The sequence below is a fragment of the Carassius carassius genome, chromosome 4, assembly GCF_963082965.1.
Source record: "Carassius carassius chromosome 4, fCarCar2.1, whole genome shotgun sequence".
Taxonomy (NCBI): domain Eukaryota; kingdom Metazoa; phylum Chordata; class Actinopteri; order Cypriniformes; family Cyprinidae; genus Carassius; species Carassius carassius.
Window position 1 is genome coordinate 34,249,778 of NC_081758.1, and position 278,644 is coordinate 34,528,421.

Consider the following 278,644-nt stretch of genomic DNA (forward strand, 5'->3'; position numbering starts at 1 on the left):
TATATATATATATATATATATATATATATATATATATATATATATATATATATATATATATATATATATATATATATATATATATATATATATATATATATATATATATGTGTGTGTGTGTGTGTATATATGTATATATATGTGTGTGTATATATGTATATATATGTGTATATATATATATATATATATATATATATATATATATATATATATATATATCATTACAGTTGTAATTAATCAATAAATTACATTATATTTTACATAAGTTTTGATGCATGTTTTTATTTTGATATATGCATTTATTTTTTTTATTTTTTTTTGTAAAGCAATTTGAGATACAACTTTTAAAGGCGTTCTAAAACATTCATTTTTAAGTTATTATTATTATATATGTAACTCAATATCTCTGCTAAAATAATGACTGTCAAACTGCTTCTTAGACCATTAATAAATAACATTAAATAGTGACAGAACGTCTTGCCCAATCACATAGTTCTACGATCTGAAAAATGTGTTGCTGCACGAGGGTGTGCAGCAAAAATCTAACCAATCAGTGAGCCCATAACCAGGAAAATCAACCAATCAAAATCATCCTCGCGGCCACGTCAGTTTCACGGAAGTTGACGTTGCTAACGCCAGTGGAAACATTTCTAATCATATCCATCATTTATAGTGATGATAACACATCATTAACCGGTAAGGAATGTCTGAAACTTTGCGTCTTGTTTTATAAAGTACGTAGTTTTCCGCCGGTTTTATGGTTTGTTGACCGTTTTTCTGTAAAAACGCATTAATAATAATCTCATGACTCGTCATGAACTGCTGTAGTCAGGGACCGTCTAGCATAATGTGATATTTCTGCTGTCAGCTGGACAAATATATTGTTCTGCAATATTACAAGTATTTACTTAGTGCGTTAAATATTACAGTTATAATAATATTTCAATGCCAGTGTGTTTAGCTATGGCATATGGGACAGCTGTACGTTATATGTCAAATACAGGTTGAGGTGTTTCCAAAGATTAAACGACTATGTTTAACCATGAGTACATTTTGCTCTTATCTTCAGATAATGGAACAACATGAGAGATGGTTAAAAATTTGGGTGACAAATCACTTGATTTAAGACTGTTTCATAAACTGTCAAACTCCCAAGAGCCACCTGGCTCACATTAGACTGGAGAAAGATGACAATAAACCTCAATGAACATTTTAATGTTTACCCTTCTTATTTTGGGTTTTCACACAGGTTTTCAGAGAGTGTTTTGCAAGAATGTTGGACACGTGGCCTGTGAAATCTGGAGCCCTTGATTGATGGCAGCTCTAGCGGTGTTCCGTCATGCCTGCAGCGGTCCTCTGCTCTGGGGCTGGGGACCCGTTCTGTTTGGTCTGCTGGGGTCTGTATTTGTTCTGCTGCTGCCTTTAGCAGGAATAGAGGATCAATGCTGTGCCACGCTGAAGGGTCTTGCTCTTCTGCGCTGCCAGCTGTGGGGGGGTGTCCAGCAGCCTGTCGTGCACACCACCAGCCTGACGGTCCCTTTCACTGCACTAGACCTCCTGCCACAGAAAGTCAAGCCCAGTAAAGGTACAGTTGAAGCTGCAGTTGACTTTGTGTTGCTGAATGTCTTCTTTTTAAATTGGTTATTGCCTTTATAAAGTACATTCATTTATGCATGTTATTCTAAATTAAAACTTTTATACTTTATCATCTAATATCTTCATCTTGTCCTCCTGGGACCCAGACAGAGTTTTGTCCTCTGTGGAGGACATTGTTTTAGCAAATTTCTCTGAGACCATACGTCCCACAGTTTTAAGTCTGAATGTCCTGTTTCAAGCACATTCAGGGATTTTCAGAGATGATTGGAAGTTTAACCATGACAACTCCTCCTCCTTGGTCTTTAAATATGACAGACATTGACTATATGACAAAATTCAGCACTCTTATGGAAATATGATAATATTGTGAAATTGGAATTTAAATCTGACTAAATTTGTTATGAATTCAAAGCAGAATATGGCTTTCTGTTGTGAAACATGCATCAATTTTATACATGTCTGTCCTTTATAACAGACACTAGGACATTCTTCATGCTTATCAGGTATTTTAGGGAGACATATTTAAGTGAATAAGGAAAAAATACATATAAGTATTTCTGTGAAATATGAGATGTTATGTGAAAATGTTTGTTATTTTGTTATTATACTTCTTTTTTTCATTACATGTTGCCCAAAAAATACATGAATATGCAAATTAGAGACAATTAGTAGATGCGCTGATTATAATAGGAAAACCCAGCCTTATGTCTCTCGTACAGTAGTTAGAATCTTTGCAGAGTTTGTTTTAGGTTAAGGTTCTTGGAGTTGATTTCCATCAAACACCTTTTAAGTGCAGACACTAGTATTCATACAAAATATAAATATTCTCTAAATATCCATTTTATAGAGGACAAGTTATAAGAAAAAAATAGCCTGGAACCTACAAATGTACTGGTATATTGAACATACAAATGTAATAAAAAATAATTTAGTTTTCATAATAGGGTCTTGTTTTCATTTTCTCTACATAGAACATATCATACAATATATATATATATTAAAAAAGAATTCTTCATTTGTTATTCATCGTACAAATAATATTTAATTTTTTTTTATTTGATTTTTATTTCAGCTTTATTTCAGTAAAAGGCAGTAACCCTTATGAAAATGCCAATTTATTTTACGATTCATTCAATCAAGTCTTACCCTCTTTTTTTTTTTTTTTTTATGAATTTCCTGTTCTAATTTTGTCATACATGTTCAATTATGGATTTAAAAAACTTTTATTTTTGAATAAATTGAATTTTTAAAATTCAATATTTTTGCCTTATTCTCCTCTGTGGCCAAAGTTGAAATCATACTCATTAGATTATACTCATCAAAGCTCATTGCAATCAGGTTTACATGCAATTTACTGTATCATTAATTTAGATTAAACAGATATAACGATGTCAAATAATTAAAAATGAAACTTACTTTCAAGCATTAATATATACTGAGTATGCATCTCTCAGCTGGAATGTCATACTGTGAACCGCTGACCATCTGTTTGTTTACAGAGACTCAGTTGGAGGCAAAGGCGGCTCTCCAGCAGGCTTTGGAAATGAAGAAAAATGGCAAGAGGGAGAAGGCTCATAAGCTGCTCATCCACGCGCTCAACATGAACCCAGAGTTTGTGGAGGCGCTCACTGAACTGGGCACCATACTGGAGGAGGAAAAAGACGTTGTCCAAGCAGACCACCTGTACACAAAGGCCCTCGCCATCTCGCCCTGTAATGAGAAGGCTCTGGTGAGCAGGGATCGCACGCTGCCATTAGTAGAGGAAATAGATCAACGACACTTTGGGATCATTGATGGAAAGGTACGACGTCTCATGTCTATACCCAAAGGCAACTCTGCTTTGCGTCGAGTCATGGAGGAAACCTACTACCATCATATTTACCACACTGTAGCTATCGAAGGCAACACGCTCACTCTGTCTGAGATTCGCCATATTATTGAGACCAGATATGCTGTACCAGGAAAGAGTCTACAAGAACAGAACGAGGCCATTGGTGTCGATGTAGCCATGAAGTACATCAACACCACCCTGCTGTCCCGCGCTGGAGCAATCACTGTAAATGACATCTTAGAGATACACAGACGGGTACTAGGCTACACCGATCCCGTTGAAGCCGGGCGCTTCCGTGCCAGCCAGGTGTTCGTGGGACATCACATCCCACCGCACCCGCAGGACTTGGACAGGCACATGCAGGAGCTAGTGCAGTGGTTGAACTCGGAGGAAGCGCTGAATCTGCACCCGGTGGAGTTCGCAGCTCTCGCGCACTATAAACTGGTTTACGTGCATCCGTTCGTGGACGGGAACGGACGGACATCCCGACTGCTCATGAATTTAATCCTAATGCAAGCTAGTTATCCACCGATCACCATTCGGAAAGAGCAGAGGGCGGAGTATTACGCCGCCCTGGATACTGCCAATGAGGGCGACGTAAGGCCCTTTATTCGCTTTATCGCAAAATGCACAGAAATTACACTCGATACGCTCCTGATAGCCACAACCGAGCATGCAGTTGGGCTGCCTGATGCTAGTAATCATGCCTGTCCTGATTGTAAACACACCATACCTGTGCATAGCTGATGGATGCATGTTCGTAGATGCAAAAAGTTTGCATGTGGTGTATATCGAAGTGCCATATCAGCCTTTGTAACTTATTTTGAAATGTAGACCATTCAAAATGTCCTTATTTGAGCCTCTACTTTGTTGTCAGTTTTAACTTTTCTTTTCCGCTGAATGAACAGTATTAGGGCAGATCTTCAGATCCCTTAGCAACTAAATGCTTCCGCTTGTGAGTTAATGATAATGTGGCTGTCTGTTGGGAACAGTATTCATACTCGTATTTTTGTGGTGTTAATCTCTATTCTTGGACTTTTTTTCTAGTCTCAAAAAGCAAGATCGAGTTAATCTATTATGAAGTTTGCTTGTAAAAAGAAAGAGTGCAGTTCTTTAGTGATGATTTACTAGCAGAAGTATATTTTGTGAGCTACAGCTTGTTGGACACATTTCTCACTTTCAAGCTGGCAGGTTACAGCCAGGAAATGTCATATTCAAAAATTAGTGTCTGCCAAACCCAGTTTGAGTAATAATTAACCTTTAGTAGTCCACCATTTTGTTTTGAGTTTTTAGGTTTTTTTAAGTTTTGTTTAAAAAAAACTTTATTTTGAGATGTTACTAATATTTGAAATGTTAAAAATAATAATAATAATATTCCATATGAAATGATTCTGATACATGATGCAAGGAATATTATAAATTCCTACAGCTGTTCAAAAGTTTATTTAGGAAGATGTATAATTGATTACAGGAGTGTTGAAAGGTTTTATTAAGAATAATGTTAGGGACTTTCATTTCATTTTTTTGATTGACATTTTGATTGAAGTTGCCACTATTGTCAAGCACTTTAAACTATTTTACTACTTGTAAAAGGTATTTTATTATTGTAATAAATTATTGTGCAACTTCTCATTTCCTTCTAGTATTTGGTGGATCTTTTCATATGAAGGATAATAAACAGTACTCACTGTTGTGAAATACAGAATACGTCTGCTATACTCTTGACAAAAGATCAAAACATTCCATTTAGGATTATATGAGACCCTGGAGCACAAAACCAGTCTTAAGTCGCTGGGGTATATTTGTAGCAATAGCCAAAAAACATTGTATGGGTCAAAATTATAGATTTTTCTTTTAAGCCAAAAATCATTAGGATATGCAGTAAAGATCATGTTCCCTTGAAGATACTCTGTAAATTTCCTACTGTAAATAAATAAAAAAATTATTTTTGATTAGTAATATGCATTGCTAAGAACTTCATTTGGACAACTTTAAAGCCGATTAGCTTTTTTTGCGCCCTCAGATTCCAGATTTTCAAGTTATATAGTTATGTCAATTAAATAGTTATGTCTCGGACAAATATTGTCCTATCCTAACAAACCATACATCAATAGAAAGATTATTTATGCACCTTTCAGATGATGTATAAATCTAAATTTAGAAAGATTTATGCTTATGACTGGTTTTGGGGAAGTCGTGGCCTAATGGTTAGAGAGTCGGACTCCCAATCGAAAGGTTGTGAGTTCGAGTCCCGGGCCGGCAGGAATTGTGGGTGGGGGGAGTGCATGTACAGTTCTCTCTCCACCTTCAATACCACGACTTAGGTGCCCTTGAGCAAGGCATTGAACCCCCAACTGCTCCCCGGGCGCCGCAGCATAAATGGCTGCCCACTGCTCCGGGTGTGTGTTCACAGTGTGTGTGTGTGTGTGTGTTCACTGCTCTGTGTGTGTGCACTTCGGATGGGTTAAATGCAGAGCACAAATTCTGAGTATGGGTCACCATACTTGGCTGAATGTCACTTCACTTTTCACTTTCACTTTTTTCACTTTCACTTTCACTTTTTGTGGTCCAGGGTCACATATAGCTAAATATGGCTAAAACAAAATGAGATGTGAACACAAATATCATAAGTCATATGTTTGACAACCACATACATTTAATTGCTTCATTAAACAATTCAGGCCTTAAAACAGAAAGGAAAACCATATGACAACATATTTTTTGAGCAACACAGGAAATACAACAGGAACATTATTAGAAATAATTATGAGTGCCTAAAGATGACACTGATCGTGGTAAATAAAAACGGCCAATCTATAATCAAACAACTGATACAGTAAACCAAGAGGAAAGTTTGTTTTCGTTATTTGTAATGTTTGAACAAGACATTGCAACAGCACGTTTTTTTTTCTTTCCTTTTTTTTTCTCAATCACTACTTTAGGCCACTGTGGTGATCAAACGCAAATATATAGAGCTAATTTTATTTTTTAGTTCAAAATATACAAACGTTTTACAAAACCATGGCCAACCATTGAGGGGCTGAGAACGAGTCAAACACAACCAAAAGAACAATGCAGGAGGGAACTGTCTAGCGTATGACACTGCAGTTAAAACAAACAAACAAAAAAAACGGTTCAGCTTAACATTTAATCGTGGACGAACTACACAAGTCCATCATAGCCATCAAAACCAGTAAATAATATGAATATCCAGGACATTTTTAATGAAATATGTTGTGTGTATATATACACACAATACAGTATAGGATGGGTTCACAGATAGGTGAACTCATAGTGGAAGGTTCTAGCGATATACAGCTGCATAGATTATTCAACTTCAGGGAAGGTCCCAATTGGTTCCCCATGCTCCTTAGCCAGTCCTTCAGTTTGAATATGACCGCACAAACAATTGTGATCTAAGGTTCTAGATTAGCTAAAACTCTAGATCTAGACTGAATGTTGAATTGTATCTGGTTGTGGAGCACAAGCTTTAACCTTCAGACCATTATTGAGCACACAAGGTAAGGCAGGTTTACAAGCCGTGTCAGCAACTAACCAAGATTTAAAAGGGCAGTACTTGGAGAAAATACAAAATGCATGAAGAAAAAACAAAAAAACTACTAGTAAAGAATCTACTAATTTCCAGGACAGGACAGAGCACAGCTTTTAATTAAAGCGATATGCAGTCCAAGAAACACAAAAGTTAAACCTCTTACTTACTTGTGTTGATGGCAAGGTGCTGGATTTTATTCGCTGACGATCATCTATTACTCCATTTAGTCTTCATTTAGAGCTTTTTTGAAGACATTTATAACATAATTAGTTGTAAATCTAAACATGCGAGACTGTTTCAAATGGTCGTTGTACTGCAAATAAATTATTTATACAAGCAGTTCAGAGAATGTGTAAAATAAAGGTTTTGATCTTTATTTTTTTGTTGCCTTAGACAAGGCAGAGGTGCAGGACGCATCTACCGGTACATATTAATAACCCCAAAAGGGACCTACTGAGAAAAGAAGCTGTGTTGAAACCTATTTTTAATACATCATGTATCTTCATATTAAATGTTCTTGCATATACCTTTTAAAACAATGATTCACATCGGTTTTTTTTAACATCCTGTTAAGAAAAAATACTCGCTGACAAAATCTGAAATCTGTCCCCCCCCAAATCCCTTTCGTTATTATTAAGAAATAAAGAAAACAATATAGCGCACATCTCCATGGTTGAGGTGTTAAAACTGTTTTACTATATATTGGGAGTGGTCATGTATATACAGAAAGTAGGCTAAATTAAAACGCTGTGTCTCTGCCAGAATTTGTAAGGACACAGCATGGCTTTCTGTCAGAAGGCAGGTATTCTTCTTGTGTTATTTGCATACAGTTTCATTTCTTGAGGAGCATCCTGGCAAAGTCCTCATTGGACAGAGACTTGGATTGAGTGTCAAGGCTTGCGGTTCCAGGTCCTCCGTGCACTCCATCTGTCACTGTGGTATGTGGTGCAGAAACGGTGCCGTTCTCTACTTTGGCATCTGGAGTACTCTGCCGGTACAGAGAGCGTGGCAGCAGAGAGATCTGGGTGCGTCCTTTCCCTCTTCTGAAAAGATATAAAAATGTGTAAAGAGAAAGAATTGATGTGTTTCAGTTAACTACGACTATGAAGAAAACAAAAAGAAAAACTAAGGATATTCTGACTTTGTCAGAAATTGATATATGATAGTAGGGCTGCACGATTTGGGTGGGAAAATGTAACTTGCAATTTTTCTGACAAATCAATTGATTTAAAAATGTAACCACATTTAACCTTTTTTAATGTGAATATTTAAGAAACACAATAGTAACACAATAGGAACATTCAGGATTCATATGTAAACCGTCTTCTTGCATTTTAATATTCACAGACACTAGTTCATACCGCGATTTGAATTAAGTGGCAGACCTACTTTGATTTATTCGTCCAAAATTGACGAATTCCATCGCATAGAGTAAATTATGTTTTTATGAATGGACTCTGCGATCCTGTCTGCATTTTCGCAGAAGCCATATGGGCCTAAAAATGTAACCACACTTCAGAAAGTTTCAGCTCGCCCTGTGTGTTGTTTGAAGGAGCTGCAGGGGTGACATCACGTCACAGGGTCTCTCTAGCTCTCTGTGTAGCGTATGTGGCTAGATGTGTTCTCAGGTACCGAAATTTAGCACCAATTGATTTAACGTGAATCGGTACTCCGTATATATATATTTTGTAATCAAAGTGGAAATCACTTTACAAATAATGCTAACTAGCGTTCTAATTTTTTTGTATTCTATCCGTTTTATTTTCATTTGTTAGACCTAACACTAACTTGCTCTTTTCTTTTTCTATTCTATCTGTTCTTTTTATTTAATTTTTTTAAAGCCCTTGCTATGTGTACTGTGTTAAGCTAACTGAGACTTGTTATGGCACTTGTATATCATTGTAGCTTTGGATAAAATGACTAAATGACGAAAATGTAACTTAACTGACTGCTTCACTTCAACCAGATGTGTACTAGTATATTGGATCCATGCAGTTGGTCTTAAAGGGACAGCAGCCTTATTTACCTGCTACTGTCCGTCATTATTAATGTTAATCACTCACTGCACATGATTGAATCGCTTGGATCTTTAATAAGAATCATGTTCATGTTTGATTGATACAGTTAATACTATGATACAGTGTTTTATTTATACACTTTATAAAATTTCTGTAATATTTCTTAAATTTTTTTTATATGTATTTGTTCTATTGTGTTTGTAATTTGCTTCATTGCTTTACTTTTTAATTACAAAATACAATAAAATAAAAGTAGCTATATCGAGATATATATCGTTATCATGAACTAAAATTGATCATACCGTGAAATATGATTTTGAGTCTATTGCCCACCCCTAAATGACAACAGCCAACACTTTCACTTGAGTAAGTAGGCAGTAGGCAGTCTTCAGGCAGCAGCATTTAAGCGTTGTCTTAATGGCAAGTTACTAACTAATTTGTGTGGTGATGGCTTGAGTCTGTTAAATAGTGATTTAGCACTACGTTGTCACCTAGTTGGTGAGACGCAATGCTATTAAGCAGTGTTTCTTAATCCTGTTCCTCATGACCCCCCACTCTGCACATTTTGTACGTTTCTAATAAGCCCCTTTCACACTGCACGTCGAACCCGGCATATTGCCGGGTCGCCTTCTGTGTGAAAGCAAACACGTCCCGGGATTGATTCCGGCATTGAACCCGGGTCGGGGACCTAGTAACATTGCCAGGTTCAACCCGGGACGAGCGCTGTGTGAACAAAAGCCAGATCTAATGCCGTGTCAAAGTGATGACGCGCGTTATCGCGCGACTCTTTTACCGGCTGTTTTGAAGGAAGATCAACGTTCGCGACAAAATATGACGCCGAGATCGTTCGCTTGCTTCAGTGAAAGTATAACGTGCCTAACGTTTTCGACTCATACATTACACGTCACGCCCTGATGTCACGTGTCGTTACGGGATCTTTACAGGTTGTGTGTGAAAGCACGCACATATCCCGGGTAATCACTGGCAGTGTGAAAGTGCAAAATCTAGCGACCCGGGAACAATTGCTGGAACACTTTACCCGTGTATTTGCCGGAATGGCAGTGTGAAAGGGGCTTTATCAATTCAGAGGTTTGTTCTATTCGACTGCAAGTGCCCTGCGAAGTGGACTTCACAGGATATTCTGCTCTGATTCCGGTTCGAAAGGAATGTACATGTTAATTCAAGGGGCATTAAAGTCTGCAAGATGTGAATTTAAATAGTATTTATTTACAGAGGTATATTGTGTCACACTTCTCTAGTAAGTTTTGTCTGTGTGTGAAGACAGTGGCGTGGCACAAATCCATGAATAAATGTTCTGAAGTGAAATAAACTTCAAAGAGTAGAATGAATGGAACAGAATTTAATAAATAAATTGAATAAACTTCAACTACTGTTCAGTGCACTGATATCAGACTAATTCTGGATAATAAAGTATATATTCTGTTAATGTATATATTGCATTCTATATATAGTACCAGTCAAAAGTTTGGACACATGAATGGAAGTGTGTCCAAACTATTGATTGGTACTGTACTATAATGTACACACAAAGAATATCGCCGATATGTCGATATTGGCCTTTTTTTTTTTTACTCCCAAATATCTGTAAAAAAAAAAAAAAAAACCTTAGCGTTCGGGCTTTAATCATGAGCCACTTCATTCACACAGCATGCATTTTTATCTGATTAAATTGCAGCTTTGATAACCACACTAAGCCATAATGCAATTCTGATTTTATTTCGATTAATCATTCAGCCCTACATAATAGAGTTACAATTTAAATAGTAAGGGTCAGCTGAAACCCCTTACATTCCCAAATCAAATTTTACAGCAAATTTCAACCAAAACTGTCTTTCCTCTGGAGACACAGGTCTTCGTGTCCAAGACCATCTAGTACTTACGCGCCCGGAGGTTGCCTTGGCATCGCTGCCCCCAGGAATCGATTTGGCACTCCTTTATCTTCCATCTTCCTACTCGGGGGGTTGCTAATGGCAACTGAGAGTGTGAAGTTCTCCAACATGGTGCCGTCCATCTTCAGCACAGCTTGTGAGGCCTGTGCTTCGTTCTCATATTCTACATACGCCAAACCCTACAGAGCACACAATCACATTAATTAGAGCTGCACGGTAATGATTATACTGATGATCACGATTATTTTGATTTATTATCATATTAATAACAATTATTCTATCCTGCTGAAAAAAAACCCTGCTAAAACCAGCCTAAACATAGCTGGTTTAAGCTGATCTCCCATCCTGACCAGCCAAGGAAGTTATCTAATATATAAGAAAATATCTAAAATATTCTTGAATCAAAATGCATTTACTTAAGAAATTAAATTACACAATTTGACAAGAAATGTTAAAATTAAGTGAGTTCATGATTAAAACAAGAACAAATATCTGCCATTGGGCTCAGAAATCAAATGGAAAAATAGTTTGTATACCCCTACTTTTATAATCCTGTTAATCTTTTTTGGATTTTGATAACATTAACCTGTTTTAATGTCGGTGACAATATCAGCGCTGCATCTGCTTTAATATCCTCTTAGAGTTTGAATGTTCCGTTTAATTAATTCAATTAAAATATCCACTTAATCTTTCATTTTTGGCCACTTTTTTGCTTTAGAAATACTAGCACAATAATTTCTTCAACAAAAACGTGGACAGCACAACCCTTACAAAAACTAATCCTTGTTTTTATTGAACTAACATTTTCCTGTGTCATTTCTGAATGCTTGAGACTATACAATTAATCAGACAAGTGTATTAGTAAAATCATAGCCATAGGCAACTGTCTAGCTACAACTGAAATTTGTAAATAAGTTTTATTTTTACTTGTTCATTCAATTTTTTGAATGCAACTGCTAAATACTATAGTACCTGCAAAACGCTGTTAATTTTTATTTGTGTATTATGTGTATTTGTAATGTGTATCATTGTTCTATTTTTTTTTTATAAAATAGATAAAATAATGACAAAGATTTTTGTTTTTAAGTGGCTAATTGAGCAAAGTGCTTCCATTTATTTTATTATTAGTAGTATTATTCAAGAATAAAATAAAAATATCGGATTGATATCGGAATCAGCTAATAGCCAAAGCTGCGGCATCGGTAGTGAAAAAGTGGTATCAGGACATCCCTAATATATATATATATGTATATTAGGGCTGTCGATATGTGCTATGTTTTGCAGGATACTGGATAACTGTATATTTATGTTAATGACAGAGGACTACACACCTTGGGTTTGCCAGAACGGTTGGTGACCAGCCGGATGGCTTTCACTGTGCCATACTGTTTACAGAGATCCTCCAGTGTCTCTTTAGTGCATGTGTACGGCAGGCCCGAGATAAAGATCTTGTGCTTCTCCATAGCTGTTTGGTACTTGAAAACCTTAGATAAATTATACAAATGATTAACATTAAAAAATTATAACCAAATGTACAAGAAATCTGCTAGAAATTGTGAACATCAGGGAACACTAAATACCAGGGGCCTGTTTCAGAAAGTAGGTTGCTGTATGTAAGCTTGACACTGAGTGGTTGAACTAGGTATTGCAGTCCAAATGCAAAATATTTGAGAGGGTTTTTTCCCACCGGGCCTCTTCTACTCAGACTTGCTACACACAGAGGTTGCCAGATTGACAACACAAACAGGAACGCGTCCACTTGACGATGAATGAAATGAAATATGCGGTGTTTTCCGCCAACTGGCAACCCGGGGTGGCAAAATACAATTGGGCAAACTGGCAGTGGGTGGGTTTCACGAACCAAAACAAAGACCTGTGCCGGGGCGGTTACAAAAAATGTGAGGCACAAGGATGCCCATGCCTCCACGCACACTTGCAGATTATTACGTCAATCATACCATAGCGGACCTTAGCAGACTTTCGCACGTGTAAAGTTTAACACAGACTTTCTTTGTTTTTTCTTACCCTATTGGCAGATCATTTGTAAAATAAGAAAAATGCACTTAAATTATTATTATTAGGCCTATTATTTTAGGGGGTTTTTGCCCGTGGAATACCATGAAAATGAATAGCCTATTAGTTCAATAACCTACCTTCCAGTTATCACTTGTGAAATTTTAACCGTGATAAGAATTAAACTTGTATTCACTGAAGTATGCAGACGTCTTTTTGTAGGGTGCTGTTGCCATGGTGAATTGTAATAGCCATTGATCATGGCTTTTCATAGTCGTGGTGCATGCGCTAAACTCAGAGTCAGCCTACTCAAGTCGACTGAACTAACTCAGTTCAGCTGTTCTGAAACAGAGAAACTCAAGAGTTTACCATCTCAGAATAAGTCAACTCAGGGTTTAAGTTTGAACTCCGAGTTGGTTGAACCTCTTTATTGCAACGGGCCCCTGATCACAAATTGAGTCCTATACATTCTAGATACCTTGAAGTCAGGATTCTTATTCTTGTCCACACAAGGAGACACATACATGGGCCGCCCATCCACATCCTGCCTGTCCAGTTTTAGTGCCTCGGGTACAGCCAGTCGGTCCTCAAACTGCACATAGCAATAGCCTCTAAACACACCTTTCATTGAAAACACGGGCCGCACCTGCTGTACAGTCCCACAACTCTGAAACAATGTTCGCAGCTTGCCCTCTGGGTCATCCAGATTAAAAGCCAAGTTACTGACGAATACACTATTTTCCTCTTTACGCTGCTCCTTTGATACATCCTGGGATTGTTGCGGTGCTTCAGATGATCGCTGCTGGTTCTTACGGAAACCAGGTGGCTCAGTTTTACGTGATGGAGCTCGTCGGCCGAAAAGTCCACTTTCTGTCTCCATTAGCTCCTCTGTGGCTGTGCTACCAAAGTTGTCCTCCCCTCTGAGCCTCTTGGACGGCAGCTCTGCACACATTTGATATCTCAGTACAGCTTAAATCTAAACCACACTGTTAGCTTTTACAAATCGACATTTTGTTTGAAAATGACTAGATTTTTTTACACATTAGAATAACATAAAAAGCTCTTCATCCATACCTGCATCCTCTCCCCATTCCTCATCGTACTTGTCTTCAGCTTTCCGTTTATCCCCCGTTCTGTTTGCTTTCTGGCTCTTTTTTTGGCCTTTTTTATCTGCCTTGGCTTTCCTCCGGTGCTCGGCTTTCTCGTCCCCTTGTCTGGCTTGGAGAGCCTCTTTTTCAGCCACCTGCAAAAACAGCATTCACACTGCTCAAAAACCACAGAAAAAGGACGTGTCTGCATGGCAAACTTGCTGACAAATAAATTAAATATGATACATATAGCATAACTGCTCGTTTGTTGACACATTATTTCTGTTATTTTCATAAGGAAAGAGGATAAATCTAATTAAACATATGCCAAGTATTTACAAAAAAGGCTAGTTAGGACATACTCTTGCTCTCTGATCATTGACTCTGTTGATTTTAGTCTCTGTCTTTTGGACTGCAGCATCCCAGTCTTCCAGAGAGCCTGTGAGAGACACCACCCACGTAAACCTTAAAAAGCTGGCAACCCATATAAACAGCAATCGATATATGCATCATTTTTACTCACCCTCCACTCTTTCAAAGTTGAGCAGGACATCACAGACATGCTCAGGATAGTCTGATGTACACTGTACAGCTCTGTGGAGAGCCTTCCTGCAGTGAGAAGCATCTCCATATGACCTGATCCACAAACATATAAAAAGAGTTACAACATGCAGCCTTTACATGGCGAGTTTGAAAGGTAAAATGAAATCCAAATAATAATAATCCACCCTAATTTATTATTAACATGCATCACTCACTCAAAAAATGCTTGTTTTCATAATATTTTATCAAAATGTAATAAGTTGCTTGACTCCTAAAACTGAATTGGTTTTGTCCTGCTGATATAACCAAGGTTGAACAACCAGGGAAAATTATATTAAGCAACAGCATTATTGCATAAAAACCCCCTTCTGATCCAGTCAAATCCTGATGGGTAAACATTATCCCCACATTACTTGCTGAAAAATTTGCTTCACTCAAAAATATGTTACACTACTGAAGTCAAATGTGTTGTGAATGCTGTTTCATGTCATCTTTAAAACAGTCATATAACACAATATTCAAAGGCTTCCCAATATAGATCAAGATATTTTGGTATTTCTGATCTGATCCTGGTTGTGAACCACTAATTAAATATTGTTGGCACCCACCCTTGATTCAAAAAGCATCAATGGAATTGAAAACATCTCCCTGGTTTGCACGAACTGATGAAAACAACTGACCTTTCCAGGTTGTAATATTCCAGCCACATGTTGGCATGTTTTGCATTTCCTTTTGTCATGATGCTGTCCCACAGTTCACGGGCCTTCTGCATGTTCTTACAGTGTAAGGCCTGTTTAATGCAAATCAAGCACAAGCAGTTCTGAAACAACTACAGACAGACTGTAATCAGCAGAACAACATTATTTAATGGAGGATGGACAGATGCAACTGTTTAGGGTTTCCTCACCTCTATCCTTGCCCAAATCTGCATTATTGTGCAGGACAGATCTCCACTTTCACTGAACCCTGAGAAGTGAGATAGTAGTTACATGTGCCCCTTTTACTACAAGTGTGCGCTCTCATACCTCATAAAAACAGACACGATACTCACTCTCTTCTACATCCTGTTTCAGGTAGTCAAGGGAGCGTGCAAAAGCTGCCCGCAGCTCATCCAATTCCCTGCTCCATTCTGCAATAATCAACAAATCCATCAATAATAAATCATCAAATTTACTCATATGATATCAGCTGCCAAAACTTTGAGAATGTTAGAGCAGATCAGTAATAAGACAGGAAAAAAAAGGTATATGATCTTACCTTTGCTAAAATCAACACGTCTCCTCAGGTAGTCAAGAAAAGATTGCCAGATTTCTACGTAATCAGTCGCCTGGATGAATCCTGCGTTCAGGGCCTTTTCAAAAACATCTGAGAAAAAAGAAATTATAATGCTTGTTTAATTTCAATTCTTGTGTGTTAAAATCATTTGTTCCATTCCTGAAAAAAAAAATTCTTGCATTCATAAACTGAATCAATATTGCGAACAGTGTTTTCATATTTTTTGACCATTAACCATGACTACTATTCATACCACGTACTCACCGACCATTTTATTAGGCACATTGGTTCAACCACTTGTTTATGCAAATATCTAATCAGCCAATCAGCCAACCAACTCCACGTCCATCCCCTTATGACCACACTGTACCCATCTTATGATGGCTACTTCCAGGATAATACACCATGTCACAAAGAATATGAGATTTGCATTATGGATGTGCAGCTGACAAATCTGTAGCAAATGCGTGATGCTATCAGGTCAACATGGACCAAAATCTCTGAGGAATGTTTCCAGCAACTGGTACATCTGCCACAAGAAATGAAGGCAGCTGAACCAGGTACTAGCAAGATATTGCAAATAAAGAGGCCGGTGAGTGTAGGATTTTCAAAGACTTCACAAAAATGTCCAACCATCATTGTGATTAGCATAACTAGAATAAAATGTTTTAATTCCTTGATATTTCCTTTTTTTTCCCTCTTTTACCGGTCACTGTCTGATGGTCAGCCCCATGCCTCTCTAGAGCCAAAAGATAGCTCTTCCACAGGCCCATGGTCCAGGGACAGTTCCTGACGGCTCGCTCGTGAGCAGATAACACTAGGTCTTTAATCTTCAACTGACGATCCTGAGGTAGAAAATAAAAAAACTATTATAAGTCACAGAATCATTTGTGAATATTTTTCAAACATTAAATTCAATCAACTAAACATTCTGAATAGTTGAATACTACTGTACAAAAGCTGGCTTGAACAGGTCAGAACATCAGAAATATGGAACATGTTTCAGACAGATGCAGAGGAAATGAGAATAACTACACTATGTTGTTCTAGAAACATGTCTGCACCCTCAGGTTTCCAATTAATTAGGGAAGGAAATCATTATCTTGATTAAATCAAACAGCTGATTGGAAAGAGCCACAGCTCTTCTTGCTTGTTTACCTACTAAAGGACTTTTCATATAAAATGCAAAAATAGCAGATGGCCTGCTTACAGCAAAATGTAAACAAATATACATCCAGATGAATCACAAACAAATTCACACCTGGCACAACCAAACAGAGTAAAACATTTTATATAATTTTATAATAAATAGCAGCATTAATATCTTTTCACAGACCTTTTCACACCAGCAATACTGATGTTGAATATACACATGCACATATACAAATATATAAAAGAGCAACTTTTTGATGAAAGATCTAATAAAATAGAATACTCTTTCCCAGTTTGAATAAATCCATAGGAATCCATTTCTGTCTTGAATAAACAGGCCTCGAGAAAGACAGAAGCTTAAGGTCATAGGCTATTTTAGTCTTTTTGTCTTCTGCACCAAAGCCACTGAACATGCTTAAGAAAGCTCAAGTGTGAGTGTGTGATGAGTAGTCCATAATTATTATAATCCACCTCCAAATCTAGTGCTGCAGTTCTGCTGACAACGTAATTTACAAGCACATCTGTTGCTCAAACATTACATGTAACATCGAGCTAAAGGAGACACTGAGCAGGGAATCGCTCTGCCATTGTAAGAAAAATTTAATTACAGCCAGCATAAATCTGTCTGTGGGAAACTGCCTTACATCAATAATCATTCAGGAAAATGCAATATTGCATCTACAAATGGGATAGATGCATAAAATCTCTGCTTTGCACAACTTACGCCAACTCAACATCTGCTCACTGCCCTTCAAAATGACTATCAAAGACTGAATGATGATATTTGCTGAAGTATGGATCATGGTTGCATTGTTCTTTAAAGCATACCAAGTTTGTTAGTAGGGATGAGCAATTGGAGTGCTAAAGTATGACAGATAAAACTAGCCAAATACTCTAGCTGAATAGGTGATGAACAGATGTTAGTTAACAGAATAAAATGTTCATTCTTTTCTATGGAAACTGATCCAACACTCGATCCTAAAGTGGTGCAGGTCATCAGTTAAATAGGAGGCTTTAGATACAATACAGCACTTTGCAAAACCAAGTAATAACTCCCTATATCCATTAGGCAAAGCAGCTCCGTGACTCACAGTGTTTGGTTCATATAATTTAGTTAAGCATCTCAATTTAATCACCTAAGAGACTACAAGAATGAAGGCTCGATTTAATTACTTCACACATCCATATCTGCCAGGAATTCAACTGCCTGAATGGGCTCCACCAACACACTCTAGCACATAGACCTTAATGCAGAGGTTCATTAAGTTCAGTCATTAAATCAGAAAGCACAAATGGATTGCAGCTTTGGCTGCTAATATGGGGAGGTTTCATTCTCTCCACTTCTCGCTCTCATTTTTCTCTCCCTACACATCTCTCTTTCTGCCTCGTTAACTCGCCGTTTTCCTCCCTCTCCCTCGCTCCATCTGGTGAGGTGCTGGCTCTTCTAATATGTTCCCAGCTGCAACTACACTGCTGCGCATTTGTGGCTTGTGCATCTCATTACCATCCTATTAAAGCAATTAATGTGTTTCTGAATAAACGGAGGGAGGTGTGGGATTGGCACATTGTGAATCATTCAGTTTGTGAGCTGTGCACAGTGCTGTTTGGTAAAAGCAGACAAGTGCTTACGCGAGTCGCTCACCAGATATGCGGTGTATTTGATCCACAGGTCCGGCACAAGGCAATTTTCTGCCAGCGCCCGCTCAAATATGATCTGGACACGAGCCGGATCTCCTTCCTTCATTTCAAAATCTATGTAGGCTTGATACTCTGCCAGCTTTGGAGGTTCAGAGACCAGCTAGAAATGAAAAAAAGAACAGCGTTAGAAAGCTCAAATGAGAAACAACATCTTTTGAACGTAAAGTCATACAGAAAAATTACATCTGTTGTAATGAAAAGGGTGCAAGAGCACTTATTATTGTGGAGTTTAATTAGTGGCTGGGTAATTTAAGTGCCACATGGGCAACACAGCAACCACAGTTGTTTTATTTAATCAGATTCTCTAAATGACACTTGTGTAGACTATTTTGGCTTCAAGCAGGCTACTGCTGTAAAATATTTTAAAATCACATTCACAATCACCATCTTTACCACCACAGCTGCTGCCAGAGACATCATTTCACTTTAAATCATAACAGAAACCTCAAATCAGAAAACCAAATGATCTCTACAGCAGTGAGACAAGTGTGCAGTTACCAAAGCCTCCTCGAAAGGTTTGCATTTCTCCAACTGTTGTAGGGCACGTCTGTAGTGGTGTGTCACCATCTCAGGGACACCATCTTCAGCCCAATCAGAGTATTCTGCATATGTTCCCTCCATATCTACAGAAGACAATATCAACAAAAAAAGATCAGAAATCTTACAAAACATTTTCTGTTGCAAGGACACACACTGTGTCCGATGCTTTGAAAAATCAGTCTTCCTGTTACTACTGCATTTCTCACCTATGTCATCACTACAAGGTAACTTTCTGAAAAAAGGCTATATAAACATGAGCCATGCTGTACGAAAACCTAATCTGTGATCTGGCTCTCATAGATGAGAGGAATGTGATCAGAGCATTCTCCTCTGCATCTCTGGTGCCAAAACCAGCCGGCAATAGAGAAGCTGAAAAAAACCAGACCATCTGGCTATCTGCAGGCTGCTCCTGTCTCTCCTGTCTCCAGCCTGTGTTACATTGTCTGGCAGTGCTGGTGTCCACCTGACAGGACATATATTACCTGTCTTTCAGAATTTCACATGACAGTAAACCACATGCAAGAATCAATATTTTTTGTAACTTAAGTCTTAATCAACCCTATCTGACCAGATTTCAGTTCGGTCTAGACATTGTTCTGAGTTTATTTTATTTCTGCCAAATTGCGCAATCTCATAGTCATAGTCTAAATTCTTTTGGCATCAGTTCTCCTGACCCTTTTTGTCCGTGGACACAAGTTTTTCCGAATATTTATTCCAACACTGGAAAAAGAAAAAAAAGAATGGAAAAGTGGAGGACTGAAGGAGCAAAACAAGAGAAACAGAATGGATCTCACCCATCAGAGGTACAGCTAGCTGCCGCCTGAAGAGAGTGTGTATGCGTTCGAGCTGAGAGTTCAACAACTCTTGCTGCTCCTGTGATGGAGCGCTGCCAGGAGGAGGCTTAAAGATAGAGAGAAGGGGTTAAAACACCTATACAAGACAAAACTAAACAATGCAATCATTTAAGAGATTTATTTAACATCCAAAGTCGTACTTCTTATTACTATTCATGTGAAATTTCATTTAAAGTATTTCAGCTTGGCTATTTTTATAACAATTTAATGCCATACTGATATCCTGTATTAAATCGGAGTTAGAACCCAGAGTAAATACCTGTACTGTGGACAGAATAACAATCTCAAACTCCCTGTAGGCCTCCCAGATTGAAGCTCCTTTAGTCATGTGTAAACCCACAGCAGTCAGCGCCCTCTCAAAGATGGAGCGCACCCGCTCAATGCCTCCCTGGGCTCCCATTCCCCCGATGGAGTACTGTACATATTCCAGCCAGATCTCTGGACCTGTGGAGGAGTTTACCAGTATCTTTTTTTAATATCCCAGCACAGGATTACCTCAAAACAATCCATTTTACAATTAAACAGCAAATACATGTTATTTCTCAAATTATTGATGGTAACAGATGTAGAATTTAAGTAACAGTGTTTTACAGTTAGCTCAAACATTAAATCTATTATTACACTTAGAAAACAATTACAAATTTGACCAAATCTAAGTTTCAAAAGAACTGAAAAATAGGAATACATTTAAGCCACACTTACAGACATAATCCTTGACAGCCCTCTCGAACAGCTCGTACACTTTCTCACGGTCTGATTCGTCTTCTGTTATGCGAATTTCATCCTTCAGCCAATCCAGCCAAATCTCTGTTCCACCAAACAAATCAGTCAAACAATTAGTCACACAATACCCATATCACCACATCATAAAATCTCAGCACTCCTTTTGATTATCCTCTCATTATCATGTCCAGTAAATTCATTAGAATCGTTATAACCATTCAAATTTTACTTTAGGGCTGCTGCAAAAAATCCTGTTCCTGGAGATCAACTTTCCTGAAGAGTGATGGGTACTTAAACCTCAAGAACTAATCAAAAAATAGCCTGGACTCTAAAAGCATTTAATATTCTTTTACATTATATCATAATATGCACCAAAATCCAGCTAATGCACAACGAGAGCAAAGAACAGAAGAGCGAAACAAAATAAGGATGTCCCACCTTCAGTGAGAGGAAAGAGTTCGCTCATCTTCTGCCTGGCCTTGCGCAGTCTGTGAAGCTTCCCTTCTTGCCGCAGGAGTTTGATTAGGTCAACATGACAGTTGTAGTCAAACACGTTGATTGACAGCTGTAGAAATGCAGATGGGTTGCTGACATTAGCTTTATCATATTCACTTTGTATTCGCAAAATATTACAACTGAATTGATTCACCAAGTATCTCGTAGAAGTGCGCCTACTATAGTTTAACATCAGGAAACATGCTAAACTCATTCAGCATCAATAAGTCAATGTGAGATTATACTGTTTAATGCAAAAGCAAAATCATGAACCATACAAGCAAAATATCACATGATTGCAATGCTTCTGGAAGTATGCAAGGTATGAACTAAATCCTTCTAAACGACATTACTCCAATTCAAATTACTCCTAAACATTTAACAACCTATACATTTGGATGGGAGGATGGCTTCATCTGGACAAGGCGGGCATTCACTGTAGTCTAGCACGCAAGAGTTGGAGACACTGGAACAGCGTCACTACCCACAGAGAGAGAGACTTCGTGGGACCTAAAAACATTGGAATAAATCAGATAATGCCTATCAATGTGACTTCTTGTAATTGATCTACTGAATTCTGCAGGTAACAATTGTAACTTTAATCTCTGCTTTCTTATGTATTGCAGTTGAACACAAACTAGCTGATGGTTTAGAGATCGGACACACTTATTTGAGATTACAGCTGCTGCATGACTGGTTGTACAGAAAACATCTGTGACTTTAGTTGTCAGGAATGCTTTGAACTGAACAATACAATGCATGCAAATCCACAGAGACTGAACCAAACCTGTGCATTAATCATGGAGAATCACAGATAAAGCTGTCACTCTTGCTGGAATAAAACATCTTAAACCAGTCTAAGCAGTTTTTTTGATCACCTAGCTAAATGTCCAAGTATTAAATGCTGGCTGTGAAACTTAGCTGAAGACTGGCTTATCCAACTTTTATATCTACCTTAATGCATTTGCAAGATGCTTTCATCCAAAGTGACTTACACTGCATTCAGGGCAATACATTTTATCAGTTCATGCTTTCCCAGAAAATCGAACCCATAACCTTGGTTTTTTCGAGCTAGACCATCTTAAAGGGATAGTTCACCCAAAAATGAAAATTGTGTAATCATTTACTGATCCTGACATTGTTCCAAACCTATGTGAGTTTCTTTCTTCTTTTGAACAAAGAAGATTTTTTTTGAATGCTGGTAACAGTTGAAGGTAGCCACTGAATGGCTAATAACAGTAGCCATTGACTTCAATAGTAATTTACAATACTATGGATGTCAATGGCTACCGATAGCTGGTTAACCGAAGAAAGAAACTCATTCAGGTTTGAAAACTATTTGAGGGTGAGTAAATGATGACAAATTTTCATTTTGGGTGAACTATCCCTTTAAACCAGCTATGACTTGGTTAAACTTATTTATTTTTTTTAATTGAGAGTGAGGAGTCACGTGTCGATTTGGGCGGGGTCTGAGCCGGTCGGCCATGACGGTAGGAGAAGCTATCGGTTACCAGGGGCAGCACCTTCAGAACTTCACAGAGGCGCGACTAAACATTCCAGAGCTCTTTCATTTTTGCACAATTATTATTTCAGCGGGACAGAGACGGATCTACAAATAAGAGAAAGAAAAGGAAGAACGTAATGCAATGCAAAAATATAAGGCGAAAGAAAAGGGACTTTACAGGAACAAGCTCACACCAAGCGCAAAACAGCGGTGTTTGGAGAAGCTCTCAGGCATCCAAAATATCGACCCACACGAGCTCCCTGCAGCGAAATGGCACAGAGACCTGGACCATTTACCTCCATGCACATATATGGACATTGTGAATTATCTTGTTTTTGGTGTACGTTACTACACAATGCAGTAGTTTAAAAGCCACAAGTCTTTGGAAAGTTACGAGGCTTTCTGCTCTGGCTGGGTGCAGGACTTGGTCAACTACGAGCCTCCAGGTGGTGAAAACAGCATTTTACTGGGCAAGGTAAGTTTCTTCTCATGTGTTTTAGTGTGCTGTAATTACATTGCATTTAGCAGACACTTCTTGACCAAAATGACAAAGTAATTAACTGCGACTGTTTCGTAGACACTAGATTGCAACGAGATGTTCAATGTACACAAACTTTTCCAACATGTTTTAATGTAACGTTAGGCTAAAGCGGTGTATGTTTAGGTATTTAGTTGTAATTTGATTTTAGCCCAATGACACAATACTGTACCAGGTTTTTGTGTTGGGGGCTGCAAAGTGGACAAACCAGTTCTGGGTTGGCTAGGGTAGTTAAATGTGTGATTGCTAGATGTAAATGTCCTGGTTAGATTAAAACCATTAAAAGTGTGAATGCAAGGTGTATGAGATTCAGACGAGGCTGCAGACTGATGCTGTGTCAATTTCGGTAACCTTAAAAACTGTATTCCATTGTTCCTATGTTTTTCATATGTATCGTGTGAGTAACTGGAGCGGTTTTTAACACAACAGTGACTTCCAGGCATGGTAAAACAGTACGGAATTGCGATAACCTCCTCTACTACAGAGTTAACAACACACGTAAACAATCATGTTTTGCCGCCGGAGAGGATGATATCGAGAGGAGGGGCTCTGTATCCTGAAAAGTCTCACCCCTGAAAGTCTTTTGCAACTGCATGTGGTCTGTATCCTAAAACTAATGTGTTATAAACCTGATTCAAATCTAAAGACATAACAGGAACTAACAGGTGCGTCTGTTGCTTAAAGGAACACTTCGACTTTTTGGGACTTTAGCTTATTCACAGTATCCCCCAGAGTTAGATAAGTCCATACATACCTTTTTTATTTCTGTGCGTTCTGTAAGTGTTATTTGACGCACCCACCGCTAGCCTAGCTTAGCACAAAGACTGCATGTAAATGGATACTGGTAGCATAGTAATCCCAATAAGTGACAAAATAATGCAAACATTTTCCTATTTACATGTTGTAATCTGTATAGTCACAGCGGGTACAAATAACAAGGCTATATGAGACAGAGACCATTTTTAATCGTATAAATACTGGGAACTATATTCTCACTAGGCGTAGGAGCACAGCTAACGTTACTTGGGTGGAGTGGCTACTTGGGCGGAGTGATTAGCGCAGCACCCAAAACGCGCCGTGGTGAGTAGTGATGGGATTTATGGCTCTTTGAGGGGATCCGGATCTTCGCGATCCGTTCCTTTCAAAGAGGAACTTTCTCTTTTGGCTCTTTTAAATATTTAGTCAGTTTTAAGAAGCCAGCTTGGAGCCATCTCAGTTTATCCTGGAAATAATCACTGGGAAGAATGATGAGGTGAGATTTGTAGTCAAATAATTAAAACTCAGATATCACACACCGATATCTGAGTTTGAATTATTCTGAAATATTGATTATTACCTCATTTGTCATGTGTGGACTATATTCCATAGGGTTGCACAAATCCCTCTGCTTAGACAGTGACATCACTATTTTGGATTTACCTTTAGTACAAAGTGTGTGTGTGTAAAGCTACGTTGACTTATGTTATTCATACAATACCTACTCACGAATAAACATCAATAAGAAAGCCGGCTGCAATGAATTTATGTGCAAAACAGCTTTTACTACAAACACTTCCACACAAGAACATTGTTATCAAACAAGAACATTTTGATAGAAAACAAAAAATATTTAAAGTTAGAATAAATAAAATGGAAATGTCTACATACAATTACTACTGTAAACTTTGCAAACATCAGCCCCTTCAAGTCAATGAACAATAACAAAGTGGGCTGCAATAAATGTCTATGCAAAACAGCTTTTTTCTTCAACGCTCCTACCCAATGACACTGTCATTATGACAGAGGCACGCAGGATGTGAAGGACGTGAAGGATGCGTGCACAACTAATAACTAATATCATCACGCTATAAAGAGTTGGCCTGCGCTGGGTGCGCCCCTCCCCCTACAACTGTTCTGTCTCGCGGAGGAGCTCATTTGTGTGCATCTGTGTGAAACACGCATAGGATAAAAGAACGACAGAAAGAACGGCTCCCCTCCAGCCGCGACTCGGCTCCCATCGTTCATGTTTATGAGCCGTTCAAAAGAATCGGTTCGTTCGCGAACGTCACAACTCTAGTGGTGAGGAGAAGAGAGTTCGCTCAGAGTTGGAGTAATAGTCAGCAATTACTAGATAGTAGATTTATAGTGTACAATCATGGGTGTTCGCTGTATTGTAAAGAACTGCGACAATAAAGAGGGGAGACCAGGTATTACTATGATGTTTCATAGAATTCCAACCACAAACGCTTACTTGTTCACAAAAGTTACTTGCTCTGGAAATAGATCCAAACACACCTGTAAACACCATCACGAAGTATTTCGTTTGCTCTGAACATTTTACTGTAGACGACTATTTTGAAATAATGCAAGTTGCCACACGGACCATGAAACGTGTGCTAAAGGATACAGCCATCCCATCGATAATAAAGACAGGACAAATTGGATCACCTGTTGCTGCGGTAAGTGTTCCGTTATGTTTTGAGATGACTAACATTAGCCATACTGTAACAGTGCCATGCTAATGTAACATTTGTTACATTAGCACATTTGCTAATGTAATGCACATTTACACCACCAGTCCGCGTTCTTTCTGATTCTCCCTTCGTCTTACAGCTTCCAAAGTTTGTAACTCCTCGTCTGTGTATTCTGGCTCAAAACTATATGGTTCTGGATCTTGGTTTGATACACAGTAAAATTCCTCTGAGTCTGCCAATTCCTCAAGGTAAGCCATGATCACGAGTCACGTCTAGCTAGTTAGTCACGTTTGTTTTGTTTACGGTCTCGTGTGCTGCGCTAATCACTCCGCCCAAGTAGCCACTCCGCCCAAGTAACGTTATCTGTGCTCCTACGCCTAGTGAGAATATAGTTCCCAGTATTTATACGATTAAAAATGGTATCTGTCTCGTATAGCCTTGTTATTTGTACCCGCTGTGACTATACAGATCACAACATGTAAATAGGAAAATGTTTGCATTATTTTGTCACTTATTGGGATTACTATGCTACCAGTATCCATTTACATCCAGTCTTTGTGCTAAGCTAGGCTAGCGGTGGGTGCGTCAAATAACACTTAAAGAACGCACAGAAATAAAAAAGGTATGTATGGACTTATCTAACTCTGGGGGATACTGTGAATAAGCTAAAGTCCCAAAAAGTCGGAGTGTTCCTTTAAAGCTGCTCCACATGAAGCTCCGTGGCGTCACCACGCGTCATCAAAACACTCCAAACTTTATTATTGTATAATTCACATATATTCTTTAGACATGCAAGGTCACAAAGCAACATAAACACAGCTGGGACTGCATTTATGTGAAAAACATAAGTAAAAAGGCGAAATGAAAGGGCAGTTATTTTGAGGGTTAAGACGCAAGTCTTCGCTAACTCGATTAAGCCTTTGCTAGCCACATTCCCCAGGAACACAGTATGCATTTCTAAATTGTATAACCCCTGGCCATGTGTTTGGTTGGTTAAGCATGTAGGACCGCTCTAATAAACGGGCTCTACCAAATATATGAAGAGAAATTTCCCTGCAGAGTCGTTCGTGCTGTGTTTCGAGAGCTGCGTATGTTTCGAGAGTTGTTAGCCTCATTCATTCCTCACCTGTTCCTCCAGCCTCTGGATCTCCGCTTCATTCTCCCGCTCGTCCTCGGACGTATCCTCTTCATCTTCCTCGTCGGAATGCTCGACTCCCATACCTTCTTCTTCTTCCTCCTCTGACTCCATCTCTCGTTCCATGCCCTCAGCCTCCTCTTCGATATCTGGCAACAACGTCTGTTCTTCGTTACCCGTCGCCGCCATGTTGACTACTATGTATCTGCCTGGAAACAGGGGCAGGGCTCGCGCACACACAACACACGAGCACGCGCGAAAAACAGGAGGACTCATGCAAGTCAGAAGGCGGGTCTCGCCAAAAAAAAAAAAAAAAAACCGGGGGCGCGTCCCAACTACAAGCATTGGCTGCTGTCTCTTTTGGCACTTTTACCTGTGGTCTCTTTCAGAGATAATTTCTGTAGTGGTTTGGAAATCTCTCATTCTTAATGTCTGCATTAAAATGTTCACGCTTTTGTCCAAAGCAGCAGTAATAACATATAAACAATGACATTCCGAAATATAGCCTACACATTTAAAATACACAATAGAAGTAAAATATTCAATATTACTCAGTGTTGGGGAGTAACTAGTTACATGTAACGGAATTACGTTATTTAATGACAAAATAAATTAAATTTAATACTAGCTATTAAACTATTTCTTATGATTTAAAATCTGTATTTAACCCCAGAACCATTTCAAAAAAGTAAAATAGGTGCTAAAGTCTGATTTTACGATGGCGTGCTTTAAAATTAAATTATACTCCTCAAGTAATGAATGGAGTTGAGTACTGTAAGGTTAACCCTGCCTGCTTTAAATGTTTTAAAATTATTAACTGTTGAAAAAATTTTTTTTAGAAATGTATTCTAATCTAAGTATTCAAAAAGTAAATGTAATCAGTTACATTACTTTTAATAAAGTAATCGAAATATTTACACTACTTATTACAATTTAAACAGGGTAACTTGTAATCTGTACATTTCCAGAGTAACTTTTCCAACACTGACATTACTATTGTAAATAATATGCTAAATATTATATAAATTCTACAGCAAAGTGTACGGTGAATTCGCTCCCCCTGCTGGTTTAGTTATGTCAGTTGCATGTAAACAGCAATAACTTCAAAAATGGAACATACGCATATTGTGAAGTGACATTCAGGCAAGTATGGTGACCCATACTCAGATCAGAATTTGTGCTCTGCATTTAACCCATCCGAAATATGCGCGCGCGCGCGCACACACACACACACACACACACACAGTTCGATGCCTTGCTCAAGGGCACCTAAGTCGTGGTATTGAAGGTGGAGAGAGAACTGTACATGCACTCCCCCCACCCACAATTCCTGCCGGCCCGGGACTCGAACTCACAACCTTTCGATTGGGAGTCCGACTCTCTAACCATTAGGCCACGACTTCCCTGTATACAAAGATGGACTTACTACATGATTTATAATAAACTATGACTTAGAAAATGCAGGGGAAAGCGCTCAATGTGTTAAGATACAATGTTTAGAGTGTAGTACAAGGGCTTAATGTTTGTTTGGGCAAAACTGGTGAAATTAATTAAAAACCACAAATGTATATTATCTTTGTATAATGATGTGTGCATTGAAAGTGTTAAGTAGCCCCCACTCTCGGATTGCATGTTGTGCTAAATATTAATTATAAGGCAGAAAATATCTATACAACGTAATATGAATATCATATGTATAATGTTTCCAGTTTTGAATGTAAAATATGTTTGTGTAATGATGTGTGCGGTGAAGCGCTCCCCCTGCCGGTTAAGCCCTGTTTATGCAGCAGTATTCAGTCAACATGGCGTTAGCGGCTGCAGCCAGGCGCTGTGCATCCTCTGCAATTTTCAGTAGATCTTTGTCATTACCAGAGTTCAGATCAGCCTGCTCCTATCATAAAAAGGTACGTGTAACTTTTTTCTTATTGTCTATCATGCCACGAGAATAGATCCATTGATTCATTAAGTTGTAGTTCCTAATATTTGAGATCAACTTTTATCGTAGTTGCTAGCTAAGCTAACATTAGATAATTGCGCATGTAAACAAAACAGGCAGAACATTGTACATGTCCTACAGTATTTTCCGCAATCTGTTTGACTATAAAACACATGTCATCGGCTGATCTATGAGTTAACATTACATTCATTCATATGTACAGTTAGTTTCGTAACCCACTTGTGTAACTGTCCTATAAACTCATCAGTGTTGTCATTCAGTATCTTAACTATGCCACAGGTGAATACATTTATATTTTTGTATGCTGACAGTTTTGTAAGCTCACAACAAATTAAATAAGTGATTTACTTACAAAGATTAATGATCTGTAACGTTATGAAGGGCACTGTCATTATCTATCAAGGGCACGTTTCCTTTTGGTGTAAACCTTTATCTCAAATCAAAAAAAAAAATTGCAAGGTTGGCAGGTCTGCAAATCCTTTGATGTTAAATTTGATCAGGAAGTTGTTATTTGTTTAGATGTCTTACATGTCCGTTTTTTTTCTTTTCCCCTCTCAAGGTGGTGGACCACTATGAAAACCCCAGAAATGTTGGTTCCCTGGACAAAAATGATAAAAACGTAGGCACTGGTTTGGTAGGCGCACCTGCGTGTGGGGATGTTATGAAACTTCAGGCAAGACGTGCTTTTAAATTCCAGTGTAGATGTATTTATTTACTATTTGCATCAGTAACTTTGTTTTGTTGTCAACCTGTCTGACAGATTCAGGTGGATGAAAATGGCAAGATAGTAGATGCCAGATTCAAAACTTTTGGCTGTGGCTCAGCCATTGCTTCCAGCTCACTGGCCACAGAGTGGGTGAAGGGAAAATCGGTGAGTTAATGTGACTCAGACCATTTCATGAATTCACACTGTTATCAGATTGTCTAAATGTGCTCCATATTTGTTCTCTCAAGCGTTCCTAACAACATTTCAATGTTCTCTTCTCCATGTGCAGATTGACGATGCCCTGAAAATCAAAAATACTGAGATTGCCAAAGAACTTTGTCTACCACCAGTCAAACTTCATTGCTCTAGTAAGTGTATCAAAATGGCTGTTTGAGATTGCAAACATATTGACAGCATCAAAAAAAAAAAAAGCACAAATGTTCTGATTTCATAATCTTATTTGTGTGAATTTTTTTTTTTTTTGTTCTGGCAGTGCTTGCAGAGGATGCTATCAAGGCTGCATTGGCAGACTACAGACTCAAACAGAAGGACGACAAGGAAACATTGACAAAAGCTCGAAATTAATGTACTTATTCACAGACGAGTCACCTTCATCCATTCTCATTGCGACTCAGAGAAAAATTGTATAGTGTATATGCTTTCTGAGGATATAATAAATGTATTAGCCAGCATCTATCTTTACTACTCTATTCACACTGCCTTTACATTGCTGGTTTGAAGTGGCTTGCATTGACCGACTTTGAGGATCTTTTGGATTCAAGTTTTTTCCTGTATCTCTGAATCACGCACATTAAAATAAACTCTGAATTCCTTAAGATCTCTCACTCTGACATGTAATGTCTATATGAAATGCCTAATACTGCAATGTTTGTAAATGTACACTACTACAGTTTATAAAAAGGAAAGTATGGGAATTGAAAAATGTCTATTTGTTTAGATTTTCAGAGGGATCATTATAGTTTTGGCAGTGGTTGTAAAAAGAAGAATAAAAAAAGTCACAAAGAATGTACTTTGGTGCTGTATTATTTGTTGTGAAAACTTAAAGTTGTAAATATTCATGTGCTATACATCGTTTTGTATTGTTCTCTACATATTTTCTATGCAAAACAACTGCTTAAGTACAGGTTATGATATTAATGTGTGCTAATGTCTCCTTGAAACTGTGGAAGTGGTGCAACACTCAGGTTTCGTATTAGGGTGTTCTTTAGTACCAAAAGCACTGTAGGCATCAGGAGGCCTGTAAAAGGAGTTAGATGCCACAGTGGATGATGCTCCAGGTGGCTTCCACACAACCAGGTTCCTCATCTGTGGTTGGACTGTAGGGTACTTGGGTGGAATGGGGTATAAAAGATGTAAAATTTAGAGAGGCAGTCTTCATAGCTCAGTCTCTCTAAGGTGGGCTGGTCTGACCCAAAAAATTATCTTGATATTGTACTCCCAGTTGATTTAAAAAAAAAAACATTTCCCCGCCATCTGCATTAACTCGTGTTTCAAGTAGCATCAGATCTAACCATTATAGCTGCACTTGTAGTCTGTTCTATATAACTTTCAACAAGTTTTCCAGATTCTGTGATTGTATTCACCGATGATATTTTCTCAACAGGCTTAAAAAGTCTGGGAAGATGGCCATGACCAATATAGTTAATAACTTCTGTGCAAGATGCAAAGGAGCTGTACATACATTAATAGATCCGTTGCCATCCATAACCTGTCTATTTTAAGTCACCTATAAAGATACAAGATTTCACACTCACAAACCCACAGGTTATTGGCTAGCTCCACTGATCAGATGGGACAATCCATCAAAAGCCTGCTAATTTGCATTCAGATGGCTATTAATCAATGATAGGCTGAGAACACCAAATCTGCATATTAAAATGATTTCTGAAAGAATCACATAGCACTGAAGACTGGAGTAATGGCTGCTGAAATTGTGAAAAAGTTTTGTGTTTTACTGTATTTTTATCAAAAATAAGTGTAGCCTTGGTGGACATTTACAAAACATACAGACCTCATACTTTTGAATTTATTTGGAACCGAGCAGAGTTCATTTTCGGAGAGTTAATTTTTTTTATTTTGACTAAAAATCAGTTAAACATACATGACAAAATGTTAGCTAATTAAATCCGATACTGAGGAAAGTCATGAAGTTTAGATAAAATAACAGTCACGCCGGATAATAGCTTTAGGAAAAATACAGCATAAATTATGGGTTGCCATGCATATAGTCATTTCATTTGTAAAATATAATAAAGGAAAGTGGTCAGAAAAAAGTTCCAAAAGACATTTTCTCAAGTCTCTCAAAAGTAGAAATTGATTCACAAAATAACTTCAAGTGTTATTTTCCATATTAATACGTTTTCCATATAATAAAACTTTTTTTCTTATGTACCAAACAGTAAATTAGTTGAACAACCCCCCCCCCCTCCCTCTGATAATACATACAGTACAGTTGGGATATACACAGGGTGTGATATCTATTAAAAAGATTTATATAGAAACATTTTGGAATCCAGCTCATTCTTGCAGGTTCAGAAAAAGCTCTCACGCTGTGTTGTGATTGGCCTTTCTGAGGTGACACGTACAGACCAGCGGCTGACTGGAGGTGACATTTGAGGTGGTTGGCTGATGCTCCTCTTTCTTCTTGGGCTCATCTTTCTGCATCTCCACCACTTCAACATCCTCCACCTTTTGGACCTCTTTTGGCTTTGGCCGGGGGTCTTTTCCATCCTTCTCACCCACCAATGCTTTGGTGGGTTCTCGTAGGGTCTTTGCAGTTGTTGTCTTACCATCCTGAATCTGGTTATGTGGTTTCTCCACATCTTTACTAGGTTGACTCATGTATTTCCTGGGTGTGTAGGTCTTCGGAGGATAGTAGGCCTCAAGCTTGCGTTTGTGGCTCATCGCTGAAGCACAGCAGACGATGAAGATGATGACTACCAACAGAGAGGTCACGACAATGATGAGAAGCAAGTTCTCCTTCAGGAAGTCCACCACCTGGTTGAAAAGGAAGTCTTTGATGCGGATGAAAGTGGCTGTTATGTTGGGAGGTGGCGGGGGGGATGGAGGACCATGGGTGGTACGAGCAATGGGAAAGATGAGTTCGGGTTCATCCCCACTACCCTCCATGGACACGTTGAATGGGGCGGGCTTGGCGAAGCAACTGCTGCCCCAAAGAGCAGTCAGGAGCAGAAAAACAAAGTGCAGAGAGAGTGACATACTTCCTCTAAAGACCTGTAAAATGGATACAGATGTGGCCATTACTAGTCACACCCAACAGAAACAGGAATTGAGCATTATGTTTCATGAAGGTGGTTACAGTATTTTTATTATTATTTTACATATTTGGAAGTTCCTAACATTTTGCAACGGTCCCGTTAACATTAGTTAATGCATCAACTAACAATGGACAATACATTTGTGACCCTGGAGCACAAACCCAGTTTTAAGTCGCTGGGGTATATTTGTAGCAATAGCCAAAATAAACATTGTATGGGTCATAATTATTATTTTTTCGCACCCTCAGATTCCATATTTTCAAAGTTATATCTCAGCCAAATGTTGTCCTATCCCAACAAACCATGCATCAATGGAAAGCTTATTTATTCAGAAAATCTTCTCTTGTGACTGGTTTTGTGGTCCAAGGTCACATTTGTTCAACTGTTCATTGCTAGTTCATCTTAGCTCAGGTCCATTCAATAATATTAAGAGATACAATCTTTGATAATAATGCAGAAGTAAATGCTGAAATTAACATTAACTAAGATTACTAAATGCTTTAGAATAATCTTTTGTTACTTTATGTTTACTAATATAGTTAACTAATGTTAAAAAATAGAATCTTGCTGTAAAGTGTTACCAAGTTATTTTTTAGTAAAAATATTTTAGTTAAACACCACCACTTAAATGATAATAATAAAATCAAAACTTGTCACAAACAGAATGGCACTGAAATGAAATACAAATAAAATTGGCATCCAAAAAGTACTATGTCATTTTTTAAAATATTATTTTGCTTATATGTACCATGGTATTTTTTTTGAAGTAACGTGGAGTACTAATATTAATACCATGGCATTATTATTTGTTTACATCAGAGTGGCATGGTGGCATATTGTTTTTTTCTACCTTATTTGAAGATTAAAGAATTTCTTAAGTATTGCAAGGGTCATCAAAGTCTCTGAACTATTTTATGTAGCATGCAACATACTGAAAATGTTTCCTTTTTCAGCGATAGTAAATAGTTATCTAGATGGTCATGTACTCACACAGAGCTATTATCTGTATAATCGGTACTATCGGTTTTCTTTGAATCACAGGAAGGAAGCTGCTTGTATCACACACACATCACTGTAGACTCTCACAAACTGTTTCCTCACAGAAGAACAGCTATTCTGGTTACATCCAGTCATTACTTATTTGGGGTGGAGGCAGAGGGAGTCCAGGCCTGGTTTGTAATTTCCTTGCCTAGCTGATGCTACCCGCTCACCACAGAAAAGCAAAAGCAAGGCCAGATATATATTTGTGAGGGTGCAGCAAGGCATGGGAGAGCCACAGCTCACAGGCCTGTATTTACAGCTCGGCTGCAATGAGACAGGCCACAGACCAGTGAGACTATTTCTGCACTGCTCAAGAACACACACATAATATTCATATGGTTTATACATTGTCAAGGCTCTGCATTAAGGGTAGACTATTTAAAAAAAATCTTTTTAACCATTTTAAAATAATAACTGGAGGTTTATTAAAAAAATATAGGATGGATAAGCTTACTTTAACCATTAGACTGTAAACTGGCTCTTGGCTGCAGGTTAGGTTTGGAGGGAAATTCCAAAACAAACACCATCAGAATTTGTAGTATAAACCACAAATTGAGTATTATCTAACAGAGTAATCTCTTCAAATGCCTTTACTTCTTTAAAATGTATGTTTATAAAAACTTTTCCCACTCAGAGCTGACCACATTATCTGCTCTGCTAATCGGAAGGCATTACATTTTTGCTTGTACAGTTTTGAATTAGTAAATTACAAGAGGAGATAATCTCAGCAATGTGCTGCAGGAACGTTGCTTAAAAGAGCAAACTCAGGCAGCATGTGCCAGATGAATCTAAACAGAATATGTATCCCCTGTGCAGACCACAAAATGTAATAAAATAAGGAAACATATTTTAACGTTGAAATAAGAAATGAAAGAAAAAAAATGCAGATCACATAAAAAGAAAAGTATAAATTACAAAATAAGAAACTTAAAGGATAATGGAAAATAAACACAGAAGTGAACACTCACTTCACATTTGAAATGCATATCACAAAATATGAATATAAACCCAAGATTTGTTTAAAAAAAATGCTATTGCAAAATAGCATAGAAAAGCAAAGCTGGTTCTAATAAATGATTTAGCAACATTTGTTTTCAGACACCAGTATTTTAAGTTTTGTATTTATGACATTGACTCATTCTTCAAATTTTGAGACCACCATATCAGGAAAACATTAAACTCATAAACAAGCATTTTTTTTAGTGAAACTGATAAAAATTAATTTGAAAAGAGAACTGACATCTATTCTATGTATGGTGTGCTAATAAATTATTTATAAAATGTGAAGGTGAAACATGACATACTCTCTCAATGAAGGAAATGCTCAAATACTCACTGCTGGATTTACTTCCTTTCTCTGATGCACTTTGACCCCAACACTTCAAGCTACAGGTACTGTAGGCAAAATAAATAAAGACCAATACAGTTGTGGAAGAAAAATAGCTGCCTCTGTGTTGTCCGGAAAGGCTTATGGAAGCTTCTGAATGTGTGGGTTTTCCTTAAAAAACTCTAGATATTTGCACAAACACATTTCCCTCCCCTCTTGCTCCATCTCCTCCCTTTTTCGGTCCTTTTCTTTCTCTCTTCTAGAACACGAATGGATGCATGGGACAAGGACAATCCAGCTACATTCACCAAACTAAGAAGAAGTCAGATGTTCCAAAATAACATATTAGGATGTAAACATAGCTTCACATCCTGTTATTTTTCTTTACTAACATCAGAGATTGAACCGTCATGAATTGGTCAAAAAATATAAAATAAATTGACCCATCTACTTTAATGCAATATAACCATTAATCATTGCATGTTTCAGATACTCAAGTTATTTTCACAATTTTTTATATTCTTCAGAAACTACTTACATTTTTCCACTGATGTCACATAGCAATGGGAAAATGTTAACTAAGAGTTAATTAGCTACTTTCATTACTTTGGCATTATTTCATTCTTGTGTGGTCTGGCTCAATTATGGTATGTAAAGGAACACCAACTTTTTTTCTGATCCAATTTATTCCCAATGGAATGGAACATATTAAGTATAATAATTTCAAGTAATTTCAGCTGATTTTCAAATATCTTGCTTAGTAGGACCTCATATAACTTAATAAACAAATAAAAATGGGTTGCATACCACATTTCACATTGACTTTAAAATGTAAGACATCCAAGTGACTTCTATTAAATGATTTAACATTTATAAAATGTGTTTGTGTAAGAATAACCAGGTTAAAACGGCACAATGACTTTCGTGTTATTTTGCACAACATTCATCCAAGTAGTACTTTAACACATTCAAACTGAAGTCACCTACCGTATATACAACTTACATAGAGAAGGCCTATTATATAGCAGAACACCCCCCCCCCCCCCAAAAAACAAAAAAAAAAAAAAAACTCCTTTTTTTAATTCACACAATGGAAAGTATGCATTTCTGTGTGAAAGCTAAATTCTTTCTGGGCAAATGTGGCGAGCATCTAATTTATGTACATTCGCAATGATAATGTTATATTCAGACTGTGATAATATCCAACATCACTCTTTAAATTATATAGCGCTAACTGAACCACAGACAGGAATAGACCATTTTCAGCAATGTATTCTGCCAAGCCTTGCTAATGTCTGTGCTCCTTAGTATATTTCAACACTGATTAAATATAACGTTAAGACATCTTCACACATGCAAAAAACAATTACAATATAAATGTTCTACTGATTAAATAAAAGATGTGGAATGTTCATTATTAAACAAAAAAGCATAAAATGGCACTTCAAACTAGCCAGGCATCAGATAACTGAACTTATTTCAGATGACTGAAACTCCCTAGAAAACTGACAAACCTGCACCACTGATATACTGTAGATTGTACCTCTTGATGATTATTTTGACAGTGCAAACCATTCAAGAGCTGGGTTTGTGTCAAAGCTGAACACTGACAATGTTTGAGAGTACAAAATTCTGTGATCCATCAATAAAGCGCCGGTTCCTAGTGCTTACAGAAAAATTTCAACTTCTAAAGAGGGCCTTCGTTATCAGGAAGAAAACTGTTTAGAGTGAGATTATCTCCATCAGGATCTCCATCCTCAGTATTTGGGATCAATGCTCCATTACTTTTGGGATGTCGTCTTGGCTTTGGAACTGGGTGATCGGTATCATTCAGCAGGGCAGATATGCAGACCATCTCAGTCTCTTGGAGAAGCTGCGCCTTGTGCCTGTATCTGTATCCCGAGAGTTTCGTAGCCAAGCAGATGGTGCTAATGATAAAGATGGTGGTTAATGCTGCCATCGAGGCGATTGCGATGAGGCAACGGTTCACAAATCCGTCCTCCTGAGAAGAGGCAGTGGAACATGAATGAGTCATTGCTGTGGTTGATTTTTTGGTGGCTGTTGAGGAAACGTCAGTAGTAGGTCCTTTTGCATCTGTGGACATTCTTCTTGTTGCTGCTGTCATGTACTTCTCTGTTGCCTTACTGGGCTTCAACGATGCAGGAAATGATGGGGCAGAACTTCCTGCATGTGAAATGTGTCCAGTACTAGTATTTATTGTGGGAAGTTGGGTGAGAAAAGTACTCTCATTATCTGCTGGCTGGTGAACTGTCAGGTAGTTTTGTTGGGTGTGGTTCAGATCTGGAGTATAAAGGTATTCTGTAGTTGCTGAGACCTTTGAATCAGATTTCACCTCAACTGTCTGTAACGTTTCCACAGTGGTGCTTCTTGCATTCTCAACTTCTGCTATGGTTGCTGTACTCGGTGTGTCACTGGTGTTTATCGATGTCACTTTGCGACTAGTTTCCCTTTTCATCCTAAGAGGAGTTGGCGTGACTGAACTGCTCAAAGTCAGCAGGAAAACAAGAACTGGTAAACACCCAAGCCTGTTAGTTACCATTGCCATCTGCACAAAAAGGACAGAGAATGTTGCAATGATGCTTAAGATGCACATGATATTTTCACCAGGAAAACAGCCATTCATGAGCACATATATATACTGTATGGTTATTCCCCTCTAGTATGTTCAGTGGAGAGGAGCTTTAAGACAATGAGAACAAACTGAGGTCTAGCAACAGTGGAAGAACAAAACGCCTCATTGTTACATACAAACAGATTGCTCGTACTTTAACAAGCTCATGTGGCAGTTTATGAATATAGCATGTGGTTACACCATTTAGGTAGAATACTTCCTTTTAGCTGACAAATTGTCTTTTTACAGTTATCAACACTTTACCACTTTACTACTACTTAAAATATATTACGGTTAATGTCATGGTAACACTTCATGAAATCTTTAACAATTTACATGCAGATTCAAGTCATGTAAACTCTACAGTTGATGAATTTTAAAAATCACCACACCACATAAACCTAAATTCTGATTTAAGACGCAAAATTTGTCAAGGCAAACTTTGATTAAAAAACTAAACTACATACCATCCGTTTCTACTGTTGATCGGGTGTTGATCTGGAGACCAACTGAACTTTAGGCCGCCTCACACGCTCACAATGCTATGTCTCAAAACCTACTCACTGCAGGAAATACAGGAAGTCAAACCTCATGAAGCGTCAGACCAAAGCTGAGCTTCTCAAACTCTGACGCAAACACAAGTGAGCGAGACGAGACTTAAATATCACATCTTAGTTCCCTAAAACACCAAGTTAGAACTTGTAACCAACTACACTTCCATAAAGAGAGGTTTAATAATTAGAGAGAGAGAAAAAAAGAGAGTGAGACAAAAGACCAAAAATTCAGTTTATTTTTTCTTCTGGTAATCAGTAAGACTCTTTATACTTGAAGCAGATAATGAACAAAAATGGAACAGTTATGCACAAAATTTAATTTCTAGTTCTCCTTCCTTTCAATTCTAATTTTATTGTATCATTGGAAACATTAAAGGCTCACAGTGTGCATAGATGGAAAATGGGGAATTTCTTTAAAATCATCTGAAAATCCAAATGATGGACAAACACCTTCCTACAACCAAAAAAATGTGAAGGAAAACTAAACTAAACTAAACAAAAAACAATTTACAAAGCATCTAAATAAATCACTTACATCCTGCCTTCTTCCTGCATTATCATTTCAACCTCCATAAGTCCCTCATTTCAATCATTCACTCCTTTGAAACCACACACTCGAGGCTGCATCACAGATGCCTCCTGAGGCCACTTAAACACTCAATATGGAGCCATCACATCTCCTGAAGTTGATCCAGCTCGGCACATCTGCTCCCATAAAAACGGCCCCTACGTTTACAAACCCTTCACTATAAAACTTCACCAAAAAGAGAGAAAGCGAAAGCGTGAGAATGACATCAGAGGTATTGAGTTGTTGCTGTCGACGCACAGATCTGAAGCCTCGTTTCAAATGAAATTCTCGTAGGTCAGGTGATGGTTCTGAGGTGAGAAGTTGGTGGCTATTTTAGGCTAAAAGGCATGCAGAGGAGGGAAGGTGCTTTTCAGAACCTATGAAAGAGGCACTAGGCAGTGATGCAAACCGAAATGAGATATGAAGAAGCATCAAAATGAAAACCACAAGAGAACGCTCTGACGAAGGATATAGCCAAAGCAATCTAAAAACCAGAAATCACAGTTTCCTCTCTTCCTGGCATGAACAATCCATAAACAAAAAAAAAGCCACTTGTCATCAACTCAAACTTACGGCACACATAAATACGTTCGTGAAATTATCATCTAGACGTGAGCTGCCCCTTGAGAGAATTGGTTCTGCTTGGTTAGGACTTAAGAAAAGGAAGTTAATCATGACTCAATATTTTGCTGGTAGTCACACTCTACAATGCACAGCAAAAGTTCTTGAAACTCATACAAGCTTGGTTTCTGAGACGCTGTGGACGGCACAACTAAAGATGAGGTTTGTAGGAATTAATGAGAAAGCTAAGCAGATCTAACAGTGTTCCTTAGACCTAAATGACATCTGAATAGAACAAAGTCAGGGTTAAGGCTATCAAGCCCGTAAAGCAATGAATGGCCATTAAGCATCTATGGACATTATCTTGTTCTGAGTTTATATCATCATGGCTTGGGATGTGAAACTAGAAGGGGAGACTGGCTAGAGTTTACAAAATGAGACCCATGTGGTTTCTGGCTTCATTCAGGCTTCAAACAGATAAGTGGAAACAAGAAAGGGGAAAAACTGACTCAATTTGCTTGTATTACCATTACGATGAGTAACTTTTGCCAGCAAGTGTTTGGAGTTGTGAGTACAGTACACATTGGCTGTGTTCATGGCAACCACCAGAACCACAATTATTTTTATTATTTTGCTAATTAATATCTTAACACTTTTACATTGCACCTGTATTGTTTTCCAGTAATGGTTTGTAAACTTTTTCCACTCCACATTTGCCAAGTTTTTTTATTTGATTTCTCTAGAAAGACACATATAACAGTGATAAATGGTTCCAATGATTTCCCCTCATTGCATTACTAGCATATTGCTTTGTCCTTTATAAGAAATGGAAATCTAGTCAAATACTGTCAGGGAGGTGCATAACTCCTCTATAAATTTGGCAACTCAGAAGGGTGAGAGGGGAACTGCAATACTGACTACTTCAAAGTTTGAGCTCATCAAGTTCATGTAACTGCTTCAGGATGCAATCGTTTGGGTCACAATTTTAATAAGAAAAGCAAAACAAAAATCTTAAGACCTTTGAAGAACACCAGATAAAACACAGCTGTTGCAGAAAGATTGAGAGTGAAATGGAGTAAAAATCTAAACAGGTCAAATTTTGAGAAACTGATGGGAGTTTCTTGCTTTCCAAATGGCCATGTGGTATAAACAGGCTTTAGGGATTGAAAAAAAAAACATTTTGGAATGTTGGTTGGAGTCTTTTCAAGGCAGGCTTCAGACGGAACGCTGTCATGGTGATTGGCAGTGACGGGTCCCGCCCACCTGGCCAATGGGATATCCTGAATAGAAGGGGAAGGAATTTCAGGGTCCTTTTAGATGTCCATTTTAGACAACTGCTGCTCAAGGTTGGCAATTCTTTTTTCCTGACTGCTGACCAGCTCTCTGAGAGATTTCATTTCTTTCAAAACTTCATCCAGCTTAGCTTCACTTTTCTGTTCAGAAAGAAAAAGTAGAAGACAAATGTTTAGGACAACTTGTGCCAATAAAAAGGAGTTATTAATTATTAGTCATAACTGATATTACAGACCAGAAAAGGAAAACGGGGGGGTAGGGGGGTGTTACACACACACACACACACACACACACACTAAAAAATATATAATAAAATCACTTACGAATCAACAGGCCATATGCCAGAGTTATATTAGCATTATTTATTTAATATTATAGTATATATATATATATATATATATATATATATATATATATATATATATATATATATATATATATATATATATTTTTTTTTTTTTTTTTTATATTTAACAAGCTTTGTTTATATATATTTTCAAGTTGTCATTTTAGTTTTTCTAATACTGCTTGTTTTTTAATATTTATATTTAGCTTTCATTTAGTTTTATTTTTTCATTTAGTACTTTAGCTTATTTTGTATAATTAGTTACCAAGGCGACATGTCCATTTTTCCCCTCTTTTTCCTTTACCCATTTCAACCATTTCAAAATTGAATAGTAAATAATTAAGATACAAACTATAGCATAATCTTTGGGTGTGATAAATAGCAGCTAACACGGGCGTGTCTGAAGGGCAGTGTGATTGCAGCCCTGAGCAGGGAGAGCTGGGTAAAGAGGGCGGGACACACGTGCTGTTGCTGTCATGTGGTTAAGCAGGCATGCGGCTGGGGTTTGGGAACATCCAAAAAGAGAAGCTGGCCTTGAACAATACAATCATTTAGCTGCATGTAGGTCCCACTGAACCACAGTGCAATTTACAAGTAATTGAAATTATGTTTAAATATTTTTCAGAGAATTTAGAAAATTGAGATCTGGGAGGAAAATGTGCATAGGAAAGCTAAATGAAATTCAATAGGATGATAATCCAGACTGGAGGAATAGATAAGAAAACGAGTCCCACTCACAATAGATGGTGTGGAGGTGGCAGTCTTGATGGCAGGAGTGGTATTCTCTGTATTCTTGCTTAGCTTGTTGTCTAGGATGTTCTTCTTGACCACTTTGAGATCACGGTTCTTGCCTGGGATGTATCCATGTTTCAGGGATATCAGGACAGGGTCTCCATTCTTCCCTTCAAACCATTCCTCAGCCTCCAGGGGGGCCTCCGGACCAGCAGTGTCAGGGTAAAGATCATCCTGGAACAAGTCCGACTGATGGAAGGAAGAGTGTTAGAAGTTGTTAAGATATGTAGTAGATGAATCATGCAATTCATTCAATCAATCATGGAAAAGATGCAGAGTTCAGTTACTTGGTGTCAAAGCTGTTTTCTCAATTTATGTCTGTTGACCATTCTTTTGTGACCAGTGAAAATGTCGTCTATTTTCGTATTTTCATAGATTTCATAAATGGAAACAATATTTATATTTTGCAACAAATACACTATCATTCAAAAAAAGCTTGTTGTCAGTAAGGTTTAAGAACATTTTTGATGTGGCTAGTGAACATTTTGGCAGTACTGGCCCTTATCTAATTCTGGTCCTGTGTCAGAGGGTTATTCTTATTATTGAACCCTTATTAAAAACAGAGGGACACAAACATAAAGAAGGTGAAGTGAACAACGCTTTTTATTTTGGACACTGACTCCTCCAGCAGTGTTGCCTAGGTGCCGTGGTAAACCGTTAACTCACATGTTTGGTTTGAACATACTGCGGTTTAAAGCCAAATAATAAAATGTGATGAAAGACCTGTAGATGAGTAGTAGTATCAAATTAATTAAACCCAGTGTGAAAACCACCTGGATGAATTTCAAAACCGGGTCTGGTAAACTAATAGAACAGCTCTTTGACAATGCCAGAAAACAGAAGCCAAAGCAGGAAGTTGTGGCTCAGAATATACAGTCCAGGCTGCAGGGCTACTCTTAAAAACAAAAGAGCAAAACAACTCAAAAGGCTCACTTTTCTTGGCACGGTCATGATGATAGGTTCACACTTTCTCTCATGCAGTTTGTAAAACCTGAGAACACACACACAAGCAAACAAGTCTATAAAACCTGAGAACACACACACAAGCAAACAAGTCTATTAGAACATTTCATGAAGGCAGAAGACTTTAGTGCAGGACTCATTTGGGAAGTCAAGCAATTACGCACGAGTCTTCGAAGCCCATAAAATGGAACCTCTATTCATGCATCACTCCTGGTTAGGAATATAAATCTTATTCTGAAGAATCCTTTGAAGAATCCTAGTCTAGTGCTGCCCTCTTTTGGGTGGACTGGGACTCTATCTTCGTTTCATGCCCTGGTGTTGAAAAATAGAACTACAAACTATATCTTAAAAATCTCAGCAGTTTATGAAAAACTAGCAAAACCTAGACTAAATTAACTACCTTAAATATAAACAATCAAAAACTTGCAAAGAAACATCTAGGTCATGTTTCACCTTAAAATAAAAGGATGTGTGTGTGTGTGTGTGTGTGTGTGGTAGCACGTGCTAGAATCTCATGAAACATGTCATGCATGCACACACACACACACACACACACACACACACACAGACAGACAGACATGCATGCATTACATGTTTCTTGAGATTCTAGCACGTGCTGCCATCAGATAAATAATTATTGTTGCTATACCTTGCGATCTCACACTTGTTGACGTCCAGTCCTCTCTTGGGCATGTATCCCATGCCCCTCTGAGGCTCCTTAGTGATGAAGGTGTTGAGGTAGTGGACAAAAGGAGCTTCATCCGTGATCTCAAAGTAACGGATGCTGCTGTCACCCTATTAGAGATCAAACATCAGTCAGCCACTAAAACCCTAATGTTACTACCATCGTACCATTTCCAATAAACAAACCGAATGCAACATAATAAATACTAAAAATACAGGTGTACACACACTGTAAAATACTGTTACAATTAAATGTTTTTCTATTTTAATATATTTTAAAATCCAATTTATTCCTCTGATGGAAAAGCTGAATTTTCAGCATCACTGCTCCAGTCTTTAGTGTCACACGATCTTTCAGAAATCATTCTAATATGCTGATTTGGTGCTTAAGAAACATTCCTTATTAATATCAATGTTGATTTTTGTGTGTTATAGTTTTTTCCAATAGAAATTCCAAAATAGTTGTTTTAATTTGAAAAATTAATTTTATATTATTATTAATGTCTCTACGGTCACTTTTGACAGCTACTCCAGACTTTGAAACAGTAATGCATGCGCTTCATTTACCTTCCCACACAGGTAGACCACATTAGTATCGGGATCATAGAAGGGCAGGAGGACTCCATTACTGGTGTCCATCTCATGGACAGAAATTGGCTCCTCCATATTGTCCTGACAGACAGACAGACAGAGCAAATATATGGTTTAAATATATTAAAAAGGACAATTATATGTCACTTCCATCAGAAACTGCAACTAAAAGTTATTTTCTTAATCTGGAAAATATAAGAAAGACAAAATTATGCAAGCCTGTATTTGTTTGAATTTATTTATGAGCAGGTGTTAGGGTGAAATTTGTCTACGCTTTCCATAGCAACTTACCGGATCCCAGAGGGCGAGTTGTCTCTCGCTCATGCGGCTAAAACCAGTGGTGAACACTTTGCCGTCAGACAGGAAAATGGCTCTTATAGGCCTGGCACCCTCATGGGCCTTGTCCTTCTCCTGTCAGCGAGGCACACCATAATACATCACAATACTGTTCACACTCACTCAAAACTGAGCAGCCGAATGCTTTTCAAGTCAAGTAAACACATCAACATCCAGCACCTCAACTGACAGAGAAAAGCCAGAGAAACTGATTGTCAAACCATGTAATTCAGAAACTATTATATTGAGAGTTACCAAATAAAATCTATAAACACTACTATTTGTTCAGAAAAGCAAGCACTCACCGCAACGATGTCCTCCTTGCGTGGGTCGATCACACGGACCTTCTTGTCCTTGCATGCGGTGCAGATGAGACTGCCGTTGCGGTTCCAGCAGACGCTGAAGATGATGTCAGGGTGCATATCCTCAAGGGTGATTATGGCTTCCCCCGTCCCCACATTCCAGATGATAATCACATTATCACAGCCTGCAGAAAACCCCAAAAGAAAATGGGGAAATAATCACGTTTGAATGTTAAAGAAGGTATTTATTAGACAGCACAGCAGCTTGAGCTGCTTTTTCCACTGAAGCTATTTTGACAGATACTGACAAAGGCAACTGGATGAGTGTCAAAACATTCAACACATCTGTTACGGTTTCTATCCAATTTCCTTCTCCCTGATGGATCAGGTGAGGGTTCTCACCTGCGCTGAGCAGGACGTTGCGAGCGGTCGGATGCCAGGTAACGATTCCCACTCTCTTAGAATGACCCTCCAGCACCACCACTGGCTCTGGCATCGAGGTCACCAAGCCATTCTCTGGAATCTGCCACACCTGAAAACAACAACAACAAAAATTCATATTCAAATATTTGATTCATTTAAAATATTACTGAAGTGCAAGTATAAATGGAAATGAAGTATATCGTTAACCAAGCCTAAAACCATTACAAAATACTTTTGGAAAATGAAATCACGCTGAAATAAAAATAAAAATATTAAATGAAAAAAAATTAGACGTAAACTGTAAATTAGGAAAGTTGCCTAGGAAACTAACTGAAATAAAGTTGAAGTACTATATTGCCAAAAACTAAAACAAATGAAAATAAAGCTACACAGAAATATAAAAAAAAATAATGAAGTACATAACTAACTCAAGAAAATGAAAACTGAAATATTAAAATAAATGCTAATTTAAAAAAATGTATAAATACCAAATAGCATATAAATAACACTGAATCAAATAGTAGCTAAAAGTTGCTAAATAGTTTGCCAGGAGGTTGCAAATATCAGATTAAAATATATATATATATATGGATATGGAAATAGAAAGAGAAAAAAAAAAAACTTACAAAAATGACAAAAGCACATAACTAAATTTCTAAAATTTTAAATATATAAATGCTAATTAAAAAAAATACAAATTGTATATAAATAACCGTAATTTAAACAACTGTTTAATTCAGCATTAGTTTAATTACATTATGATGAAATCTCATTAAACTTTTTTTTTTTTTCACTTTACATGAATTTGTTAATTTTAAGTTACCAGTACATTAATTTTCACTTGTTTCATTCATTTTCCTGAAGGTGGCAGCAGAGGGCAGAGTTTTGATTTTAAACAACCATTAAAAGTACAGATGTTCTTTCAGAATTTTATGGCAGAAATAGTAATAGTAGTATGCAGTTTTTAAGTCAGCCTCTCTCCTTAACTTCCTTTCTTCTCCGCTACATATCCATTATTCTCAGCATTTATTACATGTTTTACATACTTTTACAACAGCTCTCAGAAACACTAGATTCTGACTGAATTATCACAACATTTTAAGACTAAATATTTCTATATAATAGACTGTGTTGGAATGAGTGGAATCCAGGCTGGATGAGTGTACATTATTCCTTCACATAGCCATTGCTAAACCGGTTTAATGTCATTATCATCATCATCCCCAAAACAAATCAAAGGTAACTAATGAAATTGCCCTCCAGAATGACTATACCACAATATAATTCAGTTTTCATGAACCTGGGAATGTAGGGTAAAAAAATAAAAAATACAAAAAACTTGTAGGAGTCATCACTTTTCCAGGACTCTGTATTCCCCAAGAGGGGACAAGAGACAGTGTCCTGTTAAACTCAACACTTATTACACGTACACAAGCACTATTTTTTCTGCACACTGGCCAAACAAAGGCTAGTAGCATGACAAATAGACCCAGAGCCAGCCAGACTGACCTCAGAACTATAAAATAGTAACTGCTGATTCAATGACTTCAGGCTGGGCTTCAACTAATCTAAAACAGTCCAGAAGAGCAAGCCTTCAGTTACGCTGTGATCCGATCTACTGCCGTTCACATGACTCATGGGGCAGACTTTGCCAGCCACACATGGACTCAATGGGTGGGTGGAGATGTGATGACGGCTATTCAGGGAAACTTTATCTACAAATGGTCATATCCACCCAATTGACAAACAAGCTTTAGAATGACTGCAGTGCAGGGGTTTAGCTAGGGTTGTACACATATAAAATAAATAACTAAACAGTACAATGCAATCTTTTCTGTACAGAATTAAAACTTGCTGCTATTCAACTGTCAAGTCAGTGTCAAATTAAGTGTAGAAGAAATGCTTATAGTTAGAGGTTCAAAAATGCATGTGTATAATCCTGACAATTAAATTAAAAATTAAAATTAAATAAAATTAAATTTATGCATTTAGCACACGCTTTTATCCAAAGCGACTTACAGAGCATTCAGGCTATCAATTTTTACCTATCATGTGTTCCCAGGGAATCGAACCCCAACCTTGCGCTTGATGTCGCAGTGCTCTACCAATTGAGCTACAGGAACACTAAAATTAATTACAATAATTATTTTTTTGTTAATTAAAATTAACACCACATTGCATTGATTACTGAATTTAATAGTTCGTTATAATATATATCATTTATACATGTACTATGGGTTTTTTTTTTTTTAAAGAAATTAACACTTTTTAGAATTAAACTGATTAAAAGTAATAGTGAAGAAAGTTACAATGTTACAAAAGATTTCCATTTCAAATAAGTGCCATTTCTAGTCAAATAAACTGTTTTCAACATAATTAATTATAAATATTTCTTGAGCACCAAATCAGCATGAATCTGAAGTATCACCTACTTGACATACAGTCTCAACATTAATCTCATTCACATGACAGCAAATGTAAGGAAGGGTGACGTACCATCACGGTGCAGTCTTCAGATCCACTAGCGATGACCTGGTCGTTGTGAGGACACCAATCGATGTCCAGAACAGGGCCGGTGTGCCCACATACTGTAGGGTAGGCCTTATCGATACGGCCCGTCTGCAGAGAGAAAACAAAAAGACAAATATTAGAGTATGAAAGCATTCAGCTCTTTGGGTAAAAGAAATGAGCTCTGACAATACCAGCTCTACTTTACACCAAAACAAACACTAACGGCCTGGCCTCCGCTCATGAAATGAAGCCATTCTTCTCCAAACTTTCAAACAATGGCTCATCCGTTCATTCAAACCAACAGCAGAAACATTTACACACAGCAACTGATCCATAATACACAGAAATATGCATGCAACGGGCCCTTGACCCTTTATCTCTCAGAGTGAAAGGTCACAAGGAGGTTTGGGCATGAAGAAAGTGTGCCACAATTTTGCCAACTATACTGTATAGGAACTATAAATGTATTGCACATATTATTTTGTTAAATATTTGATTCCTTGCATAAGTTCTTTTAAATGGACAGTTTAAATCAATCAGTTCAGAGATTTTTTATTTATATTTTTAAAAAGTAGGTAAATAACATTGGTGCATATAAATAAACTCAAGCTTCATTTATTAATTTTTTAAAATATTTTTGATTTCCAAATACTACTACGATTTTCTATTTAAAGAAATCCACAATCCACAATCTCTGCACAGGGCTGTGTGATCAGGTGTCATCAGATCATGGGTCGAGAGACGACCACACCCACACTTTTGTCCACGCTGCTGCTCTGCCTATGAAAGTCCAGCCCAGTAAAGCACAACAGCCTGAGATATTCTCAGGACCCAGCCTGTACAAAAAGACACTACCCACCTGTGAGGAAAACCACTCCGTGTACACATTCCTTCTCAAGTCTGGGCATGGTAATAACACAGCCTCATGAAAGAGAAACTACACCGTTCACAGTTATTTGCTAACTAACCACCCCGTTTCTTTTGGAGTGTGTGTGGTAGTTTCAAATGAGAAGGAATTAGGCACCAAAACAGCATTTTGCAAGAAAAAAGATGAGGTAACTGGAGAGAAAGGGAGAGAAAGGAATACGTAAGATGAAGTTCTTGAAACACAGAGGCCTATTATCAGGAACACTGATTGGCAATCACTTCACAAACAACTAAACAAGCATACAGACGGACTGGCTCTCACACACGGACACAGCGCTGCCGCTTGCCAATAAAAAACAGAATTCACTTAAAGTTCCTAATGTAAAATCCAGTTGTGGGCAGCAGTCTGTCAACCATCACACGCACCAAAGAAAACCAACAAAACAAAATACGTGTTTGTATGAGACTAGTGTGAGAGAATCACTGATGTTGCCTGTGTTAGGAAGTTAAGGCGATGCGATGCTGGTAAACACGATATGTGCAGAAAGGAATGTGACGCAACTACCTGTAAAGCACTGTTGGAAAGAGTCATGGAAACAGCAGGTCATACATCTAGAAAAGTATTGACATTTCTGCTTTTTGCATTTCTTACTCTTAATATAATCTAAAAATAAAAATAAAAAAGATTAAATGTACAAATAAACACTGATAGAATCGAGTTTAGGGATGCATGATAAATATTGCATGATATTTAATGCGCATCTTGTCAGTAAAGCGGGTTCTGTATTCAGTGGCAAATCTCTACACGTGCATGATTTCACGTGGAGCAGCATTTTCTACACAGAGCCGTTGATCACTGACTAGCTGCGCAAAACCCCGATCATATCTTGCGCGTGTTTTGCGCAGCTTAGTAAATACTGCTCCCAGTGGTGGACGAAGTACACAAATCAAGTACTTGAGTAAAAGTACAGATACTGTACGTGTAATAAAATATTATTTCAGTAAAAGTACTCCTATTTTAATTGTACTGGAAAGTACAAAAGCACTCGATTTTTTTATGTACTTACTGTAAGTAAAAAAAGTACTGATAGATTTATTTTGAAATTTTATATAGGCTACTTTAATTTTATATTAGCACATATTTTTTATAATCTTTCTGTTTGAAATACCTGGGAATTTCCCAAAATAACCACTATATGGAGTCGACATTTTTGTTGTTGATATGGACTATGCTGACGAAAGTAATGTTCACTGTGAAGCTTACACTGCGATATAATTTTCATCAGAAAAAAAAAAAAAGTGTTTTAAAATTTGTTGTTTTGCAGAACATCACAGTTATATATGACATGAGAATAAGGCCTGAAGTTAGGAAGAACATTTTAAGGAAAATATATGTTCATAATGATTTTTTTCTGTGGTGTATAAACACCCCTGGCCAAATGCCCCCACAGGGCATCACTTCCCTCTTTGATAATTACTGTAGTTACCATGTTCTGAACATCACATCATTAATTTTTCCATCAGATGTAATCTATCTAGGTGGTTGAATAAAAATATTTGAACTTCGCACCAGCAAGCTTTTTAGCTAGACAGTTAGCATAATTTAACAATATTTATTATTTTCATTATGTTATGAATAAACAATAATATCAGTCTACTCGGCTAGTTAATCCAAACTATATAAAAATGTATACTGTTGATACAGAATATAGAAACTGATGTCACATAAGGCTAAATACGTAGCATTTTTAATAAAATGGTTAACGTTATGACAGCGGGGAATTTAAACATGCATGATTATTTTATTTAATCTGTGTATTAATGTTTCATTTTTTTTACCTAAAACAGAGACACTGATGGTGATGTGTCTGCATTCAAGCATTTCAGAGGCTTAAAGGTCCCATGACATGGATTATTTCCTTTTCTTTAAATGATTTTTAATGTTTCCTTAGGTGTACTTATATTGTTAGTATGATTTTTACATTTAAAATTTAGAAATAAAAAGCATTTTTTATATCCTGACATTAGCCCTCTGGCTTGAATGCTCTGTTTGAAGGGGCGTGTCTGCTGTGAGACTCCGAGTAAACCACAACTGTTGTGATTGGCTGACATCTTTGCATTTGAAATGCGTATTACATGTGGACCCCTCTAATATATATATATATATATATATATATATATATATATATATATATATATATATATACTACAGCTGTCGAGATTAACGAATCCTGGATTTGTTGATTATATAATTATTTTTTCGATCTTTTCCCATCACATGAAAGGCTGCAGTGATGAGTATTGAATAGACAGAGTCTGTTTATCGCGTGAATGCAGTGATCTCGTCATTATTGCAACACGTTTTCTCTCACAAAATGCTTTCACCACAACTAACAGCAAACACATGAATACAGTAAGAGCTTTGTTGTGCAGCATAACAGCGTCATTCAATGTAACGGCAGTTTGGGCAAGTGTGCAGATAATATATACTCGCGATGTGTGAGAGCTCCGAAAAAAAGGGAGTGTTCTTTGATCGCTCTCTGTAGTTAAATCACAATTTAAATAACAGATTTGTTTCATGCTACTAAGAGAAACAACGTGAAGTTGATCGTTTAGTCGCTGGCTTGATTCACTGATGCATAAACAGTATTAAACGATTTAGAAAGAAAGTCTGTGTGAACTTGAATGATTAACTACACATCAGAAATCACTGATCACAGATCAGGCATTAATGAACAGGGTTACTCACTGTTTGTGCCAGTGCTGTCGAATCCATATCATAAAAGTCTGTTTGTAACGCCTGTGCTGACATTGCGACTGAATTATATGTAAATATTTGGGCGGACAAAGCAGAGAAAGGGGAGGTAACATTTCTCTTTACAACGTCACAAAGAGGATATTCCAGATCAGACCGTTTGAGCTTCCATTTTCTCAAAGGCAGAGAAAGATAGTAAAATCTCGATTTACACCGATTAAAATTTTTAGAAACTTGGGGACCACATACATGCTGGGGGAAGTCATATTAATGTTAAAAAACCTCAGAAAGTGAAATTTTCATGTCATGGGACCTTTAAATAGATCACCCTTTACAGCGGATTTAGTTCACAAACAACTGACAGTTTTGACCTAAATATGATTTTCAGTTACAATAATTAATCCTAAAATTCGGCATTAGTAACTTACTTTTAGCAGCATCAGTCGCGCACGCGCTCACAAGATCTCCCGGTTCTTACTTGTGAATTCAGTTCACTGGAGACTCGCACTAAACGGTTCATTTGAATCAGTGAGTTGTCGACTCGAGAACAGCTGCAATCGGATCATTCTAATTTCTGAATGAATCGTTTGGTGCGATTTGTGCACTGATTTAAAAGGTTCAATGAAAAAGAATCAGATCATTCTTGAATCAGACACAGCTTCTGCGTGTCGGAGCATGTGATATTATTATAAGGAGTAACAATATGTTTTATGAAATGTAGTGAAGTAAAAAGTACATCTTATGCTTTGGAATGTAGTGAAGTAAGAGCTACTCAAAATAAAACTACTCCAGGAAACTACAGATACTTGAAAAATGTACTTAAGTACAGTAACGAAGTAAAGCTACTCCATTACTGTCCACCACTGGCTGCTCCACGTAAAATCATGCGCGTGTAGAGATTTACAGCTGATTACAGAACCTTTGATATAAGGGCACTAGCTCTCTCAAGAGAACCCTCCTGTAACTCAAAGCCTCTAAAAGAGGAAGATCAGGATGATGCACACATTAGCAGCTATATTGATTTAGTAAAATTACTGGCATTTGGATTTATGGATCACTAACATTAGAGCAGAAGGTCATCAGTGATCATCGGCTTATGGATTCTAGATCGGCTTGCTTTATTATTTATTAACATATTCAGAGAGAGTATATAAAACGTGTCTATGTGCTTATATATGCAGGATTGTGATCACAAGGATGAATAACTTGTAAAAAGAAAGAAACACAGCTATAGAGTGATTACATGATTCTAGATCTTTTGAAAGCCAAGTAAAGAAAGCCTTTTCACAGACATTTATAGAGTGCCTACTCATAAGAAATACAAACAAGTTACAGCAGATACAGGAAGATGTTTTTTTATTTTTGTAATGTTTTAATTGGCTGATCTTATGGTGAAAAAAAGTCTGAGATTAATCCAGCATGCATTATGCTAAACTTATATCATGAATATTTATGTGAATTAATTATAGCTTACTAAAACCAGAGCCATCCAAAACAACCGCTGCAGTGCAGTTAGTCTAACCTGTTGCATAGCAACAGTAGCAGCATTACTGCAGATCCCTCACCTCAAGAAACACAGATCTGCCTTCACCTATACAATCAATAAAACACATTTAAAACAAGATTCCTCACCACAACAAAACCAAGTCAGAGAGCGAGAGAGAGAGAGAGATGGAAAGAAGGAAATGAAAGAGACAGAAAGATGGTACACACTGTTGATGGTACACCAACAGAAAGTATTAGATGCAGAGCCGCTTTCTGCAGTAGCTGAAGCATGTCTGTCTTATCTAGTCAGCATGGAAATCTCCATTTCCTCTGCAAGCCCAAGAGGACCCAGAGGCTGTAGACTACAGCTGACCTGACTGAAGCACCCCAGCAGCTGTCCAACCAGACGACATGTCATTTTACATCAGCCACACATACAGCCAATCAGGACTGAGAGGGCGGAGCCACCTGTGTGGCAGAATGAGAGCTGCTCAGGGCTAGCAGGTGTATGCAGTAGGCTAATACAGATGACCTAAATGGAGGAGGATAGAATAAAGAAATTAGGTAGAAAGATCACCAGATAAGAGAGATCCTGCGATTTAACACTCAAACAGTTTTTTAAAAAACAGTTTACATATAGTTTATATATAATTATTATTATGATATCTAGTTTATTGTATTATATTTTTATTGTATTATATTTATATATATATATATATATATATATATATATATATATATATATATATATATATATATATATATATATATATATATATATAAATAAAAGAATTAAATCACAAAGTGACTGACTTTTGCCATCTTGATTTATAGAAAAAGTCTAAAATAAAACAAGCGTTTCATATGTCAAATTCTGTAAAGGACAGAAGAAATGCATTATTAAAAAATATATAGATATTCTGGATGAACAACCTAAAAAAAAATAGAGGGAAGTTAAATAAATAATAATAACAATAATAAACATGTATTTAATTATATGATATTTGTAATGTCATAAATATTTATATTTTTATAAATAATAACAAAATAAATCTCCTAATGACCACAATGGACCATAATGGAAACATCAACCAAAAAATTCCCTTCACACCGCCCCGATTTTCTTCTATGCTCCTATCAAAGAATCTATTGGGTGTGAGCACTGTGCTTCAGCCTATGGAAAGAAAAGAGGAAATGGGTCTGGAAGGCTGACAGGCAGGGAGCTGAGGATGACCATATATGGTAAAATCTGCAGCCAGCAGCCGCAAGGGCTCAGTCAGTGCAGCAGGAACAGTAGGGGGCTCCTGGGATACAGACTGGGAATCAGAATGATACGTCCATGACCACACACACACACACACACGTTAAGTTACATCTGCCCATGTGGCAGCACAGGATATATGGAGGTAGACTTTGAGATAGAGAGCCTGAACTTTCACTTCCTTCCTGTGTGCCCCTTTTTCATGTTTCTCTCTTCTCATCTGTGGTGTTCTGGTTCTCCTGTTTTCCCGCTTTTCCATGAAGTGACAGCAGGAATCAAATGGCCAGTTCAGTGGCTGAGATCTCAACAAATGTTCAACATACGGTTGGATCAATACTAAATATTTTAGCTTCAATATGATACTAAAACAATACATAAAGCAGCAAATGAACAGCCTCAGGTGACTGATGATATGAAACTAGGGCTGTAATATAGATTTAATTTCATTAATATCAATTCTTTGTAACCAGTTTACTTTAAACTTTTCAGAAACATTTTTTTTCCTTAATTTTCCTGCATGTGCAACAAAGATTTTTTCCCCGTTTCCTCATTGTTTATCCAAACATATTTCATACGTGATAACGGTTTGTTCTGATTTAAATCTGTGTAAATGTCATGCAAAAAGTGCTTATCTTTTTTTTTTTAATTTTTCAAAATTGATGAACTTCACATTGATACTTCGAGAGCTGCACAATAATGGTTACATGGTTAAATCACAATTAATGTGCTCAAAAATGAAATAATCTTTCGGTCATTAATAAAAAAATATTCAATCATAATTCTTGCACTTTCATGTAAGCACAAATCAACTTGCATGGTTGAAAAATGCAAATGAAAGATAACCAATAAGTTGTATTACACTATTATTTGTGCAGAGTATCTCAATAGAGATTGCTTAAACTTCAACTTGCATGGTTGCCTATATGTTTTTTCCATAATGCAGAGAGAGAGTGCTCATTTTTGCATGTTTGGGAAGATTAAGTAAACCACTGGGCAGAAAATGTATGGATTTAATAGAAAAGCACATTTCAGAATAAGCGCGCAAATATCACAGACAATTATGCTTAATAAATTGTGAGAAGTAGAAATCATGATCACTATTAAAATATGATTTATCGGGCAGCCCTATCTGAACTGAACCAACATTAAACTGACTAGAGGTGAATAAAGACTGTCTTTATTAAGTCTTTTAGAGCTGCTTTGACACAATCGGTATTGAATAAAGCACTATAGTAATAAAGGTGAGTTGACTTTGTGAAACATTACATTAATTGCATATCACAATGGATTCATATACTACATTGTTCAATATATATATATATATGATTTCTTCAGAAATCATTGTAATATGCTGATTTGCTACTCAAGTAACATTTCATTTTCTGGAAACGGTGGTACTTGGTTTCAGGGTTCTTTGATGAATAGAAAGATCAAAGTAACAGCACTGTAAATGTCTTTACTGTCATTTTTGATTTAGCCTAGTGTTTTGAGATAAATTACAGATTTTTCTATTTCAAAAATGTAAAATTCCATAAACTTAAAAACAATCACTTAATTGAATTCAGTAAACGCATTCATGTCCCATTGCCAAAACCTCTTAACAAAAGGCCTACATATCCTTAAATCACTGTAGTATACATTCAATACAGGTTAAACTCCATCATCAGCATTTATCTCGCATATCATGCCAAAATTACAGGGATTACCAGCTTTACATGGTCATGACAGGAAAGACAAGCCATTTTATCTTTTATGTCATCTCATCTCATGTACATATGTATAATGCTTTAGTCTTATCACACGTTTGCTTCCAATGCAAGGCTTCACAACGTCATTGTTTTAAACTGGAAATGATTATATGTTATATTCAATATTACCCAACAGATGTTGAACTGAAAACATCAACTGCAGAATACTGACTCAAATGATCATGTAGTAAGATTAAAAGTCAAAACTTTTTCACTAAATAATACATTCTCTAGAAGTCTGGTTCCCCGCTACTTCAGGATTTGAGCTCTAAAGGGAAATAGTCGCCAATATTATAACAAACTGGTAGCATAAGCGTAAACGGGCAGTTCCTGTGGAATGGTTAATATTTTGTGCTATAAACTAAATATTAGAGGTGGTCAGGCAGAAGGGATGAAAATTAGTCACCGTGGTCAGTGCGAATGGAAAGCATGAAAATGCAAGCTCTGCGGAAGGCTAAAGCTATCCATTTCCCACTGCTTCCTTCATATGTTAATAAAGCTATGTGAAGGGGGATGGTGTGGAGAGAAAGACAGACAACATGTGATTAGTTAGACACCTGATGGTTTCTTGAGAGGGAGAGACAATGAGAGTGTGATTCATTCTGCTCTGCCTCCCACACAAAGAATCCAACCACAGCCCAACTGAAACTCCCCCCAGCCTCACGGGACGTCACTGCTCCTCGAGTCAGTTAATACACATACAAATGTCTTCACTGAAGAGTGGGGCATCTCACCATGACATGCCATGTTCAGATTAAGATGGAAGGCAGCTCAGTCGAACAAGTATTAAATACATTTAAAAAAGGTGTCTAAAACAAGCACAGTGAAAGCACGCAATATCTATCTCTGTCTATTTATGTATAACAAATCTGAGTGACAACAAATGGTATTTCCACAAAATTAAGAGTTAAATGATCACTTAATTGATAACTATTTAACTGAAATTATTTGCAAACAACTGCAAAAAAAAAAAAAAAATCCACATCCAATCTAAAATTTTACAAATACAATGAAGTTTTGGCAAACAACAAAAACAAAATGAAGTTTAAAAATTCTATGTTATTTAGAATAAATCTTTTTTTAAATACATTTATACAATATGTGCATAACATTTAGAAGGTTAAATTAACATTTTTAAATAAATACAAAAAAGCACAGTTCACAGCACAGTTCAAAGCAATAAAAGTAATTAATCAATTAATTAATTTTCTGGCTAAAAACAACAAAATGGCGAGCATTAAAATTCTATATCATTTAGAATAAATAAGATTTCACGAATAAATTGAAAATGAAACACTACAAACTAAAATTAATAGTTTTAATTACTATTATTGAATAAAAAAAAAACACGACATATGACATGACATGAGCACGTACAACGAAATTACTTATTTCGACCGATGCGGATGTCAAAATAAATAAATACAATTGAGGAGAACTACAGGAATGCTGTCCCAGTGTTGTGACAAATACAGGCCAACTAAATGCCAACCCACCCTTATTATGTCCCAGGGCCTGCTGATACAAGTCTATCACTACCCTCATCAGGATAGTTCACCAAAAAAAAAGAAAATTCTGTCCTTATTTCCTCACCCTCATGTTATTCCAAACCTGTATGACTTTAGAGCATTAAGACAAAATATCTTCTGTTCCACAGAATAAAGTCAATCAAACAGGTTCAGAATGACATGAGGTTGAGCAAATTATGAATTAAGAAAAGCATAGTAAAACCCCATCAGCTTTTATACAACACTGGCAACCTACACTTCAAGATCTTCGAACACTACCATACAGCTACCATTGCTGCCTGTTGGGAAACAATAGACAGACGCATGGGTGTGAGGATTTGGGGGAATCAAGTGAGGATGAGGAGTTTCCATACTGATTTGAGAAGGGAAACAAAGAGCTGTGCAGAACCTGGCATACGCACCGGGACAATAGCTCCCCCAGAGCCAGCTGTCTGATTGCAGGGGGTTCTGGGAATGGGGTGGCCTGGGAAAACGGTCCATAGACGGATGCACTGCTATACTGAATCAGAGCAGATACTAAGGGAGAGGTGCAAAGCATTAGATGAAACAGAAGGAAAGCAGACAGGACATAACAGACACAAAGAACCAAAAAAAGACATGGTGCGCATAAACTGAAGTGAAAAGTGTGATGCTAGGTTTCATTTGAAGGCTAAATGTAAAGAAACCTTATAAAAGCTTATGACAAATTGTTCCAACTCACAAAACCTACCGATTTCACATACTGCAAGTGTGAAGCTCTGAACTTGTCTAAAAATGCAATATTTAAACAAAACTATGTAAATCTGTAGAACATAAAAGCAGTGACATACAGATTCTTTCACAAAACCTAGAAAGTCACAGCAAAAATGTTTAATCCCAGCTCATTTTTGTTCTACGTCAAAGGAACGGACAGATGGATCTAGCAATCTGCTCAGAGAAAAAACAACAGTGAGAATATGAGGAAAAAAATTGATTTATATTCACAGATTAAAAAATTCCTCTCGCAACTGCCTCACGCTTCTGAACATTAGGTTTGGAATGACAAAGGATTTATACTTGAATAATCCATCACTTTTTAAAATGACCAGAAACCTCAGCTTTATGAAGAACTGACAATAAAACCAATAATATAAACAGCTTAAGAGTCATTTGTAACTACTCAGTAGGCTGAGCTCGTCTGGCCAGCCAGCTGAGCGTTTGACTGTGTCATCATTTACGAGCGGGTGCACGTGTTTGTGTGTGACGCTGATGACAGGCTTCGGGATCCAGGGGAGAGCATGGAGAGGTCTGGATGTCACAGTCGTGTCTGAGCGCTCTCTAATTACAGAAATGTTCCCGCTTGTCAACACCACTGCTTTGAGTTGTCGAGCTAAATTGCACCAGTTTTACCACAGTAATCTATGATGTACCAAATGACATCATCAGATTGTAGTAATGCTCTACATATGGCCACCTACAAAATGCAAAACTCATAACTAAGTATTAAAAGGAATAGTTCACCCAACCATGTGATCATTTACTCATCTATTTTATGGTCAACATAGAAGATATTTAGAGAAATTTCTTTTGTCCATAAAATGGAAGTCATTGGTAACCAAATCCAGAGCCGGCATCCTGATGTAAACCCTGCATGCTCTGGGCCTTGTTTGCAAGCAGAGGAATGCACACACACGCATCGTGGTACTCTCGTTAACACGTGTCAAAGACTGAATAAAGTAGCTTTGAAAAATTAAAGGTTGAACCACTGATGTCACATGGACTATTTTAATGATGGCCTTACTACCTTTCTGGGTCTTGAATGTGGTATTTCCGTTGCTGTCTTTGCAACTTCTTCAAATGAGCTGGAAAAATCTGAGAATGAACCACAGACTTCAACATGCACAAACATGCAGACTCACTAAACCCATGAATGCTAAACCACTAAACCATGTACATAGCAGACAAGCTGACACACACACTCCATTCAGATGAAGCAAATCTCTACCTTTGTAACACAAGCAGACGGCAGTCCCATGACAGAAGGTTAAAGAGAGGAGTGAATTAAGCTCAGAGGTAACAAAATCCTTACAGGCCCGAGATCTTCGTCACACGTATCAAATGACAGTGCGCTGCAGATTAAACTCACAAATTTGACTTTTATCATCACACCTGTACTCAGAAAACCATTAGGAAAAAAGATCTCCTTACATCATTGGGTAACAAATAACGGAGTTAAACAGCTTAGTCAGAGGTGGAAATGCCAATACTGTGTCACAGCAGTGTTGATTATTGTCATTCTGGTAGCGATGCACCAAAATTTTTACAGAAACAATTTCAAATTTTTTGAAAATCAACACTGTAAATAACTTAAATTTAACAATCAATTGATCAATCAATTTTAATAACACTCAAATGAAAAAAAAAAGAAAAAAAAAATATTTTGACTGTTTCTGCTTAATATTTTCAGTTGCCGAAATTTCACTGCAACTCTATATATATATATATATATATTCAGCCTGGATGATGTGTGATTTTAAACATCTAACATGTTTTCTTAGTGGAGTAGAGCAAGCATGTTTCGCACGACGTGGCCATAGCATGCTACCCAAAATTTCAAAGACTTCTGGCAGAATATTCTCCTCTCTTAACAGCTCTGACACAAACGGATCAAGGCAGACATCTGATGAATCATACCTGCCATCATCACCTCCATTTGTAGAGACGCAAGGTTGTCATTGTGTATACATTCAAACATGGAAAAAGACCAAAAGCATGACAAAGCTGCAGTTAAAGCCCACTTAAGTGGAGGGTGCAGTGAAGATGCAGAAACAGCCTGCAAATTCATTTCATGGCTTGGCTTCTTGTCCACAGTAAAATAATCTTTCCTCAGCTTCTTGTAGGTGTAAGACTTCTTTGTGTGAAAAAGAGTCTGAAAAAGTTGTTATTTGCTGATAAGCTCCCTCAAATGAATTAGTAAGAACCAAATCACCAAAACTGAATGAATCAGTTGAATGAATGAATCAGATGAATCAACCCTCTACATTGCAAGTAAATCACTCGCATATGCAACTAAATCTTCACTCTGGGCTACTAAATGTCTAACATTAGCCATTGCTAATAAATTCTTAGATCTTACTCAACAGTTTGTATGCCAATTACAAGTTTAGCACAGATACATTTTCACTTGCTGAACTCGGAGCGCTTGAGAGTTTTGCTCTCCATCAAGTGATCTGTACTTTTTCAGTTCAGCTCAATAAATGTGCAGTGTACCTGTATTTGACATACCGTATAGGGATGTTAAATTTAACCGGTTAACCGTTAACCGACCATTAAGAATTTTGTACGATTAATACAATCAGTTAAAATGTTTAAAAACTCATCGATTTATTTTCAGTAATTTATCAAAAAATTATCAAAAAGGTTTGCTGCACTGTTAAAATAGGCTATGCTGCACGTTTAAAGAAAAAAAACATGTTTTTTTTTTCTCTCTAAAAAAAACTTTTTTTCTTCTTTAAACGTGCAGCATAGCTTATTTTAACAGTAGCCTATTAATAAGTTCAGAAATAGGCCTAATGCAGACACGAAATGTTTACGAACATGAACATTGTAAACATAGCTATGCTATTTTAGTTCCCCTCACTCCACAACAAACTAGTGTTGCACGGTGCACCGATACTTCAAAAGTATCGCGATTCTCGGAAATTAAAAACGTCATTATTCCTAAATTTATTAGTATTGATGCTTCAAAGAATGACTGCGTTCCAGATTTGTAGGAGACGTATTTCATGTTGGTGTGTGCAACTCACGCTTCCAGTGCCTCCCTATGGACGGCTGTGTGTTTTCTCCTCATGCAGGCAGCAAAAAAGCACTACAGCGAGATGGCTGCATTAGTGGATTTACTAAACTGATTTGGCTTTACTAAAATGTGTGCATAATCGCATTAAACAGTTTAAATAAGTTGTTCAGATGAACAAAGCATGAGGTTTTCTTGCATAATTAACATTTCAATTGTTTAGTCAGCAGTACATATATAATATTCACATTAATCAGGGATTAAACGTGGAGTTATGTTCTGTATGCTAAATATGAAAACGAGCGTATCTGCACAGCACCTATAACTGCGCTTTGTATCTGCTGATTGCTGATCGAGATTTACATGCTTGGCTCACTGACCCTGTATTACTCATTCATTTCGTTCATAAACGAGATGTATCAGTTCATTCAACTCATTCACGAATGAGAAGACCTCTCGATCTCGTTCAGTGAAGGGCGGATTCGTTCACTACATTAAAAAAAAAATCACATGCTCAGTCACATCTTGAGTAACTCTTTGACAGGATGAAACAGTTCACAGAGCTGTTCACGAGCTGCGCATGCGCTGCTAATAGTGCCGAGCTCGCGCACTGCTGTGGAGGGAGGAACTTCAGTAAACAAGAAATATAAGTCAGTGGGTTACCTGAACGAGAACGATTCATTCACCTAAAAGATTCGTTCACGGACGAACGATCACTAGTGCAATTTCACATAGCCTATATTAAATATTTGGAATATATATTTTCATATTTTATTAGGTTCTTTGATAAGGTTACAATACAAAGGTCGAAGTAGCAACGTATCTTCCGTGATGTTCCCGATGCACGGGACGCGGTGGGTAAAGAAATTTACTTTATTTGCGGGCTGGGGCGGGCCAGATAATTTCATAAAAGCGGGACCCGCGGGTTGGAAAAAAACCCGACCCGCGCATCACAAAGCTGCATATGCGAGCACGAGTGATACTGTGGCTGCCGGTCCACAACTGTAGAAAAAGATGACGCTCACTAAATATGACCCTCATTAAAGCTCACTGGCTGAGTTTTCTCCTCTGAAAGAAAAGGTTGCACAACTGACAGAATAAGTTACAATATCTGAGATATTGCTGCTAAATTATATTGATATTATTTATCTTTTGACATTTAATTTTCAGAAACATTGTTTAATATAAATCGCTGTTCATATTTTTATTCAAAGTTCAGAATCAAGATAAATTTATTACTCTTATGTTTCTTATGATAACTGAGATAATGCAGCTAAATTTATTCTTGAATGTCATTGCTCTAATTTATTTTTTATATTTTGATATTTCATATTTTGTTCAAATGTTTAACATATATGCTGTTCATATGTTCATTAATTAGTGTGTTATATGATTAGAATGTTGTCCCGGTTTTAAAATAAAGAACAGCAATGATATTTGAGAGTGTATTTTCCCCTTTCAGGAAAAGTATGGAAAAAGTATCGAAATCGCAATCCTTGACTAGGTATCGGTATCAAAACGATAATTTTGGTATCTTGACAACACTACAACAAACCCTTTAATTAACAGTAGCCCATTTAAAAAAGAACAAGAATAAAAAAATAGACTACAAGAAGTTATAGCAACAAACAAAAAGCCAAAACGAATTCATTTAGGCTAAAATGAAACAAACCAACATTGGGCCTCTCATTCGACGTAAAATCTAAAATTTTCATATTCACAATGTATTTGAATGTATTTGAAAAGATAGAGGGGGAGTCTTGCATACCAAGCTGTATCGACCGCAACATGTAAAATATATTCTCTGTTGCACTTTCCTATCAAAATAAAGGAGTTCATTTAGAATTCTTCAGCTTTTAAGAACAAGCAGATGATATGGCGGTTTCTCCGGTAGTGGGTGGAACTAATGCGCAGACATCATTCTCATTGGCTGGTGCTCATCTATTACTGTCCCTGTTTTGATTTCATCACATCAGTTAGAGCAAACGCTGACAATGTGATTCATATTTATGAACCCAGCAGCTCATTAATACTTAGCACATTGTATAATGTTAGTATAGTAGTAGAATTAACTATTATATATATATATATATATAGCCAAGGTGTGTAGAGGGTCGTCTCCACTAGTTTGGTCAACATAATTTTTTAATCCTTCCAAACCAGAATTTGACTAACTATTTAAAACAAACAAATATAAGAAGCAATGGATATATAGCAAGAATTCCACATAAACACAGTGTAATTTTACAGATCTCTCACCTTTTGCAGAGGCAAAACCATGAACGCACCTCCTCCGCTGGCTTCCACAATTATGGCAACAAATTTGGGGTTGACCGCACAGAAAGAGCTATCCCACGTGACCCGGGACACCCTGATGTCGTCATAGCACTGGTCGTTCTTCACCGCCTGGCCAAACACATGCCGGAACTTACTCTGTCGTACAACCCGTTTGAACATATCTGTAGAGAAGAACAGGACGAGAACGATGAATGAAGCAATCACATGGCCTGAACGCTGTGCTTTCACTGAACAGATATGAGCCATGTCCAGGAAACACCATCAGAAAGGGTTGAAATCCCATGCATTCATATTAGCATTGTTAAGTAGATCTGCAAAAAGATTAACATTTAAGTAGATCTACACTGCTATCTGTCATCCGTTGATATTACAACACACATCTCAGTGTAAATAGCAGTTTTACAGTGTTTAAAGAGTGTCTTAATCCACAAGCTAGTTTGAATACAATCGTAAAACATGAGAAGTGCTGAAACGGTTGCACTAAAAGTCAATAAATTACCTGAGCAGAACAGTGGCATTTCAATATGACATGATTAACTGCTAAAACTACATGGTTTCAAAGTGTTTGGCACAAAGAACAATGATGAAATCCATCTCAAAGACTTTGAGTTCAAAGTGGGACAAGCTCGATTTGACAGAACCAGATGGGTTCACTATCGCAAATGTGGAAAAGAACCAGAATTTACATTTACATTTATTCATTTAGCTGACGCTTTTATCCAAAGCGACTTACAATGGCTACATATGTCAGAGGTCACACGCCTCTGGAGCAACTTGGGGTTGGGTGTCTTGCTCAGGGACACATTGGTGTCTCACAGTGGATTCGAACCCGGATCTCTCACACCAAAGGCGTGTGTCTTATCCACTGCGCCAACACCACCCCAGAATAAATCCCCACTCAGAGCACATTACTCTATTTCACACAGCAAACTCCATATCATCGTCAACACATCACACTGGTTTCTATGCTATCTGTTTCGGCTTGTCTTGCGTCGGGTTCTAAAACAAACCTGAATTGCAAGAACATTCTGTCTTCATGTCATTTTCCTAATGAAAACAACTAAGGCCCAACTAAAACAGTAGAAACACAAGGCTTGGATCGAGTCAATAGACAAGAAATTGCTCGGGTCGAGAAACAATGTACTTAAGTCTGTAATGTTGTTCACACCCAGATAAGCACATTGAGACCTGCATATCAATTATATAGCTTCACAAAAATCTGGGCTGGTGCAAAACGCTTTGGCAAGGGTTCTTGCAAGGGAGACTCTGCACTTGATTGTAATAGTAAATACAGTAGTATAGACTGATACATACTGTCAATGTTTGGCCATAAGATTATTAGCATGAACAGATAGACTAATTGACAAACAGTAGTGGTATTTCGACTCATGTCAGTTCCAAAACAGTCAAACAACCTTTTCGACTAACAAGGGGTATGACCTGAAAGAGCCAGTTGCAGGATCTGAAAATCAAGGTTATTAATTTTAAGGAAAACCATAAAAAAATTATTACATTAGGGGAGTTACTCATTTAATTTTGTTAAATTAAATTAAATGACTAAAGTAACAAACTGAAATTAAAAATAAAAACTATAAAATAATGTTTTATATATAATAGTATCTCTAAAATGCATGGATATACTGATCACAGCATTATTTCATTTATATAGCCCCATTCTGACGGGACTGAGTCAGATTTGAGTTTCGATTCTTACCACCTGACGTCTGCGATTTTCATTTACCAATTCGGGTACATGAAACATCTCCGTGTTTATTACATAGGTGGGAGGGTCGGTTTTGTACATCTGGGCGTCACAGAGATCACGCGCTCTGTATGCGTTAGGGATGCACCGAAATGAAAATTCTTGGCCGAAACCGAAAACCGAAAAAGAGAAAACCAAGGCCGAAAACCGAAACCGAAACACCGAAAGAAATTATCCCAATTATTAGTACCATTGCATTTATTGCTATGACCGTGTACTAACTTTACTAAAATTAAAACATTGCAATTGCATAAATTAATATTAAAGTTTCAAAGATAATTACAATTACATAAATTATAAAAAAACATAAAAATGCATAATTACAAATTATGCAAATATTTATTAAGCACATTGCAACAATGCACAGTATAAAATAAAATTCAAACTAAAATTTAATCCCACTCATCTGTATATTAAATAATAATGTACAGGCCTACTGGCCTGCAGAAAGGTTTTAAAATTAACTGTTCTCTCATAAAAAGTGCATTTAGGTGAAGAGCATTTGAAATTTTTCTCTGTAGTACTAGAAAGTGCATTACTTCTCCAGTAGGCAAGACTGTTATCACTTCTGGGGATGGGGACTTCAGACAGATAACCATCTAGCTGTTGAGCAGTTGAGCTTGTCATCTGCCTGACATTTGAGAAATATTTGAGAGAGTGTATTTAAATAGGGCCAGGGCATAAATAAACATTTTTATCAAATTAAAGCAGAAATCTAGCAAAAAATCTAGCAGAAATATGGCTACAATCTGATATTATGCATGTATATGTGTGTGTATTATATATGCAGAGACGAGTCTTTTTTTTTTTTGCGCTCTGATCTCAGTCTCCTGCGCTTGGCGCTTCTCCGTCTCCACGCGGGTTCTCCGCATCCAGCGCGGCCTGGAGCATTTCTCGTGTGCTCTGCCATATTTCCGCGTCCAAGTAATGGTCTTTATAACGCGGATCAAGCACATTCGCGATGAAGTGCGGAGGATCCGAAAAGATCTCAGTGAGACGTGTGCTAACAGACTCTATAAGACTGTACTTTTCTTTGTTTTCACTTCGTGGTCCGTCTCAATCTCTTTGTTAGGAGACGCTTTAGTGCTGCGAATAAAGGAATAAGAATAGAGAGAATGTTCTCTATTAAGACCCACTGGTGTGAAGTGATTGACGCGGGGAGCTCGTGGTCTGCGCTATGCAGGTGCACGTGCAGGTCGCGGTTTCTGTTTGCGTCATCATAACATTTCGGCCGTGTTGTTTCGGTAATAAAAGTGTTTCGGCCGAAAACCGAAAATGCACTTTTTGGCCATTTTCGGCCGAAAATTTTCGGTGGCCGAATATTCGGTGCATCCCTAGTATGCGTGCATAGCATAGTCATTCGGATTAATTGATTACCATTAGTATTATTACACAATAAATACTAAATACTAAAATGTCTAGTATAGCAAAACCAAGTTATTGAGTGGTTCTTTAATTTAACAATTTTTTTTTTTTTTTGTAGTAGGTTAAACCCATCTTTACCTGATGCTCATATTACAATAGCCAGTATTAACAGTTTACGTGATTTGGCTCTTGGTTCTATTATTTTAAATTTTTATTATTATTATTATTATTATTCTTTCTTTGCCGGAAAGCAAATATATTAAACATGCGCGCGGTAAGAGCATCTACGTAATTCACGTTGGCCAAAACACATGAGGAAACGCGTTGTGAAATAAAATATCGCCAGCAATCACAGACATTCGCATTCGGACAGGATTAGTTTTCTCAGAGGATCACTGAGTTTACTGAAAAACAGTAGGAAATTTGCTATGGAATTATCACAGAGGTTGTGTGAGAAAAACACAGACGTGGCAGATTCGGACGGGATTAAAATCATCAAGTACGTCTTGTGAAACACAGATTTCTCTAACGACCCCCTGTAAAACTAGTCCCGTCCGGATAGGGCTTAAGTTTAATGTATTTATAGGTTTAAATTGTTACAAATATTTCTAACTCATAACGTTTAATCAAAATGTCATAACTGGACCTCCTGGTGAAAACAACAGACTTCTGTTTTTTATATATTTTTTATATTAGCAGTCAATAGTAAACTGTAGAGGACAGGGTCCCCTGAGGCCTGTGGAACATCATGAGGGAATGAGGTCAGGAAGCATTTCCTTTTGGTGGGTGTGGCTGATTGACTAAGGGAGAAATGTGACCTTTGTTTCCTGACAACACCGTGTAAAGCACTGGTTTTACACCAATCACATGCTAGAAATTCTTGTCTAACTCCACTCACCAAACACCAGGATCTTTTCGATAGCCCACGGTAAAGGAGACATTTCTAGACATTTTAACTCATACACCATTTCTAATACACATCTGTCAATATGTATTCTACATGTCAATCCTTCATCTGATAGGACCAGTATTACTAAAACGGACAATAATCTGCTGTGCTGCATGTCAAAAATTTTAATGCAGCATTAACACCGGCCAAGAATGACAAGAGGGAAAAAGACGCATTGTGACTTTCATTTTCTTTATAAACCAGTCATTAAACAATTTTGCTAGACAATGCAAGAACAAGTTCTGTCTAAAGAACATGCAGATGTATTATGATGTATAAAGGAACACAAACAGTTGGACACTTATTTCTGTAATATTTTATTAACAGACATACTGAGGACTGTGGCTACCTTATACAGAAGATATGGTCATGAAACTACATCTCACACTTCCTCCAGAACGTCAGAAGGCCTTGCACAGGGGCACTACTGTAGAAGGCTCTAAATACCACACACAGTCCAAACGAACTCAACTGCTGCGATTTCCTCATTCTCACCCCTTTCATTGCCTCATTCCCCATAAGCTGCTGAGGTTGACCGCCTGAAGGTAACATGAGTTCAGAAAGGACGGCAATGTGTCAGGGAGCACAAATGGAACCGAAAAGGTTTGTTTGGGCAGCAGAGATTTCTCTTCACAGCAAACTTCTCAAAAAGCAGCTTTAGGTTCAACAATCTTTGTGCAAGTACGGATGTAGAGAAAATCAGACAGACAGAACACCAGGATTACACAGCTTCTCTTCTTGGTTACTGTTTTTAGTAATCCAAACTGAGATGGACAAAAAATTACAAGAGTAAAAATTAATAAATATAAAAAAACAATAAAAAACAATAAAAATAGGAAAAAAAAGTAAAGATTAATAACTAAAAGTGGACTGGAGTATTAAATAAATAAAAAATAAATAAAAAGGGAAAGAAAAAAAAAGGCATCATGCATAACCACACCTGGCACAGAACATTTTTCCTTTGCAAGTCTCTGCAAAGCTTCTGTCAAACATTCAGTCTCGCCTGTAGCAACAATATGCTCGCATACGCATTCAGAGGCACTGCTCGCATTCTTTTGTCTGTTTTAATCAATCACTACAGTACATCATCACTCTGATATAAAACAAGCGCAATATACATTCCAAACAGAAAGGTTTAATTCAGAGCACATGTAAGTCAATAACTCATGATTGTGAAATGTATCGTATGCCACACCTCAAAATCAAGATAAAATCAAAGCTTCCATCAAAGTGAATCACAGTTTTCCTCTCAATCCACTACAGAAGCAAGCGGCAAAACTATATAGCTACTATTATAAATCACCACAAGCATCCAACATCGCTTGCTATGCTTGCAGTGTAGATTATGTGTAAAGAGAGAAGAGCTTATACTAGATTCATAGTCATTTCCTCTGGGAATAATGCCATATAAAGTGATAATCAGATGGTCTTACTGTGCCAGAAGGACAACCTCACACAAACTGCTCCGGAAAAAGATCCTGCCTAGAATGGTGTTTTTTTTAAATGCATTTAAATTCCAACGACGCCCAAGGGCTATATAGAGTGAACCTAACCAATCATGTTCAACACTAACTATTAAAGAGATAAGATTATCTGACTTGGTCAGAACAGCAAGAAGTTAAACCTAAATCCAGTCTAACTGAACAGTGTCGCAACCTGTGTTTATGTCCATAATGTTGCTTTCTTCAGCAAAAAAAGTTGACTTCTGAAAGGAAAATATGCACCAAGATCAAGCACCATTTACAAGCGAAAACTTTCCAAAACGGCTTTAAACAAATATGTTGGTGGATTTTAATGTGAGAGGACAACAGAAAAAGAATATTTTACTGGAGGAAGCATTATTATGGCTAACAAAAGTGGCAGATTAATGCTAAAAAAAATTAATAAAGAATTTGTTTATTACAAACACACATCATTTCATTTCACCAGACGTTAAACGATGGACTAGTGTCCTGTGAACTGCTTGTGAATTATTGTGATAGTGCCTTTGGAAACACATTCTGACGGCACCCATTTACTGCAGAGGACTCACTGGTGAGAAAGTGGTGTAATGCATGAATATGTTCTCATAAAGATACAAACTCAGTTACATCTTAGATGGCCTGGGGGTGAGTACATTTTCAGCAAATTATATATATAAAAAAAAAAAATTATATATATATATATATATATATATATATATATATATATATATATATATATATACACACACACACACACACACACACACAACTTGCTAACTTATTGTACTGAAATACTGGAAAAGGTTCCGAAAAAGTCATGTTATACAATATTAATACAAAGAAGTAACCCCATCTCAGTAACGCCATATTTACTGGACTGTTTCAGTAATTGCATAGATGAATTATGGCTTGTTTAGGAACACAAGTACCAAATCTTACAAATGGAATGATTCCTCTTTCCTTTTTGTCAGCCTTGCATGCCACTTCCATGGTTTTCATATGTGCACATGGAGATAGGATTTGCTTTATAAAACAGCAGAGCTGCACTTGATTTGACATCTGCATTGCTCTGAAGACCCGACATGGCATGTGAATCCAGATGAAACGTGTTGACCTTGTGTTCAATCTGCTCACCGCTATCCAGCTGCTGGTATTTACGCCACACTGCCACACTGGAACGTCACACGACAACTCTTCCGTGTGAAGGCAATACAGAGATACTCCTCACTAGCATCTGGTGTGTCAGAGGTTAGCACGGGGTCACAACCGTAGTGCTCTTGGCAGTCATATTGCAGGCCAGGTGGAGAAAAAGCGAGTGAAAGCAAAAGGGATGGAGAGAGAGGCGTGGTATTTTGTGTAGATTTGAATCAGCAGGTTCATGTAATAGAACATGAACGGTTGGCTGTTTGAAGGTGGAGTCTGGCTGTAGTCAAAGTAGAGCAGAGAACTTACTGCCAAGTAACACATGGTGAAATCCAGCCTGTATTTACCAACACTCCTGAATCGCCTAGCAACACCAGCGAAATACCACAGTAGGAAAGAATGAAAAAAAGTTAGCACCAAGTAGAAGTAAATTTGGCCTTTTAAGTACAAAATGTACCCAGTTGATGCTGAGACTCAAAGCTGAGCCCTCCGATATGTTACTGTATCCCACCGATAATTTTTAGCCAAAAAAGGCTACAGTAGAAGGTCTGTTTTAGCAGACAGGCCTATCACAATCACTACAAACCACAGAAGTCAGATAACCTGTCAAATGATTCCTTAAAATCATTTTAGAGGGTTTTAGTTTACTTTAACCAAGTGCACACACTATAAAACTGAAGCATTAAAGGGATAGTTCAACTTCAAGTCGTTACATGTCCTGTATGACTTTGTGAAAATACGTAATTCTGAGAAATGTATTAATGTATTAGTGTTGTTTTTGATTGTTACATTTAGATGTCAGATGTGAAAATGTTTATACATGTACTTGAAATGTGCTCTAGATCAGTTTTGGTTCCAAGAAGCTTGGACCTTCCGTATTATATTTGAATAACCAAAATTTGCTGTGGGCCAAAGTCAGCCACTGTGATTAAACCAACAAAAACAACAACAGTTCTGAAATACCAATACAATGAGGGTATTCACTCAAAAAATAAAAATGTCAAAGCGACCATTTTTCCAATTTTTTGACCACTTAAGATGGACTGACCTTGTGTTGTCTGTTGAAATGAAGAAAAAACACACCACTTATAATGGTCTTGACTAAACGGTGCACGTCAACATCACAGAAAACAAGAGAGTATTTTACTGCACACCGGGCTTCAGTCTTGAAGTGTACGCTTGGCATTAGATGTATGTTAATTCCGAATCACCTACATGTGATCGGTTTCACAAAGGCTAACAATGACTTCATCATTCAGCAGCCCACATTTTGACAAGCACAAAATGTGACATGCTGTATCACTACAGCACACAACAGCTGTCTTGACACTCCCATGAGTCATAAGAAAGCCGCCTTGACCATCCAACAGCCATTATGACAGTTACATTATTCCATAAAACATCCATTTATACAAATAGAGTCCTCTGTATAAATTTACTAGGGCTGCAACTAACGATTATTTTGATAATCGATTAATCTGTCGATTATTTTTACGATTAATCGATTAATCGGTTTATGTACTTATATTTATATAGTTTTTTCCATTTTTCCCCCAAGTAAATTATTAATAAATGGTCTTTATCATTCAGCATAGATTTAAGAGATTTTAACCATTTTGCACTGTCATATCCTCATCAAAAATATACCTGGAGTTGTTTTATTGTGTTAGTAATCCTTTGTCGAACTCTTCTGCAATCAGAACACTGACCCATACTCTAGCAAATTTCACAAGGAGATTTCAAATAATGTTTTCACCATGGCAGTCCTTAGAGCTCCTAAAGTAGTTTAACATCCTGAACAAAGCTTATTAAGGAATCTTTCAGAACATATTTTCACGAAGAATAAGGATAAAACAGAATAAAATTGCAGTGCATTGTATTTTATTATTTACTGGGAAACAGCTTTATAGCTTTTGCTGTGAAATTGTAAACAATCCTTCAAAAAAAGTGCCAATGGCATGAAACCTGAATGGAACTCACAATTTAAAGTAAAATCCATCAGAAGGTTGTCCAGAAAAAAAAAATAGGACACACACAAAAAACCTGCTGTGTGAAAAAGAGCAGTGAATACTTAGAAAAAAAGTGCATTTCAAATATCTACATTTACCTCTCTCATTCAGTCATAATTAGGCTGCACGACTGAATTTTGAACTGGTAAACGACAAACTGATCACAGAACATGTTTGTAAAGCTTTAAATGTTAACTGTTAAAAAGCAATGTTATCAGCTTTTACGACTAAACATTTGCAAACAATATTGTACTGGAGAATCTGCACAAATGAAAGTCTTAGGGGCCGTTCACAAATCGCGCCTAAAAACGCGTGGAAAACGCTAGGCGCACCGCTTTCTCCTTCTTTCCAAAGCGCTCGCACAGAAGCGCCCCTGAGGCGTCTGCCTTTGCTAAGCAACCATGACGTGCTCTCTCCTTGAAGACGCGGAAATTTCAGCAAAGGATAAATGGATTTGCAGCTCAAATAAATCGCTTGCAGTAGCTCTGCTACTAAGTTTATTTCAAAATGGAAATCCATATACAACTATGATCAGCTGTTCCTTTCATCTTGACTGAGCTTTTAACGTTGTTACGGGAAAGGATGAAGCTGATTGGTTAGTTCTTGTCACATGACCCGCGGTGCGGTTGCGGCATTCTGAAAAGTTTAAATGTTTTTAACTCGATGCGGTGCGGTGTTGGAAATAACGAACTTGAGCGCGCAAAAGACGCGATATGTGAACGTCCCCTTAAACAGTGCAGTAGTGCAGAGTTTACAGGTTACTCTTCTTTTTTAAAGGCTCAATGTAAAGTACTCCCACATCACGCTGAATGCTGCAGACATAGACATCATATGATGTCTATGGCTGCAGAGACGCTGCTCGGGAAGCACGTGACATAAAACAAGGCCAGCTATTGGCTATTCGCTACTTCTCCTGTTGTACTGGCTGAGTAAAACCTCCGGTGGCTCATTACTGCCACACTTTGGTCACCGCAGATTTGAAATATGCACGAAATGAGCCGCTTACGGCAAATAAAAGTTATTTAGCAACGAATCGATGACTAAATTAGTTGACAACTATTTTAATAATCGATTTTAATCGATTAAATCGATTCGTTGTTTCAGCTCTAAAATTTACCATATAATCTGGCCATAATCACCAGCTGAAAGGCATGACATTGTTGTCAGCGCATATGTCGAAGAATCTTATTCAGCAAGACACTGACTAGAATGAACATGTCCCCTGAAAAGGCAACAATGGGAGTCTCCGAGCACTACAGAATGGGAAAAGATAATTGTGAGAATACACTGCCAAGCAACACAATATATATTCACAGCAGGATGATGGAGCAGAATTCTGAATTGAGTCGCAAAAATAATGCATGAGAAATGTTCCACATCACAAAGATAGGGATAAAAGAATTAGTACGAAAAAAGATCCATTATTATCTTAACTTTATTCAGCTGAACATGGATTTGTTGGGAAAACAAATTGAAAATACTGTTTCAAACATTAAAAAATGTTTGAGTAAAAAATTCAACCACATTAGGGTTGCACAATTTGGCCAAAGATATTGTGATTTCAAGAAATATCACAATTTGAACATTTTAAAGCATAATGTCACTGCTTTAACACTTTCTCAAAATAAAATCACATTGCATGGCTCAACAAAACTGAAGGAAACTGTAAAGATCAGTAAAATGTGATTGTGCAAAAATGAGGGTCATTTACAGGGCTGTGACGGTTGCCGTGACAACCGCGGTTGTCTACTGCCACCGGCAGTAGTGCACGTGACGTCACAAACTCTATAGCAAGCATAAAACAAAGTTTTGTATAAAAGTGTAATAACTGTAATAGTTGCAAATTATAAATCTATGGTAATTAACAAATTACCTCAAACACAGTGTTTCCTTTAGATTGGCAGATCTGAGCGCAGGAAAATAAAGTTTATGCATTCATCAAATTAGTTTAGTGTTGGGCGATGGATCTTGTTGGGAAAGCAAATACCACATCACCGATCTGGAGTCATCTGCATTCATGTCACCCATCAGCGTTTGCACAAGTTCTCGTGATCAGAAACGCTGGCTGGTCAAGTTTGGTGAGGCTTTCTCCAAACTGGCCAAATAAAAACGAGACAGCGATAAATAAAAGATGGTAACAAGAAATATGGCAATGATTCCTATTTCAAAGAGAGCGCGTGCAGATGAAGAGTTAGTTACTGAGCTTGCTTGGTGGCGGAAAAGTAAACCGGACGCAACACAACCACGTTGCGACAGGTTTAGTCTGTCTAGTGTCTATACAGGACATATGAACTCTGTGTCAGTAGCCTACATCACAGACCGGACGGGGATTTATCATGTCGTGTTGTTCTGCATCCGTGTAGCATCACTGATTATAATGAGTATTTTGTCACGCTGCGTCGCTCACGTCCGTTAGATAGGGGGTATTTAACTTTCTTATTTAGGCTACTTTCTTGTTTAACTGCATTATTTCTTTGATATTTATTTTAGTGTTTTGCAGACGGCGTTCACTGACAGAAGTGCTCAAATAAACACGAACTGATGAGTTAAATAGGATGTGTTAGATAAGTGAGACAGTGCTGGTCTGATTTCATAGACATGTGCATACATATATATATATATATATATAAATATATCTCCTGTATATAATATATATAAAATATTATATGCATGCACAGTTTAAGTCAGCTTTAATCACCTTTTTTGGTAATTCCATGAATTAACTGACCACAACACTGCTTGCACATAGTTTATTTCGCAGTTTGATATACGCACAAAGGAAGCCCGCACCGGCACCTTTGAGCACAGGACCTTTTCTGCGCTCGCTTAACTTGCACCTGATAATAGTGAAGTGGAGCGCGTGTCTGAAACGTCTCCTGTTCAGTCATTCTGCGACTCAATAAATTCACTTCTTTTCAAGTGACAGAAGCAGCAGTTGTGAGTGGGTGGCCATCCCCGCCCCTACGTTAAATATTTTGATACGTTAAACTGAAAAAAAATAATAATAATTTTTTTATCAACACCGCGCCACCGGCGGTTGTTAGTCCATGACTACCGCGGTGGTAAAAATCAGCCACCATCACAGCCCTAGTCATTTATCCATTAAATCTGGTTCCATCTCTGAGGGATCAGCTAAGGGAACTGACATTAATGCTGCACGTGAAAACACACTTACACACAGCAACTCTATTCCAACAAATAAACACACCAAGGATTCCTTTGAATGGCACCAGAAAAAGTCAATGTTTAACTCTGTTAGTGCTTTTGTCAGCAAAAAAAGAGAAAAGCAGACATTTACTAAAGGAGTTACAGAGGGTTTCACCAAAACCTTGTTCTTAAACAGTTCACAAATCAGGCTTGAGCCAAAACAACACTGACAGATTAGGCTACTCCTAATGTTTACAATAGCTTACTGTACTGCCTATTGAAGACATGAAGAGTACCGTATTTTTCGGACTATAAGTCGCACCTGAGTATAAGTCGCATCAGTCCAAAAATACATCATGAGGGAAAAAAACAAGTCGCACTGGACTATAAGTCGCATTTATTTAGAACCAAAAGAAAACATTACCGTCTACAGCCGCGAGAGGGCGCTCTATGTCTTCAGTGTAGACTACAGGAGCACTGAGCAGCAGTGTAACGGTAATGTTTTCTATTGGTTCATATGTCTTGGTTCATGTCAAATTATTTTTGATAAATAAGTCGCACCTGACTATAAGTCGCAGGACCAGCCAAACTATGAAAAAAAGTGCGACTTATAGTCCGGAAAATACAGTATTTTCTATTGTTATGCAATATTACAACATGAAAAAGTCAAATGTAAAAAAATCTACATTAAAGCAATTGGTTAACTCCATTTATGGTGAACAGTGTAAATGGTTTAACATTGCATTACATTTAATTTTACTGTTCATTTAAGATTTTGAGAATGGAATCTGAAATGGATTTTAACGTCTAACCAAAGTATTTAAAAAAAAAAAAAAAAAAATCAATGCATAACTCATTCTGCATTGTTTCTGATATGGGTATAGGAAATATTTGAGGTATGATTGTGAAGTGGTGTGCAATTACCTTAAGCGACTCAAGTCAACTTGCTCTCATTAGTTTCTGGCAGGGTAATGAGCATTGCAAGCCAACTTACTGCCAATCAATCCTAATAAAACTGATCTGGTGTCCGTTTAGATTCCTAGCAAGTGTAGAGTAATGCCATGCATCCAGCAATGATTTTTTTTCAATAATGTGTAACTGTGTCCTTGTGTGTCACCATTAGTACAGGAATGCAAAACAAACCACACAGTTTAGTTAAGCAATCCTGGCAAAAACTTATTTGCATTTTTTTGTGTTCACATTACAATAAAACATCTTATAAACAATGATACAGAGTAGGGCTGCACGATGTGTCGTTTAAGCATCGATATCGCGATGTACGAATCCACGATAGTCACATCTCAGGATGTGTGATGTAGGCTGTCGTAGTTGATCCGTTATTCATTAACTGTACGGGCCAGCTGCTCCCCGGCCCTTGACGAATGTGATTCGCGGAGAGCGCGCGAGAGAGCGAGAAAGCGCGAAAGAATGCGTGCGCGCGAGAGAGAGAGACAGAGGGAGAGAAAGACAGAGGGAGAGAGAGAGAGAGCGCTTCAAACAACACGAGCGCTGTCTTGCTCTCTCTCCCTTGCGCATATTAATCAATTGACACGATGGTGTCGATGTTTAAATAATTTAAAATGAGAATGTAAATCTGCTCATCCCATTTTTGTTTGTAAGAAAATTTTTTATTAGATTTCATATCGCAGAAAAATAAAATATCGCAATGTAATTTTTTCCCAATATCGTGCAGCCCTAATACAGAGTAAAAGTTTCTGATTGCAACTACTTTGCTTTGCCATGCTTGTGTTCTGGGTTAGACCGTTAAACCTACCCTGGGCACTAATGCATACAATTCCAGAAAATGTCCAGAAAGCTGCTGGACAGTTTTCCAAGGAATGTTGTAATGAGAACAATGAGGTAAGGAGGCTTGCGTTCACATTCCTCACCCATTAAAAACTGCACAAATATTACCACAAAGAACCGAGGATGGAATTGACACTGTCACACCAGCCATGTTAGTAGACTGCCTACATGGACAAAAGTAGTTACAGATGGCCAGAAGTGTTGTCACCCAAAACAGCTGTGGTAAAAACTTTGTTGGTCTAGGATTCTCAGCCACACAATATTAGAAAAACAAGAGGCAGACGGAGATGTTTCATCATAACCTGTGTCAAAATGTGTACAGGTTTGTAATGTCAAAACCACTGTTTCCACAATTTCTCGGAAATTAAAAACGTCATGATTCCTACATTTATTAGTATCGATACTTCAAGGAATGACTGCGTTCCAGATTTGTAAGAGACGTATTTCATGTTGGTGTGTGCCACGCACGCTTCCAGTGCCTCCCTATGGATGTCTGTGTTTTTTCTCCTCACACAAGCAGCAAAAAAGCACTACAGCGAGATGGCTGCATTAGTGACTTTACTAAACTGATTTGGCTTTACTAAAATGTGTGCATAATCGCATTAAACAGTTTAAATAAGTTGTTCAGATGAACAAAGCACGAGGTTTTCTTGCATGATTAACATTTTAATTGTTTGGTCAGACAGTTCATATATAATATTCACATTAATCAGGGATTAAACATGGAGTTATGTTCTGAATGCTAAATAGGAAAACGAGCGTATCTGCACAGCACCTATAACTGCGCTGTATCTGCTGATTGCTGATCGAGATTTACATGCTTGGCTCACTGAGCCTGTATTACTCATTCATTTCATTCACGAACGAGATGTATTAGTTCATTCAACTCATTCACGAATGAGAAGACCTCTCGATCTCGTTCAGTGAAGGGCGGGTTCGTTCACTATATTCAACAAATCACATGCTCCGTCACATATTGAGTAACTCTTTGACAGGATGAAACAGTTCACAGAGCTGTTCACGAGCTGTGCATGCGCTGCTAATAGCGCCGAACTCGCGCACTGCTGTGGAGGCAGGAACTTCAGTGAACAAGAAATATGTAGTAGCAATAGTCTAGTAGCAACGTATCTTCCGTGATGTCCCCGATGCGCGGGTCGGGGTAGGTAAATAAATTGTACTTTATTTGCGGGATGGGGCGGGCCAAATAATTTCATTAAAAGCGGGACCCGCGGGTTGGAAAAAACCCGACCCGCGCATCACTAGGCTGCATGAGCGAGCACAAATGATACTGTGGCTGCCGGTCCACGACTGTAGCAAAAGATGGCGCTCAATAAAGAGTTTTCTCCGCTTAAAGAAAAGGTTGCACCGCTGACAGAATAAGTTACAATATCCGAGATATTGCTGCTAAATTTTATTTACTTTTTTTTTACTTGAATGCCATTGCTTAAATTGATATTTATCTTTTGACATTTAATCTTCTGAGTTCAGAAACAATGTTTAATTTAATCGCTGTTCATATTTTTATTCAAAGTTCAGAATCAAGATAAATTTATTACTCTTATGTTTCTTATGATAACTGAGATAATGCTGCTAAATTTATTCTTTCTTTACCTTGAATGTCATTGCTCTATTTAATTTTTTATATTTTGATATTTCATATTTTGTTCAAATGTTTAATATATCTGCTGTTCATATGTTCATTTATTAGTGTGTTATATGATTAGAATGTTGTCCCGGTTTTAAAATAAATCAATGATATTTGAGAGTGTATTTTCCCTTTTCAGGAAAAGTATTGAAAAAGTATCGAAATCGCAATTCTTGACTAGGTATCGGTATCGAAACAATAATTTTGGTATCGTGACAACACTAGACACAACGCGTTTACGTCACCCACAAAGCGGAAGGAGACAAGCGCTGAGTCCGAAATCGCATACTGCAAGGAGTCAGCAGTGTTTTGATTTGAGGGCGCGGGCAAACGTAAAGAGAACGTCGTGGCGTGTGTCCATTGCAAGATAGAGCTGGCATACCACAACTTGGGCCCTATGATTTCCGCGATGCAGAAAACGCGGAGGGAATTGCGGAATCCAGTCATATAAACAGAATTTACAGTTTAACGCGGAATGGCACTGAATTTTCCAAATTTTGAATGAATTAATCAAAAATAGGTCATTGCACTTACATCAAATCACGATATGGACTAATATCTGTAAATATTAAGCCGGAACAGTCTATTTAAATATGAATCCTGCATATTCTGTGTGTCTCTGTTAATGAATGGAGCAGAAGAGCGTCTTCCTTTTTATCACACACACACTGAAGCGCATGCGACGCTCGTGGTAATGTCTCACTAAATAAGGAAGTGAACACATGAACAACATCTCCAGAACTGCTCTGATAGTCACTTCATGAGCATTTGACCATTTGATTTGAGTAAAACTAGCGTCACATCACATACACAGAACTGTAAAGGTACGTCAACCCGTCAAAATAAAAGCCCTGTATTACTATTGTTCAGCAGAATGTACATAGCCTACTACTAAAAAAATTAAAACATTTTTTTTTAAGGTTTAATCACACAACATTTCTTCCATGTTTTATTTTTAATAGTAAATCCCCTTTGTTTACCGAAAAGTTCAGTTTGCTTAGTTTTCAATAATTAAAAGATAAATTAAATTAATGTTTTGTGTGTTTAATGTGCATCTCAGAAAATGCTTTATTTAAAACCCCAACTGAATGGCACTTAAATGCACTTAATTCATCTGTCAACTTTATTGTCATTGTTCACAGTACAAGTACAGACAGAGAAACAATGGGTAATAATAAAATGTTTATTTTTGATGTATGCATTGCATTCTATGCATTTAAAAAGTAAAAAAAAAAAAAAAAAAAAGTGTTACAAAAAAGGAAACTTAGTTGTTCGTTTTAAGAGACCCAGGAGTCTTATTTTCTCTTGCATAAATTAATATTGAACTTTAAGCAAAAACACATTTTATCCGATTACTCGATTAATCAATGGAATTTTTGGTAGAATACTCGATTACTAAAATATTCGATAGCTACAGCCCTCTCTCTTATGGTCACAAATACTATTTATTTAATTAAAAAAGTACAATAAAAACAGCAATATTGGGAAATATCCCATATATTTTCAATATTTATGAAGTAACTTATGCCTGTGTGATGGCAACACTAGAATCTCACCATCAATACTCCAGTCTTCAGGTGTCACATGATCCTTCAGAAATCATTATAATATGCTGATTTTTTTAAATTATTATTAGACATGTTGAAAAGAGTTGCTGCTTTATATATTTTTTTTTAATTTTTGATGAATAGAACTTTTTTTGAAAGCTGTGTTTGAAATAAAAATGTTTTGTAATATAAAAAAAATATTCCCTATTATTTTAATTGCGCATATATATTATTATTATTTATATAACATTTTTATTCCTTGCAGAATTAAAGTATACATTTCTTAAAACAAAATTTGTTGTTTTTTTCACTTCAATTTCAGCAATTCATGCTTATTTAAGAAACACCTCCAATATTAATACATTGGAAGTTGGGATCCCTGCTTATGAGGAGAGAGATCAAACAGGTACTTCATCAAAAACTTCAACTGGACACCAACTAATAAGTGCCGCCCTTAAGCAAGTCACTAAATGATTCATAGATTCCTGCCCGCAAGCTCAATCCAGCTAATTTCTCCCTGTGAACCGATGTCAGAAAAAAGCTGTTAACCCTGCACAACGGAAGTATTAGAAACAAAAGAAGAACAAGAGATTATTTGAAAGACCTAAAGATGATCTTGATCAAACCTTCATTTAACCAACAAGAGGAAGCGCCTTTTTTCTGAGGCCGACTTTCATTTCACATTGAGTTCTGGGCAATGTTTCAGAGTGATACCGCCTCCACAACCATCTGAGGCGATTCCTTCACTTCCTGAACTCGGCTGTGCACAAAGGAAGCCTTGTAATGCAGCACTGTGGCATCACTGGTCCACCGGATTGATGGTGAAACACAGAGAGTGAAGGCTGGGTAGGCCTTGTCCAAAAGCTGATCGGAGAACACAGGCTTTTCATTTTTCAAAGAAAAGTATGATTTTGATCGGTCTAGAAGGGAAACATCATTTTGACAAGAATGTAAAGTGCCCAGGGTTTACACACTAGTTTGTACACTAATAGTCAAAAGTTTGAGGTCAGTAAGTTATTTAAAATAAAGTATTACTTTTATTCAGCAAGGGTGCGATATATTAAACAAAAGTTACCATAAAAACATTGATAATGTAACAAGAGATTTCGATTACAAATAAATGCTGCACTTTTGAACATTCTATACATCAAAAGAATCATGGGGGGGTGATCATGATTTCCAAATTAAAAAAAAAAAAAAAAATCATCAACACTCTTTAACCCTGATAATAAAAAGGAATGTTTCTTGAGTATCAAATCAGCATATCAGAATGATTTCTGACAGATCATGTGACGATGAAAACTGGAGTAATGGCTGCTGAAAATTCAGCTTTGCCATCATAGATTTAAAAAGAAAAGTGGAAAACTGACACAGATAATTTAATAATAATCCAAATTGAACCTATATATTCAATTACACATATACAAATCTATGTAAAATCACTAATAATTCACTAGTTGACAATTGTGACCCATCCCTGCTGCAGTGGTCAGGCATGTATCATGTGTTTTTACTGCTATAAAATCCAGCCACATTGCTGGGCTCTGACATAACGCCGACAGAGGAAAGGCACAAGGCAGATCGAGTGACGGCTCCAAATGCAGAACTGTAAGAAAGTGAATACAAGATAGGGAGATTGTTTTCACATGTAGTCAGAGCCATTTTACACTTGACTCCGTTCAAACACCATACATGGCTCTGTTTAAAAATTAAATCCATTCAAATATTCTAAACACAAGCACTCCCTTCAATCCTGCCAGCCACAGCTTTGTATAACTAGATCTCATTTGACACTACTGGGCTCATTGTGGCACCCTGGCCCATGATAAACTCGACTTCAAGGATATGTGAATGTTGTTAAGGATGTTCACTGCTGCCATTTCCTGTTTGCCTCCAACATGAAGGCCAACCCCAGAGGGAAGGTTAACAGTATTAAAATTCAACTTGAGTGTTGGGCTACACAACACAAATCAGTACCCATTACATCACACCAGAGGTTGATATGACATTTCTAATCCAAATTCTCTCAAATTTTTCCTTAACAAAATAAATATCTTAATAGAAAAATGTATTTCTTAGTTTCTGCATGTTCTAATGAGTCATACTGTTTCAAATCATGAAACAGGTTTGTGTTGCCTGACTTTGATGATATTTCTTCAGCACAGTTTGCAGTGCATGCTGCAGTATTCATAATATTACATATTTTGTCTCTTAGAAGTGCATATATGACCTGTTGACATAGTTGACAGAAGTAGCAGCATGAGATAGGATGCAGGTGTAAATTTATTTTCATTATCAAAAACTGTAACATCTGTAAAAAAATAAAAATAAAAACAATTTTATATGGTGTTTGTTAGGGGTGTAACGGTACGTGTATTCGTACTGGACCGTTTCGGTATGGTGCGGTCCAACGCAATAACGAAATCTGAGCAGGTCTAAAAACTGAAACTGTTGATGCTGCACTTCACACTTTGGAAAAGTTATATATATTTTTTAAATATGAGCAGGCCTGCAAGCTGGGATTGGTAATGCTGCACTGTAATCATAGTTATTTATTTATATTTTTCATTATATTTTATTATATGATTGGTTTGAGACTGAGAGTATTTTATTTAGTGGAGAACTTTGCAGAAGTATTTTATTTCTTATTCTTTTTTTAATTTTATATATATTTTATTAAAAAGTATATATAAAAAGTGTAAACAAATCGTTAAAAAAGGTTTATAGTAATGAACAACCTGCAGTTTAATGTTTCCATTTCTTTCCCTTACTGTACCGAAAATTAACCGAACCGTGACTTTAAAACCGAGGTACGTACCGAACCGTGATTTTTGCGTACCGGTACACCCCTAGTGATTGTTATTAAATCTTAGTTTTTGAGTTTTATTAAAATTAACCACTGGTCTTCCATAGAAGCATACATTAAAATCACAATAACATGCAGCACATCAATACCATTGTAAAAATGTAACTATATAGTTTCTAGGTATTTGTATGCAAAGCAATAGTTTAAATACATTAAGCATAAATGCACAAGTTAGCTTAATTCACAAAAAAAAGTTATTATTTTCCATTACTCCTTTAATACATTTCTATAATAATAATAATAATAATAAAATTTGGTGAGAACATACTACATTTCTGCCACAATACCAGTGTGCACCTAGTGTTACAACAGTAAATCCATAGTAAACTATGGCAACTTATAGATTGAAAAGCCTCCTGACAGTATCGTTGCGCGTAGGGATGGGACGGTATGAAAATTTAATATCACGATTATAGTGACTAAAATTATCACGATTATCAATATTATCACGGTTTTGTTGAAACGAGATGAAAGTGTTCAAAAATAGTTGATGCTCACACTGAAAACATTTCAGCAAGTTTTATATTTAATAATCAACAAACAACTAATAAAACAAGCAACTCTATGCACTTAATTTAAAGAAAGATTAAATTCTGTGGCATTTCCTTCCTTACAATGAAAAGTGTAGAAGCATAGAAAAGCATAGAAAAGTCACTGACTTTCGCCATTCCTTCTCGAAAAAAAACAAAAAAAAACATTGTGCGCTGCGCTTGCGTCAGACTGTTGCTGGCTGGACATGATTTAATAGTGAGTTATTAAAACCGCGATAATCAAACACTGTTTTAATGATAATTCATTTTTAAACGATATTACTAACCTTCAGCACATTTTATCACGGTTATCAATAAAACCGGTTATCGTCCCATCCCTAGTTGCGCGCAGTGTTTCTTCTGGTTGTCAGCGCGGTTTCATCTGGCTTTAAACTAGTTTAAACTAGTACAGAGTCATGTGTGTTCTTCACTGAATTCAAGCGTTTCACACTAGATCTCACAGCCCCATTTAGTGTTCTTGTGACAGACTTTTCAGCAACTAGGGATGCACGATAAATATCACCCAATTAAAAGTATAGAAAAAAGTAATATTGTGAAATATTAAAAACAGCTACAGTGCTCAAAGTTTAAACAGCAGCACAGCGCAAGCTCACAGGAGCAGATGCGTTTAGTTGCTGGGGCCATCCTTAAAAATATTTTTGTTTGCCGTAACCCGACCGACACTGTCAATTTAGGACCGACTCAAATTTTTTTTTTTTTTGCTTTTAGTCCGACCGACTTGCCGGTTGTACATTTATGTTAAGACCGGCCAATTTTTTTTCAAACAACTAATACAAAACAATAAAATAATATTAATTCTATTTTAGTAAGTATTGTAAATATATAAAATGCCTAGGCCTACATACAAACGAAGGCTACATTCTTTCTTTAAAAAAAACCCTGTGACATCATCTATGTTTACACGGATGTCACATTATGGCCTGTGCGTTCGCTTTGTTTCATTCATTGTCAGAGTCAACGGTTTGCGCTTGGTAATGATGGCTGCAGCTGCAGTAAACAAAATGTTTGCGGTCACTGTTCAAAGACATATGGGTTCAGGCACAATAATACATCAAAAAAATTTATTAAAACAGCTCTACCTACCAACCCTTTTTTACATTTTTTATTTACCGTTACTGCAAACCAAAATATTTTTAAGGATGGCCTGATAGGGATGCACGATAAATATCGCCCAATATTTAATGCGCATCTTGTCAGTAATGCCAGTTCTGTAATCAGAGGTAAATCTCTACACGTGCATGATTTCCAAGCGGCAAACTTCCGCTCCCTCTCTTGAAACCAACATGGAAGAAAACTGTAATTCATCGACTGGCCGCTAGAGGCTGGCTCCAAAAGGGAGTCATTCCCATAGACTCCCCATGTTAAAATGCCCAACTTTACAGCAGAAAAAAATTAGACAATATCGCATTCATAATCGCAGATTATTCGCATTAGATTTCAAATATGGCTGTCACGATAACATATTTTGCTGGACGATAAATTGTCCAAGAAATTATCGCGATAAACAATATTGTCGTTCTAAGACCAGTTTCAACTAATATAATGATAATGGCATAACGCAAGTACACCTTTTCAAAGATCAATAAACTTTTATTTTATGGCAGATTCAGAGCAAGAAATACCAACATGTTGACTTTGTGTGGCTTAAAATTTATTAATTTTGTATGTTATTTTATGTTTATATGCCAGTTAGGGATGCTCAAATTGACCGTTTAACCAACCGAAAGTAAACATTTTGACCGATAAAGGGGCTGTTCACATATTTTTTGTGCTCAAGTTCGTTATTTCAAATGCGGTATGCACGCTCATAATTGAAGTGATGCGCTCGCAACGCGATGTTTTTTTCAAACATCCACAAGCAAATGAAAGGCGCTTCCCAAAGCTGGCCACTCTAGAGAGACGCTATCTCTTTATACCAGGGACATCTGTGCCATTAATTGATTTATCGACTATTGCGACAGGCCTAATTTCAAACGTGATATTGTCTAGCTTGTCAGTGAACTAGGGCTCTCCATCTGAAAGCAGGTGATGGCAAATTTACTACTTATCACTGGACCAGCTTTGACTGACGAGATGCGCATGACAATCGTATGTGATTAATTGCACAGCCCTACCTTGGAATTACAGATACTACGTCTTGGAAGTATGTGCAAAATAAGAAGTTTGACCTGAAAATGTCATCTGAACAATGAAGTAACATGCCTGCCATTTTGTTCTGACCAACTAAAAAAAAAAAAAATAAAAAAAAAAAAAAACCATCAACAACATCGTGTGACTGTGTATTTAGTGTATACATTTTAGTTTCTGTATGGTCTAATCTCTAATTGTCCATTCAAATGTCATTGAAAGAAACCATTGTTTTAACCTCTAAACAATTTAATGTTCCTTAGAACTCTTTCTAAAAGGACAAGTTTAATTATACCAGCTGCTGTAAAAGATGGCTACAAATGATCCACACATGACAGCCTACTAACTGGGACCTCTTTATGTAGGGCCCTATGAAATTGGTTTAATTTTTTTCCTAAAATAACTTCTTATTTTTTTTTTTTCAAATTCAGTTTTTTTCCCCCTGGATTCCATTTAAATTTTTCTTCACTCCTTTTTATTAGTTAAATTCAATTGTATTAATCAAAAAGCATGTCTAATTAATTAAAATCATGGAACTTATACATTTTCACATCAATTTATTAAAAGTTTACCAAAAATTACATTTAGGGCCCTATGAAATGTTTAAATTCTCACCATATTTTTTGTTTTTACCAAATTTTGTGTTTTAGCATGTCTAAATATTTTAATTCATAAAACAACTTTATTTATTTTTTTTTTAATTCTCAAAGTAGTCCTATGAATTTTTTTTTCCCTCAGAAATTCTGTGTTGTGTATTTACATTTTTCTGGTTATCAAATGAAAGCATAAAACATTAATGTTTTAACTGCTGAACATTAGGCTAACTTTATTTTTTGGCAAACAAAGGGGATTTACTACTAAAATTAAAACCTGGAAGAATTGTTGATTGTGATCATTGCTTAAAAAAAATAAATGTTCGTTTTTTTTTTTGTATTAGTAGTAGTAGTAGTAGTAGTAGTAGTACCAGTGTGTGAGCTGGAGGCGGAGTTAATATGCAAACGGCAATCTCATTGGCTAACACTCACTTATTATTGTCCCTATATTTATTTCAGCAAATCAGTTCGAGCGAACACAAAACCTGACTAATATTCAGGAATCCAGCAGCTCATTAATCCTTAGTAATCCTTAGTGCGTTTTTTTGTTACTTAGATGCAGGCAGTGTGCTGCATGAGAGAAAAAAGTAATATAACCAAAACCACCGCATAGCCACTCAACATGCATCTTCTGTACATAATATTCACTCATGACAGTAAAACAGGGCATTCTAAGTTACTGCACTAGCCTATTTCCTCTCTCATTCAGTAGAAAATGTGGTTTACATCTGGTCATGCATGGAAAAAAAATGAATAAATAACACATCCCTTCACCAGAGGTGGAAAGAGTACAAAAATATTCTACTCAAGTAAAAGTACTATTACAATAATGAAATTTTACTTATGTACAAGTAAAAGTACCAGTCTAAAAATCTACTCAAGTAAAAGTAAAAAGTAGCTCATTTAAAATTTACTCAGAGTAAAAATTACTTAGTTACATTTTAACAGTGGGAGGGAGTCAAAAATGGGACAGGCCAAGGGTGTCAAACTCAGTTCCTGGAGGGCCACAGTCCTGCACAGTTTAGATATAACCCTAATTAAAAACACCTGATCCAGCTAATCTAATCATTTAGGTTTATTTGAAAACTACATGATATGTGTGCTGGAGCAGGGTTAGAACTAAACTCTGCAGGGCTACGGCCCTCCAGGAACTGAGTTTGACACCCCTGTGATAGGTCTATTAATCTCAAACTAGTTGTTTTTAATTAAAGGAATCAGTTATTTAGAATAATAAAACATTTGGGCTGTTACCAGGCAAATCAGTATCAACAAACTCATCTTTTAATGCAGAGGAAATGCAGAATATTCATTGGAAGTGGCATTTAGATGTATTACACTGTTTATTGCAGGACAAGAATGCATTTAACCTGCAGTTACAAATGCATGAATAATGTTTTGATATACAAGACATAAAATGTTGAATACTCATTTGAAATGATAAGAAATTAATTATTTAAAACAATCAAAATATACTTTAAATGTGAAATTAAAATGGCCAGTATGTGTCAGCAAGTCACTGTTAATAAGTGAGTCATTGCGATTGAACCGAATCATTTAAACGGTTGATTCATTCAGGAACGAAACACTGTCACGTTGCTCAGAGACGCAAAACTGTGCTTTGGTGGCTGTGTTTGGAATTATTTTCTGTTGTAGAAATAGAGCTAAAAAAGGCAATATGGTGTCTAAAACGCAAGTCTCTTAATTAACTTGTTTACTGAACTGTTATATATATGTATGTATATATTCATGATGATTTTTGGAGGAAAAGACGGCATTCTTTGTGTGATTTTGATTTAATGTATGAAATTATATAAATATGTGAATTTTCTGCCCCTATATCTTCAATTTTGTGATCATTCTAAATGCATTTTAGGAGACTGAATCACGCAGTGAAAGAACGCACTATAAATGCGCGCGCACATCATTAAAACAAAAATAGCACACTCCTCACCACTGTCTTTTTGGCTAATTTGTGCAAAACCTTTTGCTAAAATGTCAAAGCTTCATTTTAACCACCAATGCAACGATGCAATTATTTAGCTTACCTACATTCTTGCGAAGGGTTGATGTCTTGTCGAGATTTTATAAGCTGCTAGTTTGGTCTTCCTAGGCAAGTACAGCTTACACTGCATAATAGAGCATACATATGGCCCGGGGTTCACTTCATTTCCTTCGAGTTCAACTTCAGAATATGACGGGGTTTCGTTTTCAGCGGTGTCTGCACCACTAACGCCTGTTTTGTCCGTCTGCATCTTTCTTGTGATTTTAGCGCCAGTTTGCCCTCCTGCCCATTACTGCCGTAGTTTCCAGGGAGCGATTTATTTTTTTTATTTTTATTTTTTTTTTACTCAGTAATTAATGCGTTTTAAAATGTAGCGAAGTACAATAATTCAAACAAAATATACTTAAGTAAAAGTAAAATTACAGATTTAAAAAATTACTTTAAAAAGTATTAGTACACAAAAAAGCTACTCAATTACAGTAACGCGAGTAAATGTAATTCGTTACTTTCCAGCTCTGCCCTTCACAGTGATGCTTCTGACCTGTTAATTGCTGCAAAATGGTTTTTAAACAATATCACATAGGGCAAATCTCTCTCAAATGAGCAACAATATAGTTTCAGCAAAGAAAATGCTCTATAGTAAGAGCTGCAAGTCTTGAAAAGGGTTGTATTTAAACCTGCATACCTGCTGGTGATGAGACATCCATCGCAACGCTCAATACTCTGATGAATGCAGCCTAAAGGACACAAGAAAGTTATTATCTGGTAAATGTGCAATGCAACCTGATCCTGTCAGGTCTTTAGACGAAACAAAACTTCCTTAAAACTCTCAACAGTTTCTCCCTGCCTATATATATCCAGTTGTTTCTCTCTATCTCTCTCAAACACACACTTTCCCGAAGCTGCATCCTCTCCAGCCTTGCGGCAACATCCTGCATCTCCTGACTAATTTTACCCAGCATCCTGACCCATTTCCCAAGGAGCACAAGGAAACCGGCATAGAGAAGCCGATGCAATGACATCCATACTCATAAACAGGCTGATGCATTCTGACAGCCAGTCCAGACATTACCATGTCAAGATTTCAGCTTGGCCTCAAGCTGGATCATGTACCAGCAATGAATAACCAAGAACAAAGACTGGTCTCTTGAAAAAAGAAATAAAAGGGGTATATTTGAACCATAATGCACTTTTATCCATGCACAATGTGTTCTTTCATCCTTCTTATTCTATAAAATATATCTGATAAAATTAATTAAAAAGTAAAATGTAAATGCCTAGTCAAAAAAAACAGTCAATAAATACTGCAAACAGACAGCAGTCAATACAAAATATATCTGGCATTTCTTAGATTTCTAAACAGATTTTTTTTTTTTTTTTTTTTTATTCTTTCCTACTGCCTGGCAAGTTAGTGAGTCAAACTAAAACAAGCCAGACAATATTACAGTGTGGTCGACACATGGGTAACCACAGAAAACTCTGAACGCTAAATAATATTCAGTAAAACTCTAACCGGGTGTAACAGCCCAAACACTTGTTCTCCTTCAGATGACTGAAGGTTAATGCAAGAACCAAAAAGAAAAGTAAACTAACAGTTTTAGGGTTGATCTGAAGCAGTCAATCTCAATAACTCAAAACAAAGAGGAGCAATTTAATCTAAAATGCCTTCTAGTCCATTATGCTTATTACACGGATAAACCTGAAGTTAAGAGCTATGCTGAATGGAATAATTATAACCAAATATTGTTCTTCCAGCTGAAATTACAGAAACATTTAAGCATTTTTTTTTTTTGCATCATAAAAAAAACTGAAGTGTTTCCAAGGAAAAGGGAAGGCTTTAAACAAAAAACCTCACTGCACTGAAGGTGCACTCAGCAAGTTTCTGTTCACGTTTATCTGGTTTTTATTCATTGTTAGAATTAATAAATATAATAAATATGTTTTTCCATGAAATGTATTATTAGTATTAAGTCAACTGTATGACAATTCAATCCATGTAGAATAAAACCGCTTTTAATCGCAAGTCTTTATTTCAGACTTTATCTCAAGTCTTCAACAACATTTCTCAAAAATGGTGATCATGTCTTAATGTTTAAAACTTTAACATGCACACATACATCACAATGTATTATGTTTCAAAGATGATTTATGGATCAACCCTCCTGGACCTGACAAGATAATCCACACCTACAGGAAGTTCAGCCAACTTGTTTTAACATGTCTTGGCCACTGATATAAAGGATCCCTCAACATTTTTCTCTGCAGGTGTATTGACTGATTAAGCGAATTTGATGATTCTGCATATCTTCTAGAGATCATTTGTTCCAAGGCTTGACACTTCTATCTGATATTGATTTAAACTTTCATTTTTGCTCTGAGCAGTGAACACCTTACCTTAGCAAAGCAAGCTAAAAGTTGGCAAAAAATAATCAAGATGAATCACATTCGCTCTGGATGCAAATTAAAGTGGTTAACCTTTAGCTTAATTTGTTTAACGATCACTCAACACTCTTGTGATCAGCAAACAAACATTCGAGATTCGAACATTTCACATTAGCAATTCCAAATGAAAGGCTCTAACATTCTATACTAAGAATTTAAAAACGGATGTTTAAAACATTCCATATGTTTAATATCAGTATAATTTTTAATTATTAAAATATTCTAAAATTCAAAGACCCATACGCAGCAACTTTCTCTTCCCACACTTATCTAAGTCAAAAGCATTAACGTTACTCAGTCTATCCTTACAACTCACAGCATTATATATCCCAATAAAAGCATGTCAGTTCAGATATGAGATATCATAATTTAAGTGTTTTGAGCACTGCAGCTCAGCCCATCTGGCCTGATCCACGCTGCCATGATCCCTTCGCATGGACCGATTCTTAAACTTAACGTTACCCACAGCAATACAATATTCACCTCATGTTACAAACATTACATGACAGATCGCTTCTGCGCCTGTTCTTACCTTCTGAGCTGTCGTAGGAAAAATATATCCAAGGCCGACTTTAATTTTGTACTATAGACAGCTGTAGATTCCCAGCGGCGGTCCCTGATCGCGCGAATGCTCCTTATGCCACTACCTCACTCAACTTGTCCGAGACTCGCCGGAAGCCACGCCTTGTTTTGTTTTCCCCGCCCCACGAAGAACGTGATTAGACAAAAGAGAAATGAGTGGCCTTGAAGTTCACCAATCACAAAACACATTCGGTTAGCCCCGCCCATTCTGAGCGTGAACAGGTATGAACGAAGTGACTGCGTTCTTGTAGAACCAGCTTGGGGACGTCATACACGCATTGAAGTCAGTTAACGTCAAGTCACTTCGATTAGTACGTTACGTTGATAGTAAGTCTATTATAGTGAGAATACAACAAAGTATAAACACAATTGATCGTTGGATAGTTTTTTTTTTCTATTTTCTATTTATGAGCTGTGATATATTGAGGTTGATTTTCCTAAACGGAAATTGCCACAAGATGGCACCATTATGCTCGCATACACAATATCATTATTTGCTGCATATAAATATGAAATAAATATACAGATAGATTTGGTTAATAATAAATAATATTGTATATTTAAAAAAAAATAACAATATTAAATTTTTAAAAAGGTGGTTTTAAGTCAAATGTATGTCATCAAGCTTAAATTGTATTGTTCCTCCAACATTTACATGAATATAATAATGATTATTTTAATGGCTTTGTAATGCAAATGTTATAAAAAAAAATATTTAAAATTAAAATCATATGGTGCTGTAAGCATGCAATATTGGTCTGGTTTAATAGCAACACAATGCAACATGGGGTTTCTGCTCCATCTTTCTATCCACCAAGGGCTCAGTGCATTAAATGAATAGCATCCATCTCAGAAAGGTTCCTACCTTTTCTTACTGAAGGTTTTCTCTCTAGTGCTTTGTCAGGTGATTTCCTTGGTGGATCAAATGCTGCTTTCATCTGTGACACTTTCACAGACTGTGTTGGATCTAAGGTCAGATCAACTCGGGCCTCAGTTGGCTTGGTCCACTCCTTCATCTTTTTCTGCAACTCAATAGTTTCCTTTATCATATCAGAAACATGCCTTTTCTGTGCACCCTGTGGTGTTTCCATGATGGTGGTTGGGTTGCTTTCTGTTGCGTTCTTTTGGTCAAGCTGGCTTGAACGTTTCTCCTCGAACACATGACAATTTGCTTGTGTCGACAGCTTGTTCTGCTCTTTATCTTGTTTCTCGTTAGCTTGCATACTTATTAGGTTGCACATGGAGGAGGAATGTTGCACATCTTGTGCAGCAGATGTGTTTGCTGTGTTGTCTGTTAATGCAGCTCCAGCAGCGCAACCGGCCCAGACCTGATCAGATACGTCTGTCTGGCTTATAGTGGAATGGGTTGACGTATTTGTTAAAATCTTCAAAAAACATTTTTCTTGAAGTTGAGAAGAACCAGACAGAGTGACTTCTGTTTTCTTGTCCACACTTGGCCTATCATCTATGCGACCTGAAGCTGTATCTGGACCAGCAATGAGCTCAGAGATGGAACCAGTTGCAGATGTTTCCTTGTGCAAGCTGATGGTATTCTGATTAGACTTGCCGACGCGGTCTCTCTCTGAGTTAACATTAGCGTTTCCATCTAACCTCTGTTGTTTTGTAGCATCTTTTACATCAATCACTGCCCTTATTGAAGAAGAATGTTCTGGATCCATCTCGTGTGTTGTATCCTTCGCCGTCTCTGGAAGGGTTTGTATCACTGCCTGTGGACTCATTTCATCCAGAAACCATCCTAGATTTTTCTCTGTGTGTACTTTGGCCTTTGCTAAAAGAGGGAGATCCTCTTTTTCATTTTTTTGCATAACTTGAACATCAGATTTACAATGGGGGTTCGAATCTGTAACGTCTTCAGAGAATGTAATACATTTCTCATCTTCATAGCTTTGTAGCCAGGGTTTGTTTTCACCCAGCGTACCTACACTGGCAATATTAGATGTCACAAAACAACCGTCTTCCGTTTCTGTTCCACACAGAGAAAGATCTTTTATCTCAGGTTTATTTTCATGGGAATGATACAGACCCTTTGAAGCAGATTTCAGATTTTCTCTTTCTTCAGTCACTCTTATGCCATCTTTATTTTTGTGACCTCCAGTGGGTGATCTTCCAAGTGAAGGGTCCTTTGTCCAAGGGCTCTCCAAGTATGACACATTAAATTGTCTTTCTTTTTGAAGCTCGTCCTGTGTGAATTCACCTGCATATATTTGTCGATGGCTCTCAGAGTGAAACCAAGGTGACTTGGATGCCACTTCTAAGGTGCTGAGGTCCTCTGGGCTCTGCACTCTTTCCAGACTCACAGCTTTGCATTGTAAATCCGCACCTGCCAGAGATAAACTAGTAAATCTGGTCTTTATGACATCATCTGCTGGCTGACACCCCGTAACATTTTCTCTGTCTCTGCAGACATATTTTATTGCCAGCCCCTGGGTTTCAACGTTCTTCAGAGAGGATTGTTCAGCATGTGGGGTTTCTGGTTCTCTGGCTGAGTGGACATCCTTCATTGACCACCCTTGGGTTTCGACAGTTTTTGAGAAGGAATGTTCAGCGTTTGGGGTTTCTGTTACAACCTTATGTGGATTCTCTGGCAGCTTCTTCTGCATTTCTTCTTTGCTGTGCTGAATTCCCTTAGTAGTGTCCTTTGATGTTTCCGCTTGTGAGTTCATCACAAGGTTTGATGTTGTGCGCTTGTTAATCAGCCCCTTGTTTTGTGATTCATTCATGCTGGTCTTCAACAAGACATTTTCGGTAATGACTAAAGCTTGGTCTTGAACTGTGAAGTGAACGTTGGTGTTGGCATCCCCACCACATGGTTTTGAAATTTCCTTCCTTTCCAGAATCTCCAAGGTAGGCCATGTACTTTTTAGACTAATATCACAGGCAGCTTCAAAATCGAGTTTTCTGACCTCTTCCTGACATTTTAGCTTGTCGTCATCTCCACAGACAGACTCCGTTTCATTCTTTACATATGAAGCACACGTCTTTTCTCCTTTGCGAAGCCTTTCAATTTTGTCTTTACCAAGAAGGTCACTCCTTAGGTTGTCCTGATGGTCTTCTAGTGTACTCTCCAAGTCTTTTCCGTTGTGGTTTGGTTCATCAGCCTCCCATGTGCTGTCAGACTGTGCGATTCCATTCAGCTGCTGTGGAGCCAGCGGTTTAGCCCTGCCTTCCTCACTATTCTTTCTTCCTCCCTCTTTCTCGCCATCCCCTCCCTCCAAAACTCCCTCATCCGTGGAAGCGCACATCTTACCAGGAGAATCCAAACCATTCACTGGTGTAGGTGATGGTGACTCCCTGCCTGGGCCTCCATCCAATCTTCTTCTGGCTGTGTTCTCCTCATCTGTCCTGACCTCATGAGTTTCAATGGTTAGATTTCCTTCCTCTTTGGCCCCCCCAGAGTCTGGGCTTGGTCCCTGTTCCTCTGGTCCTGCAGAGCTGTTGTCCTGCCCTAGCTCCCCCTCCTTGCCCTGGTTTTGTCCCATTCTGTAAAAAAAAAGCGAGAGAGATGTCATTGACAGTGTATTGTTGTGGAGTACAAGATGTTGATTATGGCATGACTCTGGCATGCAGGTTGTGCCTGTGTTCATCTAAAATGATTCCACACTATACTCCCCTGTACACAATTAGATGCTCACTAATCGTCTCCTTAACTGATGCTCACTAACTGTCTTTTTCACTTTTCTGTCTCTACTTGTCATTTAGGAAGAGCTAAATCTTATAATCATAGTCAAAACTGACTTGTTCTGTTTACTTCAGCTGATCATTTGCTCTTGTCATCTTACTTTATGGCAAGTCTCTTTTTAGCTGGTATTAACTAAAAGCTAAAAGTGGAGGTTGACAGGGTTATTATAGTAAAAAAAAAAACAAAAAAAAAACAAGAAAACTCAAGACATTTTTACTTGAAAAAAAAAAAAACTTTTAAAAAATGTTAAATGTTTTTACATTTTCAGTTAAAATAAACGTTAACGGAAACAAAATGTAAAAAAAAAACGTTAGTTATTTTATTTTAGCTACAACATTTTTCATTTTCATTTAATTTAACTTGATGTACTAAAATTTTAAATTAAAACTAAAATTAAAATTAATATACTAATAAAATAAATTAATAAAATGACAAAGAAACACAACAAAATCACAAACACTTAATTAAAAGCTTTAATTAATTTAAAACTTTAATTAAGATTAAAATGAAAATGGAAACACTAAATTAAAAACAATTTCAAATTAAGGGATACTAACATAATACTGGTGGATGAAGTCCATTTATCCTGTACTTAATTAAAAATACAGATGCCCTGCTGAAATATTACCAATAAAAGAAAAAGCACTTCTATGTAATTCTCACTTGAGTAAAAGTATAAACATTTTACTTTTGAATGTACTTATGTATTAAAAGTATTGATCTATAAGTTGATTATTTTCTTACTATTTGTTATATTCCATAATACTGAAACCTATTTCCAAAAAAAACATATATTTTGTTAATCATAATTACAAATTACAAATTCATAATTATGACTTAAAAAGTCAACATTATGAGATACTCTATGAGACAAAAAGTAAAAAGGATGACGAAGTCATAATAATTATGACACTGAAAGTAGTAATTATTTTGTAAAAAGAATTCAACCATTCTTTTCATAATTATGATTTACCAAAGTTCTGTGTTTAAGGTTTAGAGCTCAGTATGACATTATGGATTATGAGGATGCAGCAGACTTAAGCTTTGAAGATCTTTTTATTGCTTTGAAAGAAAGAAAGATGGTATTTCTCTTGTTAAAGAGCCTTGCTCCAACTGGATCAATGAATCAGTTAGATGTTACAGCTATTGGATGTCAAATAAAAAAACTAAAAAAATCATTCAGTGCAGTTTATGTATCACATTGAAAATCAGTGCAAGAGATTTATTTATCCACAAATTGGATCAATTTTTTTTTGTATTGAAATACTTGAGTACAACAACAAAACACCAGCTACTGTTGACTGCTGTACAAAACTAACCAAATGAATGTGTTTTACTTGAACCTCGACTTTGGTGGGAACAGTGCTTCTTTCCTCAGTCTTGTGGAGTCTTGTGACTATAGCATATCTGAGCAGCCATTGACTGTTCATGCTCATCTCGTTATATGAACTGTACCATCAATGCAAGAACACCAGGAATTAGAGTCACAAGATTTTGCAGGAGATCTCTGAAGCACTGTCAATCATAGTCTTCACAGAATCTACAGGTTCACACCTCAGACACACATTGGATCATTTTCTTGTGTTCTATCACACATTATTTGAAGGGCATTTGGGCTCATGAAAGCCACTGATGAAATCTCTCAATTTCCTGTCTGCACGTCTCCCAAAAAAAAATCCTCTTCTTATCTGTCAGTGCCTTCAATCTCTAACTCAAAAGCAGTATGAACAATGATTATTGCATTACTTATTGCTAGCTCATGTCATTAACTAATAATTCTGCCTTTGTTTGGGCCAAATACTATTAGTAATATTTTGTCGCAGAATTTGTTGTAAGTTTGTGATTTCACAGCCATTTGATATATATTTGAAAGACACTGATACTTTTTTTAGTAAGGACACAATAAAATGAAAGTGACAACAAAGACATTTATATTGTTTCAAACCATTTTTGTTTCAAATAAACGTCATTCTTTTGAACTTTCTTTTCATCAATGAATCCTGAAAAAAATGGTTTCTCCAAAATTATTATGGAGCACAACTGTTTAAAAAATTACCAGTTTTAAAATGTTTTAAATAAATAAAAAAGTTATTTTAAACTCTAATAATATTTTACAATATTACTATTTTTATGTATTTTTGATCATATAAATGCAGACTTGATGAGCATAAGAAACTTAAAAGTTGTGTAAGTAAAATGTTTTAAGGTTGGAAAGACAAAGAAAGAAAGAAAATGGTACAGTAACAGGCTTATTTTCTCTGTAAAAATTTTTTTTTAATATTACAAATTTGCAATTGTGAGAAGTAGGGCTAATAGTTAAACAACAGCAAAACATTTAAAAATAACAGTACTCTTCTATTTTAAGAATGTATCTTGCATTTCATAAAACTATTGAATCTATTAAATATTGTGAATTACTTAATCGTCCTGTTCTTTTATGATTCATGAGATCACACATGGCATGCATGTGTCACTTTCTGAGAAATATCTGCTTAAATTTTACGTGCAGCTAGAACTTTGAATCAGTATCAATGTAATATGTAATATATACACATTCAGTAGTAATGCAGAAAGCCACATACAAAATATAGGCTAAGTCTCCAAAGTGACAATGTGTTTCCTGTTCATCTGCTTCAACAGCCCGCACAAACACATTTACAGGAACTCACACACAGAACTGGAGGCTTCCATGTCATATGATAGTTCAGCAAAGTTGAAACGTGGCTACACAGTGACATTTTCAGTCCTGTCCTGGGACAGACTAGTACAGACAATTCATTTTCTCATATTACATTGTCTCGTAGCTCAATATTAAATCCTTTTTTTAATCTTTAATCTGAGATCTCTGGTTTACAAATCATACAGTTATTGTTAAATGGAATAGTAGCATTAATCATTTATCAGACTTTTAACATTTCCTCACAAAGTGACAATTCTCTGCAAAATGTGTGGACACCGTCAGGATTCCCCATGCAAGACCATCCCATCCTAAACCTCCACAACAGAGCCATTGTGCTGCATCCGTCACCCTGACACTTAAGGCAAGTCACTTGATTTCCTTGTGGCTCACTGCCTCTCCCACGTCTGTAGAATCCAAATAACATGAACAACAACTATATGAAATGTCTCTCCACTGTCTCAGAAAGTTTACATTCTTGATCAACAAGTGTTTAAATCCAAATTTGAGCAACTGTAATCTACTCAGTGGAGAGCACACTATGGAATCAACTTCTAAGGTAACAATTTGTCTCAAGAAGTGAATACTCACTGATACTCCTGTGACTGCACCGTAACTCCAGGAAAAAGACCACCCTTTGTTGAATGAATGGATGTACTGGCTGGGTTCTGCTGGCAAATGGGCTTTTATTATTCTCTTGTGATGTCACAGTCACATTTCCCTAATGCAGTAAGTTAGTCCTCTCCCTGCATAGAAGCACAACAACTTTCAGATTCAGCGATTAGATATTTAAAGGATAGTTCACCCAAAATACATTTTTGCCTTCATTTGTTCATCTTGTATGATCTCTGTTTTACTGAAGAACACAATAGGAGAAGTTTAGCAGAATATTTACACTGGTATTTCCCATACCATAAAAGTGGATGGAAACCAGGGAGTCCATAAATGAGAAAATTGCAATCATAATCAAAATAATAAAATTACTTCATGAGAGTCATTGTTCATGCCATACTCTTTCTCTGCATTTATGGTTCCACGAAGAACCTTCAACTGCTTTATTGGGTGGTTGCTCTGCATACTTAATAAAGAAACTCCAGCTGGTACAAAATGTAGCTGCTAGATGTCTTATTAGAACTGAGAAGTATGACAATATTAGCCCAGTTCTATCCACACTGCACTGGCTCCCTACAGTATTAAACATTGTATACATTTTAAAAATCTACATAGCATTGTTCAGGAGGCAGACCATGTGAACAAGACGAACCCTAGAGACAAATCCCCTGTGAAGACCTCATTTCCCATGAGCACAAGACCACGAGAGCCAGACTACTCCTCTGATCAATCTGACGTGCGTTGCATTCTGTAATTAAACCACACCATGCTAGCTTCATCTGACCAGAGAAGTTTTTTTCTCCATTTCTGTCATCGATGGAGTGGAGTTTTGGTTCCTTGCCACTGTCATCTTTGGCTTGCTTACAGTCTATATTGTATAAAGTGCTAAAGAAATAAAGGCGACTTGACTTGACTATGGCATCACTGTAGATATGCCCTTTTGGAACCTTACATTTTTGATGCCAGCAAATGATGTCATTGAAGTTTGTGTGTCTTTTAACATTGACATATGTCATGACTGAGATTTGACAGCAATGTCAGCCAAGACTTTAAGAGAATAACTTTAATGTGGGTCCATTTCTCACACAATCAAGATCAAATTACTTAAATAGAATTGAAATAGTTTTAATAGGTGTTTGTAATTTTTGGAGTTTGACAATCCTCAATATGGAAAATATCAACATGAACATCCTAACAGTTTATTTTATGTTCCATGAAAAAGACAGGTTTGAAACAAAATGAGGCTGTGTAAATCACAAGTTCTTCTGGTGAACTGTGCCTAATAAAACATCTGTCTTAATAGTATTAATAACACATCTGTCCCAGTCCGAAGGCCTTCAGAATATTGTTCACTTAAAGCAAAGACCTGTATTAACTCTTATCTGTATGATATATATCATATAAGAGTTCATTTGTCGATAGAGCACTTAGTTATTTTCAGTTCGATGTCTTTAAGAATCACTCCCTCTGTGTTCACTTTGGTGATTTTTACTTACAGGTTAAAATACTCTGGGACTCTTTTGATGAAAATCAGTGCTCATTCCACCAAGGGTGCAATGACACAAAGTAGTAGTGAGACTGTCTTGGGGCTCTTTGCTTCTCTTTAAAATAGCAATAACCATAAATACATCTACAACATTGGAGATCTTGTGTAGACTGAGACACTGATAGTCATGGTAACAGAGATACAGGAAGTGAGGAGAGCATGCTATCACTATGGTACAAATCTCACCATGTCAGCGATCAGAACAGGATGCTGTCTCTCGTTCTCTCTCAGATAATAATAAAGAAGAAATTACATGCATAACTATAGTATGAAGTCAGTAATATTTTTTTGGAAGAAATTAATACTCTTATTCAGCATGGATACTTTCAAAAAATGACATTTATAATGTAAATGTATATTAATATTTTAATATGAATAATTTTTTTGTGCAAAAATACTAATAAGAAATGTTTCTTAAGTGCCATATCAACATATTTTGTTGTCTATCCTACAGCCTCAAAGCCTGCAGTAAAACCTCTGACGTCACGTGTGCAGGGAGGTTTAGCCTAGTTGCATAACTGCACATGCCAGAATATACGGACAGAGCACAGATGTCATCCTATGACGTCAGAATACTATACCAAAAAGCCCTTAACCAATTAAAACAGAGTACTTTAAAGTACTTTGCCAGTAAATGCAGCAAACATGACAAGGAAAACAAAGTTTGAAAGAAAAAGTTTATTCCCATAATAAACACATACAGTACATCATCTCAACAAAATGTACAAAGTGCAATATGCATTGAAACTACAGCAAATCTGCAGTACAAAGGACAAAATTACTGCATACTTAATAGCGATTACAATGATGAATGAATGAGGAGCGAGCACTCCCTATTTTGTGAGCGTCGCAATTTAACAGCATTGCCAATTCACAAAAGAGGCTCAATATCCAACTAGAGGAAAATCAATGGATGATTTGGGAACAGACCAGTGTAACATTCTAAAAAAAATCTACTATCACAATCTCTCCCAAGCAAATAGCTTGAATCTACAGCAATTTTTAATATTGATCCTCAATGCAAACCTTTGGTTATCACTTCATACTTGGAATAGCATAAAATCTTTCCTCGCTCCCCTGGTAAAGGAAAACCCTCTAAAACTTGGCAACCCTTAACAGCTTTTATGAGTTTGCAATGTCTTCCTCATTAATTAAAAGGAAATAATGCCAAGTATCAATGATACGTTTCTATTTTCTCTAATACAACAAGAAAATGTAGGAGTGTACAACAAGAAAATGTCTGCCAGCTTTAAAATGTGCCCATGTAACCCAATGGCCTCTGCCTTAACTGGCAACATTATCAAATGGGAGTCACCACAGAACACTGCCTCTAGTGCTTCTGGGTAAGGCACTTCATGTTGATGACACAAGACAATGCAGGCAACCAATTACATTTAATCTGTAATCTCTGACTCAGATTTGACTTCAATATGGCATCAGACACAAAATGGCAAAGACTTCAGCGAGAGGAGGAGGGTTTGGGGCACATTTAAGAAGGATGCAAGTAACTGTTCATGACACTAAACAGCTTTCTGGCTTATTTCTCATCTCAGTTTTTATATTCAGGACCCAGAAGGAAGATTAGTGTTGATATACTCATTCAGTCAACCAAAATCATTCAGGCCACCATCTACTAAAGGATAGTGGAACTGATTCAAGTTGACTTATAGATGCAAGTACCATTGAACTCCCAGAAATTCTGTTATATGACCAACATACATAATTAAATACAGTGTATTGCTGTGTATGTGTAGAGGTGGAGACCGTGTGTATACTTTGAGCCTGCTCATGTTTTTAACATTAAAGAGCACACATGTTCTCTGAAAGGGTAGTGTGTTCAAAATAGTTCACAGTAATGGTGTAGCCACTGTGCAAGGCAACACTCACTCGCACACAATCGCAAACTTCACATTTCCATTGATCTAACTCAATCTGGTAGCATAGACACGTGTACAAAATCCATAAAAAAAATATTGGAAAAGTATGCTGTGTAATAAACCTCAAGTACTTCAACTCAAACTTTAATTGGCCAACTGATTGGTAAATAAATGCCTACTGACACTTGGACATAAACAAATGTCATGAAACAGCTGGATTGATGCTTTTATCATATATGCTTTTATGTGTGATCACATAAACTGGTATGGAAAGTGTCAAAGAAACAAACACACAAAGGAAAATCTCACTGTCAAGAACATGTCTGGGACATTTTCCAACCCGAATATCAAATAAAATCTATAAAATCAAAATTAAGAAATAATACTTGTATGTTAAAAATGATTCATTTTTTTCCCCCAATTGATTTTCAACTTGAATAATGTCACTTCTTTTTACTGTATTGTAAAATTATATATTATTGATACATTTCTTAGTTCTAATATCTGTAGTATGGCTTTTATTTTTTACCAATTTAAACACTTTTGTATTATTGTACTACAGTATTTTTATAGCACTGCATTCATCAGGATCTAAAATGAATCATCATTGTGAGTAATGGGAATAAAAAAAAAAATAGAAGTAAAAGAGTTTTTAAAATGGTAATGATAATAAAAATATATCTCCAGTTCCTAAATACAAAATATAATTTCTTTTTTTTCTTTCTTTTGATTCAGGGGCAAAATGTAACCTGGGCATGCTTTTTATGAGACTTTCCTATACAGATACACACGTTCGGAGGTGAACAGCTGTTGAAACCATGCCACATCTTTGACTTGAAAAGTGTTGTCTCATCTTGCTTCAGAGCATTCTTCAGTTCTGCTTCTGTATAGATTTGGTACAAAAAGCCAATCTACCTTGCTGTCAGTTTTCCATAATGAAATCAAAGTAAGTACAAACAGGACAACAAGTTAGAACAGTAGAGCCATAAAATAACAACTAACAAAAATAACAATTAACAGTCGTTCATTACCTGGGTAAATGACTGATTAAGATCCCATTTGGAAACATAAAGCAGCTGCTCTGCTAGAGAAACTACAGTGGAGGAGCTCCCGTTGATTTCAAATCTTTACAAGTACATGTATGTGCTATTAAAGACTGTAACAGTAATAGTAACCCAAACACCCTACTGCTATTTTGACAGCAAAATGGACAGTCACATTCAAAAGAATAGCAACTGCATGTATGAACATTTCAGTGGAAGGAGTACAGCAGCTTGAAGTCGCCTCTGATTTTCTTTATCCTTCAAAATGATTGTCCTAATCAGCCTCATCAAGTATCCGAAAGAAGAATCCCAAACTCTCCTCTTTCCCAATGAGTCTCCACACTCTCTGCGCTGTGTGCAAACACTGAAGTGCTGCCAGTCCCCCTGTTTCGTTATCTGTGTGGCTTATGAACAGTACTGTATTGGTATGAGGTATTAGTTTGAAACCTGTGAGTGAATCATCAGTGCTGTGTGAATGATAAAAAAAAAAGTCGATCAGCACACAAAGAACTTTCCTAATCACTGCAAAGAGGCATTTCATTTTACCATCCAGCCAGGAAACAAGAACCCAGCAGGGTGTGAGATCTGAAAACCCTTTTCAAATGTGTGACCATTGTCCAAAGGAATCTGTGACTCATTCAGGGTCACAGATAATGTGATTTATGGTGCAATAAATGGGTGGGCTGATGGAAACATTACACAATAGTCTATTTTGACGCTTTCAAGTAATGGCCTCTGGGATGGCGAGTGCTTATTTTGCTTCAGAACAGCAGCGAGAAAGAGAAAACCTTGTGAACTGTTCATCAGTCAGTGCAATACACATCCATTTGGGTTCCATGCAATGAAAGCCTGTCCAGAAGATTTTGGATACCTATTCATTGAATATTACGTTTATATTCATAACAGAAAAGCAATTATTTTGTAGAAGACACTCTTCCGCTCACATTCACTCTTCTGTGAATGGCCAATGTTCCCAAGTGGCTGAAATGTTTGTAAAAACATATAAATATTTCAGAGTAACATTGTTGCAGGACTACAGGTGAAGCTGAATCTCCTGCTGTCAGCTCTTGGACTCTTCAGGTCCTGTTCCAACTTGGTTGAAGACCTCCATGTTTGTGGAGGTTGAGGAGGTGGAAGAGGGCCAAGGTCTGGCCCATTCCGGGCTGAGTGAATGCTCGGGCTCTGGGGATAAAGAGAGCATGAGAAGGGTCCCTGCATCAGAGGAGCAAGCCGAGCACAAGTCTTCAGACGAGAAGGTTAGGCTGCCCAGTTTGGCGAGTGAGTTGGAGCGCTTCAGTCGAGAAGGTACAGTAAGTCCTGCAAGTCGCATCCGGGCTTCGATTTCTTGTGTACGTTGACGCACAAGGCCCGGTTTGCCACGGACACTGCGGAGGCTGTCACTGCTGGAGCTGCGGGTGAGCGTAGAGCCATGCGGGGACGAGACTGGCGTCAAACCACCCAAGCCAAGGACCGATAACAAGGCCTCATTCGTCAGTGGCACTGCCACTTCGGTAGTGCAATCTGCCCGTGTTCCAATGGGCCTGATAGGAGGGCCGGTTGAATCACTGGAATTGTTCATTGCATCCTCGGATTTGGTTGAACCAGCTCCCCGTTGCTCATTTGCACGTGCACGCTCCTGAAAGAGACCGGAAAGTTTTTCCAAGCGCTCTTTTCGGCGGCGAACCAGGCCGGAGCGTTGCAACTGTACCAGAGTCTCTTGTTGTTGTGGAGGACAAGATGCCTCTGCCTTCTCCAAACCCTTTATATCTCTTTCGTTTCTTAGTAGAGCAGAGGAACCCTGTGTATCAATCTCTTTCCGTTCAGAATCTCCTTCCCCTTTGGCTTCAAACAGTATCGTCCGGTTATCAGTTTCTTGGTCAAGAGACGTCCTTTCTGGCTTATCAATATGCCCTAAGGGCATTGCATTGGCATCAAGGCACAAATCTGAGGCAAGTTTGCCATTCTTGGCTGTCACGGACAAGTTGGCACAGGGTGGTGTCTGAATTGAGATACTGGGCACACTGCTGAGGAGTAAAGGGGCAAGGCCTTGTCTGTTAGCCTCCAACAAAGGAGTCTGAGTGGGCTTGGAAACAAATGTCGAACCAGGAGAAAGCCTCTGCTTAGCATGCTGCTTCAGATGGGCATTTTCCTGAACAAGAAAAGACAAGGAAAATCAAATGTAACGCAAATAATATGTAATGGTGCTTTGATGGAATCATGTGAGATACTCACAGTGAGATTTTGTTGCGTTCTGAGGTGGTTGTTGTTGTTGGAGTTCTCATTGCACAGATGGTTCGGGCTTGCGAGATCAATCGTGGTTTCATTTGACAACTCCTCACTATCTTGCCATACTTTGTCATTCCCATCTCCTCTCTTTGCTCCCTCTGCTAATGCCTCCATTTCAGCCTGCTCTTTCTGAGCCTCCTCCTCATCCTCTTCTTCCACTGTGCTGAACTCCAACCGCAGACGTAGCTCCTCCAGAGGCTCCGCCCCTCGAGAACAGGTCTGAGCGGCTGTGCCCTCTCCTGAAACACTGAAGTGAGGTAAAGGAAGGCCTTTGCACCCCTCAAAGGTTTCATCATCAAGAAGCGCTTCTTGCTCCACATCTGCAACCTCGATGTAGACACGATCTATATCCACCAGAGGCGATGCATGGATCGGAGTGGAAGGTTCAATGTCGAGGGCTGAGTCTGACAGGCAGTGGAAGTAGTAGTGGTTGTTTTGTGGGTGGCCGGGGTCCAAATCTAAGCTAATGGGAGAGGAGTGGGCCGTAGGCTCACAGCATACAGTGACCCTTGGGTTTGTGGGGTCTGGGGTGACATGATCCACAGTCTCGGAGTTCACACAGCAAGGGGCAGCTGCTTGCTGGCAATCAGGGTAATTGCAATCTGAATCGGGATGCCACAGACGGTTATGACGCTGCTTACTGAAGGGAAAAAGTATAGAAAGGGTTAAAAAAGGATTAAAGGGAAAGTTCACCCAAAAATTTGTGGCCCAAAATTGGACCCGATTAAGTTTCATTGTATGAAAAAAATACATCTTTTTTTCCACAGTAGAAATGTGTACGACTAAATAATAACATCATTTTTGATTTGTGGGTGAACCTTTAACTAGAAATACACATACCAAACTACAATAAAATAGGAAATTTCTCTTGTACCTGGCATCTAGTATGCCCTCATACTCCGCCAGCTGTCTCATGAAGCTAGCATTGGGACGGGTGATACTGCGCTTCTGTTTGACGAAGTTATACGCTTTTTCCAGAGACCAGCCATACTCTTTCATGGCATATGCTATTACCGTAGAGGCCGAGCGGCTTACGCCCATCTTACAGTGAACCAAGCATTTGGACTGATTCTTTCTGCAGAGTACAGAACATAAGGGTGTAAAAAGTCACACTGAAAGAGTCAAGTATGTTGCTTATTTTTAAAGAGATCTAAAATAGAGCCTTACTTTGCTTTGACAATGAAGTTGTAGGTCTCGTTCCAGTGAGCAAGTAAGTCTGTGGCCTCGTCGTCATACACTCGGACATTGTGGTAGCAAAATGTTCCTGGGAAAAAGTTATCTATCTCCCTCGTAACATTTAAGATGTAGCCCACCCTAAAACAGAAATGCATTTAGAGATCCCATAAATTACATCTGGACAACAATAGAAAACCATATGCATGCAAGTTTATTCTTATTCCTTACGTAAGGTACTAAAAATACACCATGTTTCTTGCTGTTAAAAAAACGGCTACTGAAGGATTATCAGGAGAAAATGTTGCCCTTTAAGAAGTGATACAATTCACACTCACCTTAAAATTTCACATTTACCTAACATTAACCCATTTAAAGAAGGAGAATATTTAGGGAAACAACAGCATGGGAAGAAAAAAATTTGTGGATGATGGTAAAGGGGTAAAACTCACCCAGTTTCCTGAAGCTCCTCAATATTTGAAGCATTCCATTCAGAACCCTGAAAGATAAACAATACAAATCACTGACTTTTTAGGTAAATTGGCATCTAGTGCCCCATATCTGACAAAAACTGGCAGCACTAACCAGATAGAGGTGGTCAAAGATGAGCGTAGCTTTGTCCATCTGCCCAAGAATAAGCAGCATCTCATTGTCAATGAACTCTTTGTATTCTTTCAGGTTGCAGTTCATCTGTTGCTCCAGCTCACTACGAATCTAAAGAAAAATACACATCATTATGGACTTAATCTCATCAAATGTTCTGTTTTAAAGCCTGTTCACACCTATTATTGAGATCCATCTCAGACAATCTGATCACAAGAGTTCAGCCGAGACACATTTCAGGGTCCTGGGTCTTCTGTGACCACTTATGATCAGATTTTGAAGAGGAGGGTCTGTGTAAATGTGTGTTGATAACACTTTTTCTGCATTTTCTGCATTTCATGCTGACCTCTTTGGATGTGACATTTTCAAGGTCCTGGCACATCATGATACTCCTGAGTTTAGCTTTGATTAAACATTCTGTTCTCTCTCTCTCTGTTGGCCTGAGGAACAGAAACATAACACAACCTATATCAAGGGTTCAAGAAAGAGCATCATTTAAAGGTGAAGGGAACAATTTTATTTATTTACTTTATTTTTATTATTATTATTCATAAATTCAAAATTACATTTATAAAATAAATGTATTCTGTTTCATTATAGCTCTGCCATTGTTTTCTCCAGATAAAAAAGAATATATATATATATATATATATATATAATATCAAATATTAGATTCAACTGCGACAACATTAAACAAATATATTTGACTTTTGCGCATGGTCTCAGTGCATGGTCACAAAAAAATAAAATAAAAAATCCCTTCCAAAAAAACTAATCAAAATCTGCTGGTGGGTTTAACAAGTGCCAAGGACTCTGGGCTTTCAGGGTTTGCACTCACTTATTAACAAATACTGCAGGAGAGTCGGGTCGCAATGTTTCAAGGTCCTGCATGGCGTTCCACTCGTTGATGCAGCTCTGTTCAGAGCTGATACAGCTTTCATAGTACCCCATCCATGTGAGCGCCATGCCTCCGGGGAAATAGTTGTACCTTCGTGACACCTCACATGCCTTGTGTAAAATCTGCAGTGCTGACCTAAAGGAAAAGCAGGTTAAAGGTGAGCAGGAAGGAGACAACTGTACCGATTGTCTCAGTAATGAGTTTAAATGATCATGATGTGATCTTAAAATAGATCAAACTGTATCTCAATCTGAGTGAAGTAAACTGACATTGGTCAGTCACATTATCACTTTAAACATGGTTTATATGAAATACCGTATGGTGATGTGATATTCACTCTACCATTTTATAGCCACAGTACTTTTTTGAAAGAGTCCCCAGATGGCAGTACTGAGCTTTATTATATTTAAGGATGTCAAATTCCCAAAGCACCTGTGACAATCTGAAAAACAGTACACTTACATCATCTTCAACCCCCTGAGAAACTGTTTTTTTTTTCTTACTGAGTAACAAACAAATTCACCCAGCCAAGTACACAAAGGCTCTTGTTGGAAAAAAAATATTTAAAGGGATACCTCGCCCCAAAATGAACATTTCATTAAATCACTTACCCAATGTCGTTCTAAACACGTAAAATTTTTGTTTGTTTTTTGGTTACACAATTTAAGATTTTTTGGATGAAAACCAGGAGGCTTGTGACTGTCCTATTGACTGCCAAGTAAATTACACTGTCAAGGTTAATAAAAGTATGAAAGACATCGTCAGAATAGTCCATCTGCCATCAGTGGTTCAAACACGTTATGAAGTGACGAGAATATTTTTAGTACGCAAAAAATAAATAACGAATTTATTCAATAAATCGTCTCCTCTGTCTCTCTCCACATTTCTATGTCAGCCGCGCTGCAAGGATGCGCTATTTCCATTCAAATCAACGTGTAAATAAACACAGAAAACGAATCGCGGATGACACAGAAGTGCGTACGTAGTTTCTGTTCAGCGGATGTTCTCCAAAATGGTGCTACATGGAGGAGACAAATTGTTGAATAAAGTCATTATTTTTGTTTTATCCGCATACAAAAAGCATTCTTGTCACTTCATGACATTACGGTTGAACCACTGATGGCAGATGGACTATTCTGACGATGTCTTTCATACTTTTCCTGACCTTCACAGTGTAATTTACAAGGCAGTCAACGGGACAGTCACAAGCTTCCAGTTTTCATTAATTACAAAATTTTCATTAACCATTTAACTTGTCACTTGATTGGGAAAAAATGACTATAGAATTTATCATAACATGAAATACTCTTAAAATAGCAATTTAGAAGCTTTAGGTTACTCACTTAAATTATCACTTCAATCATTTAAAAACCGATTTTACAAATAAAACTACAAAAAGGTGACCCAAGAATATCCAATATAGAACATGAAAACAAGTAATTCTATATATTAGCATTTCCAATACAAACTGAAATGTGAGTTTAAATTGCTGTAGTTCATTATTTATAGATGCTATTTTCTCACCACATGGCCTGGACTGAAACTGGCTTGAAGATGTGTGTGTTCCCGGCAGTAGTCACACTGAAGCCCCTGGAGACATGGGAAGAGAGGTTAAATACGACCATCATACTTCATTACAATAGAACTACCTCTAAATAAAAAATAAAAAAATAAATACTTTAATATTATATTGTATAATATTGTCATTGTCTTTATTTTCTCTTGACAAATGAATTTTAGCATGGTTTATAATCCACGTTATCTACATCAGTGCATCAAAATTTAAAGTGTCATCAGAGCATCAGCATTTCCTCTCCATTCCCAGAGGGGGCAGTACTCACCCATCACCATCTAAATGAATCTTGGTGTCACTCCACAGTGGCAGCACCATCCCAATAGAGCAGTTCTTACTGTAAATGAAAGAAAAACTCCCTTATTTTACTTAATGTAATGACCCTGCAGGAGGTAAAAAAAAAAAAAAAAACCTTACACTTGTCTGTTTAATGACAACTGTATTTGATTGGTAAGTCACCTGTCTTTGTTGCTGAAGTCCATGCCCAGCAAGATGTTTTCCTCCGTGTCTTGACGGCCATTTGTGTAGACTACCACCATGTACCGCAAACGGTCTGACCACACGCTCTCTAATCGCACCGCCTGCGGATTACAGTTGATTTTACATTTTTTATTACCGATGATGCCACCAGTGCTCTCAAATCATATGTTTTTGTCACAACAGGTCATAGATTGCTTAAATTCTTTTGTTGTGTAGGGATTGGAATTTCATGAGGATTAGTGAATAGTGACAGAATGTTCTTTTTGACGATAAATGCAACAACATATGCAGTAATCGACACATCATTGGTGATTGACACTAGTATTAATATAGATTTCATCATGGAACCTTCTGAAATAGCACGTATGGCATTTTAACATACCTTAATAGAAAAGAAAACATCCTTCAGGCAACACTTTGACAATAAAACCCATTCAGCCTGATTGCATATAACTTACTGCCAAAATGTTAGTCATTGACAATGTGTTTTCTCTCACCAATTTGATGCGGTCTTCAGAGCGAAGAATGTTGATCATCACCTGCAGATGCTGAGGTAAGTCACCTGTTGAGTGAAACCATCATTACAATCCAAACAAAACCATGACGACTACTGTGTTCACATTGACACCAGCAATAATAAACCCTTAACAAAAATTTACCGAAGAAAAACAACCATTAAAGTAAACAAGATAGCTAATGGTGATGTCATATGGATGAATATAAAAGTCAAGGTTTATAGGAGAAGCTGAGCCAAGAAGAATGCCTGATGAGTGATTCAAATCAGTCCTGAAATGTTGGGTGGGATGACAACAGTATGCCCTTAATTAACATTTTTATAGCACTGCTGATTTTACGATATTCCAGAGAACAAAGTGTACAAATACACAGAGGTGATGTGGAAAGATATGAAAAAGGAGTTGTTTCTTATGTTTACATATCTCAGATAATCCTATTTGATTAAATATTAAAGCTTGACATGAATAGGCGACTTTCGGCTGCATTGTGATCAAGTGTGTGCAAATAATTTTTACCCTTTGTGCAAAAGATGTCAATAATTATAAATCTGACAGTCATCTTAATCTAGCCCCTCCCCTTTTGTTGCAAATCAATAAGTTAAACCAAGTCTTGGATACACAAAATCTGTTTCATTTCATTCTCCTACTTAACATAGACAGACTAACTCCTCTGACTGTGCTTCATTCCTACACAAACAAAGCTCCTCCTACTCTTGTAAGTTTTGGCAGAATCCATGAAGCTATCATGTCACTGGTGTAGGACGTGTGGGAGGCCAATCAAAGTGTACAAGCAGGTTAAGAACAAAGCCAAAAATGTGAAAACCATATAAACTCAAAGCTTATGAGCCAAAGCCTGTCATGTACACTCAACAAAACAGATGACATAGTCTGTGGTTTATTGGCTGCTTTGCATTCGGGACATAAAAGAAAAAAACAGGGTATGTTTTCTCCTCCAACAAAACAAGCCCCTTTGTCTTCTCGGTCTCAATGCAAAGCATTTACATAACTTTTCATGCTTATCTGATAAAAACGGATCTGTAAGAGAACAGCTAAGGCAGTGCAGGATCTCAGAGCACAGCTTTGATCAGAGCTACATATCATTATAGTTCCCAATTCACTGTAAGTGCCTGGAAAAGAGTGACCAGTACACCATTTACACACACACAAAAAAAACTTTTTTTGCTTTACTGAAAAAGCATTCAAGTTTGGAACAACATGATGAGTAAATTAGTACAGAATTTGCATTTCTGGATGAGTTATTAGTTTAATGATTATTCTAAACGACTGGGCACAGTTTGACACAGTTTTCTCCACCAGTTATGATTTTGGCAGCGATTCGTCATATAATTTCAGGAGTTTTGTCATGATGTCCCAGTGACTGTTACTGAAATAGGATGCGGTTAAATCCAAAGTATTCTAGACCTTAGTCTTAAACAAATCTTCTCACAACAATAATTTAAATATAAGTTCAAACAAACACAATTTTATCTCTTTTGAAAATTGCACTCACTTAAACAAATAATTTTAAACATTTAAACCAAATCAGCATTTTAAAATAATCTCTGAAGGATCATGTGACCTGGACACAGAAAATTCAGGTTTGCCATCATAGAAAAAAATTTACATTTTAAAATAGGCTATATTAATTTAGAAAAGAATTATTTTAAATTGTACTTTAGTAACATTTATAACACAATATTACTTCTTTTTTTTTTTACTGTACCTTACCTTGATGAGTTTAAAAGACTTCGTACTAAAAAATAAAATGCTTGTGCCGACCCCGATCTTCTGAAAGGTAGTGTTGATAAGTACATTGAACGCATCTCAAAAGATTAAGAAAAATGCAATTCCTCATATGACATTAATTGCCTTTTAATTGAACTTTTCCTTTCCTTTATCTCAATACTCAAAAAGAGAAGCAGTACAGGTACGAATCCATCGCAAATAATTATGGTGTATCTTGCTTTAGGAAGTTTGACAGTGTTTAATAAATCACCACTGATACTATTTTTGACTTGTCTGGCTGCCGGCACCATGGGAATGCAAATAGAGGTGACTGATGACGTAAAAAACAACAACAACAACAACGACACCACTAACACTAATAGGATCAAAAATAAGATAGAAATCTATGTCATCCACATCTAAAAGCAAGGACATTTAAAGATGTCAGCATGGAGAGTAGATATTTTAGAGCTTAATTTACATTCAAAATGAGCACCAAGGTTTGTAGCAAGAAATGAAAGAAGGCCTTATTGAAGAAAAAAGCTGAGCTGTTCTCCCTGTCAGAGAACATTTTGTACCTAGACTGTTACAGAGGAAGAGAAACCCTACACGGTCTAGTCTAACACAGACATTCGCAGTGAAAACCGCTGACTTCTCCGCCTTTTAGTGCTGTGATGCAATTGTACTTTTTTCAAATCATCTAATTCTTGTAATCTAATTCCAGATCTTCTAGTTTGTCTGCATAAGTCACTTCTAGGAAGTCTTTGTCTTGTTCCTCTTGTGACTGATGGGCAGTTGAGTTATTATTCGAACAATGTACAAAAAAGGTTATGACTCAAGCGAAGCTTGGGGTAAGACTGGATGTAAACACAAAACCTGCAACAGCTCACTTGTGATTAGCACTAGTGACGCATTCAAACCAGTCGAATCGAAACTTCACGTCCCAACAAGAAGTCAGGTGACAGTATAATATTAGCCAACTGACAAAACAGATGCTTGATAATATCAGGGGTTATTACACATAATAAAGTGTAACCATAAAAACATTATATTTACATAACAAAAAAAAAACAGTAAGGGCAAAAAGAGTATTTTCTGAACAAACAGGAAAACTTAACTCTGTATTAACATAGCTGCATCATAAACCTCATAAAACCACCAGAAAGCACATAAAACAGAGAGATATTCCATGTCCCCGGTCTATAAGAAGTGATGTTCTCACAGTGCCAATGTGCTGAGCTAAATTGCTAATCTGGGTAATCCACACACACACACACACACACACACACACGTCTGGGACACGCTTAGCCAGCACAGAGTCTGTCCATCAGCCGGACAGCATCTGCTGCAGAAATTTCTGAATTTCTCGCTCATGACAGACACAGCATGCAGTAAAGTAATTCTTAAAAAATTACTATAGTAACCATAATTTTCACTAAAACACCATAACCACAACAGTTCTTGTCATTAATCTAAAACTACAGTACAGTAAATAATGGATCGAGGTCCACTTAAAATTCAAGTATACTTGCTGAAGTTTCAGCAACGGGGGAAACACACAAATGTGTGATGTGAGGAGATGAATTTCCTAGAAACCCCTCAAGTGTAAGCATGGACTCACCTGCATGTTTGTGGTGAGGATGACCTCTCTGACCCTGCGGACAACTGCCCTGCTGCAAAAACAGAGCAGCCCCCTTGACCATCAAGAAGCTCTCGCTTAGACTGTAAAAGACAGAGCGAAAGAAAGGGTAGTGAGGTGATAGGGTAGAATGATAGTATAGGGTTTCTGATAAATATACAGTATATGAATATGTGTCCGTTTTATATCTTTAAATCTCTGGGGTTGAAATTTGCAAGTCATACAGCCCATCTCACCATCATTCACCTGTATACTCGTGACAGGTGCTTTAGGTGTGTGGTTTCAGGTGTGGCAGTAATTAGCCTCACATGCAGTTAAACGCACTTATAGAAATGTGAACCACCTGAGGCTCACTATTATTTTAATGCACTGTGGCACAATTAAATCTCAATGGAAACTCAGTGCTGGGAAAAGACAGGAGTATAGCTGGTAAGGTGAGAAATGCTCTCAATATCTTGCAGAAATGAAACACTCTTGTTTATTATCAGACTGTCATAACAGGGATGGGATGGTTCACATTAATTAGACTGAACACAGTGGAGTAGTACATGACTTTAGCTGACAGTTCAATGAACTTGTGTGTGTTTTTATTTTTTATGTTTTTTTATGCATTTAATTTTATTTATGATGAAGTCAATAATATACTGTATAATATTTTTTCACATACACATTTCATATAAATACTGTATGCAAGTAATGCCTGTATCCATAACAGTAGAGAACATGGCTAAAAATTTAGACTTTTTATTGCACTTTACCCCAAATTTTTGTCATAACTGAGTATTAATGGTCATAACATCAGTGACTGACAAGTACAAAACATCCTGCAAAGCCCACATGCATGTCACATATATGTCAATGACATGACAACTAGCTGCTGACTGTGGCTCCATTCATGCAGCACACATCAAGTCAACATGCTCTCTAAATCACTCTCACTCTCCTGAATATTTAAAGCAGTCACATCAGTTAAACAATGAAGTTGTCACTCTTTTATTAGAGAACTGTTTTTCAACAGAACTGTGATTAGGACCGTTCTGCTTGTGTGAATACAGCCTAATTATGCGATATGTTTAACGCTGGCCAGGCAGACTGACAGATAGCATGCAAGCATACAATCAAGAAGATCATGGGTAGGCTATTTAGGAGTGGCTACTCAAAACCGTCATGGTCTAGGCAGACAAAATAGTTTGGGGTAACATTGTATTCTAGGCCTACAGTGGCTGTGTCCCTTTGCTGACTCAGCCCTCTCATTTTCCTGACTGGACAACCATCACATGATAAGCAACCGGCAACAAAACTCACATTGTATCCTGACCCCCCACCTCACCCTTCTCTTTATTTCTCTCCTACTTCCTCCTCCTCCCTTTCTCTTATTCCCCTTTTCAACTTTCTCACCCTCCCTCCAAAGGCCTCAAGGGTGTCTGCAGATCACAGAGGCTTTTGTTTCCATCCTCCTCTCTTTTGTTTCTGCTGCATTCTCTCTCTCTGTCCGCCCCTCTGAGTGAGTTATGTGAAGGTTGGAAGTAGGAAGTAGAAGGTTGGATCCACTGTTGGACTGATGGATTGAGTCATGACTGAGAGACAGACAGCTGAAAATTACGATACACAAGCCCTGAGCTGAATACATTCATCTCCAGGAGTGTAATTATGATGTGAGTATTTGGTTTTTGAGAAGAAACCGCTCTAAAATTTCTCTGTCCACATTTCACTTGTATGATTAGAGTCAGACACAGATGGATACATGGTACCTAAGATGAACAGCCGTTTGGTAGGAAATCTGGATTGAAAAATGAACCACAACTATAAAGTTGTCAACTTTCTTTCCTGACGAATATAAAGGTTTTGTGTGAAAAATTACAAATTTGTCAAAGTATAAAGTAAAAACCTATAAATGTTACTTCAGCATGTATGGAGAATTTTTTTTACATGGTTTAACATTGCATGATATGTAATTTCACTGTAAAATAATGTCAAATGTGTGGATTTTAGAAGTAAAAACAAGTCCTTGCATGATACAAAAGATAATATTATTTCATTTAAATAATTTTGTTTTTTCAGTAACGTACATTTAGGTTTTTTTTATGTATAGCTTACTTCAACACTTGGACCAAATATCCTGTTTAAATCAAGAAAAAAAAATCAATTAAAAGAAGACAAAAGAATGTATTCCACTATTTCTAGCAATTTTCATTTAAATTAAATTAAGTTCATGCATTTAGCAGACGTTTTTATCCAAAGTTACTTACAGAGCATTCAGGCTATCAATTTTTACCTATCATGAGTTCCCGGGGAATCGAACCCCCAACCTTGCGCTTGCTTGCTTGCTAACGCAATGCTCTACCACTTGAGCTACAGGAACACTTATTTATATGCAATAAAGTCAATAAACAGCATCATATAAAAGATACTGGAATTTATTTTAACTTTAAACTTTTAAGTTTTAATGCTCACATACTCATGAGTCACAAGACAACAACGATATGCAAATTAACATATGCAAACTGCAAACTGATAGACCAATAATGACAATGGCCAGATACAAATGCATTAAAACAGTTGTGATTCTCATTCTGTTGCTTAATATTATATTGGCAGCAAATCATCAAAAATATCTCCCAAATGCATTTACACACATATTTTCTCAACAACCCCTCCACAAATGCATAAGCCAAAAATACTTTCCATATCACAGCAGAGTACAGTATCAGACACAAAAACACATGCAGGCCTAACAAGCCCACATTAGTGTTAGTGTATTCATGTGAAGGTCATGACTCATTTGGCACTGCATCATCTCAGTCTGACATATTTGTAAAAGGAATTAAGTGGTACATTGACTCTTACAGTATATAATGCACTAAGTTTGTGCAAATACAAACTGCTAAATCAGACAACTGCATGCCTTTCATTCAGATACAACATCAACATAACTACCTCTCAGGTAACCCTGGCAATCGCTCTTACGTAAGAGCAACAAAACTGTTCAGTTGCAGTAAGACAAGATTTTACAGGTCAATGCCAATCTATATGTGACCAATATAAAGAACAAACATACATGTAGGATCAAAACAGAGGCCTCAGACAAATATGAAGTATGAATGAATGCTGCCAGCTGCTCTAACTGGGTCACACATCACCTGTAGTCCAGTTTGATGTTTCTATTACTGTACTACAGTTAAGAAACTGTCCAGAAGATACAGCAGGGTCCACACATATGAGACCACTAATAAAAAATAAAAAAAGTTATTGTATTTATTATTACTAATTACAATACCATTCAAAAGCTTGGTGACAGTAAGTTGATGTTTTTTCCTTTTGCAATTTTTTTATTTATTTTTTAAAGAGTTTTGGCTGCTGAAATTATAGCCTCGTCATCACAGTTGTAAATTATACTGTAAAATATATTAAAATAGAAAACAGTTATTTTACATTTTAAAAAAATTCACAATATTATTGCTTTTACTGTATATTGGATCAAATAAATTTAATGTTGATGAGCATAAGAAACTTCTTCTTATAAACCACTCCGAAACTGTATATTATTACCATAAAGATTTGGTTGAAAAGTTAAACTGGAAATTAACAACTTTCAGATGATTAATTAACATTTTATTATGAATTCTTTTTTTTTTTTTACAGCAGAACTTAAGCTCAAACACATCAAAATCCTAAAACATTGTTAATTTCCAGTTTAAAAAAATCTGAATCTGTTTCCAGACTTCTGGATCTTTCTGTACAAGCAATGCATCACAATCAATCAAAGCCTTATACAGACGGCACTGCAATTTGCATCATCGCCAATTTCACTTAAGTCTACTGCACCACTTCATTGATGCACTCACATGTGGTAGATCTGCCTCTGTGTGATGAATGCATTATCCACAAAGTATGGTAGCATCTTCAGCAGAACTTCCTGACAGGAGTCCACGACCAGATGCATCCTGCTGCTGGCTGTAGGGAAAATCTCCCTCGCCGTTGTCCGCAGCAGCACACTTCGGTCAGATCTCCAGTTGCTTACGACAGAGCATGCAGAGGAGAGAAGGAGCACGTCTGCAGCCCCTACCTCGATCTGACGCGGTCTGAGAGTGTGTGAGCAAGTTCCTACTGACACACTCCCTCCTTCTCTCTCTGTGTGTGTGTGTCAGTAAAAAGAGAGAGGAGGAAAAACCTGTTCCCTTCTCTTTGCAGTTACACAGAAAGTGATGAAGCACTGTGTGTGTGCGCGCATGAGATCTCTCCACTGAAATTAGAGCACTCCAAACAGCTCTGACACTGCTATAAGCCCAGCAGACCACAGAGAACCTGATGTCTCTTGGAGAAATAAAACGGCTAAATTCCAGCAAATCTGACAGAAATGATGAAGGGAAATGGAGGAAGAAAGCAGAACAGATCCCAGTAGAAAATATAAATGATTGTTCTCGTTCCTGAAGACAAGTTTTTCATTCATAAAAAATAAAATAAATAAAGGCAACTAACAGCTGAAACAAATGTGTTGACCTTCTTAGAAAGGACTCCTCAATGTTCACCACACTCTAAAATGATCTGTCCCAAAATCCTCTAGGTGCCATCCTTACATGGGCTAAGTATGAGCAACATCGTCTGCTGCTGTCGGACAAAGCAGGGAAGACTCTTTAAAATCTCATTAGGAGCAGAGACGGGGGATGAGTGTCCTAAGTAGACTGCAGTAAGTGCAGGGACTGGCTGACTGTCTGTACTCCACTATCTGTCAGTCAACACTGCGGCTTGACTGAGAAGAACAGAGCATTGGGGCTCTCTCACACACACACACACACACACACACACACACACACAAACACATACACACAAATGAAGAAGCTGTACTCAGATGAAGAGGGTTTCTATCTAAAAGCCGACAAAACAGGACAAAGAGGAAACTGAGACACCAAGGAACAGAAACAGCCAGGGGGAATCTACAAAAAAGGGGGAGGGGTAGATATTTAAGAAGGAAGGATGAACAGTAAGGAAGATGAAGAGAACTGTCTAAAATAACTAAAAGAAGCCGAGTGAATGGGACTTACTAAAGGGCATTTGGATTTTTTACTTTCTGGATCGGCAAGATCTGTGAAACGACCAAAGAAAAACAGCAAACAAACAAAACGCTGCCAGGTTACACTCTTTAAAGGAATGTTTTGAGTTCAACACAAGCGATATGCTGTCAATTACTACAAAAAAATCACCTCGACTTGTCCATCAGTTCATCAAAATAAGTAAAAACCATGTGTACAGTAATGAACTTGTAATAGAGGCCTATGGGGCAAGGAATTGCAAAGGGTTTCCTTCAGAAATGAGGGCACAATATTGTTTGCCATATAAGCTAATACACTGTAAAAAATATTTTTCTTAAGTATTATTCTAAATATCCTTAAATACAGGTTTAGAACTAGTAACTAATTTTTCAGAGAATATATCTTAGAATTAAGCTAATTTTCATACATTTTCTAGATTTTTCGAAGCATAAATTAAACAAAAATTATTTAGGTTTATGTTTAATACAAGATGCCAATGGGGTAATAAACTGTATATCCTGTATATACCTACTGTATATTTGCTGTAACATTACTTATAACTATAACTGTATAACAAATCACAATCAAACATAGTTTTTCCAAATTGCTGATTTTTTTCTTCGCTCAAATTAAGAGCATTTCTTGCTAAGTTTATTAAACAGTAGTTCTGTTGAGCTGAAATATCCCCTTCAACCTAACAAAATGCAACTAACAGATAACAACAGGTGGCCTTGTGGTATCTTGTGCATATGTGCTACTGTAATATATACGATAGGTGTGCGTGTGAGCCTTTAAATATATTCATGATGGATATCCTAGAGCAATTAGCCTTACATGCACATGCTTTGACACACTAAAAATTCATAAAACCCATGACTACACTTACAGAGCTTCACATGTGACTCAGCATAACCATGGCAATGCTATCAGGCAAACTCCAGAACACCTGACAGGTGTCCCAATTCAAGACTCCTGCATGTGGAGCTTTAAGCAGATCAGGCATGTGCGTGTGTGTGTATCGTAAGGTGCGTGTTCACTGGATTATTCCAGTGTGCTGAGACTACATTGGTACACAAAAGCGCCACGGTTGCTTTTCTGCACACACAGGCACAAAAAGATACAAAATATTTTCTGGAAGCAGATGTTACATAACATTTCAAAAGTCAAAGCGAGTATGATGAATTGCATATGACATCAGTGTTCACCAATCTATTGGCCACATGCCTGTATTTACACCGCCTTCTTATTAATCTTATGAATTGCCACATACACTGGCCTGAGTCCGAATGATGTTGAAAAAACTCAAGAATATATATTCATGCAATTTGCGCACTTGCAAGTAGAACATGTGATTCTAAGAAAAGAGCAACGTTATTGTTATTTTTAAATAATAGTTCACCCAAAAATGAAAATCTGCTGAAATTGACTCATGTTCAGGCCATTCAAGATGTAAATGAGTTTGTTACTTCATCTGAACAGTTTTGGTGAAATTTAGCATTACATTTTCTGCAATTTGATCCAATGAATGCAAACATGTGATGTAATGTTACATTTGTTCAGATGAAACAACAAATGGATCAACATCTTGGATGGCCTGAGGGTGAATACATTTTCTAATTTTAAAATAAAAAGGTAATGCTTTTGAATTGAATTGCCATATAAAATGGGCCTACTGCTTGCTTATGCAGGTACAGTAGGTCACTTTCTATCCTGTCTGACAGTTCACATTTGTAAATGGTTGTGGTCTTTTCCCCCAAGTTTATATTCTATTCAGCGTTATATAATATCTGTGCATATGATAATTTTAATTTTGTTCAATTATACTGAAGTAAAGGGAAATAACATGTTTTGGTATCACATACATCCTGTTGAAAAAAAAACTTAGGTTGGTTTTAAATGTTTTGATCAGCAAGGTTGGTAGCAAGATATATATCGTTGGCTGAAAGTGCACTTTAATACTCAGAGACATTTTTGGATGACCTACACCATCCATCAAAATTAATGTTCAAATTTAGAGCATCAAGATCAACTGATAATCATCCCGAAACAATAATGCAACATTTTAACTTGTATGTTTCCTAATGGATCAGAGACATTGACACACACACACACACACATACACACAAACACTGATGCAACTACACCCAAACATAAAGACAGATTGCTGTGCTTGACTGCTCCTGCCTCGGAGTCTGATTTGTGAAATCACCAGCTGGCTCAATGCTGTGCCACCTGGTAGATTTCACAGGAAAAGTCTTTGACCGGTTCAGCTGGCATTCCTGAGTACATCTCGCAAAGGGTAAGATTAGGGTTACAGCTATTAAAGGGGTCCCGTCTGTGATAAGGGTAAAATTTGGGGGGCTCTGCTGTTTAGCCTATTAATTCAGATACCACAAAAGGCATTTTTATTCAGTTATGCTTTTTTAAAAATGCTAGAAAGGATAGATTACAGCAGGAATGGGAAAAAGAAATCAAAAGAAATCCCCCCAAAAAAGGATTGCTTGCTTTGCCAGACTGCGTAATTTGGTCAAACATTTTGTGACTTTATACCAATATGAATATAAAATATTAAATAAAAAATGCATCATACGACTTTATATCAATATGACTATAAAAGATTGAATTAACTTATATTACTAGTGTACTTCACTGTAAAATAAAAATATACATAAAAAAATAATAATAGATTTATTTTATAGTAAAACTGTAAGATTACTTTACTAATATTTATAAATATACATTTAGAATTTCAACAATTACTAAATTTTTTTTTTTAAAAGTCAAGGTACTTTAGTTTATTATCCAATTCTCACTCTTAACTAGTTACGTATTAGCATGCATATTACTAATGTATTGGCTTTTTAGTAGTAGTAATAAAGCAAATATCAATGCCTTATTCTTCATGAGTATATTTTAGATTCTTTAATCTGAACCCATGCCTAAATTTAACAACTACCTTACTAACTATTATTAGGCAGCAAATTGGAAGTTTATTGGGGCAAAAGTCATAGTTAATGGTGAGAATTGGTCCCTTAACTAAAGTGTGACCAAATATTTCATATTGGACAGCAATTAATATGGTACCGTTGTATCGTGCATCGCTAAAAGTAATAATTTTTACTAATCATGTACTGATCTAAAGTTAAATATATCTGGGTCACCATATAACCATAAAAACTGCAGTAAACACAAACAAAATGTATTCTCATTTGCATGCACATGCTATACAGTATATCTGCATTATAAATATTCAAAGTTCAGATATTCGGAGTTTAAACTAAACCATGAACTGCAAGTAACAGCATTGCAGATTCTATCGCAACACATATTTTCACAAGAGTTCAGGAAAATACAAGATAAGTCAGCGTTAGGTAAGATAAAAGGAATTTGTCAGGTTCAAACGGTCTTCTTACTAGCAATGGGTGTTACTTTTAGGAATCAGTGAGCTCAGGCAGAAGGACAGGTCTTTACACGTGTGCATAAATGAATTACATCAAATACTGTGAAAGTGTCACGTTCTCATAATTGCACAACAATAAACAGAACAGGTCCAGGACCTGTTTAACATATAACAACTAGCAGTTTGTATCTTTAGAAAACTAGCTAGCTCAGACTATTGTGAGTCAAACTACTAGCGTTTTTGTTCCTTCTAAGTTTCATTTTAAATCGTCTAAAATGGCTGTTTTTTTACATTGTTTAATTTAGCTTCATGCATCTGTTGCACTAGTGTCTTTATCTGTGTTTTTCCACATTAAAAGAGAATTTGTTTCACATGAGCCTTTCCCAACACACACAACTTTTCTGTCAGTTTTCTGAGCTCTAGATAGTTCCATGAATGCATAGATTTTTAGAATAAAGGTTGAACATTAATTAAATTGGAATTTCTATTCTGATTTTAGAAGATACAGTGGCCTCAAGATGTATTTAGACTAGTTCAGTAGTTCAATAATGAAAATAATGCTTATAATTACTGACCCTTGTGCATCCAAGATTTTGATTTTGAGTTTGTTTCTTCTTCGGAACAGATTTAGAGAATGTTACATCGCTTGCTCACCAACGGATCCTCTGCAGTGAATGGGTGCCATCAGAATAAGAGTCCAAACAGCTGATAAAAACATCACAATAACCCACAAGTATTCCAAACAACTCCAGTCCATCAATTAATGACTTGTGAGGTGAAAAGTTGCATGTTTGTAAGAAACAACTCCATCATTAAGGCTTTTAACTTTAAACCGTTGCGTCTGGCTAATTGTTAAATAAAAAATTATAATCTTTATATTTCATGTAATATTTTTTTATCTTTATTTTATTTTGTATTTTTATTATTATTATATTTTTTTACTGTTTTCAATTTTAAGGCATTTATTTATTTGTATTAATTAATAAGAATTAAGTGATTAGAACTCCCTGCAGTTCCTTCAAAAACCTCTAGGGGTTTGCAAACGCCAGTTTGGGAAACCTGCATTAAATAAATATCAAACCAAGTGATGTTAAAACAAATGATGCTAGAGCTTTTCTCAGAACAAACTTTTCTCTTAGTCACTTTTGCAATGACTTTTAATCAAGTGATCTCAAAGGGATTTTGCAATGACTTTCATTTAAGTGTAGCTTAAGTGCTCACTACTTTTTGGGTTCACTGTATGTTCGCTCTAATTGGTATCTGAAAGATACTCTGTTCATTTAAGTGGTTAAATGCTGAGGGACTAAAGTCTTATCTATGAATCACAGGGAGATACAGAAATCAGACACAGCCTCCATTGTGTCTGTAATCGCTAACACTGTAATCTCAGAGTCCTTTTCTCATATCCTGTTTTTACAAAAACACTAAGCACTGCCTTCTGGACCAATCATAGGGCAAACACTGCAAGAAAGCGACCGAGATGGACAGAAAGTACTAAAAGCACTTAAAAAGCACTGTGGGAACAACTGCTCTTTCGGATGACCTCATGTAGGTCACACACGCCACATGTGCTTACATCCAACAGAAAACAGGCAGATGGCATTAGGGGTTTCATTCAGGAGTACCTCTGCTCCCTTTTCTAAGTTTGATCAAAATTAAAAACAATACATCTCCTTTTACTCTTCAACAAACCATTCATTATCTCTGTGTTCACACGTTCTGGGGATTGGTTTGTTTGAATGTGCTTATTACAAGCCATTAATTTACAGATACTTTACTAAAAGTACTTTTACTGTTATTTAGACAAAAAAATGTAAATGTGGGACACAAACTGCTACTGATTCAACTGGTGTTGAATTAACAGTCAACACAAGAGTTATTTCCCCAGCAATGTGACCTTTTAGGATGTCATGTGACCTTTAAAATGACAAATCTTCCACTGTACACATCCCCTTCCTTTAGTTCCTCAATCTGTACTGTACCTAAGAACTGTCTTCATGAGTTTGGCCAAAACATAGATGGCAACACTGAAATACAAAACAAAAGTTTCACAAAGTACTGCACATCGGTGAACAATTTGTCTCTTAAGAACTTTGCTTCAATCCTCGTGGTGACCTAGATTCAAAGTTTGAAAGGACTGGGACATTAGTCCAATCCCAGCAGACACTAGACCTAGTTTAATATGTCCTCTAAAAGATATGCTGAATGAAAATAAAATGCTGAATCTAAAAACCTGTCTGGACTGACAACATGTCCTCTCTACTTCAAAAGCATCTGGCCTTACGAAACACTAAGGCTGTTACTGAAAAATTATATGGAGTATAAAGATTTTGCATTAATAATTGCTTCAACATATTTTTTAATATGTGCACTGATTCATGTCATTTTCTATAGATCAATTAATAGTGAATTTTCTCCTCCGCTATAGCGTCTCTAAACAACAAAGAAAAGGTGTAATTTCCATTGAGTGGTGCTAAAAGGAAACCTACCACCTACACTAAACAGTGTTAACAAAAGCAAACAGGAGATAAAAACACATTTGTTGAAGCAATCACATAATTTTTGCTTGCTTACAAGTCTTTGAGCTCTTCGTCACAGGTAAACAAGTTTACTACATCCGAAAAGCCATGCATGGCTGGTTATGCAATGCAAATGGAAAAAAAGTATTTGTTATTCGATAATCTTTATCCTGCATTTATGTGTGTGAAGAAACTAGTTTTTCATTTCAGCTTAAAAACTGCAGTGAATTGTATGTATTGGTACATTTTTTGAGTTTTGCAGAAAGGCTGAAAAGTGAAAATCAGTCAGCTTGGCTCCTAAATTTGTAATTTTATAAGCCAGTAGCACCTGGAGCCCTGCAGAAGATAGCTGGCAATATCCAACTCTACTAAACAACACCATTTCATCCACCTGTCAGCTACAGTCATTGAATTACAAGGAACCAGATAGTTCTACTAAGACAAATATTAATTAGGAACGATATGGTGTCTGTATATAGTGGGGAAAGCCAGCAAGACATTCACCTCAAATTAAACCCACTTGAGGAACTGAAACTGCAATAAAAACCCACTACAGTGAAAGCAGTGATCAGGCGCCTGGGCTCAGATATCTCTGATTATATGTGTTCGGAACCATCTCACAAACTACAGGGTGTGCTGAAGACTCCTCCCATCATGAAACTGACAGACTCTTCATCATCTGCTTCTGACAGATTAGACCTTGGGAACAAACACACACACACACACACACGCATACACACAAATACAGAAAAACTTGTATTTAAAAGCCAGTTGTCACCTCTGATTTAGCCGCCGCTCATCGTCACTTCCAAAGTCCTGGGAAAATAAAAAGAAAATATGAGGGAAACAGAAGTTAGTCATCTAAAACAACAGATCATCATGACACGTCCACACTGTTTTATTTTAATTTTATTGCCTCCAGGCTTAAGATAAAGAATAGTCCAGGATGTAGGATTTTCTGATGTAATAAATCTAATTATGTCTTCACGCATCTTCTACCTAAACCAAATTATGAGTTCTAAATTCAGCATCTGTTGTGAAAATGTCAGCAGAATTCTGGAATAAATAATGGAGAGGCCAGAATCCCTCAGGCCTCGGAACTTTTCTAAATTCCACAACCTCGCCCGACTCAAACCCAGCGCAACGAACAACAATCTGGCCTAAACATGGTTCTTTCCCCCCACATGATCTCTCTCTTTCTCTGCTTAATGTGTAACCTTTAAGCACAATACAAGACCTATGTGTCCTAAATAAAAAAAGCTTTGATATATCACTATTCAAACCAGCGTAATATATGACAAAAAAGAAATGTTCTCTTAAAGCTGAAACATGAAGAATGGGGCTTCTTCTTAAGATAAGATTTCATTATAACAAAGAGTGTTTTTAAAATAGTTCTTTAGTATGTGAATGTGACGGCCCTGATTATTAGGTTACTGATAGTGGTATATAGCACTGAATGAAGGCCAGGGAGTGTGCCATGGTCAGATGTGACAGATGCCTGAAGGCGAAGAAACCATCTCAGGGGAACTGGCTGTGCCAGGGTTTCTGTCACGTACCAAAAGCTTTCCCTTCATGCAGAAGCTAGGCTAATAAAACTTTATAAGCAGGCCAGAATGAGGAGTGGAAACATTGAGGTTTGTGAACAGAAACAGAGGTTTTAAAAGCATGAGGCTTCTCTGTGATTTATAATATACTTGGATATAGACTGATAGCAATAGCAATAGCAATTAATTTAATGATTAAAGGGATAGTTCAACCAAAAATGAAAATTCTGTCATTAAAGGATCTATGTGGAGGTTTTTACTTAAAAAAAATCTTTAAGATAGAGTTTTCATTTGTACATGTATGAGCCAACCATGATGTAAAAAAAAGAATGACACCTTGACTGTCCACCACGGTTGCCTCTATCAGCCTGTAGGCTCAATTGTGTGTGAAGGAGTCGGGCCAGAATTGGCGCGAAAATTCACAAAATGTGACGTCATGCGCATTCTCGTCTACTTGGGCTTACAGCGGCAATAGTGTTTTAAGATGGACTCTGCGGATGGAAAGAAGCGACCAGCCTCTAGCACAATTCAGACACCCACGGACACTCCTCGTAAGTAAAAAAAAAAAGAGCATGCGCACTGAGAACGAGAATGAGACTGGCTGCAGTTCCTCTAACGGCCACTGGTGCCAGTAACGGTTAGAAATTTCAGAACCTACGCAATGCTCCTTTAATGACTCACCCTCATGTCGTTCCAAACCTGTGAGACCTCCGTTCATCTTCGGAACACAGTTTAAGATATTTTAGATTTAGTCCGAGTTCTGACACTGCTGACATGTTTTCTGGTGCGCTCAATAACAAAGATAAGACGTCAGCAGCGTTGTACGTCAACAGCATCACTGCAGTGTTGTGAACGCGCTCAAAACAGATCCCGAAGAGAAGACATTGCTGAATATAGTTGTTATTTTTGGACCAAAATGTTTTTTCGATGCTTCAACAAATTCTAACTGACCCTCTGATGTCACATGGACTACTTTGATGATGTTTTTCTTACCTTTCTGGACATGGAAAGTATACCATACACAGTTTCAATGGAGGGACTGAGAGCTCTCGGACTAAATCTAAAATATCTAAAACTGTGTTCTGAAGATGAACGGAGGTCTTACGGGTTTGGAACAACATGAGGGTGATTCATTAATGACATAATTTTCATTGTGGAACTAAACCTTTAAGAATAGCACTGTGAACTGGATCAACAGATTAAACACGAAGCTATTAAATTCCACGGTTTCAGAAAATTGGTAAAGCAAGAGTCATATTTTTTTTTTTGTCACAAATTTCCCTTCAGTGTTAAAGGGAAGAAAGAAGGTCATACAGTTTTGGAACGACATGAGGGCGAGTGAACAATGACAGCATTTTTATGTGAACTAATACTTTAAGGAAGCAAATAGGCTCAATTTTGGTTTCGTGTTAAATTTTCCCCAAATACCACACAAAGCTTCTGTAGATTTTTACCTTTGGAACCTTAAAACCGTTTACATCACTGTCTCTTGTTACCTCTCTACCCATCCTCTCTTTCAGTCTCTGCAGGAGATGACATCACTGCAGCTGCATGTTTGAGGTTGTGATGTGAATTCTAAATAGTGTCCTCACTAGCGTAGCACATTATGCAATTATTCTTAAGGCCTGTTCACAGTTCACACCAAGAACAATAAAGATAACTATAACGATAAGCATCCACACCAGCGTACGATAACATTGTTTATTTTAAGCATGTGCTGCAGTTTTGTCATATGCCGCTTTAAATATTCAAGCTCTTTAAAGCAGGACGGATTCTGATCGGCCATCAATGGTTTTATCATTCATCAGCCGGAACAAAATCGTTCTGCACATGATTCCAATGTTATCATTCTTCTGTGGCATTACCATTACAGCTGTGATGTGGATTCGGTTTTCTTTTAAATTGAGAATAATTTTTATAACTATATCTTTACTGCTATTGTTAGTTATCGTCCTTTGTGTGAACAGGAGTTTATATTTAACCACAATATAGATTTGAACGTTAAAGATTTAAACCTAATCGGTTCGTTTTTAATCCAACTATGAAGCAAAAGACAACATTTCCTAAAAGTTTCAAGAACATTGATAATCTGACCATGTTACTGTTAAAGAAACAAAATGTGATTTATAACCTGAACTGTGTGTATATGATAATAATAGTACTCAAATATCTAATATTCATGATGTGTTTGTTAGTCTCATTGTATCCATCAGACCCCTGTTCTTTTTGTGCTCTCCCATTCAAATATGTAAAGCTAGCGCCCCCTACTGGGTAGAAATAGTAAAATGGATTTCTAAGGCAACTATGATGTCAAACAAACTATTATGAAAGTGGGGTGCTTTCATGAAGGAAAGACAATTGAAGCCTACAAGAAAATTACTTTTCACTTTTTAAACTCACCACCAGAGAATCACTAACCATGTAAAGCAATACAGCTCTACTAGTGGGACTGGCTAAAAGGGTTTTGCTCCAAATGAAAAGTAAAAAACAGGAAACATTTCATCACATGAGAGGAGCTTAGCTGTGCCAGGGAAAAAAGACTTAGATTTAAATTTCTGTCAAGCAGAAATGCAGGCCTCAGAGGCAGACCTTTAACTTTCACACAAAGAATGGCAGCTCATGAAAAGTAAATTAAATTTAAAATGTTAATTAAATTATAGCATGTAATAACTTGGCTAGGTGCATGTGTGAAAGCACAATTTAGGAACTATGGGGAGTAGGAAAGTCAATGATTAGTATTTCTGTTGCTGGTTTATTTGTATACAGGATAGCCCATGACTGAAAAGCACCCAACACTTTTTGACAGTTCCCCTTTTAAAACAGCTTGACCGGATGAATGGAAACACACAATCCAATACAATATCAAGAGGTACATGCAAACAAACTTCTCCCTGTTCTACTACTACATACAATGACAGGAACAAAATTTCAATTATATTTTCAATATAAATAAGTATAAACAAAAAAAGTAGTTGCATACACATCTTGCCATTTAAAAGTTCACTCAGCGAGTTTCTGTTTAAGTGTAGCTGGTTCCTCCTATTCATGATCCTACCAATAACAACTGTTACGTTGTGTCTGTATATAATATATAAACTGTTTGTTTTGTTTGGATGCACTTTTGTGTTTATTTTTTAATTTGTGGGAAAAAGATGAACAACAGTTTGTAAATAAAGCTTCAAACTGTGGTTGAAATTTTCAAGTGATGCTGTATATTCACAAACAGTAACAATACTATTCAGAACTGGACAGAGACAATGGAAAGAAGAGAACAAAGATATACGAAAGGTCTCATCACAGCCCAAAAGAAAAAGGCACATTTCTTATTATTAAGTGACTTTTAAGTTACATTTTAAGTAAGACTTCTACAAACACTGGTAATTTTTAAGATATTTTTTTAAGAATTTGTTAACTTTTAAAACAAATAACATAATTTGTATTACTTTCATGGTTATGCTTTGCAAAGCACACTGACGCACTCAGCTGCATGACAAGCCTGGTCACGTGATGTCAACATAGCGGCGATCATCAAAGGACGTGTAACTCCATTTAAAATAAAACACTATTTTATGGACGGTTGATATGTCTTACGTTTTCATCTTCTGTGGGTGTACATAATTTTAATTTAGAATTTTTTTTTTTTCAAAAGTGTCATTCATTTATCTCTGTATACAGTTTTAGTAAAACATACTGAGTGCACCTTTAACCTTTTGGCATGTTATTATGAATAATCCTTAGTTAAACCTGTAACGTATCTGTACCAAACAAAACAGTGTGTTTGTGGTTTGTTCACTAAAACTATACATATTATTTCACAATCGTTAAACCTCGAATTGTAGGACAGCTTGGAAACAAGCCATTGGCTCAATAAAGTACAACAGCCCTGTTAAACACTTTCTCCTGTCAACAGGGTTCAAATTCAAAACATCACCCCTAGCCCTGAACCATACATACTGTCTACCAGCAGAGATTAAGCATCATCACAAAACACACAAGATAATCAAGGATAACGTAAGAACATAAATCAAGAATGATATTTATGCCATGTATAGTGCATAAAACTCCCATTGGCGAATCATGTCATCTCACAACAGAAGACAGACGCAGTGACACAGCGTCCATCCTGCATCAACCCTAATGGCATCCCGCTAACTAGCTCTACAGCCTGAGCTGAATTAGCATTAGGCCTACGTGATTCATAATATGGGTCCTGTTGAGTTTTAATGAATCATTACATCATCACATCTCCGCGTGTTTATTTCCGCTTACCTCCCCCGCGTTGGTGGTGGCGGTGCTGGAAGTGGACGCGGCGCTGGGAGTGGGCGAGCGCTGCAGGGTTACCAGAGCCATGGATGGAAATCTCCCGGTAGCACAACGGCCAGTCTATCTGTCAAAAGCTAAACCGACTAGCGGGATTTCCCCCTAGCAGCGGGGCCAGATACACGGGGATTGCGCTGCGACTCCACGCGCTCGCAAGGACCGCTGTTAAAAGGCCATGGCTGAGCCGCTATTCGGCGTTTTTGTGTCGCTGATTCCGTTTTGACATGAAGCTGGATGGTGTTTTGGTGCTTCTCACTCACTCTCTCACTTTCACCCACTGCCGCATGTGGCTGAAACTCGGACTACAGCTCCTGCCTTCAGCTCATACAGCTTACAGGGCTGTTTCTGTAGTGAACGAATCGGTGTTTTTGAATGAATCTTTTAAGTGAACGATTCACTTCCATATTTTTCGTTCACCGAGTCCCTCCCTTTCGCGTGACTGTTTTTTCTGCCTTCTAAGACTGACTATAGTATGCACCATAGCATTTGAGTATGGGCTGTGTAGGAGCATATTTTTATTGTTAATGAACAAACACACCCTTCACTGAACGAGTCAGTGTTTTGAATCTGAACGAGGCATTTCGATGGATATTTGAATAAACTGGGAGTCTACTAGTACCTCTTGTATGTGAAAAAGGAAGGATGTAATTTAGGCTGCTACCATTGTTGTTACTATAACTTGATAAAAGCCATGCAATTCATTTCTTAAAATGAATGGATCTCCAACTATGAAAAAACAAGTGTTTCTGGAGTATTTTTGATTTGTAGAGGTCGTCTTTCAATAACTTCAGTGATTCAATGCCAAAAAAAAATCAGATCTGATTTTTGTAAAAATAGGCTAACGATTGCGTCATAACCTGCGACTCTCTGTCGCACAGGAGAGAAATTACCATATGGACAGCAGGAGAAGCTCGCAGGCAATCTTTTACTGTCTATGAGGCAATCGGGGGGACGTGGAGGCATGAAGTCAAGGGAGAAGCCCATAGAGAGTCCATAAAAGCAACAGGACAAAATTATTCAGCAACGTCTGCAAGATTCGGTGGGTGATTCAGATTTCTCTTGGCACAGCGATTAGAAGACTTACAATTGTCAGACAGGTTGCTCACGTGACATCTACGTCATCAAGCTCAGTTTGAGTTTGCGCAGTACGCCCGACCCCCAAGAAGTGCGTGCTTCTAATTGACTTCATTTGTCTCCGTTGAATCCAATGGGGTTGCTGTGTCCATTTCTTTTACTGTCTATGCTAATGACACACTAAAAATCCACACCGCTTCAGAGCAGTATTCGAAGCTTAGCGTATCCCATCATGCATCACATTGTGAAAATAAATCATGATACTTTTGATACATGATACACGGAAACCTTTCAAAAGTATGTTTAATATTAATAATAATTAGAAATCACACATAATTTGCATGTTTTATTGGTGTAAATGATTAGTGGTGATTATTGGTGAGTTTGTTTTGTACTACATATGCAACTGCTTTTTATTACCACAAAAGCACCACAAAATTCAATTGTGTCTCTGTTATGGGGACTACTGAACAGACATTTAGAAGTTTGTTTTAAATGCAGAGTATTAAAAATAAAAATAAAGCTCCGGAAACACTTGCATTATTACAACACTATAAGTGTGTCCCATCAGGTAATCTCAAAGCAAGAAATGCAGCCTTCAGGTCTGGAGCCTGTGAGGCTTACAGCTCAGCCAGAGCCAACCTGAGGAAGGGTATCTGCCAGGCCAAACTCACACATAAACAGAATATTGAAGAACACTTTAATTCTTCAGACCCCCAGTGTATGTGGCAAGGCAGACTACAAACCACCTAACTCTGTGCCCCCCTCCAGCTCTGCCTCCCTCCCAGACGAGCTTAATCACTTTTATGCTCGTTTTGATCAAAATAATAAGGAGATCTCACTCAAAGCTGAGCATCAACCCAGTGAACTGCCTCTCACACTCTCCACATGTTTACAGTACTTTCCAATAGGTCAACAGAGGATGCCATCTCAATGGCACTTCACTCTGCCCTCACCCACCTGGACAGTCAAAACACACATGTGAGAATGCTGTTCATAGACTTCAGTTCTGCATTTAATACAGTAATCCCCTCCAAGCTGATCCCCAAGCTCAGCAAGCTTGGAATCAGCACACCCATCTGCAACTGGATTCTAGATTTTCTGACTAACAGACCTCAGTCTGTTAAGTTAGATAACCTCTCATCCTCCATCATCACCCTGAACACTGGCGTGTAACAGGGCTGCGTACTGAGCCCTCTTCTGTATTCCCTCTTCACCCATGACTGCGTTCCTGTTTATGGCTCCAACACCATAATCAAATTTGCAGATGACACCACGGTGGTAGGTCTGATTAAGGATGAGGATGAGTCAGCCTACAGGGATGAGGTGCAGCACCTGGCTGTGTGGTGTGCCACCAACAATCTAGAAGCTGTACGGATCAACGGAGCTGTAGTGGAGCGTGTGTCGAGTTTCAAGTTCCTTGGCATCCACATCTCAGATGACCTCACATGGTCCCATAACACTTCCACCCTGGTCAAAAAGGCACATCAGCGCCTTTACTTCTTCTGGAGCCTTAAGAAAGTTCACCTGAGTCCCAGGATCCTTGAGGAATTCTACCGCTGTACCATTGAGAGCATACTCACCAACTGCATCTCAGTATGGTACAGCAATTGCTCCGCATCTGATCGCAAAGCACTTCAGCGGGTGGTGAAAACTGCTCAACGGATCACCGTCACCCAGTTAACTTCCATTGAGAACATTTATCATAAGCGCTGTCTGGGCAGGGCAAGAAACATCATCAAGGATGCCTCTCACCCTAACCATGGACTCTTCACCCTCCTTCCATCCGGCAGGCGTTACAGGTGCCCACACTCTAGCAATAGTAGGCTCAGGAAGAGCTTCTTCCCAGAGGCTGTGACACTTCTGAACGCCACACCACCAATCTAACCTGCACCTGCTCTTTTACTGCACTGGTCACAGTACTTTACATACATGTATTTGCACTACTCCTATTTTGCACAGACTGCATACTATTCTAGATATTACTGTAAACTGTCTAAAGTTGTTACTGTACAAAGCACAGTAAACTATTTCTATAAAAATATCATTGCACTACTGTTATTTTGCATATAATACATTGTTTAACAATACTTTTGCACAAACATCCAACTGTATTTATTACCACTGTTCTCACGTTGCTGCTGTTCATATTGTGTATATAATCCAACATTGCTCTGTTTATAATGTACATACAATCCCTACATTGCATTCCTATTTATATTCTGTATATACTCTGCTCAATACTGTATATAGCAACTCCACTGGACATTCTGTATATCATAGCTTCACTTACTCTGCACTTTTTATGTATATAAAACACTACATTCTTGCACTTCTGGTTAGCTCTGTACTTGTACTCTGCATAATGACAATAAAGTTGAATCTAATCTAATCTAATCTAATGAAAAGTTCTACACACACTTGTGGTCTTCATGCTCACTTGAACACACCAAATACTGGAAATATATCATATAAGTGGTCAAGTGCAAAGACTGCAGTTTTATTATTGTTCTAATACTTACAATACCTTATGCCTCTGAAGAAATGTTTTCTGCATGTATTTATACTTTGATTTGAATGAAAACAGCACATCCGTGCATCGAGGCTGACACACAAGAGCGTACGCTGCCTGCATTCAGCTCATGTTCTCCAAAATGGCGCTACGGTGATGCAGAGAGACACAGAGGAGACAAATTGTTGAATAAAGTCATTATTTTTGTTTTATTCGCATACAAAAAGTATTCTCGTCGCTTCATAATGGCAGTTAATGGGTCAGTCACAAGCCTCCCGGTTTTCATCCAAAATATCTTAAATTGTGTTCCGAAGATGAATGAAGCTTTTACGGGTTTGGAACCACATGGGGGTAAGTGATTAATGACAGAATGTTCATTTTGGGGTGAAGTAACCCTTTAATGGATAAATCAGTCTGGGTTTGAGTTTTACATGCAACGGTTTCATCTCTGATTCTGTGCTGTATGTAAACAGACACGCCCTGGATAAAACACTGGATCTCCACACATTATTTCTCATCTAGATTTAATTCAGCATAGTTTATTTTTCATTACAGTCACTGTCTATTTCTAAGAAAAAAAAGATATAGGGATAGAGATATAGATTTAAAGATATAGGAAAACAAGCTGTGTTGGTTCCCATTTTAAGTTATGTTTATTATAAAATAGAAAATGTAGTCTTGTCCCAGGTCTGATGCACATGACCTCAGTTTGTTTCTGCAGTTTGAGTCGTTTAGTCACTGTGGAGTTTTCCAAGTAGAAAACTGGAATATGCAGAACAGTGTACCATAGAAACATCCGGGAAGCTGCTTCCAACTAGACTGAAGTAAGGGGTTTTATTTTTTTTTTGTCTTGTAGCACCAGTGTTCTGACTGGGACACACATGGTAAGGGGTGTAACATTTCCGTCACATGCTTGAGGCACTTGGCCAAAAACAACACACTGGATAGATGGCCAATCAGAGCATACCTCACTTTTCACACGGATGAGCTTTGTAGAAAACTACACGTTTCAGAAAGGTGGGGCATAGAGGAGAAATAATAATGTACGGTATGTGGAAAATAATGTGTTTTTGAACATAAACTGCATAAACATATTTCATTACACCAAATACACAAAATAATGTAATAATGTAAATAATGTAATAATGTAAAAATATAATTTAAAACTATGTTAAATGCCACATAATATTCGGTTTTGTTAAATAACACTTGTCAATAATTAAAATGTACACAATTCAAATTCAAATAGTTTTGTCATATTTTAAGCTTAATACACCTCCGGGTTCTTCAGGTTGAATGAGCTGTTTTACTGTAGGCTACATTAGCACTTCATTCATAATATATAGCGAATTAATTAAACAAACAAATCCAGCATTTTGCAAACAAACTCGATCTGCTTTGCAAAGGAAAACTCAATGTATTTCAGTAATGGACAAACACGAACATAAGTGGTTGATTTTACATTTTAAAGCACAAACATTTTCTTTTTTTTATCTGGGTAGCTGAGTAGTATACGTTGCCCAATGCTTCATGTGCATTTGACTACTTTGTACAAAGTGCTAACAAAATATTTTCATGGCAAACTTATGTTTCCTTTTTTACCTCTGAACATTTGGGCCTACATATGGTTTCTGTTTTAGTTTTAAGGTTCCTGTTTTATATTAATTATAATTTGAACCCAAAAGTGAGCTAAACCTGACAAAATCTCCAATAACCTCCCTTTGGGGACATCCTCATTTGTAAAACTGGTATTGAAAACAAAGTTTTTTTTTTTAATTGTTAAAATGCACAAAGTATCCTGTTATGGGTAGGGTTAGGTGTAGGGTTGGTGAAGGGGCGATAGAATATACAGTTTTTCACAGTATGTGTGTGTGTGTGTTCAAATCTTTGTATGTATACGGGATTAAATTAGTTTAAATTATTAACACTCGGCCTAACTGCATAACTATCAAATATAAAATCACTTGGAGCTGTAAATCTGTGCAGTAGCCTACATCGTGGCAACTTGCAGATTTTAAGAAGGTGAGTGAAAGACCTTCGCTGTGATTAATATTTGTATTTAAGTAATAAAAAACTAATAAATATCTAAAAGGAGTATTAAGTAAATAGAGGAAAGCAGCCATATCACCCTGTAGCCCAAGACTGGTTGCCCACTGAAGCTAAGCAGGGTTGAGCTGGTCAGTACCTGGATGGGAGACCTTCTAAACTATTGCTGCTATAAGAGGTGTTAATGAGGCCATCAGGGGTGCTCACTCTGCAGTCTGTGTTGGTCCTAGCATCCCAGTGTAGTGACAGGGACACTATACTGTCAAAAAGCACCATCCTTCGGATGGATCCTTCGTTCAGCATTCAAAATATATGCAAAGATGTATTGTTTCAGCATTGCAAGGTTTTTATTATCCAGCTCCAGAGAAATCTGCACAACCTGTGAATCAACTGAACCTATTAATCATTTTAAACATGCACTTGAGTCCAATAAATAAATACACATGAATAAATAAATCTGCAGTTTTATAAATACATAATATATATGTACGCAGACAAACATAAAATTGCAAGACAAGCAATAATCTCTCTGAAGTCTGGACACACAGGAACAATTGCTCATGTTACAACTCCTGGAAAAATAATAATAATAAAAGATTATTATAAAGTTTCTGCTGGCATCTATGTGAAAGTGGCGTGTTTTGATAAGATTTCACAAATACCCAGAATTTACCTTTAAGTTAATGCATCCCAGAAATAACACAGATTGCTCTGGGGTATAAAACGACTTACTGCCACCTACTGGAGCAACGATGTACCACAAGCGTATGAACGAATCTTTTTGGTGAACAAATTAAAAAGATTCGAATCACTAAGATGAATCAAAACGCCCTCTACTATGGCTGAATTAAGAATAGCATACTAGCAAACTAATATTACTATTTCTACCATGTAAGAATAGTAAGACTAGCATTCAGCATCCAGCATACTGAGCATTTTCGGAAGGCGTACAACCATAGACAGTAAAAGAACAACAACTCAAGCAATAGCGCCACCTCAACGTCACAGTTGAGGTTACGTAATGAGGGAAAAAGTTAATTTTTAAGTTTTGCGGCCTATCGTTACATTGCTTAATAAGACTGTTCTTCCAAGAGAGAAGTTAAGAACGTGTTTAGGACAACGTCGATCTCTTTTTGAAGTTAACAAGACAAAAAAGTTTGGTAAGTGAAACTGTCTTTTTATAAAACTGACCTAAATGCAATGGAATGCAATTCTGCCAAGTGCATAAATGTAAAATATGGATTCAATCAAGCTTGGCATTACATGCAATGCATTACCTATTAAGCTTTATCCTAAATATTTAAAAGCTCACAAAAATTATACTAATAACAACAACCCAAGCTCTCTAACCTCATTATGCACGTTAATGTTGTAATTGTGTCCATATGGAATTTTTAATGAACATAAGACTTAATAAAATAAAGTTTGCATTTCTCATGACAATGCAAACATATGGCAGCATTATGTATTCACTGGTGGATGATTCAAAATACACAAGTTTGTAGTGAAATTCTTATCCAATCAGTTTGCAACATTACAATATTTAATAAACAACCCTGCATTCATATTTACACTTGCATTTAGTTAGCAGACATGAGGGTGTGCATCATTGGAGCGGGGGTCATCGGCCTCTCCACTGCTCAGAGCATCTACCAGCACTTCCACGACAGGATCACCCCTCTCACCATAGAGGTGTATGCTGATGTCTTCACTCCACTCACCACCAGTGACGGGGCAGCTGGACTCTGGCAGCCATATCTCTATGACAAGGGGAATGTGCAAGAAACGTGAGCTTTTATTTGTGTGGAATCTGTGTCAGTGGATCAGTGGAAGCACATCCTTATGTTTCTCAATTATCCTGAAGTACCCAGGATGCTCTATATTCTATAGCAGCAAGTAAAATGTTTTATTTCCTTTTTCTCAGTAAATGGAACAAAGAGACGTTTCAGTATCTACTAAGTTGCCTCAGCTCTCCAGATTCTGTGAGAATGGGAATCTTTCTCCAGTCTGGCTACAATCTGTGCACTGAACACCTGCCGGTGAGAACATTAGCTTTCCATGTTATCATCTACAGAGTGGTGTGTAATAAACTGCGTGTTATGACTTATAGAGCATACTGTAGTATATAGTCAGGTAAATGATTTCACATGCAGGGCATGTTTGAAAGTGCATAACAGAGCTTAATGAACCTTACTGTATAGCTGAATAAAAAATAAAAAAATGACTGCAATTTCTCTGCTCCCCTCAAACAGGACCCCACATTTAAAGATGCTGTGTTGGGTTTTCGTCAGCTGACTCAACGTGAACTAGACATGTTCCCAGGATACAGGTACTTATCACTTGCATCCCATCACAAGTTATTTCTGTAATTTGATGCTAAAGACTTATTTTCAGAATCAATTTAGTTGTTTTACCATTTGGTAGTTGTAGGTTTTGAATCAAAATGAATGAATTTAAATGGATTTGATCATGAAATGGATTTGTGAATGCAATATTGTTTCACTTTTGCATTTCCCTCTGTCTTTTCAGTTTTGGGTGGTTCAACACTGCTCTCATGATTGAAGGAAAAACATACCTGCCCTGGCTTATGGACTGGTGCGAGATTCCTGTTATCTAATCTAATCTAAAGAATTGGAATGAAATAGAATTGAATATACTGTACAGTGGAGTTCAAAAATCCACAGTGAAATCTGAAATTCAAAATGTAATTTAAGCTTGGAAAGTGTTACATTTTACAGATAAGAGATTTAACTTAAAATGAATAAGTAATATTTCTGATTTTTAAGCTAATGTATATGTGTCTACACATCTTCTACATGCATAGATGTGTGTGTATGTGTGTGTTCAATTTTTACCTGCATGTTCATATCCTATTGTTTTACTGTATATGCATCAGAATAACCATGGTGCATTTATATAGTTATGTGAAATCTGTTGTGAATGTGTTACTCATTTACAGTATGAATCTTTTCTGGTCTAACAATGATTAACAGTATCTTTGACACCTTGGTCACCTTTCTGATTTCTGCAGGTTAAGACAAAGAAAGGTCAAGTTTTATCAGAGGAAGATCGGTTCATTTAAAGAGGTCTGAGCAATTCCTTTTTCATTTTCATTTATCTTTTGAAATGTTAAAGTTCAGCATCTTAAAATTTACACTGCTGTTTATTTAAATATTTTTTGAAAGAAATCATTCAGTGATGATCATTCAAATAATCTAAAACACATTAAATTGATCACATTAAACTTAATACATTAAAGTAAAAAATGAAAAAAAAAGTGATTTTTGAAGGATCATGTGACACCGAAGAATGGAGTAATGACTGCTGAAAATTCAGCATTTCGTCAGAGATAAATTACATTTTAACATGTATTTAAATAGTTGTTAATATATATAAAAACAGTTATTTTGTAATAATATTACAATAATATTATTGTTATAACATTACAGCTATTACTGTATTTTAGATCAAATAAATGCAGCCTTCGTGAGCATAAGAGACTTAGAAAAACGTCTTAGCTAACCCAAGCTTTTGAACGGTAGTGTACTTGTTAACTTTATTGTTAAAATAATTCAGAAAAGTGTAGCATCTGGTTAACTAATACTAAGCAGATTCACTAATTTAATTTAATTAATGTTGAGATTCTGCTTGCCTCATGTAAACTGTTCATTTTAATCATAAAATGTGTGTATTTGTAACGTCCTCAAAAATGGACTCCAGCTGGCAGACAGTGGTGCTGATGTTATCATCAACTGTTCCGGTGTCCGATCAGGAGACCTTCAGCCTGATCCTGAGCTCCAGCCGGGCAGAGGACAGATCATCAAGGTCAGGTTTAGTGGATAAAAGTCGATCAGGCATAAACCTTTAACAGTGAACTGTTTTGATCTAATGCTTTTTATATCAACAGGTAGATGCTCCCTGGTTGAAACACTGGATCATCACACATGATTCCTCATCAGGAGTTTATAACTCACCGTACATCATTCCTGGGTAAGATTCTTTATAATGACAATGTATTGTTTTTCTAGTAATTGAAATAAAATAAAATATAACAGTAGATAAAAAACTTAAACTTAAACATTAGAAATGTTGGATTGGCATCTACCTGAGATGTGCAAAAATTACTAAAGCTAAAAAATAAACTGAAGTTAAAAATATAAATATAAATAAATAAAATGACAAAGGCACATAACATTGCTCAAACTCGAACTAAAATTAAAAAGTAAACTGAAAATATAAATTAAAATATTAATAAATACTGTTATAGTATGTAATACTAAAATAATACGTAATTACACAAGCATTGTTGTGTTTGTAATGAGGTGCAAATAGTCTTGTCTTAGCAGTGATGTACATTACCTCTGGTAATAATGTGTCTGCAGGAGTCGTTTAGTCACTGTGGGTGGAGTTTTCCAAGTAGGAAACTGGAATCTGCAGAACAGTTTTGTGGACCATAAAGGAATCTGGGAAGCTGCCTGCAAGCTTGAGCCCAGTCTACAGGTAGCTTCAGACATTTAGCCTTCCTAAATTAGTGCTTGTTTGAGTGGCATGAGTGGATTGGATCTCTTTTTTTTTTTTTTTTTCACTAGCATGCGCATATAGTAGAGGATTGGACTGGTCTCAGGCCCACACGCAGTAAAGTTAGACTGGAGAAAGAGACCGTACGATCTGGACCGACCTCGTTGGAGGTGAGCTCATAGAATGATCATTACACTGAAGATCTGATGCCATCTTTCAATAAAGAAAGATTGCTATCAGTATCAACAGCCAAGATAATGTATGATTAATACATTAAAAGCCCCTAAATGGACATGCTATTGGAAAAATATGACATGTAAGGAAAACAATATATTGCAGTGCATTTGCCTTCACTTGCAAAACTTTTGCTTTCCCCCAGGAACCATTGTATTCAATTGCATAACTGGTGATACAATTATTGAAAGTTTGTTAAGTTTTGAACCCCAAGAACCATTGTATTCACTTGCAAAATTATAGCATTTGCTTACAAAACTGGTATTGGAAAAATACGAGATATGAAAATATATTAATACTTTGCAAGGATTGATTCTGATACTGACACAAAATCATGAAAAAGACTGCTTCTAGCATGATGCGGCGTGAGCAATAAAGTTTTGCAAGGGAATGCTAAAGTTTTAAAAGCAAAAATAATAATGTTCCAAGTAAATGCTTAAGATTTTAAAGCAAACATTAAGGTTGCACAAGCAAATGCTAAAAAATCTCATATTTTTTCCACCATCATGTCCCTTTTGGGCTCGATTTGGGCAGATTCATGATAAATTTTTCCAACACCATGTTGTTTTCTTTGACCTCAGGTGATTCATAACTACGGACATGGAGGTTTTGGACTGACCATCCATCGTGGATGTGCTGAGGAAGCTGCTCGTCTCTTTGGTCAGATCCTGGAGCAGAAAGGCCTGCTAGCAAACTCTAAATCACGTCTCTAATAGATCTATGCCTCTGGATAATGTTATCTATCAAGTTTATTCTCGCTAATCTAATAACCATGGTCATACAGATTCCAAGAGTTAATGAATCTCTAGAACGGAACGGAATATGTTTGTCTACATTTATCTGCACTAATATAAAATAAGGATACATATTTACATTTATGCATTTGGCAGACGCTTTTAGCCAAAGCGACTTACAGTGGATTCAGGCTATACATTTTTTTATCAGTATGTGTGTTCCCTGGGAATGGAACCCACAACCTTTTGCGCTGCTAACACAATGCTCAGTGCTAAAAAATGCACTGCAATTTTCTTGAAGCATGATTTATTGTTATCATACATGTACATCCAGTGCAGTGGCAAGAGATCTGTGCACACAGACACAAAACACAGCACTATATCACAAAAGACGGGCAACTCTCTGCACTCACATGAACAACTGCACACTTCCCATCATGCCACACACATACCCACGTTACTTTTTAGTTGGGTTCAGAAATTCAGAAATAACTGAATATAGAATTGAGCGGTTGTGCTGAAAAAAAACAAGTTGTTGCTAAATGTTCAAGTTGTGTGTTCTGATGCAAGCCATTGATTGAAAAATGTGCTTGGAAGCTGATGTGTCATAAAATATACTGGACCCAGAGGCCTGTACTGTTGAAAGCCACTTGCTATTGTTTTATTCTTATTGAGCTGTATTTTAAGATTATAATTATCCAATAACATTTGATATGCCTGATTATAAGGGATCAACTGGAGTTTATACACTTTATATGAGGGACTGTAGTTGGCAACCGGTGAGAGGACAGAGAGGTGCTCTCAAGTGCTGAGTGGGGTGAAATGAAGACTTTGGTGTCTACTAGATACATCACTGGTGTCAATGAAAGTCTAAAACTATGAATGGCTAACAATTAACCATAACAATTAACAATTAAGTATGGTAAATGGTTCTTTAAAAACAAAAAAGAAGTATAACACCACAAACTGGTGCACAATGTCTGATTTATAGCAGCATCCTGTCTTTCTTTCAATTAATAGATTTAGGTGTGTCATGACTTTTCCAAAGGAATGCTGGGAGTAAAGTGTAAAGCCCTCTTAAAAAAATAAAAATAATATCACATTCTCTTTCTTCTCACTGTCATTCTAAACCTGTTGCAGAAACACATTCTCCTGCACTATCTTTCAACTTCTAGACTTCAGGTTCAAATCTTTCGTTGTTCAAATGCTCCTCAGATCCTAACAACATGTGAGAGTGATTTCATGTATTAAACTGCATAATGCAATTTGTAATACTTCATGATCAATTTTCAACCCATTTCCTGTTGTAGTTCCTTGTGGAATAAGGTAAAAGGGGAGTATTATGTGATGTGAATCTATTCCACTCTAATTGTCTGGTCCAGAGGTTTATAAAAAGAAACCTTGCAACCTTTGGTGGAGGAATGTGTCATTAATGGACTGACAAAACCAAGCAGTTCTTAAAATCATTAAATCTGCTATTCCTTTGTGGACACACATTGCTTTTTTTTACAGAAAAGATTGCCCACTTCAAACTAAGAACACTTTCTTCTACTATGTCTTTCCAAACCTACATGTAGTGTGCCTTAGTCCTGTGATCCAGAGCTGGAATGTGGAATCCCTCCAGGGCTGTGCTCTGAGGCCCGTCCCATCATCTCCTGACCCCACTCTCTGTGACTGGACTCCTGGAGGCCTCGTCCTATGGTCTCTATGGGCAGAGCACAGGAAGCAATAGCAGCCAGCAGACCGCAGCAACAGTACACCGACAGAGTCAGGTACACAGAAGATTCCAGCATCACCTTGAAGAAGGAAGCAGAAATCTCTTATGTTCACCAAGATTTAATTTTTTTTAATCAAAAATACAGAAACAACAGTAAATTAAATTAAATTTATGCATTTAGCAGACGCTTTTATCCAAAGCAACTTACAGTGCATTCACACTATCAATTTTTACCTATCATGTGTTCCCAGGGAATCGGACCCCCAACCTTGCGCTTGATAGTGCAATACTCTACCAATTGAGCTACTGTTGCATAACACTATTAGAATTTAAGTTTTCTATTTTCATATATTTAAAAATTTAATTTATTCCTAGATTGGCAAAGCTGAATTTTCAACACCCATAACTCCACTTTTCAGTGTCAAGTAAGCTTTATTTATATAGCGCTTTATACAATATTGGTTGTGTCAAAGCAAATAGCAAATAGTTTGCCACATGATCCTTCAGAAATCATTCTAATATGATAATTTGGTGCTCAAGAAACATTTCTTAGTAGTACTGCTGAAAATGGTTGAGCTGCTTAATATTTTACAGAAACCAAAACACATTTTTCAGGATTCATTGATAAATAGAATGTTCAAAAGAATAATATAGTATAATAGTATAAATAATAGTATCCTAAAGTTTCGTATATACCAAAATGTGAACTCAAATATGTGGTTTAAGTTGGTTTTAGTACCCGCCCCCCCCCCCCATGAATTTATTATAATTTTATGTACAAACTTACTAATGAACCATAATTTCTGAAAACATTTACACAGATATGAACAGTTATTGAATAAGACCCAGACCCAGATAAGGCCACAGATTCATTCTGATGTATTATATTAAGTGTTTTGACTGTTTTACAAGAAATTAAGACATTTGAAGGATTAAAAAAATATACTGTATCTCAGATATGTATAATATCTCCAAATTTCTATAATATTTGTTGTTTAGTTATTGTGTATTTTTGTTAAGTTTAGAGTATATTTAGAATATAATATAATCTGCATGTCTTTTATAAGTTTCTGGTTATTGTTTCCGCACCTGTGCCACAAATGGTGTGATGAGTGCTCCAACCCGAGCCATCCCACTGCTGGTGCCCAAACCCAATGCCCTCGTTGCTGTGGGATAAACCTGCAAAAGACACACAGAGAGAGATAATGAGTGATTTGGGTGATCTTCTCATTGAACATTGAACTATTACATAACCACAGGGTGGTTAGTGAATGGACCTACGTGGATCTATTACTTCACTTCACTGCTATTATGCTGTAAACACTTTCAAAACCAGTTAAATATCACAGACAAAGATTAATGTAGTTAGCAAAACTGCCTCAGGTTAGTGACTACAATTTTAAGTAACTATGGTATGGAATAAAATGACCTTAATGGCATTTACAACAAAGACAACCTACAGACACTATGCATAATATTCAGCCCTCCAGTCCTGTATCGGGAGATAAACTCCAGTAGTTTAAAAAAAAAATTAGGATGACAAAGTGGCCTGTTTTATGTCAGGTAAGCTGTTGCAATGTCTGCAAAGTGGTAGGAGTGAGCCAGTCTACAGGCTTTACTCTCCTTTCAATTAATCTGAGTGTCAAATTTTCCTTTGTTTCTATTACATATTCCTTTGACTGCAAAGAATGATAGAGCTTTCCTTTGAGCCTCAGTTCTTCCAAAAAAAAAAAAAATAAATAAAAAAACTGAAAGGAACTGAAAAAGAGTTCTTACCTCAGGAGTGTACACATATGCAGCCTGGAAACCTCCAGCAATGAAAGCCCTTGCAATGAATATAAATACTGTCAAAGAAGTCCTGCAATATAGGGAATGTAGTTATTCACAGTATGGTCACAAATGCAATTAAAAAAGGCTTGAATGCCCTAAAAAAGACAGTAATAGATGTGCTTTCTGACCTTCCCACACAGGCGTAGAGTGGCACAATGCAGAGAGAGAAGACAAAGAAACACAGTGCCATAGTCATCCTTCTCCCTAATCGATCAATCGCCCACAGGGTCACCAGCAGGCCTGTGATGCATCAATCAATAAGTTAGTCACATTTTTTTTGCCTGCCATAAGTTATTTAAAAATGAAATGTTAAAGGAGTAGTTCACCCAAAACTTTTTTTTCCCCGAAATGTAGATGAGTTTTTTCTTCATTGGAACAGATTCAAAGAAATTTAGCACTGCATCACTTACTCACCAATGGATCCTCTGCAGTGAATGGGTGCCGTTAGAATGAGAGTCCAAACACTGGGTAAAAAATATCACAATAATGCACAAGTAATCCACACGATTCCAGTCTATCTCAGAATACACTGACTTGTTAGAATTGTTTTGGACTGTTTTTGCTTTTTAATTGTGTTTGATCTGTGCATATTTCTCTCCTGATTCAGACAAGACATTTTAAAGATGGCTTTTCACTTCAAAAGACATTAACTGATGAACTTGAGTCATGTGGATTATTGTGATGCTTTTATCAGCTGTTTCAACTCTCATTCTGACGGCACCCATTCAGTGGGGAGGATCCATTGGTGAGCAAGTGGCATAATGCTTAATTCCTCCAAATCTGTTCTGATAAAGAAACAAACTTACATCCAAACTTAACTACCTCCGACCTTCTATCTTGGAGAGTGGGTAAATATACATTTTTGGATGAACTATTCATTTAATTGCATTAAAATACAAATGTATACCAGGAAACTCAGAAAGCGTGGTCCATAGAAGGTCTTTGTAATCATCTGAATTCAGATATTTGCACTCCAAACTGCAACCTGGCTCCATTTTACTGCCCTTCGCCCCTAGGGGGAGACACAAGACCAATGTATGGTGAGCGTGATTTCACAAAGTACAACATGTTCTTGATCAACATCCCTTTTGATCCTGAAACAACATTCCAATCAACCAATCTGAACTGAGATATAACTTTTCAGGAAATATCTGTTTAAGGCTTACAATTAGGATTCTACACCCTTGTTAATCAGCTATCATTTCCAACTGATTTTAGGAATAAATGATGGGTAGGGTTAGGTTTAGGGATTGGGTAAAGTCTATATTCTTGGACAATAATTTTGATCCAGGATCATCAAAACATGTTGATGCAGCAACATGTATACTTGGCAAAATCACAGTGATCCTAATGTATGCCAACAGAATACATTGGTTTTGTATGGTTCGCATTCTTCTAGATTTAAATGATATTAAACAAATAAATATGTGGTTATTAAAAATAAATGTGGTATTCTATTCTTTACATAGCCCCTAATTTCTCACTATACTCCAGTCTGTTTTTACACACACAATAGCTTTCACTCACGACCACAGGCGCCTCCCTCCTGGAAAAGTGCAGTGGTCAGCAAAACCACACCATAATATGAGAATGCATTCGAGAACCTGCAACAGAGAGCACATAATAAACAGAATATGAATGAAAGCAGCTAGAACAAAACACTGTGAAATATCTGAGTGAAATTGTGAAACAAAAGGGTGAGATGTGACAAAAATCTTAGGGAACAAAACATCCTTTTTAAGATTTAGTAGTAGACATCTACATAAAGAATGCAGACAGGCGATTGAATGAGAGCTCACACGGTAATTAATAGGAATTTGTATGACCATCTTACCATATGAACCAGAGCAGAATAGTAGTCAAACGGAAGTGTGGAGAGAAAAGATCTTGAATTTTCCCCCTGTCCTCCTGAACACAGAAAATAACAATTATACCCAAAATAAGGAGAGATAAAATATGTCAAAATGGATAAAGAGAGAGAGAGAAAGAGAGAGAATAAATATGGTAATATTATTATTAGATCATATTATATAAAATTAAAATAGTTTTTCTATTCTATTTTTTTTTTCTTATTCTATTTTCTTATATTTTTTAAAAAGTAATTTATTCCTATGATAGCAAAGCTGAATTCAGCAGCCATTACTCCAGTTTTCAGCGAAACATTTCTTATTATCATCAATGCTGAAAAGGGTTTTAATACTTTATATTTTTGCAGAAACCATGAAACCATTTATTTATTTATTTTTCAGAATTCTTTGATGAATAGAAAGGTCAAAAGAATAATAATAGAAGTGGTATAAATAATATTATCTAATAGTTTGGTATAGAAAAAAACATGAACGTAGTTTAAGTTGATTCTATGCATGTATGTATGTATGCATGCATTTATTCATTTCAAAGATTTTGAACAACTCATAATCATAATTCATTAAAATAATTTATGCATCATATTTTTTGCATGAAAACTTTCACACACCAATGCAGATTCAACACTAGTGTATTATAAGAAGTGTTTAACGGTTTTCCAAGAAATTAAGACCAAGTAAAAAAAAAGCCATAAATGGCATAAATTATATAAATAAAGTAATATACACAAGTATATTTAACGGGTATTTTACCTGTCTGGCTGCTATGAGTTTTCCCAGCGGCATGGGGACATTATTCTCTGTAGCAATGCGTTTAAGTGTGTTTAAAGCCTTCTCCTTATTTCCTATCAGGACGTCGTAACGAGCGCTCTCCGGCAGCCACTGTTGATGTGCATTTGACATTTTGCTTAGACTATTGTTTAGACAATATATCGCTCACACCAATATATAATTCATATCTAGCTCTAAACAACAAAATTGTTATATTAGAACTTTACACTTACAAAGCAAAGAAAAGCAAAAATGAAGAGTGGAATGGTGGAGAAGGCCAGCAGCCAGCGCCAGCCCAAGGTTGGCATCACCAAAATAGCCAGGAGCACTTCAAATACTGTACCCAAAGCCCAGAAGATCTACAGCAGATCAGAGAGAAAGAGATTTAAAAGAGATTTAGACTAAATCCACAATATCACAGTTATGAGGATCTCCATGTTTTGGTTCAATTTATAACTAAAAACTATTTAATCAATCAGGGCTATGATATCTGTATTTAAGAATATAATATAATATAATATAATATAATATAATATAATATAATATAATAGAATAGAATAGAATAGAATAGAATAGAATAGAATATTACCTCAATCAACAGAATGCAAGTGGCTCTGGACCGCATGGGGAGAAACTCAGCATACAATGTTACTCTTAAAGGAGAGACCACAAGTTTGCTATAAGTCTCTAATTATTCAATGATATTGTTATAAAAAATGGCAAATTGGAAAGGACAACATACAAATTAAAAGAACCTTAAATGTTAGGGTTACACCTTGTAGTTCTCCTTACCATAATTAAATTGATGCTTGTACACTATCATTCAAATGTTATTTAGCAAGGATGCATTAAATAATTTTCATAAAAATTCAATTATTCTCAAATTGATAATTAAATCCGCCAAATTGACCAACGTATAGCACCAAAATTTAATTTACTCTCACAGGATGTATTAAAATAGATTTTAAATGTAAATATTTCACAATATGACTGTTTTACAGTATTTTTTTATCAAATGCAGCCTTGATGAGAATAAGACTTTCAAATCTTTCAAAAATCTCATCAACTCCAAACTTCTAAACCTTTGTGTGTGTATTTAGATCTGTGTCATACTCACGATTGTGGAGCCCCTCCAATGCCAAAGCCCACCAGAGCTCTGAGGAACAGGATCCATCCGTATATAGGTGCAAATGCACTGAGGAGGCCATAAAACAAGGTCCAAAATACACTCATCTTCAAACCCTACCAAAAACACACACATCTTTAATCATTCCCCGCTGGTGCAGTGAATATCAATCACATTTGTGCCATTGGACATGCACATACTTCACTTTAATTAACATACTCACTGTTTTTCTCCCATATTTATCAGATATCTTGCCCCATAATGAAGAACTGATCATCATTCCAATAAACACTACCTGTTTCAGAGAAGGGTAGAATCTCCACATTACATACACATCAATGTGGTTATTCAGGCAAACACATTTAGGAAGAGCTGATGATGCAAAGCTTAACAGAACTAGAAAACCAATTCTACTTCCAAACTTTCTAAAAAGCATGAGGGGAGTCATTATTGACTCCAGGAATAGTGTACAGTACCGAAGTTAGCAGTGCCACTTCCCAGCTGAGCAGTGCCCACTCACAGTGCAGTTGAGGGGCCAATATACTGAGGATCATCATCTCCATGGCATCGGCCATCTGCACACAAATTCAACCATTGGCAATATGGAAACAAATATAGCAGCTACTCCATCTGACTACAGAATTAGCTAAAGATTTACAGCTTATAAAATGATACTATGTTAATGTGTAAATAAAATGTTTAATTTATACAACGTCTTACTAGAACCCAAGGTCAACTGATTGTAATTATAGAGTGTTGTGATGATACAACAATTATTCCCTCTGTGCATTTTGTTTAAGATTTGTTACCCATGAAAGTCCAGTAAGGATGGATAGTTTCCACTGGAATTTCCCAAAGCCAATGGCTTCCACTGCATCCTCAACCATGAATGTATCTGTTAAATGAGCAACATATGGAGAGTAGTTTAGCCTTAAAGGTGTTCAGTCTGAGCTGTCTGATAATGCATTTAACAGTCCTGTATATAGAAACCATTTAACATGTTCAAGTGTTATTTTGTCATTAGTTCTTATTATTGCATTTTTAATTTTAATTTAAGTTTCAGTAATTTTATGTACTTCTCCTTTTAGTTTTGTTTTTTATATATTTCTGTTGAATTAATTTTTACTTCAGTTTTAGTCATTTTAGTTCTTCAGTTGAAACATTTGAATTAAGTTAGTTGCATTTCAAATTTTCATTAGATTTTTTTATTATTGTTTCATTACAGCTTTAATTAACAAAAGAAAAAATCGATGAAATTAATAAACTACATATCATTAATCAATTACAAGTTGAAAAACAAATTGTAACAAAGTTCAGAGATCGGGAAGGAGGAGGCGGGAATCGGCGAATATTTAAAAATAAAACTTTAATAAACAAATAAACAAACACAAACAAAAGTAAAAGCGGCAGCTCCTCACAGACGACTGCTGCATAAATAACAAAATAAATAGTCCAGGCCTGATCCTCTCTCATCTTTAATTGTCGTCATTCCTTCTTTTATCCATCCGGAGCTCCTCTGTGGGACTCGAGACCGGTGAGTGGCGCTGGTGTCGCTCATTACACTTTCACTCCACCGGCCTCGCTTCGCTCCCACGGCTCTCGGCCCCGCCCACTCATCACAAACATTTAGAAAGAAACGAAACACCTTTTCTAACAAAAAATTAACTGGTGATCAGTAACCAATATTAATTGGCTAATCATACCATCAGTGGGATTAGCAAATTCCCGAGGAACCGGAGCACCATCAGCCAGGGAAACAGACTCCATATCCGTCCGTTCTCCATCCATCTGCAAAGCCTCTTCCCTGCCGCCATATTCATCCTCTGAGCGCGTGCTTTCACCTGTTCGCCGGAATTTCACCACTCTGTCAGAGAGAAAAACGGGCAGACAGATATCAGAATCAATTAGAAAATTCAGATTGACATATTTCTGAAGTGCTATATATGAATGGCTCCAACACACTGAATAAAATAACAAATAAGTAGAGGATCCAAAATAAAATATGCTTTATATCTTTCTACTGTGGCTGTTTTTGGCTAACATTAAGAAAGATTATATAATCACAGATTTAAAAGGCCTGACAGCTTCAGCAAACACATGTTTAATTTAGCAGTGCCTTTGCATGTGCCTACACAACCTTCCAGGAAATATTTGCTGTTTATTGTAACGTGGCACGCCAAAATATATCCCTTGACAGAACAAGCATCTGTATGTGGAATACAGCTGCAATGTGCAGGACAGAATGATGCACATAATAGAAGCCTGTTGCCAAGGTGACGAGAGAGCTTGTTTGTGCAATGCCTGGAAAGAAAGCACAAGAGAAAGCTAGCATGTTGTGATGATGTGCGAAGAGACAGTGGAGTAATGTTTGAAACTGTGACTCACAACCGACAGCCTTTATGGGGCAACTGGATGACAAGAATTTTCTCACAGAATGAAAACTGCTGTTTAAAAAAAAAAACAACAGATGCTCTAGCAGTAGTCGGGGAGGATTTTTACTATACAAATATCCTCACATCTATGAAGACCGATTGGATCAGGGAGCAGTAAATAAGAGGAGCACAGAGATACCCAGTGTTTTAATTACTGTAATTGCAGTGCTCACGGCGACACTATGAGCAATAAAGCTTTCATGAGCAGCTGTGTAATTAAACAGATGACCTCTCCATGCTCAGCAGAGACAAACTTTTCTCTGGGAGCATTAAAAAAACAAATAGAAACCAGGATGAAGATCATAAATCTTCTCAAATTAGCAATTATTTTAATGACAGCACAGACCTGGGCTCCTGCAAACATAAAGAAAATCCTATGAAAGAAGGGTGTTTGTGACTCTTTCCTCTGTATTATTTCCATAAAGCATGGAAAAGACCAGCTGAATCAAGCACAGGAATAACATCAGCATAAACAGTCAGATTATTCAGAACTCTTACATGCATCAGTGGAAAGACCTTTACTGCAACAAAGATTATCAATGACACACAAGGACAGATTTCCATTTGTTTGTAACTTGCTCTGTCTTGTTAAGATGTCATAAGCGATGTGATCATAATATATGTGGTCTATATATATACAACCCGAATTCCGGAAAAGTTGGGACGTTTTTTAAATTTTAATAAAATGAAAACTAAAGGAATTTCAAATCACATGAGCCAATATTTTATTCACAATAGAAAATAGATAACGTAGCAAATGTTTAAACTGAGAAATTTTACACTTTTATCCACTTAATTAGCTCATTTAAAATTTAATGCCTGCTACAGGTCTCAAAAAATTTGGCACGGGGGCAACAAATGGCTAAAAAAGCAAGCAGTTTTGAAAAGATTCAGCTGGGAGAACATCTAGTGATTAATTAAGTTAATTGATATTAGGTCTGTAACATGATTAGCTATAAAAGCTTTGTCTTAGAGAAGCAGAGTCTCTCAGAAGTAAAGATGGGCAGAGGCTCTCCAATCTGTGAAAGACTGCGTAAAAAAATTGTGGAAAACTTTAAAAACAATGTTCCTCAACGTCAAATTGCAAAGGCTTTGCAAATCTCATCATCTACAGTGCATAACATCATCAAAAGATTCAGAGAAACTGGAGAAATCTCTGTGCGTAAGGGACAAGGCCGGAGACCTTTATTGGATGCCCGTGGTCTTCGGGCTCTCAGACGACACTGCATCACTCATCGGCATGATTGTGTCAATGACATTACTAAATGGGCCCAGGAATACTTTCAGAAACCACTGTCGGTAAACACAATCCGCTGTGCCATCAGCAGATGCCAACTAAAGCTCTATCATGCAAAAAGGAAGCCATATGTGAACATGGTCCAGAAGCGCCGTCGTGTCCTGTGGGCCAAGGCTCATTTAAAATGGACTATTTCAAAGTGGAATAGTGTTTTATGGTCAGACCAGTCCAAATTTGACATTCTTGTTGGAAATCACGGACGCCGTGTCCTCCGGGCTAAAGAGGAGGGAGACCTTCCAGCATGTTATCAGCGTTCAGTTCAAAAGCCAGCATCTCTGATGGTATGGGGGTGCATAAGTGCATACGGTATGGGCAGCTTGCATGTTTTGGAAGGCTCTGTGAATGCTGAAAGGTATATAAAGGTTTTAGAGCAACATATGCTTCCCTCCAAACAATGTCTATTTCAGGGAAGGCCTTGTTTATTTCAGCAGGACAATGCAAAACCACATACTGCAGCTATAACAACAGCATGGCTTCGTCGTAGAAGAGTCCGGGTGCTAACCTGGCCTGCCTGCAGTCCAGATCTTTCACCTATAGAGAACATTTGGCGCATCATTAAACGAAAAATACGTCAAAGACGACCACAAACTCTTCAGCAGCTGGAAATCTATATAAGGCAAGAATGGGACCAAATTCCAACAGCAAAACTCCAGCAACTCATAGCCTCAATGCCCAGACGTCTTCAAACTGTTTTGAAAAGAAAAGAAGATGCTACACCATGGTAAACATGCCCCGTCCCAACTATTTTGAGACCTGTAGCAGAAATCAAAATAGAAATGAGCTCATTTTGTGCATAAAATTGTAAACTTTCTCAGTTTAAACATTTGCTATGTTATCTATGTTCTATTGTGAATAAAATATTGGCTCATGTGATTTGAAAGTCTTTTAGTTTTCATTTTATTAAAATTTAAAAAACGTCCCAACTTTTCCGGAATTCGGGTTGTATATATATATATATATATATATATATATATATATATATATATATATATATATATATATATATATAATATAATACGGATCACAAAACTCATGGTTCAGATCACATTACGGATTTTGAGTCACAGATTGGATAATTTTTTCGGATCAGAAAAAAAAGAAAAAAAAAACTACTGATATCTTACTTTTCTATACTATAGTGGTGCAATGGATCACACACCTCATGGTTCAGATCATATGTGACCATGGACCACAAAATTTAACCACAACTATTTGAAAATCTGGAATCTGAGGATGCAAAAAAAAATCTAAATACTGAGAAAATCACCTTTGAAGTTGACCAAATGAATTCTTAGCTATGCATATTACTAATCAAAAACTACATTTTTAAATATTTATGGTAGGAAATTTACAAAATATCTTCATAGAACATTACTTAATATCCTAATGATTCTTGGCATAAAAGAAAAATCGACAATTTTGACCAATACAACTGATAAAATACAATATACCCCAGTGACTTGAGGTCCAGGGTCACATATTACGGATTTTGAGAAATGGGTCAGATAATTTTTCAGATAACAGTTAAATACAGATGAATCTTTGTTAGAGCTGTGGCGTTATTTGATTAGCAGACAGAAACCGGTATTTATTGGCTGCTGTCTCTTTAAGACCAATGCACAGACCTAATACTGACACACATTTGGTTTCTTTTTCAGCCGTTTAAGTTTACTTTAGACATAACCGACAGTGTTTACTAGAATACTTGCCAAAACGGATATTTTAACTTTATAACTTTGTGTGTATGTGAAAGAGAAATCATTTCGGCGTCCACGCGGTGTCTCTTTCTCTCTGCGTGTGTGTGGTTCGGGTGTGTGCGGCAGCGGCTGACCAGCACACACAACAGAGCGCGAGTTAAATTGGGTGAATGTTTAAACTGGTATGAAAAAACGTGCAAATGATAAACTTTCATTCGATAAATAAACCTAATCTGCGAATCACATGCGTGCCGAACCGTGGGGTATAAATATATATGTTATCTTGAAAAAGAAGTAAAATTGTCTCTTCATTTTAAATGGATACCAATATTAATCATAAACATTAATCATAATATTTAATGTCTAGCAACTTGAAAATGTTTTAATAAATAAATATTTAATGATCTACATTTGATAGATTTCACTTGTACAGTAATTATATAAAACTATATTTCAGTACACCATACTACATATACAAATAAACTAAATCTATGCATTTATTTGCATTCAAAGAGCTGGCAACTGATAGAAAAAGGTTGGGATTAAAATGTAGTTTATCCTGTGCCCCTCCAGTAAGATTCTGGCTCCCTCTAGTGGAAGTAGAAGTAGAAATGTCTGTAGGCATAACGGAAGGCCAGAACACACAAAATAGCCCCTAACCTGCAAGTGCAAGCTTTTTTAAATTCCACTTAAGATTAAATTTCTTACCCAACTCCGCTTTTATTTTCTGTGATCTAGATCACTTTTTTTTGAGACTCTGAGAATCCAGGTGCCACCAATATTTATGAGGATAACATGATGCAAGTCAAAATAAATGATGAGAAGCATTGCGGAAAATAATTGAAAACAACCCATTTGCTTGTGAATTGGGCTACCCAGCTACATTGTGCTGTGTGTTTCTGACTCACCAAAAGCCGTTTGTAAAGAGTCCCCATGAAGTTGACTACACAGCGTGAGCAGACTTTTACTGTACATCTTTTTTTTTTTTTATGTCATCATATTAAAGCGCAGCTGCTAAAATACAGTAAAAACACTACTTACATTTCTATTTTATTCTGGGGTAAATCTGGGGTTGCACATGACATGGGGTGGCAATGCTTTTTCTTAGGATGGCAGTTGGCCCCCTTTGCCACCCATAGATTGGCCCCTGAAAATTGCTTGCAAATCTCCCATTATGCTATTCTATTGTCAAATCTTTGATTCAACATTTTTGTCAACTTGTTCATTTCATCTTAGTTTTTGAGTGGAAAAAAGAAATCCATTATTTGTGGATAAGTTTGAGATGCATACTCAAAAAACTCAGGTGCATATAGCTCCGATGATAATAAAAGTTACCTTACCATGTAAAGTTTAAAATTGTATTAGATTTAACAACAACAACAAAAAAATAATTATATATATATATATATAAATTTTTTTTTTTTTTTTTTTCTTCTTTTTTTATTAAGAGGGTTTTCACTTAACCTTGGGTTAACATATTTTTAATCTCTGGTTTAAGCCACATTTCAGTTTATAATTTTGAAAAGGTCTTGTATGGGTAAAGAAGGCCTTCCACAGAAATAATTTAAAAATCATTTAGTATGAACAACCTAAAAAGTCACAAACAGGATTTAACATTTTTCTATTAGTCAAATTCAAAATGTTATCGTGTAAAACTATTTGACTACCTTTCAAAGTGATCAAGGCAGAAACTGCAATGTACGAAAAAACCCAATAATCCATACATAATCACTGTTATACAGGTATATTCAATGGAATCGTCATGTGCAATGCAAATGAATCAATGGACGAGAAAAATAGTCTATGCAACACAACATAGCTGCTTTAACGCATATAGCCTGTTTAATCTACTTGATCTGTTTACCAAACGTAGCCTACACCTTTGCCACTCCATACAGCGCATAAATATCTATTCTACATCAGCCTACATCTAGGTTATCTAAGCAGTGATTTTTCAAAGAAGTTGCGTAAATATCAATGTCACATTGTGTACAGCACATTCTAGTACATCACTAAAAGGGCTTAAGTGAAGGGAAGAGAGTGTTTGCGTGGTGGCTAAGGTCGCGTGCGGATGAAAGAAACGTGATGAAAAGCAGACTCACGGGAGCTGTCTTAACTGAAACAAATCATCGTCCATTATCGGTCTGTTCGTCGGGCTGCCGGTGTCTTTGTCTCATTGCCGTTACATTGCTGTCGGGTAGAGGCTGATTTCAGCACCACGGGCGTGAGGACAGCGAAGAGCTCAGAGAGGGGCGGTGTGGCGCGGAGCGTCCATGATTCCTGCGCGTGTCGCGTCGCTGCTGGCGTCGCTCGCTCGTGCGGGATCTCTGCACAGCCTGGAACACCCGGTTCATCCCAAACTACCGTGAGGGAACTGCGAATATGTTCTGGAGATACAATACACTTTTCCTCCCATGAATTTCATTGACTTTTTTTTCATTCCTTTTTTTTTGTTTGGATTAAGCTAAAAATATAAAGCTGAAAAAGCTTAAAACAAAAAATCAAAACTATAGAGCTGAATATCGAAGATCTACGGATAAATGTAATAAAACATTAAAAAAAAATATTTACTGAAAGGATGATATCATTTTAATAAAGCATAGTTATGATGGTAAGAGTTGATTGACAACTACTGGTTCCACAGACAAGGTTAAAGCCTAGTCCCAGACTAAAATGTGAGTCTGAGCGGTTTCAACTGAAACTAACTTGCACTGATTGATCTTAAAATTTGTCAGTGCCCTTGTTCTGTCTCAAGATGCATACCTGCAGGCCTAATGTTGTTGTTTTTTCTGAGACATGTTTATACAAATGTCCTAATTGAAATATTGCCTAATTTTGGTTTATTCTAAACCCTGTCTGTGAAACCAGGCTTAAGACTTTTAAGAATAATTTGTGTGTGTGTATGTTTATTTGGATGAGAAATCCTTTATATTTTGAGAGAGAGAGAGAATGAATACAAACTATTAACTTTCGTTTCCTTTTTTGTCAATTGAAAAAAATACTCAAAGAGAAAAAGACAAAAATAAATAAATAAAAAAATTAGTTTGTGTTGTTGTCAGTTTTTAAGTCTACTCTTGTTCATTAGGAACACAAAACAAATCCAAATGCACATATAAATCCTTTAAAAGCTCACACACAGCCTATTTAAAGTCTTCATAGCCTTTTAATTCAAAGTGTATTTTCTGTGACCTGGTTTATCTTATTAAGACTATGATATGGAGCTTCTATTATTATCCAGCTAATTTGTGTACCTAATTAATTGTCCTAAACAGTTGAGGTGAGTAAGGTGAATGTTGAAAAGCTAATGTTCGGATTAATTAATTTCTGTACTTTACAAACAAACCCTCATGTTGGCTCATAAATACAAGCTAATATACACTATATGCACTCATAAACTATCTACTTATGCACTAAGTACTCAACCATGTAGTGTATGAATTATATAAGCTTATTTTGCCATTTATTATCGGAGTCTGGTAGCCCCTCCCACTTCGCAACGTAATTAAAGCTGCGACAGCTGCGTACATGAGGTGTCCAACATAAACAATATTGTATTACATTAGACAAAATTAAGAACAAAACCTATGAAGCTTTTTGTTACTTTAAATTTGTGTAATTTCTACCCCTGGCATGAATTGTTTCACTTTACATATTCATATGAATGTGTATTTGTTTTCGTACCTGTTGCGAGTTGTATATGCTTTTACAAATTTTTAAATAATTTTTGCACAATAAAAAGAAAAAAAGGAGGTGTCCAACATTCCACACTTCGTTTTGTCGGATAAGTGCATCATCCGCGTGTGCACTTTTTATTTTGGGAATTTTCAGTGTGAATGCACTACTCGCATTCATTATTTATACTAAAAAACGTCATAGAATAGTGCATAAGTACGCGATTTGAGCAATTTCTTTTACTGTCTATGGATTTGAGACGCGCCTGCTGCTTTCTCAGCCTTTCATCATTTCCGGTCACGGCATCGAGACTCGTCCTGCTCCGCGGAAGGTCCGTCGCGGAACAATGCTCTATGTTTAGTTCCGCACATGCGGGCGCAGTGAAATATGCCTTGGTGCAAACAGGGAGCTACAGACAAGCTTGTTCGAGATTTCTTACGCACTGGAACCGCTGCAAGGTTGGAGTTTGTATAAAAACAGTGTGAAATGACTGTTTAATGAATATTGTATCGGTGTAGCTCAGATAGACGTAGGAAAGGCAGAAAAGATTGTGGCAGCTGTAGCATTAAAGGCCAGCAGGCTTTCGCTTCGCCGTGTTTGTATTCCACTGAATCATCACAAATGAATGAACAAGCGGATCTGTCTTTTTTGTACTTTTAACTATTATAGATCCAGTGAACAAAAGTGTTGTAATAAATGTATTCGGCGGTTTTTTTTATAGCTTGACAGCCAGAAGTAGCTTATTAAAACTACCCCATCTGTCTGTAAAATACCATTTATAGGTATTTAATGATTCTGAAAGCTTTGATTCAGCATTCAGGATTAATCTGAGTATGAGATTTGGTTTTGCATGTTCCACGTTTCTCTAAAACAGTCTGTTGTGTAATGATGGCTTTTGCTGGAGAGCCAGGCTAAATGCAAACACAGCTGTCACGGTCAGAAGTAGTCTGCTGTCTGTCATAGGTTTGTTTGTGATCAGTATACATGTGATGATCTGTACATGTGCTCTTTAACTTTATCACTTCATTTCTATACAGTTGTCTGTGTTGGATACAACCAAAACACTTATTTTTATTATTTTTTTCTTCTTTCTTTGTTTCAGGAACAAGATGATGAAGAACTGGGGTGTAATTGGTGGAATAGCTGCTGCCATGGCTGCCGGAGTCTATGTACTATGGGGGCCAATTTCAGACAGGAAGAAAAAGAAGAAAGGTGAGTTGTCTGTTTTCTCTGTGATTTAAAATCTCAGAGTAAGTTTAAAGTCACCATTAAATTAAATTTGACAACTGTTATTTTTATAGAATGTCAAAACAGTGTTTATTCTAAATTATTTATTATTTGCGTTTGTAATCTTTATAGATAATTGAAAGCATTAGCTGCCTCTGCTCCTTGCAATTTCCATGCCTTTCCAAAAATAAAAAAAATAAAACATTAGGAGAGTGATCACATCTGGTCAGAAGAGAGGAATACGTGTTTGCTGTCACTCTTTCAGTCTTTGTATTAGAAACATTCGTGCAGTTATAGTTGCTAGTTTTGTGATGTCGATACCTGTGGAAACAGTCTGTGTAAAGGGGCAACTATTAATCTTAGTTTACATGTCAGGAACTGTATCTTCACTGCACTTCATGAATTTGCTTTTCACAAATGAAAACATGTATTCTTAATGTTCAGAAGTATAAAATATAAAAAGTAACCTATTTATGAAAGCAACAAGGCTCAAACTTGTGTCATAATATAAATATAGCATCCACTATAGAGATTGCAGATGTGTTTTGACGATTCATCGCTTAAATGTATTATCTCACTCACTGATATGCTTCTTGGTCTACTTAATAATAATAATAATAATATGATGTATTATTACTATTATTGTTATTATTACTATTAAATGTGTAATTTCTCTCGCAGGTATGGTTCCTGGTCTGCTTAATCTGGGGAACACATGCTTTATGAACTCACTTCTCCAGGGCCTGGCAGCATGTCCTTCCTTCATCAGATGGCTTGAGGACTTCACAAATGAGAGCAGCGTCCATCCGGAGAGAACTGAGAGAGAGACTCATCTGTCCAGATCTCTGATGCAGTTACTTAAAGGTTATTTCCCATTCACTAACCAATAGTATAAATGCACAAAATGTTATTGCACACTAACAGGGTGATCTCTCCATCTTCCCTCCTTTGGACAGCCCTGTCGAGTCACGATCCTGGAGAAGATGACGTTTTAGATGCGGGAGGCCTTTTAGAAGTTCTCAAACTTTACAGATGGCACATCAGCTCCTTTGAGGAACAGGTAAGAGGTTTTCAACGACAATGCAGTTGCATATTTTACAGTTATTCTAGGGATAGTTCACCTAAAACTAGCTAAAATGTCATTAACATAACTTTGTATTGTATTTGGCTTTTTTTCAACAGGATGCTCATGAGCTCTTTCATGTTCTCACATCATCATTAGAGGAAGAACGAGAACGTCAACCCAGAGTCGCTCACCTGTTCGACATGCAAACCCTGGAGGTAAAGATGAGTAGTCCCCATGAATGCAGTATTAGGACCCAAAATATAGATGTATACTAAAGAGTTTATAATTAGACAGGAACCTTAGACATTCTCATGACCCTACTGTGTATTCTTACAGAAATCTGTTGAGTCCAAAGAGAAAAACATAAGCTGCAGAAGTGGAGGTAAATTAAAACTTTCTTCAAACATTTTTTTCTTTATTAAGCATTTAGTAATTTATCTTTTTCATAATCAGGGCCACTACATCCCATTCCAAGTTTATGGAGGTCTCGACACCCTTTTCATGGGCGGTTAACAAGTTATATGGCTTGTAAACGCTGTGAGCAGCAGGTGACCTTTTTCTGACTTTTTTGTATTACATTTCAAACTGACTTTTAAGATTTAACATATATTTATGATTTAAATCTGCAACAACTTATTGAAAACAATGACATTGTTAACCCTATCTGTTGTTGATTTCAGAGTCCTGTGCACTATGATTCTTTCGACAGCTTGTCTCTTTCTATCCCGTCAGTAAAGTGGGTAAGCAAACTTGCTCTGTAAAACCCAATCGAATGCGTATAATAGCATTCTATATTACCTACATTAAAATATGACTGTTGAAGTCATATTGCCCCGCAAATGTCTTACAGACAAAAATTTGTGTATAGTTTGCTTGACGTGTATCATTCTTTCAGGGCCGACCAGTTACTTTGGACCAGTGTCTACAGCATTTCATTTCCTCTGAAACCATCAAAGACGTGGAGTGTGAAAACTGTACCAAGGTATGGTAGGTGTTTAGCTTTAGTACCACTGTACCTCATTTATTTGTTGACCTTTCAGAGCATTACTAAGCTGATTCTCTCTGTCTCTTTATAGCAACAGGCTGGAGAGCTTGTAAATAGAGTAGTCCTTGAGAGTCAGAGGACGACATTTGTCAAGCAGCTGAAACTCGGAAAGGTAGATATGATTGTTGTTATTCCTTCATTCAGACAAGCAACCTTTTCAAAACATTGACAGCGTAACAGCACTCTTCATTAACCTCTTGTTGGTTGGTTTGTGTGTGCTTCTTTTCACCTTTAGTTGCCTCAGTGCCTCTGCATCCATTTGCAGAGACTGACTTGGTCTAAAGAGGGCACTCCCATTAAGAAACAAGAGCATGTTCAGTTTACAGAATATTTGTCTCTGGATCGATACAAACATTGTACTGCTGGTCAGAACCTCCAGAGCACCGGCAGAATAAATAAACCCATATCTGCCAAAGCTGCTGTAGACCCAAAAGATAAAACCATTGCTAATGGTGTTGGTAAGAGATGTGAACTCTTTTTCCAGTGGCTATGTGATGCTGTCATTTTAGATCTGTGAATATGGATTTACTCTATATAAAGGTTTCATCTGTGAAATATTCTTGCAATCCAAAGATAATAATAATAATAGTAATAATAATTGCTAATGTTGCTATAATTTTTATTTTAAATATTATTCTATAGAATATATACAAAATATAATTTTTGAGCATCCTGAATAAAATTAATTTCAAAGCTGATGGTTTTGTTGGGATCTGTGAATATGGATTTACTCCAGGTACTAAAATACCAATAAAAAATCCTTGAAAATATTTTTCTATTTTGCATAATAAAAATAACAATGAATTATGATTAATAATCAATGCTATTATTTTTATTAGATATATACTAAAAAAAATGATGTGTATTAAGATAAATTTCAGTTTCATTTGCAGACTCAGAACACTGTAACAACAATAAGCCACTGTCCAATGGAACCTTTCCCTCCGTCTTTCTACACTCACCAGGACTGAGCTCACAACTCAACCTCACTTATGACTACAGGTAGAGACATGTTCATGTGATAGATGCATGCTATTATAAAGAGAGCCAGAATATGTGATTCAGTCTGAAACTGCTTTTAAACTGAAAACATTTACAGGGAATGTAATCCATTTAAAAAATTTAGTAACTTATCTTTTATTGTCTCACTCTAGCACCTCAGAGTACCTCTTCCGCTTGACGGCCGTCCTGGTTCACCACGGCGACATGCGTTCTGGACATTTTGTCACTTACCGCCGCTGCCCTGCCACTCCCCGTGGAACGTCTCCTTTTAGCTCCCAGTGGCTCTGGGTGTCTGATGATTCAGTGAGGAAAGCCAGCCTCCAGGAGGCTCTCTCCTCCAGCGCATATCTGCTCTTTTATGAGCGAGTGCAAAGGCGTAGTCTGAGGGAAGAAGAGTAGAGTCTCAGATACTTATCCTTAATTGAAAGCTAGAGTGTTAACCCTTGCTTCTCTCCATTCAAGGCCATGCTACTAAGGCCAAGTGCAACCGTGCATCCCTGTGTGCATGCAGTTTGGCATGCATGTTGTTTCTGATCACTCTTTGTGAGAAAGAGAGAGGGAAGACAAGGGTTCTGTACATCATAGTTTTCACCTTAATCTTGCTCACCGAGTCCATGGCGGTTGTTGTTTTAGAAAACTCAGAAAAGTCGTTATCTGAGCATAAGGAATGATGACAGTCATGATTACTACCAGTTGTCACTGATAAAGGGATCGACAGAGATTTGAACTTGTTTTTTGTTAGGAAAACTCTACATTTAATGAAAATGTTTAGTTGCAAATTGACCTAAAATTGTTGCCTTGCTCATTAAGCTAATGATCTGTTAGAATTACATTTTAAATGGTTTCTCATGCAGTTTTTTTATCATTAATAATGTGTCTTTATCAATGAATGATCTATTGTTAATAATATATTTAAGCAATTTGCATATAAAGGTCTTTTGTAAAGCATAACCACAGCACTAAGTTATTTTTGTTTCACATTTTGACGGTAATTAATGGAGAGCGCAAATTTGTGGGATGTATCCTCATCAAGTGTTGTGTGTCCACAGGTAGATCAGGTTTTCTGCTTAATTTGTGTTTTGCTTTGTTGTATTATTGGCATATCCCAGATCAGTTTATCTTTGTGAATACTAAGAAGGGAAACCTAGCAAGAATATGGGAATGCAATCCATACTCCAGATCCTGAGTATTTACCAAATAGATTTTTTGATTACATAAATATTTCAGTGTGCATTCATTTACAGTGTTATTCTGTAAATCCCATGTTATATGTTGATTGTACGTAATGCTATTTGCACAATTGTATGTTTTTACGAAATTAGTGTGTATAATTGTGTGGGTGAATATTTTTTCACATGTACATTAAATTAAATAAATTCTGAAACAGTAGAATTCTGTTTTCTATCTGCTTTCTCTACAGCTTCACACATTTTAAATCTCGTAACTTAAACCCATATGATTTTTTTTAAGCTTAGCATTTTCATTATTTGGAAATAAAAATTGATATTCTGACTATCTCCTCTTGTGCACATGTGAGTTTTGCTGGTTTGGAACAACGTAAGGGTGAGTAAATTACAGAATGTTCTGTCCCTTTAAGTCTGTAGGGCTGGCTTGTCTCAGCACGTGGACTTTAGGGCGTGGTCATTTAGAACTAAACCACACGGAGCTTTCTGTTTTATGACGACCACGCACGCTGCGTTCGACCGTCTTCATTTCCACTTTGTTAAACAAAAACAAAGAAACATTGATCGCTGCTCACCCAAGTGCATAGACTGCTGAACTAAACTGAAGATGCCAACGCAAAGCGTACTTGTCCGAGATTCCTCTTTTCTGAGGAGGGTACTACAGCAGTACCTGAGTTTGTTAAAGAAATATCCAATCATCACCAAATCGGTTACGAGGTCAGTTTATATCTTTGTTAAACCTAGTTGGCTAGCTGTAGATCTGGGGATATTCAGTTACGTTTAATCAGAATTATAATGCTGATCATAATCTTAGTCAAACCACTAATCTGCATAAATATACTCAAACACTACATCTACACTGAAATAGACGAGCTGAACTTGTTCTGTTTTTATGATGTATATAACATAATGCATATGGCAGTTTATTTTATACAAAAATTTTAAAGCCGTTTTTTTTTCTTGCCAGTCCCAGAATTTCCTGTTCTGATCATGATAGAATCAGTATCAGTAGAGTTTGCGTTCTGCTAGTTAGTAAATTTACACTTATGGATTGTGAAATGTAACTAATTTAATTATAAGATAATGATAGCTAATATTCAATCTTGTATTAATACAATATATGTAATAGTTGTTTAATAATTTCATACTTAATATATCAAGGACACATGTACACTACACAATTTAATAATAATAAACATAATATTTATATAATTAATAACTAAGAATAATGTTTAATTTTATACAAGATTATAGTGTAAAAATATTTTTTATTTTATATAAAATATTTAAAAAGCAAATTAATATCACTAAACACTAAGCAAAAAAAAAAACTAATAATAAAATACTTTGTAGGTGTAGCAGTCATTTACAAATATATCCTTTGTCCATTTTTTTAAGCTTAAGCCATGAAGGACTTTGCACTGAGTGTTGTTCTATTGGATGTGTGTGGGGTGGGAATCAAGTCCTGTCAAAAGTAATACTCACTTTTGGACCAAACGCAAAAAGTGTCTTCCACATTAGATGCGAGGTCATGTGGGTACAGTGATACAATGGCAGTTTTGTTCTTTCTTACAGTGGTTTTCTATCTGCTGTGGGAAATCTTCTGTCTCAAGCTTTGGAGTACAGGAAGAACAACAAAGAAAATAGCCCGAAAAAGAAAATCAGTGTTCTGGGACCTTTACACTTTGCTGTATTTGGGTAGAGTGACAATGCATTTTGATTACATACACCCCATAATCATGTAAAATATTTATTTTTTTACATATTTGAAAGACTACATATACATGTCAGTGACATGATGACATGATGTCACAGTACACATTAAGTTATTTTACAAAAATATGTAACACCCCGACTGTTAAATGAGTTATAAATGTTTTTTTTTTTTCAGACTTTTTATCACTGGTCCAGTCAGTCATTACATTTACCAGCTCTTGGAGGTGCTGTTGCCAACCACTGTCCCATACTGCCTGATCAAGCGCCTTCTGCTGGAACGTCTAATATTCGCCCCTGCTTTCCTCTTGCTCTTTTATGTGGTTATGAATGCTTTGGAGGTAATGTTTCATAACTGAACATGTTTTCTACTTTGCACAACAATACTGCATAATTTCTGCTTTTGTTTAGACATACCTCATATTCTGGGCATACCTCTATATGCAACTTTGTTGTTATTACTGTCACTGACACATTGTTCGATCATTTACTTTCAAGTAAGAAGAAGTTGGTAGTAAGAGTGGTAAGTTGGTTGTGGTGTGGATGAAGCAATATGTAATTTTCACAACGTCATGTAGAATGAAGCAATTCACCACTACAGGTGCCAATCTTTTTATGAGAGGCAGATCTTAATGCAAATGTAGGGACAACCTTCATGAGGCTTAACTTTGACCAGAATATAGACTTCAGCTGTTGGTCAATGAACTTCCCCTGTTTGCTGTTCTATAGTTTGCAGTCTCTCAGCTCATGATCTGGTTCTGATTAGTATGTTGATTTTTCTATGAATGCTCAAATCCAAAAGAACAAAATAGATTCATCTTATTTTTAGTTTAATGGAATAAAAGAAAATATTTCCTCTTGTGTCACACCACCTGGCTATGCTTGAGCAAGTTACAATTGACATAAAAATAATATATAGTAATACTGAGCTTATCTTGAAAATGAAGGTTATCTGGGTCAAGACACTGTTTAACAAATGAATAGAGAATAATTTAAATAAATAATTTATTTATATAATTTTATTGAGTACAAACAGAATGTTTTTATCCATTTGGAAACTCATTTCTTCCTTGAAACAAAGCCACTTTTCATGGCTTAACAGGTTTTAATGTTCATTCATAATATTTTATCTGACTGGCCTTCAAGGTTGCAGAGTGCAGAAGCATATCTTGTACTTCTGAGACATGCACAAGGAAGAGAACACAAAGAATGTATTGTAAAGAGTATGCAGATCAACTTAACATAAATTGAAGTAAATCGGTTATGGTGATTGTTTACAGCTACATTGATGTGCACTAAACGTATTTCATGTTCTGTTTCTAATTCATGAGATATGCTGCTAGTATTTGGCTGCACAATCCACAATCTCTGATATGACATGCAAATGTAATCTTTGCAGGGCAAGACACTCACAGATGTTCAAAACAAACTTAAAACAAGTTACTGGCCTGCCATGAAGATGAACTGGAAAGTTTGGACCCCATTTCAGTTCATCAATATCAACTATGTACCTGTGCAGGTATGCATAAGAGCATTATAACAATCCTTAAGGCATCTCTGATCCATTATCTCACTTTCTTTTTCTCTTACTCTTTGCACAGTTTCGAGTGCTGTTTGCCAACCTGGTTGCTTTATTCTGGTATGCCTACCTAGCTTCTGTCAGGAAATGAAACTACAAAACCAGCTACAGTGCACATAGGTTGGTTTGGATTGGTTAAATCCAGTTTGTGCCTTTAAAGGACTGCCGCGCATTAGATAGGCCCTATGTTTTAAATGTCTTCCAGGACAACTGACAGGAAATATTGTTCAGTGTAAAATAACTGTGATTTGTGTCAGTGATGAGATATTCTGAATGTCTATGGAGGCACTGACAATGATGTCAGGATTTTGATTGTTGTATTTGATTAATTTAAAAACACTGATTACAGAGACAAACTCATTTTTAGCAGTTTCTAATACTTCTGCTATTATCTTCACTCTTTAACTGAGTTGACTTACGTTAATAGCAGTGGTCTTGCTAATACATTTTGTATACTTGTATAGCTCTGACAAATGCAGACAATGTTGTTTTTTTTTTTTATGACATTCGGTTTAAATGAATTACCAGCACACCAATAAAATGTATTTTAATTCAATGTTATGATTTAAAGGCGTAATACTGGATGACAGTGTTTTAAAAAAGTTTATATTGTTGTATTTAAAAATGTGAAAGCATATTTACACAGCATTTATAGCAGTTGTAAAGTTAACAAACAATATATATTTTTTTTTTCTTAATTATAAAAAGAAAGTTGTCTCTTTCACAAACACGCATAATCAGTTCACAGTCATTATTGTTTTGAAACTCACGCCCACACTGAGTTTCCTTTTCAGGGATTGTTCAGCAACTTTCTGTTTCCATACTTCAGAAAAGCATGTGAGCATAAACATGACGTGTAAGTTACAAACATCTAGGTGTGTACGGAGCTTGAATTCTCATGCACAAGAATTACGTCATAGATTGAAACAATTTGAAATTATGTAGAGTATGGCCAGTTATTTGTTCCCTAGGCCTTATTATTACTTTTACTATTATTGATTTCTCTGTTTGTTTTTGTTTTTTTGTTTTTTGCATAACATCCAAAGTACACACAAAAAAAAAGCTTCTAAATGGGATTTTTCACAGTGATGCCATTAAAAAACCATATTGGTTCCCCAAAGAACCTTTCTGTGAACAGATCATAAAAGGTTTATTTTTTTAATAATGCTGAATCATGTTGACTTTAGATTTGTTTGTTTCCAACAATAAATCCATAACATTGTTTGTGCATAGAGATTTATAAAGAAAAGGTGTCTCATTGACAGCTACATGTTCCATTCTGCTCCTGAGTGAATCATTAGAAAGAGAGGGTATTCTCCATGATCACATGATGAGGGAAACCCAGAGTGATCCTAAACACACCCTACAGAGAGCAACCACACCCAGCCATTCTGATATGTGCAGAATGGCAGTGTATCAGTCTGTGATGATCACTTTCCGTTTATTATCATTTGTCTTGTACCATCCATGTATATGGTTTCTGGAAAATATCACCCTTTTATGACTTAAGACAGAATGGCAATGAAAAATACTTTGTATAGTTGTTTAAGTCTGCTTTTTACTTCAGGACATTAATTAGAAAGACAACAAGAAACTAATAAAATCCCCAGTGATCTTTTCTGGAATTGTAAGAATGTCTTGCTTCTTGTTCTCCATTCCTGAGTGTGAGTGTAAACACACCTCACATGACAAGTTGTGTCTAGCATTGTGAACAGGCCTATCTATAGAAATTGTGAGTTAAAAAAATACTATTCAGTAAATCACAAAAGCTTGAGAACAACGGAACTACAAAGTAAGTCTATAAAAACAAACACTTATTGGGAATGATTCAAGCATTTATTATTTTAGTTACAGTTCAAAATCATTATAATGATAAAAGATGGGTCCCACAGTTACATAAAATGCAGATAAATACAGTGGAATTACATGAGCTCTTAACACATTGTTCCCCAGTTACTATGTTTTATCAATCACCAAAAAAATATATTAAACCACAACATTCTGATACTGAGTTATAGGCCTACAACATTCAGGTACATAACTTTTAGTAATTTTTGCCCACGTTTCACCAATCAACATCCTCGCAGACGGAGTGTCATGTGAATGATGCTTTTTGGTGCGATGTCGTAGTCTTGCAACTTCCTGCCAGGCTCCAGCTGTCTTCCGTTGTAGATCAGCCTTCGCTGATCCTTTGGGACTCTCTCTCTTTTGTAGATCTTAGACTGGAGCTGATCGACGGTCTCGTTGATATCAACTTCATACGTTCCAATCTGGCCTTTCTCATTCTTGACGAACACTTGGAAAGGTGCAGGTTTGGTGATGAGCAGACTCACCACAGATCCAGAGTGCAACCCGTAACTGCTGAGGGTTCTGGAATCATCCTCGAGGCTGATGTGGGAACCGTTATCGGCAGAAAGCTTCTGTCTGTGAGGAGGCTCTCCGAAGAGCTGAGAAATGTGCTGCTTGAGTTCGCCAACTGTGGCTTCACCGCTCACTTCTAGACGCTTCGGAACTTCTAGTTTTATTGTCAGTTCCATTATCTTTTAAAATGAGACAAATATAAAACAATTAAAATAAGTATACTAGAACATAATTTACTTAGGCCTACTTAAAATTGGAGATTAGCAATAATGCTCAGGAATTTTATAAATTGTTTTGCGGCTTACTGGGCTGGTGGTTCAATTTGCTGAATAGCTTTCGCTGAATTGCTTTCTTCAAAAAGTAGGACTGGTAAACCGCACCGAAATCAAGTACTATGAATCTGATTACACTGTGCAAAGGCATTAATATATATAGCATCAAGCCCTGCCTCAAAATAATGTTTCGTTTCTGAAAACGTAGTCACTTTCTGTTTCCCTTCTCACCCAAACGCTGATGTAAGTCCTGAGAAATCATTAGCAAATTCAGCAGAAATAAACAATGCAGATATGAAATAGCCTACATTTATTCATTTATAATTTAAATAAATCTCGTTTATATTTTTTACGCAGCCAAGCATTTTTGGATTCCAATACGTTCTTGGAAGCTAAATACAAGAACCATCATAGGCCCACAGGTTCTCTGTAGGTAGAAATAAAAATCTTCCTGCAAGGTTCTGGAAACCCGCAGAGAACTTTCTTATCTGGATGGAAAAACAATGTAGCCTAACAATTCTCTGGTTAAATCAATGTAAACAATGCTTCTGGAATCTACATTAAAAGCAGTGTATGTTTCATAAACTTAAAAATGAACATTAAATAATTTGTCAAAAGAAAATAGTAAAATAGTCATAGCCTACTTAAGTTTCAATTCAGACATATAGGAAATCAGAGAGCACTGGAATTAGAAAGCATTCCACATGATCATGTGATTGGGGAAATCCAGGTAAAGTGGAGCAAGTCATCTGAGAGCAAAACACACCTGGTTCACTGTGACTATACGGTTAAAAGTTCACAGTTTTGTTTTCTGTTCTGGTGTTGTTTGCTCTTAATCCAGCCTACCGTTACAGTCCAACTAGTCTCACTTGATATATTGTAGGTGACAATATTTATATTGTGCATTTTTAAGGTTAAAGCAGGCATAAGGCTATGCAACTTAAATAAAACACTAATTACCATGGAACTATTTTGAATTAACATGTTTGGGCATTAAATATATGTTAAATGCGTAAACATACTTCTTTGTCCGATTTATCACTAAACGTGCATTGCTATGCAGTATGGGTCAACATTTCAAGGTCAATCTGACAGACACATCTTTAAAACCCTATGAAAGATTAATATATATTTTTTAAATATATGTTTGTTTGTTTTTATTTAATGATAATAATTGACAATGCTTTTTTCTTAAATATGTTTTAAACTGAAGTATGAGTACTGGTCTGAGCTGAGGACATGGTTTTAAAGGAAATCACAATGTAATTGTTACATAATGTCATAATGTCTTCATTTTGATCAAATAAAATAAATTATCATACATTTGTGATTAGCTCTAAATAATTTCCAAATAATAATTTCCAAATGGAAATACACAGCCTATATATTAACACATATTTCACATAGTGATCCATGATATGAAAATTTATGAAATTATTAGTGAAACTGGTGTTTTGTGTGTAGCAGTTACTCTATAGGCATAACACATTAAAATTAAATTAAATTAAATTTATGCATTTATCCACAGTGATTTACAGTGCATTCAGGCTATCATTTCTTACCTATCATGTGTTCCCAGGGAATCGAACACCCAACCTTGCGCTTGATATCGCAATGCGATACCAATTGAGCTACAGGACCACAAGTCAATAAAATATGTAAAATAATACACATCACTGGTTTGACCATTTATATTTTATTTAACAAGAAAGGGGTTCACAAGAACATGTACAGAAATCTTAAACTGGAACTGTATGAGGAAGAATTACACTTATTACATATTTTACACATCTAATTACATGAATACATTAAATCACAAATAATAAATAAATATAATAAAAATCTAACAAATATCTTGATACTAATAGATATTTAATTGAGAAAAAAAATAGTTTAGCGTATATTAATTTTACGTGCAATGATGTTAAAAGATTGTATATAGTCTATTTGATAACAGATAAGTCACTCCAGCGTCACTGTATGTCGGAGGCATGAATTCAAAGCGTCGTCTTAATCCCCGCCCACAAACAATAAGGTTTCATTTCTGGAAACTATATTCCTGAAATCATCAACATATGAATACATACTCTGATACTACCTGTAGATAAGCATAGTTGCAATAATTTAGTAGACATGTATGACTTTTCCTCTTTTGGCATGTCTAGTGTTTAGTCATTAAAATAGTAAGATCGGAGATTAGCGCGATAATTTAACCTCCTCCTCGCAGACGGAGAGTCATTTGAATGGTGCTTTTTGGTTTGATGTTGTAATCTTGCAACTTCCTGCCAGGCTCCAGCTATTTTCCGTTGTAGATCAGTCTTTGCTGATCCATTGGGACTCTCAATTTGTTGTAGATCTTAGTCTGGAGCTGATCGACGGTCTCATTGACATCAACTTCATACGCTCCAATCTCGCCTTTCTCATTCTTGACGAGCACTTCGAAAGGTGCAGGTTTGGTGATGAGCAGACTCACCACAGATCCAGAGTGCAACCCGTAACTGCTGAGGGTTCTGGAATCATCCTCGAGGCTGATGTGGGAACCGTTATCGGCAGAAAGCTTCTGTCTGTGAGGAGGGTCTCCGAAGAGCTGAGAAATGAGCTGCTTGAGTTCGCCAACTGTAGCATCTCCGCTCACTTTAAGCGTCTTCGGAACTCCTCCGAGCAGTCTTATTGACAGTTCCATTACCTGTCAAAATATTAATTATAATAATTAAATATTTTAAAACTACTACAGCATCCTCAATTATTTAAATAAAATAATTGCGTACGTACATTTAATTAATTTATTATATGATATTAACGTGCAATATTAAAAAAAAACTTACGTGGTTTACCGAAGTGTTCATATCTTAAAGTCGGATGAATATTCTGAAGTCAGGTAAATCACACCAATGACGTATTCGGGACAAGTGGCATGAATTTATAGTGTAATCTTAAGCCCCGCCCACATACAATAATCTTTCGTTTCTGAAAACATAGTCATTTTCTGTTTCCATTCCAGCTAAATGTTAACATATATATATATATGTGTGTGTGTGTGTGTGTGTGTGTGTATTTTTTAAAGGCAAGTCTGACATTATCAACAAATATTAACTAAACATTTGCTAACTATTTTTTGATTATTCTGTTCTGTAGTTTTCTTAGTTTTGTTAATCTAAGTATTATGACTGATTGATACTCTCTGTAATATAAAGTTTTTCTTGTTGGTTATTTCTTAAATGTGTTTACTGAAATGAATTTCTACTGTATTTGGGTTTGCTTTGTTATTTTTTTCTATCACTATTACAAAAACATGAGTGTCACACAAGATAAAAATAAATGTTTATTATAATGCAATTCAGAGTCAATGTTACATTTCAGTCAAAATTCTGCGTGTTTAAGCATAGCAGATCTCTCTTCTCTTTTAGGTAGTGGGATGTTTCCTGCATTAAAAAACAAAGACTGATTATTCATAAGTACACATATTCAGTTAATTAGAAAAAAGTTTTAAGCAAAGTTAACCAAGACACATTTGTTTTACTCTAATAATAATTTAAACAGTGAATTCAAGTTTAAATCAATAAATTACACAAACCTCAACACTACATGTTTGGATGGAGAAAAAATAGTTTTTAAGTTCTGATAGAACAGCTTGTTTTTTTGTTTCTTTGTTGTTTCAGTTTAGTTTTTTACCTGGAGGTGCAACAAAGTACTCCTCTACTGTGTGTTTGGCAAGCTGGAGCAGCTCCTCCCCACATTCACCCTCTGTTATCATATCATCTCTCAAATACAGTACTCTGTACACAACAGGAAGTTCAAAGAAAAGGTTTAGCTCCTATAGAATGGCAACATGTTGATTAATTATTTTGAGCAAACATACTTGGAGGGGTTGGGAACCACCATTTTGCATTGAGAAAATACAGCAAATATAATACAATATTGTTTTAAACAATATTAACAGTCAACCAACGAAAACAACATCAAAAAGTTTCTTTATTCAACAGATTCCCCAAAACTTCCCCCAAACAACTAGCACACCGTCACAACTTATATGAGCTGATGTGAGCTTCAGAAGGATTCTTAGATACCTGTCCTCTAGAACCGAATCCATCGGATCCACACCATCAGTATTAATGACATGAAGTTGATCAGAAAAACGAATGGCTTTCTCCAGACAGTCCACCCCTTCTTTGCTGCCAAAGTCAACAAGGGCTAATCTCTCCAATTTGTCAACTAAATCTGGCAAGACTCTTGTTGGCTGGGAATAAAAATTAAGCCATGGTTACTTTTACTAAAAACAAAAATTCTTAAGTGTTATTAATAATAAATAAGAATGAGATTTATTGCCATTTTTATTAAACTCTTTTTATGTGTGTGATGTTTTTACAAAATAAACAAATTACGATTGTACAAAATAATCCATCTACAGAAATATTATTATTTGTAAATAAATATAATCGCTGTTCAAGCAAATCTTTTCACATAAACACAACAGTTTGAATGTAAGGTTGATAATGAGTCTTCGTAAAGGTTTATTGCATGTGTACATAGAATTCAAAGGTACAGCACACACATCCAAAACAATAAAACTGGGTGCTGGGCAGACAAGTAGTTGCAAAGGTAAACAATGAGTCCGCACACCAGAAAATGCGACTTAGCAATTTTAATGATTGCTCACCACGTGTAACGTTTCGGGCCCAAGCCCTTCATCAGACATGAAAACAGGTGGGGAGACACACCTCCAAATATACAGCCATGCATGATCACATGATCACATACATCCATGATTAATCACATGACCAATCAAGTTAAATTGCAATTGCATCAGGAAAACAGATAAAAAAAAAATATATATACCGACATTTGTAATACAAAAATATATTAAGTGGCTAAGAGAAGGCCTGCAGTGCTTAAAGCATACCCTAGAAAGTTTTTTAAAAATGTCTCTACCACTGTAGGCAGTCGTGATAGATGAGCAAGAATGTAGATACATAAGGGGTACCACAAAAGTGTGTTACATATATCATATATCAAGTCAGCAAAACGATAACACAACATTTACAATATTAACACAATTACAGGAGTTATTTAGAGAAATGGCCTCAGGTCAAAGTCTTCATTCAACCCTTTTGGAGCTAAAGTGTTCAGGGTATATATCCAGAGTGCTTCTCTTTTGAGTAGCAGACAAGTAACATCTCCTCCGCAGGAGGGCTGTTCCACAAGTTCAATGCCGCAATATCTGAGAGAGGAAACGTTATGAGAGGTTCGTGAAAAATGCACCGCTACTGGGCTTTTGATGTCATGGTTACGAATATTTGATCTGTGTTGTGAGATTCTTATTTTCAGTGGCCTGGTCGTTTTACCAACATAGGCCAAGCCGCATGGGCATTTAAGTAAATAGATAACATTCTTTGTGTTACAGGTGATCACACCTTTGATGTCATAGAGTTTTCCAGTGCGTGGGTGATTGAAGGTGGTAGATTTATGTGTGAAGTTGCATTGAGGCCAGTTACCACATCTGTAATTTCCAAAGGGAATAGACTGCAAAAAATGTCAATGGTGGAAGATGAGCTCTCACCAACATGTTTTTGAGATTAGGTGCTCTCTTGTACACAATGCGGGTGATGTGGTGAAGCATTTAAGTGCTGGATCAGAGTCAATAATGTGCCAATGTTTTTTAATGATGGATTCGAAATCTCTGCCAAGAGGCGAGTATTGGACAATACAGTTAACTCAGAAGTTCTGGATCTGATTTTATTGCATGTGTACAACATGAGCTATATAAACCTGTGCAAACGAATCATTACCGGTGGAAGTTGATTTTCAGCCACGGGTTCCCATGTGGGTCTCTGAGGAACCTGGGGTGCGTTCTCCGATAACGTTGTCTCTTAGCGCGCTACGAATACTCAAAAGGTACACCTTAACTACAGGTATACCTTTGCTACGTGTGTTCTCCGAACTATACCTTTGGATGTTGCTTAAGGTAAACCTTCTTAAGTTCGACCTTAGCAGTTGCTGTCCATGGTGGAGGTGCTGAATGGGTTGATATCGACGCCTCGATGGTCGATTGTGCGCTCTTTCCTTCACAGTGGTATAGGTAAAGTATTGAGAAAACAATATTCTTTATAAAGAAGCATTTTAGAAATAGTACAAACTGCATTTATCGGGGCTTATTGAAATAAGTACATGCAGAAATAAATACGAGTATGTGTTTATAATTTAGCAAGTGTACAATCCCAAACCCTCACGGCCATAAGTGTGTTAATGTTCTCCACAACGTATGCTGATTATCCACCAGCCGTATCACATTATTGGCGTAAATCGCTCATTTGTGTAATTGGATGATTTCCTCAATAAAAGCGCAAGCATGAGAGACATACCGACATTCACTATGTGGGGGAAAAAAGTCCGCAAAAAGAGATCGCCCAGCCACACTGAGGTCTTACTCAGCCCATATCCATCCCCAACAACCTCCAGAAAACTCCACCACGGCATAAAAACGAAGAGCCGCCAGCAGCTGAATTTCGGGGCTGAGGGGGTAGCTCCGTCGAGCTCCGTGCTGCTTCTCTTATAAAGTAGTTGACAAACTCTAACTGGCTCCGCGGACGCCGCCGTCTTTGATTTAAAACAAGTACTCGCTGTCTCGCTGCCATAGCTATAAAGTTTGTGTAAACTCATCTTTCTTTATATAGACTCCTAAGCCTTTTCTGTCAAATGGTTCGCCAGCTGATGTGCCTTAGGATAGTAATTAAAAAAGCTAACAACCATTAGTGTATGGAAACTTTATTAATGAAAACACTTCCATACACTGGGTGTAGGCTATAACAACTTAAGTATTTTATGTGTATAATTTTAAAGTAAAGTAAAAATGTAATTTTAATACTAAATCAGATTTTATATTAAATGTTCATATAAAATTTTCTATGTGTAATTAAACTGCGATGTAAAAAATCTTTTTGCGTAGTGGTGGCCACTAGCGGTATGAACCGTCAGCAGCGATAAGGTATAGCTAAGAGCGCTCCAGACCAACCTTACGAACGTATGACTTGCAGAAGGTATACTTAACTAAGTAGGTTTCGGAAACCACGTATTAACGATAAGGTACTTCTTAAGGTACAACTTAAGAACGACGTAGCGTTAAGGTAGTTTCGGAGAACGCACCCCTGAAGAGTTAAACAAAGTGCGTTGCATGATATGTTTAACATGAAACATTTGTTTACCTTTTTAACAGGTTCATTTATTAAACATCTATAAAAAAACAACACAATGGTCTACAGATTATTCACGCTTTACCTTGGAATTCCAGGCAGAGTTACTTGATTCCCGTTTATATGTCCAACGCAACGCTTAAAGCGGGCAGCGTCAACACGCCACACCGAGGACTCATAGGCCGCAGCGCCTTTGAAGCTCGCGCTGCACATTTACAGAACATGTTTAAATTATGTTCTTAAGTATTTCACCTTACCGTGCGATTAGAGTCAATTAAACAGAATGAAAACGCGACTATAAGAATGTCTGTATTGGGAAGGACACATAATTAGAGACCTCATACCAAAAAGCCTCGGCTTTTCCGGACGTTTTTCTAGAGTTCATTCCGTATCTTCTGAAAAGAGGCTATGGATATACTCGGAAGAGCCCGGATAGCTCAGTCGGTAGAGCATCAGACTTTTAATCTGAGGGTCCAGGGTTCAAGTCCCTGTTCGGGCGAAACATTTTTAGCGACCTTTTTGCAGTGGTGTAATGTAAAAATACTTCGTTACAGTACTTAAGTATTTTTTGGGGGGAGTATCTGTACTTTACTTGAGTTGTTATATTTCAGCCAACTTTTACTTTTACTTCACTACATTTCCTAATTAAAATTTATACTTTTACTCCGATACATTTCCCATAAGTATATTCGTTACTTACTACAAAATAGTCATTAGAACACAGACTGCAGGAAAGCAGGTTTGACGAATCAGTGGTCTGGCGTTTGCAAGTTAGACTCATAAAAACACATCTTCCACTCAAATCGAGTTTGTGTTGTGTGATACAGTGTTATTATAATGATGTGCAATCTGACGTTATTAAGTGGGCACACAGAGTGCACGCACATTAGTTTATTAGTCTATTAAAACTCGATATTCCAGGCATTATAAATTGTAGACGGCAAATAGCTTCTCTATGCTTTTTATATTTATATGTAGGCCTAGTTAACTTAATCTATATCACACAAAGAGTACCGTTTTTCTGCAGATGCATTTAATAATCATGTTATACAAGTACAGTAAAGCAATAGACTTACAATTTAGAAATATTGTTTCTTTTTGTTCAATTTTGTTAACGAAAATAGTTCCAAACAGATCACACCACTGTTTGCATCTCTGAGCGATGGGCGGTGTTTACTTTCTGAATGAATCGGATGAATGAATAAAGGATTCAGTGATTCACTCATTGACACGGTCAAATGTTTTGTTCTGTAAGAATCAGTCGTTTGAAAGTATTGGTGGAATATCAATGACTCACTCATTAACATTCACTTGCTGTCACCTACTGGTGGTTTTAATTTCATATTTCGACAATCCCCCCATGTTTTAAATAATTTCAAATGTCAGTATTCAACGTTTTATGTTAAAATAAGGCCTTTTTAAACAGCTGTATCTGTAGTTTAAACGAATCCATGTCCCCTCTGAGATACATAAACTGTGTAAATACATGCTAGTTCAAATGCAAATTCCAGAAATGTTTTCTAATGTTAGAATGATAGACACGAAGTTCTGGAACAAGTGCTTCTTATTCTTACCCAAATATACAAAATGGAAGAAATAGTTAAAACTGAACACAAACTTGCTACTCAAGCTGTGTATGAACATTTATATATATGTATGTGTGTGTATATAGCCTAAGATATTCTAATTGTAATAGCATGAAAATAAAACAAAAGTGCAATTAATCTCTCTCTCTCACACACGCGCACACACACACACACACACACACACACACACACACACACACACAAATAAGAAAAGTAAGAACAATTCCATTTTATTTAGATTTTTTTTAAAATAAGTACATTTAACATTTAATATATATTTAGAATGTAACAATTTGTAGTAATTGGCCACAGTGCAGTAATAACATTCACATAAAAAAACAGACAAACTGCATACATTCAGTTGTAAATAAATGTGTAACAACACATTACAAATTATAATTTGTTTTCCTCCTTTTAGAATTAATTTTGCACAAGAAAAATCAGCAAGTTTCGATGCAGGATAATAATTAATATCTGCTAATATCAGATCACATAAATTATGTTTTCACAGGAGTCTGGAATACATGATTTTGATTTGCTTTACTATTCTTGCCTAAATGGTCATTTTTATCCCTGTGCCACAGATCAGATACATAAAGAATGATACTTGGGATTCAATACACTTTGCGATTGCACCTCATTGTGGATACACCTGATCAACCCAAGGTTTCTGACCTGTAGCTGTTTTGATCATAGGATCAAGACATCATTATGATCAGGTACCTTAATATAAGGGGAGGAGAGTGACTAGAGGATGAAGAAACACAATGTACATTTTATACAACAATTTCATAATGAAAAATAAATAAGAGCACTGATGATTTTCATTTCTTTGTGTCAATATTAGTGTCCATTCTGAGAACCATGTAGGCAACAACATCAAAGTTAATAATATAGATTCTCTCTATATAATAAATATAGCTTGTGTTTTTCTATACAGTCCACAAACAGCAAGAATACATCAAGCAGACAAGGCCTTGCAGTAGTGATTATGAGTTGTCTTGGTCCACATGCACACACACTCCAACAACAAGAATCAAATAATGGCAGATATTAATAAGGTGATAGCAAACATGACACCAATGCATTGAAACACAGCACTGACTCATTACATAAACCGAATGAAAACCCAAATCATTATTCAGTTCTGTAACACAAAGAGAAGAAATAAACAATTTCCAGATGTTTTTTCTCTGTTCTAAATCTATTACCTAGATGCATTCCTTGGTATTGTCCTATAATATACTGTGTGATACAATAACCTGATCTGACTTAGTGAAACAACTCATAGTAAAGACACTGACATGGAATTAAGCAGGGTACAAAAACGCATGCAAAAGGTCAGTCGACTGAAAGCACAGCGCCCTCTACTGCTACAGCTGTACACAGGACATTCTACATAATATTGAATGTGGCACATCAGAATACTAATAAAGTGTGCAGGTCATACCACAGCCTTAAGACGGCGGTCATACTAGATTTTAAGCAATATATAATGATCCCTATTTATTTTAGATGTAACAATGTAACAAATATCATGCTCTCAGGGTTCTGTTTTTAATAAATGATAAATCAAAGGAAATGTATACACATCCATCTATAAATCTACTACAGTTTCCAATGGCATTACAAATCAAACATCCTTTGTTAATTTAAGTTTGTATGTAGTGCAAGATGAAATTCTATAAATATACTACTGCGGAAAAATTCATTTTTTAACGGAAAATTAATACTTTAACAAAGAAAGAATTAAATGTATCAAATTTGACAGTAAAAACATTTGTAATGTTACAAAATAGTTATATTTAAAATAAACGATGTTCTGTTAATCAAATAATATTTTCCACAAAATGTTAAACAGCACGACTGTTTTCAACATTATTCATAATAAAGAAATGTTTCTTGATTTCTGAAAGATCATGTGACAATGCAGACAGGAGTAATTAAAAAATCAGACTGATCACAAACCTTTGAACAGTAGCCTGTACAGAATATGCACACTCCATATATGTGAAAGTGAACGGAACATGAAATCTAGTGTTGACCGCCTCTTAGCAGTAAAATGCACCTGACCTGAACTCCTGAACTTTTATTGCTCTCGTTTCAAAACCTAGTGAGCTGCTTACATAGGCAGCATTTTAAGGCATCATAGGCACACTTCTGCAACATTATGCTGTTTTCTATGATATGTTCTTTTGGTCAAATTCTAAGGCAGCATCATATGAATGAAGAAAATGTTTATAAATACTTGTTTTCACCAAAAAAGTATCAATAAATGTTTAAATCTGACTATTCTACCCAGTATGTGTGTGTGTGTGTGTGTGTGTGTGTGTGTGTGTGTGTGTACTGGATGAGTATCATTTAGCCAAATCCTACTGGAATCCAATTAGAAACAAATCAGTCATGTATGATGTTCAATTTCAGTTTATGTAAGCAGTAGGCAGCAGACAGCAAGAGAGCTCACTAGGTTTTGGAATAGAGCCTATGAGTCACTAGTAATTGGTAATCCTGACTGCATTTTAGACACATGTCTAACAGTGAATGACCACTCATTAGCAGCATCTGCTTAGAACATTTTATGTATTATGATGTTCAGTAAAACCTGATTAAAGAGCCAGATGACTCTACTAAAAATTGTGCACTGACTGATTCCAATTCCAGATTTTTGGCACTGGAAATATACTTGAAGCTCATAAAGCTTTGGCCAAATGTTTCCTGTTGTTTTGTAGCAAGGGCTGATGGGTTGCAGTGTCAATACAATAAACAACAGAGGTGAGCGGCTTCAGAGTCACTTGTTCTCTATAAGTGTTTGCACTTTGCACACCAGGTCACGAGCCAGAGTCAGAATATGCTTAATATTGTGATGCTCAGCCATTTCTGAAAACAAAAAACAAAGGTGACATAATTTATTAAAATGACCTGACTATTCAGCTCAATAACTGAGAATGTCTTTTTTATGACCTTTTCAATAGAGGTTTATGTTTATGTTACCATGCCAGGCTGTACAATGAAGATATATTTACCATTGAAAAACTTGATGATGTCTGTGAAGTCCATATTGTTTTCTAGAATGATGTCTCTGTATATCTCCACCAATGCAAGAGCAATGAAGAGCATGAAATGGCTGGAGGAGACACACCTAGCAGCCCAGATGACCTCCCAAACAGCAAACACATCATCATACACCAACTCTAAGGAATTGAAATATGTATGTTAGGCAAAGAAGGTGATAGTACCTTTTTTGTCAGGCCTATAGTTCAAATTTAAAAAAATCAGAGGCTCAAAGCATCACTGGAGAAATCATGCTTCAGTATTTACAGTAGAACTTGACCATAAACAGGTTCTCCTATTTTAGTTTTTAATATAACAGGGCTTTAATCCCATTAAATGTTTTTCAAATAAAGCACATGGCCATTAATGTAAGTAAAGCTTTGTGGATATAATATTATTATAACAAGTTTTAAATTACCAAGTCAGAATCAACAAGAGGGCATTGCAATAGCTAATTAGGAGACTAAACATTCATTAAGCAAAATATGGCTTCATTGCAGATAAGAATTAATAAAAGACGTTTCTTCTCAAATGTCACTTTTATATTCATTGCATGCTAGTTTTCAAAGGCAATTTAAAAATGAAAATTTTATCCTATTATACTATTCGAAAGATATTATTATCACCTCTTTTAAAGTCAAGAAGAAACCAGCGATAGCAGAAGTAGAAGTGGGTGTAGTCCCCATTCTGATGCATGAGCTCAAACAGCTCTGCGTCTAGGATCTAATTACACACAAAGTGAAAAGATCAGCCAGATCTACGTTTTCCATTTAAAGGCATGTTTTTAAACAAACATTAGCGAAAATGTCTGCAGCAGGCATTTGACCTGGATCAGAGATCTCATGTTGGCAAAGTGGGTGTCCATCGCACCTCCATGAGGAAAATTTTGATTCATCCTTTTCATTAGTTCGGTGAAACAGCTGAAAGCCATGGCCTCTGAAAGATTCCAAGACAACAGATGAGAAAAGCTAAACATACTTACCGTTTAGTTTTTTAAACAGTGGCACAGACTTAAAAACGCAGATTAAGAAGAGCGGGTTTCATAAAGACAGACTCACCATCATCTAGAATAACTAACAAGGGAGCGAGCAGGTCACACATGCCCTGGACATATCCAATTTCCAGGTGCTGCCAGATATAACTGCAGAAACAGACAAGTCATTATATGTGTTGGTCAGGGATATGTGAGCTTTTAATGTTCTTTGACATGCAGTTACAGTTAAAGAGCTCACCTCAAAGTTTCTAAAATAGACTTTCACCTAGATATGACTTAATGTATGTCTGTGGGATTTTTTGCTTGTTTTACAATCTGCCAGCTGTAAGTCTAAATTAAAACTAATATTCTTTTCTTAAATGCCAGTGTTAAAATTCTATCCTATTCATTCTTTACTAAAAATAAAACACTAAAAACTAAAATTAATGTTTAAATGTTAATGTTTTTTTATTATTTTTTTAGATATTACAACATTAAAATATAGACAAAAAAGTATAGATGTTAATTTTGATATTTGCTAAAGATTACATTTGATTATTCATTAAATTATTATTGTTAGTAAATTTTTATTTAAAGTTGAACCATTCAAAAGTCAGTGAGATGAGTAAGATTCTTTTTTTGCAAGAATGCATTAAATTAATCAGAAATGTCAGTAAGGACTTATAATAGTACAAAAAACTTCTATTTAAAATAATTATATTCCTATTTTCTTTAGCTTTTTATTCATAACATTATCCTGAAAAAATCAATTGTAATAATATTTCAGGAAGGAGAGTAAAGGCCAATAAAAGGAATGATTTTATTACCTGCACATGATATTGCGTAGTTTCTCCAAGTTAGCAGGTGTAAAGTACCAGTAATTACGGTCACAGCGCTGCACGTCTTTATCTATGCGGTGCAGATTTAGAGTGTACATGTCCAAAAGCTCTTGCTGCAATTACAAAGGTGAACAGATTTAGATAGATAATAGATGTAGTTAATTATATACCTCTCTGAAACACTTGCTTACAGAATAAGTGGTGCCTATAGAGGAAACTGGAGAGATAGCTTCAATCGTAGTGTTCACAGCCAGTGAATCAAGCTGTGGGCAAAGACTCTCCATCTCTGGCTCCTCAGAATTCATTCCATCAGAGCTGGGCTTTCCATGAGCTTCCTCCAGCCTGAGTTCCAATATAGGTACAGTTGCCTGCTCATTACCCTTGCTTCTAGGTGAACTCTTCCTTTCCCAGGCCATGGACACTTTAGCTATAGGAATTTCTTCCATTTCAATGGCAGAGGGAGACTCGTCTGACTCAGTTGCATCTTGTTCACCCATCTCTCTTGTGCTAAAAGCTTCATGCACCAAAGGAACCACCATCTCCTCAATTACTGGAGCGTTTCTCTGCATATCTTTGTGTGTGGTCCTCATTATAACAACTTTCTCTTCTATTTGCTCTGTACCGGTGGTTTTTGGCAGTACTGATGCTGCCGTTCCAGGTTCATTGGGTAAATCACTGGTCTTCATAGTCTTCTTCTCTTTCTCATCACCTGGTCTTAAAGCTATTTGTGTGCCACTAATATTGTTGGCATCATCTATGTATGTCTTGGAGTCTTTATCTTGGCTTGTTTCATTGGTTTTCGCCGTTTCTTCCTCTGTATCATCGTCCTTTGAAATAGACACCGGTGTGTCAGCTACAACCTTCTGCTCAAGTGCATCTGATAATTTATGATCTTTTGTTACCAAAGGTTTCTCTTGGATTGCTCTAATATCTTTAATTCCCGTGTGGGACCTTTCAAAGTCCACATTTACCCGATTCTCATTCATCTTCGGCTCTGGAGGAGTCGAGTCCACGACCTCTGTTGCTTTGGGAATATCTGACTCAGTTCGCTCTGCCAATGCTTCAATTTTTGATGTCAAAGTTCCCTCTGGAGATTTGCCCACTTCTATTTCGGTCATGTGGCTGTGAGCTGCTGAAGGAGCCTCAAAAGCATCTTGAGCTGTTTTCAACACCCCTGTTTCGACCTCTGCCCTTTTATCGGAGCTCTCTGTGGCTTTCTTGCTTCTCTCTGATTTTGTCACAACTGCATCCAAAGACAACACTTTGTTAACCTCAATTTTACTATATTCTCTCACACCTAGTTTCTCAACTGATTTGGTCTCACCTTCCTCAGTCAGCTTTCCTTTCTCTCCAGATGAACTTTCAAACCTTTCCTTTGATACTGCTAGCTGTAGCTGTGATTTAAGGCTTGGGTCATGTATCCCACTGTCTTCTGTGCTCAAGGAGTCCGACTGACCAGAAGTAACAGAGAAGTTTCTGGAAGAGGGGTGACCAGAGTCTGGAGAACTGGTGCCATTTTGGGGTGTTCCATTTGAGATTTTGGAAACCTGTTTCATGTCTTCACTCTTGGGTTCAGACTCAATCTGGTCGACCTCTTCAACAGACTCAAACACCTGGAAAAACAAACCAAATGGAAGCAAGCTACTCCAGGGCAAGGGGGTTTGAGAAGTGAAGAACTACCAGGAATAAGTGTGAGGGTGAGGAACATCAGTCAATGAGGGCACCATTTGTAATCACATGCCATTTCAAATAAAACAAGTTAAGAATTACTACAACAAACATTCATGTATTGGCCACAACATCAGTGTGAGGCTTACTTGAGTACTGCTGCTGGAGTCGCTCTGCAGCCTGGAATCTCTTTGCCTGCCTGAACTACAGCTCTGCGAGGACTGAATGACAAACACAACACATCCTGAAGAAAATATTGCATAAAATCAAAAGCAAACATTTCAGTGTGGACAGAACGTCTTCAATGCCTGCAAACAATAGATTTTGATCTTGGGTCTTTAGCTTTGTGGTTTGCGCTCACCTCATTACTGATGGTGGAGTCACGGTGCATTATTCTTTGTGTGGTGCTTTCTATACTCGCCCCAGACGAACACTTGGCTAACGCCACAGCATGCTGCTCTTTTTCTCTCTGCCTAACAATGGCCTCACACCCTAGCCATTCACTCATTGTCTGCTCGTAGCAAGCTCGCATCTGATCATCCACCTGCAAAGTTCAGTTTCAGAAACGGCAACAAGTAAAGAGGAGATTATCTTACAGTGAAAGCTACTTGATGGTAATGGAACAAGTGCTTTGATTCACAAACCATCTGAAATTCAATTAATCTGGCATTAGAAAGTAGCGGACTAAAAATAATTAAATGCCAAATTCCAACTCAATCACTGGAAATCTTAAAGAAAATAAAGACTAAAGTCATGGTCACATTTAATTTTGGTGTGTAGTGAAGCATTGTAGTGAAGCATTAAGCACCGGTTACATAGAATTTCAAACAAAGTAGTATTTTTGTGTGAAAAATGTTGCAAAATCTGCATAGGGATTTCACATGCAAATTTTCACTTAGCAATGAAATGCAATGAAAATGTGACTGTACCTTAAAACTGTTTGGGATTACAGTTTTAACCCAAAAAATACACTAACCTCTTTTCTCTCAGCCTCAGACATCCCAAATTGGTAATGACCCAGCAGGAAAGGCCAGACTTCCTTTCGCAAAGAAGGGTCAACTCCACCGAAATAAACTAGCCTCAGTAACTCCTTCTCCTCATAGGTCTGCAAAAGAGCAAGTATACACTGACTTCAAAACAGGTTAACTGATTTACAAGCACATGATGGTACAAATGGTATTTGTATATATATATATATATATATATATATATATATACAGTATATTGGTTTGGTTGCTTAGAGTATAAATTAGTTTGTCAGTATAAGCACACTAACGATAACAGCCATAAGGGCACTTCTCTATGGATTTTACATTGATTTTCATGCTTTAATGCTGCCACTCTGGCACTCATCATTAGTCATCTAAACATACTGTTTATGCGATGAAAATTAGAGAACTGTGATTAGGGACAAATAAATATTAATGAGTATCTGGCGAAGACTCTCATTTAAACATGTCTGCTTTGGACTCCAGGCAGGTTTCAGAATCAGAAAGAGCTTTATTGCCAAGTATTCTTGCGCATACAAGGAATTTGTTTTAGTGACATAAGCTTCCAGTACACAGAGACAACAACACACAGACAAAAAAAAATTGGCAAATAAGTAAGTGTATAAATACTTGTGCTATAAATGATAATGGAATAATCATTTTTATATACATATAAATATAAATATACACATATTTGTGTATATATGTGTGTGTGTGTGTGTGTGTGCACGTACACTGCAGTCTTCAAGAAACTTCTGCCACACTTCTGTTGTGAGCCCAGCATAGGCATCAGTGGGCACATCTGGTTCCACAATAGTGTGATTGACAAGGCCAGACAGGTGTGTGCGTACCGTGGACAGGTGACGACAGTATGCCAGCCCTGAGAGGGCAAAATATATGTGTGACTGATTGAATAAGAGAGACACTCGAGAATGTGAAGGTCACAAAAAGATGGTGTTGTGAGACTATAATTTTATGAGTAATGAATACAAACATCCATAGAAAGCTCGGGAGATGATCTGGTTCTTCATATTGTCACACAGCAACTTCAGAGGAGCCCTGCAGATGACATAATGTTTTTCCATAAATATACATTTAAGTTATTTTATTTAGATTGATTTGATATTTATACACATTGGCGTTGCTTGGCCATTTTTTCTAAAACTTAGCAATTAGTTCCATAAACTGTACACAAATTTGTGATCGTCTCAGTCGCCTTTAAATTTAGATGAAAATGGCGGCCCTTGCCCAACTTTCATTGGGTTCTTTTTCAATCCGCAGGGCGAGAAACAGAGGACAAGGTGTGTTTATTGATAGATTGTTATAATATCTACATCGGTGCAGTTCTTTGTCATAAAACCAGTTTACAAAATATCATGGGGAGCAATAATTGGTTCCCCATGGCATCTACTGTAGCCGAAGTGAACTGTGTTCACCTCTCATAACACCACTGCTGTTTCCTCCAACGAAAATGAAACCTATATGAACGCATACTTTAAATGTTGTTACCATTGTCATTAAACATGTAACCTTCAATATAATACATATTCCAGTGCATGTGGCAAAGAGGTTTGCCTACTTGAGCTAAGTAAAGAGGGTTGTACTAGAAATTAAAACAGTAATATTTTTTGTTTGTACAGTAAACAGGCTGGGTTTGAGATCATGAAGACTTGAATTATGAGTTATGCCTATCTATGTAATACAGTGGAATACTGTAAGTTTAGTATATGACCCTTATTAAATCAAACATTTTTTATTTTATTTATATATATTTTTTATTATTAGGCTATTATTATTATTATACCCTCACTGGAAGCTGAGCCCCGCTAAAAATAAAAATCATAGAATCACCCGTTTATACATTTATATTTCCTTTTGTAAAGAATATCTATAGTTTTTACAAATAAACCAGGTTACTTGGGTATGAAGTAAAACCTAATCATGATTTTTGGGTGACATTTTTTCTTGTTTATATCTGCAGGTTTCTATTCAATTCTAATTAAATAAATCAAAAATACTTCTATAACTTCTGGAGTATATTACATTCTGTCATCTTACCTTTCATGGTTGCATCCATTAGGCGGTGCTCCCTCAGAGAAACTACTCTGTGAGCAGGAAGAGCAAGATGATTTCCTTGGTGTTGGGTGCCACATGTTTACTCCCTGATCTATCAATTCTGGAGCCGCTAACAGACAAGCACACACACAGAAATCTGATTATGCATTGACCATCTGGATACCAAATGGAACTTATTCAGCCACAAGCAGAGCAACAAGAGTCCACTATTACACCCAGCTTAAAAAAACAAACAAACAAGAAAATACTGCAATAATATCAGTCTGCGTGGATTAAATGAAGTAATAATGGTTGCTGTGGCCCACAAAATTAATAAGATCACATTTTCGGTTAGATTTAAAAGCCACTATTACTTTTACAAACACACATGGCCATTATATAGTAAACATAAATTTCAAGTCTCCCTGAAAACACTCAACCATTAGCCCACAATTAACCAAGGGACACTACATTTCACTGGAGGATGACTCCTGCACAAAACAGAAAACTTGCAGATGGAGAGGCCATAAAATCAAGCATAAACCAGCTAGAAGTTGGTGCGTCAGAAATATACATAAACACATAGATGAGAGGTGGCAGGGTGGAAATACAGCTGGGCTCAGGGGAGGATAGGGAGTCTCGGCAGCCGCAGTGGTGCGTTGGCATCACCAGGGTCTGACGTTTACGAGGCCACAGCGCCCTGGAGTTCAGGGAGAGAGATCGGGCCAGGAGTACAGTACCCAGGGAGAGATGAGAGGACTGGGTAAAAGTAACTGTAATGAGTCAAAACATTTCAGTAAAATCAAAGGAATGTTTTTGACAGATGATGCACATAAATGGATAAAAACCAAGATGACAAACAATACCTTGATGGATAAAAGAGGCCCTTTTTCCTATTATCGACTTCTAAAAGCTGATATGATAATAGTCATACCATAACCGGAAACATTTACTGGCTCAAGAGGTTGTTTAATACCAAGATTCATTCTCTTACCAAATTCTGACTGCCTGTTTGGGAAAACAATGCGGAAGACATAATCTGTTGCTTCTTCCTCTTCTTTGTCTGAGACAGAGTCTGAGGATCCCTGTGGACATCTCTTCTTTAGCTTAGGAAATACTTTACCCTGAAAAAAGTGAAGCATCAGTTCAAGATACAATGACTGCAGGTGACAAGCAATACGCAATAGTCGTGAGGTGAGACCCTTGAGCAAGGCACCAAACCCCCAACTGCTCCCCGGGCGCCACAGCACATGTACATGTACAGATAAATTTCTAACCTTTCCTCTCTGGGACCAAAGTGGGGGGTCTAACTGGCCGTGAGGCAGCAGACCATTTTCCAGACAGGAGAGGAACTGTAGGAGGTGACCACCACGGGGAAAACGAAGTGGGGGCCTTTGAATCCCATCCTGACTAACCAGAACCACTGTTCCCCCACAGTCCACTGCAGACAAAAATACATAAACAATGCTATTAATATTAAATAATGTGATATGTTCATTGACACTTAAATAACACAGTCTGTTGCTATCACGTATTACTAGGTTAAATACGTGATTTTTGCACATAGTGAAATCCTCTTTACCATGCAAAACAATTCCTCTCTAAACTGTATCTAATATCTTAATCATCCTGATGTTCTAAATATTGAAGCCATGACACAGCCTGTACAATAAGGGATTAATTATTGCCATTATTAGCAGAATTGGATTGCTTCATAATCTGAGTAAAGCCGCACTTTAAATTCTCATTTCTCTCCAAAAGCAATTATTTTCTGATTAATTCTGCTCTCTCTCATCGGTCCACTGATTTTGTGCTTGGATGAATATAAAAAGGACAAGTCCAACTGAGAGGATATTAGCTGAATATTTGAATACACCCAAATGGAGACTATTAATGTTAGATATGCTTTTAACCTTCAGCAACTCTGTAGGGTCTATGAATGTTGTAGGGTTTCGTACTATTACCTAACGGTTATAATATACGTGTATGAATTATTTCAACTGATCTGTCAGAATTACGGACAAATAAGAAACTGCAGGATGTGAGTTATTTGGCTGCCAGTTGGGTGTTTTTCAACCTGGCACAATGTCACCTACCCTGCTGATGACAGTGCAAGTACACAATCTCCTCCAGGCGGATTGTCATGGCATAGTCCCAGTAAACACTGCAGGAAAACAGGTTAGGCCTTCAGTGGTATGTGATCAACATAACTGTGAATAATATAAACCGATGCAAAATAATAGAAGTACTTACATTTCAGTGTTTCAAAATTATTTTAATTTAACATTATTCAAAGAAAAAAAAATCATGCACTGTTTCAGTTTCATTATAAAATTTTACTTATTTTCTGGGATGAAAACTCATTAGAGGTAAAAAAGGAGGGTATAGGGTAAATCTCACTCTATATAGTTAAAATATAAACATTAACCATTATACAATATTATATCATGAACATTAAACAAATCTATAAATACATTGCTTCGCTTTTGAATGTTAAACCATAGAGCTTTTATTTGGGCGGAAATCTGCAGGTTTTAAAGCTTCTCTTACATTGACAACAGATTTAGAAATGTTTCCCATGACTTAGGAAGATTTAGCATGCCGATTTCCCCTGAAATGTGTCAAGCTTGCATCCCTGTATTATGCTGGAATGAGCAATCTTGTAATATATTACATCTTATCATATCCTGTAATACTTTGATTCAAAGAGATAATTAATTCATTAACTTTTATTAAAAGATCAAATCAATGTTATTTCCTTTTTAAAAAGGGTTTATTTTGTTTATTCGGAGTCCTACCTCGTCTCATAGTCGAGATCTCCCATGGAGCCGTTCATAAGCTGATTTGGTGTCCATTTCAGAGTCATGCTGTCAGCCGTCTGGTGTAAAGAGAGGTACCCTGGGATTGCTTCCATATCATCCCTCTGAAAGCACCACAACAGAAGCCCACGTTATGAAGCAACTATAAAACCTATAATCAATAATAACTGCAGCTCATACTATGTTTTCAGCAACTAGTCTTTTAGCTTATCTATTTAATTGCAATAAAACCAAGTAATTTAATCTTTAGATAAAATATGCAGTCAGAAATGATCTTCTAAAGATCTGTAATGATTGACAGCTGATTAATGCATTATTTACCGGCTGCACCAGTACGTTGTTCTTGCCGAACAGGAGGGTCGCTCTGGAATTCTGATGAAGAGACTCCACGTAGTCTCTGGCGAAGGGGGAGGGAGATGGCCTTTCATCCATACTACTACTGGAGTGTCTTTTCTGAATCTGAACCCACACATGCACACATTATTAAGAGCTGTGGGAAATCACTAAAGTAATATATTTCTACCTAAACATTACATCAAAGACTAATGTCACCAGACAATATACACAATAAATGTGATAAACACTAGTGAACAAAGTGCTATAGGAGATATTCATCTTGTTTTCCTTATAATATGCCTCTACATCTATCAGTCCAATGTGGATAAATGTGTGGCCGCAGATGAATCATTAGATGTATACTTACGTCTCCTCTTTCATATATCAAAAAGGCAATCAGCACCAAAAACTGGGCTTTTAGAGCTCACTGGCAGATATTTGTAATAAAAATACACCAGAAAACAAGCCCGGAGTGCAGTGCAGTCAGATCTATCAGAGACAAAAAACAAGTGCTCTGTGTGTCCTGCTGTTGTGTGGGTGTTGGCAATGGCCAGAGAGGGTGATCAGTCAGGAACCTGATGGCTGCGTTTGGTAATGGAGCTGGGTAATGATGTGAAACATAGCTCTTGAGTGGAAGTTCATACTCTCCTCAGAAACAGCAACTACACTCAAATACACTGACCGCAGCATGACTCTTATGGAGCACTCTCTTCAGAGGTCTGGGATGGAGTGAACTGCACTGATTTCAAAGGCTAGAACCTGACTGAACAAGATCAGATACACAAACTAAAAGCTCTGAAATATTCAGATGTCGTTTATTTTGCCTTTGCTTTATCCATGTTATGCAGTCTGTTGTAAAACAATTATGTGTAACATTCTAAACAAGCTCAATTGTCAATCATTCAAAACTTACCAAATTACACAAGATGTTGAAAGTGAAAAACAAGCCTAATTGGCTGTCACTATATATCATGACTTCAATGTGACATGCAACTGACTGACTATAAACTGCTTTTGACCCATGACATTTCCTTGAGGCAAGGTTGAAAACATCAAGTGAATTTCAAATGGCCTGAACTTTCGATTTGAAAATGGCACTTCCATCTCGTTCAAATGCAAAATATCTTTCAATTTTGCTAATTTTGTCAGATGTGAACAGACTGAAAATGTTAATGTTTTCATAAAATAAGCTCTTATTTTTGACCATTTTAGGAACACACCATTTTAAATATTGCAGTGTTTATGAATTCTTGGTGTAAAGTGCCATAATCCATAATGCTAAGATCAATAAATCACCCTGCACATAATCATTTCGAAGGTGATGTATGTAATTTCTGCACAGCACCAAAGAGGAATGCACATTTACTTGAACAACTGTGATAAGATAAAAGTGTTTAAAAAAATGGTGTTAAACTCATTTATTCAATCACAGGTCACTCACGCAGAGGGCAGGTCTCTTTGTGGGTGAGTCTTGTCGACAGTGGCCACTGTGAATTCGATGCCTTTGCACCAACTCGTCAGCTGAAGGATCGGTCCAAAAATGATCTGCCGTCTTCATTTTAGTGTACTCTAATGCACAGGGGCCCACTAAAGAAGAAATGAAGTTGAAAGCGAATTATATGCACAGTGCCAGCAATACAAAAGAAACAATAAGAGAAAATAGCTCCGTTCCAAAACCTAGTGTGCTGTCTCCCTAAATAGGCAGCTGCATTCAGCATCCTAACCATCAAGGACCCTTCATTGTTGAATGCTTTGAAATGTTCCACATAGGCAGCCACTCTGTGCCACACAATTAGTGCTCTGCATGGAAGACTCACAACTGATTTCAACAGTAGGCTATTTGATGTTAATTCTTGTACTATATAAGCATAAAAATATGTAGAACAAAAATATTGTATAAAATATTAAAGTGATAGTTCACCCAGAAATTCTGTCATGAATTACTCACCCTCATGTTGTTCCAAACCTGTAAGACCTTTGTTCATTTTCGGAACACAGATTAAAATATTTTTGAAGAAATCCAATAGCTTTGTGACCCTGTATAGACAGTAATGCAACTGAAACGTTTAATGGCCCAGAAAGGAAATAATCACATCAAAAAAATAGTCCATGTGACATCAGTGGTTCAATCGTAATGTTATGAAGCTACGAAAATATTTATTGTGTCCAAATAAAAAAAAAAACTGAGTGAACTAACCCTTTAACTGAACTAGTGGATAATCTAAAATAACATAATACATAGATATGTTTTTTACCAAATACTATATTTTTTAGTAGTTAATATTTCTCTTGTCCACCAGCATTATTTTTTCTGTTGAGCTTTTGAATAAAATGAGCTGATCACTGACTTCACAAGGTTTTAAAATGGTGCAAATGACAATATGTCACTAAATGACCTGTGGCATTAAGAACGAGAATGATTTCTTAAAAAAACATTTCTACCCAACAAAGAGGCGAGGATAGGGCCGTCCACAGGATCCATTAGAATAGCCTCCTTCTCGTAAAACTTACTGAAACAACATTAAAAGTAACTTTAATTTAGCATAATGCAAGCTGGCAAGTTTGATTGTACATGAAAGAAACGGGTCAAGCACGCTTGTTCTTTATATCTCCATCCCACCACTCTCACCTGCTGTTTTCCACCAGGTACAGTACGATCTTGTCCAGCACTTTCTCAATAAGTGCAGTGTGGATCCACAAGTGTCTGACAGCCTGAGGCGAGAAGTTTGGGACTTTGGTCATCTTACGGTTGCTCTCACTGTATGAGATAGACTGACTTCGTCTGAAGCAAAGAACAAAGTTCAACAAAACATTTGTAAAGTGTCCAAATCAATTCCAATGTAGATAATTTTGTGTTTAAATGAACTTTTCTCCACTAGGTGGTACTACTAAGCATATTACACTTTCCAGAAATAATATTTGCCTTTGGACATATGTTGGGTTGGCTATGCATGCTATGAGATGCAGCAACAGACTTTATACTAAAGTCTGTTGCTACAGTGTGTTCTATTGCTTTATTGTATTTTGTAGTTTTGTATTGGAGGAGATCACAGGATTCTGTTCTCACTTGCTTTCAAAGACCAGCTCCAGCTCCTGGGCTTTTCTGCACAGCTCCTCAGCTGGAGGGAAGCTTTTGCCCACTTTGGTGAAGAGTGCAGCTATCTTGTTGCTTCGTAGGAAACCAGCAGCTCTCCGCTTCAACCCATGAAGTACACAGGCTTCAACAGCAGCTACACTCACATTTACACAAACAAAATGGACAGTAGCACATTAATGGATCATTTTAAATAAAGAAGAAAGAGCATTTTACACTAGTCAGTGAAAGGCTTTTTGTGTTTCTGAGAAACAATAAATAGGGACGTGACTGCAAAATATTCAAAAAGTGCCTGTGAAAATATGGGAATAAACACTTTCAGGTACTCTTCCAGAATCTACAATGCTGTTCAAACTTGGTAGTTGAAGTTGTTAGTGTATGGTAGTGTACAAGCATACAGTATTATTAGTAAGGCATAGTGTACTGTACAGTCAGCTGGCCATTACCACAAAACTATCCATGAAACCCAAATGTGAAATTGAGTGTTCCTAAATGTTCCTAAATGAGGTTTATTTTGTAATAAAGACTATAGCTGTCTGTATATTATAATTCCTACACATCTACTTTCAAATACATAAAAAAGACTTTATATTATATATATATATTAATTTGAGAAGCAATTATTTCATTGTGTGAGATGACTAATGCATGAAAATTGCACATGAACTGTTGATTATACAGTAAAGCTGTAATTATACAAATATATTTAGCCGCAGAATGCCGCAACAGACAAATCAAAATCTAGACATCTAGAAATCTACAAATCTAGATCATCTGTGGAAAGATTTGAATATGTAACTAAAAACCTTTAAAAATGTAATCAAACTAAACACCCAGACAGAAGGACAGTGAGATGGATCATAAATACGCGGACTGAGAGACACATGCACTACGTGGCAGTGCCTGCAGAGCTGATACTGAAGCTGTCTTAGGACTAATCTTGTGAATCTGCTCGAATAGGGTTGGGGGAAAAGCCTGTGTAGCCATGGAAACCCTCACTGATGGAGCACTTGTGCTCATTGAGAGCTGGGTAGGGCTCTGGAACAACATCAGCTGTTTTCTCTCTCTCCCTCTTCCCTCATCCTGTCTCTTTCTGTCTTTTCATCTGTCCAATGTATGACTTTTTGTTCTCTTTTATAGCGGTTCTTTGTGACAGTCTCGAAATTAGACTTTCTCATCTGACTCCAGCACTTTATGGCACTTCCCCTCCTCTGTTCTGTTTATAATCTTTGCAATCTTCTTCTCTGCCAATATCAGAGTGTGACTTGTTTATCTCCTCCTCTAGTCCATTATTTGTGTCCTTGTCTCTGGTGTGGCAGACTGAAATGCATGAGAGATAAACCAGTCTAAATCTCAGGTTAAAGTCTCTTAATTCACAGAGATGCACATCCATTCAAACACAGCAGCTGTTTTCATCTGATGCTGTATTCATCACTCCTCTTTAACCAGCCTAAATGGATTCATACCGAAGAGAGAACACAGATAAACATGAGCAGGTGAAATGAATGAGAAGTGGACGCACAGACCATCAAATAGGTTCAAAAGGTCTCACACTTTTCTAAAGACACACTAATACGAGCAGTTCTGAATATTCAGAATATAGCAGAATATTCTTTTTATCATTTATTTATTCATTTTATCATCATGTCATTCGTAGCTCTATGACTGTTTTTTGCACACTAGTGGTTGTTAAGGTGAGATCACAATTACATTCAATAACCGACAAGCAACTAGTGAAACATTACCGCTGATTAAACACAATTAGTAAAAAGGGACTAACAAGCAACAGGTGAGAAAGATTTGTCACTATAGCAACAAACAAGGGTAGCCATGGTAACAAACAGCATAATGCAAACAGGGACTAACCAACCGAAGTGAACACAGAAACAATTGGAACAACATGAAAGTCCAAAGACAAACACAGGGAAGATGTAGCAGTAAAATATACAGCATAAACTATAATACTGTGAAATATTTGCACAATTTCAAATAAAATTTTTATTTCAGTATTTTTAAACTGTAATTTATTGCTGTGATGGCAAAGCTGGATTTTCAGCAGCGATTACTCCACTCTTCAGTATCACATTTAGCTTTTCTGAAATCATTTTAATTAGCTGATTTGCTGCTCAAGAAACATTTCTTATTATTGTAAATGTTGAGACAGAAACTAAACAAACCCAATGTAAGTGTAAATAAGTTAAAAATTAAGCATATAGTGGAGCATTTTAGAGAATAACAACTTAAATTTCAGTCAGTTCCTCTCATGAAGCTATTGTACAGGCTACTTTCAAAATGAACAACCTGGAAATTATGCTTAACATGTCTTGTGTCCCCATCAAAGAAAGAAAAACCCTATGGATTTGAAAAGACATGATGGTAAATAAATGATGAAAGAATTCGAATTTTGTCTAAACTATTCATTTATGTCTGAATTTTATGTAACTTTTCTTTATTTTGTGTAGGCTTATTCAGATATTACTTTCCACAGAACAATCTGTGATTAAAGCTCACGCTAGATGCATGATGGCCTGGATGCAAAGTAGGCCTAAATTATTTTTATTCAGACCGATTCTCAATTCAGTCATTTTACTATAAGAATAAAATGACAAATCAGTGTGCAAAAAAAAAAATGAAAGCAGCTACATCCCAAAGTAAAATGAAAGGGAACATGCAGAGACAGAGAAACTGCACGATGAAGAAAATTATATTCCAGCCAAATACGTTTCCAAAGTAATATTCACAGCAACAAACAAGCTGCACAACTCATTTTGTCACAGGAAATGGCACAGGGAGCAGGCGGCCACCCCCAACCCTGATCTCAAACGTTCATTAAAAATGTAATCATACAACCAGACCTAATGGTTTCTAATCATACGGTCACAGTGCGAATGAAATGCAACCTGGATATATTTGATCTCCTCCACTCCCACTGACCAGCACTTTACACTGCAACATAATGACGTGAAAGTGTCTGAGTGACGAACAGCATGCTTTTAAAGCCACACATAGGTTAGAGGCGAAATTAAGAGATGTCTTAAAATCCCCCAGAACTGCTCACAGTTGATAATTGTGTCCCATATCTGTGATGATGAGAAATCTCAGAGTTGACTGTTCCATCTGCGGTGTGTAAACATCACTATAATCTCGATGGCTAATTACTCCCCCAAGGGCAGCCAGCAGAGCCTGGCTACCCTCCATTCATCTCCTATTATCTGCCAGTGCCTCACTAGAAGCAGCAGCAATATTATACCACTACAGTGATAGCATAGACACTCCTAATGTAATTCATTCATTACATCATAAAGATTAAGCGTTCTTTCTTTTCTATTCCAGTGTCCTTGCTTTTGTCCTGATTCTGTTGAAAAGTGCCTAGAGGAATCTGTTATTGCTCAGAGGTTGCTCTTTCTTAGTTCAAGGGATCTAATAGAGATCATGGTGTTCTTTCATCATTTACTCCCCTCATGTTGTTGTAACACTTTCTTTCTTCTGTGGAAAACAATTTCTTTAAATAACTGATATTTTTAAGAATGATTTAACCATTTTTGTCCAAACAATGAAAATTGGTAGGATAAACCAACATTGGACCCAACTGTTAACAAACAGGAAGTTTTTGAATTTGAGGAATTTTATCAGAAACGTTGAGATGAGTAGCATACTTTGGTACCTTGGCACATCTGGGCCAGCATTATTATTGTTAAATAAAACTAAAACCATAATACATTTTTGTAAAAAATAAATAAATAAATAAATAAATAAATAAATAAATAAATAAAAAAGGTATTTCAGCTGTTGCCAAGGCAATATTTCACAAGTAACTAAAACTAAAAACTAAACAGAGATGAATAAAGTGACAAAAACACAACAGATGTACTAAAACTTTAAAATGGAAATGGAAATGAAAAATGAAAAACTAATAGTATATTTTAGTAAAGTATAACTGCTTTGGGTGTAGTCTGACACTGAGACTTCTGCATAAGTCAAAATTGTACATTTATTTTCACTGCTGATGAAATATTAAAAAGATTCTATAGTTGCCTCTTCTCTGACCTCTTGTATTTTAGCCAGCAGAGGTTCAGCGATGTGGCAGGAGATAGTTGAGAGGACTTGAGATAAAGACAGAGCAGGGCTCAGGACAGTCACAATGAATCAGAACTCAGTGAATTACAGGAGAGTAAACAACCGGCTGAAACCAGAAACCAGAAACCAGCAATGCACACGGGCCCTATAATCATCTACTGAATCCCACTGCCACTGCAGGAACATAATAAGTTAACAAGGCCATTAACCAAAAGGTATTTTTCAAGTTGTACTTTGCTTGGTGTTACTCAGAAACACCACAGTGTGGTTAAAGAAAGAAGCTTCACAAGCTGTTACTGTGAGGTCGAACTGCAAGGTTTTGTTGGTTTTGTTCTACCCCGACAAAACTCTTTTTATAACAATAATCGCTTGGATGCAGTCTAATTTACACACATTGCAAACCTGCCAACAGTGTTTGACCCCTCACAGAGCAGTGCTGATTAAATTCCAGGGAAGGTGGTATGGTTGCCAGCATCCTGAAGAAATAAAAGCTGTTTAGAAAAATAAAAAAGCCTTCACGTAAAAGGCAGAATATGACCTGGCAGAAATTGGATTTTTAATGACTACTCATTTTTTCTGTTTAAGCTCTGCTCCATCATTAAACATCATGTCATGGTACCTGGATGTGAATTTGCACAGTAACAGAGAAGATGAACATCTGATATTATATGGTCATATTTTCTGCTGACAAACAGCGAGGAGCACTTACTGAAACAAGATCAATAAACATTCACTTACTGGTCAATTTACATTGGAATGATCACTCTGTGTTAATCTAGACTAAATAAACATGACACTTCTCCTTTTTGACATTAATCTGCTTTGGCACTTTCCAAGCCCTGTTCAATGCTGAATGTTCGCTGTACCTGGAAACCAGCCAAACCATCAAGCTGCCCATCATTTGGTAGATACTGAAACAGAGATGTTTCTCAGAGCCTCTCATGGAAAAGAAAAATGAGATCTCTTTAGTATCTCAGTTGTTTCTCATTGCAATTATGAAATGTGTGATATTGAATTGAGAGCAAATAGAGAGACGGAAATTTGGATTTGCCATCACAAGGATAAATTACATTTTAAAATATATTACAATAAAAAGCAGTTGTTTTCAATTGTAATAATATTTAAAAAAAAATTTGTATTTACTGTATTTTTTTTAATCAAATAAATGCAACCTTGGTGAGCATAAGAGACTTCTTTTTTTTTTTTAAGAAAAAAGTACAGATCCAAAACAGTAATATATGGGTCAAAGATGAAAAAGGGATTTCAAGCATCAAAACAAATAGGTGTGAGACAGCTTAGAATTATTGCTGTTTTCCAAAACATTAGAATTTTTCTTGTTTAATTAAATAGTTTTTTTTCCAAGATAAAAAATAAATATCATAAATTTTTACCATGATTTACAGAAGATACCCACTAAAATGTAACTCATTGTAAAAAATCTTTTTAGGCTTATTTACAACAAGAAGACTTTTACCCCAAATTTTTACATTTAAAATTTTATTTTTTTAACCTATATTCTAAAAAAGTTTTGCCACTTTGTCAGTAAGAATGTTTTTGCTAATTTAAAATACATTCAAATTTAGCTCACTTATTCTTTTACATATTTTAATATGTACAGGTCAGAATAAGTACGTTGTTTACATTTTTAAATGAATATAAGTATCATAATGAATGACAATGGAACATTATTTCACCCATATTTTGACATTTTATGCTTCAAAACTTATTTGAAACCTTAAAAGTAGACACTTTACTTGCATTTAATGTGCTTTCTATGTATATAAAATCACTTTTGTAAATTTCTTATGATGCTGACATTTAAACGTCTTTGACCTGTATATATTTTATTATGGACACAGAAATATTTCATCAAGTTCTTCCAAGATTAAACTATCTGAGCTATGCTATCCACATTAATTTTATAACTTTATACAAACAATTTTTACTTCTCATAAAAAATGCCATTTCATTTGATATTAGGATGACATTTAAATGAAACCAAAAACTAAATCCCAGTTTATATTTTTGATTAGCACATGTCAACCCAATGTGCAGCTACTTGTAAAGAATTTAAATTAAATTACATTTAAACAGTTTCATTAAAATTATTTAAATTTTACACAGTATAAAATACGAAAGAGCTTTTCAATAATAGTTTTTTTAATGACATCTATTGTGTATTGTTTAGACCTTTTTATTCTGTGTACAAAGGTAGCAGATAAAAAAATAATAACTCAGGAGTTAAGAAGGTACGTGGGGTTAATAACAAATGTAAAATGTTTTTACAAAACACATTTCAGTCCAACCATTGAATGTACAATGACTTACCACAGAATGAGACAATATGGCTGCTGTCTTCATGAACAAACTTCCTTGTGACTGCTTCCTCCATGATCTGCTTGACCTGTGTTACACAGAGATAGAAGCTGGCTGTGTCAGCTGAATGGATGCAGCATGATGAATTAAAGCAAAAGTTCTACAGCTTATTTTATGCATTGTGGATGTTCCCATGATTGGTGAGTCTATGGAACGATGCAGGTCGTATGAATATATTCTCTCAAAGCTTAAAAAAAAATAACAAAAACTTTTTTTGCGATAAATACCAGGAAGGAGAGAGTGTATACAAGATGAGTAGGAAGAATGCAGAACGTGACTCACCACCCAAGAGGAAAAGGAGAAATTCAGAGTTGGCACGCATGATTTATGCATAAAGCGCTTCCTCGTCGTGACTGTAGATGGTGGTTCTACAGTACGAATCATTTAAATAAAATTGCAGTCTTATAATGTCGTGACTAGAGTGCACTGCACACATACACACAATAACATAAAGAAATACACATTCCACAGATAATCAGGGCAGATTTTGTAACTTCGTGTGAAGGTAAACCAAAGTCGTATGCATTCAGAATCTAATATTGGCCTAGTTTCAAAGAGAGATAAAATTACACTACCCTTCACTTGCACAAAAGCTTGTTTTAACAGTCATGGTCTCCCCAGACTGCAAGGGTCTTACTGAAAGAAATTAACCTGCTAGTCTGCTTGAGGAAGTGGCTAATGAAAATTTCCTGCTAAGTGTGTTTCCTCTGTTGATACGCTGGACATGACAAGAAAGTGAGAGGAGTGGTAATGTGAAAGTAACCCTGGGCTAAGCAGTGTTTTACACTTGCAATTATGAAAGGGGTTCAGCACCCTCCTGTTTCACCTCAAGTCTTTCCTTATTAAATATTAATGGGTGTCTCACAGTTGCAAAAACTGTCATGCACTTTTCAGTGTCAAAAACAAAAAAAGACAAAAATGTCAAATGGTGACAACAAATGCTCCTTTGTGTTTTCCTCCTTTTTTGTCTTAGTTTTTAGTTTTCTTCAGACATCAAGAATGCATTTACATGGTGACATTTCCAAATACAGACAAGCTAAAAAAATGTATTGCTCAAAAGATGCCCTTTCTTAGTATATATATATATATATATATATATATATATAGAGAGAGAGAGAGAGAGAGAGAGATTTCATTATCAGTATGTATGTATATTATACCTACAAAAGATATATATTTTAAATAAATTATGTTCCTTTGAACTTTCTATTCATTAAAAAAAATATGAAAAATGTATCATGGTTGAGTAGTACAACTGTTTTCAATGTTGATAATAATAAGAAATGTTTCTTGAGCACCAAATCAACATATGTGAATGACTAAATAATCTTGTAACGCTACTGAAGACTAATGCTCCAGTTTGAATTGAACAGTTTGATGAACCAGAATCAATTTCAATGGTAAGGTAAAAATATGAACATGTTAAAATGACCCTGGGTTATACTCAAATGTGAAAAGCCCATTACTGTGAGTCATAGCCTTCTTCTTTAGCATTCAGATTGTGGATGTACTGTTTGTGATTCAGATATTTACTCCCTGACCTTCTATTCTATTTCCCCATTACTAATGCAGCAGGTAAACACAAGCTCTGTAGAGCAAAACCTGTTGGCCTGACCCTGTTGCCCTAAAAAAGAGTCACAGCCTTTCCCGCTTTTTCTTCTGAGAATCTGGCATTTAAAAATCCCAAATCAAACAAAAAACCTAAAAAGTAAACATACATTTCAAACAACCTGATTAATCAGAATAGGCAACATTACTCTTTTGGTTTGACAGAAGGTTTTTGAAAGTGCTTAATTATTGAAAAAGACTTCCTATATCTACAGATGGTGAAATGTAATCCAGTGTATTGATTTCTTCTCACTATCTTATTCATAATTCTAAAACATAGCAGCACATCTCTGTTCTGATCAGCTTAATCACTAGAGTTTAAACACCACGTATGACTCACCTGAGCACTATAAATAACTCCAGAGGTAAACTTATATCCTCCTCCATTCTATAGAATCACACTTATCTAAACCTCCAGAGAGAGAGAGAGAAAGAAGGATGCAAAGGAAACTCTTTCACTCCGAGACAAAATGAATCACACTCATTGGAACACAACAGTATGATTCACAAAGGTACAGATCAGAAGCACGACCATAAAACAAATGCCTGTTATCCTTGGAAACCTAGAATATGAATATACCAACAAATTTAGTACAAAATGTACTAAATAGTTTGTAAAGGCAGAGTCTCTTGCAAACAGCTTTTACTGTCCTTTGTAAGACACTAAATGAAATGCAACATCTGAAGGAGAATCTAAGAGACATGTTTTAGTCATTATCATCATTAGTGGTTTTTGCTAAGTGCTATGGACCTAAATGATACTGCAAACTGTGCTGCTTGAGTAGAGGTGGAAGAAAAGTATAAGGTCATGTTTCATGCATATTCAATCAATACAGCCAACTGGAGTATGCCAACCCTACACTGTTATGAGGAAAAATCCATGAACTGATGATTTGTGCTGAAGGACAGGTAGCCTTGCTGATGAACTCTTTAGTGCATCTTTCTGGAGGTTACAAGTTCATGAAAGCTCTTACTTTGTGGCTAACTCAACGCACAGATGTAAAGAGCTCTCTATTATAGGGATGCCCAAATCCAATACCTGAACTGAAACTGGCACTGATAGTGATGTTTTTAAATGGATCAGTCATCGGTCAAATGTAATTAATTAAAAATTGTTTATCTTAGTCATAAAAACATGAATATGTGCTCTATATATTTCAAGTTTAACAGGGACAGTTAATAAATGAGTCTTAATATTTTTAATATTTATTCCTGTGATGGTAAAGCTGAATTTTCAGCAGCCATTACTCCATTCTTTAAAATAGTTAGGCTGCTTATATTTTTTGTGAAATCCATGATAGATTTAAGGATTCTTTAATGAATAAAAAGTTCAAAAGAACAGCGTTTATTTGAAATGGAAATCTATAGCATCTTAAATGTCTTTACTGTGATTTTTGATCGATTTAATGCATCCATAATGCATCCATACATGCATTCAATACATTCATTTATTAAAAAAATAAATAATTTTAGACGGTTGTGTAATTATAATTTTTACGTTTAGTTTTGTCCAAAATGACGCACTTATTCAATGCACAATGTACTCAAGCACCTTTAGTTTGAATGATGTATTTTGTCATTCATCAACGGAGTCTGACAGCCCCCCTCCCATCTGCTTTACGTGATTAAAGCTGTGACAGTTGAGTACACAAGTTTTTTTTTTTTTTTGTAATTTTCCATGTGAACACACTAATCACAGTATTTACACTGAAAAAACGTTATTTAATACTAATGAGTACACAAATTGGGTTGCAACTAATATTTTAAGAATATGAAGAAATGCCACATGAAAACAAACAAAACAACAACATTCATCATCAGTAAGAGTGCATTGCCAAGTCTGATTTAAAGATCACTGATGCATTAAGAGCAAATAAATCCATGAAGAAATGTCTACTTATCATGTCTAAACTTTTATTGATCAGGGTAGTGTGTATTGATAGGCAGACACTCTATCAAGCTCTGTGTGTGTAAATGTGTGTATGAAACAGAGACTGTAGGGGTCTATTTGGAGCTCTGCTGTCCCTGATTTCTCAGCAGCATGACAAAGGTTTCCATGGAGATGGCAAGGAAATTCTCACAGCTTGGGTTGCCAAGTTACTTCCCAAATGTGTTGGCAACACATTGAAAAATGTTGCTTCAACTCTGAGCAGAACTGGTGAATAATTCCGGCTGTGAAAGGGAATGGCATTTGCCACGATTCATGCCACCAGCAAAATAATTATTTGCTGCATATTACCACACTTCATCATGCTGAGAGAGCGAATAATTTAATTGAAAGGCTAAGAGGTTGAGTGGATTATTACACTACTCAGAAAGAACAGGCAAATTCACACAATGAAAGCAAATATAGCCCCAATTGTACTTCAGTGCTGTCAGTAGCCCACAACGGACAACAAATATTGTCATTTGGGTTAATTTAATATAAAAGTCCCCCTGCAGTCACTCATTTTATTCGTTAAAACTCATCTTTGATAATCAAAATGACATTTTGAAACTTTCTCATAATTTTTTTTCTTTATGTCTTAAATAAAGTCCCAGCCTCCACTCAATCACACCAGCTCTGACTTTCACTCAGGTAACTGAAGTAGTAAATGCTACACAATGGCAAGTGGTAAAACTAGATAAATGGTTATCGGGAAGTAAATCAGTGAGTAAATTTATTTAATTATATATTCACTTATAATCATTAAGTACATGTGATTTGTGTACATGGCAAAATGCATCATATGTCAAGGCTGCTTCAAATTAAATAGTTATGCTCATAGCATACAAACAAGAGAGAAAAAAAAAACATTGACATAATGCCAAAGTGGACTTTTGAGAAAAAAAAAAAACTAAGGAAGAGTCTGCATTTGCTTGCAATATACACAATATATAGTTTTACATATCAAATATGTAGTTTCACACCATTAGAGATTCTCTGTGGGTGGTGTTGATCTAAATCAGTCCATGGTCCATGTGGCTGAACAGGTTTTACATTTCTTGGGGCAGCACATTTCCCATGACACATACATGCATGCTGTTAATGCACAGCAAAATGTCATATTTTGAAGCCAGAGTTAATTTGAGTGTCACTACTGATCTACTGCTTACCCTTACCAAAAAGTAGTATACTTCAAGTTTATTTTATTAAGTATACTTAGTATATTTTAAAATATACTTTATGTAGCAAGTATATCAGTGTTCTAGTAGTATACTTGTAAATGTATGTTTCAATACTCCTTGGGACTAAATTGGCCCACTTTCTAGTATATGAAAGTATACTTTAAGTATACCAGTAGCAACCTTTGAATTTACCTCTATGTTTGTAGTTTGTACTGCAATTATACTAAAAGTGAACTTATAGGTATACTGACAGGCAGTTTACTAATGAAAGACTTTGTACACTTTGAAGTATAGTCTCAGTAAACTACTAGTTCAGTAATTTTATACTCATAAGTTTTCTTTAAGTGAACTTTGCATCATACTTTAACTACTATGTCCCTATTTAGGTTTTAATGTGCATATATTTTGTTATATGAATATCTGAACATGCAAAACATCCAAAGAAAGAACAGGGTATCTGCTTGTAAACAAAAACATTTTATTCTAGATTCATGCATTCTTTTTTAAAACACTTTAATGTGGGTAAGTTTAATAAAAAATATTGAAATAACATTTTAAACAAAAAGCTGAAAAAAAGACTATGAATTGGATTCAGTATGATAATAAAAACCTAGACGGAGTCGATCAACACCCCAAAGCTTGAGTGTAATTATTATCTCTTCATCCGTCGACATTTTATTCCATAAAGTTACAGTTTTGATGCTGTTTCATGTCAGATGACCGTGTTACATGTGTTACATCTGTTGTTTCTTTTTTTCTTCTTCACTTGTGTTTTTTGGGAAATTCTGTGCAGAAGATGTGTACTAAAACCCTCTACCATATAATAATAAAAACACAGATTCCAGGAGCACAAGTATAGCTCAAATATATTTAGAACTTTTTGTAAGTATAAGTCAAGTATACTTAAATGTCATTTTAAGTATATTTCTGAGGAGTACATAAAGCCCATTTCTGAGAAGTACATAATAAGTAAACTAAAAGCATACTTTCCTATTTTAAGTTTAAAGAAGAATACTAATAGCACACTTGAATAAACTTCTTTTTCATAAGGGTATTTATTATTTTATATGTTCATTAAAAACAGCTAGGCCCCTGTAATGCCTTTTTATATGCTTCTTATTGGTCATTTGTGACATTCTGCAGCCAAATATATTTGCATAATGACCCCAAAACTGTATAATTGTGTGTTGTCCGAGGGGCAACACAATATCCTATACAGATGTTTGAGTATCATCTCTCTTACAGCACTATGTGGTCCCTTTCTTGTTACAAATAAATTCAGTCAGTCATTATCTTTGTGGGTTTATTTTGTAAAAAACACATGGGACCCAGAGTACTGAACATCCCTGTATGTCTTTCTTATCCGACACATTGAGCTTAGTTAATAGACCTCTCTCCTAATGAGCTGATGATCTGAATCATTTGTGTTAAATAAAAGAGACCCCATGACCTGGACTGAAAACTATAGCTCTAACACTTCCTATTTACCTATTTACCCCATGTTTTACTGAAAAAAAATTACATTTGTTTTATGAAAAACTCACCAAGAAAAGCAAAAGGTATAATTCTACATTATCAACATTTTCTGATAATAATATAATACAGGTGCTTCTCAATAAATTAGAATGTTGTGGAAAAGTTAATTTATTTCAGTAATTCAACTCAAATTGTGAAACTTGTGTATTAAATAAATTCAGTGCACACAGACTGAAGTAGTTTAAGTATTTGGTTCTTTTAATTGTGATGATTTTGGTTCACTTTTAACAAAAACCCACCAATTCACTATCTCAACAAATTAGAATACTTTATAAGACCAATAATAACAATAATTTACTGTACATGTACTCAATACTTGGTAGGGGCTCCTTTTGCTTTAATCACTGCCTCAATTCGGCGTGGCATGAAGGTGATCAGTTTGTGGCACTGCTGAGGTTGTGTGGAAGCCCAGGTTTCTTTGACAGTGGCCTTCAGACCATCTGCATTTTTTGGTCTCTGGTTTCTCATTTTCCTTTTGAAAATAGCCCATGGATTCTCTCTGAGGTTCAGGTCTGGCGAGTTTGCTGGCCAGTCAAGCACACCAACACCATGTTCATTTAACCAACTTTTGCTGCTTTTGTCAGTGTGGGCAGGTGCCAAATCCTGCTGGAAAATGAAATCAGCATCTTCAAAAAGCTGGTCAGCAGAAGGAAGCATGAGGTGCTCCAAAATTTCTTGGTAAACGGGTGCAGTGACTTTGGTTTTCAAAAAACACAAATGGACCAACACCAGCAGATGACATTGCACCCCAAATCATCACAGATTGTGGAAACTTAAAACTGGACTTCAGGCAACTTGGACTATGAGCTTCTCCACCCTTCCTCCAGACTCTGGGACTTTGGTTTCCAAATGAAAAACAAAACTTGCTCTCAAAGAGCCTCTGAAAAGAGGACTTGGGACCACTGGGCAACAGTCCAGATTTTCTTATCCTTAGCCCAGGTAAGACGCCTTTTTGACATTGTCTGTGGTTCAGCAAATTCCTTGACACATCTGTGTGTGGTGGCTCTTGATGCCTTGACCCCAGCCTCAGTCCATTCCTTGTGAAGTTCACTCAAATTCTTTAATTGAATTTGCTTGACAATCCTCATAGGGCTGCTGTTCTCTCCGTTGGTTGTGCATCTTTTTCTTCCACACTTTTTCCTTCCACTCAACTTTCTGTTAACATGCTTGGATACAGCACTCTGTGAACATCCAGCTTCTTTGGCAATGAATGTTTGTGGCTTACCCTCCTTGTGAAGGGTGTCAGTGATCGTCTTCTGGACACCTGTCAGATCGGCTGTCTTCCCCGTAATTGTGGGACCTAGTGAACCAAACTGAGAGACCATTTTGATTAGCTGATTGGTATGTGACCATATTCTAATTTATTGTTAAATGTGGCCAAAATCATCACAATTAAAAAACCAAAGACTTGAACTACTTCAGTCTGTGTGCATTGAATTTATTTAATACACGAGTTCCACAATTTGAGTTGAATTACTGAAATAAATTAACTTTTCCACAACATTTTCTTTTTTGAGAAGCACCTGTATAATATAATATAATATAATATAATATAATATAATATAATATAATATAATATAATATAATATAATATAATATAATATAATATAATATAATATAATATAATATAATATAATATAATATAATAAAATATATAATATAATATAATATGATATAATATAATATAATATAATATAATATAATATAATATAATATAATATAATATAATATAATATAATATAAAGAGGTTCTTTAAGGACACACTGATTAGCAATGGATTTAACTAGCTGTGTTAAAAGGAAGCTGAGAAGGAAAGGTAAACAAATGGAGGGCTGCTGGGCAGAGTGTAGAGAGGCTTTCTGCGCATGACCCTCTCCTTGTGTCAACACAGGTGTGGGCAAGAGAGAGAGATCGAGAGAGAGAGAGAGAGAGAGAGAGAGAGAGAGATAGACTGACTGATCGTGACAGGCACAAAATGAGGCTTTTGTTGCTTTGCCTATGCTCCTCGTCTCAGCAATGTAATATCTGTAATAATGATCTTTCATAATTTTAGTTAACAGCTGCAAAAGGGTAAATATGGACTGCAAATGGCAAATGACTCCAGGTTCCAAGCAGCTAAGCTGTAAACACGGCGTGGATCAAGAATACACTGTCATCATGAGCAGCATACAGGATGAGAGTTCACCTGCCTCCACTCTTCTTGATTAGCTGTTCCAGTCATCATAATAATGTGTTTCAAGCACTGAAATGTCATTTTTTTATGCATCTACTAGGATATACTGAGACACAGAGCAATGACAGACTATATACCAGGCCCTGACTGCCAAGGACCTCCAGGTGAAATGCCCGACATCCAACAAAAAAAAAAAAAAAAAAAAATTGATCACAGATTTATATTAAATTGGACTCATAGTAGTGTCAGACGGGGGAAGATTGCCCCCTTTGAGAACAATGTGCATTTACTTTGAAATTGTAACTAATAAGTTTAGCATGTGCAGGATGCTAATGCATAAGCCATTGTGTTAATAATTAAATAGAAAACTATTGCTAATTTAAATATTATAGCAAGAAATGTAAAATTATTCAAATAGGGCATCTCACCCTACTACTGGCTAAACTGTTGAGACCAGGGACGTGCACAGACATTTTGAGGGGCAGGGGCTCAAGTGAAATAAAGGGCACTTCTCATAATTAGGTTTTTTTTTTTTTTTTTTTTTTAAACAAAAAAGTATATATATATATATATATATATATATATATATATATATATATATATATATATATATTAACGCAACTCTGACTTCCTTTTTAAAAAAAAAAATTTAATTAATTTTATCTTCCTCAAACTCACGCAATTGTTTCATTTTCAAAAGATGTCTATAAAATAATCAGTTCACAGAAACCATGGTCTCCTTAGTATTCACTAGGTTTATAGAGCAGCAAAGGAAACCATTCCACAATGTGCATGTTTTGAAAACATTTTCTATGCTACTAGTTTCAAGTATATGAAGAGTTCAGATGCAAAAGCCTCTAAGTGCCATCTGAAATTTTCTTATGAGCTTTTTTTTTCAAGCTCGTATTTAAGTTCAGTAATTTAACTTAAATGACAATTAATAGGTAATTTTCATTGCCAGCAATGTGAAATAAGTGAACATAAACATACAAGCTTGATAAAAATGATCATTATTGAAGGAAATTTCAGATGGCACTTAGAGGCTTTTGCATCTGAACTCTTCATATTTAGAATAACCTAAATAACTGCATCAAACAGGGGGGCGTGTTTTACTAATAATTTGTTTATTTTTGCACAAGGCACTACATCGTTTTAATTATTTTGGTGTTATCAGAATACATAACACTTTAAAATTAAACTTACCAAAATAATTGAGTAAAAATTCAATAAAAGCCAATGTCATGTATGTATTTGTGGTGGTATGGAATACTATTTTATAAAGGTTTCGAGGAAATAAAAAAAGTTAAATTACTTAAATAGTTAATTTATAAATATTGTTATTTTTAAAGTTTAATGTTAACTTATTTCTACTCAGTTTTATTTATTAATGTACCAGATACAGTTACTCAGATTTACTAAATTTTTTTGAGTGTATCCTCCATCTGTTTGCATCTGCAGATTTTTTCTAAATTCACCAATTTAGATTTCTAAATTTCAGGGGGAAAGACTCTTGATGCAAGTCAATAACTGGGGACGTTCTGTATGCAAATTAGGCGTCAACTAGTTAAAATGCGCACATTTGCATCTAATTGACAGGGAAATGCAGGGTAAATAGGATAAACTAAATAACTAAAGCATATCACCTGGTGGTGATATATGCTTATTTTATTAACTTATTTTATTACATGGCTTGGTTGAATTCCAATGTAGAATGCGGTCTGTTATAACCAACAGACCGCTGTGCAGAGTATAACAGACCGTTGCCATGAAAAACAGAGCGTTGCTATGGACTCACAGGATTCTAACCGTAGAGACGGAGCGGACTATTTTCTTTAGCGGAAGCAATACAATCGGGGGAGGGGGAGAGGGAGCGCTTCAGAACTCCTGACCTGATATTTAGATACTATATTTCAATAAATATATTTGTTTGACAGGGAAGCTGTGTGCAAACAGAAATATATATATATATTTTTTTTAATAAAAAAAGCATCCCAGAAAAAAGGGCACTTTCTCTCCAGGAATAAAAAGGGCAGGTGCTCAAGCCCCCTTTCATGTCTATGTGTGCACGTGCCTGGTTGAGACAGAATTAAAAAACGACTGCATATGTTTAATTCTTATGAATATATATATATATATATATATATATATATATATATATATATATATGTGTGTGTGTGTGTTTTTTTTCTTAAGTGTCATTCATTTAAAATATAGGTTTTATTGAACAGCAAAGATGTTCTTAAATGCTCTCCTAATTAATGAATGATTAATAACCCCATTAATTACAATAAGCAAAAAATGTATAATTACATCATGCCACTTCGAGCCTTCTGTGCCAGTTCTTACCCCCAAGAGTCTAATTTTAATCTTTTTTACGAGAAAATAAAAACTATAATTTTTGCTCTACAAATCGTGCTCACAAATGGACACACTTTTTTTTTTTTTTCATAATACAATGTCATAGATCACTATTTTCAATAATCCTAAAAACTGTTTCTACTGACTAATCACACAGATGCTGATATTCACATGAAATGACAAAATAAAAAATAGCATAGCCATTTATTTGAAGAGTTGAGATTCATGGAATTCTTCCCCCATGTTCATTCTTGTAACTTTTTTAATTGTTGCATCATTTCTCATTATTTATACATTGCACCACATGACTACAACAAGACGTCCATGAAGGATGGCGCACTGATCATTTGGCAAAAAGCTATGAGTTTTACATTTAAAAGCAATAATATAACACAGTGGTATCGCTAGAACATCCACTGTATACACTCATGTCTGTATCACTGCCACACAGGATAGATAAGAACATTAGTGTCTGCAAACAAAACTCATAACAGTAAACCATAAATCATCAAATCAGAATTAGTCTGCTTTGAGGAAATCATTAACAAATTCACACCAAATTTAGGGCTGCACAATTAATCGAAATTAAATCACAAAGGCGATAAATCATGATTAGGCAGAAGCTGCAATTGTCATGCGTATCTTTCAGTGAAGCACAGTTCTGTGATCAGTAGTAAGATGCAGTAAGATGCAGATGGAGTAGCATTTACTACACAGAGCCATAGTTCACTGAGAAGATACGCAAACAGCTGTCATTATCGCAAACGATTTCATAATCCTATGATTATATCGTCTGCGATTATGAACACAGTTTTAAAAAGCTTGTCAGAGAAATATGGCTCTGTGTAGTAAATACTTATCCACCTGAAAGTGTGATGGAGATTTACTACTAATCACAGAACCGGCTTTACTGACAAAATGTGCATAACAATTGCGATTAATCATGTTCGGTTAATCGTGCAGCCCTAACCAAATTCATACAAAACCTCATCCATTGCGCAAATCCTTAGACAAACACTCATGCAAATACACAGACAGAACAGTCCTTGCTTAAGCCAAAAGGATTATTGACACCTATTAATCAGATGAAATGACTGAAAGGCAAAGATAACACAATGCATTTTGTGCTGCAAAAAGAGATGGGACTGGCCTTAAATCAATATCACAAATAAATCAAACAGTGTTGGCAACTCTCACAAGATAAATAAGCAACCGCAGCTTCAAAAACAAGCCCAATATTATTATATTATTTACTATAATCAACGTTCTTTTATTATCATTTGTTTCTGTTAATTTGCAAAATATTAACCTGAGTTTGAAGAGCAAAAACAGAAGTTATTTTACAAAAATCATCCAACTGTAACAAAGCGGGAGGGCACGGACTATCCTCCAATCACCTGCGAACAAGAAAATATAATAAAATAAACTGGAACCATATGTATCTATTATTAGTATAACTGCTTGTTTATTTATTGATTTAATGATAATTCGTTATAAAAATATTTTACAAATTGATTTAGGTCCTTTTCTTCCCCTGCACCATTCACCTTCTCCCATGTTTCCTCTCCATCTCTGCTGGTGGCGTTGTTAATCTATTTACGTCTAATAACCTTCATCGCTTGTATTACAACGACACACGTCTGCGCGTTAAACACGATTTTAGTTTAGAAGGGGAGGAGGATTGGCTTTTAGCTGCAAGTAGACAGTATCAATAATATATTGGGGGGGGAAACAGCTACCATAAATGTAAAGAAACGAAGCTGCTTGTCAGGTTTTCCTAACAAGCGACCATATATATATATATATATATATATATATATATATATATATATATATATATATATATATATATATATATATATATTTTTTTTTTTTTTTTTTTTTTTAAATAAGCACAAAACCCGTGATTTCTTTTTAACGCGGACTTGGCAACTCTGACAATGAAACGTAAGCTGTATTTTACGTCCAAAAGAAGAAAATCTATGAACAAGCACACATATTTTAAAGACTATAAACCACATTGCAGTTGTAATACATAGAAAGTCTTTATAGAGTGCTTATGGGTTCGTTAATTTCACCCGCAAATCTATGACTGTAACAACATCACATTTGAATAAAATAGTCTCTAAAATGTCGTACTGACTATTATATGAAGTCTGACAGGTGCTTGATGGGGAAAAACTGATAAACAGCTGTAGCATATTCAAGAAAAAATAGATATGTAAAAAACTATAAATAATTAATAAAACAGGCTACTGAGTGCTGAGATCGCACAGTTAGGCTACATATGATTTTACCACAATACAGTAACTATACAATTAATTAAACAGAATAAATATGTTTATTTTGCTTTCTTTCTCGTAAAATGTTAGCTCCGGTGTTTGGTTAACTCACACCACACATTTTGTAGGCATGTCTGAATCATGAGTCACATTATAAAGGGCGTTTCAGTCTTATTCTCACTTGGCTTTAATTGCTTTACAATCATTTACCTCCTTCTTCACGTTTCGCAGCAGTCTCTGGCGGGTTTCGGCTTCTAGGAAATAAAAAAAATAATTAGGCTACACACACACACACACACACACACACATAGAAAATGTATTGTTTAATATGAGAAAATGTAAAAGTCAAACGTGTGATGTTGTTTAGAAGTGTTTCGAAAAATGAAAGCAGAATTTTGTCGCACCTGCTGTTGTGGTTGTCATGATTATAGTATTGCGCGCTCTCGCTCTCCACTCCACTGACGCTTGGCACTCGACTGGATGAAGCCAAAGCACTTCAATGTTTATGGTAGCAGGCGCTCCTGCGAGATCACGTGACTTCTGCCAGAGCTATTCCTACAACGGTGGAGATGACGAACTCCCTGTATCAAGTCGTTCTACCTGGAGTCAGTTATCCGTTAGAATTTCTACTCATCTCAAAGGCAGCTGCTCGGGTGTAGTGCTACTTACAAAAATTAGATGGATCATTCTCATGTTCGTTCACTGAAGTCTCTCCCGGTTAAAGCGTGTGACTTTTGTGTTGGCTGACTCAAACTTAGAGCATTAGCATAGCGTTTGGGTAACGTTTTTGAAAGAAAATTTCTTTGGTTGGAGCTGATGAACGATTACGCCCTTCAGTGAACCAATCGCTGTTCTGAATAACGTTACAAGACTTGGCGGTAACTGTACTGATATGCCCAACCGGGCGATCAGGACCCCGACGCGAATAATATACGTATATAATCTCAATACCATAGACCCTCATACTTTTAGATACGCTGTTGTTTATAAATGCTACTGCTTCTTTTAGCTTTTAATATACTGTTTTATTCTGATTAAAGCTTTAATACAGCACAGCAACCATACGCGCGTCCATGTAGGCTAGCTACCCTTACAAAAAGAAGTTTATTCAAGTGTGCTATTAGTAGCCTATAGGCTACTTCTTTTAAACAAAAAATTAGGAAAGTATTCTTTTAGTTTACTTTTTATGTATTTCTGAGAAATGGGCTTTATGTACGTTTCAGAAATATACTTAAAATGACATTTAATTATACTTGACTTACACAAATTCTAAATATATATTATTTATATATTGTGCTCCTGGAATCTGTGTTTTTATTATTATATGGTAGAGGGCGCTAGTACACATCTTCTGTACAGAACACCCCCCCCCCCCCCCCAAAAGTGAAGAAGAAAAAAGAAACACCAGATACTAGCACATGTAACATGATCATCTGACATAAAACAGCATCAAAACTGTAACGTTATGGAATAAAATGTTGACCGATGAAGAGGTAATAATTACAGTCAAGCTTTGGAGTTTTTCGACTTCATCTGCGTTTTGATTATCATTCTGAATCCAATTCCTAGTCTTTTTTCAGCTTTTGGTTCAAAATGTTATTTCTTTATTTTTTATGAAACACATTAAAGTGTTTAAAAAAAGAATGCATGAAGCTTGAATAAAATGTTTTTCTTTACAAACAGATTTCTTTGTTCCTTCTTTTGAAGTTTTGCATGTTCAGATATTCATATAACAAAATATATGCACATTAAAACCTAAATAGGGACATAGTAGTATACCTAAAGTATGATGTAAAGTTAACTTAAAGAAAACTTATGAGCATACTTGCAGTATAAAACTAATAAACTAGTAGTTTACTGAGACTATACTTCAAAGTGTACAAAGTATTTAATTAGTAAACTATCAGTATATCTATAAGTTCATTTTAGTATAATTGCAGTGCAAACTATAAACTAAGAGGTAAGCTAGTTGTGTACCCATGTATACCCATAAAGTTTGCTACTGGTATACTTAAAGTATACTTAAAAGTATACCAATTTAGTCCCAAGGAGTATAGAAACAGTACACTTACAAGTATACTACTAGAACACTGATATTTGTATACTTGCTACATAAAGTATATTTATATTTCAGCTCTTCAACTTTGCAGATATTGTTTATGCTCAAACAGCAACATTACACACTGATGTTAAAAAAGTGAAATTGCCCACTACTTTAAAGCACACAGGAGCTACAAAAAACAGTGGGTTATGTCTTTGAAGGTATAACATTTAAAAAAAATTTAAATAAATATTATTTATAATAAATCAATAAATCCACTGCTCTCTTGTCTCCACTGAGGCTGGGACTCTAAATAGTGTTCTGTGCTCCTCTGTGCAGCCAAAGACAGAACAGTTAGCATGTTTTGCTCAAACTTTCACCACGACATTAGAGCTGGTACACCGTTGTCGCTTTCAATATCAAAATGATTGTGCTGTGGGTATAACTTACAGATGGGGCATTGATATTATAATAAGATCCCTTTGCCACGTCACCAAGAGAGCGAAATCAAACATGTTCGTTTTCTCAGACGTTCGCAGAAAAAGGCTAACCAAAACAAAGTAAAGGGGTTAATCTTTTTCACGTTTCATTGGTTGGTAGATGCACCAGGGACCTGATTATAGCACGTAAAACCGGGAAAATCAGCTTTTCATGATGTCACCTTTAACAACACACACAAAAATGTCCTTAATAATTGACAAATATCACTGAAATATGTTTCTTCAGAAATCCAGAATATCTCTAACCATCCAGTCACATCTTCACCCGCTGAGCCCACACATTTTTAGCACATCAGAGACTCAAGATTTCAGGAAATTTTTTTAATAGAACGCTATTTTGGAGAAGGTACGGGAGGAAGAAATTTGGAAAGTGACAGACGTTATCACAACATTATCACATTTAAACCCAATTAGCCTACAGTTTATTTAATGTAAAATGTCAACAGATGAAATGCTGAATTGTACATCCAAACATTTTCTAGTGCTGCCTCAGTTCGAAAAAAGGATTGATAGGAAGCAAAATCCTGTTGAAATGCTTGTGACATTATTGGCAAGAGCAGCGTGCTATTGACATTGCTCTCTGATACACAGAAGATACAGCTGTAAAAAATAAAAGGAGAGTTTGCAATTTAAATCTACATTGAAAGTGCATCCTGCTCCCATAGTGTTCCTTCATATGAAATGAAAGAAAAGGACACTATGTTCCCACTTCTGAATTAAATGTAATTCATAAACGGGTCAGAGAAAAAAAATTGGAACTTGAGCTTAGGGGTCCAAACCTTCAGCAGCTACATGTGTTGCTAAGCAACAGTGTAGGGCCCCATTTACAGGGCTAACTGAGTAAAGTCTGAGAAAACTGGGATCTTTTCATCATCTCTGGGGGAAATGCCACCTCATTGCTGATGTAAGACTTTCATATAATTACGTTTTATCAAGACAGCCAATATATGGTGCAGAATAATTTTTTTTAAATAAATAATAAATAGAGATGATGGTGTACAAACCTTACTTTTTATGCGAACTTAATTCAAAAGGGCTTCATGCAAACTGTGGTGTTTAATTGAGAGCTCTGGACTTTTGAAATGTATAGAGACTGTAATATAAAACAATGGATAATGAGGTGGAAAGTGACACCAAATGTGCTTGCATTAAATCATTGCCCTATGTTCTCTAAAAGACAGATAATTCACCTACAACCGTATGTAGTTCTGTGACTTTGCAGCCCCCTATAGTTAAGTGAATGAAATCCAACCTTTTTGCGGAATTTGGCAAGGCCCCTCAGTCCCTCAGATGTTTGAAGGGGAGCGAGGGAAATAAGCAGAAAGAAGCCATTTGCCTTAAGTCAGTGTAACATCTGAATGATTTTGAAAGGGACATTTCAAAGTGAAACATACATACAGTTCCTTTAAATGATGGTTACAAGGTCTTCAGAAACATCTGACTCAACAAAAGATGCAGCTAGTGGGTTGTTTCTTTAAAGAAACAATTCAGAAAGAATTCAGTCATGAATTTAAAAACATTTACAAATTTTAACCACATTTAACAGCATATAGCATATAGAATATTTTATATTGTAGTCAAGTGTTCAAGGTAAGTGAGTCCCAGTCATGCTTGATTTATGGTAGAAAAGGTCATGCTGAATGACTCTCCATGGTGCAAAGGGCTATTTAGTAGGAGAGGAAACTGAATCAGAAATGAGCAAACAGTATCTGATTATGTATATTATGGGCCTTGCCTTGATTACAGCCTTGCCTGCAGTTAAAAAAACAAACAAAAAAAAAACACCAGCCACTCCATACCAACAGGCCTGCTATTGGTCATCATTCAAACACATGAGTCATTAAATCTGTAATTAATTAATTCAAGGCTCTTGTGCATGACAGCACTTATGCTGATTGTGTGGGCTTTTTGAGGGAACCCCCACTTTCTTTTTCAACTTTGTGCCATTGCATAACATTATCTGTGATGGAAACCATTTTAACAGCAGTAAACAGATACCTTTCCCCCAGCTTCTATAAGATGTATAGGCTAACAAGATATGAATTCTGTATAAATTGATATGTCAGTTAAGTGGAGAGTGAATCTACATTTACACTTAGCAGGTGGTGAAATACATGTTAAATAATGAAACCTTAGTGTAAAGTGTTATCGAATAGATTTTGACAGCAGAGAGAGAAGTTGAAATTATTACTATAGGGATTTGTTGAATTATCTGGTAAATAAAGCAATATCAGATTGCACACATGCTTAAAAAGACATACTTTAAAACCAGATGGTATCTTCCCCGTAGGGATGAACATACAGAGTCAATATTCTAATTAACACTTTGAAATTATTTTAATGAGAAGAGAAGAGAAAAGCATATCAATTAATGTGCACAGCTGTTCACAGTAAGAGATGAAAACTGCAAATCATTACTGCCACATATTGTAGTAGTATCTAAATATAATATCTAGTAGGTAATTTTGATTAGGACTACTTAGACTGTACTGAACATTTTGTCTAATCTAGAACATGCATTTTAGTCTCAAATGAATAACATAGCATTTTACTAGTGTTTTATTGTTGTTGTTAAAATAAAAATCACAGTTTACATGTTACATAAATTATATTCTTTGCAATAGTATGATTTTGAATTTAGCAAACTTATTTTGCGTCTCAAATGATGCGCTATACTCTATGCACTACACTATGTACTTAACCATGTAGGCCTAGTGTATGAATTATATAAGGTTATTTTCTCATTAATAGCCTAATCATAGTCTGATAGCCCCTTCCTCTTCGATACTTAAATGAAGCTGCAACAGTTGAGTGCATGAAGTATCCAACATCCCACACTGTGTTTTTCCCGGTTATTTAAGTCCATCTTTCGGGTATTTAAAGTGCACTTTCCCTTCTTGGAATTTTTGAATGCACTCGCACTATTTATACTAGAAAAAACATCATAGAATAGTGCATAAGTAGGCGATTTGGGACGCACTTTTAGACTTTACTTGGATAAATGGCACAAATGGCATTATTTTATTCTGTAAAAGAGGTATTTCATGCAGTACAACACATCCTTGATGTATTTTACAAGAATTTAAAGTGAAGTTGTTATACACATAGGACAAAAAATTGCAATACATGACAATGTCCACTAGGTGGTGACTTTAAAACACCAATAGGTCTCAGTGTGCCTCAAAATAGTACAAACTGTTGAAAAATATAAGGAGCAGTAATCACAAAATCTAGATGTAAAATCAGCAATACAAATATTTAGTACCATACTATGTAGGAAGATATAAAATAAAATATAAAACAGAGCTTATTCCCCATGACAAAACACGGAAAGATTCCAGAAAAATGCAAGGAGGAATATCATGCTGCAGGGTTCCCACAAGCTGATATAGTATATCAAAAAGACTGGATGACTCCGTGACGACGATCGGACAGGTGAGGGCAGACCTAAAGGGGAAAGCTGTCATGTAGATTGAGCTGGTGAGGGGAGATACGGTCGATTTAGGTGGACAGGAGGCCAGACAAATCCACCACCATGCAAATCTAGTGTTCAGCCCAGGGCTTATGACTTGAACTGGAAGAGCAAAATTGACAGGCAAAAGAGTTTTAATCTATGAAAAATGAACATAGCCTATCATTATTAAATTAACATCTCTACATAACAGATTGTGATGCTCAGAGCTCCATCAAGTAGCCATTCACATAAAAATGTGAATTTGCTGTTTTGAACTGGTTTTGCTTGTAAACAGGGCTTCATCTGCACATATTTCTCTCCTGATTCAGACAAAACAACTTTCTCACTGGAAAAAGCAATATTATGAATAAAGGACTTAACCATTTGAGTGAAATATTCCTTTACGTTTCCAGAACTGCAAAAGATTTTTTAGTAATAGCATTTTATCACATAGATGCTTTGATGCAGTATCATTACAATTATTTCAGGTTTGTTTAGTGAAGCTTCATCAGGAGCCCTTTTAACATTGAAGGCTGAATGGAGACACCATTCAGTTGAAATGGCTCTGGGAGACGCCGCACCTCACTTGAAAGCCCACAGATCGCATGATTCACACAGGCTACAGTTTTTTCCAATAGTGTGTATGTCCTTTTCCAGGGGCCTACACAGTCTCTGATTGAAAACTTTATTGAATTGACTTTATTGACAAATGCAATTGGCAGAGAAGAGCTATCATACATATCATGACGCATATCTCTTACATACAACTCTTATAATAAAACCCTTCTGATAAAAAGGACACATCATGATGTTATATAGGCAAAATTGACTTCATTATTTAGTTATTTAGTGCCTTTATTTTATGATAAAGGAGGGAAGGGATCCATCAGGATGCAACCCAGGTCAGGTTTGATTCTGGGTCACAATTTTTTTTCTGGGATGTGCACTGCACCAAAGCTCTTACATGGACAATGTTTCAACAAGGTCAATACTTTGGAGGTTAAAATAGCTTTTTACAGTATTCCATCTTTACCGATTTCTTTGGAAAGATGGCAATCAATTAAATCAGCATGGTGTAGAATTCTAAATGACAGTGCTACAGTTATTTGGCTTTGGGTATAGACAACACATGTATATTCCAAGTGAGTGAACGAACCAGATATCACAGAAACTGACAGCTGGCAACCTGAAGCTGTAAAAGAGAAATGGCACATCACTTACGCCAACAATTCTGAAATACATAATAATAAACCATAGTTATGTCTACTACACTGCACAGTAAACATTCACCTTTCCAAAACAAAATAAGTTTATCAGGAAATGGCTTTTTCCAGTTAGGCTGTTGGTGAGGAAGATCTATCATGCTGTCCTACTCCAGATGCCAAGAGTATTAACAGATGAGCCTGACAATAATTTTACATTATTTAATTAATATACATTTTCATTAAAATGTGTTTGCATTATATATATACTCTTAAGAGAAATGGTTGCAGACAGTACCAGATTATAAAACCCTTTTTAATAATGTTCCATAAAGAATCTTGCATTGAAAGCGCTATATAGAATCTTCAAGGTGTTATTGACAACCATTTTAATAATATTTTATTTTTATATATATATATATATATATTTAACATTATTTATTAATATGTTTTTTTAACTCCATCTGCCTGGTTTTATAAAATCACTATCAGGATTTTATATTAAACTATGTTACATTAACTCATCACAAGACGTGTCAATTAGGTACTTTTATTTACTTTTATATATATACACACACACACACACACACACACACACACACACACACACACACACACACACACACACACACACACACACACACACACAGTATATGTATATATATTGACATGGGAAATTGTAGAGAAAAAATAGCAGTGCTCTAACAACATTAGCTGGATTACATGAATAATGATTATCATTTATAAATTAGTTGAATACATAAACAATAATTGAGACTGAACATGAAAATACATAAAGACATATAAAACACAAAATAGATATGAAGGCCAAGTTCCAGTGAAATGTCTCTAAGTCCAGTGTGTTTTGGTGTAATTGAGTGTCAGTTTCTCTCTGCAGATGATGAGGTTGTAATGTGTGACATCATCTGTCTGGGTAGACACTATTGAGCTTAGAGTTACAGAGTGTCTCTTCCATTTGTTTAAGTAAAAGCAAATATGTTTATGAAAGTCAAAAATAGCCAGTGTGAATGGAAAATCACAGTATGTGAGCCCTTCCTAATATTACAAGGAAAAAGTGAAGCGATTTTGTGGTTGGGCATGTTTATGCATAAACCCAAGTAATAATTGAAAGACCTGACATATATATATATATATATATATATATATATATATATATATATATATATATATATATATATATATATATATATATATATATATATATATATATATATATGTATATATATTAAAATACATTTATCTGTCAGTTACATGTGTAGATGAGGATAGAAGTATCCTAAACAGAACAGAGCTGATCACACTTACTTACTTAAAAAAGAAAGAAAGAAAGAAGAACAGTATGATAGGTAAGAAACCAGTTATTTGAAAGTTAAAAATAGAAGTTAAGAAAAGAAGGATAGCAAGTACCTGTTCAGAGGATTTTGGATGGTGGAGCTACTGAAAATCAATAATAGCTTTGAATGAATGATTTGACATTTACAGATTTGTCAAAGGAAAATGGGGGAGTAAAGAACTACTTGTAACAAAGAGAACCATTTCACCTTAAGTTCTTTAAGATTATATGGTACTATATCCAAACAGCACAAATAAATGCAGAATAAAATCATTGACAGTTCTAATACATTCACTTTGAGGTATATGCTGTTAGGACACATTATTGGGTCAGCCTTATTTTATGAAAGTACTGAGTCACATTATGTCAGAGGTGGTTGTGAATAATCCCCCATAGGCCGATGCACAAAATACAGATGTTGTGCTCTTTTGAATATAATAGTTATCAGCAGTATCTTTGTGTGTACAGTAAGTGTGCTAAGAATGGATTTCTCTCTCACAGAGGGCTTAAAGCAGTGGAAGGATAGTACTTTAGATTATGTGTTTTTTTTTATTTTATTTTATTTTTTAACCTGGCTAAATAACTTGACAAGTATTCGGCATGACTTAGCATCTCACAATTGCTTGCTCAGTTAATCACTGAGAGAGAGTCTTGTTACCTCATCAGGTGAATCATCATTTGCTGAGCAGAGATTATTATCAGAATAATGCTATCAAAGTTTATTTGTTTATTGGGACAATTATCAGTAACCATTCTCTTTAAAGTAATATAAGAAATAAATTTTTTATGTACATTATGAGTTGTAAATGTATAGTGCACAAAAGCCATGAAAGGCACTGCATTAGCATGTTTAAAATGATCATAGCAGAATTTTTTAGAACAAAAATCTAAACTGAGCTTTACTCAAGTTAGCTTTAAGGAATTAGTTATGCTACAACATTAAATACAATGTACAGTATATGGTATTCAAATAAATACTATACAACACAATATACAATACTCAATACACAACACAATACATAGTATACAGAGGTATGTAGGTGAAGAATATGAATGAAATTAAACACACACACATTTAACTAATTATTTAAATTAACACAGACTATTAAATTAATAAATTAGAAAATTTAATTACAATTACATTAATTAAATTAAGATAAAATGCAAATGTAACAATCCTTATTCAACCCTTAAAAGAAAACTTTTTAATATAATAGTTTTTTTTTAAGTTTATCCAATTGCGGGTGACCCTGAATGCCCCCAACAATTTTAAAATGTCATTTATTAAAAACAACGCCGAATCATGAATTATTGTTTTTCATATTATGCTTCATACAGTATTTTTGTGATAAAATGTCATTCAAAAGTTAGGGGGAAGTCAGAAAAAAAAATTCAGCAAAGATTTATGATACGATGAGGATGGAAAGGGTGATGAACATGAATACAAGGCCAATGCATTCTATTCACATCAAAAAGTCAAATCTGTGATGATGTTTGTCATGCGGGAAGATTTTAGGGCAAAATACATGATTTAATACATAACATGCTGCAACAAGCAACAGCTGGTTCTGGACTTATTCACACGATAAAGCAGCTGTCAGTCTGCCATTCAGCAGCGCTCTGCTTACAGCTCTGTGTGATCCGAGTAGACATTCATTGATGGGCAGCAAGGTATGTTGGGGGAGTCCCTGTCGGCCTGATGTTCTTTTAACCGCACACATAAACTCCCCCTGACAGCAGCACCCAGCAACTTGCCTAGGCTTCAACATAGGGGGCTATTGCGCTTCGGGACCCAGCTGCCCTTTTAACCTAATCTGATGCCAGTTCCCTGTTCTTACACTTTACCCCCAGTTATCACAGGAGAAAGTCTAAACTGTTTTCACATCAGCTCCCTGGAACCTACAAAAGATTGAATGTTATGTCACGTTCAACATCAAAGCATGTGTTAATATATGTCAACTTATACTGGGAGGAATCAAGCTTGATGTAAGAACTCTGGATCAGGTTCAGCTCAGGTTCTAATGATGCTTAACACTTTATATCACTGCTTTAATGTAGCACTAATACAACGGAAGGAGATCAATTCATACATAAAACATGACTTCATTTTATGAATGACTCTGGGGTAAGTGCTGGTATATTGACTATGAATAAATCTGAGCAAATTGGCAAGCCAGCCTAAAGGTTCTGGTTTATTTTAGCTATCAGCGATGTGGTTTGCACTGTAAAAGCTCATGCACAGTACCAAAATTACTTCTTCTTGTTACTCCGCTCTAATGCGGTTAGTTGCCTTTTAGAAGATACTTTTTATCCAAAGCAGCTTCAATCATGTAATCTACTACTCGTGTAGAATGCAGCTTTCAGGTATTGTTACATTTTGAACATGACCCAAAAAGTAAGCAAAGGAAGTAAGACCCACTAAGCCAAGACCTACTTGGCCAATGCATAAAGACTTTGGCTGAAAAATCTTGCAAGGCGTGCAGTGAGATCTGGGCAGTGGCAGATACAGTAATACTATAGCAGAGCAAGGCTGAAAATAAAGTTATTGGCATATTTAGTTTCAGGACTGCAGAAAAATAGGGTCCTTTTTCCTAGGACAAGTTCCAGTTCTCAGGCAGAAGATATTTAATTGTCAAAGATCACAGGAAATGCTTTCAAACTAGTTACTGTAAGGATTACTCTAGAAATAAGCTGCAGTTATTTGTTGCTTTTATATTAGGTGGTAATGCTGTTTTAAAGTAAATTTAAATTATATAAACATAAATATATTAATGTGTGACTGTAGATAGTTAATACCCCTGAAGCCAGCTGTGTTGTACAACATGTGATCCTTTTCTATGTCTCACACACTCACAGGAAATAGCTTACTTCGACATTGGAAAATAAGGTGGATATATTGAACATTTTTTGTGTGCTTACCAAATTATAAAAGTTAAATTTAAAAATAAATAAATAATACTAATTAAATGATTTGCTATAGTTAGCGAATGGCAAAGTACTTCCAACCAAGAAATCAACATGTACCTACAATGAACATAATAATGGACTACTACATTTCAAGTATAAGTATTAATTATCTGTTATAATTATCTGTTAATTATCTGTCCTGCAGTTATAATTTATGAGGCTGCAATTAATTGCTGTATATTTCAACATATGTATTAATAGCAGAACAAGTAGCAATGAATGTACCTCATATTAATGGACTCATGAACGTTGTGTTCAAACAAGTCTCTGCCTTTCTCACACAGAACAACCTCCTGGACAGCAACCAATCTGGCTTTAGAAGTGGACATTCGACCGAGACTGCCTTGCCCTCACTGGTTCAAGACCTAAGATTGGCAAGAGCGGCTTCCAAGTCTTCTATATCTATATTGGAAAATGGCATATCAGGAGCCGCAAGCCAGTGGTTTGAGTCTTACCTCTCAGATAGGTCCTTCAAAGTATCTTGGAGAAGTGAGGTGTCCAAGACGCAACATCTAGCTACTGGGGTGCCTCTGGGCTCAGTTCTTGGACCACTTCTCTTCTCTGTCTACATGGCATCACTAGGTTCTGTCATTCAGAAACATGGCTTTTCATTTCACTGCTATGCTGATGACACTCAACTCTACCTCTCATCCCATCCTGATGATCCAATGATAGCTGCTCGCATGTCAGCTTGTCTAACAGACATTTATTGTTGGATGATGGATCATCACCTTCAACTCAACCTGGCTAAGACAGAACTGCTTTTGGTTTCAACAAACCCATCACTTTATCAAAATGTCACCATCTAGTTAGGCACATCAACCATAACTCCTTCAAAAACAGCTAGAAATCTTGTAGTTGTGATTGACGATTGATGATAAGCTGAATTTCTCAGACCACATTGCTAAAACTGCCCGGTCCTGCAGATTTGCTGATACAACATTAGGAAGATCAGGCCCTTTCTTTCAGAGCATGCAACACAACTCCTTATTCAAGCTCTTCTCTATCTCTGCACCCCTTTACCTAAATTTATTACTTCAGAGTTATGTGCCCTCTAGAAGCTTGCTTTCTGCAAGTGAACAACGCATTATTTTGCCATCACAAAGAGGCACAAAACCACTTTCACTGACATTTTCATTAACTGTTCCCTCCTGGTGGAATGACCTGCCCAACTCAATCTGAGCAGCTGAGTACTTAGCCATCTTCAAGAAATGACTAAAAACACATCTGTTCCCTTTTTATTAGACCCTCTTACTCTAGCACTTTCAGTCTATTTAATATTACTTTATCTATTTATCTTATTTTTTATTTAAAAAAAACACTAGCTTCCTATGTTTTCTGTTCTTTATACTTGTTTTCTTTGTGTGTGTGTGTGTGTGTGTGTGTGTGTGTGTGTGTGTGTAACCGAGACTTGTCATTTGCACTTACATATTGTGGCTCTTTTTTTTTTTTGATTGCTTCTATTGTCCTCATTTGTAAGTCGCTTTGGATAAAAGCTTCTGCTAAATGACTATATGTAAATGTAAATGTAAATTATCTTCTCTTTCACTTGGGAGTATGATCCAGACCTCATGAAGAGCTTCCATTTTACGAGTCTAATGTTATTTGCTGCACTCTCTAGCCAGTGACCTACACGATTACTGCAGTCTCTATATCTAGTTAGGACTTTTTCGATTAGCCAGAGCTAAAAGCGGTGGATTTGATTTCAAACTCTTTTTATTAGGTTTACCTAACGAGGACAGTTAGACCACAGAGCAGATACACTCTTATGGATCTCCAGTAAATACTATTACATCTGCCTGCTCAGGAAGCCAGGGAAATTTAAAATGTTATTCACACTGCTCTGCTGTCAAAATAACATGGGCCTGAAACCTCACAATCCATTCTTCATCCAATAGAATTGTCTAATGCAATGGTGTAGGATACAGGTCAAGACAATAAACAACTTGAGTAAAAAAACATATTGCCAATCTAGTTTCAACAATAATATATATATATATATGTATATATATATATATATATATATATATATATATATATATATATATGCACATACACACACAAACAAATATATATATATAGTGATATTAGAGTATTTTACATTTTATCACAATTTATGCTTGTCAGACACCTGATATTGATTAAATGAAAGTCACCACACTTATTGGATTAAAAATACAGATTTTTACCATAAACTGGAAATTTCCCCCCAGACAAATTCTGTATATTTCCTGCTAGATTAAGATGACTTATATCCGAAATATTAATTTCTAATTCATACTGTGGGTGAAACAGGGTTTTTTTTTAAATCTAGCTCTGTTTTTTTAATTTTTTAGTCATATGCCACATGAGGTTTTATTTTGAGACAGTTTGATTTTGTAAGCAAATGATGACAGATTCAATAAAAACCAATAAACTTTCCATCTTTGTTTAACTTTCATTCACAATTTCATTCAGTTCTACTTGAGTTTTCACACTTTGTTTTTTCAACATCAATTAAATTCAAAGTGCTAGAAAAAACACACAGTAGACTCATCACTGCAGTTTATAACTTTAACATCTACCATGAGTTTTCCTAAATGTTTAAGTCAAAATTTGTTTTAGTGGGTTGATATTTGTATATAGTCACAGTGCATGATAATGGTTTCTAGCTGATGTAAGGTGGTCATTAGCTGATCTAAGATGGTAAAAATCTCACGATCATCTTGATCATCTCATATGACCAGAACATGGTTTGTTGCTGGTCCAGCATGTTTTATCAGCTTGAACAAGTTTTAGACCAGCTAATAGCCAGTTTAGACAAGTCAGTAACCAGACTGAACCAGCTCTGTTTATTAAAAAAAAATTTCAAGCGGGGGAAATTAGATTAAATTTATTGAATTACATTTTAAAAACTAAATGGTAATTTTAATTTTAATACTCAAGCACTGACCATGCTTCTCTTGCCTCGTCTTCAAAAAACATTGTCGTTGATTATTACGTTGACAAATAGAGCAATATTTCTTGAGGACTCAAGCGCGCTCTTGGAGAAGTTCATTTGAATGATAGCGGTGGGCTCGCGGGATGTCAGGGGTGAGTGATGGTGTCGCGCGCATCTCTCGCGTGTAATCTCATTCGTTCAAAGCTCTCGCGCTCAGGTGGTGGACTCTTGGTTAATTCTCAAACTCTTACTCCCATCAGTTGGGAAATCAACCAGAGCAGCATGCTGCGGTCCCCCGCGCAGCCTCTTTTGACCGCACATCGAGCATAATCCAAAAAAATATTCTTGAAAAAATATATATACTTTTTATACTTCTGCAGTTTGCTAAGTCACCTGGACCAGCGAAGATGCCCCACCAAGAGCAAGTGATGGTTCACGGGAACCTCTGCACCCCTGGTCCTCCAAACAACGCCGGGTACAACAACAACCCGGTGCCCGTCATCATTCAGACAGAATCACGCGATAAATGGAGCAAAAAAATGGATTTTCTTTTATCAGTCATTGGTTTTGCTGTAGATCTCGGAAATGTTTGGAGATTTCCTTATATCTGTTATCAGAACGGCGGCGGTAAGAGTTTTTAACTCAGTTTGTATTTAGTTTTTTTTTTCTTTTTCTTTTTTTCTTTTTTCTTTTTATTGTGTCTGGTTTATCTTGATAAGTGAGAGATTACATTTAAAAGCTTGTGTCCTTGGGCGGATGAGCTGTCCATGGTGCTGAAATCATTTTTTGTGTTTATTTTAAACGTTTGACGTTTAAACCTATTAACTACATAATAAGCCTACATAAACTTTTTTCTTACACTAGATCTTTTCAGCTCAATAAAATGTAAAATGTAGGTTTAATTGGTGGCTTACATTTTTAAGCAAAATTAAAGTGTTGCCAACACCACAACCAATTTAACCGCTTTGTCCACTTTTAATAAAAAAGTAAGAAAGAAAGAAAATGTTTAATCGAGTAATAAAGCATTAACATCCAATAGAAATAACATACTTTTTGTGAAAATTGAAATGAATGAAAAAAATAAATAATCCCCTGTTTCTGCCATGGGATTATTTACCTTTCATATTACATTGTTTACTATATTATTTTTATATATTCTTTTTTGGTTTGTATTGTCAGTATATGGAATAATCCTTATTATAATTATGTTTATTTAAACTTATGCACCAGTGCACCTGTGAAGCATACATGGCCAGCTGCATTCATCAATCATGTAAAGGCTATTCATGATTTAAACTGGGCAGATTAATTTAATTTAATTTAATTTAATTTATTAGTTAAGGTTAAGTTAAGGGATCTAAAATATGGTCATGCGGAATAAGAATAATAAAGTTCTAAGTACTAATAATACTAATAAAAAAACAAAATATCCTAGCAATATGCATGCTAATAAGTAACTAGATAATAGTGAATAGTTAATGACTAAATGATGCATTTAAATAGAGCTTTATTGTGTATTGCTGTACACTCAAAGCGATTTACAATCATGTGGGGGGAGCTCTACTCAACCACCGCATTTTTAAATAGTGAAAAGGCGCTTTAATCTGTTTTAATTGTGTTCTTCAGGTGCATTTCTTATTCCTTATGTCCTAATGGCTGTATTTGGTGGGGTGCCACTTTTCTATATGGAGTTAGCTCTGGGACAGTTCCACAGAACAGGTGCCATATCCATATGGAAACATATTTGCCCTATTTTCAAAGGTAAGAAACAAACATGTAATCTAAATCCGTCTCATATACATTATTGTAATGTTTTAGCTTTAAAGATCTATAAATGTTCATGTTTCTAAAGTCCTGAGTGGATATTAAAAGTCTAAATGGATATAAAAATTTAAGAATAAGAGACTAATACACAGTCACAGAGATAAATGGAAATAGAAAAATGACACTCAGACTGAGAGATTTCATTAACAAATCACTGACATTATTTCCCCTTTCCTGTCAGGTATTGGTTTCGCCATCTGCATCATTGCACTGTATGTGTCCTTCTACTATAACACCATCATCGCCTGGGCTCTGTTCTACTTCTACTCCTCCTTCAGCAGCACTCTGCCCTGGACCAGCTGTGATAATGCCTGGAACACAGAAAACTGCACTAACTACTTTGGAAAAGACAACGTGACCTGGACTAACTACTCACGCTCACCTGCCGAGGAGTTTTACACGTAAGTGCATGTAAGTGGCTGCACTGAAAGGGGGCAAATATGGCAGAGAAAGAGAGAGGGAAGCGGGAAAGGGAAAAGGAAAAAGCAAAGATAAATAACAATGGGGAAAACAAAGCATTGTAGATGAATATGTCACAAATAAGGACTACTACAAATCTCAGTAGAAAAGGTTGAACAGTCAAACCAAAATTTATTGAGACACCTTCAACATTCCATGCTTTATCAAAGTTGATTCTCTATCATTTAGAAAATGGTAATAAAATATGACAAGAACTTAAATTGAGTTAAACTGTGTTGGAACAAATTCATCTTGATAATTTCGAATACCACTTAATAATAACAAAATCTCAGGTTAAAATGTCTGAATAAGTTGTGGTCTCAAATTTTTATCAGTTTTACTGGTAGCCCACTGTCTGAAGAATTTTTGGGTATAATATGTCACAGTTTACTATCATCTATTTATTATCTATTTTGCTATCATAACATTTATAAATGAACAGTAGAAATGAACTGCACCCACCAGTAAAAAAACAAAAAAAACCTAAATCAATAAAAATTAATTATATCTGGTGTCTGAATAATATTTGGTTTGACTATATATATAAATACACATGCACAAAGCAATTTACATTCAAGGAACTTAAACTACAGGAAAATAATTTAGTCTTGAAGTACATTTAATCTTTCAGTTAAGTGCCAAAAGAGCTGCAAAATGACTGATTAAACTTTTCAGTTTGTGGAGAATTGTGTTCATATTTTGTATTGTGCCAACATTCCTTTCTTATACTTCAGAACCTATTTGTCAAGAAAACTTGTGTACATTGAAGCATTATATGCATATGCTTTGCGGTTCATGTCAGTTTCAGACTGCACATTTGTAAATCCTTCTTAAAACAGGAGGAATGTCCTGGCAGTCCATGAATCATCTGGGCTTGGGGATGTGGGATACATTCGCTGGCAGCTCATGCTTTGCCTCTTCCTCATCTTCACCATAGTCTACTTCAGCCTGTGGAAAGGAGTCAAGACTTCAGGAAAGGTTACTGAGTCCTAAAATATTAAACGAAACATGTTTTATTGTTTGAGGAAAAATCATTCCACATCTTCTCATCCTCACATGTCTCTCTCAGGTAGTATGGGTGACTGCCACCCTGCCGTACGTGGTGCTGTTGATTCTTATGATCCGTGGTGCAACTTTGCCAGGAGCGTGGAAAGGAGTGGTGTTCTACCTCAATCCCAAATGGGAGAAACTGAAGGAGACCAGTGTGAGTGCTTTTCTCTTACGGGCTCTCAGTCTTTTCTCTTTGTGTCTAGCATTGATTTATTGTTAAATTATATTGTGTTGTTTCTTGACATTCTTTATTTATCTTGTTACCTCTTTAAATGTATTCATGTGCTGTTTTGCTAGCAAAATGCATGTATTCAGGAAAGTGTTTTTATTTCATGCAGTAATAAAAAGGACCTGATGCATTTGAACAGGAAACTCGTGAATCACTAGTAGCTGAACTTACTTGGGAAAAAATATGGAGTTCATAAAGGGCATATTTCTTCATAAATGTTGAGATAAGTCAATAATAATAACAAAAAAGATAAATAAAGAAATATTGTCATAGGTATATAAATGTTAAATGAAAGCAATATGTAAACTGCATCTTCTCTTTTTTTCCGTGCGACTATATAAGCCCAGTACTGTTTGCTAGGTGAGGCAGCGCTGCAGAGAACCGTGATGAGAAGCAAAAATAAAGCACTTGGGGCTAATGAGATGCGTAATTGGTTCAGATTTTTTTTCCATCATGAAAGGCCCTCATACTCATTGACACACACATTCATGCACACGCGCACACACACGTTTCTCTTCATACAAATCTTCAGATGTGATCAAGCACCATTCTGTGATGTCATTGTCTTTAGCATTTCCTAACCATTTCAGTTCCTAAACTGGAACTGAAATAAAGTTAATTTTAAAGATTATTATTATGATTCGAACCACATTTTCATGTGTTTGTCTCTAGCCACACTTTTCTTTATAGTATCTAATATTTTGTAGGTGTGGGTAGATGCAGCTGCGCAGATCTTCTTCTCTCTTGGTCCTGGTTTTGGTGTCCTGCTTGCCCTGTCCAGCTACAATCCCTTCAACAATAACTGCTACAGGTGCAGTCAAAACCTTCATTTTCATCACATCGATCTACTGGAGTTTCTATTTATCAGCATTTGCATTGAGTCTTCATGGTTGTTTAATATAAAGGATATTAAAATAATATCTAGTTTGAGTTTAAATTAATTCTTTGTAAATATACTTCTGTTCAAAATTTTGGGGTTGGTATGTTTTAGAAAGAAGTCACTTTTATTTACATTTATTTAATAAAAAATGCAGTAAAACAGTGATATTGTGAAAAAGTAGGACAATTTAAACATTTTTCTATTGGAATATATTTTACAATGTAATTTATTCTTTTAATAAACATAGTTTAATTATTATGCAAGGAAACGTTTATTATTATTACTCCTTTTTAAAAATTCTTACTGACCCCAAAGCTTTGAATGGTAGTTTATGAACAGAACAACAAAACAGACCTGCCAGTTGTGGCCAAAGTGATTTCCACTCACTCTTAATTCTGATTCTATCTATAGCTTAGCCATTTATTTACATTTGGCCCTGTGTCCACTACCTGAGGAGAAATGCCATCAAACTGAACTAGACTGAATGAATCATATGATGAACCAAAACAAATGCTCTTCCCCATGAGTAAATGATGTAAAAACAAGATTAGAACCGCAAATTATGTCCAGTTTGAAGAGATGAATGGGCAGCATAGTTGAGTGAGGGGAAATTGAATTGTGTAGTACTATAAGACTGTGAGGAGCCACATGGGCAATCTAAAGGGATCAAATCCTATCTAAGGATGAGAATATCACATAGACTTGTACATGGGATCAACTTACTTTCTTTCTTTATTTATTTCTTTCTTTTTTTTTTTCAAATTTAGTTTGTAAATATTTTTTGTTTGTTTGTGATTTGTACAGAGATGCTATTGTAACCAGTCTGGTGAACTGCCTGACAAGTTTTGTGTCAGGATTTGTTATTTTCACCGTCCTGGGATATATGGCTGAACAGAGAAATGTAAACGTTGAAGATGTAGCCAGGGACAAAGGTGAGCTTTCCTTTCAGCTTTTCAATAGTAAAATTATTTTGAGTTTTACTTTAAGTGTGCTGCATCAAACCCAAAATAACATATAAGACTTTCAGTCCTATAAATAAAGCATTTCGTCTTTTGACTTTCTGCACCTCCTCTAGGACCCAGTCTGCTCTTCATCACATATCCAGAAGCCATAGCAAACATGGTTGGGTCGACTTTCTTTGCCATCATCTTCTTTGTGATGATGATTACTCTTGGACTGGACAGCACTGTACGTAAACACTTGTACCTGTAAATGTACAGACACAACAAATATTTCTAAATATGCATGTGAAGTCAGCAAAAGTATATGATTTATATAAATATAGATATGAAAAATGAATGACAGAGAGAACTAGATTTGTATATCCAGATAGAAATACCAGTGAAGCAACAAAATATTGCTACAGTGAAACATTTGATTTTAAGTTTGGCTCTGTTAAAATTACAAAGTCTAAAACTTTGTTATAATCATGGCAATCAGCAGACATCTTGTTTTCTTTTGGCTGTGCATGAGAATCGATATATAAGTATGCATATATTCAGTATGCAAATATGTGCAAGAAAGAACACCAATTCAATATGAAATTTACTACAATGATATCACTACTGAGTGATATAAATTAATGTGAGACTTTTAAATAAGGTGCTTGCACAAACGACCTATATGGTCGTTTTTTGTTGGAGGACAGGCTCGACTTTCAAAGTTTTCAAAAACCATTAGTATGTCAAATTCTGAAATGATCTACAAAGAAGCCTGAATGTAGTTTGTATGTTAAAGAAAATTATGAACAAAGTAGAACAACAAGAAAGGGATATTTCATTACAGTTCTGCTTTGCATAATATATAATTGCGTGTTCATAGGTTTTTTTGTGTGCTTTCTTGCCTTAGTTTGGTGGGCTAGAGGCCATCATCACAGCTGTAATGGATGAGTACCCAGATACCCTGTCCCATCGGAGAGAGCTGTTTGTTCTTGGACTGGTGGTTGTTTGCTTTCTGGGCTCTCTCAGCACCCTTACTAATGTGAGTTTCAGTCAACTTCTGGATCTCAGTTTGTTGAAGTTTACCAATGTAATAAGAATATATCAGCAGTGCAACACAAAATTATAATAACAGAGGATATAATATGTGACCCTGGACAACAAAACCAGTCTTAAGTGTCTATTTTTTTCAAAATTGAGATTTATACATCATATGAAAGCTGAATAAATAAGCTTTCCATTGATGTATGGTTTGTTAGGGTAGGAAAATATTGTTAATTGTCTTAGGGAAGTCGTGGCCTAATGGTTAGAGAGTCGGACTCCCAATCGAAAGGTTGTGAATTCGAGTCCCGGGCCGGCAGGAATTGTGGGTGGGGGGAGTGCATGTACAGTTCTCTCTCCACCTTCAATACCATGACTTAGGTGCCCTTGAGCAAGGCATCGAACCCCCAACTGCTCCCCGGGCGCCGCAGCATAAATGGCTGCCCACTGCTCCGGGTGTGTGCTCACAGTGTGTGTGTGTGTTCACTGCTCTGTGTGTGTGCATTTCGGATGGGTTAAATGCAGAGCACAAATTCTGAGTATGGGTCACCATACTTGGCTGAAGGTCACATCACTTTCTTTTATCACTTTCACTTGTGTGATCACATCACTTAAGTATTTGAAAATCTGGAATCTGAGGGTGCCAAACAATCTAAATTGAGAAAATTGCCTTTGAATTGTAAAAATTAATTCTTAGCAATGCATATTACTAATCAAAAATTAACTTTCGATATATTTATGGTAGGAAATTTACAAAATATCTTCATGGAACATGATCTTTACTTAATATCATAATGATTTTTGGCATAAAAGAAAAATTTATCATTTTGACCCATACAGTGTTTTTTGACTATTGCTAAAAATATACCCCAGAGACTTAAGACTGGTTTTGTGGTCCAGGGTCACATACAGAATCTAGAAATGTATTGTCTATCTGGCAGGACAATTGATAAAGATCATTAAAGATAAAAAAAATATGTTTTATCAAATAATGTTACTGAAAACCGCTGACAGACAGATTTGGGCACTTTATTGAATCCAACATTTTTTTTTTTTTTTTGCAAGGGTGGTGCATATGTGGTAAAATTACTAGAAGAATTTGGAGTTGGTTCTCCAATTATAGCTATAGTCTTTCTGGAGGCCACAGCAGTATCCTGGTTTTATGGTAAGATTTTTTACTATAAATTAAACACACACACACACAAATATATATATCATGTCTGAGTGTACATGAACAAAAATTTCAGTATATAAAATAAACTAATTTATTTCATTTTCTCCAGGTATTAACAGATTCAGCAATGATATCAAATCAATGTTGGGCTACACTCCAGGACTCTTCTGGAAAGTGTGTTGGGTTGCTATCAGCCCAGCTTTTCTTGCTGTAAGTTTAAAAAAAAAAAATGTTTTGACAGTATGTGCAAAGTTTGTGAAATGTTAAAGTCATCTTTCATGGTCTCAAAACAATTTAAGCACCCACAACCTGATTCCCACCCTTATTACCTTTATAATCTCATTCCCTTACCTGTCCACACAGTCACAATTCCCAGTCTGCAAATGTCAAACCGCATGCACAGCCTAATATTCCTCAGATACTTCTCCATGCATCACAGCTAACCTCAACACAATCATTTTTTCATACTGTTCCTGTTATTCTTTTTTCATAAAAAAAAAAAAAAAAAAAAAAAGACATGATAAACAGCTGTCAGTCTAATCTCCTGAGACAGTGTTTGAGACATTTTTTGAAATGCTGAAGAGAAGACATTTGTCACTGTTCCTTCAAGACACAAAGGCCACCGCTCTACAATTTTCCGGTCTCCATAGACCACATAAGGATGTGTAAGGTCTACAGGATAATGTGGACCTTTTGAATATAAAATAATCTGATCAGAGTCTCACTCTAAAGATGTTTTCCAACTCATCAATCTACCTGAACTCACACTGAGTCTGTAGTGACCTATATACTGTACTAATATGAATTATTTTTTTTTGACAACAAATAACAATTTTATTAATTTTAATACGACCAAAATGCTAATTTAACTCACTAACTATTTTTCCTGTTCATTTCTTTAGTATATTATTATCAGCTCACTGTTGAACCCTCAGCCCCTCACACTATTTGACTACGAGTTCCCCGACTGGAGCATCACGGTCGGTTACATCATCGGAGCTTCCTCTTTCATGTGGATCCCCATCTACATGGTGTACAAGCTTGTGTGGACGCCAGGCTCTCTTAAACAGGTGAGACATGCATGTGACGCATTAGCTGAATAAATGAACAACTACTCCCACTTGAAAAGCATTCTTGTAGAAGTCTACTGCAAGAATATTTCACCCAAAAATGAAAATTTGCTAAATGATTTACTCGCCCTCAGGCCACCCAAGATGTAGATTAGTTTGTTTCTTCATCTGAACAGATTTGGAAAAATTTAGCTTTACGTCACTTGCTCACCAAATGGATACTCTGCAGTGAATGGGTGCCGTCAGAATGAGAGTCCAAACAGGTGATAAAAACACAATGATTCACAAGCAATCCACATAACTCCAATCAATTAATGTCTTGTGACTTGAAAAGCTGAATGTTTGTAATAAACAAATCCATCAAGATGATTTTACCTTCAAACCATTGCTTCTGTCTAAAATATGAGTCCTCTTTCCATAATATTGATTTCAAGAGTGAAAAAGTCATCTCGTCTGAATTAGGAGAGAAATATGCACAGATAAAGCACCATTTAGTGAAAACAGTCTAAACAACAGTTCTAAACAAATCTGTCAGTGGATCATTTTTGGGTGAACTATTCCTGCAAGTTATAAAATTTGTAAAGCTGCTCACATGATGTTTTTGATCTAATTTCAGCGTCTTGCTGTATGTCTGCGACCAGAGAGAACACTGCCAGACATTCACACTGACAGTATGGGGCTAAGCCCTGTACCATAGACCCCTGAGAGAAAAACAACTAAACACAACTCACATACAAAAGCCACATATACTGGGTTACATGGGTTACAACTTTTGCATAGTTTTAGGGATTTGTCCAATCAAAATTTAAAGAATAATATAAATGAAATAAATAAATAATGATATACAAGGAATACATAAAATGATCAAATTTGAAAGTGATTTGCAATTAGATTTTATCTGTAAAATGAAAACTGACATTCAATGTAAATTATAATAGTTAATTTAACGATCTGTGCATTTTACAAATAGTTGATGTTCTATTTTAATTTAAGATCTACGTATAATATAAAGAGTTCAGTAGTATTTTTTACATTGTCAGTCAGATGTACCCTCCAAGTCGCAGAACGTTTTTTGAGATACATGCAAAATGAGATTACCTCATTGTGAATAATCCAGCCAATTAGAAAAAGAGAACTTTTTTTCCAGAAATAACTGTTGTCAAGATTGAATCATTATGGTGTTTTTCTGCCTTAACTCTGTCTAGATGTTGTAGCTACTTTGTCAAAACTTTGTAAAATTTGTACTGATGTTGTGCCTCACCAAGAAAAGGACAAAAAGAGAAAAATAAGGGTTTCTTCTGAACTAACATTACATGACTGTTTGAAATTTTCTTTCTCTAAGAAAACTTGAGCCCAAATCCTAGCTATGTGTAACGTGTTAATTTTCTTCCCACATTTTTTTTCCCATATAAAGAACTGAGGATGTTACTGAACTCTTGATGTGACCAAATATTAAATTGCTATGAATGTCTTATTATGGATAGTTCAAAATGTGGTTCATATACTATGTCTGCACTGTAGGTTGTGGCAGAGAGTTTTGCTTGTGTGTATGTCTGGAAAATTAATAAAGCTGTACTGAACATTCCTATCTATATCTATCTATCTATCATTCTGTGAACTAGTGTTGTAACCATCTATCTATTCAGATTTACAATACTATGTGTGATTCCCACTTTCGTTCTCTTAGTGTGAACAGCCTTGCACCTTAATTAACATGTTGATTTGCATTGAGCTGCAGTATCCAGCATCTGTAAAACACACAAGGGGTAAGAGAACTGCATTGTGTCAGGTATTTAAATGAGATGTTTTATTAAAGACTAGATCTTCAATCGCCACCAATGGCTGGTCTGGGAAACGCGGCTCAGTTCTGCCAGTTTCAGGTATGGGGTGAGAGAATAGAGCAAAGATAATGCTATTCCACATTCAGCCACTTCTAGCAGAGGCCGCAGAATGGATCAAAGGCTTCAGCGCAGGCGACTGGAGTAGAGGTGGACCTCAGATTCAACTACAGAGGAGCCTAACAAAAGGGCTGCAGGCTCTGTGCTCCTCTGTTAATTACCAAAATGAAAGACCAAGAGTTTCACGGAAAAGTGAAAAACTGTATTTGACCTGCAATAACAGTGTTTCATGAGGTGAAGTTGAGGCCATAGAAGAATCTAAAGCAGGATTTAACAAACTAGGTTCACAAACACATTTGATGAATAGTTTATAATAAATCATTGTAAAAATTGAAAAAAAAACTATAAAAAGATACAAAAATATTTGTTTACTTCAATGTACTAATGTGATCATGAATCAACATCAGAGAACAGTGAACATGCAAGTATGTTATTAAATTACTGAAATATGAACTTTCTTAAATTTATAAGAGGGTACCTTAAGCTAATGCCAAAGTGGTTCGGCTGACAAAAAAAAAAAATAGTCTGGGAATTGTTAATCTAAAGCATGGAGCATTTAATTATAGGTCTATCATTCAGAATTTGTTATAATTTAACAAACATACAGGTTTAACATTAACACAATTCTAAATGTAAGGTATTATGGTCAAAAATTACCATTTATGTATGTTAGTTATGTTTGCACACTTGGTTATAGGATATTAATGCTTGCGATAATGCCTGAGACACACATATAGATTTTTAGCTTAAATGATCTAATTTGTAGATTATTTTAAAACTTACATATAAATACTCAAATACAACAAGAAAACAAACTATCCAAAAGACCATATCTAAAAAAAAATGCATCATCATTTAATTTATTGGTAAACATGGAAAAGGCATGTCACAATAAAATCAGTTATGCACATGTTGTATAGTCGCATTGGAAGCTGTGAAGTGCATCTACTGGGATGTTCATGTTGGTTTAACTCGACGGCTTTAGGACCTTCCTGCGCCGTCGAGCTGTGCGGATTGGGTTGCATTGCATCCTGCTCGCTGTTTCGCTACAATGTCAGCACGCCTGGTCTCTCTCATCGCTTGCTACATAACCTTTTTCCAATCTGGAAATGCTCAACTGGGTGAGTCTAAATTATCTGCTAGACCTTATGAAGTCCTGCTGAGGCAAAATCTGGGTAAGAATTCAATTTACATCCAGGTGAACCTGCAATTGTGTCACTAACCTGTGTCAGCACAGCTTGTCATAGACATCCGTTTTGGATGTGTCTTCGCTAAAATTGGTTCCAGTTAAAATCTTGATCGTAATATAGCCTACTGCACTAGATGAACAGTGGATTTATTTGAATTGTTTGTTCATTTTATCTCCTTCTGCAGTTCTTCTAATAAGTGTTCTGTCCACACTGCTGGTGGTCATGATTGGGATGGCAGTTTGTGTCTACAAACCTCTTCGACGCCAGGGGGCAGGGTTTCATATTTTTTTGAAGCACCCCTGGGCACCGCCATTGGCTAGCGGACCCCCACCTGCTGTTAGCATTCCATTGACTCCCATTCATTTTGGCGTCACTTTGACAGCGAATAACTTTCGTGGCCTAATGGTTAGAGAGTCGGACTCCCAATCGAAAGGTTGTGAGTTCGAGTCCCGGGCTGGCAGGAATTGTGGGTGGGGGGAGTGCATGTACAGTTCTCTCTCCACCTTCAATACCACAACTTAGGTGCCCTTGAGCAAGGCACCGAACCCCCAACTGCTCCCTGGGTGCCGCAGCATAAATGGCTGCCCACTGCTCCAGGTGTGTGCTCACAGTGTGTGTGTGTGTGTTCACTGCTCTGTGTGTGTGCACTTTGGATGGGTTAAATGCAGAGCACAAATTCTGAGTATGGGTCACCATACTTGGCTGAATGTCACTTCACTTTACATCTGAGGCGTTTAAAGACTCCATTTATTATTTCTAAAGAAACACGAAAATGTATAAAAGGCTCCATTAACCTTGTATCTTACGTTATGTTCCCGTAGAAGCAGTTTTTGTAAAAATAGGCTAACGATTGCGTCATAACCAGCGACTCTCTGTCGCGCAGTAGAGAAATTACCGTATGGACAGGAGGAGAAGCTCGCAGGCAATCTTTTACTGTGTATAAGGCAATCGGGGGGACGTGGAGGCATGAAGTCAAGGGAGATAATTAATCAGAATACTTACCAAAATTTGCTCCTGTTCACGCTCGCCTTCTCTGGAAGATTCGGTGGGTGATTCAGATTTCTCTTGGCACAGCGATTAGAAGACGTACAGGTTGCTCACGTGACATTTATGTCATCAAGCTCAGTTTGAGTCTGCGCAGTACGCTCGACCCCCAGGAAGTGCGTGCTTCTAATTGACTTCATTTTTCTCCGTTGAATCCAATGGGGTCGCTGTGTCCATTTCTTTTACTGTCTATGTTCGACGCAGGTGACAGACGTATGGAAGCAAAATAATGACTTATGTCTTTGAAACAAAAAAGCATGCTGAATAGCACTAACTGAAAAATAATGCATTGAATTAACAGTTCTTGCATTTTAATGCCTTGAATTTCCAGGGCTTGCATTGTTAGGTCCTGAAATTTTATATAGTTGTTCATTTAAGCTGTGAATATTTCAATTAAAAATATTTCACACACCTTTTCATAATTAAAAAATCTGTAGCACACTTGAAGGAATGAACAAGCGTGTGGTTTGGTTGGGTTCTTTTATTCAGCCAGCGTCATTCGCAACAGCTCCGTACCACACAGTACAACATAGCTCAATCCTTATAGTCTCGTTAAAAACCTCGCGTGAACTAACTTTTCTTTTCTAGGTTTTTCTCTGGCTTACTGCCACCAACTGGACACCCATCACATAGCTATATACTACAAATTGCCATGCATGTACTGAATACTTAACCATTATTAATAAAATAACTGAAAATACAAAAACTATTACATGGAGGGGGGGTCTAGCTTTTAACTCACAATTATCTTATAACAATTATACTATTCTATCAATGTATATTCTAGATTTCCCCACAAATCAATAATTCATATTCACGTTCCAGAATTCACTTCCAAAATATTAAATCGGTTAAAAATGTCGGTCCGTTTTATTTCACTTTCCAAATTCGCTTCCACAAATTCAGTGGTTAAAATTCGGCAGATAATTCGCCCTTTCACATCCGGGAGCAGCAGGAATAGCAGTAGAGCACAGAGGCATAATCTCCAACTGCTGTCAGTTGCTCACCAGCAGGTGGTGCAAGCGGCTGTTAAATAAGGCCAAAGCAACAGGTGGATTAAGTAATACAGTTACAAAAACTGATCTGCAGAAATTAAGCAAGCGCTAAGTAGAAGTTTTGATTATCGGGGCATGTGGAAAAGCTGATTGTGCGTATGTTTATTTCAACCTCTTTGCTGTTACCAAGTAAGCAGCTATGTTCAGCAGTTCCTTCATCTTGGCTGAGCTTTCAACGTTGTTACGGGAAAGGATGAAGCTGAATGTTTAGTTCTTGTCACATGACCCGCGGTGCGCTTGCGGCATTCTTTTTTTTTTTTTTTTAGCAAACAAACGTACATACAAAATAGGTACTGAATGAACAATATTAACAATTCTTCGAGGCAGACATAGTTGCAAATACAATATGTAATAGTTATGTAATACATTAAATGCACAATCACGAATAGAAAGAAGGAAAAAAAATAAAAAATAAAAATAAAAAAAATAAAATAAAAATGCAATTATAGATAGCTAATTTCTTACAAGGGGTAGCAAGTAGTTATTGGGCACTTAGTTCACTGAAGAAGCTGGCAACTGCAGTAGCTTTTTCATTTGAGAGAGCATCAAGAGAAGCAGCAAAAAGTTTAAGTTCATTAGAAAAGTGAGGAAAGGATGGAGGGGTTTTCAGAAATCTGCATTTATGAATGAAGTATTTAGCAACATCAAAAAGGTTGTTAACCAAGTAATGTTGTGAGTAGTCAGTCTTAAGCACACCAAACTTAATTTGTTTGTATTCAAGGGGATTTACCCATGTAATTACACATGACATTTTACTGCACAATTGAGCCCAAAACAACTTTGAGTAATTACAATTAAAAAATATATGTTCAGTGGTTTCAATATCACTATCACAGAATTGACAAGAGTTTTCTCCAATATCAAATTTTGATTTGAGAAGTTCCTTAGACGGGTATATATCATTTATTATTTTAAAATGAAGCTCTTTCACTTTAGGGAGAATTGGAAAGGTAAGATAATTCATTCTCATTTCCTTCACCTCTGTAGGGTTAAATTCTTTGAAAACATAATATCGTTTAATTCTATTTGGATGAAGTTTATTAATGAAGACATTTCTAATATATTTGTTATTACATTTATGATCTCTAATAAGCAATTCACCCAGACAAGGAGATGGAAGAGAGAATGTTACAGAGTAATGTGAAAGAATCCCTTTTACTAATAATACCATGTTTTTTGGTATGGCATTTACAACACTGTAAAACTCTTTAGGATGACATGCAAATCCATGTTTTAAACAGAAATCATTGTAATTGAGAACATTTCCATAACTGTCTGTCATGTCCAATAGGGAAAGAATATTATATTGAAACCAGTTTTCATAAAATAAAGATTTGTTATGGTGCAAAATAAAACGATTGTTCCAAATACAAGTATTGTGTGGACTAAAATTGTGAGAAAATGCTAATTTCCAACATAGGAGAACTTGTTGGTGGAATGCAGACAATTTAAGAGGTAATTTGGATATATTAAAGTCACATCTAATCAAAAATTCCCAGCCACCTACTTTCCTAAATATTGAAGAAGATACGATGAACCATAAGCAGTTTGAATTACAAAGAAATGATCTTAACCACTGAGTTTTCAAAACACTATTCATTATTTCTAAGTCAATAACATTTAAACCCCCTTCTTCATAACTGTGAACTAAATCATTTTTGTTAATATAGTGATGCTTATTTTTCCAGATAAAGTTAAACAATGCAATATTACATTCTTTTAGTAAATGAGGTGGGATAGCTAAGGAGGAGGCTGGATAAACGAACCTGGAAAGTAATTCCATTTTAGTCAATAAGACTCTTCCAAATATTGAGATATCTCTTTGTAGCCAGTTATTGAGAATTGCTTTTGCTTTTGAAAGATTTTTAACAAAATTTTCTTGAACACTTTGATTGCTATCTCTAGTAATAGTTATCCCCAAATATTTTACACATGTTTTTATGGGTATGTTACATAAAGAGCCTAATTCGCTGCCATGAATTGCAAGTAACTCACACTTGTTCAAATTTAAGTGTAGGCCCGATGCTTTGGAAAATAGATTAACTAGTTGAATGGCTTTATTAATCTGAAATTGGTCCTTTAAAAAGATCACTGTATCATCAGCTAATTGACTTATACCAATTTGTCTTCCAAATACACTGAGTCTATCAAAGTTGCTATTTTTATCTATCAAGATAGCAAGCATTTCTACTGCCGAGATAAATAGAAAAGGGGAAATGGGACATCCTTGTCTTATTCCTCGTGAAATATTGAATCTCTGGGATGTTCCAAATGAAAGGGATATAGAACTATTGATGTCCTTATATAACATTTTTATGAAAGAAATAAATTTCATGCCAAAACCAAATTTTTCGAGGGAGTTAAATATGAAATTATGTTCGATCGTGTCGCGCTTGCGGCATTCTGAAAGTTGAGATGTTTTTAACTCGATGCTGTTCGGACGCGCCTGGAAAAACGGGCGCGTCAACACCGCGTGCGCATCGCGACCGCGTCGCTTCCATTATGAGCGCGCATACCGCGTGCCTACATTGGAAATAACGAACTTGAGCATGCAAAAGACGCGATAAGTTAACGCCCCCTAAGAACTGCGGTCTTCTACAGTACTTCAAATATGCCGTGGAGAATCACAGAAAGTGACCGAATTCAAGAACATTGTTGCAGCATCTCTCATGCAACGAATAAACACCGCTAACTTGGAGAATACAGTGAAAACTCCTCTTCTCGCGTCTGCTCTAGACCCTCGGCACAAACATCTCAGGTTTCTCGATGAAAACATGAGAGAATTAAGAAAAAAAACTTTATTTGAACATTATCAGAACATTTTCCTTGATACAAGTGGTGCGGATGCAGCCGCCGTCACCAACGATGAAGAGGATGCAATAACAACTCGTAGGAAAAGGCTGAGCCAGTACTTCAGCGATGATTACAGAGAGTCCAGCCGAGACGAGTGGGAACAGTTCTTGCTGGAACCATGTATTCCATGTATTCCACCAGATGAGGATCCCATTCAGTGGTAAACGAAAACACGAAGCGCTTCACAAAACTTATTCGCTTAGCACACCGTTATTTGTGAGTCCCGACAACGTCTGTATCGTCAGAGCGCGTTTTCTCCGCGGCTGGCTTATTGTTAACAGACTAAGGAGCCGACTTTCCCCCAATCATGTTTACATGCCCGTATTTCTTAACAAGAACATTTGAAAGAATAGAAAAAAAGAAAAAAGGATTTGCTGACAGTTTAAAAGTTAAGTGTACAATAGCCTAATTGCTGCAGACTGCTTTACGTTTTTTCTTTGTTCACTTAGCCTATTATTATTTTTTTGCTTTTAATCTGTACTTTTATTTGTTTGCACGCATTGTTAAAGGTTTTCAGCTACAAAACACGATGTGTAATGTTCAAGCTTATTGTGTGTAAGCTTGTTCAAAATGACGAAAACAAATGTTGCTGAAAAATGTCCGACTCATTAAACTTAATTTAAATAAACGAATATTCGAATATTCTTTTTTTTTGTGAGCTCAAATAGTCGAATGTGATATTTGTGGAAAACGCCCATCCCTAGTAAGTCAGTCTTGTATCTAGCAATGTACTACAACTGTTGGAACATGAAAACCCTTTCCAGGGATCTTTAATATGTAAATGATTGTATACTGTAAATATATGAAGGGAGGTATTGGCAAAATCTCACCTGTAGAAAATCACTATGAGAAATACAAGATTAAGAATTTGACTGTGTTATTTAGAATTTTAATTAAAACACATTGGACCTTTTAACCCAGTCAGTGGAATTGTCAGACGGTCCCTTGGGTGCGGTAGCACGTCAATAATTTCTTCAGTTTACATTTTCAGAATATACCTAGATTGTTTTTAACTCATTTTTTTTATGTTAATATAAATTGGTTGCATATTGTTAAAACTAATCATGGTATTGATATCTTTGTGTGACTGTCGACTTTATAGACCAGTGGTAATGGAAATCAATTATAAAGAAAATGCAGCGCATTGGATTCTTTTTGATCCCATTTGCTTGCCTTTATATAGTTTGCATAATCCTCAATAAAATCTATTCTGAGATCTGAGGTCTTATATCACAGTATTAATTGACTGAGAAGCGTTACTCGTCATTGGGGAATCCTGGAGTGTGACGTGAGGGGATCCCCAGTATTACAGCACAGCGACACACAAGCCATGACACAAAGTTAGGCAAACTAAACAACCGAAAGCAATATGTGTCTTCCTTAGATGTAATGTTAGTTCTGTAATTCAGCGTTGGGTAAAACACCATTATAATCTCCTTTGAATGGATTGCCATTTTGAAATAAATTTAGTAGCAGAGCTACTGAAAGCGATTTTTTTTTGTGCTGCAAATCCATTTATTCTTTGCTGAAATTTCCGCGTCTTCATGGAGAGAGCGCGTCATTGTTGCTTAGCCTCAGGAGCGCTTCTGCCCGAGCACTTTGGAAAAAAGGAGAAAGCGGCGCACATAGCCTTTTCCACGCGTTATTAGGCGCGATATGTGAATGGCCCCTTATTCATTCATTAATTATTTTTTAAATAAATTAAATAAATTATTTTATATATATAACATGCACTTTTTCTTGTTCCGTAACTTGCGTTCATATCCACATCTGTCTGTATATAGTTTGCATCATCAGTAAGATGTGAGTTTGTCTTTAAATCGCTGTCACTGTTAGTGCGCTGAGCCACGTGTTTTTTTTCTTTAACAGATTTCTGAAGGAAACCGCGTGAAACCTTGAGCGTTCGTTCATATTTTACATCTGCTTAACTGTCTATATAGTTTGCATAATCATCAATAAAATGTATTCTGAGATCTGAGGTCTTATATCACAGTATTAATTGATTGAGAAGCGTTACTCGTCATTGGGGAATCCTGGAGTGTGACGTGAGGGGATCCCCAGTATTACAGCACAGCGACTCACAAGCCATGACACAAAGTTAGGCAAACTAAACAACCGAAAGCAATATATGTCTTCCTTAGATGTAATGTTAGTTCTGTAATTCAGCGTTGGGTAAAACACCATAATAATCTCCTTTGAATGCTGCTTACTTGGTAACAGAAAAGAGGTTGAAATAAACATACGCACAATCAGCTTTTCCACATGCCCCGATAATCAAAACTTCTACTTAGCGCTTGCTTAATTTCTGCAGATCAGTTTTTGTAACTGTATTACTTAATCCACCTGTTGCTTTGGCCTTATTTAACAGCCGCTTGCACCACCTGTTGGTGAGCGACTGACAGTAGATAGAGATCATGCCTCTGTGCTCTACTGCTATTCCTGCAGCTCCCGGATGTGAAAGGGCGAATTATCTGGCGAATTTTAACCACTGAATTTGTGGAAGCGAATTTGGAAAGTGAAATAAAATGGACCGAAATTTGCCTGTTGAATATTATACATCGTATTTTTTAACCGATTTAATATTTTGGAAGTGAATTCTGGAACGTGAATATGAATTATTGATTTTTTTATTATGAAAAAGTGTGTGAAATATTTTTAATTGAAATATTCACAGCTTAAACGAACAACTATATTACATTTCAGGACCTAAAGATGCAAGCCCTGGAAATACAAGGCATTAAAATGCAAGAACTGTTAATTCAATGCATTATTTTTTCAGATAGTGCTATTCGGTATGCTTTTTTGTTTCAAAGACATAAGTCATTATTTTACTTCCATACAGATGGGAACTGAACACCACTATACGGCGAAGGCTTGGTTGTGAATATTAATGAGACAAACCAAGCCATTGAAAGAGAACAAATCAACGTCAGCACAAACTATTTAATAGTCGGGATCCAGCACTTTGCTATTATGGATCAACGTCAGCATGAACTGATTAATATTGATGAAACCCTTCTTACTTGCGCCTTTCCCTGCAGCACTTTAATTAAATCGAGTCTTCGATTAAACATCAATGTAATCAATCGAACTCTTCCCAATCCTAGTTTATAATTAAATTTTCTAAAGCCGAACACTATTTCAAACACATGTAGCCTACTACATAAGGATGTTTTCCTTAAATGTGCAAAGTTTCTAAGCTGCTAAAATGTTCACAGTCTGAATTTATACGTATTTATTTTTATTTATTTTTATTTAATTTGTATTTTCATATTTATTGTAAAATGTTTATTTGACCGTTTCGAAATGTCATACATCTTGAATAGGGATACCGAATAAACTCAAACCCTGAATCTGTATGAATGTGCTTGTGTTCAAAATGAATGACTGAATGCAGTAATGCTAAAATAACACGTTATACACTTAGTTTCCATTTTTGTAACGTTATGCTATGCCTCTGTAAAGTTAATTACAATCTCTGAAAAAGGTACAAAACTATCACTGTGGCAGTATCCTTTCAAAACCATTACCATTAGTGTACCATTAAAAGTAATATTTGCTTGTAGCTGGTATGAGATTGTAGTAATACAGTGGTACTATAATATATCATGGTACTGAATAATTAGCATATTTAGACTTGCATCACATTTGCTCTAAACATCAGTATCTCTCTCTCTCTAGCTTGTCTGCTTAAGTGTCCTTTCCTCAATCTCATCTGTGAATTTCTTTTTCTCATTAAAGAAGAAAGATAACTCATCCTTCTAATCCAGTCACTCGCATGTAATAAGATCAGCATCTGCTGAGCAGGTTATCTCTACCTCACACAGGTTAAATAGAGGACAGATACTTTTATAAATATTTGCATAATGATTTTCCATAACATTTTTAGCAGTTGGCCCATAAGTCAAACACCTGCTGAGCTGAAGGCACGGAAATAGTTAACAGAAAGTTGCTTTAAGTAATTTCCCACAAGACACTTGAGCTAATTAAGTCAGGCAACCCAAATGAGGGAAGGAAACAATTTCCTGTAAAAGTAATTAAAGGCTTTTAAAGCCAAAAATGAACAAGCTGTAGCATCTAGGATCCTTCTGTATCTTGCTTCGGGTAACAGTTTTACTGTTCACTGCACTTTGTTATTCTTCTAGTTATTTCCTATTGTGGCTAATGAATCAGAAGATTTGCACATTCACAAAAAATACTGTTGCAAAAAGCCATGTATGTAAACATGACTGATATGATTTCTCACTCGCTACATAAAAAAAATAAAAATAATAATAATGACTGTGAGACTGAATTTGTTGATGAACTAAGCACCTATACACTAGAAGACAATTTATATTACATTATATATGGTCTTCTACAAAGTCAACCAAAGTATGGTAATTAATGTATTTGCATTGTTAATGCATTAACTATTGGGACCTAAAATGTTACCGTAAAACCCTATTACATTTCAGTAATTAGCTTTAATGTAAATTTTGATGCATTTGACATGCAATAAAATCCAAGTCAGCTTCTTCAAAACTGTCATTTCTTTCACTTCCTCGTGATCTCACTGAAATCATGACTTCATTCCCACAGACGACTGAGACTGACTGCACACTGCCTCAAACCAATGCTGACATACAGCTTTCCTCTGCCAACACATGGCACTCGAAGATCTGCTGAGATGGGAGTGCAGATGAGGTGCCAAGACAACCGTTCACATCTAGGGACTTATTAAATGTCACTTTACACAAGATTTCTCAATGGGAAAGTGTATCTTTGGACGAATAAACAACCTTCTTTATGCACATGCATGAAGCTAATAAACTATCAGACACCATTGTGCCACATTCTCTAATGCTCTCTTTTTACAATAATATTACTATAGTTGGTGTAATTTGGACTGGATTGGGCATTGGATTACGTCATAATTTTTGCATCCACAAATTGAAAACACACTTGCAATTACAATTTTCAATTCCTTTTGAATATAATCCAGAAAATTCTTCCGTATATATCTTCAAGGAAAATGTGTTAATGGTCTTTCTCTTTTCCTTCCCACAGTTAACTTGCAAATGCAATTCATTTTGAATCCAGAAAATACTTCCAAAGGATAAAGTTTTTGAAAAAGAGATATTACAAAAAACATTCAAGACAGTAATAATAAAAAAAAGAAGAAAGCCAAAGATAGGTACGCATTAGAACAGTGCCATCTGTTGGTTTGTTTAATAAATTCATGATGCACAGGACAAGATTATATATATTACCCGACCCGACTAACCCGGTAACCTTAAGGAAATCTGAAATAAAAGTTAAATAAAATAATAAAATTAAATTGATATTTAATCAAATTAAATACAAACTGCATGAATCTTAAGATGGAGCAGCAGCTACGCTTATTATGTCTCTAAACAAGCTTCAGTCTGGATCCAGAACACCTGAGAAGAGATGATGCCAACTCCTCAGAGGACGGTGAGCGTAATTCCACCAAGTACAATATGTTCCTGGATCAACATCCTTGTTGATCCTGGAACAACATTCCAATCAGCCAATCAGAATTGAGATATAACTTTTCAGGAAATATCTGGTTTTTTTTTTAGGCTTACAGGGTTAGGGGGATCTACACCCTTGTTAATCAACTATCATTTCCTTCTGATTTTAGGAATAAATTATGGGTAGGGATTGGGTTAAATCTATATTTTTTGATAATAATGTTGATCCAGGATCATCAAAAGATGTTGATCCAGGAACATGTCTTTCTTGGCAAAATCACGGCGACCCTCAGAGGACCTCACATGATGCCAACCCTGAAACAACACCAAAACTTCCAAATTTTGCTATAAGTCTGTAGGGTCAAAAATGAAACCTATCTTGAGTACCAAAAGAGCCATTTGGCATTCCTGAAGGCAAAGAAGTGCTGATATCGATCAAGGCCTGTAGGCCAACATGTGTATACACTGGGGGTCTTCTAATTGTCACACCTTTTGCACAGTGGGTGAAGCTGTAATCTGCTGAATTAAATTTGGTTTTTAGTCACATGGTCAAGGAAGGGATAAAAGAAGACTGTAACTGTTGAGCTGGCTCTCTCCTTTGCTGGATCTCTCTTCTCGGGGCTCTGCTCGCTCTCCATCTCCCCCTCTCTCTTTCTCTCTCAGGTAATATTTTACATAGATGTTGGGTACAATTAGCTATATGTTTTACCATCCTTCATCTATTTTGTAACCAATTCAAGTGTAACCATAACAAAATATGGTTATTAAACCATTTCAATTATTAATGATGTGCTAACTAGTACTGATTGAATATTAACTTTCAAATGCTACTTATTGCAATACAATATAGTCACTTAATAGCAATGCTCTCCCACATATTAAGCTATTGTAGCTGCGCTTATTTCCGTTGTTGGTATAGGCCTATGTGGCAGTGGGTGGTAGCAGACTAGAAATGTACAGTTTTATGCCATCGTGCTTACAATGTTTCTTTAGTCATTTGGCAATCGATACAGCTCGAACCACTGCAGGAAAACTACCTTTACAAGTCTGATTACATTATAATAATTGCTGTTAATAGTGTCCGTCGTCTGTTTGATTACGTCTTAAATTGATTTTTCCGTACATTTCTGCCATATGTACATAAATTGAGTCACCACTAATAAGCTATAACTAAATATTATAGAAACATTAATTTTCTGTAAAGTTGCTTTGCAATGATTTGTATCGTAAAAAGCGCTATACAAATAAAATTGTATTGAATTTTTTTTTAATTAAGATTAAAAAAGTATAAAAAGGGGCAATTTCATGGTAGTTATATTAAGATATTTCATAATTTTGAAGTTTCAGATATTGTAACACTAATAACCACTTTTAAAATTTAAAGTAAAAATACATGTTTATAACTTAGATTTTATGATGAAATTGATGTGATCACTGATTGCTTTAATGCCTTTATTTGATTTGCCATTGCTATGCAACTGTCACATAGTTAACGAAGCGCAAAAAAGTCAGTAAAGTGCTTTTATTAAAGTACAAACTTTTTTTTTTTTTTTGGTGTGTGTGTGTGTGTGTGTGTGTTTATCAGATATACATCACAGTTTACAAATGCCTTCAGAACTTCATCAACATGCTCAAACAGGATACTTTCGCTTGCATTTTGCAGCATGACAATTAACCAAGATTCAAACCAACACTAAACCTGATCTGGTAAAGACCATTAAACATTTTGGCAATTAGTTTGAGTTAAGACTTATACCAAGATACCAAAAGTTAAATTAGGTTTTAAAGAAAGAAAGGAAGAAAGAAATTGAATTCTGTCTACAGGAAAAATGATATGTGGATAATCGTAGCCAGAACATTTGATTTACTCTACATTGTTATTTAAATGCAGCATAAGAATAAATACAGGAAACTAAAATCAATGTCCTGTTAATAAAACATCTCTATTATAAATGCAAGTTTGTGGCTGCCACTATCCTCAGAACCTGGTTCACTACAGGAAGAGTAAAGCAATATAAATGTCTATTTAAGGTGACAGAAGGTATGGTTAAAATCGGTTCAAGCACACGCCGCTTCATACAAAAAGTAGTGAGAGATACTGCAAGCTTTAAGTCAATACTCAGATGTCTTTTGAACCTCACAAGGCTTTACAGAAAGAAATCACCAAAATAACATTCAAGCCATCAAGAAAAAAAGTGTCAAAATAAATAGCTACAACAGGAATGAACAGCGAGAGATTCCCAAAAAGAGCAGGGCAGGTTCATCCACATTTACCACATCAGAACCCCAGTCAGCAAACAATGCTGTCCAACCACACACATTCCCACAGACAACCATCCTCTGAAACAGAAAACAAAATAAAAAAAAGGCTGGTTTTCGTGTCACACATTAGTCCTTTAGTGTAGCATGAGGTTTGGTTGGAGCCCAGTACTGCCACATTCATGCTTTGCATTACAACCTAATTTATTGTATCATTTTACAAATTAGGCAGACTAAAAGCTTGAGGTGTACTGGCTTACACTGGACATCCCCTTTCAGAAATATTCCGGTCTGTGTCAGTGCCTCTTACTCTGGTGAGGCACGGCGGTGTGATTTATTGCCTTTACAGTAGAGATGCTTCAGTCAGAAATTGTCCAATGACAAAAGCTCACAGGCTGAGAATGGTACCGTCCTACTGCTGTGTGTAAAACATTAATTTCTTTCACTTTTCTTTGCTGTGTCTATAATGGTTTTTAAGGAACCAACAACTGGTGAATATCAGTTGACCCCTGAGTAAAGTATTAATATAAACCTAAAGCTAATGTTAATGCAAAACAACCTTTTCTGTCAAGAAAAAACAATAAACCGTTATCTAGGCATTACTGTCAAGACGTACAAACTCACAGGTCCATGTTTGGACTGTCAAAGACATCACAACCTTTCTATCACACAATCTTAAAAAAGCAGCACTGGATTTCTTGTCAAATACATGCATGATCATCTCTTTGAAGGAGGAAAAGTACATGGAAAAATGCAGTAAAATGTATGAGTAAGCATGAAATAAATGTTTGCTTAATTTTTTTTTAAGGATAAGGAAGCAGAACCTTACAGATGTTGACTCCAAAATGAATATGTAAATATGTGTAATGCATGAATCTGAAGAGGGGTAGAAATAAAAATGTTTAATGGTTATGGCAATAACAGGAACTCCCTTTGTCTATCCTTCCCTCATCTTACTCTGTCACTTTTCTGTTAAGGAGAGTTGTAAAATCCTCTGTAATTCCTCTTCTTCTTCCTTCTTTTTCCTTTCCTCCTCCTCCTGTGCCCGGGCCGAGAGCTCCATAGCCAATCGCAGATCAGTGTCAGGGCTGGAGGCGGAGCCAGAGCTTGAGGGTGTGGTGTCACTAAGGTCTACTAAAACTCCTTCAGACCCAGATCTGTGGTAATGTGACAGAATGAGACTAATTAAGAAAATGTACACAAGAACAGATTGAGAGATCACCCTTCCCATACTTTTATTCTGCTCAAAAGTTTATGGTCAGCGAGATTTTTCAGTCTTATATGCTGTGATGGCAAAGCTGGGTTTTCAGCCGCCATTACTCCAGTCTTCAGTGTCACATGATCTTTCAAAATCAGTCTAATATTCTGATTCGGTGCTCAAGAAACATTACTTAATGAAAACTGCTGTGGAAATCATTATACATTTGTCTTCAGGATTTTTGATGAATAGAACATTTAAAATATCTATATATTTTTCTTTCTATATAAATGTTTTGTAACATTATAAATGTCTTGATTTTATATACAAATGTAATGCACTCTTTTTAAAAGTATTCATCATAAATCTTACAGACCTCAACCATTTGAACAGTATGTGCAACACTATTTCCTCCTGGAAAAATAATTTTGAAAACATAAAAATTACCCATCACTCAACCGGTTCGTCATGGATTGTGTTGTCTGTCCATCGGAATCACTCCAAGTGTCCTAAAACAAAACAGCCAGCCAGAGTGTTTTTGAGACCCACATGATCAAGAAATGCACAGAACACACTAAGAGGAAGCACTCGGACCTGTGAATTCAGTGCACTGGACTCAAGCAGGCTCTGTTGAATGGCATACTGGAGCAGCTCTTCATCATGACTGACTGGGTTGTAATTGCGTGTGTTGGGGTGGCGGTAGCCCCCTCGGTGGTGATACTGCGCAGGTGCCATGAACACAGATGGACACACCTTGAATGGAGCATGTCCTGAAGGAGCAAGTAAACATTAAACACATTATGTTTAACATTATTCACATTATGTTATGTTCATGTTAGAACATTTCCCTTCTCAACCAACCAAAAAACTAATTCCTACTATCAGGTGAGGTGCTTCAAAAGGTCTGCGTTTTTATTTTGGAACGGATGAGGAATCAATATGTTTTCAAACCTGAAGCCTCGTCTCCACAGTTCTCTTCTGTAGGTGTGGGTGTAGAAGCGGACTGGTTGGAGTCCAGAGGCTCATTTGTACTGCATTTGTTGAGGTTTCCGAACGTGATGCGGGCATTCAACACATGGTACAGAGGGATTTCTGAAGAAAACAGAAACAGAATTAATCCCGTGATCTAGTCAGCAGCATGTTTAGTTCTATCTTATATTTAAAGCCATTCACACAAGAAATACATAGAATCAGTATCAGTCTTCCTTGCCTCGCTATATCTCGCTAGTATCAGAAAGAGCTTTATTGCCAAGTATGTTTGCAAATACAAGGAATTTGATTTAGTGACATAAGCTTCCAGTACACAGAGACAACAACACACACACACACACACAAAAAAAGTAAATATAAAGACAAATATGGGAAATACACATGAAAGCAGTCTTGAGAAACTTGTGAGAAGTCTCTTCCATACACAATTTGCAAACATTTACTGTAATTTAAAGAGTGTACTTGCAGTTTTGTTGCAGGTTAGATAAGTTAATATTCAATCTGATGCATCCAATTACAAATGCTCATTTTATGCTGGACAGGGTTCAATTTCAGAACTGAGCAGCAGGGATGTTTGTTCCTCTTTTTTCATTTTCTCACTCACCGATTTTCACAGGGAAGCCAGGGGGAAACCTGAGGTTGATGAAGTCCCTGAGTCGGGCGAAGTGAGTGCTGGTGCGAGCCATCAGGTCAATGATGGGAGTGACCTGCTCCACCAGAGACAGAGGATGCTCCTCGCTCATCCACAGGGTGCCTTTAAACCTGAGAGGGGGTCGAAGCACAAAAACTCAACCATTTCTTCAATTATAATTTTGTGTAATAAATTACTTATTTATATTTAATTATTTATTAATTTATTTATTTTTTAGTGAGCCTTACTTCTGTGTTCTGATGGTGAGCTCAATGGGTCGACCGATGTCTCTGCCCTGCAGGTCAAAGTTGGGGTTAAAGTACTCCTCTGGAGTAATAGCTGTGGGGTTTGTGGCAGTGGCAAACTCCATAGTCATGTCCTGTAATCATACATGGAAACAATCAATACAGAATCCTTCCAGCTTTGCAAAACACAAGTATCTCAATGCTATTTTTTTTTTTAACTGTACACTTAAAAATGTATAAATGTCACTGAATTAAAATTCAAAAGAACAAGATTTCTTTTCAAGCTAAATATTCCACAAAAGCAAATTTGTTAGGTTTCAAATTTTAAATCAATACTGTTCAAAAATTAACAAAGTATTTGTACACTACGTTAGTGGAACATGATGATCATCATCAATGTGATGAATTATGACACCTGAGGAGAACTGACTTGATTCATTCAATTAAAAACACCTTGACACTTATTTGTTAAAAGTAATTTCTAATATGGTTTAAAGAGGCAATAAAGCTATGTCTAATATGACTCATTTATTTGTGAAAAAAGATCATACATTGGTTTAGAGATGTCACTTTTTATATCAAATTCATTGACATTCAAAAATGTGTAAGAGTGGCTAAAGTGCCCAAATACTTCAGAAGAAAACAAATCGACTGTGTCTGGTTTGTTTGCTCATCTTACCCCTTGAGCACCGATCTGTTGTTCTACAGTGCCGAGTAAAGACTCCAGAACGTTCCTTTCACCTGTTGAGATCAAAAGCATCAGTAGTTGATATAAACCGGTTAACATAACAGGGAACTGCAGGGAACTATTGACCCTTTACCACTGTCAGGGTGCTGGAGCCCGATCTAGAACCATTTCATGCATTTTCATCGCCAGAAAAAATACTGGCTAGAAAAACTGGCTTCAAACTGACCCCTACAACCTAAAACCGATTATGTCAGAGGAAAGGGGACAACAGAATGTCAGCACTGAATAAAGTTTTCAACAAGGCTGACAACGCTCATGCAAAAAAAAAAAAAAACTATACTACTATACTATCCAAAACTATACTGTAGTGTTAAACAATACCACAGTTAGTAATAGCCTAGTTATGAACTGTAATAATGTTAATTAGATCACAGTTCGGTCAAGTGGAAACACAGGGAGATTTGCAGTTCCCGGTCGAGCACCAGCACCATTTTGGTAGAAAAGGGGAATGATATTTATAGTGTAAATCTTAAAGTGGGTTAATTACTTTTTATCCTGGTCTTCTCCTCATCTGTTAGGTGCTCTGTCCTGGTGCGAATCACAACGTTCACATTGTTCACTGAAAAAACCTGTCAAAAGCAGCATCATCACCTACAGGACAAAGACTGCCTTATTCTGAGACGCACTGCTCTAAAAAAATGTTTCTGTAACTCTAAAAGAGCACATTTGTTTTTCTTTCCAGTGATTCTTAATGGTACTATAGTTAATAAACAGCTGGTCACTTGCTTACCTGGGCTTCAAATCCATTTACTACTTCTGTTCTGTCTGACCTCCAACCCCAGATACCGGATTTAGACCTGAGCACAGAATACGTTTTTAATAGCATATTCAATTTATTCTTCAGCAGCAAAAATGTGTTTTATGTATGTTTAGTTCTGTGTATCAAACAATTAGTCACAGTGCAACAATGTACAAGGAAATCCATGTGTGACATTTTTCATATATACCACCATTAAAAATTTCGGGGTCAAAAAGCATTTATTTTTTGTTAAAGAATAAATAATTTTTTCTTTTTTCACCAAGGACATGTGAAATGTTGTTCTTTTGAAAATTCTATTTATCAAAGAACCCTAAATAAAATGTAAGTTTCCACAAAATATTAAGCAGCACATTTTTTTTTCTTTTTTTTTAATCATTGAACATTTTTAACATTAAGACGGAACAATGAAAGGTGAAAAATCAGGTTAAATTACCTTTAAAAATATATTACAATAGAAAAGGGTTATTTTGAAATGTAGTAATATTTCACAATATTACTATTTCTACTGTGTTTTTCATTAATAACACAAAATAAGACGCTTCTTTTCAAACCATTAAAGTCTTCCTGACCCCAAACTTTTAAATGTTAGTTCATTTATAAGATGGAAATCTTATATCTAGGGCCATACCTCTCAAACGCAATGTCCTTTGTGTCCAGATATGTGTTGACAATGGGTGTTGTCAGCCTCTTGGCTACTTCCTGCTGGGCAGGCTGCATGGAGTCTAGTGTGACGTCCTCCATCTCACGGGAGAGATCAAAGCGCTCAGTGTCCACCACTTCGTCCTCGTGATTAACTTCCATCAGTTCAGTGCAGCTGTCTGTGAGTATGCACATGCAAAGTCCACATGATACTGATCAACTACAAATAAACATCAGGCATTTCACTCATCCTCAAATGAAGTGCATTCGTAAACATACAAAGGTGAAATAAGAATTCAAAGCATGTTTGCTAGAACCATACCACCAAATTAATGTGTAAACCACGGACGGTCAGAACGGCCGACTAGACTTCTTTAAAAAAATAATGCCATTGTAAACACATGCAAACAGGCAGCGAAAATAACCTTCTCCTCTAAAGATATAGCTTCTTCTTCCTCTGATCCAGGTCATGTTTTCAAAACCCAGCAAGGTGGTGTCCACTCTCAGACAGGCCCCACTCTTCCAGATTCTGCACACGTCGCTGGGACACACACGTGATACGAGAGGAACTGGAGCCAGAGCAGAAGCAGCAGATGAGGATCATTCTACAGCCTAATGAAGCCATAAGGATTTATGTACAGAAAAGGTGGGGGAAAAGGAGCACTTACTCCAGCTAGTGAACTCCCACTTCATCTCCATGTAGAAGTCTGGAGACTAGGACAAAAAGAGGTTCATTACACTTCAGGCCCTTTCACATGACTCACATCTGGGCTTCAACGCACCTCTCAACTCAAGCATCATGCACCACTTTGACCTCCATATAAAAAGTGTTGCAAATAGCATCAAAGAAAGGCAATTTTATGAGGTTTCTAGGCAGTAAGAAAGCAAATGCTGTACATAGTGCATAGTGAAAGTAAAACAAAAAGGTAACATATTTGAGCTTAGAACAGAAAATGCATGTGACAAATGAAAAAAAATCAACCTGACTGCTTTAGTAATAACAAAATTCACCAAAGTAATAAACAAAATCATTTGGCAGACGCACCTCTCGGATCTTGCACAGTAACTCTGGAACACCACCCAGCGCAGTGGAGGCTTTCAGATAATCCCGTCGCTGAAGAACCAGCAGCACCATCTCTGGATCTCCTGTACTGACTGCTTCCTGCAGCACTGTACAGACAACCACAGTCATACACCTGTTTTAACTGGACTCTTAGGTATTTATCTTTATCTATAGGCTTGTAATGGAAATGCAAACATACTAGCTTCTATTATATAGTGCACTATAAATAACACATAGGACAAAAAAGAAATCTGCTAAATGGCCAGTAAGAGTCTTCAAGGAGGTGATCATTAAAGTATATATAACACTGCATCCTGAGAAAGCAGGGCCAGAGGTATTAAACACTTTCACAGGCTGGGAAATCTACTGATGTGCAAATGGTCATAGTAGTTACAATGGTATTTGCAAATTACTCCAAAGACTGCTGTGGCTTTACTGCAAAACTATCTGATGTCTCATCACTGTAAAGGACCTAGAAGACTAATGTGCAATTCATAGGCTCTATTCTCACCTGTCCAATTTTTGCCATTCTCTTTGGAAACATCTGCGCCGTGTCTGAGCAGCACTCTCACCGACTCCAAGTGTCCTAGTGAGACGGCCAGGTGCAGAGGGGTCCGGCCCCTGGGATCCACCTCTTCAATGTTACTCTGAAATGAGGCAAATCTTATTGTGGAAACTGAGAAGGGCCGAAAATCATGTGCATTACTGTTGAAAATGAAAATGGAAATGTGGAATGCAACTGTCATTAACCAAAATGGTCATGATGTCTGTCATATATATATATAATAGAAATATTCAATCTTTTTAAAGATGCCATGGACATTCAAAGATGAGAGACCCCATACTAAAACTTAAAGGCAGCTATATCTTTACATCAATAAATTATGTAATTGTCAAATAAATGTGTAAAATATTATTTTGAGAATTCTAGTTTCTTATATGCTACATAATTTTTTTTTAAAAATCTTTTTCTATACTTAAAGCTCTGCACAGATGGATGTATAATTTCTGTATTTGAATACAAATGTATTTATTTTGTTTATTCTTAGAATAATCTTAATATTAGTATAATCTTGCTATTTATTTATTTTTACACATTTTTTACTCCAGGTATTTCCACGAACCCAGGTTACCGTGATCTACAGCAAAATGAAGCTTTACTGATGTTAAGATGAGCTCGCTAGCTCTCCAGTGCAATGACATACAGCAGTGCTGGAGTTAACAAGTGGAGCATTTGCAGTAATATCCAAAAATGCACCAATTTCATTAAATTATTAAATACATGAAAAGCATGATATGAAATCCAATGGAGGCAGAAATCCCACAACAGTTAACAGATTATACCATCAGCAGTCTATATACATCAGCATTTACGGATATCCCACACATACCGTCTGTATCTCTTTTTCCAGCTTCCTGTAATCATTATCCCAGACCAGGGTATGCAGTGGAAACCTAAGGCTGAAATCCTCGACGCTGGCAGCGGTGGCGGATAACATTCTGGCTCGATCAAACTCTCCGTGTCTCCCCTCCGAAATCAAGAGCCAGCCTGCGAGCTAGCTACTGTCATGAACCATCAAATCTCTTCATGCGTTTAATTAACTGTTGATAATTATACAATGACTCTGACTATTAAACAGGTGGATTATAGTAAAGAAGACGCCGAAAACGCAACCAACTTTTTTCAAAATAAACTTTTGAAAAACAAGGAAGTGGCAGGTTGAGACTATTTGGGCGGGGGTGTATCCAGTCATTTGACAAATCTTTCCTCCAAACCCTTTTTCATTTGGTTGTATTTATAAATAATATCCTCGATAAAATATTAGATAAAAGACTAATTATCTATATATGACCTATCAAGAAAAATAGAAAAGGGGAAAAATATATATTTATTTATTTTTAAATGGGAAAGCCCAACTCCAGACTAAACCATTTCATATGAAGGAGGGGAGGTCGTGCCATAAAATATGGCTATGTTAAGTCAAGAGTGAATTTTGCGAATTCGTAAATAGAAGCTATTTTTTAAATTATCCATTAAGGAAAATGTTCTCAAATTAAACATCAGTAAATAATCGTAATAAACAATTCGCTCGCCTGTGGGTAGGCACGACGCCTCGTTGTTTTAAATGATCTTCAGCTCATCAGGGGCGGCTCGCGGGCCGGTGAATCACTTCTGCGCATGCGCGATCGCACTATGTTATAATGATCGCGTCCTACATGGCTTGACTCTAATTTCGGACAATGTCTGGTTAATTCTGAGTTTATAATTGTATTCCAAATATAAACATTTTTTTTTCAGAATTATATATTTAGTATAATGTATTTTAATATAGTCGCGAATAGATGGAAAAAATTGATAAAATATCTCACGCGTTGCAGTGACGCGTCTGTCCACTGTGTGTCAGGCAGTGCTAGAAAGCTGATTTATCGTCACTGTAAACTCAAATGTGTGGTCTGGGAGGGCAGATGGCACTCTACTGCGATCTAATGGGTTGCTGGCAAGCATTTCCGTAGTGTAGTGTTTAACGCATCATGACAGAGGCTCCACTGCCTGACGCGCCTGTCCTAATTTCAAGCTAACGCTAGACAAGCTAGCCCGACATACATTATTTCACATACAGTAGCTAACGGTAGTGCAGATGCGTACACACATTTAACTCCTCCGTATGCGCGTCCTCTCTTCTGGCATGAGATCATCTTTCAGTGATAAAACGCTTTTAAACATCCGATCATCATGTCAAAGCGGTGCATGCTTTAAATTTACCCGTGGACTATTGTTGGTCGATAATTCATGGTAATACCAACGCTCCCGGAGACAAGGATGTCGAAACGGCTGCGAAATAGCGAAGTTTGCGCGGACTGCAGCAGTTCGGGTGAGTATATTCCGCTAACTGTATAACCAGGTGATGTTACTGAATTAAGAGACCGAAAGATGACATTTAACTATACACATGTATGATTCATATTTTTAAGCAAACCTTAATTGTGTTTTGGATATATAAATGGATAATATATGTATTTTGGAGTGTAGTGATGTATCGCCACTGGCTACGTCTCAAAACATAAAGCGATGTCTAGTTAGACAGCATTTAAGGCATCGTAAGCGCGTCCAAACTGCTAAACGATGGCGGATCAGAACGTTTTGAGACAGAGCCACTGCATGCAGCGTTTACTCCACTCTACGGGTGTTTTCAGCTTCAAATCACACTATATTTTACATTATCTTATTTTCTCTGGAGAAATAGGTAAGTGTACTTATTGATCCTCAAGTAGTATTCCTAGTGAAAACATCTATAATATATAGTTTGATTGATAGTGTAAGGTTACTGAATGGAGACACTTTGTTCATTTTTTTTCCAGTCTTTGAGAAGTCAGGGCACTGCATGTATTGGTTAGGGTCACTTGATCGTAATAAATATTTATAACTAACTAGTGACCCTAACCAAGGCATGCAGTGCCCTGACCTCTGAGAAACTGAAGAATGAAACATTATATAACATTGTTGTCCTCATTACACGATAAATGGCTATATCAGAGTTTTGACTTTTTTAAAGACTATAAACGAGACAGGAAAAAACACACATTTATTAAATTGAAGAAATTTGTAGAGAACAATTTCATAAATCCTATGTTTGATCAGATTATGACATATGACATGGCACCCGTTTTGAGGCTTAAACTATGAAACACTTAACTTTTTGTCTTGTGATTTGTTTATGTTCTGTTGTTCAGTTTTCTCCCCGTTCCCCTTAATGATTCCCCTTGATTAGTTACGCCTCAGTCACCAGCTGGCCTGGGCTGCCCCAGCATGTCAGTATTATTGGGCAGTTGTTGTTAGGGTGAATATTTTTAGTCATTCAGCACTGGGGTTTATTTTAGCTGCTGAAGCACTTGGGTCAAAGAGAAAGAAAAGAAGAGGAAGGGAGACCAAGGGTGAGGGGGAATGATGCTTGTGCCAGGTGCTTGATTCTGGCCCTTGGCCTCTTTGCAGCTGTTGTTTGATACTTCCTGTGCTTGAAGGGAAGTGACTTTTGCTTCTGAGCTGCTCTCTGCTTATCAGTGGATCAGTTTTTAATTTAGATGGCTCATGTTTCTGTCTGACTGGTGCAACTGTGGTATCATATATCTCTCACACAGGCTTTGAAACCCAAATTGGTTGTTAACTTCTTAAGTGTGGGTATCTTTAATAGCCTAGCCACCTGGCACAGATTTAGTCTAGATTTATCTCTCTTGCTTTCCTCACTTAAGTTATGGAGTAGGGATCATATTTGTAATCCTCTGAGGTCAAAATAGACTGAAGAAAATAAATGTAACATTATAATATACTTATATATTTTTATTTAAGCAAATGAATAGATTTTGTTTCAGTAGTATTTGTTCTTTAGTATTTGGTATTTTGAGAGGATTTAAAGTTACTAAATAATAATTACCTCTCAGTTATTCACCATTTATTTCCATCTAAAATAATACAAATAATTACAAATTATTTTTCTAATAATACATTAAGTTAAAAAGAGAGCAATAAAGCATTAGATTTAAAGTCTAATGGATGGAAGGCAGATTTTTATATTTACCTTTGCTGTGTATTCCATAGTTGCTCATAAGAGTATTTTCAGACATAATTACTAACTTTTATTAGGTTTTTAATTTTGATATATACTTTTAGACGCTATTAATAACTGCTTCATTATGGCTCATTTGTAGATTGTACCCCTTTTTTTTTTGTATTTTTTTTTTGTATGTCCTATTAATTTCCTATGCCAGTAAATTTTAATTGCAAAGATAACAAGTGTGTCTATTTAAATGCCATTAGTCTTTTCTAAAATATGTCCAGATTTTGTACCATTCTGATGTAGTAAAAAAAAATATTAGTATGGCCCAAGACCACCACAGGGTTAAAAGGTTTTTGGTTCAAATTTTAATCATCTGTATAACAATGTAAAAAAAATGCATTTAATTAACATTTAATTAAGAAAAAAACATTTGCCTGTAATCAGTGTGACAATAAAATCCTCAAAACTGTTCTTGGGGAATTCTGACACTCTCAAGCGCTGACTCACATCGTTGTTTCTGAAGGAATGGAAATCACAAGTTGGCTGGAATCTGCCCTTGGGAAAAGTTGGGGGTGGGGGGAATAGGGAACGAAGCTGAAAATATGAACACGTCGTTGGCTGCTCAGACACTTTAGTCATAGGGCCAATGCGGTTGGCCCCACTCTCACTGATCTGGCATAATGACTCAGTGAAGGAGTGAGAATTCTATTAAAAACTGGCTTGATATTGGACGCCCATGAAGGACGATTGCCAGTGACAAGTGTTCATATATGAGCAGTCATTCTGTCTCTGGGTCGTTGAGTTTGTCAAGTGTAGTAGTGGGGGATCTTTGAGTGATCAAGTGTTTGAGGCAGGTCTAAGCTGATGGGTTGTGACTTTAAAAATGGGTTGCAGGCTGCAGCTAACCATATCATGTGCTTAGTATAGTAAAGTGGTGAAACAATTTAGATGATAATACCGCTGCAATATTTAGCCCTGTGTTAGTTGCAATTATTATGCTGGTAAATCACTCTTGTGCTGCTGTTTATGCATTTGCAAATGCTATAAAAATCCCTTTTAGTCTATTTTATTTGATGCTAAATGTGTTATAGATTTGCAGTCCATGGTATTTTCATAGATTTTTCAATACTGGTCAGATTATTATTTTTGTTTTACTGTTTTAGGTTGCCACTTGATTCTTGATTTAAACTCTGTAGTTAAACTAGTTTAGAATTACATTGCAGTAGATGACCCTCTTGAATAATCTGTAAGGTAGTGAAAGTAAAGCCGTGCAGTGTTTCCCAGTCACCTGCTTGTACCCTGGAAGTAAAGCTCAGCTTCTTAGCATTTGTTGTGGTTTGAGGCATGTGTATGTAAGAGGAAGTTAGCGTGTGTACAGCCGACCATGAAAGGATGACATTAAACCCTTGCTACTGTGGCCTTATAAGGAAGAACTCCACATCGCATTTTGTTGTCATCATCTGCTACATATTTTTTTATAAGAAAAATCAAATGCTTATATTTACATATTTTTTTTATATCTCTGCTACTAGTTATGGTTTATCAGACTATTATTGTGGAAAATAAATACATTTAAAACTGCATAAATGGAAATTGTACTCTGTATACACATGTGCATTTTACAGTAAACATTTATTTTTAATGAAAATTAATGTCAATATGAAATCAAAACCATTATTGTGTTATTTCAGTGTGATTGTGGTACTCTTAATATATATATATATATATATATATAAATATTTTTTTCCCTCCATTTTTAAGTTTTAATGATTTTATGTGGTTTTGTCATTTTCATTAGTTTTTTTTATGTCTTCATAGTGTTAATTTTTATTTTAGTATACATCAAGTTAACCTAAATTAAAATGAGACATGTTTTCCTAGGAACTAGCTGAAGTGAAATATGTTTTTTAATATTTTAAGTTTTTTACATTTGTATTATTTCAGTGATTATTTTTTTTATGGTTTTAATTAACTATAATAACTCTAATCAAAACATGCTTGCTTAGTGCGCATTTGCGATGTTAATTCATTTGTGCATGTTAAGTTCATTCAAAAGTTCAAAATATAGTCAGTTACAGAAGTACAGTTAGAGTTATAATGTTTGAAAATGTGGCTCCCATTTCATGAAGACTTTGTGCACTGCTTGAATACATTTGTGTAATACACAAGCACATTTGTTCATTTTCTTCAGTGCATTCTTGTAAAAAGCATCTTCCTTGCATCAGCTTTTTAAAAGTATTGTGTTTCTGTTTTCACTCTCATGCACCAGCCAAAAAGCTCCATTAATGTTATTGTGTATCGATCAATGATCAACATGCTGCTGAGACAAGCTGTTGTTTTCTTCCTGTTAATCTGTTGATTCTCTTGGGATCCCTTAGATCCTCGCTGGGCGTCTGTGAACAGAGGAGTTCTGATATGTGATGTGTGCTGCGGTGTTCACCGCAGTCTGGGTCGCCACAACTCACAAGTGCGGCATTTGTCAAACACACCCTGGCCGCCCACCCAGCTACAGGTGAGCTAAACTCTCAGAAAAGCAGACACCATGGGACCCTTTTATTATGCCTTTAGCTGGCCACCCTGCTTCATCTGAGACTTTTTGGCTTTGTAGTATTCATCTTTAATCTTAGGCACATTATAAAGTAGTGGTCGATCCATATTGGTTTTTATGTCTGATGTTAATATCTACAGTGTTATTGATAGATTGATAGATTCTGAACCTTACTCAAACTCTAATTTTGGTCCACATTTATATATATAACTTATCCAATACATGTATATATACTAGGGATGCCCTGATACCACTTTTTCAACTTTTGCCTGACCGATACTTTTATACATTTACATTTATGTATTTAGCATAAGATTTTATCCAAAGTGACTTACAGTGAATTCAGGCTATACATTTTTTACCAGTATGTGTAAAAAATTGCAAAAACAATACCACTGAGCCGCTGGAACACTTTTTTTTATTTTATTTTTTTATTTTATTTTTCAGCCAATACTGAGTACCGATATTTTTATTGCATTTGTACAATTTTGAAATATTGGATACAGAAACCAAAAGAGTATGTATAATGTTAGCTGGTTAACTTCATTTATTACATAGATACAGTCAAACCTAAATTTATTCAGACACCTTCAACCTTTCTCACATTATCACAGTTTATTCTCTATAGTTTAGAGGATGGTAATTTAATTAGACAATAACTTAGTTAAACTGTGTCAACAAATTCAGCTTGACAATGTTAGACAACTTTGATAGCAGGGTGTGTAATGGATTTCAATCAACCAAAAATTATTCAGACAGCTGTTAGTATGACCGTATTTACACAACTATCAATACTTTCGGGCAGCCCTTAGCCTTAATGACTGCTTGTAGTCTCCTGGGCATGCTGTCAACTTAATTTATTTTCACAGACATGGTCTGAATAATATTTGGTCACAATAAGTTTTACTGTTAGTCTACTGTATAGGGCTGGGTATTGTTCAAAATCTTTCGATCCGGTGCCAGTTTCGATACCTCAGTTTCGATACCGGTTCCTAACGATACTTTTTTCAATACCATATGTTTTAAAATCCATTTCAGCATCAACACAAATACATTAAACACAAAGCTTTTATTTTTCACCTTAATTAAAGCAAATTCTGTTAACTCTTCATACTCAGGATAACATTATGAATACAACTGGTTGTGCTTTTTGGATAGGGGTGCGCCATTCAGGGGCACGTCCCGGGGGTATTGTGTTTTCCAGTCCAATGGGCTATCGTGAATAGTGATGTAAAATTCCTAACTTGATTCGCGTTGTTCACTCGCTTGAAGGGGTGAAATGGATCGTAGTTGATCGTTTGCACTTGTTTCTAAATATTGCTGATTCAAGCGTTTTAAACAATTCGCGCACGTTCGGAGCTTGCGCTCACTCATTCAAAGCACGCGCTGCGAGCATCATTTCAGACAATGCGCGTACAGAGAATGAATTCATCTTTTGCGTATCGTAGCTTCTGAATGAACACATACACACACAATTATATCAAAATAATTGTCTCTGCAAGTATTCTCGTAAACACAGTCGGTTATGTTTTAAGTGAACGTATACAGTGGCCTGCTGCTTAGAGAAATTCGCTGTACCGGATAAATCTGTCTCTCTCTGTGTTTTTTAGACAACGTGAAAGGGGGCGTGTTTCAAGATACGCAATGGAGTATACCAAACTAAACCGGGAGGGAGGGCAAAACACTCATCCAAACAAATGCGCCGGCTTTGGTTGCAATACTCTTATCGCATATGTTGCACTTTGCTGACTCTGCATCCACTTTTATAAAGTGTAGCCACACTTTAGACCTTTTTGGCATTATAAAACGGAAACGTTTTGAGAAAAAACAACTACACTTGTGTTGTGTGACTGCGAGTATCTTCAGGAATCCTCCCCGTCACGTCACGTGGTGGTGGACAGCCAATCACGGCGAATTTAGGTCCTTATATGCATGTATGCTACAAGCTCACACAGACACAGCTGCTTGGCAAAAAAAAAAAAAACGCCTCTTGGCTTTAGGAACTGAAATTTGGCACCGAAAGATAAATAATTTTTCGATACTCAAAGTATCGAAGTTTTTCGTTCGATACCATGAAGGCATCGAAGTTCGGTACCCAGCCCTACTACTGTATGAAGAATTTTTGGGTATAATTTGTCATTTTACTTTATTTTGCTATCCTCACTTATCACTCACTCACTATAGTGTCCTGCACCCACTAGTAAAAAAAAAAAAAAATGTATTAAAAAAATTATATCTGGGCCCGTATTCACAAAACATCTTAAATCTTAAAACATCTAAAAGTAGCTGGAGGCTCATTAAATGAGTTGGAGGCTAAGTATAAGTTTAGCACAGATATATTTTCGCTGAACACTTTCTGACTGAGCGGTTCAGAGTTTCACTCTCTGTCAAGCGATCTGTGATATTTTTCAGTTCACCTCAATGGACGCGTAGCGCACCTGTGTTTATTTTTTTTGTGTACCTTATACTCAAGTGTGAAGGCGCACGACTTGCGTTGCTTTCTCTCACATGTGCAAAGTGGGCAGAAGTAATGCGCAAACGGCATTCTCATTGGCTGGTGCTCGCTTATTATTTTCCCTGTTTTGATTTCAGCCAATCAGTTCCCGCAAACGGATACAACCTGATTAATATTCATGAATCCTGCAGCTCGTTCATCCTTAGTGCATTTTTTACTGTTCTTATTAGTAGGATTCAGATTATTATTATTATCATCTTATCAGTATCAATGGTCATTTTTTCTAAATTTATTATAATAATTTATTTATTTATTTATTTTTTCACAGAAACACTAAATAGCTTTTCTACTATCGGGCCAGTGCTTTAAACGGGCCGGGCGGGGCTAATAACCTCAGGCCTGTAGCACCAAGGCCAGAATAGCGATGCGTTTCCACTGTCGGGCCAGAAGCTCCGCTGCGCTTCACTAAACCCGCCCTTTACACGCCTCTCAGGAACAACGTCATGCAACCCCATCATTTCATCAACAAGAAGAAGTTATCAGAAAACTAATAAGAAATAAGTCACTGGAACTAGGGCGATCACAAAACAAATATGATAAAAGCGTTTGTTTGCATGCTTTGTTAAATATTTAATGTCAATTAGGGATGTTGCGGTGACGGATTTTTTCCACCGGTTAATCGACGTGTAAAAAAACCGGTAATCCCGGTGTCACCGGGGTTGCGTGTCGGGGATTTCGGGAGGCCGAAAATGCGGTCGTGCAGACGTGCACACGTCTCAATTTACTTTCACTTTAATTAGCGGCAATTCAGTAGCATTTGTTTGAATTAATCATGGGTTAATTTATTTTATTCTTAATAAAAATACACAAAACAATAAGACACTCGCTTGTATTACACACATCTTTATTGCAAAATGAATAATAACTTAACACACCATGCAAAAACTAAACGAAAGCACTTATGAAACACCTTTAAAGTGCATTTATTAACAAAACGAACCACTGCACACATCGTGCAAGTATCAAACAAGACTCGTTAAATAATTATAAATATTCGTTAAATAAAGTGCCTGCCTTTTTCAGCAAAAAAAAAAAAAAACACCGCACAACCATCGAATATGAAACGAACGAACATCAAAAACTTCGTTAAATAAGGTAGCCTACCCGAATAATCACTGGACACTTAAGTGCAAAAAAAAAAACTAATATAAAATTAAACTCACGTTAAGCTGTTAAAAAAAGAGGTAGGCCTATTAACTGCATACCGTACAACAAAAATTATAAATAGGCTAAATGAGAAACAATAAACGAAAAACCTTCATTTTAAATTGCAACAGTTCGCTTTGAAACCAGATCTTCTGCCATCCTTTGCCAGTTAGCTCGCCTCACTCTCCTCAAATGATAAATGAAATCGGACACCTGCTGCTTTACTGCGGCGCTCGTTCCGCTTACGCTAAATTACGAAGGCACGTAGTCACTAACTGAATTAAGTGCTTTATCGCTATAGGCTAAAACTTCAACACGATGGGGACGGTGTCGGTGGTCAAGTGCTATGACCGGTAGGTGGGTTAAACACCGTGTATCACCGGTAACACCGACTATCGCAACAAGCCTAATGTCAATCAATGTTTTACTATAATAAGGTGATGGATCATAATTAATGTATTTATCAGGATTGAAATTTAGTCACAGAAATAATAAAGTGTTATGAACATAGCCTACTTATTTAGTCGAGTCTGTTTTTGTTTATTTGTATTCACAGCAGTAGCCTAGGCTACATACATCACATTTTGTAAAATAAATCAAGCAAACATAATGCGCTTTCTGCCGTCTTGGAACTTTGTAATCTACATTTTTTTTTTCTTTAAGTCAATATGTATGCAAATTCACTTGATTAATTTAAAAATGAGCAAAAAAACATTCATCGAAAGAGATCTAATAGCCATGTTTTTGTCTTCCTCTTATTTTAATGAGAACACGAAAAACTGTCACAGCATTGTGTACTTGTACAGCCTGCAGCATTCTCTCTCTCAAGTTCCTGTTCTTTTGATTTAAATGACTCATAGCCTTAATCCAATAATGTCTCTTTTAATATAATGTGTCCTTTTTTAGTACATTTTTCCACATTTTTATGTATATAATTGTGTTTGGAGTCTTTTGAATGGTTATAAGAAAATGGTTTATTGGTGTGCGACCTCACTGGAGGGCCTTCCAACAGAGAGTGTGACTCACAAATAATAAATGTCATAATAAATTTTTGTTTTGTGATGTATGCACTCAGTTTCTTTCTCATTCATAGATGGTTCAAACATTATACAACAATGGTGCTAATGCAATATGGGAGCACACTCTGCTGGACCTGTCATCCATCACCAGCGGGAAACGCAAACCCAATCCGCAGGATAAAGCCCAGTGAGTATTTTAGTTTTTCTTTGAATATTTTTGAATGTGGAGAATTTATTTTTATTTTTATTATAATTATAGAAAAATGTATGTTTGGTATACATTTTCATTCAAAACCTTGGGTCAGTAAAATAAATATTTATTCAGAAATGATTAAATTGATCAAGTAAAGGTAGTAAAGACATTTATAATGCTACAAATGATTTCTGTTTCAAAACAATGTTGTTCTTTAATCATCTTAAAATAATCCTGGAAAAAAATGGCACAAAAATATTAAGCAGAATAACATTAATGATGATGATAATTATAATAATAAAAACATAATTTTCAACATTGATAATAATCAGAAATGTTTCTTGAGCACCAAATCAGCATATTATAATGATTTCTGAAGAATCATGTGACACTGAAGACTAGAGTAAAGGCTTTTAAAATACAGCGTTGCCAACAGGAATAAATAACATTTTAAAATGTATTACAATAGAAAACACTTATTTTAAAGGGTTCATGACATTGCTAAAAATAACATTATTTGGTGTAATGCAATGTGTTTATGGGGTTTAAGGTAAAAAAAAAAAAAAACACATGATTTTCCACATAATGTACATTATTGTTTCTCTTCTATGCCCTGCCTTCTGAAACATGTTGATTTTTACAAAGCTCATCGTTCCAAAAACGAAGTGTGCTCTGATTGGCCAGCTATCCAGTGCATTGTGATTGACCGAATGCCTCAAGTGTGTGACAGAAATGTTATGCCCCTTACCATACTGTGATGCTGTCTCCCGGCACGACAAAACTCCGTCAAGCTGCTCTGCTCGTGCATATCCCATCATCAGTTCTCTTTTAGCAGTTCAGTCAATGTACTGTTAGGAGTAGAACTCAGGATATTGGTTTATTTCGTGTCAGAGGGAGCGTCAGCAAGTGTCAACAAGTGCTACTCTACACTGCTCAACTTGCATTTGAATCATCATTGGGAAATTATTTAAATATAAAAAAACGTACTTACAGGCTCTGAGTCAGAAGTGCCAGACTGTCCTTGCAAAGTTTGAACTGCCCCACTATATAGAAACAGCCTTTGTGCCACAGATGCATTGTAGGCTACTGGTTCAGGAAACAGTCCTCATCCTTCATAAAATGCGCAACACACATCTGAATATTTTGGTTGAACTGTCCTAGGGCAATGTTGTAAATACAATTTAACCACTGATTTCAGTGTCCTCTTTTGTAAGACCACACAAATTAGTTTTGATTTCACAACAAGACATTCAGTGTCTCCACAACATGGCAGCGGCAACAGCGAGAATCAAAGTTACACCTTTCTCTGCGTAAACATTTGGGCTGTGTTATGCAAATCTTCCCACATAGTGACGTAGACATGTGGGGGCGTGTTTGAATGAGCCGTTTTAGGAGAGCGTGGACGAGTCTTAACTTTGATAAAGAATGTCTCTTTAGATTTGAGACTTTAGTCTTTGCAACTTTACAGATTGCATCACATGACCCCTTTAAATTATAATTTTCCAAAATATTACTGTTTTTGCTGTATTTTTAGTTAAATACAGCCTAGGTGAGCATAAGAGAAAAGTAAAAAAAAAAAAATCTTGCTGACCCCAAAGTTTTGAGCAATAGTGTATACAAAAAGATAGTGGCTGAAATGCACCAACTGCCTCCAATGTTAATGGGCTCTAATATCTGCATTGTTTCTCTCACCCAAAAAGCCCTAACAAAACCGAGTTCATAAAATCAAAGTATCAAATGCTGGCTTTCGTCCATCGTTTACCCTGTCGAGATGACGACAGTACAGCAGCCGCTGATCTAAGCAAGGTAAGGAAAAACTTAACAGTTTTATGGTTGACGTTCTTCTCTATTTAAAGGGATAGTTAACCCAAAAATGAAAATTGTTATCATTTACTCCCCTTCATGTCTTTCCAAACCTGTATGAGTTGCTTTCTTATGTTGAACATAGAAGATATTTTGAAGATTGCTGGTAATCAAACAGTTGATGGTTGCCACTGACTTCTATAGTATTTTTTTTCCTACTATGGAAGTCAATGGGAACCACCAACGGTTTGATGAACAGCAATCTCCAAATATCTTCTTTTATGTTCGACATAAGAAAGCAACTCATACAGGTTTGGAAAGACATGAGGGTGAGTAAATGATGACAGAATTTTAATTTTTGGTTGAACTATTCCTTTAAGTTGTTCAGTTATTTCAAATATTTGGTGCATTCATTATGGTGCATTTTTTCAGACTTTACATGCATTATTGCTCCTCTAGTACATCTAATACTCATCTGATGTGGTGGTCTTCTGTCAGACTTGTTGAAAAAAGTTTCTATTGACATACGTTGTCCTCGATCCTTTAGCAACTTCACTCCAGCGTTAGAACCGGCAATCTTGAGACTTGTTTGCGGTTACTATCGCTTGGGGCTCAACCCAACTACTTCCACCCGGTAAAAAGCTCTGATCTTAATTTGACCATGTTCAGTTACATTAAAAATGCTTTCCAAACTTACTGCTATTTTTTAACGGTTATGCACTGGTTTAAACAGGAGAAAGGAAACACTCCACTGCACATAGCAGCTAAAGCAGGGCAAGTGTGCCAGGTTGAGCTTCTCTGTGTTTATGGGGCAGACCCTGGTGCTCCAGACTCCAACGGCAAAACCCCCATCCACTATGCAAGGTAATCAATAGCTAATCCATTGATGGTCCAAAGCCGCCTCGCACTGAAAACTGCATTTATTGATTACTTCCAATATTTTTTTGTCAATGCAGTGATTAAAAAGAATACTTGTCATGGATTTGTCATGTGGCCTTCGCTGACAAATATCCAGATTAAAGGGATAGTCCAGCCAGAAATTAAAATGTGGTCATTATTTACTCACCCTCATGTTGTTCCTAACCTGTATGGCTTTCTTCCTTCTGTGAAAGGCAAAAGAAAATATTCTGAAGTTTATTGGTAACCAAACAGTTATGGTACCCATTGACTTCCATTGTATGGACAAAAAACTAAACAAACAAACATTGGGAACCAAAACGGTTTTGTAATCGACATTAACTTTTTTCAGGTTTAATTAAAGAAATATAGTTTACTTCTGTTACTTGCTTTTGACTTTTACTACTTCAACTGAAACTTGCCAATGTTTTTTTTTTTTTTACCAAAAACAGTTTTAATCATTTAATCATAGTTAACAATAACATCACTGATCTGTATGGTGTCCCATTTGTCATTTTATGACTCAGAAGGCCTGCTGTGCGCCTTGTTATTGGTGCGCAATTCCACGGAAGACTCTGAGAGGGATCACAAGGGCTGAGGGCAGCATTTGGCACAGGACCTCGAAGTAAAAAAAAATAAAAACCTATGTGTCATAACGTCATTGTGTTGTTTGTAATTAGGGAAGCTGGCCATCAAGACCTGGCAGACAGACTGGTGGAAATACAGTATGAGCTCACAGATAGGCTGGCCTTCTATCTCTGTGGGCGAAAGCCTGGTGAGTCAGAGAGCAGAGCGATGGTGTGCTATCATGATGTTTTGATATCCAGCTGTGAGGCTGCAGATGCTGATGAAGCCAGTTTATTGCACACTTTTTCTTTAGTGGGTTATGATCTTCAGAGTGCCAGATGGCTCAATAAAATATCACAGTGATGTCAGAGTCAGCTTAATGTGTTTTATTGCTTTAGTATGGATTGTCAGTTGAAAATGTCAATATGTTCTGTGTTTTAGATCACAAGAATGGACAGCATTTCATTATACCACAGATGGCGGACAGGTAGTAATAATCTAATGCATTCTAATGTTTTCCTGAGTGAACTGATGCCTTTTTTACAGTAGTTTCTTCTAGAGGAATATATTGGGATGTGCTTAGTCATGTTTTGGTCATTGGATAAAACTGATGGCATCCCAGAATACTTCCCTGCATGGCTATGATAGCAATCCAAACAGGTTTTTAAGATGAACATAATTTAAACTTAATATATTGCCATTTCCTTTTTTGCTGTCTTTGATGGAAAAGAAATGTGTAAGTATTTGAAATGTAGAATGGCAATTGAAAATTTTATTTAACCTTTTATCCTTTACCGTTACAGTTTTTATAATAAATCTATTTAATAGACAAACTAATATTATTTACCATTTTATTCCCTTTTATAGCAGTCTGGAGTTATCGGAGTTCGCAAAAGCTGCTAAAAGAAAACTGCAGTCTGTAAGTCCTCTTTATTTTATGCAATACAATGCAAAGCAACGCAATGCTGCTAATTTAAATACTTATTTCAATACAGTTGCTTTGGGGAGTCTGATTCTTTTTAGTGAATCAGCATGTTTAGACAGTTGATGTAAAACAATAAAAACATGATTTATGATTTATTTAATCTAACTATTAGGGTTGTGCCGATAGACGATAGTATCATGTATCGACGATAGCAGATGTTTCTGTCGATAGTCAAGATGATATTAGGTTCATTCTCCTATTAATGTATTAAATGATTATGATTATAATTATTCTTATTTTTATTGGGCGGCCTATTATAATTCGGCTATCAAACTGCCCAGCTATTTCACTTCAGCGTCGCGTTACACACACGTGAGTGCGCCCGCGCAAATGAGGACTAGAGCCTGTAGCCGGTGAATGAGGTCCATCCACAAACAGACGTATATAGTATGCAGATATAAGGTATTTCATTGCACTTTTACAAGTAATCTGAATGGCCTATATATGTGCAATATTTTAAATGAGCCCTCACTAACTGAGTTTAATGCCACAGTTATGTTAGAATACATCTCATTCTTGTTTCTGTGGTGGTGTGTCGGGCTCGTCATGGGGCACAATTCAAATCAATTAAACTTTACTCCAGATATATGAACTTACCTGTTTTGAATACTTTACTCCAAATATATGAACTTACCTGTTTTGAATACTTTACTCCAAATATATGAACTTACCGTATTTTCCGGACTATAAGTCAAACTTTTTTATATAGTTTGGCTGGTCCTGCGACTTATAGTCAGGTGCGAATTATTTATCAAAATTAATTTGACATGAAACGAGAAAAATTAACCAAGAGAAAACATTAACGTCTACAGCCGCCAGAGGGCGCTCTATGCTGCTCAGTGCTCCTGTACTCTACCCCTAATAAACATAGAGCGCCTTCTTGCGGCTGGAGACGGTAATGTTTTCTCTTGGTTCTAAATAAATGCGACTTATAGTCCATTTATATATGTTTTTTTTCTTGTCATGACGTATTTTTGGACTGATGCGACTTATACTTAGGTTCGACTTATAGTCCGAAAAATACGGTACCTGTTTTGAATGCTTTATATTTACTGTGTTCGTTTATGTCCAATATTACTGTTGGACTTTAAATTAAAGCTACTAACGATTTTTACCGTTGACTGATTTTGCGTAACATTTAGACTGATAGCTAGCATGCACAGATGCGACAGATTTGTCACAGGACGCGTGATATGACAGTTGCATCCGACTTTGTATGAACTAGCTGTTTTAAATACAGTATTTTTATATTCAACATTAGTTTATCAGTATGCTTGAGTATACTTAAATATATATAAGTATATATTTTTTAGATTATTGGTGATTCCATAGGCTCTCTCTCATGCACATGCGCGGTTTAAAACCGTAAATAGTTATGCTATGACAAGAACAAAGAGTCTCTCTCTTGCTCCACCCATGCACGATAATATTGTGTATCGTCGATCTCATGGGCTGACGATATGACGATTTGAAAAATAACCATATTGCCCAACACTACTAACTATAATCAGAAGTCCCTCCAATTTTTTTTTGCATGTTTTTTTGCATAGCAAAATGATAAACTAACTTAATCGTGACAAGTTGATATAATAAGCAGAATATTGAATTAAATAATGTTTTTGACCACATTTAAGAATCAACAGTGTGATAGATGCATCTAAAGATTACCCCTTTAAATAGCTACATTTTGCTAGTAGATTATGGTGTAGGTATACTTTAAAGAAAGCTTATCTTAACTATAGTTTAACAACTGTAGCTTGTTATTTGAAAAGCCAACACTGCTAAGCAGAGGAATCTGTTGGGCTTCTCTGAAGTAGATGTCATTTTAAGTGTAGCAACACCCCCAAAACCGTTATCTGCCAATCATTAATATAAAAGACAGCATTTATACAAATTGACCTGTCTCCAAACCAAACCATTGAGAGCAGAGATGACTGATGCAACTCTGTTAATATCATTGCAGCTCAGCGATCATTTGTTTGAGGAATTGGCAATGGATGTGTATGATGAAGTTGATCGAAGAGAGACTGATGCAGGTGAGATGATCTGCATTTAATAAACAATGGAAAGAAGTGACTCATGGAACGTACATTATATGAGTGCAAAGCGTGACGCACTGATGAGCACTTTCTTTGTATCTGGTACAGTTTGGCTAGCTACTCAGAACCACAGCAACTTGGAGACAACAGTTGTGCCTTTCCTTCCTGTAAACCCAGAGTACTCATCAACACGAAACCAGGCAAGTTCTGAACAGATAGTTGTTACGCTTTAAGTCTCTAACAGGAAATAAAGAGATTGCACTTTCACATGTGACATTTTATAACACCATTTATGGAGCGCTTGCAGCTGTGAGTGCAACATGCAAAAATGTGCCAGAGGAACATGGAAACAGATTTCACAAAATTATTTAAAAAGGAAATGACATAAAAAACACTATGCACTGAAGGTTAGAACCGAACCACAAATGATAGTTTTTGCAGATTATAGAGAAGTTGTGTCTTTTGAGGCACTGCCACTTATCAAGAAAGTTTTGTTTTTGTAACAAACCTCCACTTTCAACAATAAAATTCAAATAAATTATAATTAACTTATCTATTACTATAGTAGTATTTGATCAATGTTCACATGCAGAGTGCGTGTTTGTCCATTGCTTTTTAAGGAATATCAAGTTAAAGCAATAGTCCATCCAAAAATGTAAAAGTATTAATGTAAAGACTAACTAGTTGTTCAGGTAATGAAATCATCACTTAATTTCTTTGACAGGGAAGACAAAAACTGGCAAGGTTTAATGCTCATGAATTTGCCACACTTGTGATTGATATTCTGAGTGATGCAAAGCGACGCCAGCAGGGGAATTCAGTCTCAAGTCCTAAAGGTGCAGCCTGCATACAGACACACCAGCCTTACGCTTTGAAGTTCTTATTAATGTTTCATGATTGTTGTGTCTACTTTTTCATAGACAATGTTGATGTATTCTTCAAAAGTATGGGCAGTCGTCATGGAAGTGAAAGCCAGGAAATTGACCAGCCAGACTATGACAGTGTGGCATCTGATGAGGACACGGAAACTGATTTACGAGTGGGCAAAGCAGACAGAACTAAGGTCGACCTGTAAAGATTTTGATACTTTGTCTTGTGTCATTCTTGCCATTGCAGTATAGATGTGCACATGTCAGCTATCTTACCCAGCTACTTCTTTTTTTCCTCAGAGTTTGGACTCTGATCTGTCCGATGGACCGATTTCCGTGCAGGAGTTCCTGGAGGTGAAAAATGCACTTTCAGCCTCGGAGGCCAAAATTCAGACACTGATGAAGGCCAACAGTAATCTGAGTGAGGAGCTGAGATTGATGCAGAAAAAGGTACCAGAGATTCAGCAGTGAGCGCTGAATGGCCTGGTCAGAGCAGCTAAACAAAGCAAGACTGTCTAACCCCTACACCTGCACCTCTTCTCGCATGTGAGGGGGCAGATTTGACTGAAAGATTAAGATTCTTAAAATCCCCTGGAATGCTGATGTCAAA

At 36.5% G+C, this 278,644-nt stretch overlaps 19 protein-coding genes and 1 non-coding gene across 29 annotated transcripts in view; 8 read left to right on the plus strand and 12 right to left on the minus strand.

Annotated features, from left to right (window-relative positions):
- The first annotated feature begins 563 nt into the window (after positions 1-563).
- LOC132139893 (protein adenylyltransferase FICD) lies at positions 564-4,239 on the plus strand. Its single transcript, XM_059548584.1, has 3 exons — positions 564-696; positions 1,250-1,585; positions 3,096-4,239. The coding sequence occupies exons 2-3, from the start codon at positions 1,315-1,317 to the stop codon at positions 4,172-4,174; spliced, it is 1,350 nt and encodes a 449-aa protein (XP_059404567.1). The 5' UTR covers positions 564-696; positions 1,250-1,314; the 3' UTR covers positions 4,175-4,239.
- Positions 4,240-7,179: 2,940 nt separating this feature from the next.
- LOC132139894 (squamous cell carcinoma antigen recognized by T-cells 3) lies at positions 7,180-27,169 on the minus strand. The gene is made up of 19 exons (XM_059548585.1): positions 26,911-27,169; positions 21,233-21,359; positions 20,774-20,878; positions 20,331-20,515; positions 20,012-20,117; positions 19,176-19,300; positions 18,622-18,777; positions 16,534-16,672; positions 15,810-15,917; positions 15,604-15,681; positions 15,460-15,518; positions 15,233-15,342; positions 14,533-14,645; positions 14,372-14,448; positions 13,996-14,164; positions 13,400-13,863; positions 12,240-12,392; positions 10,900-11,087; positions 7,180-8,023 (listed from the first exon to the last, which is right to left on the minus strand). The coding sequence occupies exons 1-19, from the start codon at positions 27,106-27,108 to the stop codon at positions 7,813-7,815; spliced, it is 2,871 nt and encodes a 956-aa protein (XP_059404568.1). The 5' UTR covers positions 27,109-27,169; the 3' UTR covers positions 7,180-7,812.
- A 1,511-nt stretch (positions 27,170-28,680) lies between these two features.
- On the plus strand, positions 28,681-30,440 carry LOC132131229 (iron-sulfur cluster assembly scaffold protein IscU-like). Its single transcript, XM_059543249.1, has 5 exons — positions 28,681-28,823; positions 29,436-29,549; positions 29,637-29,747; positions 29,872-29,950; positions 30,076-30,440. Exons 1-5 carry the CDS (start codon positions 28,701-28,703, stop codon positions 30,165-30,167), a joined length of 519 nt encoding a protein of 172 aa, XP_059399232.1. The 5' UTR covers positions 28,681-28,700; the 3' UTR covers positions 30,168-30,440.
- Positions 30,441-32,092: 1,652 nt separating this feature from the next.
- On the minus strand, positions 32,093-36,119 carry LOC132131237 (transmembrane protein 119-like). Its single transcript, XM_059543261.1, has 2 exons — positions 35,259-36,119; positions 32,093-32,837 (listed from the first exon to the last, which is right to left on the minus strand). Exon 2 carries the CDS (start codon positions 32,820-32,822, stop codon positions 32,148-32,150), a length of 675 nt encoding a protein of 224 aa, XP_059399244.1. The 5' UTR covers positions 32,823-32,837; positions 35,259-36,119; the 3' UTR covers positions 32,093-32,147.
- Positions 36,120-36,830: 711 nt separating this feature from the next.
- On the minus strand, positions 36,831-38,517 carry LOC132139896 (P-selectin glycoprotein ligand 1-like). Its single transcript, XM_059548588.1, has 2 exons — positions 38,349-38,517; positions 36,831-37,815 (listed from the first exon to the last, which is right to left on the minus strand). Exons 1-2 carry the CDS (start codon positions 38,349-38,351, stop codon positions 36,937-36,939), a joined length of 882 nt encoding a protein of 293 aa, XP_059404571.1. The 5' UTR covers positions 38,352-38,517; the 3' UTR covers positions 36,831-36,936.
- A 136-nt stretch (positions 38,518-38,653) lies between these two features.
- Positions 38,654-91,600, minus strand: LOC132139895 (coronin-1C-A-like). Of its 2 annotated transcripts, XM_059548586.1 has the most exons (12): positions 91,449-91,590; positions 89,160-89,211; positions 63,461-63,660; positions 47,791-47,913; positions 45,274-45,403; positions 44,875-45,056; positions 44,525-44,644; positions 44,210-44,314; positions 43,608-43,753; positions 42,929-42,986; positions 41,942-42,184; positions 38,654-40,997 (listed from the first exon to the last, which is right to left on the minus strand). In XM_059548586.1, exons 2-12 carry the CDS (start codon positions 89,179-89,181, stop codon positions 40,878-40,880), a joined length of 1,449 nt encoding a protein of 482 aa, XP_059404569.1. In that variant the 5' UTR covers positions 89,182-89,211; positions 91,449-91,590; the 3' UTR covers positions 38,654-40,877. The 2 variants fall into 2 exon arrangements, with proteins under 2 accessions (XP_059404569.1, XP_059404570.1); XM_059548587.1 differs by lacking the exon at positions 89,160-89,211 and having other exon boundaries at positions 91,449-91,600.
- Positions 91,601-92,319: 719 nt separating this feature from the next.
- Positions 92,320-98,515, minus strand: LOC132135787 (uncharacterized). The gene is made up of 2 exons (XM_059547202.1): positions 98,467-98,515; positions 92,320-94,999 (listed from the first exon to the last, which is right to left on the minus strand). Exon 2 carries the CDS (start codon positions 94,996-94,998, stop codon positions 92,320-92,322), a length of 2,679 nt encoding a protein of 892 aa, XP_059403185.1. The 5' UTR covers position 94,999; positions 98,467-98,515.
- A 3,061-nt stretch (positions 98,516-101,576) lies between these two features.
- LOC132139897 (protein phosphatase Slingshot homolog 1-like) lies at positions 101,577-130,964 on the minus strand. 2 transcript variants are annotated; one of them, XM_059548589.1, is made up of 15 exons: positions 130,608-130,964; positions 125,573-125,610; positions 113,828-113,928; positions 110,464-110,528; positions 109,946-110,067; positions 109,755-109,823; positions 109,438-109,503; positions 107,854-108,048; positions 107,362-107,455; positions 106,998-107,126; positions 106,865-106,911; positions 106,407-106,553; positions 106,114-106,314; positions 105,186-105,879; positions 101,577-105,102 (listed from the first exon to the last, which is right to left on the minus strand). In XM_059548589.1, the coding sequence occupies exons 1-15, from the start codon at positions 130,686-130,688 to the stop codon at positions 104,014-104,016; spliced, it is 3,138 nt and encodes a 1,045-aa protein (XP_059404572.1). In that variant the 5' UTR covers positions 130,689-130,964; the 3' UTR covers positions 101,577-104,013. The 2 variants fall into 2 exon arrangements, with proteins under 2 accessions (XP_059404572.1, XP_059404573.1); XM_059548590.1 differs by lacking the exons at positions 125,573-125,610; positions 130,608-130,964 and adding an exon at positions 117,691-117,811.
- Positions 130,965-137,310: 6,346 nt separating this feature from the next.
- Positions 137,311-143,188, plus strand: LOC132139900 (D-amino-acid oxidase-like). Its single transcript, XM_059548592.1, has 11 exons — positions 137,311-137,450; positions 137,875-138,077; positions 138,215-138,329; positions 138,543-138,619; positions 138,820-138,885; positions 139,322-139,376; positions 140,011-140,115; positions 140,198-140,280; positions 140,673-140,790; positions 140,880-140,978; positions 141,624-143,188. The coding sequence occupies exons 2-11, from the start codon at positions 137,884-137,886 to the stop codon at positions 141,753-141,755; spliced, it is 1,044 nt and encodes a 347-aa protein (XP_059404575.1). The 5' UTR covers positions 137,311-137,450; positions 137,875-137,883; the 3' UTR covers positions 141,756-143,188.
- LOC132139899 (synaptic vesicle 2-related protein-like) lies at positions 142,067-156,895 on the minus strand. Its single transcript, XM_059548591.1, has 16 exons — positions 156,614-156,895; positions 150,789-150,949; positions 149,895-149,980; positions 149,562-149,660; positions 149,309-149,380; positions 149,077-149,201; positions 148,549-148,612; positions 148,193-148,318; positions 147,942-148,070; positions 147,158-147,231; positions 146,851-146,927; positions 146,231-146,335; positions 145,452-145,563; positions 145,270-145,351; positions 144,583-144,672; positions 142,067-143,572 (listed from the first exon to the last, which is right to left on the minus strand). Exons 1-16 carry the CDS (start codon positions 156,646-156,648, stop codon positions 143,360-143,362), a joined length of 1,650 nt encoding a protein of 549 aa, XP_059404574.1. The 5' UTR covers positions 156,649-156,895; the 3' UTR covers positions 142,067-143,359.
- A 1,565-nt stretch (positions 156,896-158,460) lies between these two features.
- LOC132139901 (ubiquitin carboxyl-terminal hydrolase 30) lies at positions 158,461-163,915 on the plus strand. Of its 2 annotated transcripts, none has more exons than XM_059548593.1 (13): positions 158,461-158,641; positions 159,286-159,395; positions 160,092-160,274; positions 160,367-160,470; positions 160,593-160,691; positions 160,813-160,858; positions 160,930-161,024; positions 161,157-161,216; positions 161,372-161,458; positions 161,553-161,633; positions 161,757-161,979; positions 162,403-162,523; positions 162,676-163,915. In XM_059548593.1, exons 1-13 carry the CDS (start codon positions 158,571-158,573, stop codon positions 162,920-162,922), a joined length of 1,527 nt encoding a protein of 508 aa, XP_059404576.1. In that variant the 5' UTR covers positions 158,461-158,570; the 3' UTR covers positions 162,923-163,915. The 2 variants fall into 2 exon arrangements, with proteins under 2 accessions (XP_059404576.1, XP_059404577.1); XM_059548594.1 differs by having other exon boundaries at positions 158,462-158,641; positions 162,415-162,523.
- Positions 163,916-164,183: 268 nt separating this feature from the next.
- Positions 164,184-167,555, plus strand: LOC132139902 (peroxisomal membrane protein 2-like). The gene is made up of 5 exons (XM_059548595.1): positions 164,184-164,424; positions 165,283-165,405; positions 165,599-165,761; positions 166,820-166,939; positions 167,022-167,555. The coding sequence occupies exons 1-5, from the start codon at positions 164,315-164,317 to the stop codon at positions 167,088-167,090; spliced, it is 585 nt and encodes a 194-aa protein (XP_059404578.1). The 5' UTR covers positions 164,184-164,314; the 3' UTR covers positions 167,091-167,555.
- Positions 167,556-168,359: 804 nt separating this feature from the next.
- Positions 168,360-169,822, minus strand: LOC132139903 (polyubiquitin-like). Its single transcript, XM_059548596.1, has 2 exons — positions 169,666-169,822; positions 168,360-169,539 (listed from the first exon to the last, which is right to left on the minus strand). Exon 2 carries the CDS (start codon positions 169,534-169,536, stop codon positions 169,072-169,074), a length of 465 nt encoding a protein of 154 aa, XP_059404579.1. The 5' UTR covers positions 169,537-169,539; positions 169,666-169,822; the 3' UTR covers positions 168,360-169,071.
- Positions 169,823-171,768: 1,946 nt separating this feature from the next.
- Positions 171,769-172,576, minus strand: LOC132131257 (ubiquitin-like protein ISG15). Its single transcript, XM_059543282.1, has 2 exons — positions 172,458-172,576; positions 171,769-172,318 (listed from the first exon to the last, which is right to left on the minus strand). Exons 1-2 carry the CDS (start codon positions 172,476-172,478, stop codon positions 171,929-171,931), a joined length of 411 nt encoding a protein of 136 aa, XP_059399265.1. The 5' UTR covers positions 172,479-172,576; the 3' UTR covers positions 171,769-171,928.
- A 365-nt stretch (positions 172,577-172,941) lies between these two features.
- gatc (glutamyl-tRNA amidotransferase subunit C) lies at positions 172,942-177,192 on the minus strand. The gene is given in 6 exon segments (XM_059548603.1): positions 172,942-173,054; positions 173,305-173,408; positions 173,700-173,869; positions 175,419-175,469; positions 176,905-176,953; positions 176,955-177,192. Coding segments are annotated over 6 exon segments (525 nt in total). The 5' UTR covers positions 177,044-177,192; the 3' UTR covers positions 172,942-172,992.
- A 53-nt stretch (positions 177,193-177,245) lies between these two features.
- On the plus strand, positions 177,246-177,318 carry trnak-uuu (transfer RNA lysine (anticodon UUU)). The gene has a single exon. It is a non-coding gene; the product is annotated as a tRNA-Lys (tRNA).
- A 3,414-nt stretch (positions 177,319-180,732) lies between these two features.
- Positions 180,733-214,256, minus strand: sgsm1a (small G protein signaling modulator 1a). Of its 5 annotated transcripts, none has more exons than XM_059548600.1 (26): positions 214,152-214,256; positions 213,958-214,001; positions 200,635-200,710; positions 194,203-194,365; positions 193,765-193,917; positions 193,578-193,645; positions 192,577-192,722; positions 191,121-191,258; positions 190,779-190,903; positions 190,077-190,144; positions 189,258-189,421; positions 188,975-189,104; positions 187,984-188,110; positions 186,920-186,984; positions 186,660-186,805; positions 185,913-186,041; positions 185,298-185,480; positions 185,086-185,157; positions 184,593-184,881; positions 183,460-184,511; positions 183,257-183,381; positions 182,515-182,597; positions 182,283-182,392; positions 182,083-182,179; positions 181,429-181,596; positions 180,733-181,282 (listed from the first exon to the last, which is right to left on the minus strand). In XM_059548600.1, exons 1-26 carry the CDS (start codon positions 214,168-214,170, stop codon positions 181,194-181,196), a joined length of 4,029 nt encoding a protein of 1,342 aa, XP_059404583.1. In that variant the 5' UTR covers positions 214,171-214,256; the 3' UTR covers positions 180,733-181,193. The 5 variants fall into 5 exon arrangements, with proteins under 5 accessions (XP_059404583.1, XP_059404585.1, XP_059404582.1 ...); XM_059548602.1 differs by adding an exon at positions 188,592-188,753 and having other exon boundaries at positions 183,460-184,881; XM_059548599.1 differs by having other exon boundaries at positions 183,460-184,881; positions 187,984-188,101.
- A 14,304-nt stretch (positions 214,257-228,560) lies between these two features.
- On the plus strand, positions 228,561-238,435 carry slc6a4b (solute carrier family 6 member 4b). The gene is made up of 13 exons (XM_059543294.1): positions 228,561-228,812; positions 229,812-229,946; positions 230,191-230,410; positions 231,308-231,446; positions 231,538-231,672; positions 232,455-232,558; positions 233,432-233,559; positions 233,703-233,815; positions 234,476-234,607; positions 235,672-235,771; positions 235,890-235,990; positions 236,683-236,850; positions 237,467-238,435. The coding sequence occupies exons 1-13, from the start codon at positions 228,593-228,595 to the stop codon at positions 237,545-237,547; spliced, it is 1,776 nt and encodes a 591-aa protein (XP_059399277.1). The 5' UTR covers positions 228,561-228,592; the 3' UTR covers positions 237,548-238,435.
- Positions 238,436-251,874: 13,439 nt separating this feature from the next.
- Positions 251,875-260,729, minus strand: ankrd13a (ankyrin repeat domain 13A). The gene is made up of 15 exons (XM_059548604.1): positions 260,292-260,729; positions 259,412-259,547; positions 258,883-259,007; positions 258,506-258,551; positions 258,263-258,406; positions 257,827-258,016; positions 257,169-257,235; positions 256,926-257,007; positions 256,370-256,431; positions 255,694-255,824; positions 255,419-255,576; positions 254,776-254,916; positions 254,419-254,594; positions 254,272-254,333; positions 251,875-253,783 (listed from the first exon to the last, which is right to left on the minus strand). The coding sequence occupies exons 1-15, from the start codon at positions 260,397-260,399 to the stop codon at positions 253,588-253,590; spliced, it is 1,824 nt and encodes a 607-aa protein (XP_059404587.1). The 5' UTR covers positions 260,400-260,729; the 3' UTR covers positions 251,875-253,587.
- A 404-nt stretch (positions 260,730-261,133) lies between these two features.
- The window catches only part of git2a (G protein-coupled receptor kinase interacting ArfGAP 2a), a 31,031-nt gene continuing 13,520 nt past the window's right edge, over positions 261,134-278,644 (plus strand). The window contains exons 1-14 of one of the 3 annotated variants that reach the window (XM_059548606.1): positions 261,134-261,773; positions 265,832-265,965; positions 270,756-270,868; positions 272,575-272,680; positions 273,225-273,311; positions 273,411-273,541; positions 274,255-274,349; positions 274,583-274,628; positions 275,009-275,060; positions 277,090-277,162; positions 277,274-277,365; positions 277,890-278,001; positions 278,086-278,228; positions 278,335-278,484. In XM_059548606.1, coding sequence (XP_059404589.1) covers positions 261,692-261,773; positions 265,832-265,965; positions 270,756-270,868; positions 272,575-272,680; positions 273,225-273,311; positions 273,411-273,541; positions 274,255-274,349; positions 274,583-274,628; positions 275,009-275,060; positions 277,090-277,162; positions 277,274-277,365; positions 277,890-278,001; positions 278,086-278,228; positions 278,335-278,484 — 1,416 coding nt within the window. In that variant the 5' untranslated portion in view covers positions 261,134-261,691. The remainder of the gene's footprint in view (positions 261,774-265,831; positions 265,966-270,755; positions 270,869-272,574; positions 272,681-273,224; positions 273,312-273,410; positions 273,542-274,254; positions 274,350-274,582; positions 274,629-275,008; positions 275,061-277,089; positions 277,163-277,273; positions 277,366-277,889; positions 278,002-278,085; positions 278,229-278,334; positions 278,485-278,644) is intronic. The other 2 variants (XM_059548605.1, XM_059548607.1) reach the window with 2 other exon arrangements.

What these genes read in the sequence shown, in the direction of transcription:
- LOC132139893 (XM_059548584.1), top strand. Translation starts at nt 1,315, where the DNA reads ATGGCAGCTCTAGCGGTGTTCCGTCATGCCTGCAGCGGTCCTCTGCTC. An exon ending in GAAAGTCAAGCCCAGTAAAG is followed by an intron (nt 1,586 to 3,095) that starts GTACAGTTGAAG and finishes GTTTGTTTACAG; the next exon opens with AGACTCAGTTGGAGGCAAAG.
- LOC132139894 (XM_059548585.1), bottom strand. Translation starts at nt 27,108, where the DNA reads ATGGCGGCGACGGGTAACGAAGAACAGACGTTGTTGCCAGATATCGAA. An exon ending in TCCAGAGGCTGGAGGAACAG is followed by an intron (nt 21,360 to 26,910) that starts GTGAGGAATGAA and finishes GCATTTCTACAG; the next exon opens with CTGTCAATCAACGTGTTTGA. An exon ending in GCTAGCTGTACCTCTGATGG is followed by an intron (nt 19,301 to 20,011) that starts GTGAGATCCATT and finishes TGTCTTCTGTAG; the next exon opens with ATATGGAGGGAACATATGCA.
- LOC132131229 (XM_059543249.1), top strand. Translation starts at nt 28,701, where the DNA reads ATGCAGCAGTATTCAGTCAACATGGCGTTAGCGGCTGCAGCCAGGCGC. An exon ending in CCTGCTCCTATCATAAAAAG is followed by an intron (nt 28,824 to 29,435) that starts GTACGTGTAACT and finishes TCCCCTCTCAAG; the next exon opens with GTGGTGGACCACTATGAAAA. An exon ending in AGTCAAACTTCATTGCTCTA is followed by an intron (nt 29,951 to 30,075) that starts GTAAGTGTATCA and finishes TTGTTCTGGCAG; the next exon opens with TGCTTGCAGAGGATGCTATC.
- LOC132131237 (XM_059543261.1), bottom strand. Translation starts at nt 32,822, where the DNA reads ATGTCACTCTCTCTGCACTTTGTTTTTCTGCTCCTGACTGCTCTTTGG.
- LOC132139895 (XM_059548586.1), bottom strand. Translation starts at nt 89,181, where the DNA reads ATGGATGTCTCATCACCAGCAG. An exon ending in CAACGTCCTGCTCAGCGCAG is followed by an intron (nt 45,057 to 45,273) that starts GTGAGAACCCTC and finishes GGTTTTCTGCAG; the next exon opens with GCTGTGATAATGTGATTATC. An exon ending in GCAAGGAGGACATCGTTGCG is followed by an intron (nt 44,645 to 44,874) that starts GTGAGTGCTTGC and finishes CCTCGCTGACAG; the next exon opens with GAGAAGGACAAGGCCCATGA.
- LOC132135787 (XM_059547202.1), bottom strand. Translation starts at nt 94,998, where the DNA reads ATGGGACAAAACCAGGGCAAGGAGGGGGAGCTAGGGCAGGACAACAGC.
- LOC132139897 (XM_059548589.1), bottom strand. Translation starts at nt 130,688, where the DNA reads ATGGCTCTGGTAACCCTGCAGCGCTCGCCCACTCCCAGCGCCGCGTCC. An exon ending in CCTGCAGTATTTGTTAATAA is followed by an intron (nt 107,456 to 107,853) that starts GTGAGTGCAAAC and finishes TCTGTTCCTCAG; the next exon opens with GCCAACAGAGAGAGAGAGAA. An exon ending in GAGGGCATACTAGATGCCAG is followed by an intron (nt 105,880 to 106,113) that starts GTACAAGAGAAA and finishes TTTTCCCTTCAG; the next exon opens with TAAGCAGCGTCATAACCGTC.
- LOC132139900 (XM_059548592.1), top strand. Translation starts at nt 137,884, where the DNA reads ATGAGGGTGTGCATCATTGGAGCGGGGGTCATCGGCCTCTCCACTGCT. An exon ending in AGATCGGTTCATTTAAAGAG is followed by an intron (nt 139,377 to 140,010) that starts GTCTGAGCAATT and finishes AATGGACTCCAG; the next exon opens with CTGGCAGACAGTGGTGCTGA. An exon ending in TCACCGTACATCATTCCTGG is followed by an intron (nt 140,281 to 140,672) that starts GTAAGATTCTTT and finishes ATGTGTCTGCAG; the next exon opens with GAGTCGTTTAGTCACTGTGG.
- LOC132139899 (XM_059548591.1), bottom strand. Translation starts at nt 156,648, where the DNA reads ATGGACGATGATTTGTTTCAGTTAAGACAGCTCCC. An exon ending in ATTCTGCTCTGGTTCATATG is followed by an intron (nt 146,928 to 147,157) that starts GTAAGATGGTCA and finishes TCTCTGTTGCAG; the next exon opens with GTTCTCGAATGCATTCTCAT. An exon ending in CATATGTGTACACTCCTGAG is followed by an intron (nt 144,673 to 145,269) that starts GTAAGAACTCTT and finishes TGTCTTTTGCAG; the next exon opens with GTTTATCCCACAGCAACGAG.
- LOC132139901 (XM_059548593.1), top strand. Translation starts at nt 158,571, where the DNA reads ATGCCTTGGTGCAAACAGGGAGCTACAGACAAGCTTGTTCGAGATTTC. An exon ending in TCAGCTCCTTTGAGGAACAG is followed by an intron (nt 160,471 to 160,592) that starts GTAAGAGGTTTT and finishes TTTTTTCAACAG; the next exon opens with GATGCTCATGAGCTCTTTCA. An exon ending in AGCAGCTGAAACTCGGAAAG is followed by an intron (nt 161,634 to 161,756) that starts GTAGATATGATT and finishes TTTCACCTTTAG; the next exon opens with TTGCCTCAGTGCCTCTGCAT.
- LOC132139902 (XM_059548595.1), top strand. Translation starts at nt 164,315, where the DNA reads ATGCCAACGCAAAGCGTACTTGTCCGAGATTCCTCTTTTCTGAGGAGG. An exon ending in ATCACCAAATCGGTTACGAG is followed by an intron (nt 164,425 to 165,282) that starts GTCAGTTTATAT and finishes TCTTTCTTACAG; the next exon opens with TGGTTTTCTATCTGCTGTGG. An exon ending in TTACACTTTGCTGTATTTGG is followed by an intron (nt 165,406 to 165,598) that starts GTAGAGTGACAA and finishes TTTTTTTTTCAG; the next exon opens with ACTTTTTATCACTGGTCCAG.
- LOC132139903 (XM_059548596.1), bottom strand. Translation starts at nt 169,536, where the DNA reads ATGGAACTGACAATAAAACTAGAAGTTCCGAAGCGTCTAGAAGTGAGC.
- LOC132131257 (XM_059543282.1), bottom strand. Translation starts at nt 172,478, where the DNA reads ATGAACACTTCGGTAAACCAC. An exon ending in TGAACACTTCGGTAAACCAC is followed by an intron (nt 172,319 to 172,457) that starts GTAAGTTTTTTT and finishes ATATTTTGACAG; the next exon opens with GTAATGGAACTGTCAATAAG.
- sgsm1a (XM_059548602.1), bottom strand. An exon ending in GTTAGTTATTCTAGATGATG is followed by an intron (nt 182,393 to 182,514) that starts GTGAGTCTGTCT and finishes GGAATCTTTCAG; the next exon opens with AGGCCATGGCTTTCAGCTGT. An exon ending in TCTTCTTGACTTTAAAAGAG is followed by an intron (nt 181,597 to 182,082) that starts GTGATAATAATA and finishes TCAATTCCTTAG; the next exon opens with AGTTGGTGTATGATGATGTG.
- slc6a4b (XM_059543294.1), top strand. Translation starts at nt 228,593, where the DNA reads ATGCCCCACCAAGAGCAAGTGATGGTTCACGGGAACCTCTGCACCCCT. An exon ending in GAGTCAAGACTTCAGGAAAG is followed by an intron (nt 231,447 to 231,537) that starts GTTACTGAGTCC and finishes TGTCTCTCTCAG; the next exon opens with GTAGTATGGGTGACTGCCAC. An exon ending in CTCTTGGACTGGACAGCACT is followed by an intron (nt 233,816 to 234,475) that starts GTACGTAAACAC and finishes TTCTTGCCTTAG; the next exon opens with TTTGGTGGGCTAGAGGCCAT.
- ankrd13a (XM_059548604.1), bottom strand. Translation starts at nt 260,399, where the DNA reads ATGTTATCCGCCACCGCTGCCAGCGTCGAGGATTTCAGCCTTAGGTTT. An exon ending in GAATGGCAAAAATTGGACAG is followed by an intron (nt 259,008 to 259,411) that starts GTGAGAATAGAG and finishes TTGTCTGTACAG; the next exon opens with TGCTGCAGGAAGCAGTCAGT. An exon ending in GGAGAAGACCAGGATAAAAA is followed by an intron (nt 256,432 to 256,925) that starts GTAATTAACCCA and finishes TGATCTCAACAG; the next exon opens with GTGAAAGGAACGTTCTGGAG.